We start from the raw sequence: 288,358 nt of genomic DNA, 5'->3' as shown, positions 1-288,358 counted from the left end.
TCGCTGGACGCGCTGCCGTGCCTGAGCCAACTTTAGCTGCCCTTACAAAAATTATCCATGTTTTTTTTTTTTTGTGGTAAAAGTGTGTAACCATGTATTTTTGGTGAATTGATTACTATTATCAAAGTCATGGTTTTACTATGTTTTTAGAAAAACCATGGTTGTTAAAACCATGGTTATTTTGTGGTAAACATGGTTTTATTACAGTAACCATGTTTTTTTTGTTTTAACTGTAGTCAAACCATGGTTAATTTTCCTAAGGGTGAGACTTAAGAATTCATTAAGCACGAGTCAGAGTAGTTGTTAATGCTGTGCATTGTGGGGTTGAATATGTGCACTCAATAATGCCCACTAGGTTTTTGAACACCACTATTAAGTGAATAGAGAGCTGAGGCCGGGTGCATGACTTTTGAAAAACACTTTGAAAAAGGGAGTCAGGCCGAGTATCAAAACACACTTGTAGCCAATAAGCAGTAATTTTATTTATTTTTATTTTTATGTTTATTGAGTGCAGTGTCTGAAGAAAAGGACTTCTAAAAGACACATCACTTGAAAAACAGTTTTCCCAAAAATATTCTTTTATGATAGTAGTTTATCTGCCATGAGAATCCTTGGTCAAGGCTTGTGAATAATCCTTTTGGATTTCAGATTAACATTTCATCAAAGTAATCTTGCACCAGACATTTGCAGACATTAAAAAAGAATCCAAGTCTCATTGAGAAGCTAGAATCTACATATGCCTCTGTGGTTAGCTGGAGTAATATTGATTTGGTATCATTATGGTACATGCAACAAAGAGAAAAACAATAGCATCTGTTTGTCATTACACAGGCAGCGTAATAAACTCCATGACAAGAGCAGAACTCTAAACATGCAAACACTTGGGCCGTCCAACTCACTTAAGATGCATGATATTTAACATTGTAGAACTTATACTGCCAATTTGAAACTAACTTTCTGAAGAAAATCAAAATTTTATAAGTTGTGAAAAATGGAAAGGATTGGAAATTATGTCTGGGTTTGATTACACCAAAACAGTAATGTATCTGGAGGTTATGTTCATCATTTATTTATTTTAAATGTACTTCTGAACGTGGGTTCATGAGGAGCCTAAACATTAAGGTCTGTCAATCATCATTTTTAGCATATATAAGGCAGCCTCCAGGCTTCTGAGTCCAGCTGCAATTCTTCCGGCATCCCTCCTCCTCCCCATCTCCTCATTCACTGCTTTCTTTCTTCCTCTGGGCAGTTCTGTTGCAGAGGTATTGAACTTGGGGCTCAAGCCCCACCTTCAGGTTCACTCTCTCTTTGAGCTTTTTCATTGCATAAACTGTAAAGACATATTTTTTTGAATTTGTAAATAAAGATAGCATTATCTAAGTTTTACTTACAAATGAAGAGTTTGGTTCCAAAATGCAACAAAAACCATTTAAAAAAAATCCAAAATCTACCGTGTTATTCTGTCATCTTTTCTCCCTTTTTCTAAACCCTGCCAAACGCCATGTCCTCATTCTCTGCCATAAATGCAATAAATCCGTTAAACCATTCACAGCGCACCATTCCACACACTGTAAACAATAATGGTGGCGCTTTGAATACACACAGAATCGTACTTTTCCTCATCTACTTTGTACTTTGTGATCAACAAACAAACAAAAACAAAATAATACTTTGATGGCATTGCTAAACCTGAGGTGGTTTTCTGTGGCTGGGAAGAAACGTAAGCCATCAAAATTGAATAATTTACGTGAGAGGCACTCAGGCGAAGGAAAAATGTCGGCTGTTGCTTGTTCTCACACGATAGCATCAAGCTTCTGTCATGCTAACACACTGACCCCAGGGGATCTTATGAAACTTTCCATTATTTTACTCGAAATCAATAAAAATCCAACAGGACCAAAAATTTTACAGATGATCGAAAGCAATGACGTCCCAAGGATAAAAGCAGCAATGTTGATGTTTTGTTTTATTTAAAATCACCATTATGGTGACCAGTCTTTGTTTTAGTTGGACTCTTTCCCTGGTTGCATTAACTTTGTGTGTAAAAAACATTTGTTATGGTAATGTGAAGTTAGTAGTGCAGTTATGTGATGGTTGAAACATAATAGTAAAGATCATCATCTAATTAATTGATTTACTAACTCACTCATCAAAACTTTATTTTTTGTCAAAATGAAATCCAGCTCTCTCACAGCAGTTTGTCATTTAGTATTTTATGAAAACTATGGACAAAAATGAACCGGTGTGCATTTGGAACGCACAAATATCAAGAATCAGAGTATTAATCTCAACAATGGTTACAATATAATAAAAGGCTTCATGCTGCAATGCAGGCTGGGTTTGAAATCTCATCCAGGACTCCCAGCATGCACTCGGGCATGGATAAATAATGACCTTAAAAAAAGTTATTTTCACCATTGTTGAGATTCATACTCTGATTCTTGTTGTTGGTTTGTGCATCCCAAATACATTACATAAATCCCATGTGAACATTACTTAGAAAATTCTAGTTAAAGCCTTTGCTTGGCAATTCTTTTAAATTTACTAGCAATTGCTTCCTAGCTTTTTTCAAGTAAATCCTACTGGTAGTGAAGATTGTCTCAGACCAATCAGTGATCTACACTGTTTTTGCGTCACGTTTTAGTATCAGTTCAACTTGCTTGGAACCCCAACTGAGTGGGTACTTAAAACAGTAATCGGGTACTACGTACTGCACCCAGTGCCAGTGGAACAGCCCCAAAAGTAAGCTGACCCGACCCATGCAATGGAAAAGCACCATCTGAAGGTTCAGAGTTCAGGTTCAGAGCTCCCTTCAAGAACAGCAAGCCAAGTTCGTTAACCATGATTCATTAAGACTGCATGTGCAGATGAACTAGTGAAATGACAAGCATTATAATAGCGGATAACTTTTTCACCTTGAGACGTATTTTATATTTATGGCCTGACATAATATCTGAGCTAAACCAATACCTAAAGGAATAGTTTACCCCAAAATTAAAACTTTATTTACTCACCCTCATGTTATTTTAAAACCCAGTGTCTTTCATTGTTCTTCAGAACCCAAAGGCAGGTTTTTCAAGTGTAATTGGGGTTTTCTGGTTACTATTTTTCTTAAAAATCTGCATTTGGATTCTGAAAAACATTGGGTGTTCAAGCAACACGAGGGCGAGTAAATGATGACAAAAGTTTTATTTTTGGGTGAACCAGTACGTATGTTAGATCACCCAGGTAATACAGAAATAAACACTAAATTAATTTAAGTGCAACACATATGACAGACATAATCGTACATCTACAGTTCACCAGTTAGAATTGTGTTTCAGAAAGCCAGTATAATAAACATTTTTAATTCACTACACTTCATGACAGACATAAAATTCTTGGAAAAGTGAAGTTTTCAAAAACGTTTCAAACGCCCTTCTAATCTGCCATTGATCAGACGATAATCAGACATAAATCCCACCACAAACTCATGCCAAAGAAACTAAAGGTTTCATTTCACTTAGGGCTATTAGCAAAACAATAAATAAAAGTAAGAATTTTAAAAAGGAAAGCAGATGGAAGAGTAAGAATTTTCAAGACACCATTCACATGCAAGGAGTTCATCACAGTTTTTAAAAACTCTCGGGGGAAGTTCAGTAAACAGATACTGAAACCTGAATTTATCTCAGCGACCACATAAATGCTCTTGCATCTTCAGGTATTACAGACCTATAAACAAGCAATTAGCTTTTTCTCACTCTAAATCAAATAAAGCCAACACTCTTTAGCCAAGTTTCCTCAGCAGACCACAGTACAGCCCTTGAAATCCTAGAGCGAGAGCTACAGGATGCTGGGAACGGTCAGGTCATGGGAACGTTCTGTATTCCACCTATCACACCCACATCCACTCGCGCCTGAACTGGACCGTGCCAAAAGAGGTATTCATGTAACCATGTGTCTTTCAATAATCATTCTTTCCACTGTGGGAGTAATTGACTTTCTCTACTTTCAGGTCGACTGGACGCACTTTCGCCTATAATTCCGAATGAGTGATAGACGGCTGCAATGCAGATGCTATGGAAGTGTTTACAGACGCGTACCACTGTCATTACCCAGACATTTACAGTAAATACCAGACGGCAGATGAATAATGTGAATGAATAATGAGTGCTTGATGAATTAAAGTAAAACATCTGTGCGTGTAATGAATGTTCTTCTCCTCCCTGTAACCCTGTTTATTATGGAAGGTCGGGGGATAAATTTGTTGTTTTCGACTGTTGAGCGTGGCCGTATTTAAATAATTTCCTATGGGAATAGCTTGTTATTTTACAAGGCAGTGTGCGACTGTGCGTATTAAAAGAGGATCTCGGTCACCAAATAAAATGTTCAAAACATTGATTACACAAAGATTTTTACACAATGACAACTTTTCATCAGATTGCCATGTAATTATGTCATAGATATTTTATGCAGAACAGGATTTTGTTTGCGGCAGTGAAAGAACATTAAGGTTCCACTGAGAAATTCAATTTAAGTTCACTTAAAATTCTGTTATTATCCCGGTCATGTTGTCCAACTTTGTATCATTTTCTTCCTTCTACAAAAGGATGATGTTAAGCTAAAAGTATCATAAATGTAACAATCCCCATAAAGGGCCGTTCACACTATGCATGATATTGCTAAATATAGTTAAAAAAAATTGTTCTCAATTAAAGAAATATTTTTCTTTCATAAAAAATTCACATACCATGTCATCCAAGATGTTTATGGTTTACTTTTTTTTTTTAAAAAACATTCCAGGATTTTTTTTACTTTAATGGACTTTGTGGACCTCAATGCTCTGCCAATTCAATGCAGTTTAAAATTTTAGTTTAAATGCAGGTTCAAAGGTCTCTAAATGTTTCGAACCGAGGCATAAGGGTCTTATCTAGTGGAATAATTAAAAGTGCATTGTGAAAAAAAACTATTCTTCTACATATCCGTGCAGGGCTGGACTGGGACAAAAATTCGGCCCTGGCATTTTGGCCCAAACCGGCCCACACTACATACACTGCAAAAATTATTTTCAAGAAAAAATGTTCTTAGTATAGAGCCAAGAAAATAAGTCTAGTTTTTAGACCAAAAATATCAAATTTAACGGATTTTGTGCATAAAACAACCAAAAAAATGTTTCAATGGGGTAAGCAAAAAATTCTGGAAAATTTTTCTTAAACACTAAATGCAAGAAATTTTCAAGAAAAATTTGCTTACCCCATTGGGAGATTTTTTGCTTGTTTTATGCACAAAATCACTTAAATTTTAATGTTTTGGTCTAAAACAAGACTTGTTTCATCAAGAAAAAGCATCTTATTTTAAGAATTTTTGATATTTTTTACTGAAAACAAGACTATAATAATACTAAGAATTTTTTTCTTGAAAATCCTTTTTTGCAGTGTATAATTACAAATACCACCCATCTTTGCACGCCTTTAAATATGTATAGCAATAGCAACTTTGATTTTGGATTGATTTTGCTTGAAGAGAAATGATACGTTTTTAAACAGACAATCAATGAAAAATCTACGAATCAGATACACTCTCGTAGTCACAGAGCAAAGAGTGCAATTATTTTATTGCAGCTTTATCACCATAATTTTGTGTTTTTTTGACTCAGTTTTAACAAGGGGTATCCATCTAAACTTGTGTTTTGAAAGCAGTTCTGCTTACCGCAGGCACTACACTCACTTCTCCCTTGTCTCTCTCCCTCTCATCACTGACACTTTGCGTGCTGGTGCTGCCAGTGCCACCACCGCATCATCATCATCATCAGCAGCAACGTGAGTTGAAAGTCCTGCTTTCGCAGAAAACATTTGTGTTATTTAAACACTTTTTGCAGCGTCTGCCTGAAGAGCCTGCTCTTTTTCTGCGCCTCCCTTGCGTTTTTTCTCCATCTCTCTCTCTATTTTGACACGTGAACTGACTGACGATGCACGCTCGCTTGCATAGAGACCAAAGCGGTGATTGGGCCAGCTTAATGTCATTCAAAATAAAATAACCAATGGGCTGCTGCTTAAATGTCAGTGGGCCGGTCTGTCTAGAAAAAAAAGACGCTAACTGGGCTGCTCAGACAAAAAAAATATGAGATGTATCGGCCCAAAAAGTACGTCGGCCCACCGGGAAACTGCCGGTGTGCCAGATGGCCAGTCCGCCCCTGTATCCGTGCATAAAATTAGAGGAATATAATAAAATTTTTACATTTTTTTTTTCAATTTTAAGCAAATATTATTCTTTTAAATATTGAGTAGATTGTGGTCCCTTACTGTCTAGCGATGTGTGTTAATATTTTAAACTAAAACAAACGTTTATTTTAAAAAGTCTTTATAAAAGTTTTGTCATTTTTATGAAGTTTATCAATTTGGCTCGCGCAATTTTCGGTTGGAGAGCTTCAGTAAAGGTCAGGTGATTTCCTGTAAGGGAACATAGGGACCATCGATGTTCACTGGTTGTTGTGTTGCATAGTGAACGTTTTTAGGGAAGGAATGTTCCAGTGTACTGGAAGGATTTTGGGATTGAGACATCCCTTGAAATGTCTGACTCCCTGATCAGTGCCCTGACTACTGAACAAGGGAGCTGACTGAAACACAGCCCACAACTTCTCATCTTACACTAGCCATGTGAAGCGCCAGTGTGACTTTACATATTACGTAATCACGTTGAAAGATCACGCGTTAAATATGAGAAACGGCACATTTGCGGACCATTTTAAACAATAAACTGACACAAAGAAATCCATTTGTATTATACTATGGGCCTGTTGAATACTGTATTCTGATTGGCTGAGAAATGTTCCATGGCATGGGTGTTGATTATTTTTCTGTAAACCGCATACCTAACCTGTCAAATGTCTTAAAAATAGACACCAGAGCAATGTCTGTGGTAACCGTGGTATAAGCGGACTAATTGACTCCGGTCCTTTGATTTTTTTTTTAAAATAATGCACACCCTGCACGCGTCGTTCCGCATTACCACCTTGGGTGTGCATTATTGAAATAACGCGAACATTTTCCTATTTATGTGTTGTGATTTGTATATTCACACCGTGTACAAATAACAAGGTCATATGAGACACAGCTATCTTTTAACAGTATACATACTGGGAACTATATTCACAGAAGACAAAGCACTGCTACTTGGGCGGGGTGATTTGGACAACTCCGACCGATCCGCTGCTCCTCACCAGTGGGGTTATCGGGTGGTGTGAGCAAATCACTCCACCCAGATAGCAGTTATTTTGTCACTTATTAGGAGCAGTATGCTAGCTGGAGCCATTCACTTCCAGTCTTTATGCTAAGCTAAGCTAGCGGGGGCTGCGTCAGACAGAGTTACAGCACGCACGGAGATGAGAAAGGTATGTATGGACTTATCTAACTCTGGGGGATACGGAGGGGATACGGTGAATAAGCTAAATTCCCTTAAAGTGTTCCTTTAAAGAGTTAGAGAAGAGAATAGTGAAATCACACACCACAATTACAACGAAAAAGATACAAGGAATGATAATGACAATTTTTTTTAAAAATTCAAGGCACTTAGGTATTACGTCAGGTATCCAGCGCTGTTGAAGTTGCAGTGAAATTAGTCTTGGCCTTAGATGTCACACGTCACTGATGCATATGGCATGCTTTTCTGGAAACACTTCTGCAGCTTGAAAGTCATCCTCTGATTGGGGAGATGTGCAGGGAGATGTACAGTATGTGTTGTGTTCTTTAACTATTTGCCTGGAAACAACACAAAGCTGGAACGTATGCAAGGTTCATGCCATAGACTTTAAAAGACGTCCAAGAGTTTCACTTGATGCAATTAGTGAAATCTAAAATATCTATTTTTAAAGTTTATTTCTGTCAATTTTGCCTCTATCTTAACATTCAGGAGAGACAGGGGTATAGGATCAGCAGATGACCATGAGCCGAAAATCGAACTGGGGTCACTTAGGACGGTTTCACATTTGGTGCGATTGCCTGGTCCGAACCCGAGTTCGATTGCTTCCCCCTCCCCATGCCCCCCATGGACTGTGTTCACATATTATTTTTGCATCCAAACCGCGGTACGCTTGCATCATCAAGCTGCAGCTGGCGCGTTCTCATGTTGCTTGGCAACCGCTGTAAACGAGAAGACGACAAGCATGATTGACGAACTCCAAGTAGAGAGATGATTTCTGAATGCCTCCACAAAAATTGATGTCGGCGAACAGACCATTGTCATCGAAACGACTTTAGTATGTTTGGGCCAGATAGACGCAAATGCGTTTCTGTATTATTTCTTTGAAAACAAAACCAAAGGTTTAAAAAATAAGAACAAAAGTCAAGCAAGCATTCTATGCATTTTGTTGTCAAGGTAAGTGCACGCACACAAACACACACGTCTGTTTTGGTGGACATTCCATATAATACGTAATTAACAGCGGTTCACTTCCGCGATTTGGTGCGATTGCGCTCACATTAGCAGCGAACCGATCTGGAGTTCACATGAACCGGACCCCAGACCACCCTTTTTAAGCGGACTCGAGTACGTTTCGCGGGTGCGCACCCGAGTTCGGAAGACAGCGTTCACATCATCCAAATGTACCGAACTCTGATGTCAATCGAACCCGGGTGCGCACCAAAAGTGCTAATGTGAAAACGCCCTTAAAGTGTGAAAGCACCACATGTCGAAGCTCCGCCCACTACACCATCTGCTCCAACTAAAAGAGATATTTTAACTTGTTTGCCATTGTTGTTATAACCTACAGAAACATTTTGGTATTGAATGATTTACTGGTTGCACACTGGTCTGTTATTGTTGAGACATTTCCTCGCCACTAAACATAAAGCAGCACAAAGCAAAGCATGATTGGTTTCCTTATGTGTCAGTCAAATGACCTCTTGGGCGGTCCTTGGCCCTTCAGAGTGGCCATTGTTCCCAGACCTTCAGTATGAATTATTCTACTTCTTGATACGATGATAAGATTACACAAACTAGACTAAAACGCAGCGTGCTTAGGACAACTGCTGGTTATAGTCACGGTAAATGCAACAAATACGGCATAATTGCATGTTTTTATCAAAGGTCCCGTTTTAAGGTATGATTGTGTTTATGGTGCGCAATTCAATATGTGGTCATGTTTCACTTGTAAAAAACCACATTATTTTTCACAAAATGTACTTATCTGTATAGCGCTGTTTTCACTGTCCTAAAAACAGGCTGATGTCTTCCTTGTTCTATGAAGTTCCTCCTTCAGAAATACGTAACAAGTTCTGATTGTGTAGTTTAGTGTGTTGTGATTCGACAGCAGCTTAGCTTAACCAGAGCCGTTTCAGCCAAAGCTGGCGACTGATGTATTTGTGTGGGCGGAGTTTAATCAAAAACTCTTATATTGACCTCATTCAATTGGGAAGTAGTTTATATTTAATAATTGTGTAATATAGCATAAAAGTGTTATGTCTAAAGTTGTTATATCAGTGCTTCTGATTAATTAATTTTGTGGGGACAAAATGTATCCCCCCATGATTAATGGTCTTCAAATGCCCATATAAGCGGCCTTAAATAAGTAAAATAACAGTCAAATCAGGACTGGAGTATTGCTGTTAGCAGTTTGCTCTTCCAAATGTCACCAAGCTCTAATAACTCTTTCAGACTGAAAACAGCCAAATAACAAATTAAATGGATGCTAAGCAGCATATCATCGTATTTTACAGGACCCTCACTAAACAAATCCAAGAAATATTACCATTGAGAATGAGACAGCAGAAACTACCGTCGTTAATCAAGGGGAACTCCCAGGATGACACAGGAAGGCAAAAAAACAAGAGGTAAATCATCAAACAGACACATTTTCTTACTCTGACGTCTTGTCTTATTAGGAATATATAGCCTATTTATTGTTATATTGAGAATATGTTGTGCATTTATTTTTTTCTATTAAATATTATGGTTATAAACAGTTTTATAAAGTTTCTGTAACAGAGGCCAGCAGCTAGTCAGTGAGAGTTGTGCAGTAAAAGTAAACCTCCCTCCCCAACCTCAACAAGTCCTCTAGCGACAGACATTAGAGCTCATGGCCTTAAGCCTCCTTGTTAGAGCATCCGATTCTCATGCCAGACCAGAGCGGTTTGAATCTCGCACAGGGCGGGTGCGAGTAAGACTTAGATTACATTTCTATACATATTTTATTTCAACAGTTACAAAATATAGCCAGAATAATCAATGTATTACAGTATAAGCCCGTTGTTAAAATATTTACCCCCCCCATTCTTTCACAGATCGCACCCTGGTAAGCCTTATTGATGTTATTCTTATTGTTAAAATGTGAATGCCCTTCTGAAGCAGTCTGAAAGCTGGGTGTGAAGTTCAGTGTTATTTAAACTACATTTGAGAGCTTTAATGTATTTAGTACACACGCAGCTCAGCTATTCTGACTAACATCTCTTTAGTGTTTTATTGTAGAAAGAAGTAGATGATGACAGTTTTTGGATGAACTCTTGTTTGAAGATTGCAGAGCACAACCACTAAACATTGTTTTACAGGAACAACTTAAGAGCGGTAACAACAATTGGCTTCAGTGAACATTAGGTCATTTGCATCACTTTGTAATTGAAAAAGATGTGATTTGTTTGAAAACATATGACAAGACCACAGGACTATGATGAAGACTTCAGTAGGAATGCAAGAACAAAGCAGTGAAATTACAGGAAGTATGCGCACGAAGAATAAACAGGAGTATATTCATTTAAACAGGAGTTGGGTTATTTCACACCGGTGGTCCTGTTTGGCTGTCCCTTATGATTCAGCAAATCACAGTGTGCAGGGTACAAAGCTAAACACTGGTCAGGTTTTGCCGGCTACTCTACCACAATGCTGCAGGGGTCCATGACAGATTATCATATCAGTTGGTTGGTGGTTTCTCTGAGGGTTTAGGTAAGGTTAACTTAACTCTTTAATTGATTTGACTGTCTCCTCATCTCCAGACATTACTAATTTCATGGCACCAGGCATCAGACAGCATGTGGGAGGTTCAGTTAATCTTTAAACCACCCAGCTAGAAAGTCAAGCTTGAAGCTTACTGAATTCTCATGCATGTCGGCATGATTTACAGTATGCTGGTTAGTGCTGGTTAACAAGGATGGTTTTGACTTGCATATGGTTAACCAACATAATAACCAACATTATGTAACAGCGCTACACAGCAAAATCACCAGTGTTAAATTTTCAGGGATGGTGTTAAATACACAGTGTTGATGCTGTTTTAACACTATCTGGTAATAAAATAACACTGCCATTGCTAGGCCAGTGTTATATTCACGACAGTGTCAGTGTAAAACAAGGGTGTTATCAGATTTCACTCTGAGCGGTGTAAATCAAGCCACGCCTCCACTAAACATTTCCTGTCAGGGATTTTACCGCCATTCTCTTTCACAGGAGGACTGAAGAGATCAGGTAAATCAGTCTCATAATATTCACATGGTTTGGCTAAATTAAACTGTTATTTCTCTGTCTGACTCTACGCAGCCATATGCCAAAAAACCTAAATAAGATATTTTTCCCATTTTATTTCCCCTTTGTTCGTTATTTGGTTCAGTTTAATCAGAGCTACTTTGTGTTACGTTGTTCCCTTGTTAGTTTAGTATAAAGTTAAACTGCTAGCTAAAAGTTTAAAACCAAGAAGGTTTAATATTAACAGGAGATATGAACGAAAGAATTGAACCATGATAAAACGCGACATGCACTACAAATTGAAGGTATGAAATTAAGTTAAATGAAAGCTCGTTTATTCACCATATGATGCTCGTTATGAGGTAATCATATAGGCTAGATACCGTGAGTTAACGAGGTCGTTTACATGCACGTGAGTGCACGGATATCGGTTAATTATTCAAATTACTGAAAAACACGGAGAAAACCGCAACCGCATCGTCATGTGTTTTTCTAAGATGTATGCAAACAGGGGAAATATCGCCAAACCAACAATTAATTTGACCAAAACCTCACAATATATCATCATTTGTATGCACAGATTGCTGGATGTGCATTGTGTGTTGTAAGCTTTTTGTGGTGCTAGATGTCAGACAGATGCAAATGGCAAATACATACAAAAGTGTAAAACGTGTAAGGCTAACGTGAACGTTTGTTTTTTTTCTGTCATTATAGATGCTAGTTTGGTGAAAGTTCACACTGAGTGCTTCAAATCATTCAGACGAGATGCTGTTTTTAGGGCAGTTTATTAAAGAAGACCTGACATGGATGACTTCCAATGAGAAACGACTACTAATACTTATATAAATTCATTACAGAAGGTAAGTTTATATATTTATACATATAAATCATTTTATTTGACATAACTGAACAGTTAACCAATCTTTTTAGTATATGTAGTTTCGTACATATTATTATTATTATTATTATTATTATTATTATTATTATTATTATTAATCTGGAAAGAAACTCACATGACCTGCTGCCAACTTTAATAAAAATATATTATCTTCTCATACATCGTTTTGCTATTGATGTCATATTAAATAGCAATCAAATTGATTACTATTTTGAAAATGTATAAATGAAGATTCATATTGTCTTGAGTGCTGTTTTTAATATAAAAAGAATGTTGAGTTTTCAGAATCTTCATTGTCATTTTTTTGTGATAGGACCCTACCAGACTATATTTGAATACGGCATACCCATGAATTCTGGAACTGTTATTCCTTAACCCAGTTTGGAGGATAAGAGCTTACCAACTAGTTATGTGAGTACACATAGTACATTTGTACTGTACACTGTCTCTAACATGATTTATTATACTGAGATGATTTTGATTCAAATAACGGTTAAAACTGCACCCTTTTTGGTATTTTCTTGACTCTTTTTGTCTTTGAAAATCTGCAGAAATATGCTGAGGTGATGTATTGCAAAATAGCCAACATACAACAATATGGATGACCCTCTGTCTGGTCAACAGGAGTTTAAATATGGTAAGTGTACATGGGTTTACTTTTACGGTTTTAAAGTTTAACTGGATACTCATGGTGTTTCAATTCTGTTTTGCTAGGACGGGACAGTGATGTGGCAGCTCTTCCCTGGCTCATTCACCTCTTGCCTTCATTTGTGAAAGGAAGAAAGACTGGAGAGGGTCAATGTGCAACTGAAGCTACTGATTGTGCTGTGTAAGTTTTTTAGTATTTTGTTCTAGTTATTTATTCAGCAGTTAGTTAGTTTGCTTGCATTGTTCACCCCATGTAAATGCATACAAGTTCATAAATACACATCAAATACATTCATCAAATACACTCTTTTAAAACACTTAGGTGATGAGCATCAATCCATGCTTTGAGGTGGATGAATCAGCACAGCCCTGCCTGCACTGCGTTGGGAACAGAAGTTGCATCCAGAATTTTTGCATCATTCTGGACCAAAAAGCCATTCCCTCCATGATGAAGACCACTGATGCAGCCTTCCACTACATCATGAGTAAAACAACTACAGAACTAAATACCAGGTTGGAACGTATTTAAGAAAAATGAAACATCTTTTGAATTGAAATGTCTGTTTTGTTATGGAAAAATCTTTAGTATTGTGAAGGATAGCATTTCTGCCTGCCAGTAAGGTAATTACAGTGTATTTTAATGTTCAAGTTTTGAGTAGGGTGGCTAATTTTTTTTAAACTCTCATTTGATATATTAAAGACCTTATAATAAGTGGTTTTCATGTCCCTGCGCTGTGGTATAAGATAACTTTCATTATTCCATACTGTATTCTGTATTCTAATTGTAGCTGATGTATTTAAATAAGCAGTATTAAATGCAAAGTGTTGTGTGTATCAATGTAAATATTAAATGTGATGTACTTTAATAAAAAGAGGTTTTGCAATATTTCTTGTCATTTGTCTTTTATAGAAACAACCCATTAGCAACAAAAGTGGCTATTAATCAGTATTTTAACACTTAACATTGTTGAATGCACATTACACTGGTGTTGACCTTAAATTAGGAGTGTTAATTTTTAACACTGTATTTCTGTGCCAACACCAGTGTAGTGTGGAAACAACAATGAATAGTGTTGAACAAAGTGTAAAATTTAACAATATTGAGTGTTAAAGTAACATATAATGAGTGTTGATTAATTAACACTACACTTTTGACTAAATTAACACAGTGTAGTGTGGACACATATACACACTTTTCCAGTGTTAAATTTGACACCCTGGGTGTTATTTTAACACCAGTGATTTTGCTGTGTATAAGTCAATACCTCCTGTTATTTTTTGGCTTTATTTTTAACCAAGAAGTCCCATTCGGATCGATGGCCAAAAGACACAGATTACATGTGTCATTTCTTTAAGACTGCCTTAAATTCGTAAGATATGTGTTTTTAAATGTAAATCTTTTCGAATTATTTTATGACCAGGGTGCAAAATAGGATAAGGTGTTTTTTCCCAGATCTATAAAAACCTATGGTACTTTTTAAAGCAACCAGAGTAACCATGGAGGAGGGCAACTGGTAATTACCAGAGCTAACACAAAGTCATTTAAAGAGGTAGGGTGGAAGTTAATTAATTAAAAATGAAAAATGTAATCCCAAATTTTAAATAAAAGCCATGCTTTATGTTGAGCTTCCTAACTAAATTAGCAATATGTAGTTTAAATAAAAATTCATCATCTATCCTTATAACCAAGTACTTGTGCACCCATTCAATTGATTTAACTTTGGACATTAAAATGCTAGCCTCATCAAGCATCTATGTGTGCGCTTTTGAAACTTTGTTTATGAACTTTGTTGTACCTGCAGTCAAAATCATTGTATTGAAATTAAAAACGCAACAGGATTTAAAAGCAATCTGAAGCTGTTGCAAGGCCTGTCCTATTTAGGGAGCATATAACAGTTACCTGCATTCAGGTGTAATTTTTTCAACATAATTTATAAAAATGAAACAGGTCCCAAAATAGAACCCTGTGGAACACCTGTAGTTATCTTTTAAAAAAATAGATTTAAATAAATGAACACTGGCATACTGGAACTTATTTTTAAACTAGTTAACAGCCCTAGTACTGAAACATTCCTAAACATGTCCAGCAACAATCTGAAATTCACAGAATTAAATGCTGTAAATAGATTCACAAATAAGGCAGCACAATGCTTTTTTTGTCAGAGGCAGCAATAAAATAATTTTTCACAAGCATAGAAGCATTAATGGTACTGTGACCAGTTACAATTATTGTCACAGTATCAATTATCATTTATCTTGTAAAAAAACATAAAATTATACCATAAAATTTTACTATAAAATGTTAATCTTACCATTATTTCAATTATACCATATATTCTTCATATTTCATAATTTTATATTATTTTTTATTTTCCTTCTGAAATTCATCTGAATAATACTGCAGACAAAATATTGCAGATTGGTTACATGTGCACACAACACTCCTTGATGGAACTTGGGATTTGGGACCACAGAACTTGGGATCACTGAAATTGGGATCAACCAAACTTGGGACCAGTAAAATTCTTTAACTACCCAGCTGTCAAGATGTTGTGAAGAAAACAAACAAGTAAAAATCACAAGCCGTCCAGTTGCTAAGCTTGTTTGGCATTTCCATTTCTTCCTGAGCCTGTTGAGCACAAATGTTTGACTTTCATTGGTCTAGTCAGCATGAGGTATGCTGAGTCAGGCAACATCATACACTGAGATTTCTTTTAAAAATGGCTGAATTTATCACAAATATTTAATATCCTCTGACAACAATAGCTGGAGTCTATGCATATTTGTAAAAATAAAATATATTAATGTTTTATCAACTATAGTGGTACAGTCCAGCTGTCATGTCTTTAATGCAATTCTTGTTATTACACATGTAATGCTGAAAGGTGTGTTTAAATTCATGGAAGCAATACAGTTACCATATTAAAAAGTGTGATCGCATAATTGTTTAGAAGTTACAGACATGTGACTTTCTAAAAGATCATTCGATTAATTTCAGAAGTCACATAATTATATAATAAATTAGTACGACTGTAAAATCAGACAATATGATATTTTTCATCAGCCCAGGCCAGAACATGAGGCGATAGCAAAGGTTAAGAGTTGATTAAGTGACGGTACCGATTAAATGAATGAGCTGGAGTGAGCCTGCTGTGGGGTATATCTACTATATTTGGATCGATTGAAATTCATGTGCAAAGTTCATAAATGTGTAAATGTTTATTATTGTTGGTTTCACACATTTTTGCAAAACTCCAAAGATGCCTTTTTTGAAAAGCCTACATGTGTATCTTGAAGTTCTCTTAATGTTATTCAGTTTGACATGTACTACATTTTGTAAATAGATATTTTTTATTGGATAGGACAGCGGAGAGCCGTGGAAAATGATGAAAGGAACATTAGACGAGAAAGGACTACGAAACGTGCCTCAAACTCAGTTCGCCCAAAATTCTATTGCATAATATGTTAATGCGCAGATTAAATATCGAAATCAATTTTAATTAATAAAAAACATGCTCGCCATAGAAGTGATGTGATCTTGTCATAGTCTGTATGATTTGCAAAGTATTTTTGGACTTAATATAACCTTAAAAAAACTTAAAAATCATATTACCGAGATGAGTATCTAGAAACCAATGGCATGCGTCAAATGTAACCTGATATGCATAATCAAGTCTTTGCTCGCAGACTTCAAATTCTTTGTTGTATTGCTGCGTGCCAAAAGAAACCCAAAAAACAATTTATTTGATCACCGCTGACAGGTGATTGTCACTTTCTATTTAACAAACAAACAAAACTTTGAAACATCTATGCTGTAGTGGAAACTGTATCTGTTTTCAAGCCAACAATGTCACCACCCAGTTAATGTCAATCTTGTTAGATCAGCGCTGAATGATCCCTGCGTAAAAATGTGATGCTTGACTTAACAGTTTGAGCCCCGCCATGTGTTCTGTCTGTGTGCGTTCTGTATGACTGAAAATAATAGCTTGATTTGTTTGGATTGCCTGATTTTGGACACCTCTCCAAATTCCACACACAACTGCTGGAATAAGCAGCGGTTTGGTGTTTTCTAAGAGAAAAAGTACCTTTTCATTAATTATTTTAAACGTTTCTTTGCCAAAACCTAAAACTTCACTAAATGACATAAACATCAGGCCATTATTTAGCTGTATTTTTGGATTATATGAAATTAATGGTGGCCATTCTGTGGGAAAATATTGTTTTCTTTGTACAGTAGAGCTGGGCCATTTTGGTTTTTAGAGACTTTCCTTGGTGGAATACCACAATTGCTTCAAATTTGGTTTTACGCAATAGCTAGAAACATTGAACTGAGTGTTGTGAAAGAAGCCTGGCTGTTTGTGGGTCAAAGGTTGTCGCTTGGCTCCTGAACTTATTTCACTATGAATAAACTGGAATACAGTTATGATTTTAGATGCATCATTGAGGATTTTACTGAGACAGAAGACCACAGTACGGTCAGGGCTTTGTCCTGTATAACTTCTAAATTAAGTGACTGAGTTTATTGGGTGGAATGTTTTCACAAACCAAAGAGACCTCATCTGGTTCAGTCTAGTATGTGTATTATTTTAAACTCTGCTCGTAGCAACCTACATAAAGAAGGCAATAAAGATATATTATAAACAACACACATCTGATTATTTATAGCAGACAACTTTTGGAAATAGAAAATTTCATTGGATGTTGTTGCTAGTGATGCAGTTTTTTTAAACGCACGGGTCTTGCTTTTATAGAATTATTTGGCCCTTCCTGCACCGCGACCATGAGGCATTGTAATGTAAATGAAAACAAGCCCCTTGTCTTCCATCTTTAATTTGAACTAAGCACCCTCTTCTATATGCTACACTTTTACTACGCTCGCTAATACGGTTTAATCTTAGCCGCTGTACTTTGCTGCAGGGACGTGCAGAGACAATTGGAGGGGCAGGTGCTCAAAAAATAAAAAGGGCACTTTGCTCGCTGACACGCAAGCACACAACTAAAACAAATAATAAAGTAATACAGAATAGAAAGATGATTTTAAGTCTAACGTTTTCCTTTATTTTCCTTGCAAATAGAGTGAGAGAGAAAAATCTATATAGACTGAGTTTTATATCTATATATTTATGCATTTGGCAGCCACTTTTATCCAAAACGACTTACAGTGCATTTCATTTTGTGTTTGTGTGTGTCAACAGTATATGCAGTTTTGAAATTATATGATATTATTGCATTGTGACATTAAGATATTATTACGTTTACAGTCTTGTGTTTTTTTTGTCATATTTAAAATATAATTCTATTCTATTCTAATCCTGTTCGAAATTTGTATACAAAGAGAGTAGCCTATAGTTTTCAATCGTGTTTGTGTTGTGTTTTTGCACACTTTGATGCCTTGATGACAGGGCAATAAAATAATGACATTCATCTCTCCTTTCATTCATTTTATGAAGCCTCTAGTACTTTCTTTATTTTCAGGTAAACTAAAACTGGTTGCAAAGCTGGAGAGTTTTTGACTGAGTTAATAATTTAGCACGAGTATGGCTATATTACCCAACATCAGCTCACATTGTCTTTTATCAAAGGCGAGTCCAGGAATCGTAAATTCAATGTGATACAAAAAATAAGAGTTTTTTTACCGTATTCATCGGATCTTGCTCTTCCAACAAACTCCGCGTGACAGGTGGATGACATTAGAACAGCGCGAGAGCGATTTGAAATCAAACTCCTCCGTATGATTTCCCGAATATTTCTCGCGGTACTTTGATGTCATGTGCGTTTCGGTTCTTGCATTGCTGCGTGAAGTTGAGCACACCTAAAAACTCGAGACAGCTACCTGTATGAACTCCCGGCAGAGAACGTCCCTGCCTTTGCCTCATCCATTGTTTTTATATGGAAGAATGTTTTATTTTCAGCGTGAGAAATGCAAGGTGTGGCGTCACTGGCGTGTAAACTGGCTGAAGTGCGTGTGTCTCCCGCCGAATGCATGAGACTTGAGAGCCCTGTTTGCATCTAACGTTGTAGAGATGTTAATACACACAGACAGCAATAAACAAAAGCTGTGCATGCTCTCCTCACGTTGTTCTTGTAAAATATTAATAATATAACAAGCATATCGCTTCGGTTCAATGCCGGCTCGAGGGGGATCCTCCCTGTCCTGCGCACCGTGTCGTGCACGTGTGGGCGCTGCCAGCGCTGTGAGCTAGCTAGTGATGATCGTCCCTGATTGTCCAATGAAAGGTCAATACGTCATCATGTGACTAATTTTATTTGCGTCTAAATTATTTTTTATTAATTTTACTAATAGTTAGATTGGGCAGGCCTTCACAAAAGGGCATTTAATTACAAAAAAATGCCTTGACAAAAAGGGCACTTTGGTCATCCAGGGGTAAAGGGGCAGGTGCTTGGGCACCCGCCGCCCCCCCCCCCTCTGCACGTGCCTGCTTTGCTGCTTATGTTATCCACTGATTTTTCTGTGTTTTCTCCTGCATTTATTAAGGTAAAGCTGCTCTGAAACAAAGGTTTAGGGACATCACGCAAGTAGGCCTATGTATTGTAACCTTATCAAATGACCTAATAAAATATGAAAATATATATTCCCAAATGTTTTTCATTTATTTATTTTGTTTTTAATGACCTGCCCCAACCCGCCAATAAAGTGACAATTTTTTACCCACCCCGACAAGCGGGGCCTGAAGTTAAGGGGCTGGACACACCAAAGCTTTTAAATGCGGCTGAAACGGCTGGACAACGCCGAATGCCAGCTGTTTTTCACCTGAGTGCCAGCTATCTTCAGCGAATCGCTTTGGTAGCTCTGATACGTCAGCTGTAAGACGGTTGGTTGCTGTGATACTTGTCCCGCCCCACCTCCACTGTGATTGGACGGCCGCGTGAGAACTGACATTGACGAGCGGAGCTTTTCAAGCAAAGTTAAACATTTTTCAACTCTAGGTGCTCAGCGCTGAGCATGGATAAACCGATGGGCGCCGGTTGTTGGCGCGGAAGAAAACCGCTAGCTGCTGGCTTATTTGAAAAACGTCGAGCTTCCATTTGACACAATTGAAAACATGCCCCAGCTGCGGGCGTAAAAGTTTTGGTGTACACAACCCCTAACTTCTGGCCTGTGCTTGTTTATAGGTCTGGGTTGCGACGAAAATTGCTTCTAAAACAAATTATTTGTGGAAAAAAAAATTAAGTTTCCAAAAGACCAGGTGAAACAGTGAGCAGGGATCACTGCTGTGCAGATTTGGTAGCAGCACAAGAAAATAAGGATCTGTAGCTAACATTGTAAATTTAAGGGGGGGGGGGGGGGGAGTTCAATGGTATTTCATGCATTTTCATGCATTTAACACAGTTTGAGAGTTGTTTCCTCATGCTTAACATAGGCAAAGTGTCAAAAAATCAGTTAGACATGTTACAGAGTATTTCTATGCCAAATGCACTTTGCCAGGGTTCGTACAAGTTTTGGAAAGTTTTTTTTTTTTGATTACAGGAACTGCTAACGTTTCAGGGGTAAGCTATATGTATCATTTCTTTTTATGGGCACTTTCCCGGAAAACCACGCCCACACGTCAATCAGCGGGAAAGCGATAACCTAGTCACAGGAAACAATGGATACTGTATAGGTTGTTTTACCGGGGTAGCAGCGTCGTTCTATGCTGGATTTAATTGAAAATTCCCAAGCGGGTCATGAGTTGCATGCGGTAAGTAATACTCCTGTGTTATGTTGGAAATAGATGTGTAAGTGCATATTATATAAACAACACAAACATGTAGTGAATCATAAGTTATCTATTCAGTGTTGTATAAAGTGTTGACTCGGACTCGCTCCTCCCGCAGCTAGTAACTCCTTCCATTTTTTTTACGTTATTGGAAAGACTTGGTAAAGCTAATCTGTCTTTTATAAATCTGATAAAAACTTAAGACTTTTTGGAGATAAAATGTAATACTACTCTATAGGTACTCCAGATTAACATCAGATATGCAGAAACACCATGTGTTATAGACGCTTTCATTTTTACACAGTAATGTTAGCTCAGTGTATTAGTTGATATAATTTAGCTATGATTTTATTATTGGTTATTTCTTTTGCTTGTTATAATAAATAATCTACCCTAGAGGGACCCAGTTATTTTTCATTCTATGAGGAAGTCTACTGGAAGTTGCGTTTGGGCCACAAAGCCGTTTGTTTATGTTGTTGCCACTGAAGCCGCCTAAATCCTTCCCTAAATTGTATAGATTTGACCCAAAAATTGGATATTGGGCCTTTCTGTGTGGAGACTGCATGTTCTCCGTGTCAGTGTGGGTTTACTCCGGTTATTCTGTTTTTTTCTCCCACAGGCCAAAAACATGCAAGTTAGGTGAACTGGAGATACCAAATTGCCCAGATGCTAGAATGGCATGATGAAGAAACACACAAAGAAAGAAACCCAGCATAGGTTACATTACAACCCAACAACGGATTGGGTTTGTCTCTTTTTGACCCAATGCTGGGTTGAAAATAAACCACCAATTTTTAGAATGTAGTTCAGCATATGTGGTTCTGAGGATATATTGGGTGTTTGCTAAAGTTCACCATTAGGGTTGTCCCAGACCCACCCTCAGGTCTCTATGATATTTTTCTCCCTAGATGCAATTTGTAAAGCTGCAAGATTGGATGCATCATTTATGTCTGTAGTACAAGAGATACACAACGTGCTATGCACTGAAGTTTTTTTTTTGTAGTAGGATAAATTCAATTAATAGCAGCTGCACTTTGGTTGAAGATTGACTGCTTGGATAAATGAATAAACTTTTTAATAAATGTTTTCCTTATCTTCTACCATGCCCTGGGTGCAAGATACACAAACTCTACAAAATACTCTACCAAATCACAAATGGCTACTTCTCATAAATCCAACAGATTTTGTTGATGTTTCATCTGCTTTGGCCTTTAATTAGGCAGCAAGCAGTTTGTTCTGCCCCCAACAGTGTGTCCACAGAACAGCATGTTAGTGGTTTTCAGCTTGGGGTTCTTGTCGACTGGTGGGAGGAGAGAATGTCGCCTCAAATCTACTGGCTGAGGAGGTCACGAAAGTTCAGATGAGACGAAGGCCTGGGGCAGAGGAAGTTCATCAGGGCATGTGGCTTGTGATCTTGTGCTACCCGTGAGAATCCAGAGCGAGAGAGAAAAAGTTAAAGAAGGGCAATTTTCCAGAGAAGGCCGTCACCGATCTGTGCTTATTAGGAGTTTGTAGGCAGGCAAATCCGTTGCCTTGCGCTATATTTTTGGGTTTTGTGCCAGTGCCAGACCAGAGAAAGCAAATATTTAGCTAGTCTTGCAACTGTGCAGGTTTCATGTAAAGTGACTTAAGGTTGGAATGGAACCAAGCCTTAGTGGGGAAACGGTCAAGATAAAAAATGCCCCAGGAAACAATATCGGCCATAATTAGAGTGTTAAATCACATAGACGGCGAGGACTTTGAGTGGCGTCAGCGCACTGGTCTACTACTCTCTTAAGGTCCACTCGGGACATAGAGACATCATGCTGGTGTAATGAGAACTCCTCGCTGCACAGTGTTTCCTCAAACCATGTAGACCAACGTGGTGACAGATTTCCAGTCAGTCCGCTTACATTTGGCTTCACACCCTTAAAACGGCTTTAACATGTGGGATAAGATCTGTCACACCATCGTTGTTGATATTGCTTCCCAACTGTGTCTTTGGCAGTTTTATTGCTCAGATGTTGCTTTTCTTAAGCTCAAAAGACTTGGACATGGAGTTCTCAATTATATTTTGTTTAAGTGTCATACTTTTCCCATAAAATTGCTTCACATCAGGAAACTTTGGAATTTAAACAATTACACAAGACAATTGCTGACATACAGTAGGATCATAGAGCAACACAATTAATGTGAATAGAAAAACTAAGATCATTTGGTCATGAAAGAATGAAATGACAAATGTTTCAATACATTTTGAATTCTCTAAAGTTTATTTTCATAGTTGGGCAAATCTGAGTTAAGTTTAATATCTCTTTTGAAACAACACCTTTATCTCAGCAGATAAATCTGAAATACAGGTGACAAGAAAAAATACAAGTGACGAGAAAAAGTCTCAGTTAATGTTCATTCTCAAATCCAAATTTAACTTGAAGAGCTCAAATGCAAAAGCAGCTAAACGCCACCTCCGTCAAAAATGAGATAATGATATTGACTGAACAGTTCGTCCATCAAATACTTTTGCTTCAAATCCACTTCAGCCCGGTCTCAGGCCATTCAGTAATACCAGTTTGTTCGAAGAATCAGGGCGATTTTCAGCAAAGTCCTCAAAGTGCACAGATGAGCAACGTGAAACGACTGTGGAGCACATTTAAACTTGCATCCCTTGTGAGCAGTGGCGGCCGGTGACTTCTTTTTCTAATGCGCACGATGCGAAGCTCTTCATAACATGAATTTAGCCTGTCATGTCAAAATATGTGTTCATTGCGTCATGTGAACCATGTGCATCATCCGTCTTGTCAAAATATGTTCCATCTACAGACACACCGAAAGGTTTCATGATAAAATAGATGCTCATGTTTGCCAGAAATTCACTTAATGTCATGTGTTAAGTTAGTGTCTTGTAAGTATTTTGTGAATGTGAGCATCTTTATCATAAACCCTGTCAACACGTGTGCAGCAGGCACATATTTTGACATGACACATGATGCACATGGTTCACATGACGCAACGAACACATATTTTGAATTTTTGTGCCCCTCAGAAGAGAAGTCACCGGTCTTGAACTTCTGGATACAACCCAAATGAGAAAGCCACATGCATCACTTCGCCCTTTTTATGTGTGTTTTAGTTTCTTTATTTTATTATGCACGTGCATGCACGTGCACACACACACACACACACACACACACGCACGCACGCACGCACGCACGCACGCACGCACGCACGCACGCACGCACGCACGCACGCACGCACGCACGCATGCACGCACATTCTGGTTTCCATGTTTTTTGGGGACATTCCATAGACGTAATGCATTTTATTCTGTACAAACTGTATATTCTATTCCCCTTACCTGCCCCATTCCCTAACCCCAACCATCACAGGAAACTGTCTGATACCTTAGATTTTCAAGAAACATCATTCTGTTTGATTTATTAGCTTGTTTCCTCATGCGGACCTCAAAATGTCCCCACAAGGTCACAAAAACACTGGTATTCCTATCTTTGTGGGGACAATTGGTCCCCCCAACGTGATAATTAACCGGCCGCACGCACGCACGCACGCACACACACACACAAATATGCTATTATACTCCATTTAACTCAATGTACAAGCCAGAAATTAAGCTCTGTTTTTTGCACAGGCCTACTAAAAGGTTAATGGTGCCACATGGTGATCAACAGTAAAAATTACACATTTTACCTCTTATCAAAAGGAAAAATCACCAACAATCAAGAATGCATAATAATAAGTTGTCATGGTCTTGCAGTCAAAAAATTTTGTTATAATGGAAGTCAATGGGGCAAAAAAGGCACAAACAGCTAATTAGGGAGAAAAAAATAAATCTGAGGCTGCATAATGAATGAATCAAAAAGAATAAAAGCCAATGTTTTTATAAATATTTAACATGCCCAAGAATCTGAAAAAGTTTTAAAAAATCCAGTCCACAATCACTTTTTATATTGAAAATCGTTAATTTTGTGTTTTTTCCCCCCAAATCAGTGACTTCAATTAACAACTTGGCAATTAAAGAGTTAAAATCTAGCAATTATCTTGTAAACAGTTGGTTGTTTTGATCAAACCAAATGTGTGTCAATATAAGATTTGTCACCAAAAAGCATTCCATTTGCTGAAACATAGAGAAAGTTGTGTCCAAATTAAAACAAAAAAAAAACCAAAATGGCCTCAACAACCCTTAAGGGTTAAGAAAACCTATTTCAATCATGTAGAAGCAGTATCTGTAATTGAATGACGTAAATCCACAATACTTTTTTCATTAAATGAAATAACTAAATTGACATTTGTCAAAATATTTCAATGACTGACTAATAACCTTTTCAATGCCATTAGGGAGAAATTTCTAAACCTAAACATAAGAGCCTGATATAAATGCTCATTTACAAGTAAACATGTCAGATCTAAACTCTTCACTTGCATCCTTTAACAGACAATTACACAAGACATCACTTTATACGTTCAGCAGAACAGCTGGCTTTTGTATTTTTTGCCAAATACATAGTGCTTTCTAGTAGAGTTATTTCCCAATACACGGATCAAATGAATCACTCTTTGGCATCAATTCCAGCACTTAATCATAGTATAGTTGCACTAAACTGTAGTATTTATAAAAATGTTTGTCCTGTATCTAGTTTATTTATTTGTTTGTGTCTGAGGTGATTGAATGAGGATTGTTGGCTCTGTCAGCCAAAGGCGAGGCGTGCCTCAATAGAACCGATTTTCCCCAGGAAGCGCAGTGACTCAGTTGTGGTTGACTAAGGAGATCTTTACATGTTACAGCCTTGCGAGTGGCATGTTTTCCTAGTTCACTTTAAGGTCCTTCTCTGTCCTGAAGTATCCTTTCCTTTCAACAGACAAGGTGGATAATGTTTCAATAAAGCAAACGTTATTCCCTGCACGCCAAGTCTTACCGAAAAACGAACACGTCCCTGATGATAAAGTGTATCTTGTGCAGATGTAATAGTGTAGTCTTTCCCGTGTTTTTCTTCTGCATTGAATGACTCAGACAGGACCTTGGAATAATAAAAGAGCTAAAGGGTAACTCATGCGATTCTTGAAGTAAAACCTTTTTCCCTCACAATCTTTGGAAAACGGTCAAACGGCAAAACAAAAAGGGTAATTTCATAGAGAATCAATATATTTGTCTTTTTCGACACCAATGGATAATAGAGCCCAGATCTGCTGGGTGTATGCTGTGGTTTATTGCTGTCTGTAGATTTTATTATTTTCCCCAGAATTCTTCTGTGATATGGGTAATGCCGTGACCTAATTCAGACGGGGAACCACCCACAGGAAATCCCCCTGGCTGCTGCTGAGGTAATCGGGGTCTTGCGGGCCTACCAACACTTCTGATTTGTGGGTCACCGGGGTTGCTCTATATGGTGTTACAGTATGGTGCAAACCCTTTTAGTTTCAATGACCCAAAACAACATCTCTCGGAAGCAGTTCTCCGTATCGGGTGTCAGAAACAACACGGTTTCCTTTGAGTTTGGGTTACCTTGGGAACCGCTCTTTCCACAACTATCTCTACAGGAAAACACACGCACAAAGAAAAACTCATCAAAAGACAGGGAAGTTGTCACAGGAAATGATATGTTTAATGCAGTGAACACATTTACATAAGAATCTTTTCCTGCGCAGAAGCATAAGTGATCTTGATTCAACAACAACACAAGCTTTTACCCAAAAAACGAGGGATCTGCATTGGAATCTGTATTATTTTGCCAAAAACTTTTGTAGATCAAGAAAACTCTCATCCACATTTACAGAAACCATTACTTTAACAGAAACTTTTTAACAATAAACCTATACAGTCTGGAAGCAAATGTATGGTGGTTTGGTTTTCACTGTCCCTCCCATATGGTGGATAGACACAGAACTTTGCCAGTCATTTACCTCATTATAAATTAGCCTTTGAATTTCGTGAATGCACATCATTTACCCTGCAAACTGTACACATGGGATCCATAAACGTTCCCACAGCAGACTCGGGTTTTGATTTATTCGTTTGATTTCTCTCTCTGTGGCTAAGTGTCAATCCATTTTGTGTCAGAATAAAAATAACTGAGCAAACTAAACAAGATAAATAGTTTTTCTGTCATTTCAAAAGATGCTACAATCTTCAAACCCGCTATTGTTTTAAGTAAGGATTCTTTCACCCAAAAATGAAACTGTCCTACTTTAAATTACAAAAAAAAAATGTATACAATGCACGGCTCGACATTAACGCTTGTCCGCATGTCGGGGACAACTGTATGTTTTAGAAGGGCAAGTGAGAAATTTTACTTGAATGCCGGACAAGTAACTTTAAAATATCTATTGAAAAAATACATTAAATTAAATACATTAAAATTAAATAAATAAAATTAAAATACATTAATTCAAAAAGTAATAAAATAAAATGATTTAAAAATGATTGAGAAAATCCAATATTTACTGTGACATTCATTTCTACCGGAGTACACCTCAATAATGCTAAATTCAAACCCATGGTTATAACGACAGGCACACATAGCGTATACACACACATACCAAAGTGCTGAACCAAAAACTTGCATATAAACATATGTACTCTACATCTAGATTAAATGTTGTTTTGTTTAACTACAAGTGGCGGCCGATAACTTCTCTTCCGAGGGGCACGAATTCAAAATATGTTTTCGGAGTGTCAGGTGTTTGGTGCGTCATGTCAACCTATATGCATAATGCGTCATGTCAAAATACGAGCCTGCTGCACACACGCCGAAAAGGTTTATGATAAAAGAGACGCTTACAAAATACTCACAAAACATTAACTACTAAACCCTGATTACACATGAGATTAAGCGAGTATCTGGCATACGTGAGCGTCTCTTTTGTCATAAAACCCTTTGAAGGGTTTGCAGCAGACATGTATTTAGACATGACGCGCCGAACACATATTTTGAAGTGACGAGCCATAAGCATGACGGGGTTAAATACATGTATTGACGAGTTTCACATCAGGTGCCCTCAAAAAAGAAGTCACCGGCTGCCACTGCTAACTACAATAAACAATTATATTTACTCCACAAATGAAACTGCATTTATTATCTCCGAGCAACTAAATTTTTTATTCGGACAAATTTGAATGGCAATTTTACTTGTCCAAAGGACAACCGCCTAATGACGCTTAATGTCAATCCCTGCAATGTCCCTAACGCCCAGAACAATACATAAGCACACAATTGGTAAATTATATAGGGGAGAGCAGGGGAGAAAGTAATTTTTTTTTGGATGTTTTTAAAGGTTATGTTTTTCCTGATCCCATTTTTTAAACTTTAGTTAGTGTGTAATGTTGCTGTTAATGTAGACAGTCCTTCCAGAAAAATGCTTTTTTGTTTTTTTGTGATTGTTGCAGCAAAAATCCTTGATCTTGCGGCACGTTTTCCCCGCCATCTGGGACGAAAGTAACACATAGGTGTGTCAAAGTAACACAACAGAACAATATAGATTTTTACGTTACACTTGATTTTAGTAAATGTAAATGACTATGACCTTGTTATGTAACTGCAAACATATTTTGTATTTTATCTTATATAAATATATATGTATCTTATATACATTTTCATTTTAAATTTCAGTTTTATCAAATGTTTCAACATTGACAACCTGACAGTACAAACTTGAATTGTTGAAAAAAAAAACTTTTGAACAGTTTGAACACTATAAAATTTAATTAAATCAAATGAGAATAATATAAATTTTCAACATAATTCAACAGTATTATGTGTAACAAGTGTTAAGGGGGTCGCACACAGGATGCACAGCTCAGCGCCGCGCCGTTCTAAAAAATCAAACACATTGTTTTCTATGAGTATACGCACACCACCGCCAACAGGTGGCGCCTGTCCGCAGCGCCCAGCCACGACCCAAAAAGTTGCTCAAATCCCTGTCGCCCCACAGAGCGCCACTCAAATAGTTTAACATTAAATAACATCATATTCGTCCCAAATCATTAACGATTAACATTGGCTGCTAACGTATATTTAGCATTTTAGAGTAGACGCTATCTGACGAAGCCTGCGCTACTTAATGTGCACTTCCTGGTTTACGATACCTCCGAGTTGTCCTAGACGCGACGCGGCGCGAAGCTGAGCTGCGTGGTTGGTGTGCGACCCCCTTTACTTTCGTCCCACCAGGAAATCCTAACATTTAAACCCGATTAACTTTTATTCTGAAAAACTTTGCGAAGTCAAACTTTAGGATGTGTTCGAGCTCTAAATAACCTGTAGATTGATCAGTACTGTAACACATGAAAGAGAAACACAACGCGTTATATGAAAAATGTACTTATCATGGTCGAAAACAGCTTTCTGGACCTATATGCGCAAAACAGTGAGAAAATAACGCAATATTTTTTAGCTCTGTCAAGGGTTGTGTGCTAAACATGCTGTCATAGTTTAAAATGCAAATGTAGTCAGGAATCTGAGAAAATCACTTTGTTTCTTTCGTCCCGCTTTACTTTCACCCCGGTTCTCCTCATTAAATATTTTTTTCTTATGTACATACACTGTAGGTAATGACACAAAATATAAAGTGGGACTAGTGAAACTTCATTATTTCATTCCTCATCTTCATGTCTTTGAAATACAAACATTGAGTTTTTATAAAATCCTGGCTGCTCTTTCTATCAACTTCCAATTAAAGTGAATGGGAAATGAAACTATCGGGAAACATGAGGCATTAAAAGGGATCCCAATGTGTGAGGACCATTAGAGAAAATCGTCTGGAACAACATAAAGTTGAGTGAATGAGGACAGATTTGTTCTTTTTGGATGAACTGTAAAGCTCAAGCTCATCACGCCAGAAGATCACAATAACAATGTGTTCGTTTACACATTAAGTAGTTCATATGCTTGCTGGTAATTGCCATTACACTGTCTGACGATGTCTTCCAGCATATCACGCTCATAGTATGGAAAATGATGCTGAAGTTTCATCACGGCCCACATTTGATCACAATCTACGAAAAGAAAAACACACAAAGTTATAAATATACACAATTTAGCACGTAATGCAGCACAAAATTTGTATTTTCATGAACAAGTGAAAGGCTGTCAAAATAAACAAGAGCGATGTGGTCATTTGTTCCTAGAGATGTAGCTGTATGTGGTCATTTGTTCCTCGAGACTTCATATCCTCTCGGAGTCTCCGTCAAAGACAAACGTATGTGTACACAAACGCAGTCATTCAATACTTTGCAGCTATGCATGAGTGCAGCGGGACATTGACCTTTCGATTGGTTCATTTGGTTCATGCAGCAGGACAGACAAGGGTGGGAAAACTCGCCTCCACCGCAGTGCTGTTGCCAGCCTATTCCGCAAACAGCACCATCTCAATCCCACACTAAACCACATACTAATGGACAAAACTAGGGCTATGTCAGACAGATATCCCATACACACAGATACCAGGAATGCTGGACAGATGGGAAGGCCGTTCTTGGATTCAAAATCCTTAATGAGGAAATTAAAGAAAATCCAAATACCAATGATGGACAGAATGCTTGTCATTTAAGGCATTAGCAGATGCTTTTACCCAAAGCTTAAAGGGACAATCTACTTTTTTGAAAGTAGGCAAATTTTCCAGCTCCCCTAGAGTTAAACATTTGAGTTTTATGGTTTTGGAATCCATTCAGGCGATCTCAAGGTCTGGTGGTACCAATTTTAGCATAGCTTAGCATAATCCATTGATCTGATTAGACCAATGTTTCTCAAACTTTTTCAGCCTAAGGATCACTTTATGCTTCAATTTTTTTCTGAGGACCACCTAACAGAGTCCCACTCTAACACACCCCAAAAAAACAACAAAATAGTAAGGATAAGCTACATTTCAGTTTAATATGCAACTGTTTCAAGTCAAAAACTAATTTTTTAAACACAAATGCAATGCAATGTTCAGAAATTATTATATGAATTTTATTTCAGGAATTTTATTTCATTTGAACAAGTAAATGTGAAATGAGTTGCAGCTTAATATGAACAACAAACTGCACATGTGAAAAAAAATGCAATTAAACATACTATAACAGCCTAGGTCCCACTTAATGTCATTCCAAAGAGCCCTTAGTTTAAAACTGAGGTGGTGGGTATATGAAGTTTATGATTGTAACTATGGTAAAAATAAAATGCTGAAAAAAAACATTTCCCCTTAATGTCCAAAATCACTGAAATTACAGGGATTTTACACATGAAACGAAAATTAGTACATTACAAAACTAATAGATCTGTGGATTTTAGCTGCTTTCAGTTTATGCTTGATCCTTCTTTTGACTCCTCTTTGGTTTAGCCACCGATCCATTTTTACGTTATTAAAACAGAATGGCAAGAACTGATATCACAGTTTTGCAAGTGCGTTAAAAATCTACTTAAATAAGTGACGAATGTATAAACACTTTGAGAATTACTGGATTATACCATTAGCATCACGCTCAAAAATAACCAAAGAGTTTTGATATTTTTCCTATTTAAAACTTGACTCTTCTGTAGTTACATTCTGACGTAATAATCAAGGACTTTGCTACCGTACCATGGCTGCAACAGTCGCAATGATAATTACGTAGTGCCCGAAAATAGCCCCTCTTGTTACGTAACTTTCAATTGCTGGGGACTATTTTCAGGCCCTGCGTAATATCATTGCACCTGCTGCAGCCATTTTTAGCTCGATGCTAATGGTCTAATCAGATTCAATGGATTATGCTAAGCTATGCTAAAAGTGGTACTGTACAGCCAGACCCGGAGATCAGCTGAATGAATTCCAAAACGGTACAATTCTATAGGTTGAAAGGTTGTTAAAGGTAAAAACTTTAGGCTAGACTTTGCTTTATAGTATGATAATCCAGAGAATGAGTCCCATCAGTGGTGGCTGGTGACTGCTCATCCGAGGGGTGCAAATTCAAAATAAGTGTTTGGAGTGTCATGTGTGTTGCTTGCGTTTTCAAAATATGTTGCGTTATGTGAACCATGTGCATCACGTGTTTTGTCAAAATTAAGTGCCTGCTGCACACGCGTCAAAACCGTTTATGATAAAAAAAGACACTTACGTTCACAAAATAGAAGACACTCCCTTAACAGTACAGTAAACTCTGATACGCATGAGATTAAGTGAGTATCTGGCAAACGCGAGTGTCTCTTTTATCATAAACGCATTAGACGTGTCTGCAGCAGGTACTTATTTTGACAAGACACGTGATGCACACAGGATCTCTCGACGCACAGGACACATATTTTGAAAAAAGGAACCACACACATGACGAGCTACATACATGTTGTGACGAACTTCGGATCAAGCCCCCTCGAAAAAAGAAGTCACCGGCCGCCACTGAGTCCCATGAGTAAATCCAATTCTCAGGTTTTGAGACAAACATGTCTTGTGTTTCTGGTAATCACAGACAGATATGTGTGCCTAAAATCAGAGGCTTGCTTGATCTCACACTTAAGCTGGGAATTAAACATTCAGCCAGATGTGGTGACGACGCTAAACACGCAAATGTAATGTGACATTCGGCATGAGAAAACATATGCAGACAGTTTTGATGTGAATGACACATTAGTCCCACACCATCACCCAGCAGTCTGCACGCTCTACAGTTGGAAAAGCTAATCGTTACAGCCACACCTCTTGGCCAAAAAGCACTACATATATAAAGCTAGATTTGAGCTGAATCGAACCATAAGTCATTTCTATGTTCCATTAAGAAGTTTAAAACAACATGTGGGAATCAAACAGGTTTTTTGTCTGTTTGTCAGAAAGGAATGAAGAACAATCTCCTCGGCCACAGCAATCATTTTTACACGTTTTTATGCTTTTCCTGTTATGGCGATGGTGCAACTGACTCCCTCAGCAACACTTGTTATTGGCTGTTTGCTTGTCACTCGCGGCACGCTCCTTTATCAGGGCATATAATAGTCTGTTTAAGATCTAGGAACGGTGATGTAATGTAGCCTAATGCAGTTTTAGCAATGAACTTCGTTTCCCCCCCATCGTTATCGATAAAGGTGTATCGACGGTACATATAAATATTGATTTATCGCCCAGCCCTAACTGCCTATTTGAAATTGAATAGTAGCCTAATACCAAACTGTATTGTGCTTATGTTTTAGGAAATATAGATAATATTTATAAATAATTAGCATACTGTGCATAGTATGCATACAGTAATGCATACTGCAGGAATATTCTATGACCATCCCTGTGAAATCCAGACTAAAGTCTCAATCTAATTATGAGATTAAGTCAAGCCAAGTACTGCAGTCACATTTTTTTTTTTTTGTATTGTTTTTTTACAATGTTTCATTGCTTCAGTGTAGCTTTAAAGGGATAGTTCGGCCAAAAACGATATTAAACCCATGATTTACTCACCCCCAAGCTGTCCGAGTTGCATATGTCCATCGTTTTTCAGACAAACACATTTTCGGATATTTTAGAAAATATTTTATATCTTTCAGTTGATTAAATGTAATGTTACGGGGTCCAGCAATAGTCCACGACCTTCAAGTCCAAAAAAAGTGCGTCCATCCTTCACAAATTAAATCCAAACGGCTCCAGGATGATAAACAAAGGTCTTCTGTGGGTAATCCCTGCGGTGTTGTTGTAGAAATATCCATATTTAAAATGTTATTAACGTTATAAACTACCTTCCGGTAGCGCCGCCATCTTAGACTCAGGAGAGAGTATTAGCGTAGTGTACGCACTTTTCTTAGTGACGTATGACAAATTCGGAGGGCGGGGGCACAGAGCAGCAGCAGAGAAACTCTGTACGCTGCGTAAGCTCTCATCCTGAATGCGCATCACTCTAAGATGGCGGCGCTACCGGAAGGTAGTTTATAACGTTAATAACATTTTAAATATGGATATTTCTACAACAACACCGCGCGGATTACCCACAGAAGACCTTTGTTTATCATCCTGGAGCCGTTTGGATTTAATTTGTGAAGGATGGACGCACTTTTTTTGGACTTGAAGGTCGTGGACTATTGCTGGACCCCGTAACATTACATTTAATCAACTGAAAGATATAAAATATTTACTAAAATATCCGAAAATGTGTTTGTCTGAAAAACGATGGACATATGCAACTCGGACAGCTTGGGGGTGAGTAAATCATGGGTTTAATATCGTTTTTGGCCGAACTATCCCTTTATGCTTCAGATAAAAAAAAACCATTAAAAACAATAACCCCGATGCTGCAAATCATTTTGATAGGCACAGTTTAATATTACACAAAACTAAATTAATTAAAAAAGATATCCAGCATAAGATTTACAAATGATTAAACCAAATATTGTGGTGACACTTGAACGTTTTGTCATCTCTTAAAACCGAAATAAAAAATGTTTTCTTAGGACTGTATTTATTTCAAATGAGCAAATAAAATATTTCAAATCACTATATAATTTTCCTTACCTTCCTTATGAGGTAAAATTGTCATGTAATAAGCGTGATAATGTACAGGCCGCAGGTTGTTATCACAAATTAAGCCCCTTTAAGATGATACAAGATACCTGATCACACTGTTGGGGCTTATTTCTGCGATAAAAACCTGCTGCCTATACATTATCATTTACATATAGTATAACTGCTAATTTTATTTGCTCTAGTCAATTTATATGATAAATAACAGGCGCCATTAAACTCATGGTTCCCACACCTTATAGTAGTTAACTTCAAATTCAAGGACATTACAAGGACTTTCCAGGTCCATTACCCTCAAATTCAAGGACTAAATGTGGGGACACATTTCAAGTGAGAGCAAGTTTACATTGTGTTACTTTTTAAGATACATTGTTTACAGTTCCTTTTTGAGGGAACTCGCACTGCGTCACTGCGGTGACACTTTGGGGTCCCCTCCATGGGTAAGTGTGTCTGAATATGAATCAAGTTTAACCAATGGTGAGGCTTAACTAAAAAGACAGGGTGACGCGGGAGCCAGGAAGTATATCGCTATCTGAAATATTGCCAAAGACGGCGTTACAGGGACGCAGGAAGTATGGCAAGGGAGACGCAGCGTCTCGTTCCCTTCTCAGGGAACAACAGTTACATACGTAACCCGAGACATTTGTCAAACACAATTATGCAAAAAAGCATTTTGGTATGAATCAACATTCGCATACAGAAGATATAAGCATTTAAAGCGAACAGCTAGCACGTGTGCTTAAAAAGTCTAGAATTTTTATGATATTATCCTACACTACACAGGAAATAATATGGATTTTTTTTCCTGAAAACTTCTTGCATGAAACAGATTCAAGCACTTTCAATGACCTGTATCTTTGCATGTATATTTTCAAAAACTTCCCACGCCCTTGAATTTTTAAATTGGCTTAAAACTACCAGTCTAATTTTGTGGCAGATGTAAGTGAACTTAGAGATCCTTAGTAATGAGTAAATTATTTATACCACGGGGCTGTTAAATGCTTTATTCTGATTGGTTGAGAAGGTGGGTTTTCAAAGGCAGGGTCAAATTTACTGTAGTAGTATGAAATATGCCATTCCAGACAGGCACTGTGTAATATATTTTCTCAGTGCATACATTTTAAATAGGCTATAATATTTTAAACATTTGGTTTTAAAAGTACAGTCTTGGTAATGTGTATATCATGTTCCCACATAAAGGCAGTGTACTGTATGTCTAAAGACAACATTGCATGAATACAAGTAATGGCAATGCAGCAAGACAAGATGTCAAAAAGCTAACTGATGTTTATGCAGACATGAGATTAATGAGTCTGTTGTCAGAGCGGCATGTCAATAATTATAACTTCTTCAGGGACAGACGAGTTTACATTGCAGCAGGCACTTTGGACCTCAGAAACCAAATGAAAAACACGTCAAGCATGTAGCTCGCTGCCAGTGAATCTGCCTCATACTGGCAACGAACTGACATTAGTCTTCTAAGTCATGGCGTGCCAGAAGAGGTTTATTTACACAGGCCTATATGCTGTTTGACAATGGAAAGAAACATTGGATGAAAGATCTGTGCAATATCTCTCACACAGACCAGAGGACTTTATGACATAACAGGTAAACATAATGGAGACGTTTCCAGAGGTGTTGTGAAATAAAACAGACTTAAACACGCCGAGTGCCGGAAGATGCATATAAATCTTGTTTAAAACTTACCTTCCTGCTCGCCACTGTCTGTATGGGCTTGTGATGGCTTGAGTCCTGCGGATGAGGGTGGAGCCTCTTCATCATCATCATCTAGATAGACGTTACTGCTCACAGGGGGGTTTGCCACGGGTTCAGACACTCTACCTAAACTAACTGCCTCCAATCTTTTTAGGAAGTCAGAGTTCACCCTAAAGAGAGCAATACATCATCAGAATAAGAAAATTGAAAAATGAGGCACTCCTGATAAATATATAAAAGCCTTTAATCAAAAATGGCTACATGCCAACACGTTTCAGGCCCTTTTTTGAAGAGCACCCTGGATTGTTTATACATTATTTATATATATTTTTGACCCAGAGAAGCATTCCTTTTTCTTTTTTCTACCTCATCAGAATATTTCACAAATCATTCAGACTGAGCAATGAAAGACTCCCTCTTCCACATACGGTGAGGTCCAAAAGTCTGAGACAAATCTGGGATTTAAAATCTAATTTTCACATGGAAATAAACCGGAAGTTTAATAATTTAATACAATTTAAACAGTGTTATGATGTATTATGTAAATAAGACAAAACATATTAACAAATCCCAAAATTCAAGGATGAGTAAATGATGACAGATTTTTCATTTTAAGCTGAAGTATCCCTTCAGTAAAACTCTTGTATGGCAGCACATCAATAACTTATATGTTTTATATGGACCAGACTGTCCTCCAAAAATAATGACCTAACAGTTAGTTTGTGCAAACACCATACAGTATTTTGATTTAAAGGTACGTGTATGTGCTTTCTAGCGGTCAGCAGCTTATACAACCTGTGGTTACGTTTATTGCGGCAATTTAATGGCAATAAAAGCATGCGCAGAACGCACAAAATCAGCCCCACACTCTCGCGCTTCATCCTCTCTCAACTGCTACTTTGGCTCGCATTTACACGTTTCTTGGTCGTGGTGTGGGACTTATTATTTTACACAATATGACTTGATTATTGCCTCCATAGTTTTTTGCCCTAAACTTCAGATTAGATGCATTTTAATTTCTGCATTTGTAAATGTAGTAGTAGTTTCATAAACAGTTATGGTTTTAAAGATCTTACCCTAAACCCAACCACTTCTCAACCATATAAAACATAAAAGTATTAAAAACATTTTGCGTTGCAAACCGAAACCATACGATCACTTTATGTGAGGTCACTTTATATAAGAAATCCATGCAATGCACACAGCAACATAAACCGTCACATTAGAGCATGACGCAATTGGTCGCAACACCAATAGTGCTTCATATTCTTAGCTACAGTAACTTAATGATGCAATTGGTCACAAGACACACGAGAGCCAATGCTATTTCGCAATCAAAGATGATATCATCGCTTCTTTTGGTGGCAGGTTGTGAACAGTGGCGCCCAGTGAATTCTTTTCCGAGGAGGCAAAAAACAAAATATGCGTTTGGGGTGTCATGTGTGAGGGTCGTCATGTCAAAATATGTGTTTGGAACGTCATGGGAACCTATGTGCATTGTGTGTCATGTCAAAATACGTACTTGCTGCATATGCGTCAAAAGGGTTAAAGCTACGGTTGGCAAGATATTTTTGATCATATTCACTAAAACCGACACTATTCTCCCATAGAACAACATAAATTAGACTGTTTAAGAAAAAAATCTGCGCTTCTACCTCCACCTAGAGCCTGTTATTTGGTTTGCAAAAATCCACCGCTCCCTGTCAATCTGGTCCAATTAGCGCAGGCCGGTTCATCGGGTCCAATCAGCACAGGGCTGTGTAAAATCTGCCTGTCAATTACAATTCCTGCACGTGCCACAAATCCCCCCCTCTCCCCTCACGCGCGTTACAATATGAACATAGCGTGATGGCGAAGAGAACATTCACAGAGCTAGGAAAACAACCAATGAAAAGAAGGAAACAAAAAGAAAGCGACCTTGCCCGTTATAAAACTAGGATCATGGGACCGGCTTTTGAAAGGTGGAGGAATCTACAAGATTTTAAGGGTTCAAGCTGGATGCAGAGCTTGCCACATTTCTTCTCGACAGGTAATTGTGCTTTATCAACCATTGATTGTATTTCGGAGTGTTATGTAAGTAATCTAAGTATGCTTGCTAAGTATGGGTTCACAAAAATACTGGTGCACACTAGGGTTGGGCGAAGTCCCCTAAATTAGCAGTTGACGATGGTTACGTTAAACCATCGCGATGGACGATGATATCATTATTATCTGTTATTATATAATTATTATTCATTATTTTACTTTATTACTTCCACTTGAGAAGAGTTGTGCACTTTTTATTTTAATATATATTTTTACATAAATACTATTTTGTACTTAAAAGCTAATTTTGTTATTTTACTAACCCAACTAATGACTCTTCTCTTTCCTATAGGTTGCACAAGGGTAAAAAGTAGCTTTATTCCACTTAAGAAGAGTTGTGCACTTTTAAGCAAACAAACTCTTTACATAAATATTTTTTCTATTTAAAAGCTATAATTTCATTATTTTACTAACCCATTGACTCCTCCGCGCTTTCCAATAGGTTGCACGTATATATCTGTGCATATGTGCCACCAGAGTGGGTCTTCAGCACTGCAGGGAGGAGCCCGCACTTCAATTCGCAGCTTATTAAAACTAGACAAAGTGAACAAGTTGGCATTTCTGTCCAGAAACATCGAAATTTAAACATGGTCTGTGTATGTAAATCCTGAGTTTCGGTCGGAGTGTTGTTCTCGTTTTCTTGTTCTTGACGTTTGGTGAATTCTCGGTTTATATCTTAATCTGCCGCTTCAGTGCAGTATAGCCTTATAGCTATTTACAATGAGCACAATCTCCCGAGACAGTACAATAGGCTACTAATAAATTATTAATATGGGCTGTTTTCTTGTACAAAATTAAATTATTTAAGTTAAATGTACAACATGAAAAAAGACAAGATTCTAGCAATGTCAAGATCAAATGCCTGACAGGATATTTTCACAGACTAACACACGTCACGTCTCAGGCATAGACTACAGTATTTAAAATAGCATATATGCATTAGTTATATTTTCAATTTAAGTTATAGAGCAATCCCGGAAAAATTTTAGGCTAATACTCTATAGAAGAGATTTAGTGTATATCAACTCGCAACGGAGTGGGGTGGGAGCGTGGCATCACGATGGTGTCTCTCCATCGTGATGTCAGTGATATCGTGATATCATGATATCGTCCATCGCCACAACCCTAGTGCACACGTACTGACAAGGACGAGCTCGAAGGGAGGTTGCTTGGTGGTAGTGTGGGAGGGGCACGAAAATTGTAAACATTCAAAATCATACCAATCCTCCAGAGTTGCCTACCGCAGCTTTAATGATAAAACACTAAATTCAGATTTCACATGAGATTACGTGAGTATCTAGCAAACGCGAGCGTCTCATAAAGCTTTACGAAGCTTCTGTAGCAGACATGTATTTTGACATTTTGCGCAATGCACATAGGTTCACATGACGCATGGAACACATATTTTGACATGATGAACCACACACAGTGATGTTTTGACGAGTTTCGAATTCATGCCTTCTCTGCAAAAAAGAAGTCACGAGCCACCACTGTTTGTGAACGAGTGTACTACGAATCTTATATTTACAGCGGTGTACTTTTGTGTCTTTTCTTCGTAAATCGATCGTTTGAGCTCGGTACACATGGAATATTTTAAGTATGTTTTGAAAAATGTTTTGTATGCTGTGTTTTATATCATATAATAAATAAATGGGTATGTTATTTGCCCTAAATCCCTAAATAGTGTATATAAATACAATTAATCCTGGTGGGTTTAATTTAAAATCATATTCCATTACATGTCATCATAGCAAAATTATACCCCAAAATATAATTTCATACACTAATATATTAAGTTTCACGTGCTGCCGGTAGAGGCGCTAATTTAGTAAACGCATCCGTTGGTCATATTTGGGGGAATGGACAAACGGCCAAAACAATGGTATGGGTTGGAGGATATGTTGCAAGAATTTATGAGTTCATTCTCACTCCCATAAATAAAGACAAAGTGACGGCATATGTTTATAAAAATATTTTGTGTTTAGCTAATTAAAGTCATATACATTACGTTTGCCTTGAGTGTATGTAAATTATGAGATTTTTTATTTTTCATAAACTATTATTTTAAGCACAAGATTGATGTACTGATTACAATGTCATTCTAAAATCATATTGTTTATTTTTTGGACTGTATTTCCCTGGGCAGCTGATTGGCTGTTATGAATGTTAAATATTCTTATTACACGGCTCTCTGGAATGCTTGATTCTGATTGGTCAGTTGAGACATTTGCAGGTTCGTTCTTTTCGAATAATAACCGCTCCAAAATAATAACGCATAGCCGGTACTACTTTTATGAGTAAGATCGCTCCGCGCCAATAAAGATCAATAAAGATTACTGTTTGTTTGGCGCCATCTTGTGACAAACACTCGACAACCACGACAAGACACAGAGAGCTTACTGAGACTGAACTTGACAAAATAGAGCATGACAGCTACGAAGCCAACACAAAAAAATACAGAATGGGCATTAAAACTTCTCAAAGACTGGCTAAAAGAGAAAAAAATGAAGATAGACAAGTATGAAGCAGAGGATCTTAATAAGGTATTACGATCATTTTATGCATCTGTGCAAAGTTTCGCGGAAGGATAAAAAATGTTAATTTAAAACAAATATGCCAATAAAATGTTTCAAATTCATATTCATGTCCAGTTTTTTTTCTTATGTGACAAGTAGCCGTGTAATAAGCGGGATAATGTAGAGTCAGCCGGTAGTTATCGGGAAATAAGCCCCTTCAGTGTGATACAAGACCCTCCGCTTCGCGTCGGGTCCTGATCACACTGTCGGGGCTTATTTCCCAATAACTACCGGCTGCCTCTACATTATCCCTTACATACCTCTGACGGTCACTTTCAATCTGCCTCCTCCTTTCATCTTCATCTCGTTTTTGTTTTTCCTCCAAAAGTTCTGTCTGGAAATAATATGTTATTTCAATTATCATTTACTGTAGAACAAAAATGTCTCCTCTACTTAAGTAAATTGATTTGAAGCTTGTTGCTAAAGCAGCTAAACTGCACATTTACATAAATAAACAACATCAACATGATAGATCACACTGACCTCACTGTCCTTGATATTTATCAGTGAGTTTAAGTTCATTCTTGACCGACAGAAAAGCATTCAAAGCCACAAAAATATCTCTATGCGGCCAGCTGGAAAACACCTACACTATTCCATCCATGACTACCTCCTATAACCTAGGACATGGTAATTAAGAGCATATGCTAGGCTGAGTTAGTTCTTTTTCTTGGCATTGCCTAGATGTTTAGATCTGGTGTTGCTATGAAGAACCAAAAGTGGAGGTGATGTGCGTAAGTTCAAGCCATCTGCTTCACTTCTTTTTTGCGTACCTTTCTCCGCTGCTCTGCTTTCTTCTGGAGCAGGGCTGCGTTGTCTTCCTGTCTTTTGGATTCCCTGTACTCGTGACATTTTGCCTGTGAGGAAACACATGGTATTGGTACCCAACCATTTAGCTCTCTAATATCCCTTTTCCACCCGGACTGGCTCTGTGTCGGCACTGAAGCTGGAGCGAATGCTCGACCAGACCTCAGTACCGGCTCGCGTTTCCACCAGAAAAATAGCTAGATGCATTACGTCACCAGTAGTAACATTATTATTATACTGCTGGGTGTTACGGTTACATAAATCAATTACATTTGCCTGAAAGCATAAAATGATTACAATGAACATTAATAAAGAAACTGTCTATGTGCTATTATGTTCTGTACATCGCTTTTGTAAAACATCTTTGCAATAGCAACATAATATATCCAAACACATATAAATAAACCATCATAGAAGTTCGTTTGGTAACTTGTTTTTTAACAACTTGTTTTCTCCATGGTAAAACAGCTTTAGATTGTTATGTTGATATTACTGTGCATTTTAAAATGGTATATTTAAACTTAGGTAGTTATGCAACAATGACAGGTGTTTGGGACATAAAATAAGCAATAATGCATCTAAAAACACAGTTTGTGTAATCATTTTTATGAACTCCTGTAGTGAAAGCTCCGCCTACTGACATCACAAGTTTGCTGGTTTGAGACCAGCAAGATTTTAAGACTGATTCTTAACCAGGATCAGGGCACGGAGCCAGGGTTTTTTGTGTGGAAAAGCGCAGCACAATTCAAGATTGAGTTACAACATCGGAGCCAGCCCTAAGTTTAGAAAGTTCAGTTTAAAAAGGTCTGAGAAATTATATTTTTTGAAGGAATAATTTGTACAAAAAGTAATGTAAAAATGTTTTACACACTATAAATAGTCAAGATTTTTTGGAACGTTTGACTGAAAGGTTTTTGAGAAACCAAAAAATTGTTCTTCTATGTCAATGCTGCGAATACATTTTTGTCAGCACCTTTTTTAGATTGTAGGGCAAAAACCTTTGCACCTTCAAGAAATGTGACCTGTGCCTGGCAAAATGAGTCCGAATGAATAAAACTTTGGCAGATTTGGCACACACAATGTCAAAATTAATATCTATAGGAAAATATATGTTTATCATGCGGTTTCCCAGACAGAGCTTATCCTAGTCCCAGACTAAAATGCATGTTTGAGCTGTCTTAAAATTTAAAACCACCTTGCACTGACGTGTCCTGGATTAATCTAAACCCTGTCTGAGAATCCGTACCAATATCTTTTTTATTTCTTTAATTGTTTAAATCCACTAAAAAAAATGTGTTTTCCATATCATTCCCAAAAATTCAAACCCATAATTAGATTTTCAAAGATTTATTATAAAAACGTTTTTTTTTTTTCATAAATGCAAAAAATCCATGACAAGTTTTATTTTCAAAATGTTATAAATCTATTAAATCAATATATAAATGTGCATTCATCTTTGCCATGTTATATTAATTTAGTTGACTAGTGGTGTACACTGATAAAAAAAAAACATTAATATCATTAATCAAAACACGTACTTTGTCATATTCAGAACACGGTCATTGCTGCTGTCATTCTTGGGACGTCGTCGCTGAACTTTATTGACAGCGATCAGGTGTAAAATGTTTTGGTCCTGCTCGATTTTCGTTGACTTCGAGTAAAATAATGGAAAGTTTTTCATAAGATCTGCTGGGGTCAATGTGTTAGCATGACAGAAGCTTGATGCTGTCAGGAGAACAAGCAACAGCCGGCATTTTTCCGTCTCCCGAGTGCCTCTCGCTAAATTATTCGATTTTGATGACTTGCGTTTCTTCCCCACAACAGAAAACCACCACAGGTTTATCAATGCCATCAAAAGTATTATTTTGTTTTTGTTTGTTTGTTTGTTGATCACGAAGTACAAAAAAGATAAAGAAAACTAGCATTCCGTGTGTATTGGTGCCGCCATTATTGTTTACAATGTGTGGAATGGTGCGCTGTGATTGGTTAAGCGGATTTATTGCATTCTGCCCAGAAGGACTGGTGTTAATTGCGTTTTGGGTAAAAAGGGCGAATAGATGACAGAATAACATGGCGGATATCAGATTTTGCGTAAAATGAAGAATTTACTTTTTAATACTGACCTGATACAATACTGATTTTGGCGGTTACAATTTTTTAAAATGGCCTTTTTTAAAAACTGTAATTCTATCCAGACCGCGGCCAAAAGTTCTCACGCGTGTGCGGCACCCGTGACAAAACTACGGAATGCGCGATCGGGTTTTAAACGCTCATTTGCATGACACGTATATCGTTTTATGTTACCATGCACTCAGTTGATTGTACTGATGGGTCTACGCAGCCTGGGTGAAGTCAACACATCTCACTCAGAACCGCAAGGAGACGCTCTGGCACGGATTTAAATTTAAACATTGCAGAGATGAGAGACGAAGAGAGCGGGAGAACTTTTAGCTTAGATTAAAGGAACAGTATGTAGGATTGTGGCCAAAACTGGTATTGCAATCACAAAACTTGTGGCCAAAACTGGTACTGCAATAACACCAATGTGGCCAATGCACAAAATGACAACATAAACATCAGTTGAGGGCTGCAACTCCACTTTTGAATTGACAATATCCTGGCCAGACCACTGTTGTCAGTGATATAAGTATTTGAAATGAAAATGATTTCTTAATGTCTAGTGAAATATCAGGGCCATTTTATGATTAATTGATATCAATTTCTTACATACTGTTCCTTTAACACCAACAACATTATAGATGAGAAAGGTTTCAGACATCAGTCCCCAGTTGGGGAAAACCGGATAAAAGATGAGAAACGTCTAAAGGATACAAGTATGTAGATTGACGTGCTACTCACCTCATTACAGTATGCTATCTGATTATAACTTATAGTATATGTATGTATCTTATGCCTAGATTTAGTGAAGGGGGTTGTATGATTCTTTGGTTCATAACTTCCTATTCTAAAAGTTTCATCAATTGTGCATAATGACATGTGCAGTAACTGCATAGAGTTAAGTCTATTTAGTATTTTTCAGTAATGTCGTTATTTTGGAAAAATGTGAATAATTGTATTGCAGGCTGATTTAAGGTGTGCCCTAAATTTCAGCTGGCACTCCTAAAATTTTCAGTCAGGGGCTACAGTGCTCCTAATAAAAAAAAGTGAATGACTAGATTTCATTATAATGTATCTTTTTTGGGGGGGGGGGGGCACTTGAAATTTGGTCACCCAGGGGCACTTCACTGTGTTAATCCGGGCCTGCCTGTAGCTCAAAATTAGACTGTGCACATTATGACTCATTTTGACAGCACTGGTCACAAAGGTTCTTGTGTTCCACAAATGTTTGGAATAAAGGAGGTAAATAAATGTTTAGTGGGTGAACTATTAAGGAAAGGACATTGTGTCAAAATTCTACACAATTTAAGTAAAAAGTTTCTTGCCAAAAACAAACTTGAATAAAAGAAACTTGATGAACAAACTAAGCAGCATGTTTAATAAAAAAAATCTAATTTTGAAATGTAAAAGTCCTTGAGTACAGCACAACTGCTTTACACTTTACACCCCTGGAGCCCACCACATCACAATGAAATGGGCGTTAGCTGTATTTAAGTGATGTTACTCTGAGATTCTCATGATACTTTACAGAGAGACGCTATGAGGAGGGGTGAGAAGAGATCCTTTGTGTGTTTGGTCAGACGGCCTGGGGACAACAGGCAGGGGCTGCTCTGTTTGGAATGGCTAAAGAGTAAGGGGAATAGGTGGGACGACCTGGGCCTGGCATCTTGGGAAGCCAATACAAAGGATTCTTTGCACAAACAGAGGATATGGAGGAGATTAATCTGTCTTGTGAAAGCATCACTGAAAACATAACAATTCTCGGTGGCCACAAAACCACATCAAGAACCCGTCTTTCCACAAACACTTTGATCGGCGGGCCTATGACATTTAGGTTGGAGCGTTTCATTACTTGGTCTGGAGGCCGTCCAGCCACTAAAGTCAATACACTGAGAGAAATCACAATCCAGGGCCCAAGGCCTCTTTCTCTCCCGGAGGAGTGAGAGAACCAAAGATCTTGACTCTAGAACGCTGTTCCATGGCCTTGCATTATGTGGGTATCAGAGGGATTTTCCCTATTAGTCATAAAGGAGGAAGTCATTTAATTGTGCATTTTTGCAAGCCTTACACAGAGATACATGTGTTTGTGTATGGTATATTTTGGGTAACACTTTATTTTACAGTGTTACAGGTTGCATAATTACATGCAACTATTGGCTATACATACTGGGCATTATATTTAGATTTTTACTTAATAGATAAACCACGGTTTCCATATAATGCTACAAAAAGTGTTCAAAAACCATGGTTCAACCCTTACCGACTGTAAACAGCATCAATGTTTTATATACTGTATGTAAACATTGCTAAGGGGGCGTGCACACCAAGACGTTTATGCCTGCAGCCGGTGTATGTTTTTAATGGTTGTCAATGAAAGCGCAACATGGTTCGCATATCTGCGTAGGATACGCTGTACAGAAAGCCCGCTTAAGTGTTACTTTGTAGCACACAAAGTATATCCCCTCAGTGTCACTTTTTGACATGCATTCCACATCACAATTGCATACTTTTTCTATATTGACGTCTAGGGGTAATTTTAGCATCTTCATATAGTGATGCGAAAAGTGTTTCACAATGCTTTGATTTTTGTCACCTTGGGAGTAAGAATGGGATTAAATGCAATGAATATGTGACCCTGTCTGTGAAACCGAGACTAAAGTCTTAAAATTAAGATTATAAGCATTAAAGTTCCATTTTAATCATTGATTTCACATTGTGTTCAACTTCAATCCATCAGGGTTACATTTTCACAGAATGTTCACAGAACGATCAATTACAAAAATTACTTAAGCTGGATTTTAGCAGGGTCACAATGTAATAAACTATTATAAATGAAAGACCCACTAGGTTTTTCATATGGTTTAAAAACAATGTCCCGAAAATAAACTCCTTTGGGAAAATATTTCTCTCTTTTTAAATAAAAAGTGCATTTCTCACCATGGAATGATTTTTCAATCAGACTTGTTATACCAAACTCTGTCTGTTCTTCACAAGTTTAAAAATGTCAATAAGCTTAAAAGCACAGCCCTAGAAAACACAACTTTTCTGTTGACCACAAAAGCCTTCTGACGCTTACCGCTGTTTAAAATTCAAGTGAAATCACAGCGGTGAGTTTTTCATTAACACCTCTACACGCATCCTGTCAGATTGCTTGTGTCGTAAATTCAGACTCTGGCTGATTTCCAGGTACTTTCGCTCAAACATTACAGATTATTCCTTAAAAGAGTCTCATAAAACCCTCTATGCTCGTCGTTAGGCTTGCTGTGAACTTTGGGAAGTCCCCTGAACTTTGCTTGCCTCACCATTCAGAAGGAACTCTTTGCACCGGATGGCCGTGAAAAGAAACTATCCAGAAAGCTCGATCATGGACTCAGAAAGGCCTCTCTGGTGTGAGGGTAATGAGGAGATAATTGGGGGGAGTGACCCTTGCAAAGGCCACCCTTTTTACTGCAGTAGAATGTGCCATGTTGATGAAAGGTCTAGAGGGAGGCCTATTTACTTTGAAAACATGTATCAAAGACAGATCAATTGGTGTGAATTACTCCAGTCCCTTGGGTTTTAACCTCAGGACCACAACTATGTAGAAAAGGTTTGAACTCAGGCCTATGGAGCACACAGTACATATTTGGCCCCTGTCTTACCCATGATGATGCAGGGATGGAATTGCTTGCTGTCATAGAAACAGTTCTGCTGTCCGTCTCCATTCCTTTAAAATATTCCATGTTTTTCCTGCCAGAGGAAAGGACAATTATGATTGAAGGTCGTATATAGCTACTGTATACAGCCGATAATTTACTTATATTGCATATTTTGACATTTTATGAACTTTAAATGTAGGTATTTGAGGCATGTCATGCCAGGTTTCCATTAATGATCCCAAATATTATAGAATCTAATTTGTTTTGTGCTTAAAGGAAAACATCACAGTTTTTTAATATTTTACTACAGTATGTTCCTACCTCAACTTAGACAAATGAATACATGCCAATCTTTTTTTCAATGCGTGCACTTAATCTTTGTACAGAGCAACGTGACTGTGTTAGCATTTCGCCTATAGCCCCATTAATTCCTTGGGATCCAAACAGGGATTAATTTGGAAGCAACCAAACACTTCAATGTTTTCCCTATTTAAAGACTATTACATGAGTAGTTACACGAGTAAGTATGGTGGCACAAAATAAAACGTCAATGGATCAGATCCATCAATAATACTGGGCCTGAGGTTGAAGTGCTGCAAACTAAGTGCTCTTCCGCCATACAATATTGTTCTCATTTTTATCCGCTTAAAAAATCGCCACCTTTTATTTTGTGCCACCATACTTACTCGTGTAACTACTCATGTAAATGTGTCTTTAAATAAGGAGAACATGGAAGTGTTTAGTGGTTACTAATTCATCCCTGTTTGGATCCTAAGGAATGAATGGGGCTAGGCTAAATGCTAACACAGTCACGACGTGCTGTATAAAGATTAAGTGGACGCATTGAAAAAAGATAGGTATGTATTCATTTGTCTAAGTTAAGGTAAGAACATAGTGAAATATTGAAAAACGGTGGTGTTTTCCTTTAACTAAAAATAAAAAGTTGAGCGATCAAAGATGCTATAACACAAAATTGTTTACAGTGCTCCCCGGCAATTTTTGGATCTTGACAGCCCTTTCTAAAGCTAATCGCAATTGACTTTTATTGTATACAGAAAGTCTTCCATGGTCTTTGGACGAAATGAAATACTACGGGTTTGGAACAACACGAGGGTTAGAAAACAACAACAACATTTTTTTTGTTTTGGATTAAGTGTTCCTTTACGGTAAACATATTTAAACCAACAAATGTTTTTTTTTAAGATTCCAAGAGCATCAGCAACATGGCACTTTACCATTTGGCACGTTTCCCCGACAGCATTCCTTACATTTATTTTAAATCATCTCCTGTAGCCAAGATTTCTCCTGAACAAAGGTAAACATGTGCATTCATGTGTATTGTCTTTGGAAAATGGCCAGCAGAACAGCCTGCTAACCAGCTTCCTTCTCCGAACACTGCGCACTTTAAATGTAGTCAGGTGTAATGGTAAAAGTAGACATACATTTGATGATCGTGTTGGTACAGATCCTGTCTGCGTTGATCTTCTTGTTTTCTAGTTGCCTCTAGTTTAATGGCCTGTAAAGCAATTCATTGAGTTAAGTTAAATGGTTTTTTTTCCATTCCAAAAACTTTTTCATAACCTTATATAACACGTAGATTTGCAACCAAATTGGTCACTTGCCATTTTTACATTTATAGATGTGGCAGATGTTTGTATCCAAAGCAATTTACAGTATGGTGCATTCAAGGTATGTTTTTTATCAGTATATTCCATTGTTCCCTGGAAATTACATCCACAACCATTGCGATTTGTTTTTACAGCTCTGTACTTGTACTCAGCCCAATAAATTTGACCTAATTAAATTGTTTTAGCTTTTTTGTTCCAAAATATTCTACAATTCCTACTGTAAACCATCATTACACTATAAGAACGGCCAAGCATTGACCAGGGCATGTTTTAGCAAATGACCTGTGCTGTCTGTGGCTGCTGGAATAATTGGACTCATCAATCATGCAAAACCTCAGCACAGCGAAATTAAAGCTCAAAGTCTGATATCTCAGTTAATTGCATAGCAGTCGATGGTTTGTATGTGCCAGTTGCCTGCAGTGACATCTGGAGTTTTAAAGTCTGAATTACAAAGGGTTCATAAAACAGCACATGCTCAAAACACAACCCAGATGCCCATCATTTCATACAAAGTCACATCAAACCTTTTGTACCTTTTCTCGTTGTTCGGCCTTCATCCTTTTGATCTCCTCTTCCTCTGCCTCTCTTTTTTTTCTATCCGTTTCCTCTTTCTGAAGCTGTTGAGTTATTTATATGTAAATATGTGACACACTATGATAAATTAATAAGATATTGCAAATAAGTATTTTCTTATGACTCTGATACCTTTTTTCTGGTTTTGGCATTGCGTGCTTCCTGTTGCTGTTTCTGTCTAACTTCTACTAAAGAAACAGCACCACCTGTGAGAGTGAACACAATTAATAATTAAGAAATGTATGTGTACATTTTTCTGATCATAACTTGCATTTATTTCACAATGTTGTGCAACTCTAAAGTACCAAGCCTCTCTGGATTCAGCTGAAACGGGCCAGGACGGTTCTCTTCCTTCCATCGCCTTAAACCTTCCTCTTCTTTCTGAATCACTATACACACGAAAAAAGTATAAATATTTTTTATTTCTATATACACTGTGTCACTGTGGTTTGACGTAGTGATTTAATTAAAAAGTTTTGAGCAATGACCAATTCCCCTAAATGATTAACATACATAAAGGTGCAGTGGTCCTTGTTGTGTATTTGTTTAAACAAACAAAGAATTGTTTGAATTATAGTTTGAATTGTGTTAAAGTGCACCTATTTCATTGCTAAAAACAACGTTATTTTGTGTATTTGGTATAATACAATGTGTTTGCATGGTTTATGGTTCAAAAACACATTATTTTCCACAAACTGTACATTTTTGTTGCTCCAGATCTCCCTGTCTTCCTCAAAACGCTCTAATTTGTTACAAAGCTCATCGATCTGAAAACATACAGCTAATCTGTATATTGTGATTGGCCTGAATACCTCTGACGTCAGCCGGAAATGTGACGCTCCTTACCATGTTTAAAAAGATTCGCTCACAATGCAAAACCGACAGTAGTTAATATCATCTTTACTACCCGATCGATACGAGCCGAATCTGATCCAGAAAATGCAGATGACTGAGCTGATCGATCAACGTTGCCAGCGCGGCAGGAGGTAACAGATTGGTATGGTAAGGTTTACTAAAACATTAAAACCATGGCTGCATTTGTGATCGTAGAAATGGCAAACAATAGGGGTTGTAACGATTAACCGTGCAAATGCGTGTTTTCTCAATGAATGAAATTTGAATGAAATCACGGCGCATCCGAATGCCAGGGGGCGCTCTTGTGCAGAAACTCCCTTTGTGCCACAGAAGAAGTAGCATTACAAACGCTATTCCAGGAAATGTCTACAGGAATATTTATATCGCTGTTCTTCAGATTGTTTTAGCTATTTTCATGATGATAAAGAATATTTTGAATGATTTTTATTTAACGAGTGTTGTTTTTTAAATGCACGTTATAAACGACTCCGAATCATAATGATTTTAGATTGATAAGGACTTCCTACTGACCAAATGCCAAATCAAGCTGTGCATGAAACAAAGAATCGCAGCCTTGCGATTCAGAATCGATTTTTAATAGGACACGCGATTTCATCGTTACATCCCTAACAAACAAGAAGCGCTACTCTACACTGCTTAAAATTTGTGTTTGAGTCATGGTTAAGTCAGTCGTAAATTCTTTAAATATGAAAACATAGACTACTTGCTAGCTGTGAGTCAGAAGTGGGCAGGATTATGATAATGACCGCCGTGTCCAGGTCAACAGGCCAAGAAAATAAACCTACAATACGTGTGTTTGTTGTAGCGCAAGAAAATAGATTTACGTTGGAAGCGATAACTCGCGTCATCGTTTACTTTGGGGTTTGTACCTTTAGCATATTGTTAACATGTACTAACACACACCACAGGAAATGTAAAATCATAAACCGGATCATTGGTGCCCTTTAACACTTTTCAGGTAAATAAGCATAATACATAGCTAGTCCTAGCAGTGTCTGCATCAAGCTAAAAAGAAAAGTTTAGGCCAAAAAATGACACACTTTACCTTAATCACTTACCTGTCACTCCACCCTTTTGAGTGGGGGGTAAAAAGTGGATGTGTAGTTTCAAATGAATATAACTTTAGCATTTTTTGATCTAAAAGCCTAATCTTGGTCTTATTTTAAAGACGACAATGTAATGTTTTTCACTAATGTGTCTGGAGGTGAAAATATTTAACAGAAAAATTGTTATAGCAGTTTAAATTTATTTTAATAATTAAAAATAATGCAATAACATATTAATTTGATAAATAAAATTATAAAAATGAAAATGTTTCACAAAAGTAATAATGTAAACATGAGGCAATATGTCTTAAGCAGTTGTGATCCAAATTTTAAGTTAAAATCACAAAAAAATGAGGTTTGTTTAACCCTCTTAGTGGTTTTACCAACAACGGCCACTAGGTGTCAACGGTTTGCTGCATTCTCTTGTCACAAATTAATAAAATACTGTCACTGCATTATTATAACTGCTAAAACGTTTTGAAATATGAAAACTACATTCTTAGAGCTTTCCAATGATATATAGTTTGTCAACATTTTTGAAGATTTATAATATGATATTAGAATTATGAATATATAAAATTAATATGCATTCCTATGGGGGGTGGGGTCATGTAACTAAAAACTGTCACTACATTATTTCTATTATCAAATGACCTTGAAATATGAAAACTACATTCTGAGAGCTTTCCAGTGATATATAGTTTATCAAGATTTTTTAGGTTTAGAGTAGGGGTTTAGTGTTAGAAATATGTAAAAACAAATTGGGCCTACATGTTGGCCTGTGACCTTTTAGAAATGGACACTTACTACATCATTTCTTTCCCAAAATTTTGATGAAATATGAAAACTACACTCTAAGAGCTTTCCAAAGATATATAGTTTGACAAGATTTTTTAGGTTTAAAACAGTCAGGGTATTAGTGCTATACATATGTAAAAACAAATTGGGCCCACCTCTGGCCCGGGACGTTTTAGAAACTGACTCTGACTATGTCATAATTTTCCAAAAATTGTGATGAAATATGAAAACTACACTCTTAGAGTTTTCCAAAGATATATTAGTTTGTCAAGATTTTTAGGTTTAGGATAGGGTATTAGTGTTATAAATATCTAAAAACAATGTGGGCCCGCTTGAGGGCCCGTGACCTTTTAGAAAATGACTCACACTATGTCAATATTTTCCCAAAATGATGATGACAAATGAAAACTACACTCTTAGAGCTTTCCATTGATATACAGTTTGTCATGATTGGATAAAAATGCATATGCAAAACACTGAAGTAATTGTAGGCATCCCACCAGTGCGACAGTGACATTTAGCATGACATAAATGTTTTGAAGCACACTCTCTTCATAAATTAATCAATTACTCTCCCTATATAATTTATTTCATAAAACACTGCTGAAATATGTATTCTAGAGGCTTAGACCTTTCCAAAAATATATAGTTTGTCATGATTCAATAAACATTTACATCCAAAATATTGAAGTAAACCTAGGTGTTCCTCTACAGGAACAGTGACAGTTAAGTGTTAAACACAACATTATGAATAGCTATTTACAAATCAAACACACACAACAAGAAAAAATAGCAAGAACAGAACAAAACAAAACAAAAAAATCTGTCTACCATGGTAGTTGTAAATAAACATGCTTAAACAGCATCTGATGGTAACAATTATGGAAGAGAAACATCTGGATCACATGGAGATGAAAAACACAACAAAAGTCATGTCACGACTTACTCCTCTGCAGTTCGCTGTGTTTTGATTTATTTGGTGGTATCAGTGTGTATCCATTAGCACTGTGAAGGCAAAGGAGTCCATTAGGAACAATTACTCTTATCAGTTTTCTTCACATGCCAACATCAAGGTGGGTCGTAAGTCATCTTTTGTATGTAAAGCCAACATAGATTTTTACAAACAACTCTTGGAAACTCCCCCCCGTATGTCCTGCATAGCTGATGACACAACCGGCCCACCCCTTTACAGTACACAGCTGTCAAAAGTCATTTATAATGCACACTCCTAAAAACATGTTTGTATTTGATCCTCTGAATTTGCATATTACGTTGCCTGTCAATATCTGAAACTATGAATCTTGTGGTATAATAAAAAAGTCAATAATAGTCACTTTTAATTAGTTAAGGATAGGCAACAGGTAGGTTCAGTTCTTTATTGTGAAAAATATACTGATGGTAACTAAATGAACAAACAATAAAAATGTATGCAAATAATTATTCATTCCTTCATAATGATAGGCATAGTTCCTTACAAATTTAACTATGAGATACGAGATAACTCTGTTTGAACTATTTAAAACGAAACTAAAGTTACTTGTACGAAAAAATAACTTTTTGTTGTGTTCTCAGGGAAGCACAAAAAATAAAATTAAATATATTATATATCACATACTCTACATATAGAGAATATTAGCTGTTAAACTCTAAGGGCCCTATCATACACCCAGTGCAATGCAGGGCAATGCGCGACGCAAGTGTCTTTTGCTAGTTCCAACTCGGTGCAATGATCATTTTCAAGTTTAGCGCCACGTTGTTCAAATAGCAAATGCATTTGTGCCCAATTCTGTTCCATGGGCGTTCTGGTCTGAAAACGAGGTGTGTTCAGGTGCAATGTTGGCGCGTTGCTATTTTGAGGCAACTAAAATAGACTATGCCATTGACCAACAAAAACCTGCTCTAAAGTCTAAAGTCAATGGCGCAATAAATTTGCCTTGGACATTAATTAGGACCAATTATGAGATGTTAGAAGGTGTAAAGAGCAGTAAATGAAAACAACACCATTAATCTTAAACTGGTGGTCTTTTTCCTCTGCTAAGGTTTTCAGTTTACAATTTCCGCTTTCTAAACAGGGATTCGGCATGGCGCCTTGCACAACAGGCTTTTAAAGGGGATGAGAGCTGAGACTCTCATTGGTTTATTGCACGTTATGCCCAAAACACACCCATTATTACAAGAATAGGAACAACTCTTTTAGGCCGTGCGCATGGCGCATAAACCATTTTACCCGTCGTTAAATCAGCAAAAGTGGAATCGGATACACTCATTTAGACCGTGCGCTTTAGAGAATGTGCTTAGATCGTAAAAACAGAGCCCTAAATACCTAAAAAATCTTCAAAATAAATGAGTACTATACACCGTCAGAAAAAAAGGTATAAAGTTGTTCCTTTTTCTGTTGCTGGGGTGGTACCCTAAAAGGTACCTTTTTGTACCTTTATGGGTATACAACACATTGAAATGTTGTACCTTATGGGGTACAATATAATACCCTATGGACCAATTGTGTACCTTAAGGAACAATTTTGTAACAGTTAAATTTTAGGGGTCCAAAACAGTAAACTGTACCTTTAAAGGTACCCAATAGATCCTTTAGGAACAGTAATGTACCTCAAAAGGTACAACATTGTAATATGTTTATATACCTGTAAGGGTACAAAACGGTACCTTGGGGTACCACCCCAGCATAAAAAAAGGTACAGTTTTGTACCTTTTTTTCTGACAGTGTAGGGAGAGAGGTCAAATTTACATACCTAATTTAAATATTAGTTTAAGTTTAATTTACATAAATATATATGTTGTTTATGTGGATATTTGATTGTAATGTAGTAATTCATATTGTAATTTTGTTATTTCTCGTTGTTTAATGTTTTACAATGCATTTTTATATGCTTATGAATACATCATTGCATCCATATGATTTACATGGTGTTGACTACTTTTATGTTCTGTATATAATGGCTTAATATTTTGCGTGTGAGTCCAAAATAAATTTCACGTCGACGATAAAAATAATAATTGATCTATTTTCATTTAATGGTATATTTTGTATGGTGACTATGGTCTGAATTCCTAAGGTTTCGATACTGGGTTGGTGCGAAACGAAAGTGAAACTAGTCAGTGGCTTTTAAAGGCAGATATATGGAATAAACAAATGATTCTTTGAACAAACCTTTAAGTTATTGCTTATTAGTACAAACACAAACATTTCCAAAACAATTAAGAATAAAGTCACGTTTTTAAAACTCAATTTTGTTTTTATTTTTAAAAAAATGTATATGGGTACGTTTAAACGGCGCGAAATGTCCACGTTTTTGTGAAATACAATTACATAAATACATTTAATGAATTAATAAATACTGTAAATAAAATCGCACTAATTTACTTACTATGTTGGCTGGTCTCGAACCTGTACATTTGATGTAGTAGGTGAGTTCTGCTGCTCATATTCATACTGATTCACTTCAATGTCATTATTATTTCTCATCTGGTTTTCTTGGTTTGCATTTGGATACATTTTTCGAGATGGATTCATGTCTGTTTGAGCTGCGTGTCTGCCCTGTTGTCCTTCCTGCTGTCGTTCCTACTTACATTTGTGTTGTTGTGGTGGCACTGTTGGTACGCCGGTCTGTGGAGTTTCCCAAATAATCTATAATCACGTGCGACAGATTATTTAGTACGCATTAAACATTTAGACGCTCAATATTAACATAAATAATGCCTTTAGTGGACGTTAGTGCGGTTTATACATGACAGGTACATTAAGCTGTGAGGTTTTTTATTTTAACTGTGAGGTACATCATGTATTAGATTTTGCGCTTCTTTATTTTGAAATCGCACGACCCCGTATAACATTTGTCCCTCTTGTCTTACCGTAGCGCTCTCTCCTGCATAGCATGGCGAGCACCGGTAGAGCAATGATGGACGGGGATTACATGAGACATGCTGAATACTCACCCAAATCTAACATTACGAGTGAGACAGATATCGATAAACGATTTGTGAGTCAATTTTGTTATGGAAACGTGATTTAAACCAACTGATTAATAATATTACGTGCTGTTCTTGTGCCACGAATGTTGTATACAAGTGTTTCTCAGAGGACTGACCTTGCTGTTCAGAAACAGTTTTGATAACGTTCGTTTAATAATGTTTGAAAGTGGCATTACACGGCTGCTGGCCTTTTCATTTATTTGTATTTATTTTGAAGCTTTTCAACAGTTGAGACCTTTATCCTTGTACGTTTATGTAATTTATAAGATTATTTGGCATATCCTTACAGACAAGTTCATTAAGACACACTCTGTTGGCCAAAGATTTTACAAAATTAAAATGAGCTGTTAAGCTTAAAGTTTTAAGGTTGTACGCCTTGTCAGGCAGATGAAAGCCCTTGTTTGTGTAAACATTTTAATAGATTTTATTCACATACATTCTTCTCATACTCTGAACATCAGTGTAAGTCTATAGAGTAAATGTGTCTGATCAATCAAATAATCCACACATTTTAATACAGAGCAAAATGTAGTTGCTGGGAAAGATATATTGGAATATAATATTGAACATATTTTTTTTTAATTAACCAGGTGCAGGTTTTGTGTTTATTGTTAATAATATAAGATTGTTCTGTAATGACGTAATGTTTTTGTCATGTGTGTGTTTTAGGGTGGCACACTGATTGCAGTCGGGCTGGGAGTTGCTGCTGCAGGGTTTGCAGGTAAGCACATCTGCTTTGACTGCAGTGTACGCATTCATGCGTAGATCCCTGTGTCAGTAAACCATATGACATGTAGCCCATTATGTAATAATAGGTGGTGTGGTCTTGTGGTTAAAGCTCTGAGCTGGAATCCAAAGGTTTTTATTTAAATCCATAAGTGATCGTGCCTTTCATAATCGACGTACCACTGATTGTTTAAAAAGAAGTGTGTACCTAGACCAAGCATGTTTATGTTCTTCTGTAAGGAATGTTACTTGCCTAAAAAAACCTTAATATGCCAGGTTGGATGTTTCTTAGCAAAAACCAATATGTTTTACATACAGTATCAGTATAATATTCTAAATTCCTAATTTTATTTGTGTCCCATTTTTCTAAACTTTTTTTCCCTTTTATAACCCTTTTCACACACAGATTCAAAAAAAAAAAAAAAATGTGTCTGGGATTTGGCCCGATTGTTTGGTTCATTCACACCGCCAGTGATTTTCTGGAATCTGTGCATGCTTTCACACACATCCTGTAAAAATCCTGTAAAGACATGTAATGTAGGTGTAATTGTGTTTTTGGTGGAACCATTTATTTTAAATCCCCTCTCAAAGACCTGAACAATAACAACTTTGCGACAAGGCATCACTTGCAAACTTTCAGGAGTGACAACCACATTTAAATGCGGGAGTAAAATACTCTAAATGATTGTTCCATGTGTGTACAAAGATTGACACAGAGGTAACCATAGCAACGTGTTACCGTCTGGTGTGATTATCATTTACAGCTTTGACCAAAATAATATTACATCGTTGTGTTTTGCTGTAAATCTTGGCATTGTGTGTTGTACGCATTTGTGAGGCTCCTTCTCTCAGCGCTGTCTTGCCGTGTTGCCAGGACCTCATCTTTTTTTTCTTGCATACCGTTTATGGCTTTTGGCTCATGAAGTGATCAAATTTTTTGATATTTGATATTATTAAAGTGTGAAGCTGCCGGTCCCAATATTTTTATCTTTAAGGTAAAGGCATGTGGATTTATTTCGGTTTATTATTGCATTTTTCTTGTTCGCTGTATTTTTCGTGCATGATCTGGCAACACTAGTCAGTAAATGCTCAGTCTTTTTCTGCACCGCACATACAGAAGACTTTTTCCCTATCTAGTCATTTATTTATTTCAGAAGAGAGACCTAGTGAACTAGTTGTTCAGTTCGGTTTCGGTAAATGCGGTTGTCAATCTCGTGTACGAGGCCTACGTCACACCCCTTGCAGCATTATTCCTACTTTTTGTTTACACAGGATGTGTCCTGGGAATGTTAAAGGCAATATTTCTAGATCCCTTTTCAGGGAGCGTTACTGGGATCAATTCCAGGACATGTTTGGGTTCACACAAAAACGCCCCTCTCTAGCAATTTCATAGTATTTTTTTGGAGTCTAACTAGTAATATTTCTAATGTGACTCTTAAGGATCGAAAGTAGTCAAGATGTAGGTGAGGTTGATAAGAGAGATGTTTAAGCATCTTATTGTGAGTGTTTGTTCAGGCCCCCAGATGGTCCCGGTTAATGAGGTCAACGCCGCCTCTAGCCTTAGTACAATCAAAGAGACATTTATAAGGCTACACGCGGCTAAATAATTCAAACCGACTTGTCATCAGGCTGTTTTCATTTGATTTTATTCTGGCAGGTGTTTCTGCCCTCCTCCCCACTGTTACATTGAAGTTAATCATTGTTAGTCTCCAAGTCTTCCACCCATATCTGTGTGAGGTCAGGATGGAGAAGTGCTTGTAGTCGCTTTGAGGAAGGAAACTAATTCCTGTTTCAGTACATCGAAGCGGCAGCTGTCCTGCCAAAAGCCGAAGCAGTGTGTGGTCTCCTCTGTTAAAAGGCAGGGCATTGGTTTACAGCAGAAGGAGATGATGTTTTTCTTTATTTTTGCTAAAAAAAGTGTCTCAAAATGTTACTTTTTGATTTTTGTAAATTCTCCACCTACGATGCATTTATGTAATATGTTATTGTTCACTTAGCCTTTCATGGGTTTTTAGTGTATACTGGATGTTCAGAGGAATTACAAGTGAATTGAGTGCTGACTGGCAGTGTATTACTTTAGTTAAACCACAACCGTTGGCAGTTCACCAACACTCTGACCAAATAAATACAGAGGCTAGTTGAAAGGCTTTTTCACCTTTACCATGTATTAAAAAGTCTAGATGTGGTTTTGTCCTCGGTTTCACCTTAAACCAACTTTGTTAACCCTGGAAATTAAGTCTGTGATTTGTCAGCTGTCCGATGGCACACTTTTTAATCCATCAGCTTCTTTTCCCTTCTGTTCTTTTTTAGGTCGGTATGCTTTCCATTTATGGAGACCCCTGGGTCAGGTTATTACAGAAGCGGCTAAGAAAGTGCCCTCTGCGGTGAGTGTCGCAAAAATATCAAAACGGCACAAGCAAACAGAAAACACATAATTTTTGCAACATATGTAAACGATTTTGTTGTGCAGTCGCACACTGACTGTAAAGTGACCCTGAAATGTTTCCACATAATGTAATAAGTCCATTTATCATAAGCAAATCTAGTTTGAGAAATCGTTGATTTATGGCAGTGAAGTTTGACTTTTTCCATGTTCTCTTCCATAACTTGATCCTTTTGGTTGCATGCGCTGTTGGCATACTAAAGCCTCTGTTTTGGGGTGATGGGCTGATTCATCACTGTCTTACAGACCCTGACCATAGTTCATGAGCGAGCGCTTTGGAAGAACCTATAGAAAACATGTTTACAAAAGCTGTAAGGCTATGTGTGCTAAGAGAAGTGTTTTCATGGCTTTGATTCGTCCTGCAACCTGGGTACCTGTGTAAAAATGTTCTGAGGAAGATGCTGACAGAATTTTCATTTTTTCTTTACCTAAACCAGGTTTATGACTGAGTATTGAAAGGAAAATGTTATGTGAATCATTTTGCCAACGAATGAGTAAGTGCCATGTTGTGGGCTGGAAATGAACAGAACTTTGACCTTCAACGTGATGTAGCACCGCCTCTCTGGTCCTCTGTTTGTACATGTTTGTGTTTTGAGATGTATTTGTGGATGTTGTTCTGGATGTTCTGCCAGATCTTAATCCTGTGTACGATTTCTAAGCAAGCCACAGGCCGATGTTATCCTTTAATGGCAGATTTAATCATTAAAGTAGTTCACTAAAAAATGAAAATGCTGTCAGTATCTCCCTCATGACATTCCAAAAGCATTTTTTCCAAATAACTCAAAATCACTCTTGCTAAATGATGCGTTTAAGGTCATATATTATCATACTGTTTAGGGTTGTGCCAATAGACGATAGTTTGTTTGTTTGCCGGCTCATTAATGTTTAAAAGGTGCAGTGTGTAAATTTGAGCGGCATCTAGTGGTGAATTGCAACCAATGTCTCACTTCACTGCTCACCCCCTCGCTTTTGAAACGCATAGAGAAGCTACAGTAGCGGCAACCGGAAAAACATGTCATAGTCGGAGACAACTTAATAAAAAAAGGTTTTGTCCGTTGAGGGCTTCTGTAGAAACATGGCAACACAAAATGGCGACTTCCACGTAAGGGGACCCTCGGTGTATGTAGATAAAAATGTCTCATTCTAAGGTAATAAAAACGGTTCATTATGTAAGGTCTTTATAAACCCCTGATAATATAGTTTTGTATATAATTTTAGAGATCCTTCTAAAAATTACACACTGCACCTTTAAATCATTATTTTTATTATCATCACAGTTTCACATTAACATTCCCGTATAACCTGCACTTGTGACATCATGCTTTTCCTCATGAGAGAGAGCTTCTGTGCTTTTCCTTTGCATGAGAGAGTGAGTTTGTAATGCCTGCAATTCTTGACTTTCTCTTATCTGAGCTTGTACTGTGCTCACACAAGGACTTAACCTCATACCTTAGCTTGTAATGCTCACAGCTCAACTTTTCCTCACACTAGAGAGGTTGTTATGAGGGTAGTGGTTTAAAACCAGTAGTGAGTTGTTTCCATTCCCTGGCACGCAAGTACCTTACAGCCTGCCTGGGCATCAGTGAAGCACTCGGACTAATGGCTTCATGTTAAAGATGTTTGTGGTTGTCACAGTGTTGCCAGATGCCCTTAAAATGAAGCAGGTTCAGTTTTTTGTCCACCAAACCAGTGGCTTAAATCTCATGGGTTAAATGTTAAATAATCAATAAATAAATAATACAATTATTTTCCTGCCAGGTTGAAAGTTGAATTGTATCGGCGATCTCACAGGCTGACGATAGTACTATGGAGAATATCGGCCAACACAAATACTGTTATGAATTGACAAGTTTAAGGTATTTTTTTAAAGGTGACATAGAATGATTGAACGGGGTATTTATCCTTGTTCTGTGATGTGACATGTAGACAAAAAAGTTTTAGTTTGGGTCTGTAATGCCTTAGAAGCTTCCTAAAAACCTCTCTCAGATAGCTCTATTAGGGTGGGGGATTTTAAACAAGCGGTTTTGCACCTATTTGGCTCCCCCTACTGGCTTAACTTGCAATCTCATTACTGATTGGCTGACTTTGCTGCCACTCAAAAAATGTAGCCAATTATTTTAAAGCGGAGGGGCAGTGAGATGCCTGTGATGTCATAAGCATCAGTTCCCTTTCAGTCGGTCACTACGACGTCACGTCGTGACCGACGAATTGGGAACTCGCTTAGAGAGACCAATCTGCTTCGAATACTACTAAAACGCCAATGAACTTGGCATTGAGATATTTGCATAATGCTGGCGCCGCCCCGCCAGGTGCGTATATAAGCAGCAGGTGCAAATGAGGAAATTAGCTTTTTATCGCTTCGAAAGCCGGCAGTATCTGCTACTGAGAAGCTACTCTACTCTGGTGGGATTCGATTGCTGAAGTTGGTTGGACTAGCAGTACCACAGCGGACGCTTCGCTTAATTCCACGACTCTACATCTTTATTTTGTTTTGAGTTTTGTGTGTGCGTTGCCTTCCTGTGCGCTCATCAACTAAGCATCTGAGTGAATTTCCCTAAAAGAGTGATACGAGAGAGCTTTGTGCCTTGTTAAAGGCAGCCACTCTCTCGTATATCCGGACATCAGCGTCCTTTTCAGGATGGCTTTTCGTCCGTGCGATCTTGGGTGCGGCAAGTACATGGGTCCGAAGGACGGTCACGAGCGTTGTCTTTCGTGTTTGGGCATCGAGCACGCAGAGGCAGCGTTCGCTGGGGGTAAGTGTTCTCACTGCGAGAACATGTCCCTTGTGGATTTGCGCAGACGGTTGTCTTTCCTCCGGGAAAAACGCAACCCTCGTCATGCGAGTGCTGAACGCCGCCACGGTGCGGCTGTGAAGCTCTCAAAAGACGACCTGCGCATCACTGTGCTGAGCCGAGCGGGGGATTCGTCCTCAGGCTCTCAGCCTCCTCATCCACAGCCGGTTGATGTGCCGATGGAGACTTCAGCATCGTGTTCTACGATGTCTCTAGAATCCATCGTGCCGCCCTCCGGGTCCACCGACGCCGCAGCATCCGAGGGTGGGCCTCCTCCCCCTGACGTGGACCCCGACGCCCTTCCTCCCTCTGGGCCCAGCAGTTCTCCGCCGCCCAGAAGCAGACAGAGGCGATCGCACAGATCATGCCCCGGCGCAAGCGACCTGCATCTCGCCCTCCAGCGCCGGCGGGCCCGTCTGCTCCTCGCCGAGGGCGCCCTGCGGCGGCTGCCTCCGCCCCCCCCACTAGAACATCTTCCAGGCCACGGAGGGGGAACAGCCGTCGACAGCCCGCCCCGCCCGCCCCACCCGCTTCCCGTGGTAAACGGAGGACGAAGCGGCCCTGAGACGGGCGACCTGGATTGGGATGGGATCACTCTACGGGAGACGGTGATGGCATCGCTCCCTCCACCGGTAGAGGGCCGGGTGGAGAATCTTTGGTTTCCTTTTGTTTCTGTTCCGCCGGCTTTTCAGCCGGTACCCACAAAACCACAAGAAGAGTGCATTCCTATTCCTTCTCCAGGTCTTCAGAGGATCGAGAGAGATGTGAGCGGGCATTCACATGCTCTTCCTCCCTCTCCTCTATCGCCAGCGGGTGTTCTGAGGAGTTCCAGCTCTCCGCTGAGGAGACGGGACCACCAGCACCCTCTTCGGAGTCTGTGCTCTCCGCTGAGGAGACCAGACGACCGTCACCCTCAGCGGGCTCAGGTCAGTGTCACACACACACATACTGTAGATGCTTATGCTGTCTCAGCAGACGTACCGGCAGTACCACCTGTCCCGCTCAGCCGCCCCACCGCGGGTACCCCGACAGTGCCGTTAATTCCCCTCGTACGGTCCCTGGGGGCGTGGCTTCAGCTTCCCAGCCCGTCTCGTTGGGTTTTACGCACTGTTCGCCTCGGTTACGAAATTCAATTCATCCGGCACACACCCAAATTCTCGGGCATTCGTTTCACCACGGTGAAAGCGTCCGATGCACACGTACTGCGTGCAGAGGTCGAAGTCCTGTTGGCGAAGGACGCGATCGAGCCGGTCCCTCCAACCGAGATGAGATCGGGCTTCTACAGCCCGTATTTTATAGTACCCAAAAAAGGCGGTGGGTTGCGACCGATCTTGGATTTGCGCGTTCTGAACAAATCTCTGCAGAAGAGGTCCTTCAGGATGATAACACCGAAGCAAATATTCAATTCAATTCGCCCCCAAGATTGGTTTGCGGCAATAGACCTGAAAGACGCGTACTTTCATGTGTCCATAATCCCTCGTCACAGACCGTTTCTCCGGTTTGCGTTCGAGGGACGGGCATACCAGTACAAAGTTTTACCGTTCGGGCTATCCCTCTCTCCCCGTGTGTTCACGAAAGTAGTGGAGGCGGCGTTAAAACCCCTCAGAGAGAGCGGCGTTCGCATATTGGCTTACCTCGACGATTGGCTTATAATAGCGCATTCTCGACGGACGCTGTGCGAGCACAGAGATTTAACGCTTCGGCATCTCGCCCGTTTGGGTCTTCGGGTCAACTGGGAAAAGAGCAAACTCTGCCCCACGCAGAGGATCTCTTTTCTCGGGATGGAACTGGACTCGATCGATTTATCGGCGCGTTTGACAGAAGAGCGCGTCCAGTCAATTCTGACTTGCCTCGGTTCATTCCGAGGGAAGAATGCGGTCCCGCTGAAACAATTTCAGAAGCTCCTGGGGCATATGGCTGCAGCAGCGGCCGTGACACCGCTCGGACTGCTCCATATGAGACCGCTTCAGCGTTGGCTTCACGATCGAGTCCCGAGGAGAGCGTGGCGCGCCGGCATCCATCGTGTAACCATTACACCTGCGTGTCGCCTAACATTCCCCCCGTGGTCGGACCCCGCGTTTCTCAGGTCCGGTGTGTCCATGAGACAGATCGCTCAGCATGCTGTTGTACACACAGATGCGTCCGACACGGGCTGGGGTGCCACGTACGACGAGCTTACAGCTTCAGGGGTGTGGACAGCACCCCAGTTGCACTGGCATATCAATTGCCGAGAGTTGTGGGCAGTATATCTGGGACTCGTACGCTTCGCTACGGAGCTGCGAGGGAAGGATGTACTAGTACGCACCGACAACACTGCGACCGTTGCGTATATCAACCGTCAAGGCGGTTTGCGCTCCCGTCACCTGTCGCATCTCGCTCGTCATCTCCTCCTTTGGAGTCAGAAGCATCTGAGGTCCCTTCGTGCCATTCACATTCCGGGCTCGCTCAATACAGCGGCGGACGCGCTTTCTCGAGCGGCGCGCCCCGGCGAATGGCGACTCCACCCCCAGACGGTCCAGCTAATTTGGAAAAAGTTCGGTCGTGCGCAGATAGATCTGTTTGCGTCGCCGGACGATACCCACTGTCGCCTATTTTATTCACTAACCGAGGGCAGCCTCGGCGTGGACGCATTGGCACACAGCTGGCCTCGGGGGATGCGCAAATACGCATTCCCCCCAGTGAGCTTAATCGCACAGACACTGTGCAAGGTCAGGCAGGACGAGGAGAACCTTTTACTGATCGCCCCATATTGGACGAGCAAGAATTGGTTTCCAGAGTTGATGCTCCTCGCGACAGCCCCTCCCTGGCGGATTCCCCTGAGGAAGGACCTTCTTTCTCAAGGAGGGGGCACATTATGGCACCCGCGCCCCGACCTGTGGGATCTCCATGTGTGGTCGTTGAGCGCGCGCAAGGTTTAAGTGATTTACCGCAAGCGGTATCTAACACAATCAACGCGGCACGAGCTCCGTCTACGAGACGGGCTTACGCGTTTAAATGGAACCTTTTCGTCACCTGGTGCTCTTCGCAACGCGAGGACCCCAGAGAATGCCCTATTAACACCGTGCTTTTATATCTTCAACATAGGTTAGACGGTAGGCTGTCCCTCCACCATTAAAGTTGATATCGCTGCTATTTCTGCTCATCACTCACTTATTAACGGCAGAACAGTTGGCCAGCATGATTTGGTTGTTAGATTTCTAAGAGGCGCTCGTAGGCTAAACCCCTCGCGCCCTCCTTCTATTCCTCCCTGGGACCTGTCCATGGTGCTGAAAGCCCTGCAGGCCCCCCCGTTCGAGCCTTTGCAGTCTGTGAGTCTGAAGCTTTTATCAATGAAAGCTCTGACCCTGCTAGCATTGGCCTCAGTGAAGAGAGTAGGGGATTTACATGCATTCTCTGTTGACGACTCGTGCCTTCAGTTTGGTCCTGCTGCCTCAAGCGTAACATTGAGGCCCAGACCAGGTTACGTGCCCAAAGTTCCCACTACTCCTTTCAGAGATCAAGTGGTGAGCTTGCAAGCGCTGCCTCCGGAGGACGCAGACCCAACCATGGCTTTGTTGTGCCCCGTACGCGCACTGCGACTCAACGTGGATCGCACGCAAAGCCTCAGGACCTCAGACCAGCTCTTTGTTTGTTATGGTGGCCAGCAGAAAGGGAAAGCTGTCACTAAGCAGAGGATGTCTCATTGGATAGTTGATACTATCGCCCTGGCTTATAATCTTCAGGGTATTCCTTGCCCCTTTAATTTGAGAGCGCACTCCACACGGAGTGTTGCCTCATCTTGGGCTCTAGCTCGTGGTTCCTCGCTAACAGACATCTGTAGAGCTGCTGGTTGGGCGACACCTAATACGTTCATTAGATTTTACAGTGTTCGTATTGAGCCTGTATCCTCTCGTGTTCTTTCCTCACCAGGGGGAGCACGGAGAACAGTCTCACAGGTCGGCTTGCAGCCTCCATCTGATGCTTCATAACTGTATCAGTATGGAAGGCCTTCAGAACAAAAATGCGTAATGGTTTGAATTGTTCTTCCTCCGCTGCCTTGGCAGCCTTTGTTGCGGAGCATTGGCTGTCAGCCTTCACTAGCTGCATCCTCGCGAACCTACGTGTTGGCTCGGGCTCCACATTGTGTCCCACCGGGTTCCTTTGTGAGTATTTTTCCGTGGGGTTAATCCTACTAGCCCACGTTTCCCTTAGCAGAGCACTGCTTTGCTTACACAGCCACGGCTGTCATTTTTACCTCAACTACGGTTGACTTTCGCCCACCATTAACCCTTAAGACGGGTGGTGGCTTCCGCAGCGTTCCTATCCCGCTCAGGTAGGGCGCTTCCCAGTCGCTGGCACTTCCGTGGGGTTAAAGGAACATCTAGTGCCCGGCCTTCTGCCTTAAAACCTAATTCTCCTTATCCTTAAGTGGAACCGGAGGGCTTTACGCAGACACTGGAAGAGGTCAGCCCCTAGTGGCGTTTTGGTAGGGATTCCCAATTCGTCGGTCACGACGTGACGTCGTAGTGACCGACTGAAAGGGAACGTCTCGGTTACGGATGTAACCCTCGTTCCCTGAAGGAGGGAACGGAGACGTCACGTCCCGTCGCCACAGGTGCTGCCACCTGCTGTTACGGCCGGTCACACTTTCCGGCTTTCTCAGCGAAAAAGAAGCTAATTTCCTCATTTGCACCTGCTGCTTATATACGCACCTGGCGGGGCGGCGCCAGCATTATGCAAATATCTCAATGCCAAGTTCATTGGCGTTTTAGTAGTATTCGAAGCAGATTGGTCTCTCTAAGCGAGTTCCCAATTCGTCGGTCACGACGTGACGTCTCCGTTCCCTCCTTCAGGGAACGAGGGTTACATCCGTAACCGAGACGTTTTTCAGATTGGGCCGTTTTCTGGCTGACATTTCTAAAAGAGGATTTTCTATGAGACTGAGATGTTTAGCATGTCCAGCACTTTTTGTATGTTCGTGAATGTGGGTAGACTACCATTATTCAACAAAGACAAGGTAAAAATGGTTTTTCATATCGATAAGGTCAGTATTTTTAATGAAAGTGATTGGGCATCTCACAAGGCTTGCCTCAAGATATTTATCAGCCCTAACTGGTGCACAAACAGCTGTCACAGTGATCTGTTGTTGTATTGCAAAAGGCGGAAGTCATGTAGATGAGTAAGGAAGGGATAATATATAGGCAGCAGGTTGTTATAGCAGAAATAAGCCCCGACATTGAGTGTGTTTAGTATAAGCGGTTAACTAGCAAAATCTGCTTATTAAAGAAAACATTTTAATGTGTTTACATGCAAATCAATAAACTGGCTATGCAGACAACTGCGTTTACATGGGACTTGGAGATTTCAGATTTTTCGCTGGCAGTGACCGCCTTATACGTAATAGTTGTTCAAAAGCCAACGGCATATCTATCTTATGCTATAATGTATATTTCTTCTCATGTCTGCAGAACCTGTAAATAAAGTATAACAAAAGCTTTTATTTTCGCAGTTTCTCTGCCAACTGCTGTAGTCGGGCAGAGACTTTTATGCGTTACTTTGTGCTTACTTTCGCGTGTGACGTTTATCTTTCACATGCAGAGACATGCACACATGAAGAAAACCATGAGAAAGCCGGCTAAGATGTTTAAATGCCAAGGAATCGGGGTAATGAGCAAAAAACTACCTGTGTAGATCGTTTTTTGCTTACGGCGTTTATGGGCTTTCCCCAAAAAAAGAAAACCGTTTTACGTGTTTGCATGACCCCACACATGATCAGTTTATTAAGCATAATTGGTGTAAGACTGTGCATGTAAACGCATTCAGTGTGATCTTGTATCAAACTGAAGGGGCTTATTTCACGATAACAATCTGCTGCCATATACATTATCATGCTTATTACACTGCTATTTGCCTCAAAATGAAGGTAAGGAGCATTAAATATCGATATGAAATTTTTAACAAACTTATATAATGCCATATATGTTATTAAAGGACTATTTAATAAAAGAATACATATTTACTTTTGTGTAATATTAAACCGTACCTTTCAAAATGATTTGCAGCATCCAGGTTACTGTCTGTTATTAGTTGAGCGGAAGTTATCTGAAAAAAAACCTTGAAATGTCGCGACTGGCCAATCAGAATCTAGCATTTTAAAGAGCTGTGTAATAAGAATGATAAGATTTATGTTTATAATTTTATTTGAAAGCTTTTTCACATTTTCATATTTTTGCAAGATTAAAGGAACAGTATGTAAGAAATTTATATCATTTAATCATAAAATGGCCCTGATATGTCACTAGACATTAAGAAATCATTTTCATTTCAAATACTTATATCACTGACAACAGTGGTCCGGCCAGGATATTGTCATTTAAAAAGTGGAGTTGCAGCCCTCAACTGATGTTTATGTTGTCATTTTGTGTATTGGCCACCAGTTGTGTGATTGCAGTACCAGTTTTAGCCACAAGTTTTGGGATTGCAGTACCAGTTTTGGCCACAATCCTACATACTGTTCCTTTAAACATAGTAGAACAAACGGTACAGAAATAAGTTAACTGTGTAGAAATGAATAAAACAGGAAAATGATAAAGTACATGCGATGCATGGAATTTTGTGATTTAGCTTGACAGATGCTTGGAAATGGGCCGGAAAGAAATCATATTAAAACAATTAAATAATCTGAACTACTCCTTTGAATCCTAAATATGTGGTTTTAATAATGTATTTTATAGAGAGAACTGGTTGAACTTAATATGGAAAGTCCCAAAATGAAAGATCAGTGAAGCATATGCAAGTGTAAACATGATTCTCCTCGTGAGGGCTATATTATAGCTAAACGTCTTAACAGCAAAATCTGATTTCGAGAATCCAAGCTAAACTTCCTGAAAAAAACCCCACCTGAAGTTCATACGCAGTCTAAGAACTTAACACTTCTCGGCCTTGGACCCGTTGACTTTGTTTAGGGAAAAAGATTGATCTGACTGTTGTCCAAATTCCCAAACTAATTTTTCTTATGGAAAGTTGGTCAGGGTGCTTTTAGCCGCGCCAAAGCAACTTGGTTTCCATCAGTCTTTGGGGTTAATGTGATGTTCTTCACGTAATGTGATGAAATGGATCCTTTAATCAGTATGTTTTTTTTATCTAGACATTCTCTGCATACTACAAAGGTGGATTTGAGCAGAAGATGTCCAGGCGGGAAGCCAGTCTTATACTTGGGATCAGGTAATTTTGGACCATAAATCAGAACTAACTCTCATACTGAATTCTCTCATTATGAGTTGTCATGGAGGAAAACAAAGGTTTTTTACAGTATATACACACAAACTACATCACTAAACTTCCCAGAAAAGCTTGCGGTTTAGTCCGGGGTCTGAACTAATTCGTCATCTCTTCTCGTCATCACTTTGATCCTGTACCATCTAATGACAGAAAGTCTCAGCCACATCTCTGACCTTGTAATCTTTTGGGAGGACCACCCTCCACCTAGGAGGGCATTTTGCTCTAAAATTTTCCTTACTTGAAGTTCACAGGGTCCTGCACCAGGTGTGACTCACTGCTGTACATGTACGTGTCACATCCTGTGTGGCGAAGCTTGCGTCATACTCCCATGCCTCATTTGTTTGTGTTGTCAATCAAACGGGACTAATGTTTTTATTAGACTGAACTGAACTGTAACCAATGTTCCTTGGAGATGTAACCAGTGTCAACTCGGTCAACCACATGTATGCTTATAAAACGGTGATTTAAACTGATTCAGGATAATCATTTTTATTATTTTTTTTATTTTTCTTAAGTTTGACGTAGGTTTCTATCTTTCACAGCTGAAATAACTAGTCTAAGCATGTTATTTGTTACTTGATTATGTCCAAGTTAAATTGTAATTTTTTTGTAAGCAATAGTTCTTCCAAAAATCTGTATGTTGTTATAATTTCTATTGAGCCCAGTATGGTTTCTTCTATTTTTAACAGTGTTTATTCATGCAGCAACATTTCATAGTCAACATCTAAACAGTTTCTATAAACATCATACACCTTATCCATGATTTCTAAAGTTTTTTGTCCTGTTGAAATTTGCAAAATGATGTATTTTTTGTGTTTTGATGGCTAAATGACCAGCATCCAAACAAAACAATAGGATTAAAGCGCACGCTCTGGACGTCCATTCCTCACAGCCTCGATTTGGAATCAACATTGCGACATGCTGAATAACCGTACCGCAGCCGGAGCAAGTCACGAGCAAGCAACACACACAAAACATTATCCCACTATCTCTGGATAACTTATGATTCATTACATGTTTGTGTGGTTTACATATATGCACTTACATGCTGGTTGCCAAAAAAAACAGACATTTAATGCAGTTTTGCTTACCGCCTGTGACTCATAATTCGGTTGGGACTGTCCCATTTCAACAAAATCCAGCGTTAAACAAACACACACTTTATCAACTCTGCTGCTTCCATGGATAAACAAACTATATACATTGTTCCCTCATAATGCTGGGTTCTTTGTGAAGCTAAAAAAGCACACTTCTTTGGTGACGTTGATTTTGTGTCAGCTCTTGGCTGTGGTGTTCATGCGCTATTCCGTTTAGTGTCCATATTAGGACTTCCACTGTACTTTCTGCACTGAAAATGCCCATTTGTTAGGAATAAATCTTTTGATTGAAAAAAAAAAAACGTCCGTCACACGTCCAAGTGCTTAAACAGTGAGAACTCATAAAATAGCTTTAAGATAAGATTGGCTCGGTGCTTTAGAGCAGTGGTTCCCAAACTTTTTCAGCGTGCGGCCCCCCTTGTAAACGGTGCATTCCTTCGCGGCCCCCCCAAAGAAAATTTGTGACAAAAACTGTTCTAAAACTCTAAAATTATACAAAAAAGTAGTGCTTTTTTAGGTTTATTTACACAGAATTAATGATAAATTAATGTATTTCATAAAATGACATAAAACTGGGGTCCCCCAGTTTGAAAACCACTGCTTTAGAGGACCATTCTTTTTAGCATTCTGAACATGCACAAACATTTTTAAGTTGCCAGCCAGTGGCAGCATTTTTCATGATTTTTACAAAAGTTTAATGCCTTCCAGAAAATGTTATTCTTTAAATATATAAACATTATAAAATATATCAAATGAAAAAACAAACCCTCTGCTTAAAAAACATTTCATCCTACCTTCATTTGTTCTCTTTTTATAAACTCTTAAATATTGGTAGGTTTCTTCTAGGGATGCTCATATCAGTTAATTTTCCCGACCGACAACCGTAGCTTCTAAACCGAACATTAACCGTTAACTGATAAGATTTTAATATGAAATTGTCATTGAGTAAAAATACAGTTGACGGTTGTCTGTGAACTAGTAAAAACAAAACATTTAATTTGAACGTGCAAACAGCAGCCACAGATCAACAACAGAACCAGGATTCATACATTATCAGATATTCACGCAACATTACCTTATTAAAAAGCACGCGATCGGTCCAGTAGATTAATATCCAAAGGACAGATTGTCTCCGTTTCATCTACCACAGTGGTCATTTCTAAAGCAGGACGCTTTTCAGAAAGTTTTGGTTTTGCGTCGTCTTTGGTTTTACGTCGTGCAAACCGCAGCCACAGATCAAAAACAGAACCAGGATTCATACATTATCAGATATTCACGCAACATACCTTGTTAAAAAGCACGCGATCGGTCCAGTGGATTAATATCCAAATGGCAGATTGTCTCCGTTTCATCTACCACAGTGGTCATTTCTAAAGCAGGACGCTTTTCAGAAAGTTTTGGTTTTGCGTCGTCTTTCTCCGTTTGTCCAAAAAAAGCTAGATGTTTATGAATAGGGTCAGAGGCCATCAGCGAACGTCTGTCCGGATGTGCGCAGACGGACCGCGTCATCTTGCGCGGACACGCGCGCGTCTCCGTTCAGCTTCCAAACACGCATACAAATGATTTCTCATACAAATGATTACTTTATCAGACCGTCAGGGCAGCAATCATTTGTGTCATTTACAGGACATTCACAAATTAAAGATAGAAAAGTGGAGAAATGTCTGTCGGCTCATGAGGACACACACCATGTATTAACAAATATTTTTTATTTTAACTGATAATGTTAATCGGTCATAATTTCTTACTTTCGGTTAACGGTTAAACGGTCAATGTGAACATCCCTAGTTTCTTCAAATATACCAAAATTTGAGCAAAAATATGAGATAATTGCGTTTTTGTGAAGGACTTTTGATAGCAATCAGATTCAGAGCGTTGATAAAAACGTACACGGAGTTTGAAGTGCTTACCCTAAGAGAATACTTCCAAATTTTATAAGTTGGGTAAGAGCGCCTACCGGTAGATAATAGCAAAAATACGGATTGTCGTTAAAACTCCTCATTGGCAGGGAAGCGTTTTCTCTTAATTGACGGGTTAACTCGTCATTGGTGGAAAAGAGTTAAACAGTATTGAAAAAGTTCCAATGCTTTTTTGGTATATGGTCCAGACATACACATTTGTTTAAATCAAGTTTTTGTTTTGAAATAAAAAATTGAATTTTTTTGCTCCAAACTAATTCCAAACATTCAGACATTTGCCTTTAAATTAAGATGTTTTATAACTTAAAAGTTTAACTTATAAACTTCTAAGTTTTGAACATAAGTGTATATTATTGATTTAAAAGAATATATGAGCAGATACACTGTAAACTCAAATAGTAAAATGTACTCATTTAAAATAAGTGAACTGTTCTTAAACGAGTGAAAAAAAAAATATTCAACTTAAAGTTTGTATAACCATTTTCCAAAATGTTACTTATACCAGTGGCATGTTTACCATTTTGGGGTCCTAAACAAAGTCCAAGGACGATGCCCCAACATTGCCTAAGGTTTTCCTTTGAAATGCACAACAGTAATATTGAGTATATAGAATTAAGTTAGACATATATAAACCGGATATTGTTTTTTTACATAACACACAATTGTTACAGTTTGGTATAATAACCCCCAATTTGGAAATCAATCGATGCCTTAACTCTTTCACCGCCAGCGTTTTTTTTTTAGTTGCCAGCCAGCGCCAGCGTTTTTCATGATTTTCACCAAAGTTTAATGCCTTCCAGAAAATGTTCTTCTTTAAATATATAAACGTACAATATACCAAATGAAAGAACGGACCCTCTGCTTTCAAACAAAAAAAAACTTTCATCCTACCTTCAGTGGTTCTTTTGTAATGAGCTTTTGAGTATGGGTAGGTTTCTGCAAAAACACCACATTTTGAGCAAAAAGCAGAGATAATTCAATTTTTGTGACGGACTTTTCATAGAGATCCCATTCAGAGCGATCTTTAAAACAGACATGGACATGCAGCCGCTTGCCATAGGGCAATACTTCCGGGTTTAAAAAGTTGCGGATGGATAAAAAGTCCACCTGGTGGATAATAGTGGTATTGCGGAAAGACGGAAAATCTCGTCATTGGCGGGGAAGCGTTTTCTCTTAATTGACGAGATATCTCGTCAATGGCGGTGAAAGAGTTAAGCAAGAGTCTTCTTTTTGTCTGTTGTTTGTTTGATTTTTTTTTCCTATTTAAATGGGCCGTAGGTTGCGCTGTCAAATGAAGTCAGTCTTGCGGAGCCCCGCTCAAAGCATGCAATGGGTAAACGTGCCACTGCTTATAACTTCCAAACGAAGTCATTTCAATACCGAAGCCTCATTTTAGCAAATAATTGCAAGCCTTTGGTGGTTGTGATGAGGTTTATGGCATTAAATCTGCCAGTTCGATAAGAAAGAGTCTGGCACTAACAACTTACTTCAGTTTAACGTTAAGTCAACACGAGTGGTTGAGGAGGATTTCCAGTTCCCATCAACCTGCATGACGAGAGCATTTTTTTGTAATTAAGTGATATTTTATGTGGTTTTCAGATTTAGAAGAGCTTTATCATATAAACAATGACTGTGTGAAGTCAGTGCCAACACTGATTGCAGTGTCTTCACACTTACATACACATGAGTTACATTACTCCCTTTCACACATACAGTCTTTACTGGTAATTTACTGGTAAATTGCAGTTAACCGGTCATGTGTGAACAGAACCTTTCCGGTAAATCAGTGCTGCCAATTTACCAGTAAGACAGATTGTAAGATTACCAGTAATTTACCGGTAAGCGCTATGTGTGATAGCCTGGCTCCGCCCTCCTACGTGCTTCCGCTTATTTTTCATTTCGCTTCAGCAGTACGTCTGGGATTGCTCTATAGAGTTTCGTTTTCTCCTGCAAAAATCTGCAGGACCAATCAGCGAACAGATGGGGGTGGCTAAGAAAGATGACGTTGAGGTCGTGCGTCACTTTGAGTTGTAGTTCAGTAATGGCAGCGGAGAAAGACGTGAGGAAAGCTATTCGGTCCGTTGTTGCAAAACTGCTGAATATACAGAAGTTAAAGCCGGAGCAAGAATCAGGTTTGCTAACTTTTGTTTGTCTGATTATTCTGACTTGTTGTTTCCGTCCGGTTTCGGTGCATGATATACGTCACGACCACATGTTAGCGATTGGCTTTGGCAGATCCTGAGTGACTCTGGGCAGGGACGTGCACAGGGGGGTTGCTTAGGTTGCCCGGGCAACTGCCCATATGCCCTTCTCGACTCAAGTTGCCCTTCCGAGGTGGAAAAAAATAAATTTTACTTTTACTTCGTTTACACTATTCAGCGTTCCTTCGTTACTGTATTTTAATTAATTTACGAAATTTGTATTTTATTTTTAAATTGCTATCTTGTGTTTCTGGCGCATTCGCGAATTAATGACTCGTTTGAGACGATTCTTTACAAAGTGTTGCAAATAAATGAGTCTTTTGAGTCGATTCTTTACAAAGCGAATGGGCCAAGCTTTTTAAATTGGTTCGCGAATCAGTTTGAATAATTTGTTCAGATCGCTGCAAAAACGGAATCGTCCGAAGCTGTTTTACTCGTAACCTATGTAGAAACACGCAGAATATAACCAGTGTTGGGTGACGTGGAAATGAATTTACTAATCTTTTAACTAAAAAGCAAAACTTCACACATGTACCCGCCATTACATACACGCGACCTGTTCGTCCATCGTCAGACACAGTTAAACGCGTGCAACCTTCAGAAGCATTGTAGCACAGATTGAAGAAAATCCATCGATGATTGACATCTGATTCGCTGTATACTGTATGATGTAAGTGATTCTCACAAAACACACGTGACGTGACATGACAACGTAAGAAAACATGAGTTTTGTCTAAATGATTTTTATGTAAGTGTAAACTGTCAATGTCCTCAGACCATCTTAGGAGATTTCTAACTTTATACATATGCAAAACTGTTGTCAGTTTACTTGTCTGATATTTCAGCTATAAGCTACATCAACATTGAGACTAAAGTTAATTTGTTAATTTGAAATGCTTGTCTATTCTGTGTTTGTATTCTTTTTTCTGTACTGTTTGTGTATGTTGCAGTTTTACACATACTGTAGAAATGCCCTTCATAAGCATTCTTCTGTTTGTTGTGGAGTCAAGAAATGTCTAAACATTAAAAGATGAACATGAGACAAAAGTACAGAATCTGTCACATTATTTTTGTTTAATGGTCACTGAGCTGTGTCCTGATTGTTTACACATGAAAAGCATAAAATGTGTAGGATCAGTTTGATTCACTTATGTGCATATGTGTACAACACACATAAGTCAGCATTTAATGCTGTTGTTCTTTGTTGTTAAAGCATACGTATGTGTGGAAACATAAACAAAGGTTAATAAAATGTGACATTCTAAACTTCTGACATACTGATATTTATCTTACCAATTTCTGGTCTCCACAGCAAACAGAAAAATCTTGTCTTTATAGTTCTGATACTTATGGAGGGCACTGTATTGTGTGTGTGTGTGTGTGTGTGTGTGTGTGTGTGTGTGTGTGTGTGTGTGTGTGTGTGTGTGTGTGTGTGTGTGTGTGTGTGTGTGCGTGCGTGCGTGTGTGTGTGTGTGTGTGTTTGCGCGTGTATATCTAGATTTCTTTTTTTCATGAGTAACTAGTAACTCGCTACTTGTGTATTATTTTCATTGCATACTTTTTACTTCTACTTGAGTAATTATTTATTTAGTTATTTGTACTTTTACTTGAGTAAAGTTTTTGGCTACTCTTTCCACCTCTGTTAAAATCTTCATGAATCTAGGCTGAGTTTGCCACGTTTAAGCCTAAATAATCAGACAGATAGCAGCTAGCTATCATAGCTTGCAGACAAGCAGCCTATACAATTTTTTTGGTAGGCATTAGGCAAACATGTTTGCTGATTTTAATAAAGACCATGTTATTCTCAGTCCTTCATATAGGCCGTGAGTTTAAAAAAAAATATTGGGGGGGTGCCCTTTATTTAGGTCAGAGCAACTGCCCCTAAAAATTCCTGTGCACGTCCCTGACTCTGGGCATATCCAATAGTTTTAAACTTCAACAATGGACCCCCCTTAACGGAAGTAACGCTTTGCTATGGAGCGTGGCCAGACTCTCTGTACAAATGAAATGAATGTACGAGAGTCTGGTTATACCAGGCTATATGTGTGAATGAAAAATGTAGGATTACCGGCATTTAGAACGGACGAGATCAGACCGCGCTGACAGATCGGACCAATCCGAACGTTTTTATACAGGTGACGCATTTACCCCCGCACTGTTTATGGACGTTTCCACACACATGCTGCTTAAAAGTTGAGCACACCTGAAGTTAACATCCACATTTCTTCAAAGTTGTTTAAAACAGCTTACCATCTATTTGCCAAATTGCCGGCGTCCTTAGCACACCCTCTGTGAAGCCTAATGTTCCGTTTGATGCCGGCTAACGCAATGTTGTTTGGTCACAAGCAACTTTGGGAACGTTTGCCACAGATGTGAAAACAACAAAATACGGACCTACGATATTAAGTCATAAGCCGCCATTGTTAACAAATACGACACGGAGCTCGCCGGTCGCGTGCCACAGGTAACTTCCGCTTTCTCTCCGAGTTTACCGGTATTTTGATACTGATGTGTGAATGATGTCTTACTGGTAAAAAGACGGAACGTCACTGCATGTGTGAACAGCACATTTTTGTATTTACTGGTAAATTCATTCTGGTAAATTCATGGTAATTTACCAGAATTACTGTGTGAAAGAGGCTGTTGTCTGTTACAAAAAAGTATAATGTACTAACATATAAAATACAATGAAATATAAACGTTAAAAGTTTGTGTTAATTTTAATTTAATAAATAATAAATATTATTTGCCTTAAAAAATGAACTGGTCTACTTAAATCTTTTTAGGTAATCGATTTCCTAAAAGTTTTGAGTTCTCTAAACTTCGGTCGGGTTTTACAGTGCAGTAATTTGGACCACACATCTAGAGAAACAGACAAAGGCGGTCAGATTCATCATCAGATTCTGGAATAATCCACTGTTCACAGTGTTTTAATGAACCCTCTCTTACGCCCACTCCTACAGATGCTTTCAGACATGAGAGGATTTTAGTGCTGTTAGGTTGTGTATAAACTTCACTGTTTATCTTCTAATCATCACTTCTGTCTGTTCAGATGTGACTCATACTGCTTAACCCCCTTCTTAAATGAACACTAGACTGAAAAAAGATTTGTCTCTAAGAAAATAGCAACACGATTGCCTATATAGCCCAAAACCACCTGTCTTCAAACTGTAACTCAACACTTGATATGGATTAAAATGTATATTAAACTAAAAGCAGAATTGTGCCATTTTAAAGGGGCATTGTGTAACTTTTAGAAGGACAGAAATGCAATCTAATATACATTACTATATAAGTGGTGTATAAAGATCTTACAAAATGAACTGTATTTTTTATTATATTTAAACGGGCAGTTTTTATCTACATACAGTACACCACGGGTCCCCTTACATGGAAGTGCCACCACATTTCTGCAGTAGCCGTAAATGTACAAACTGTTTTATAGAGCGCATTTTGTCAATACGTTGTCGATTAAATGTTTGTTCTGTGACGCTATTGTAGCTTCTCTATGCATTTCGAAAGAAAGGAGTGAGCTGTGGACTGAGCCGTTGGTTGCAATTCACAGTCTCACCTCTAGAGGCCGCTAAAAATCTAAACAGTGGACCTTTAAAAGAAACATTACTGTACGCTGACAGAAGAAAGAGTTAAATTATAGATTAATTTTATACAGGTAATAGCTTTGACTCTGCTTCTTGTGAAAACTGTCAAGCATTCTATAAACAAACGAATTGAACAATATCAGAATGTGGTTATTTTGTTGTTTTATTTCATCTCTATTTATTTCCCAGTTTCACAGACAACCCTTAAGTTTAGTCCTACACTAAAACACGTTTGAGCAGCAGAAAATTTCACGTCTTTTTCCAAGGCATGTTAATAATAGATTCTTTAAACACCTAAATTGGACTAAGGCCTGGTTTTGGCTTTAGCTAAGCCTTGTCTGTGAAACCAGGACATTGAGTAACAGGAATAAAGATCCAAGGACTTGATGCATTATTGTTGATGTGTAATCTTTTGTCCCTGTATCAGTGACACATAATGCAACCACATCAGTCTGGTGTTTATCATTGTTGTGCTATTTTAGACTTTGGCCACTAGATGGCGATGTAGACCTTTTCTCAAAGTTCTGTTTTGTTTTACAGTCCGACTAGCACAAAGGCAAAGGTACGGGAAGCCCACAGGAAGATCATGGTCCTAAATCATCCAGATAAAGGTCAGTAGTTCAGTTTGTCATGCTGAGACGGCTGTGTTTTAATCAGAAACTCTCAGATTCATCTCTGCACATCCAGCCCATAGCTCAAAATGTGTCATGAAATTGAGAGGTGGTGTTAATTACAGTATTGATTTGAACAACATTGTCATAACAAATTGTTTACAGATGGCTTATCTCGCTGCAGGGCTGGCCTATAGTAAAACATCCTACATTAGAAATGGATAAAACTCTGGGCAGTAAAACTGAATGTATTTATATCAATTTTTTTAACCCTTTTGACAGTCATCAAAACGTATAGGCGTGCTTTCCCAGACAGGGCTTATTCTAGTCCCAGACTAAAATGCATGTTTGATGTTTGAGCTGCTTTCATTCAAAAACACCTACTGACATATCTTAACATATATCAGTGCCATTGTTTTGTCTCAAGATGCACACCAGTAATGTTTTTTTTTGTAAGGCTTGTTTGTAAAAACTACTTGCATAACTAAGACCTAGTCCTGAATTACCAAATCCAATCTTATATCATCTTAATCACGGTCATGTTACCTAAAACAGCACTTTTTTGAAACATGTCAGCAACACAAGTAAATGATAGCTGGGATTGAAACTTTTTTTACACGGCTGGGTTAGTTACAGTAACTAAGCCCTAAGTATACTATGGCAATGAAATGAAAACATAAATACCTTTTAATAAAAAATGTTATACTGTGTTAGTGGAAAAATCAACAATTATAATACAGGTATTGTAGATAGAGGATTTATCCATCCTTGTATTATGCATTCATGCATATGGACAGCACAATTAAGACAAATAATAACAATAATAATATAGACAGATTTACAAATAATATCCACCTCTAATATGTAAATAGAATACTATTTAATTATTTGTGTTTAAAAACACATTTTCAAGCAAGTTTTACAACAAACCTCTCTGTCTGTCACAGTTAACCTCACATACAGTATGGTGTAAGTCAGGGGTCAACTACTTTTCTTCGGGGGCCAGATTTTAAAATTGTAACTATGACGCGGGCCAAACTTTTACCCCTATTTTTACTTTTTATATATTTTTTAATTTTACCATATATTTGTGTGTGTTGTTGTCGTTTTTGTTACTTTTGTTGTAGTATATTTGAAAAAACATATTAAAAACATGCATTTTCAAAAAAAAAAGAAATTTAAAAGATTTTTAATTACTGAAAACTCATATTTTCTTTATTATTATTTAAAAACAATTGCAGTTTAACATGTTAGAGCCAAATGTTAATAGTAAAAGTGTAAAAGATCAACACTCCTAAACATATTTTGTTTATAACTGTTTAACTTTCATTAATTGTTACAAGTCAAGTATTCACAACATATAGCCACCCTAATGACTAAAATTGCACTACATGTTTTCTTTTTTAATATTTTATAGATATATAGGCTAAACAGCCTTTCCATACATTACATACAGATATAACTGTCGGGAGTTCGCCCCCTAGTGGCATTCGTAATGAAAATGTAGTTTAATCGTAAATCTGTCATGGGAGAGAACCTTTAATCTACGAATATATGTATAGTTAATAATTTACTTACCAGTATTTAAAGTATTCAAGTGTTACTGATAAAGTAAAACAAAAAATAATTAATAAGTTTAACTTTGCACACAGTTTTGATTGGAACACACTGAAATACATCACTTCCGGTCGACGTGTCACATGCAGTGTAGTCGCATACGTTTATTTTATTTAATGCATCCAAAGCTCGAATTGGATCAGATAATTACGCACCTGCAGATGATTGGCACCCCACACAGCCCCTTTCTGTGTTGTCTTGTACAGTGGAAAGGTAAAAGTAACCACGCTGAATTTAAATCAGACTATGGTCGTTTCTCAATGGAGGTTGCATTTCCAGGCTGCAAACGTCATTAAGTCTTATTTCAGAATTTTAACAATTATAAAGTTGACTATTTTTCTTAGTTAATCGTTAATTGTTGTAATATGCTTATGATTTGTGACTGTAATGCTCAGTCAACTTAAACTTGATGACGTATGCAGTCTGCATATGTGACCTTCGGAGGCTGCAGCCTTCCGATTGAGAAACGGCCAAAGGTGACCGACGGGCCGCACTTGGCCCGCGGGCCGCCAGTTGACTAGCCCTGGTGTAAGTTGTAACATTTTCACTATTGTCACTTTCAGTATAATTGTATCAGAACGGTAGGTTTCACAATCATTTGTAGCAGAGATGTGTGTGTTGCTTGTGTACATTTAAGAATAACTCAAACTCAATCTAACTCAAATAATTTTGAACGATTAAGCCAAAATGTCTTGGTTCTCATATGGCAAAGAGATATAATTTAAAAAATATGTGCTGAAATGTTTACAAAAATAATTTTTTCCCGTTATTTGTTATTTTGACATATATTTTAAAAATAAATATATTTTAAAGCATTTTTTTTCATTTCGCATTGGGAAAAACATGTAAGTTACAAACCTGTAAACAACAGGTTTGAAAGGGTTAAAATTAAATATATTTTCAACCGCAAAAAATAGTTATAATTTTTTACTTTATACATACCTATACATTTTAAACAAAGATTTATATTTTTTTGCCATATGGGTTGTTAAATTAGAAATAATTTGTTGCCCCTGAAAATACATTTTGAAATGTATGTTATAAAGGTTAAAAAGAAATATATTTTCAAATTCAAAAATATATTTAATTAAGCTTTACTTTCTGCAAAATGTATTTAGCATATATTTAAAACAAAGAGAAATTTATTTTTTTTGCCGTATGGGTTGTGCTCCGCTACTGTCTGCAAAATAGTTTTTGCCCTGGTGTCTTTAAGTGCAACGTCTCAACCAATAAACTCTTTGAGCGCGTCTTTATTTTTCTTGGTCATCGCGTTCGCTGTGTATTTCTCTTCAAGGTTAATGGCCTCACCTTGCCTTTCTCTGGTTTTTCCCTTCTTCATGTGTATTTGTCACAGTGCTCAGGGTTGCTGTGCGTGTGTGTATGTGTGTGTCAGCTCTTGTTTGCTCCTGTACAGCACTATTACTCACTGTGAAATAAGCGATGGGCTTTGTGATTCTATCTGTAGAGAAGCGATAAGACTGCAGAGAGGACATCCAGCAGAGAACGTGTGCCATATTTGTCCCATCCTCCAGCTCTGCTGAGAAATCCTTTTATTACAGTGCTGTTAATAATGGTGTGCAAGGTACCTGGGCCATTTGTTGTACCAGTGGAGCGGTGTGATGTATTAAAAGCTCCATGAAATGACAAGCACAGTTGTCTTTACTGTGTTTGTTTTTCTTATTGAGAAGGAAAGTTGGGCTGATTCATATTAAATAAGGAGGATGCATACCGGTAGCCTGGGTGCCAGCCGATCTTAGCCCCGCCCACAACATTTTGAGGAACGATGACAACGTCAGGCTAGCATACCGGGCAAAAAGCGCATGTCAGACAATTTGCAGGTATCGCACACCAAATGTGCACATTCATTAGCTTAATGTAGTCTACGCATTGCCCGAAAATAGTCCCCTCCTATTAAAAGATACTAAGGGGCCATTTTGGGCATGCTGCGTAATATCATTGTGCCTCCTGCAGCCATGGTACAGCAGCAAAGTCCTTGATTATTACACCAGAATGAGAATATAGTTCCTAGCCATATCTGCCTAGAAAATCACAACTTTAAATTTTCCGTTGGTCTCAGTACATGATGTAACTACAGAAGAGTCAAGATTTAAATAGGAAAAATATTGAAACTCTTTGGTCATTTTTGAGCGCGATGCTAATGGTCTAATCAGATTCAATGGATTATGCTAAACTATGCTAAAAGTGGTACCGCCAGAACCGGAGATCGGCTGAATGCATTCCAAAACTGTAAAAATCAAATGTTTAAACCAAGGGGAGCTGAAAAAAGTGAAGTGTCCCTTTTAAGAAAAATAAATAAAATAAAAATTTGGAATCTTAATGAACTGGGCGGTTAGTGAGCTACCAAGAATTATATTCCTCCTGATTTAATTGTACTTGTTAAACAATGCATACTAGTAAATTAAGGTCACAGTTGTTCTGATTACATTTAATGTCAAGGAGCATACATGTCACATTACAATAAAAATATGGCGGATGCAGTATGTACTGTTTTTAACACTAAAGCAGTAGGTACTTCATCTAATTCAGTATGTATTGTCAAAGTACGCAGCGCAAGCTTTCATTTTTGTGGCTAGTCTGTCTTCAGGGAGAGTAATGACCAAATAACAAGTGCATTAAAAGCATTGTAATAATATTCAGAATGCTGCTTAGTTTTAGTCTTCATCAGTAAAGTTTCAGCTCATAGTTTGGTCAAATATGGACAAACTTAACTGTAGGGTTATAAATAACTTAATGCTGGGTTGTTGTTACCCAACAATGGGTTAAAACAACCCAACATTTTTTAAAGTGTAATTAAATCTCTTTGACATAAAGACAGATTAGCAGACTCCACACAAGCCTTGCTCCAAGCTACCTACCTGTTCACTCTCGTGTGTGTGTGCCAATTTATTACTGTTACCTTTCTTTGTGCGTGTTTGTGTGTGTGTGTGTGTGTGTGTGTGTGTGTGTGTGTGTGTGTGTGTGTGTGAGAGAGAGAGAGAGAAGGAAAGAGAGTACAAAGTGAATCCTGAAGAGGGGATGATTTTTTTGTCTATCAACTGTCATGACTGCTGGGTGATCGATGGCTGTGTGATCTGTGTGTGTGTGTTGTTTACCTGTGGTGCCGGTTCCTCGTGTGTTCACTAACTCCGCCCCCTTGTTTCAGTTGATTGTTCACCGGTGGTGTCTCGTTTACCTTTCCCTTTATATTGCACGTAGTCCTGTCCTTTGTTGCGCGCTCATTGTTTTATCACAGTCCTGCTGCCCTGCCTTGTCTTGTCAGTCGCTCTCTGTCTTTCCCTTTGTTACCCCAGGTTTGGGTTTCGGCATTCGGGGACACGTCTTCACCCGGACCGCTCGCTTGTTGGAGCATTGGATTATACTGACTTTGTTTGTCTCTCGACACAGCTGGTTCGCTTCGTTTCTAGGCGGTATACCAGCTGTCTCCCTCTCTCCGGTTTGCATCATCACCCGTGAGTGGAGTTCACCCATTTTACCTTGTGGATTATATTGACTCTAATTACTGTTGTTTCTCGGAACCACTGGTTCGCTTCGTTTTTAGGCGGTGACCAGTGGTTTCCGGGTGGTCCTTCATCATCTGGATTACACAGTGGATTATCCGTCTGAGAACTTGGACTTCCATCTCCGCCTGTCATCCACCTTCAGGGCGGCGTGTTTCATCCCTCTGTTGCGTGTGGTGGCAGTGCTGGCGTTCTCGACGGAGCGCGTGGGTGGCTCTCTCTTCCTTTGGATCTGTACTGAATTATTGTGTAGCGCCGACTCACTCTCCCCTACTGTGGGAGTGATTCATTCCCACAGTAGTGATTCCATCGGAGTGAGTCAACGGGTGTACGCCGTGTGTGGATCTACCAGTGACTTGCTCTCCTGTTTTCTATATTTTTCTAAATAAACTATTTAACTTGCACTTGACTCTGAGTCCGTTTCCTGACAGATGAGCGCGCCAAATATGGAGTCAGCAAGTTTAGAGAGTCGGGAGGTACAGACCGCCCTTCACCAGCAGGGGGCGGCCATCGACCAACATTCGTCGTTATTGTCTGCTGCTGCCAGAGATTTCAGCATCCTGTCTGAGCAACTGAAAGAGCTCAGCAATCGCTTGGACCAAGTGACTCCTCACCATGAAGCCCCAACCTCATCCGGAGGAGCCGCTTCATTTGAACGGGAGCCACACACGGCTACACCCCCCACCTACAATGGCGATCCCAACACCTGCAGATCCTTTTTACAGCAGTGCTCTCTCGTCTTCGCACTCCAGCCCCGTCGATTTTCTTCATCCACTTCCAAGGTGGCCTATGTCCTGACATTACTCACTGGAAGGGCGAGAGACTGGGGTATGGCCGCCTGGGGGGCTAAAGCTCCTTTTACTTTTTCATTTGAGGCTCTCGAGGAGGAGATGTTAAAACTATTTGACCGCTCACTCAAGGGAGACATGGCAGCGGCTGAGTTGGTGAGATTACGGCAACGTAATGACTCTGTGACTGATTTCGCCATACGATTCAAAACGCTCGCTATTTGCTGCAACTGGAATGACGCGGCATTAAGAGCACAGTTCCTCGAGGGTCTCACGCCAGGTATTCAAGACGAGATTGCACTGAGGGAGCCACCCACGTCCCTGGAAGCTGTCATCGATCTGGCTCTGAGGGTCGAGTCTCGCCATCGGCAGAGAGATCTGCGTCGCTCATTTCGCCACCTGATGTCAGAACCAGGGGAGATCGCTTCAGAGACGCCCTCCGAGGAGCCTATGCAGCTGGGCAAGTTCCGAATTTCTGCTGGAGAGAGAAGTCGTCGGCTATCTAATGGCCTCTGTCTGTATTGTGGCAAGCCGGGGCATCTGGCGGCCACCTGTCCGGTAAAAGCTCACGCCCGCCGATGAACCTGGGAGTCTCGGTGGGCGCATCGTCATTTAAATCTCCCGTAAGCAGCACCACACTACCTGTCATGATTAACTCTTTTTCGTCACAGGCGTTGCTGGATTCCGGTGCGGAGGCGTGTCTTTTGGATGCTGGGTTGGCCAAGTCCTGGGGTATTCCATTCATCCCTCTCTCCTCCCCTTTGTCTGCCTGGACATTGAAGGGCCAGCATATGGCTGTGATCACGCACCGCACACCCCCTGTGAGTTTGTTTGTTTCTGGCAATCATCGTGAGGAGATTGAATTCTACATCTTAGAAGATTCACAATCGCCAGTCATTTTAGGTCATGACTGGCTATCCAAACATAATCCTCACGTTGATTGGCAGAACAATGTTGTGTTATCATGGAAGTCTTCGTGTTATGTTTCTTGTCTTGGTCCTGCTCCCTCTCTTGTCTCTTGTTCTGTCTCGCAGGTCCCGGCTATCGATCTCTCAGGGGTCCCGGCGGAGTACTCGGATCTGTATCAGGTTTTCAGTAAGTCCCGGGCCACTTCTCTGCCTCCTCATCGGTCGTATGATTGCGAGATTAAACTACTTCCCAACACTTCTCCGCCTAAGGGTCGCATATTTTCCCTAGCTAAACCAGAAAGAGAGGCTATGGATAAGTACATTAATGACGCTCTTAAAGCCGGTCTCATTCGCCGCTCCTCGTCTCCAGCCGGTGCTGGATTTTTCTTTGTAAAAAAGAAAGACGGGTCTCTTCGTCCGTGCATTGATTATCGAGGGCTGAATGACATTACTGTTAAGAATAAGTACCCCTTGCCTTTAATGTCATCAGCATTCGAGTTATTACAGGGAGCGCGCGTATTTACCAAATTAGATCTGCGCAACGCTTATCATTTGGTACGTATTAGAGAGGGCGATGAGTGGAAGACAGCCTTTAATACACCTTCTGGACACTGGGAATATTCCGTTCTGCCGTTCGGTCTTTGTAACGCTCCAGCTGTCTTCCAGACCATGGTCAATGAAGTGCTGGGTGACATGATTAACAGATTTGTCTTTGTGTATCTCGATGACATTCTCATCTTTTCTCCCTCCATGCAGATACACACTCAGCACGTTCGCATGGTTTTACAACGGCTATTAGAGAATCAGCTATTTGTTAAGGCGGAGAAGTGCGAGTTCCACAAAAAGTCGGTTTCGTTTCTGGGTTTTGTCATTGCCGAGGGAGAGATTCGTCCCGATCCCGCTAAGGTTAAGACGGTTGCCGATTGGCCAGTACCCGACACTCGGAAGGAGCTTCAGCGATTTCTGGGGTTCGCCAATTTTTATCGGCGTTTCATCAGAAATTTTGGTCAGATCGCTAAGCCTCTCACCGCTCTCACTTCACCTAATGTATGTTTCCGTTGGAGTAGAGAGGCTCAGGAGGCCTTTGATGTGTTAAAATCCCGGTTCATCTCTGCACCTGTCCTCTCTATTCCCGATCCGGCTAAACAATTTATAGTGGAAGTGGATGCATCTGATGTCGGGGTAGGCGCCGTCTTATCACAGCGATCGTCTATTGATGGGAAAGTACATCCGTGTGCTTTTTTCTCTCACCGGTTAAACCCAGCAGAACGTAATTACGACATAGGGAATCGGGAGCTGTTGGCGGTTAGACTCGCTTTGGGTGAGTGGCGTCACTGGTTGGAGGGAACCTCGGAGCCCTTTCTGGTCTGGACGGATCATAAAAATCTTGAATATATCCGTTCGGCCAGAAGACTAACATCTAGGCAGGCTCGTTGGGCACTCTTCTTTGATCGTTTCAACTTCACCCTCTCGTACCGGCCTGGCTCGAAAAATACCAAGCCTGATGCTCTCTCCCGTCTGTTCGAAAAGTCCGATTCGGAGAGGACGGAGACCATTCTCCCGGAGGGGAGGGTGGTCGGCGCCCTCGTATGGGGAGTCGAACAGCGGGTGAGAGAGGCCGGCCGGGAGGGGGAAGTTCCGGAGGGGTGTCCAGCGGGTCGCCTATGGGTTCCTGAGCGGTTACGTTCCGATGTCATCCGGTGGGGTCACGAGTCCAAATTTGTCGGCCATCCAGGTATTCGGAGAACGCTGGCTGCCGTCCGTCAGCGTTTTTGGTGGCCTTCTATGTCCACTGACGTCAGACAGTTTGTATTAGCCTGTTCGGTTTGTGCTCGTAATAAAGTATCTAATTTACCACCCGCTGGTCTGCTTAAATCTTTGCCCGTGCCCTCCCGCCCCTGGTCTCATATAGCTCTTGATTTTGTCACCGGCTTACCGGCATCTAATGGTAACACTGTTGTTCTAACTGTGGTGGATCGTTTTTCGAAGGCGGTTCATTTCATTCCCCTGCCCAAGCTACCTTCTGCAAAAGAGATGGCTCAGGTTTTGATTAATCACGTTTTTCGGTTACATGGTATTCCGACTGACGTAGTGTCAGATAGGGGTCCTCAGTTCATCTCTCGTTTTTGGCAGGAGTTTTGTAGACAAATTGGCGCCACGGCCAGCTTGTCGTCTGGTTATCACCCGCAGACCAATGGGCAATGCGAACGGGCTAATCAGGATCTCGGTAGAACGCTCCGCTGTCTGTTGTCACAATATCCGAATTCCTGGTGCGATCAGCTCCCGTGGGTTGAATATTCTCATAATTCTCTTCCCGTTACGTCTACCAATTTGTCCCCGTTTGAACTTTCCATCGGTTATCAACCTCCCCTGTTTCCATCACAGGAGCCCGAGGCAGCGGTTCCGTCTGCGTTAGCTTTCGTACGCAGGTGCAGACGCACCTGGAGGAGAGCTAAGACACTGTTATTATCTAATTCCAGACGAACCAAAGCTGCAGCTGATCGTCATCGGCGACCTCCACCCCGTTACGTTTGTGGTCAAAAGGTATGGCTTTCTACCAAGGATCTGTCTCTCCGTGAGCCTTCTCGTAAGCTGGCTCCGAGATTCATTGGGCCATACAGTATTTCTAAGGTCATTAATCCGGTGACGATTAAGCTTAAGTTACCCCTTTCTCTTGGTCGGGTTCACCCTGTTTTTCATGTATCCAAGGTTAAACCTGTGATGTTTGCTCGCTATAACCCCCCTGTCTCTGCCCCTAATCCCCCCGCCCCTCGTCTAGTGGATGGTGCCCCTGTCTACACTGTTAAGAGGTTACTAGACTCCCGCCGCAGGGGCAGAGGATTTCAGTATTTAGTGGATTGGGAAGGATACGGTCCTGATGAGAGGAGCTGGGTTCCGGGTCGGGATTTGCTGGATCCTGGGCTGATCGAGGACCTCCGTCGGCGACAGGGTGAGTTCCCCGGTCCGTCTGGTGCCGGTCGTGGAGGGGGGGCTACTGTCATGACTGCTGGGTGATCGATGGCTGTGTGATCTGTGTGTGTGTGTTGTTTACCTGTGGTGCCGGTTCCTCGTGTGTTCACTAACTCCGCCCCCTTGTTTCAGTTGATTGTTCACCGGTGGTGTCTCGTTTACCTTTCCCTTTATATTGCACGTAGTCCTGTCCTTTGTTGCGCGCTCATTGTTTTATCACAGTCCTGCTGCCCTGCCTTGTCTTGTCAGTCGCTCTCTGTCTTCTCCTTTGTTACCCCAGGTTTGGGTTTCGGCATTCGGGGACACGTCTTCACCCGGACCGCTCGCTTGTTGGAGCATTGGATTATACTGACTTTGTTTGTCTCTCGACACAGCTGGTTCGCTTCGTTTCTAGGCGGTATACCAGCTGTCTCCCTCTCTCCGGTTTGCATCATCACCCGTGAGTGGAGTTCACCCATTTTACCTTGTGGATTATATTGACTCTAATTACTGTTGTTTCTCGGAACCACTGGTTCGCTTCGTTTTTAGGCGGTGACCAGTGGTTTCCGGGTGGTCCTTCATCATCTGGATTACACAGTGGATTATCCGTCTGAGAACTTGGACTTCCATCTCCGCCTGTCATCCACCTTCAGGGCGGCGTGTTTCATCCCTCTGTTGCGTGTGGTGGCAGTGCTGGCGTTCTCGACGGAGCGCGTGGGTGGCTCTCTCTTCCTTTGGATCTGTACTGAATTATTGTGTAGCGCCGACTCACTCTCCCCTACTGTGGGAGTGATTCATTCCCACAGTAGTGATTCCATCGGAGTGAGTCAACGGGTGTACGCCGTGTGTGGATCTACCAGTGACTTGCTCTCCTGTTTTCTATATTTTTCTAAATAAACTATTTAACTTGCACTTGACTCTGAGTCCGTTTCCTGACATCATCCTTTGAGTCCTTTAAGCCAGGTCAAGGTCAATTTTGTTACAGTACTATTGTGTCAATCTTACAGAAATAATCTCTATTTTGCACAAGGTAGCCTGTTTGTGAGTGTTTTATTGTACAAGAATGATTCTCAGTTGTGATTTTATTCTGAATCATTACTGTTCATTTATTACAATAAATACAAATTATACTATAATTAATTTTTTGGAGTTTTTACAAAGATGTTAGATGGTCTAGTAGCAACAGTATTTAAACATTATCACTCTCATCAAGGAGTGATGAACAACCTCAATTTCTTTATTATTTACATTTAAAAGCTACATACAGTACATTGTGTTGTCTCTTCTTTAAGACATTCAACCCATCACACACGTGTCTTGATGCTACTACAGCAGTTCATAATGGATGTCACCACTGGAGTCAGTTAATCTGTATGCACTGTATGGACAAAGCGGCTTTGTTGATTTATAATGGGACTCATCTCAGATTGCAGATACAGGACTTGGTTGACTGAAGGTGAAAACATCCCTAGTGCAGAGTATGTCGAAGACCAATGAACCAAGCAGACATTTGCTACAAACATTACAGTTTATCTAAATAAAAATGGTATAATGTGAGAATACAGATGTTAAACCTTACAGAATACAAACCTGAATTACATTCAGGACATTTTCTCTTATAACACGTGTAAATGATCACTGACAAAGCCCTTGGGTAAAAATAGTATTATAAAACGGGCAGTTCTGGTTCTTCATTCTGATTGGTTGAAACGCGTTGTAAGCCGTGATAAAATACACCGGTAACCTCACGGTTCAGACCACATTACATAAGTATCACTGCGCCACTCTTGCTGCGTACTGATTTATGAAAATAAACACCACAGTCTTAAATCATATTTTTAATTTGTGTACAATTGCACAATTTATGCCGATATCCAGATAACTGTCAATAAATATTGTTGAGTCATCTCGTCGATAAAGAGAAAACGTTGTCTGAAGAGTTTATAAGTCAAGTTCATACGTCCGCTATTATCCACTGGGTGGCGATCTTACCCAACTTAAACACTGACGCATTCACTCAACACTAAAAACACAGCGTGTAAGTTTTGATGGCTCTGAATCTGGGGCCGTATTCACAAAGCATTTTATCTTATCACTAAGAGTACTCCTAAATCGCACTAAAAGATTTTAGCTAGGAGTTTTCTCTTAAAAGTTATTCACAACGCCTTTCAGACCTACTTTTAGTAAGGAAAAATGATAACTCCTAAACTATGAGTGAGTCTTCGTTGCTACGGATGACGTCAGTTCTCATGCACGAGCTGCCTCGCAATGACCACGGTGATTGGTTGTTAGATGACAGCTGTCATGCGTAACATAACACAGACGCACCAAATGTAATGGAATTACAACATTGAAATATGTCTGTGTCCTACACAAAATAATAATAGTAATGCCATCAAAATGCATATATTAAAGAAAAGTCGTGAATGAAATTAAATTAAATCAAATCAAGGTAGCCTAATACCCAAATGAAAACCGCCAATTGCCTAATAATTAAAAACGACATTACATTAACACTTGCTTGATTAATTGACATCCTATTAGCCTAAATAGACTACTTAAAGCAAGTAAATGTTGCCCATATTGAAGAATCCTAATGTAATAAATAAATGACGGTGGATTATGAACTCGCCAAAACGGAAAAGAAAGCCCAACTGGATGCAGGATCAGTTACTGCTGCTGTTCCAGTTGGTGCTGGAAAAAAGAAACGTAATAAAAGGGAAATTCGGCAATGATATATCAAGCAAAACTAAGCGTGAGACATGCAAGACAATGATGCGCGGGTCAATGTACAAAACAACCGGCACCCGACCAACGTTTTCAACTAACCCGTCCGCAAGTCGGACCGCAAAAAATCCGCGGGTGACCTCAGTCATCCGCTCATTTCGGATCAACCCGCGCATTACTGATGGGAGAGGATTTGTTGCAGATCAATGCAGCATTCCCGCTTGTGTCGCGGACCCCGGACGACTGCGAGAGGCGGTGGTATGCATTACTATCGCTGTACAGGGTCGAGATTGCAGCCTTTAAACAGACTAGCATGGCAACAGGTATGCCTATAATATTAAATATTTAATTTCATTATTGTTTCATGTAATTCTGCTTGCCATGAATGTAATGAATTATGAAACAAATGTTATAAACAATATGCTTACATTAAAGTGTGCTTTTAAGTATGTGCAATGCTTTTGAGTTGGTGAAACTGTCCATGTTAAGGAGGATCAGCACCTAAGACATTTTAAGATCCTTTGTGAATAGGTCTTAGTGAGTTAGGAGTCCTCTCGACTTCTTTTAAGCTGTCCCAGACTTAGGTGCTACTTTTAGGGCTAAAATGCTTTGTGAATTACTCTTAGTGAAAAAAATTAGGAGTCCTAAATTTAGGAGTGACACGCCCAGTATTTTTAGGAGTTGCTCCTAAATTCGCCAGTTAGGAGCTACTTTTAGCCTTAAAATTCTTTGTGAATACGGCCCCTGATCTCTTACATACACTCTAAAAAACAAACGGTGCTATATAGCACCAAAACAGTTGCTTTGGATCGTAACGATAGAAGAACCATTTTTAGTGCCATATAGCACCGGTGAAGAACCAGTGAAGCACCAGTGAAGCACCTGTGTAGAACCATATAGTGCTATGTAGAACCATATGTGGTGCTATATGGCCCCTATATGGTTCTACACTGGTGCTTCACTGGTGCTTCACTGGTGCTTCACTGGTGCTTCACTGGTTCTTCACCGGTGCTATATGGCACTAAAATGGTTCTTCTATCGTTACGATCCAAAGCAATTGTTTTGGTGCTATATAGCACCGTTTGTTTTTTTAGAGTGTAAGTTCTTCACAAAAATGGAATTATCTCTGCTTTTAGCTGAAAATTTGAGAGGTGATAAGAGAACAAATGAAGGTAGGATGATACGTTTTTTTTGTTTGTTTTTGTTTGAAAGCGGATGGTCTGTTCTTTCATTTGATATTTTATGTTTATATAAAGAAGATAATTTTTCTGCAAGGCATTAAACTAAAACTTGGTGGCAACTTTAAAAAAAAAAACGCTGACGGGGAAAGCATGCTTCCAAGCATATTTGATCATCACTGAAACATCAATGTTAATGTATAAATTAGATGAATGGTGATTTATAAAATAAACACCACAGTCTTAAATCATATTTTCATTGTGTCTTTGCTGCGTCTGTGTTGGTTGGGAACTGCGCTCTGTTTCAGTCACACTTGATTCTGAGGAACTACTTTGTTTGGCGGAAGAGTAATATTTGTACTAATGTAATTACACCTTATTTGTGTTTTATTTTATAAAATCCCTCTAACGTTATGCATATGAAGTAACCGTTTTATAAACGCAATAAACCCCCTCGAAGCAGTGGGGTTACAGTGCATTTTATAACAGCTAAGGGGGTTTTAGGCACGACGCGAACAACGCCCCTTAGCTGTTATAAAATGCACTGGTAACCCACTGCTTCTCGGGGTTTATTGCTTTACTAACACATCGAAAATAGCATTTGGGTTAAAAAATAAAAAAGTGTGCTTACAGTGTCATGTGTTTTAGTGTTGAGCCAATGAGTAGCCAAATCTATTGATTTTGTAAAACCTTTATTAGTCCATTACCTGATTCTTTATAAAAATGCCACCTAAAATTTAAATAGATACTTTAACAATATGAATTGACATTGCATTGCATTGCATTATCAAAATATAATGTGCATGCATTGTCAATCTCCGGTTATGTTGGGTAAAAGCTGGGAAAGCTTCATTATATTCTGGACATTTAGGACACGTCATGCGCTAGAGGAAAGATGGAAATAGTAAACGGTGCAGTAGGCACCCGGTGTGCCCATCACATGCTGCCAGCAATAGAACATTTATGTTTCCATCATTATGCCCGGACGGGGGCATGATGTCTGTGATTGGAAGGAAAAAGATTTCCAAGATGTGTTCAAAATTGTCAGTTCATGTCCTCATGAGCACTAGCATGTGAAGAGACCGCCATTGCATGCATTGGAAATACATTTTGGAGGTTACATGTGTCTGCAGAATCAAAAGAGAGAAATTACTGATGACATACTCATATAAACTGCTGCTTTTCCTGCAGGTGGATCTCCATACATAGCGGCAAAGATCAACGAAGCAAAAGATCTGCTTGACTCTGGCCCTCGGCGTTGACCCATCATTTACTTCATCAGAGTTACATCTACTTCAGTGCTGCCAGTACACTCATAAGCCTCCACAAGTCATCATTCTTCTGTGTTTTTCTGTTATGTCAGTGAACTCTCAACATATTGAATTCATTTCTATCTTTAAATGAATTTTAACACCACTTGAAAGCCACTGGGCAAAAGTAGATCCTTCTACAGAGATCCTTTGATTTTTTTTTGTTATTTATTTATTTGAGGCCACTTGAAATTCCAATGTACAGACACAAAATGCTTCCTATTATCCACAAGGACCACACAGTGTAAATGTTAGTTTTGGTTGCTGAATAAACTATTTTACAAATCCAAATGACACATTGTGAGTATTTTTGTGTCTGTCGGCACGCTACCATTCCCCCTTCTGGGCTTATGCTGATGCATGCAGTACAGATGCTTGTCTGGTCTGCATATTAGAGTTATCCATGCAGTAGTGGAGCAGTTGGGAATGAACAGAGGGACGTTCTGTACGCCTCGTCTCGGGCTGCTGATGTATAGCCGTTTGCTATTTGTCAGGCCTTTGGAGATTGATGTGAAGGTCAGGATACAACAACACGATGCACAAACCAATAACGCATTCATGCAACAGAAGTCACATGCATTAAACTGAAAAAGAAATCACATCTAGGATGCATTTATATCTTTGAGAGGCAAATGGTACATGCACAATGGAATTCGGTGTACTGGCTTCTATGTATAGCATTAATAGCATATGAAATATACTATAGCTGTAGCCAGATGACATGCTACACACTATGCACTATGAATAAATTAATTTTACAGGAGTATTATCATCACAAATGGAATGCTTCATGATTTTTTACTAACTGAAAGTTTAAACGGTTTTCTCAAATGACGTCAAAGGCATGACATACAAGTCAATAAAAATCTGTTTGTTCATCGTTCTTTTGATGTCAGTGTTTTATACATAAGCTATAAGTAAGCAAAACTGCCACCAGAGTGCATGAAGTGTCCAGTGCACCACACTTAATTGTTTTGGGTGATTGATTGCATCATCTGGGTACTTAAATTGCCTTTAAGTGCATTTTCAAATATAAGCATTCTTAATTATACTACAAAATAGCAACAAGCGTGCGATTTGGGATGCACCTTATGTTATTGACCGTACTACATGTTAGTGACATCCAGCTGAAATAAAGCATTTTTATATCCCATTTTGTCTTAAACATTGTCAGTCTACACGAATAAAGGTAAAATATGTTAAAAAAATGTTTGATTACAGTAATCTTAGCACTGAAATAAGTTTTTTTGCATTGCATTGCACAGTATTAAATGCTTCTATATCAAATGAATTTCTATTTTAAGTGCAGTAATGAATCATGTTTCTCATTACTTCAAAATCCAATCTGTTCTGCCACAGTTTTGTGACAAACCAAAAAACACCAACGTTGTGTTTGCGCCACTTCTTTTGCATCTGCCAGTTAAAGAGAAAAAGATATTCAGATATAAATTATATTAGACTTATATATTTAGGGCTCTATTTTAACGATCTGAAACGCAAGTGCGAAGCGCAACGCGCAAGTGAGTTTATGGGCGGATCTTGGGCGCTGTTGCTATTTTCCCGGCGTGAGAAATAACTCTTGCGCCGGGCGCAAATCAATAAGGGGTTGGTCTGAAGTAGGTTCATTGTTCATAGGTGTGGTTTGGGCGTAACGTCAAATAAACCAATCAGAACGCTAGCCAACATTCCCTTTAAACGCAAGGGCGCAAGTTCCATGGCGGGTTGCTATTATTATGACGGATTTACCAGGCGCACGCCAGGAGCGGTTCACAGCCGAGGAGACCGACGTCCTTGTACGGGGGAATCCCACGCTTGCCAGCATAAATCGGGCACGCCGTGTAACGGGAGGTGGATCTGCCTCAGGACTTGACGCCAGCAGAGGACATCGCTGCGTCCACCCTCACCGCTGAAAGGGTTTGGGGGCTTTGAAATCGGACCCAGTTTGCCCAAAAAACGCAAGCAAGGTCCAACCCCAAAGTACTCTTACAAATCAAGTTCATATACATTAAGGTTTCTTATGAAAACATTTTAACTATTATTTACATAAAATAAACGTAATACAGCCACACAACAAAGTTATGAAAATATTTTAATCGTTATTTGCATGAGAATAAATAAAAACTATCACCACAATGCTCACCACTATGATTCCCCTTATCTCGTGTATTAATATTTTTAAGTGTAACAATTTATGATTTGCAAAAATAACTGTTGCATCTGTGTAGATTAGATAAGCAAAGTGTATGCGCGTTGTGCACCCTATACATTATGGTCAAGCATGCGCCCTTAAAGGCGCTCTAAGCGAATAATGTGCGACGTCACTTCCTGTTGATGTTTGAACTGTTTTCAAACAGACAGAGCGTAGCTAACTCCTCCCCCTCCCCCTCCCTTCCGTGCTTTCATGAACGCGCCCAACCCCCACCCCCAAATCCTTCTTGTCGTTTATTGGCTGGAATACTTTGTTTAGTTTTGTGATGCTAGGTTTGGCCATTTGTTGATATTGCCGTTTGTGAAGCCTGGGCTGTCTACAGAGATCGCGTTTTTTTACAGTTTGATCAGCGGACAGGCAGCAAGCAGATAGTGAGGAGATGTTTCCGGTATGTAACAAAAAATGTTTTATGGTCTAAAACGCTTCAATTCGCTTAGAGCACCTTTAAAATAGCATAATGAACCACGCGCAACGCGCCACTGACTTTAGACTAGTTTTTTTTGGTTAGTAGCGCAATTGGTTTTTGAAACTGCAAAATAGCATAAGAGATGGTTTGCGCCGCAACACGCCTCCTTTTTGCGCTGAACCGCCCAGGGAGCGCAAGTTCATTCCCTAGTTTGCTGACGTGCATCTGTGGAGGGAAAAACCCCGCTGTGCGCCGGCGCAAAATACGAATGATACATGCGTCACTGACAAAGTCAATTGCGCTGGGTGCAAGATAGGGCCCTTACTGTTTTATCAAACCATGTCATTTAATTATATTAATAATGATTCATAATATTATTATAAAATGCTGAAATAAGTCATTTAAAAAAAATTCTCAGCTGTCAGTTTGAGATAAATATATATTGTGTAGTTCACAAACTAAAACAATACTGAAATCATAATTGTATCAAATCACATTATTGTTTTGAACCCCAAATCCTTTTCTTAAAACATTCTTCATTAACAATTATATTCAGTTATTTATAAAGTAATGTCATTGTAAAAAAAATCTAAGTTTGGTAGCTTGGCTCTATTTACTTTTACTGATAAGTAGCTTGTAGCTTATACAGTTTCAAGCTTCCCCAACCACTGCAAAAAAAAAAATTATGTCAGGGAAGGACTTGGATCGGCCCGATTTGTTTACCAAATGTTTTATTTGAGCTTGCAGCATGACTTTTAGTCTGGATTTATGAAGCTTTTATCTTTGTAGGTGAAAGCTTGTATAGCACAGCGAAGTGGCAAGCTTTTAAATATTTTCTTTAATGTCCTCTTACATTTAATGCCCTGTAATGAGGGAGACCCGCTAAGTGAATCATCTGTGTGAGTGTATGGGTACTATGGCCAACCCTTATCATTTTGTCCAGGGAACATTGGATTAAAGCAGCTGCCTTTATATATGTATACATAATCGATAAATTCTTAAGCTGTGATTCAGACAGAAGTTACACCAACTGCACTGTTTGTTGGTTTGTGCTGTTTTGACCCCCTTATGACAGCAGATATTTTTGGCCTTTGTGCTCGCTGTGAAACCGGCATGAAGTTCCTGAGCAAATCTGTTCACTGCAGGTCAGGGCTGATTTCCATTAAAGAATGTGTGCACTGTATAAAGGCTCAACTTAACAAAAATGTTTTGTTAATTCAACTTAAAAATATTAGTTAACATTTATGTAACTAATATTTTAAGTTGAATTAAAAAATTTTTTGAAGGCAACCGGATGGCTTACTTTGTTAAAGCAGACATATCATGCTTTTAAATCTGTCCTTTTTACATATAAATCATCTATTTGTGGTCTATATAAAGCGAAACTGCAATGCTTGGGTCTGAATTCCTCATTATTATAGCCCCACAGGCCCCCTTTCTACCCCTTTTCTGATGTGCATCTGAGAGCAACTCGTTTTGGTGCTGTCTTTTTAAATGCACGTCATACCCTGCCCCCTCTCCAGGTTGCAGAGGTGACACTCGGTTAAACTCCACCCCGTTCTGCCATTTTTGTAGTTTTATAGCAGAGATACGATTATCTAGCGGCACAGAAACTTTTTATTCACTCGTTATTCACAAAATGTCAACAACGGAAGACTTGTCCATCCAGCCTTATATGTTCGCGCCAGAGTCGGAAATGGAGTGAGATGAAAATGAAGACGACGAACCTGCAGAACAACGTCTTCATATGGAGGTATCGCAATGGTGTGTTAATGCCGGCTGTCTTATTTCAGAATATTAACAATTATAAAGTTGACTATTATTCTTAGTTAATTGGAAGTTGTTGTAATATGCTATAACTTAATCCCGGGTTGATGACCACATGCGACATCCACAGGCTACAGCCTTCGGATTGAGAAACAGCACTGCTAAACCATGACCACCGTGTACTTTACTGTTTTTAAAGTTATTTACAGCTTACCGAAGTGCTCTGCTCGGCGTCTCCAAAGATAGAAGTAATTGACCCCTCAATCAGACGAAGTCTATCGGCAAATCCTACTTTATACTGGTGGAGGTTGGTGAAATAGTTATCCTTGAAGTGCTTCGCGCACTAAAAAATGACATTTCCGTGAAAAATAAAACTCAACCAGGCACAGGTTCAACAACCGAACATTTTGATTTACTCTCTCGTAACTTCTGCATCCTTGAGCTTGGACAATATCACAGCGAGAAATTGAAAATGTGGGATTGCTTGTAGTGTTGGGCTGGGAGTCGATGTCCTTATTTGACAGTTCCGCTGCAAATACTGTGACGTAATTGTTCAAAAAACGTAATAGATAATAGAAAAATCAGAACCGGTTGGAAAATATGACCAAAACAGAATATAAAGATATCAACAAAGCACCTGAAGAGACTAATTTCAACTTTTATGTACTTCTAAACATTACAAATATACAACAAAATGCATTTAAGAGCTAAGAAAGTGGATTTAGCATGATATGTCTCCTTTAACCAACAAATCTTTTTACGTTATACTGTTTTTTTTGTCTTGTTTTTTTTTCATTTTCGTTTTTTACAGATCTTTAATATAACCATATGTAATGCACTGGTTTGAGGAACTGTGAAAACCCCTAAAAAGTTGAATGTATGCTTAATACTTCATAAAAGTCAAAATAACATCTTGCACATTTGAACTACACAAAACCTCTTGGTGTACTTGTGCCAACCTTTAGACAGTAAAAGATTTTTAATTATCAACATTTTTTGCTGTATTATTATGATTAAGTCTTCACTGTAAAAAATAAAAAATGTTTTCAGTTACAGTAATGACGTCTGGATTCCTGAATTTTCAATGTTTGGAAAGTATTGATGTTTTTCCCTACATTGTGCAATATAGGGTTTTTTGCTAATGTATGTTGCATAATCATCTCAAGCACATTTTCAAGCATGTACAGCTTGACCCAGGACCTTATTATCTGTGCAGGATGTAAATTTATGTATTGGTTTCTGCATGTTTTTCTTCCGCTTTTAAAACTATTCTCGCCTTGAGTTTGGGTTAGAGTTGGGGTTTGGGTTAGGATGTCTAAAAATGTAACAGAAAGTGATCTAACCCCAACTCCAAACGACAATGGTAAGAAAATAGAAAAAAACTATGAGAAAACAGTACATAACATGAGACGAAAAATAAAGTCGTGCAATGGACACGAAAAACTATTTACAGAAATGTGTACACAAAAAAAGACATTTGTGCTCAAGGCACGGAAAAAGCAGAATTTTGTGCCATGGACATGAATAAATTAATCACATTTTTTGTGACTATAACACATCTTTCCATGAGATCAGTCTGGCTCGCATGAACAAGAACACTGTCTCGAATGCTTAGCAATGACCCATCTGTTTTATGTATTAAATCTACTCTACACAAGGTTATAACACTATAGCCTGTTAGCTTATCACTAATTTCTCATGTTGTAAGCATGCTTACTTTTCTTTAAAACACCAAAATAGTGCAACAGTACAATAATTTCTATGACAACAACTAAGTACACACATCTCCAGTTTCTATATAGATCATAAAAGTATGTCCCACGTATTTTCTCTATGTTACAAATATTATTTAGTTATAAATTAATCCTGCTTATGTTCATTCCTGTCAATGTCATTAACCCTCTGGGGTCTAAAGGGTTTTTAGGGCCCTGGAGAAGTTTTGACCTGGACCGAAATTTGTGTTTTTTTAGTTCCTTAAAAACATAACAATGGCAAAATGTCATAACATTGTTCAGCACAAACTGGGTTACAGTATTATATTAGCAAAATGTATGTACATGTTTGTATTTTTGAAACAGAAATGCTTATGTGTGGTTTTTAAAAAGCAACATTTTTAAGTCGCTGATAATCGCCTGAATAATCAGTGATTGACAGCTGAGGAAACAAAAGACTTGCATAATGAGCCTTGTAGGAATGTAAAAGGAATATTATATATATATGTATTATGTATATGTAATATTTTCAATTAATTTCAGTTAACCTTTAAAAACTTACCGCAGAAAAGTTTTTAACGTATTCATGCCTTGCGGTTTTTTGTAATCTGTATGAATTGGAGATATGTAGTTAGTTATAGGACTATATTATTGTTTTAAAGAAAAGTAATCATGCTTACAACATTAGAAATGAACGAATAAAGTCTAATAACAAAACAGATTATATGTACACATTGCGCTGTTCTTATCTCAAAAGTAGGTCATATGTCCCTTTTTATTTTAACAATCCATGATTTCTAAGGTTCTTTGTCCAGTGGACATTTGTAAAATGATATATTTTCCAGCGTCCCGGTACAAAACAATAGGTTTAAAGCACACGCTCTGGACGTCTATCCCTCACAGGCTCGTTTTGGAAGCAACATGGCCAGTTTTTTAAGGGGGCACAGTGTGCACAGTTCACAGAAATTTGTCAAAGATAGACATTAAACGAAATATATTATAGAGCTTTCAGTCTTTTCCATGGCACTTACATTTTTAACAATCTGAGCGCCCCTGCTTTCATGCAAAAACCTCCAAAATAAAAGTGTTGACTAACTTTCATATAAAATACTATTCAATCAGAATAATTAAATATTGGCATCATATTTACATCTGAAACGGCATGTTTTTTTTATTTACGTTTTGTTTAATGACTTGTTTAATTGTGTCATTAATGCATTTTGCACAACAACTGCATATGAAATGAATGTAATTTTATATCCATAAAGTATATAAACAACGAAAATGACATAAGCTATAGCCAGGTGATTGATTTTAATGTTAAATAATGATTTAAAAAAAATAAGTTTAGATAAAATTATTAGAGGAACAGATTTTTGCATTAAATTTGACCTCATATGTGAGCATGTGTGATTCCGCGCCCCCGTGAACTCTGGGGAACTTTGGCGTTGTACGAAGAAGATGAATCTAGAAATTTCTACTAATATAACATTGAGACGGTCACATTTTAAACCATACATTTTCTACACAGAGGAGGTTAACTGCCGATTACCATACTGGGGTTTGAAAATGTTGTGAGCGTCCCTTGCACGTTTTAATTCCTCAGATAGCCAAATGCAGCAGCAACAGCAAAGAGCTTGTGAGCGCGCTCAGACGCTAATGACGTCTGCGACAGCGCTGACTGCAGCCCCTGCCGCCAAAATAAAGTAATGTAACACGATCAAAACACTATCAAAACGGCAAAAATCTCTTAAAAGTGACAAGGATGCAGCACAGAAATTATAATATTGTGCATATTAAACAGATTAAAAGACAAGTAACAGATTAATGGACGCTTCTTTGATTTTGAGGTTGCATGAAAAATCCATTTGAATCAAAAATCTGAGGGTTAAATGGGCATGATGCCTCTGAACATGGTGGTGGACTGAATAAGGCGCATGCAAGATGTGTTCATCGATCCAGACAGATCTGCTGGAGCCAGCAAACTTTTGTTACCTGCACATTCAGTTTGTTCTGCCGGATGCATTGCTGTTTTCCAAAAATTCAAATGATCTGTGAAAAGTAGACCGGAAGACATCTGAGGAGAGCCAGACCCAGAGTGTGTTTGTGCGGTTTAACCCAACTCTACAGTTACACAAAATATAAAAAACAGCAGTACACAGTTATATACAGTAAAGTAATTTGCAATACAGCATTTTCAGCCCAGTAACATGCCGAGATGCTGCAATATTCTCAACTGGGGTCCTTTAATAAGATCACCTTCCAAATGATGAAAGATGCCATGCACCAACGTCGCCACAAATGTCGTAATGTTTTATTTGATCGTTTTAGCGCGTGAAAATGATTTTCATACAAAATGAAATGTAGCTGGCACTCGAATCATCTCACAGCTGCTGAGGAGAAATTTGCGTGACATTTGGAAGGATGTAAATGATTTTAATGTTGAATTTCTAATCATTATAAACAAAGCGCATAAAGGCCGAAGCTAATTACAGCTGTCGAGCAGCTTCATTAGCAGAAATCCACACATCTACTTGCTGTATTCCCACTCCTACTCAGTTTATTTATAGACTGCGTCAATAAAGCTCATTTACAAACCAAGCAATTTCTTGTAGGCTTCATCAGAGAGCTCCAGCAGTGCGTTTTCTTCAGCTAAAAAACATTCTCATGGTAAATCACTCATGTTAATGCCAAAATTTGCAGATGGTTGGAATGCTTTTCTTTCTTTATGTGACTTTCTAGAAAATTTATATTTGCGGAAGCTTTACAGATTTTGGGCTCCAGCAGTGCAGTAGTTCACAGTAAGATGACCAATCAGGGTGGGGATCTGCTTATGAACCCGTCACCTGGATTTCATTAATATAGAGACAACAGACACGTTGATGGCACCCACAGGACAAATACGACATCTCCGTCTCAGTGATGTAAGCGCGACAGATGGGAACAATAGAAAAAGCTCTGGCTAACGGTTTGGGGAAGAATCCAAAATAGGAGAGAAGGACGGGCGTTTAATCCGAGCATGGAAACGGCCCACTGTGTGCGTCGGTGTCTCGCTGGTCATCCATCATATTAAGAACAGACCGCATGAATGAAAAAAAATGGCTTGGGAATAAAACCTGGGAAGGGTTTGCTTCAATGTGAAATGAGATAGGTTCATTTTCATTAGCTATGAGCGAGCGCTGGAAACTAAGCGACCAGTTGAAAAGTGTAGGAAAGTGTGGTCTCATTCATAAGTATTGTTTTGGCCGACCTCATTTCTGTGGGCTGCATTATTGCAGAGGCATATTTTTCTTATTCCCTCAGTCAATAAAAATATCTCGGCCAGGCAATATATCTGTCCCACACAGCTGTCAACATAAAAAACAACAAAATATCCTCGTGTTATTTTTGCGCATGCACACAAATAAATAATCCTTGGACAGTTTTGTAACCAGCACATATTCAGAGAAAGAGAGAAAATGCTCATAAATTCACTTTTCGGGATGTGCTGTTGTAAAACAGCTAACATTTTCAGTCAAATGCAGTTGGTGGAAAAAAATACAGTCTGTAGTTAATAAAAAAAAATCATCATCATGTCATTGCAAACCTGTGTGACATCAATTTTTATCATTACTGATCTTTTTTCTTTCACTACAGCTCTGTCACATGACACAAAAAGCAATGGCATTTGGTCTTAATGATGTCAACCCTGTCACAATGTCTTTTATATACAAAGATGTATTAATCTGATGTGAATTCAGCTTCTGAGTTTAGTAGGAAAAACAAATACTATGGAAGTCAGTGGAAGTCATAAACTTACAATGATTTATTGTAATATCTTCTATTGTTTTTAGCAGAATAAAGAAACTCATACAGGTTTAGGGTGAGTAAATGATCACAGTTGAATTTTTTGGGTGAACTATCCCTTGAAGTGCACAAATATGGACCTTTACAATTTTTATGTATCATGTTTGCAAAAATCCTGTGTGCCAAATGACACAGTTTCTGCCTGCATGCTCTTATGATTCAACGCACCATTAATAATAAATGATTACACAAAACTATTGTTATTTTCCAGATTTGTTAACAAAAATTTTAAGGTTTCAAGTAGGGATATTGTACAAGTAAATCCACAATGCAAAAAGGGGTGTCTTGCATTACCCTTAAAGATCAAGTGTGTTTTTACCTCAATTTCGAAACACATTGTGAAGCTACGGTAACCGCCACGGGACAATCACGTCATCGTCTGAGACAAACGGCCCTTCCCAAATGGCACACGAAACCCACCAGCTGTTTGCTTCCATTAGAAACAATTGAAAATATATGCCGTCTGCTGGCCTTAATGCGTTGGTGTACACACTCTTAACCAGGATACAAACAGTCTATTGTGAAAACACGCATGTTTCTCTCTTCTATAATGTTCTGTTTTTTATGATTTGTGAGGTTTGGCTGGAGGGCCATCATGCATGTCAACCCTGTTACCGTTTTTTAAGTATACATGTAAACACTTACTTATTTAATTATATATAATTGTTATCTACAAGTAATATCCCTTCAAATTGTACAACATGTGCAACATTTATAAAACAAAAAATGTTATGTACGCACAAAGTCCAAAAATGGCATACTGCAAAAATATATAGAGACTTATAAAACAAAGCAATGTTCCCTTTATAAATCACAGATCACCTACAAGTGTGCGTACATGAATCATCCTCAGATCCCACCCTGCATGCCCAATCTCCTATCAGGTTTTTTTTATAGATCACAACGTTTGCAGCCCTGTTTTGTGTGTACGCACGCTTTATAAATGAGACTCCTGGTCTGTTAGCTAGCAAATAGCAAAAAAATCCATATATAGAATCAAGACAATGCAAACTAGTGTAACTTTTGCAGCTGGCCACCTTTGTTCTCATTTTCTTCTGAGACTTGAATATATCACTGCTGATCAGTATACTATGCAATACCCAGTGTGTGCATATTGCTTGAAAATAGTGGCTTTGGAGCTTAACTCTGCCTCATAGTTCTTTCTTGAAAATGTCTGTTTCATCTTACACAGAAGATCTAAATATACTCCAGGAGGTCTTACTGTCTCATCTCATTTATTTGTTTTCTGTACAGTTCCGGTTTCAGTTCAAAACAAGAAATCCACAGAATATCAAGCATTGGGCTCTCAGACTGGAATTAAATGGCTCAAGATTCAAAACTGAATATTGACCTCCGTGGCACACTGTGAGCTTATTAACATTTTATTGCAGTTCTAAGAAAGTCTGTTTCATCTTTCTTTCTGAAAAAAAGGCAGGAAATGCAAAAATCCTGTGTGCCAAATGACACAGTTTCTGCCTGCGTGCTCTTATGATTCAACGCTCCATTAATAATAAATGATTACACAAAACTATTGTTATTTTCCAGATTTGTTAACAAAAATTTAAAGGTTTCAAGTAGGGATATTGTACAAGTAAATCCACAATGCAAAAAGGGGTGTCTTGCATTACCCTTAAAGACCCAGGGCCCTATCTTGCACCCAGCGCAATTGACTTTGTCAGTTACGCATGTATCATTCGTATTTTGCACCAGCGCACAGCGGGTTTTTCCCTCCACAGACGCACGTCTGCAAACTAGGGAATGAACTTGCGCTCCCTGGGCGGTTCAGCGCAAAAAGGAGGCGTGTTGCGGCGCAAACCATCCCTGATGCTATTTTGCAGTTTCAAAAAACAATTGCGCCACTGACCAAAAAAAACAAAAAAAAAAGTCTAAAGTCAGTGGCGCGTTGCGGGTTGTTCATTATGCTATTTTAAGGGCGCATGCTTGACCATAATGTATAGCGTGCACAACAGTTATTTTTGCAAATCATAAATTGTTAAAATAAAAAATATTAACACATGAGATAAGGGGAATCATAGTGGTGAGCATTGTGGTGATAGTTTTTATTCATTGTGTGGCTGCGTTAAAAAAATTCTCATGCAAATAACGATTAAAATATTTTCATAAGAAACCTTAATGTATATGAACTTGATTTGTAAGTGTACTTTGGGGTTGGACCTTGCTTGCGTTTCTTGGGTCCGATTTCAAAGCCCCCAAACCCTTTCAGCGGTGAGGGTGGACGCAGCAATGTCCTCTGCTGGCGTCAGGTCCTGAGGCAGATCCACCTCCCGTTACACGGCGTGCCCGATTTATGCTGGCAAGCTTGGGATTCCCCCGTCTCCTGACATCATTGTAGCGCTTGGCGCAACGTCCTGGGGATGCCAGCTGATGAGACTGTGGCTATTTCCTCTCACGCCTGATTAACCTCCGCTGATTTGGGCGGGTTTCTCCTATCCCCATACAAAACAACTTCTCTGTCTTTGACTGCTCTTACAAGAACGTGGGTCTCCTCGGCTGTGAACCGCTCCTGGCGTGCGCCTGGTAAATCCGTCATAATAATAGCAACCCGCCATGGAACTTGCGCACTTGCGTTTAAAGGGAATGTTGGATAGCGTTCTGATTGGTTTATTTGACGTTATGCCCAAACCACACCTATGAATAATGAACCTACTTCAGACCAACCCCTTATTGATTTGCACCTGGCGCAAGAGTTATTTCTCCCGTCGGGAGAATAGCAACAGCGCCCAAGATCCGCCCACAAAGTCACTTGCGCATTGCGCTTCGCACTTGCGTTTCAGATCGTTAAAATAGGGCCCATAGTGTGTTTTTACCTCAATTTCGAAACACATAGTGAAGCTACGGTAACCGCCACGGGACAATAACGTCATCATCTAGGACAACGGCCCTTCCCAAATGGCACACTCCTGACTTGTGGACTTCCTCAGAGTCCACACTTTGATGACATCATGTAGTGCAGACCTTAGGGACCCTTGACTCGAGTCTGTCCCAAAAAATGACTCTGGTGCATCTTGTGGACTCGAGTGTCAGAGAAATTGCCCATCAGTGTGAACTCCTCCCATTCGTCGTCTGATTAATCTGATTGCTCTTTAGCAAGGAATTCTCGGTTGGTAAAGTGGGTAAAGCATGCAGCAGTGAGGGCTTCGCCGAAGAACACATCACAGGTGTAAAGGGGGTGCTAATGAGCACACTTCGGAGCGTAAAAATGACAGATGACAACTTACAGACTTGTAGCATAAACAAGCATGCGCAATTTAAGGCCACGAGAATGAAAGTCCACATGAAGTGCGCCATTTGGGACAAAACGCGCTCTTTAGAACAGTTTGTCCATTTAGGGCTACTGTACAAACATGGCGGTAACTTCCATGTAAGGCGACCCACAGTGTATGTAAATAAAAACTTAAAGATAAAAACCTCAAGGTAATATAAACAATACTACATGGACTACTTTTTTATATTTGATTATTGCTGTCATGTGGTGCCCGTGAGTTCCAGTATTCATTCTTTGCAATTGCATGAAAACAGCTAGTACATTTATTAAAATGTGCATTTTTATTCCTTGGAAAGTCATACAGTTTTAGAATAATATGAGGATGAGTAAATGATGGGTATTTGCTCATCAATTACTTTCATGTTGTCTCAAACCAGTCTTTTATCCATTTTTATCGTGGGTGAACAATTCTTTCAACAGGCTGATGTGAATGGTAAACGCATTGCATTCACACAGAGCAGGATTTCCCTCTCATTTATTATTAACAGGCTGTTGTATTCTGGGTAATTAGGGAAATTCTGCTCCACATTCATGGAGACGGTTCAGCTGTTTATCACGGACATAAATCAAAACACATGTCAGACACAACACACACAGGCAGCTCTGACACATTGAGAGATGCTGTTGGGAACAGGGTCAGAACATATTCAACACTGGCTAACATTCAGTTTAACTGAAGTGGCTAGGACAGGCAATCTCATTTTAAATCTAAATATAATGAAGAAAATAATTATCAGATTTTGGAAAAAAGTATTTTTATTGATTTTTAGAAAATCATAATTTACATAAGCAGATTGATAATAACAGTGCATGAAGACACAAACATATACAACGCGGACGCCTGGAACAGCAAAATGTCCTATGAGCACCAGCTGTTGTCTATCCAGCACTTTGGCCATGTATTAAATCACGAACAGTCTGGCTTTGATGGCCACCGAGTGCCGCTATCACACATCTGTGTGCCATATTCAACATTCAATATTTTTAACCGTAGCGCCGTATTCCTGGATATCGCTGCAGTCTTTTGGGACGCCGCTGCTGACGGATAAGTTATGCAATCGGCACAGAAGTCTGGAAAGAGCTTTTTCAAGTAAATACATCTGATGCTGCTCTCCATGTAGAGTCTCACTCCCTTCCGTGCCTTCTGTGGCTGTAAACGAGAGGGCCTGATCATCTGATCCGAGAACAGTTACAGGGTGCAGACTCCGTTCTTTGCATCTGCGAGGCTCTGACCCATATCACTGACTCTGGATCTGTGAGAGGTCTAGCAGCCTCAGTTTCGCTGGATCTGGCTCTGTGAGTCACGCAGACTTGAGAGCCTCAAAGCCACAGAATTTCCAGCGTTTTTCCAACGTCGCTCCAACGCCACTGAACTCCTGCTTGAACATGTTGGGCAGACGAACCATAAGCCTCTCAAGTTCACTGGCCGAGATCTGAAGAACAACACACGGGCCGGGCTTAGTGACATCATTGCTGCGTCACTTTAAAAATGTTGTCAACAATGTAATTTGCTTTGTGCATACAATTACTGTTTGATTTGCAATATTTTTCATTTTTTAAGTAATTTCAACAAACCATCATCAGCTCATTTGCATTTTAAAGGACACAGCACATTTTTGCTCACACCTACAAAGTGGCAATTTTAACATGCTATAATAAATTATCTGTGGGGTATTTTGAGCTAAAACTTCACAAACGTACTCTGGGGACACCGATGATTTATTTTACATCTTAAAAAAAAATTCATAATATGACCCCTTTAAGAGTCAGAAATCTCCTATTGTAGATTTATTGTAAATATTGTTTTTATCCCATTATGTATTTCATGAATACAATTACCTTTGTATCAAGTCTCTGGATGTAAGACCACAGATATTCGATGTTGGCTCCAAACGGGTGAACGTGAAGGAAGGTTGATATGATTCCTGTGAAGACAAAAGCATAAGCTTTAGACTGAATGCTCACATTTGCCTCAGACTAGTAGTCTAGGCGAGAGACGCCGCATGCACAGCCATAAATATATCGCTTGGAGCAAAAGCACCATCCCTCCCCCATTTAAGCTGATTACTTGGAAAGGGGCTGTGAAAGTAAAGCACTGATGCAGAAGCAGAAAATATAGTGCCTTGCCTGAAGGCCCCGAGCACATATTTATTTCCTTGATTTATATGTCGCAACACCGCCAATTACAAAAGAACCTAATTCAATTCCCTCTGCAAGACCTACTTTTCAGAGACACATTTCTGAGCGTGAGGAAAGGGGCGTTTTCAAGATGTCCACAATTATTTCGAATTTCTATGTTAAACCTGCACTGGCCTTTCAGAAATAAATAGCTTAGTAGTCATACAGCAAGAAAAAAAAAATAAATAAATATATATATATATATATATATATATATATATATATATATATATATATATATATATATATATATATATATATATATATCAAGTTTTGTTTACACCAAGGACGATAATAATATTTTGAAATTCTAAGTGAATAGCACAACATAACTATAACTAGGGATAGGCTATTTTTAGTAATATTACATTTGAATATTTGAGCTCATAAAAAATGTAAAATATGTGTTTGGGGTGTCATTTCATTCATTCAAACCTTTATTTAACCAGGATAAAAACTCCTTGAGATTAAAAATCTCTTTTACAAGAGTGTCCTGGCAAGTGGCAGCAACGTGGTTACAAATAAATACAAAAACATTTACAGGTAAATACATAAACACACTTTCACTCATCATACACAAACAGCAATGTCATCAAAAAAATTCCTGGGACCTAATTCAATTTAAAACAATGACAGACAGACTGTCTCTCTGCAAGATCCTTTAATAAACCCTTAAAAGAATTTAGTGAAACCAACTCTTTCAAATGTAACTGATTCTGAAGCTGATTCCAAGCAGATACAGCTGCATAACTAAACGCCTTTTTGCCAAAATCAGTGCAGGCTTTAGGGACTATCAATAAAAACAGATCATGTGAACGCAGATGGTATGACCCAGCAGATCTCGGGACAATATAAGTGTTCAGATAAGCAGGAAGTAATCCTAAAACTGCTTTATAAATAAAAAGATGCCAATGCATCCAACGCCGAATGGACAGGGAGAACCACTCGACCCGAGAATATAACAAACAGTGATGAGTATGAGATTTTAGATTGGTGATAAATCTTAAGGCTCCATGAAATGCCGTGTCCAAAGCATGCAGACACTGGGAGGATGAATGCATATATAAAATATCACCATAATCCAAGACAGATAGGAATGTTGCATTTACAAGTTGTTTTCTTGCATCAAAAGATAAACAAGACTTAATTCTAAAAAAGAAACCTAATTTCAATCTCAGTTTTTTAACCAAATCTTGGATATGCAATTTAAAAGACAATGATTGATCAATAGTTATACCCAAGTATCTGTAATGTGACACTTCTTCAATTTCTGTTCCAGAAAATGTATAAATGGCTGGAACATTGTTTTTAATTAATTGTCCACGAGTGAAAGTCATAACTTTAGTTTTTTTAACATTTAATACCAGTTTTAAAATAGCCAGATTTTGTTGCAAAATGTTAAAAGCAGTTTGTAAATTTGTGATAGCTTGAACTACTGTAGATCCAGAACAATAGAGAACAGTGTCATCAGCATAATAATGATAGTTTATGTTATTTATATTATGGCAGAGATTGTTTGTATAAATAATAAAAAGAAGAGGCCCAAGGATTGAGCCTTGAGGCACCCCTTTTAAAATATTTAGAGAGGCAGATGTAAGGCCGTCTACTTGCACACATTGTGTTCTCCCTAATAGATAACTGTTTAACCATCCCACTGCTTGTTCAGATAGTCCAATAGAGGCGAGTCTATGAAGGAGTATTTAATGGTCCACTGTGTCAAAAGCTTTTGACAAATCAACAAACAGTGCTGCACAGCACTGTTTATTGTCCAAGAACGTAACTAGGTCATTAACAACTTTTGAAACAGCTGTTATTGTACTATGTTTTTTCCTGAAACCAGATTGAAATTCATTCAGAATATTATTATTAATTAAATAATCTTTCAACTGCATGCTAACAAATGATTCCATTAGTTTGGCTAATACTGACAATTTAGAAATAGGCCTATAATTATTTATGTTAGCCGGATCACCACCTTTATGAAGGGGGAAGACATTGGCAGATTTCCAGATAGCTGGAACTTGATATGTAGCTAAAGAAAGATTAATTAGATATGCAACTGGATTTGCTATCAAGTCTGCAGCTATTTTTAGAAAATATGGTTCCAGTTTGTCTGGACCTGATGATTTCTTTTGATCTAGATCCTTCAGGGCCTTCCTTACTTCTGCTACGGTTACTGCCTTAAAATAAAATTGTTGAGCTACCGGTAACTGATGAACAGGACATGCAGTGGAAGAACTAGAAATTGGGTTATGTTGTGTTTCATAGAGAGAGCTAGCAGCAATAAAATGATTATTAAAACTATTTAAAATTTCATTTTTGTCCATAATTTTTTTGTCCTCAACAACAATATAATACTTCTATACCTGTTTTTGATTCCTTCATTAATTTGATTGTTTTCCAGAACTTTAAAGGATTATTTAAGTTTTTCGATGTTTCTGAAAGGAAGTAAGTGGATTTGGCGTTACGAATTTTTACAGTACATAAATTACGTAAACGCCGAAATTTCATCCAATCAGACTCAAGCTTTGACTTTCTGGCTTGAGCCCAAGCTTGGTTTCGCTGTAGAAGAAGATCAGACAGTTCATTATTAAACCAAGTATTATTTCGCCCTTTCACTCTATGTCTCTTAAGTGGGGCGTGCTTATTTACCAGGCTTGTAAAACCGTCATAAAAAAATGTCCAAGCATTTTCAACATCATCAATAAGACCTATTCTTTCCCAATCAAAATCATACAAATCATGTAAAAAGCCCTGCATTGAGAAATGCTTCATTGCTCTCTTAAAAACTATGCGCGGCCTTGTTTTTGGAATTTTTGTGTCCCTTACAGATGCTATAAGACAATGATCACTTATATCATTTGCAAAAACAGAGGCTCCGGAGTATTTGTGAGGGGCATTTGTAAGAATTAGATCAATTAGAGATGATTTTTCTGGATGTTTTATATTTGGTCTGGTGGGGCTATTCACAATCTGAAAAATATTAACAGAATCACAAAATGATTTAAAATGATCAGACACTTGCAAAAGCCAGTTCCAATTAAGATCTCCTAAAAAGACAATTTCATTATAATTTAAACTTGTTATAAGCTCTCTCAAAGAAGAAAGAGTACTACTGTCAGCTGAGGGGGGTCTATAACAACCAACAACTGTGATGTGAAGACTTTTAGAAACTTCTAAGTCAAGGGCCAACAATTCACATTGTCTACTTATTGACTTTGAGACAATTACATTCACAACAAATGACTTTTTCACATATATTACAACACCTCCGCCCTTTTTAGGTCGGTCTGTTCTAAATAAATTGTACCCATCTATAGTCACATCTTTATCAGAAATAGATTTGTTGAGCCAAGTTTCACTTAAAACAAAAACATCAACATTGGTTGAAAGTGCCCAAATACGAACCATGTCTATTTTGCCAACCAGACTACGAACATTCAAATGACAGAAACCCAGGCCCTTTCTATCCTTAAAACTTTCAGGCGTGTCATATGACATATTTTGCTCCGGGCCTGGATTTGGATGGACATTTCCTGACATTAATAGCAACAAAATAAGCAAAAGTCTCTGTTTAGGCAGATTACGATGATGGTGGTTTTGAAATACTGCCAAGTTTAAAAGAGCTGCTCCATTACACCCCAAATAATTTTGCAGAGTCATAATAGAACTTAAAAGTTGCACTTCTAGTGTGTCAGAGGTGTAGAGCAAAGGCTGGGGTTGAATGACCGCAGCCAACTGATGGTTTGTTTCACTCCTTCCATCGAATAAACAATCCGAGAATGAGTGCAACGCATCCCCTTGGCAACGAAGGGAGAATCCAATGGAGGCACACATCGCTATTAAATACAGCACAGAAAGAAACATCCGCTGCTTTAAATCCATTTTTGATTCACGGAGATTAATCAATATCATAAATAAATAAGTATATAAAATAAAAATCAAGTCAAGTCTCTTTTTCGAGTAGAGTGATTTCACCACAGCCCCGCCCCCTTCAAAGCGCCAATGCCGTGAAGCAGGAAGCAAAACCAAACAAAATATCCTCCACGGATAAACAATGCTGAAAAAATGCGACAACAATGTTTATCCCAATATAATACTGTCCATGGATCCACCACGACCGGAACAGATCACCACTTCTTCACCGCGACACCACCCGCTATCACAGCAGTACAAAGATGGAAATTTATGTCGAAGTTGCTTTTCCCTGCGTCAATCCAGAAAAAAGTTCACATAACGCTGATTGAGTGAGTAGAAAATAACTCCCGGGATGCACACAGCCACACAATGTTTAGACTTAACTGCACACTTGCGTTAAGCCGAACGTGCCTGCAACGTTAGCTGATCGCCGGAAAGCATACAAAATAGTTTAACAGCCAGTTAAACAGTCCAATGAACCCCAGAATCGTCATTCAAAGGGGTTCAATATGAATTAAAAAGGAGAGTTTAATTTGTAAAAGTGATGCCAAATATCCGCAAACTCACTCATTCATTCAAACAATCTCTCGGAGCGACGAAACAAGCGTGCTGCCACTTGCAACCATGAGATACCTGTCATGTGTGGCTCTTCATGTCAAAATATGAGAAAGCGAGTATCTAGCAAACACAAGTCTCTCTTTTATCATAAACGTTTGCGCACACGTAAAAACAAACTTTACTCCAGACTTAAGCCATAATGTTTCAGGGTTCAACGATAAGAATTTTTTGGGCCAGTGGTTTAGATTTTTACTGACCCTGCCAAAAAGCACTAAAATTAACCAGACCTGATTATGCTCTTTATTGTTTTTGACCCATGTAGCCTTAATAAATAAGATTATAACACTAAAAACTAGCCTACCTCATAAATTTCAAATATTGTTAAAGACAAGTAAATGGTCAGTAATAAAATAGGAATAAATAAATACAGAATAAAAACAGAACATACCAATGAAATTATTTTCAGATTGATCTAACACTGAATTCTGCATAGTCTTTAACATACACTCACCTAAAGGATTATTAGGAGCACCTGTTAAATTTTTCATTAACACAATTATCTAATCAAGCAATCACATGGCAGTTGCTTCAATGCATTTAGGGATGTGGTCCTGGTCAATCCCCTGAACTCCAAACTGAATTTCAGAATGGGAAAGCAATTTTGAGCGTGGCATGGTTGTTGGTGCCAGACAGGCCGGTCTGAGTATTTCACAGTCTGCTCAGTTACTGGGATTTTCATGCACAACCATTTCTAGGGTTTACAAAGAATGGTGTGAGAAGGTTTGACTGGAATAACCACTCGTTACAACCGAGGTATGCAGCAAAGCATTTGTGAAGCCACAACCTTGAGGCGAATGGGTTACAACAGCAGAAAACCCCACCAGGTACAACTCATCTCCACTACAAATAGGAAAAAGAGGCTACAATTTGCACGAGCTCACCAAAATTGGACAGTTGAAGACTGGAAAAATGAGTCCAAATTTGGCGTAAACAGAATGCCTTGTTACCACTGTGCAGGCTGGTGGTGGTGTAATGATGTGGGCGATGTTTTCTTGGCACACTTTAGGCCCCTTAGTTCCAATTGAGCATCATTTAAATGCCACAGCCTACCTGAGCATTGTTTCTGGCCATGTCCATCCCTTTATGACCACCATGTACCCATCCTCTGATGGCTACTTCTAGCAAGATAATGCACCATGTCACAAAGCTTGAATATTCAAATTGGTTTCTTGAACTTGACAATGAGTTCACTGTCCTAAAATGGCTCCCACAATCACCAGATCTCAACCCAATAGAGCATCTTTGGGATGTGGTGGAACGGGAGCGTCGTGCCCTGGATGTGCATCCCACAAATCTCCATCAACTTCAAGATGCTATCCTATCAATATGGGCCAACATTTCTAAAGAATGCTTTCAGCACCGTGTTGAATCAATGCCACGTAGAGTTAAGGCAGTTCTGAAGGTGATAGGGGGTCAAACACATTATTAGTATTATTGTTCCTAATAATCCTTTAGGTGAGTGTATACTAATAAAATCTAAACTTAAGACATTCTTCTTTAACAAAGCATTCACATAGAATGTCCAGTAAATGTACTTTTCCCGCAGTAGTTATTTTGTCTAGAACAAAGCACTCACATACCTCATATGGGTAATTTACTCTTGCCGCAACAGTTAGCCTGTCTTGAACCGAGCTGAATTAAACCACTATAATGTATGACACTTGCATTACATGCGAATGGCCCCTACGCTAATAGAATTCTCTTTTTGTCTCCCTGTCTCGTCCTCGACCCCGAGGACAATGAGACAAACAGACCCAGTTCCTGTTGCTGTGAAGGTCATCGCACCACTGATCTACTGGCTGTCCTTCAACGTGATGCCCTACCGATGCGCGACCAACGACCACCGGCTGAACCAGTTTAATTCGCTTACCCGCTTCCTATCCCTACCGTGTCTATATATATGTAAATATTATTTTCTCCATAGGGTTTTTTGTCCTTCTAGGATTTTTTCCCATTGGGTTTTCTCCTAGGGGTTTTTTTTTAGTCCCAGGGAGAGTCAGCCAACTTTGGCTTAACTTAGCCCTTTACTGTATACGTTACATTATTAATACGCTCGCTTACACGGTTTATCCTTAGCTGCTATATTCTACTTCATATACTATGTATTGATTTTTAATGTTCTCCTCTACATCTACTCATGTAAAGCTGCTTTGCAACAATTAACAATTGTGAAAAGCGCTATTTAAATAAAATTGAATTGAATTGAATTGAACTAATAAAAGATTAATCCTTAACAAAGAAGTGAATAAGTCAAGAAGAACAGTGGGTGATTTTTTTCTTTGTCAATTATTGTTTGATTAATCAAACAATACACCAATGCAAGTGTTTTTTGTTTTGTTTTGTTTGTTTGTTTTAGGTGCTGCCTCTTTAAGAATACAAGCATGTATTCACCAATATACTGAATACATGTTTTTTTATTTCTAAACTGTTAGCATTTACTTTATTTATAACTGACTGTTTTATGAGCATAATCATTAAGATAATTTTGTGTAAATAAGTCTGCTCAAGTGCAAGAAAACATGAACTCAGTTTTTTTTGCGTGCAATCTGAACCTTTTGCGCGTATGTCTTGAGATGCGTCTTTCCAGGCACAAGCGTCGGGTGTGCGTACATGCAAATCTTCTCAAACAGCACATTAGTAGTGCATTGACATTTATTTTGCTTCTTCTTTGATTAAATATTTAATGGCCATTGCCTTAAAAAAAAATATGCAAATGATAAACTTTCATGAGGGTGCAGCAATGGCCTGCTCGGGAGAGAGACAGTTCTGTCAACAAGCCCGAGCATCGTTCACGCTGACCCCTGGGCCATCAGACTGTCCTTATTGTCGAGCCCTGTGTTTGTTTTACTGTTTAATGTTTAACAAACAATCTGCAGCTATCTGGCCCATTCTAACCACAGAACACCGCATGTAATAAATGTCGTTCTCTGTGTCTGTCTTGTTTAGCTTTGCATTGTATCAATTAAAAAAAAACTACAATAAAAGGAAGCTAACAAATTTCTCATGATATACAATCAAATTCAGTGTAATCGTCTGTTAGTGTGAATACTAATCTCGTATGGTTATAATAATCTTTATATTTATAGTTCTTAGTGTACAATAAATGGGTCTCCCTCTTCAGAGCAAACAGTGTATGTCAGCGCTGCCAGGAGACTTAAACAATTTGTGTTCTACAGTCCATCCCTTCAATTTGTTCTGCTCAAATGAGTTTGGCTTTTCTGCTGTTCTGGCTGAGGGCCTCTGAGTCGACGTGACATTTCCTGGTCCACCAATGCGGTATATGTGTGTGTCTTGCAGCCATTAGATTACACTCAAGGCTGTGTGGTCTTCTCTGGGCAAGGGCCAATGCAGCGCCTGGCAAAGACCGTCTCCCTTGAGTCCCTTCTAAGGGATCATCATCCAAAAACATGACAGAGAGGCAAAGGTGTTGACTTGCTCTGCACTGAGGAGCTGTAACAGCATCCACCATCAACCCTCTCTGCCTTTTCTGCCTATTGTTATTATATCGAATCGAAACAGCCCTTCGTTTGACTCGTTGGCTGTTAGCAGTGCTTCATTTGTAAACAAAATCTAACCTTTTATATGAACAAATGTGTTTACGTCAATGGTCTGACTCACTTTTTATATTAAAGCCACAATATGTACATTTTCACCACTAGAGTTAAATTTACACAATAACAAAGACGAAGCTGAATGACGCTATGAAGGAGAATGGAATGATGGCCGATGTTTTTTCACCATCACTAATCACGTTTAATAAGGATGAGGTAATAAATTCATGTTTTTTACCTGTACGTTTGATCACATTATTTTTTGCTATCATAATTAATTAGCTGAAAGGCACAACATGCAGCTGCATGTTAGATGCTGTATAACCACCACTTTCGCATGTGTCCATCCGAGTCCCACACACCCGCAACGACAGAGCGACGGCAAGTACAACAAACTCAAAGGTAGCAGTCGCAAACACAAAGTACAATAAGCACTTCTTTTCCATCGTTGAGGTGAAAGGCAAGAATGTTTATGTAATGTGCAACTTATGCGGAGTAAGAAAGAGCATCTTCACGTCTGTAATTCTGATCTAATAAAGCACCTCACATCATCACATGCTGCCACAAAATTTGTGCTTTCTCTTTAGTGTCTAACTCATTTATTTAACAAATTTTATATTGGGGGCATCCAAGTTATTTGAAATATTTAAACTTTTTTAAAGTAACGCAATAGTTACTTTGCCTGGTAATTAGTTACTTTTATAATTATGTAACGCAGTTACTAACTCAGTAACTATTTTTGAGAAGTAACTAGTAACTATAACTATTTACTTTTTAAAGTAACGTTGTCAACACTGGTTATTATACCCTATGGTGGCATAACAACAACCAACATTGGGTCATTTTTAACCCAGCATGTGTTCTGTCCAATATTTACCCATTATGCGTCAAAATAACCCAGCCAATTTTAGAGTGTACCCTATTCTAAACCGAAACAATCTTGACAAACTGTATATCATCAGAAAGCTCATATTTCAAAACCTTTTAGCAGTAATATTAATGCAGTGACAGTAATTTATTAATTTGTGAGAAGAGTATGCAGCAAATGCTGACACCTACTGGCTGTTGTTGGTAAAGCCACTAAAAGTGAATTGGATCACAACTAGTTTAGTCTTAAATTTTGTAGCATTTCTGGCACGAAGCATTTGCCTTTTTATAAATGTATGTACACTGTAAGCCCGGATAAGTTGAGTTTACTTAAAAAAATGAAAGTAACTCGTTACCTCAAAAACTTTAAGTGAAGTTTAATTAAACATATAAGTTGTTCTAACAACAATTTTAAGTTGTATAGACTTAATGTTTTAATTTCTTCCAATATTCCTGCACTCTTAACCCGTATTAGTTGACAATACTAGAAATTTGTGAGGAAACCGGTTGCATATAACTTCCGTTTTTATTACTTTATATTACTTTTGATGTTATAAATGGTATCATAACACAAAATTAATGACTGACTTTAAGTCCATCATTGAATAAACGTGATTCTCCACAGAAACACACACAAAACTGTGTTTTTGACATACATTGTCAGTACTATGGAGTTAAAATGTTCTGAACAGGGTTCATGTACAGAAACACTGATCACCAGAACGGTGACTTCACAAAATTATAATTTACAACAAAACAACATCAATAATATAAGAGCTTGAACCTATATGACATTTTATTAACAAATATTTGAGTAGTAAAAGTTCTTATCAGTTTTTATTCTGTGAAAAAGCGGAAAATAATCAAAATATTTAGGCGCAAAGGATTATGGGTATTCCTCACAACATAAACTAATAATTTTACGTTCATTTTACTTGAATGTTTTAGTTTAATGGATTTTGTAAGTTCAAAACAGAAAATATTAAGTGATGTTTACTTGATTGTTTAAGTAAAGACAATATCTGGGTTAACAGTGTAACAAATATATACTTTATTGCATTATTTTTTATTTATTACCCTTTACTTTTTTAAGTATCTTCTTTAAAACAAGACAAAGATTAGTCTTCATCTTTTCACCCTCCACCCCACTCAAAAAGGGCTGTGCCAGTTATATCACACGGTGCAAGTTATTTTTGGATAGTTTATTACAAAAAAATTGTGACTAACATTCTCCCTCGTTTTCAAAGCAGACACTCTAAAAACAAATGGTGCTAAATAGCACTAAAAGTGGTTCTTTTGGTCGTAATCATAGAGGAACCATTTTTAAGTGCCATATAGCACGAGTGAAGCACCTGTGTAGAACCACATAGTGCTATGTAGAACCATATGTGGTGCTTTAGTGGTGCTATGTGGCCTACGTATGGTTCTTCATAGGTGCTTCACTGGTGTTATATAGCACTAAAAATGGTTCCTTTATGATTACAAGCAAAGAACCACTTTTTGTGCTATTTAGCACTGTTTGTTTTAAGAGTGTGTGACTATTTTGGTGGCTTTCCTGCCCTATATGACTGTAGTCTATAACACAATAAAAAATGCTAATACCCTTCACTGAATGGATAAATGTTTACTGTCTAAATTAAAATGTACAAGTCATCTAATTTGTAAGGTGTGCCAGTTTATTTAGTTCAGAGCCAAGAGGGTCAATTTTGTTCACACTATGAAGCGGAAGGGGGCATAGGAATTTATTAATGTGTAAAAATATCAATTCAAAACTAAAATTACATGAGGGCATTAATAAAAGTCCTAATTTATTTAGGCTATTATTGCTGTCATCTTTAATAGCCTGATGAAATGAATGCCCAGCGGTTGACAAAATGAAGGGAAAGAATGATAAATGTGCTTTGTAGCCATTAGAGGGGAGAACGCTTATGATGCTTATGTAGACACAAATTTTAATAAAAGATAATAAGATTGGTAATGAAAACTCTTAGTTGAGTGAGCAATTCAATGACTCGCACATATCACAAAAAGATATCAACCACTGTCAAAAGAATTGCAAAGAGTAGCAGAAAGAATATGAACAAATCTTTTTAAACATAGGTGGATTCAAAAGATTCGAGTCACATGGATGAATCAAAATGCTTACTATTATTAACTACACCTGCTTGCCCTCCTGTTCAACCCCCCTCAACACAGGCTTCAAGATGTTTCATAGATCAAGCAGTGTTAGAATAATTTACCCAGCAGAAGAGCTTCTTTCTCTGATCTCAAGGGACCCCAAATGGCCGCCTCATTATTCTTCTCTCGATGGTGATAGAGTGCCGCAGTCCCGTTTACTCCCTGTATACATGCATACCAAGAGAAAACACAACATTAGGAAGCAATGTAACCTCCACAATGATAAAGAGGTTTGACATCATTCATGCAAACTTATCTTTAAGTGCAGTAGGTAATGCTTTAGTAAAATTCACCACAGCTCTGTTGCGTTCAAAGAAATCAATACGTATTGACATTTAGCAGCCTCACTTCTAAGATGCAGCTCAAGATGGCAGACCAAATGTCACACAGAGGTTAAATCAAAGCATGTTTCAAAGCAAATGTCCTTAGATACCCTCGGGAACAAAACTTAAAGCATGTGTCTAATGGCATATACTGTAGAGCTTGAGCAAATTTCCAGTTTGGTGACTGAATAAAAAATCTGCACGTATAAATTAGATCCTCTGATTGTATTGCTCTTTTTGTGAATTTCTTGATATCAGGACACTTCTATGCTTTTGTCAATGCACCGGGAACCTGCTGACCAGGGCAAGAAATACACCAGGGCTTAATAATTAGGGGAAAAGTCACAAAACCAATGCGCCTATTTGCATGAACTATTTTAGCATAAAATGTGTGACATTTTTACAGGTACCAGTTTTGTATATGGGGAATTAACAACATCATATATGACATTTGCAGTCAAAACCTACTGATTTCCATATAAAAACCATCCATTCTCTGAAAATATAATCTTGATATCTTTAATATTGACTGTAAAAGATTGAAATCAATGTCAGATCAATGTGAAACTTTGTTTTTACTTTAGATTTCATTTATGAGACTTTAGCCTGGATTTCACTAACAGGGTCACATTTATTTCAAATTTATTATATATATATATATATATATATATATATATATATATATATATATATATATATATATATATATATATATATATATATATTGAATAAACTGTTTGCATTTTTTTAAACCCCTGTTAACAGAGTCCAGATTTTAGAAAAATATCTTTTAGGATGAGTGATAAAGGCTGTTTCTGTCAGGATCCTGTCTTGTCATAGTTTCTAGCTCCTTGTGACAGGGTTCTGGCAGTACCATGTTTTATGTTAAGGCACTTGGCTTTGTTTATCTGGCCATGTGCCTTGCCTGTCTTGTCTAACCCCGCCCCCTTGTCTCCTTGTTAATCACCTAATGATTGTTTGATTCATGTCACCTGTTCCCTCTTGATTTGCTCCCCCATTTAAGGCCCTTGTGTTTGCTGTCCTGTGCTCGTTCGTTTTGTACTTATCCTGTGTGTTGATTCTTATTAAATCTAGTCTAGTATTCTGTCAAGTAAGTGTAGTTCCTTGTGAAGTTTATTGTTTAGTCTAGTTTGTTTGGTGTTTTGTTTCCCTAGTGTGTTTTGTAGTGGTGGGCAGAGCGAGGCTTCGTGAAACACTGAAACAGTTGAATCAATTGTGCCGTATGTTTCGAGGCTTCGAAACATCAATCCGAAACCGCCTCCACAGTGACACCTAGCGGTCGTTTGCATGTCTTTACATGAAGCAGCCTTGACAAGATTTTAGACGAGCGCTGACAAATTGTATCCCACATGTTGTTTGATTGACACCAGTGATAGAATGGGAGAGTGGATAGTGCTCTCGACTTTCATTCGTAGATCTTAGGATCGAACCTGGGAAATGTATGTGCTACGTCATCATAATAAAATAGTTTTGTTGATGTTTTAACATCTGTTTGACAACTACATGAGCTTTTAGGCTCACAATTGTCGATAACTATAGGCTATTCGGGTCTATTTAATGAAAAAAAATAGAATAGAGATATACCAAATAAATAATAAGAGATTCATAAAATATATCAAGCCATAATATGCCACATTGTTTACATATAAAGATCTTTATTCAAATATATAAATTGTTCTGTGTTGATAAACTCAACCAGCTACTTTTTTACATATAATTTCTCCAGCCTTTGAAAACATTCTCACACAAGGGACACTTGCTGGCATGCATTTTTTGTAAGTAGCCTAAGTGTTACATACCTATGAGGAAAATTTACTTCTTTTCAGTAATTTATAGTATTTGATCTTGCCAAAAACGCATCTATGAGGTATTGTCAGTTTTGTTTCCTACCCTGTCAGTTTAAGATTCGACGCAGATTCGACAGGTTCGCCACCTTTCGAAATACTTGTGAAATGCACCGCTTGGTGTTTCGAATCACTTCATCACGTGACATGGGTGTTTCGAATCACATTTCGGAGCAGTGTTTCGAAACATTTACGCTTCGGGATCTCGACACAGTGTCGAAACGTCAGTTTCGCGGGAGCCATCCCTAGTGTTTTGCCCCCTCGTGGGTTTTGTTTTCTCATTTCTGTTATAATAAAGGTTTCTGTTATACTGTCTGCGCCTGGGTTCGTCTCCTGTTCCTGACAGAACGAACGAGCCACTAAGAACCCAGCAGACAGTATGGACCCAGCTGAGCGAGCCCGCCACGCTCCCCGCTTATTCGGTCTCCGCCAGAGGGAGGCCGATGTCTTGAGTTTTGCGGAGGATTTCAGGCGGGCAGCGAAAGACACTCTCTTCACCCAGGATGAGCTAAAGGTCATCCTCAATCGATGTCTCGACGAGCCTCTTAAGCCGAGTGAGATGAGGATGCTGAAACCCCTGGAACTGGAGGACATGATCCGCTTCGTCGGAAACCGGCCGAAGTCCAGGGTCTCGGCCAAGGCTGCACCGCCTCCACCCCTGCCTCCTATTCCGGAGGGTCTTGCGGTAGGGGTTCTGATGTTTGAGGACCCGGTGGTCGCCACTCCGGCGATGGAGAGCCCCGCGCAGTCCGCCGACATCCGAGGGAAGCGCGAGCGGAGAACATCCTGGGAGTCGGCATCCTGGGAGTCGGCATCCGAGGGGTCCTCTACTGAGCTTGCCACTCCCACCACAGCGCTCACCCCACCTGGCCCGCTCACCGCACCATGCCCGCGCAAGAAGAAGAGGAGGAAAGGGGTTGTGGCATCCCAGCCTCAGTCTCCACCAGCGCTCACACCACACCCCCAGCCCGCTGCGGCGCCCCCTGTCTCGGCTGTCCAGCCCGCTGCGGCGCCCCCTGTCTCGGCTGTCCAGCCCGCTGCGGCGCCCCCTGTCTCGGCTGTCCAGCCCGCTGCGGCGCCCCCTGTCTCGGCTGTCCAGCCCGCTGCGGCGCCCCCTGTCTCGGCTGTCCAGCCCGCTGCGGCGCCCCCTGTCTCGGCTGTCCAGCCCGCTGCGGCGCCCCCTGTCTCGGCTGTCCAGCCCGCTGCGGCGCCCCCTGTCTCGCCTCCATTGTCTATTGCTGCATCTCCTGCACCCTCATCACCCTGCCACTCAACCTGGTCCTCCCTGAACTCTCTTCCCTACCCATTCAGCCCTGGACTTCCCCTGCCTGTTTCTTCTCCGACTCCTTCTCTGCCCTGGAACCCCGCCTTGTTTCCTTCCATTCCCCCCATCATTTCAGGTCCTGCCCTACCACAACCTGCTATCCCTGTCATGCCCTGGCCCCAGATGGTGGCCCCCCCTGAGACTATCCCATCTCGTTTACCCTCCACCAAGCCTGCCCGGACTCCTCGCCCCAAGCCCTCAACACCCCCTGGACCTAAGACTGTCCCGCCCATTCCCACCCTGTCTGGACCTCCCCCCATGAACTCTGTTCCCCCTCCCCCCTCCCCTGTTTGTTGTTTTTATTATGTAACCCCAACCCATTTGTTCTGTTGTATTGTTTACCATTGTTGTTAGTTGTCATGTTTTGTTGGTTTTTGTCTCTGTCTCAATCTTGTCTTATGTCTAGGGTGTTCCCTTGAGGGACGCCAGGTGGCGTCCCTTGGGGGAGGGGTACTGTCAGGATCCTGTCTTGTCATAGTTTCTAGCTCCTTGTGACAGGGTTCTGACAGTACCATGTTTTATGTTAAGGCACTTGGCTTTGTTTATCTGGCCATGTGCCTTGCCTGTCTTGTCTAACCCCGCCCCCTTGTCTCCTTGTTAATCACCTAATGATTGTTTGATTCATGTCACCTGTTCCCTCTTGATTTGCTCCCCCATTTAAGGCCCTTGTGTTTGCTGTCCTGTGCTCGTTCGTTTTGTACTTATCCTGTGTGTTGATTCTTATTAAATCTAGTCTAGTATTCTGTCAAGTAAGTGTAGTTCCTTGTGAAGTTTATTGTTTAGTCTAGTTTGTTTGGTGTTTTGTTTCCCTAGTGTGTTTTGCCCCCTCGTGGGTTTTGTTTTCTCATTTCTGTTATAATAAAGGTTTCTGTTATACTGTCTGCGCCTGGGTTCGTCTCCTGTTCCTGACAGTTTCTCAATGTGTTCTTCTGCGATCTTGCTGCCTTGTGTTCTCTCTCTACGTCATCATTAATCGTCGAAGTTTAACTCCAATTCTCAAGAACGCAAGTACAGAGGACGCATGAAAATACCCGGATGTGTTCTTGATATTGAGGATGCATTGAGTGCAGAAATCGATTTACGCCCCAGAATTCATTGTGGCAAAAAAAAAATTATGTTGTCTTGACGACAATAACACAAATATGCTTGTACATATGTATAAAGTAAACGTTTGTTTGTAAACATTTTAAGTATTAAATACATATTGGCATAGAACATTTAATCTTAATTAGTTAGTTTAAATTTTTTTATTTTAGATTATGATATTATTTCTTGACAAGGTATCTACAAAATGTACAGTATATAATAATGCAGATAATGGTTTGTTTGTCCCTTTATGAATGTTGTGATGGGGAATATGGGGAGGTCAGGTGACCAACAGAAAGATTGCACATATCTTAATTCCCACAAGTGCGTTCTGTGTTTTCGCGACCTTCTGAGTTTGTTCTTGCAAGACCACCTGGCAAGACCGATCTCCACGAGAATGCAAGTCCATTCTTTGTGTCTTGGAATTGAGAAACAGCCAAATGATCTTAAAATATAGCCGTTTTAAAGTTAAAATTCTCACTTTTAGGATCCCTTTAATCTTTTCAAAAAACCTGGAGATTTATTTATTTTTAATAAAATGGTTTATAACTATTATTATATTTTTTTCTTCTTGGTTTTACATTACATTTATCCTTTTTGGGTGGTAGGGTTTTGGTAGGGTCTGAATTAAGACTGTAATCTGTAATCTCTTGTTTTTCATTGAAAATATCATTATGTTTTGATCTGTTAAATACCAATAACAAGATTAAAAACTTTTTTAAGGTGACACATCTATGCATGCATTATGTATGTGACAAAAATGACATACTGTAATTTGTAGAATTTCTAAGATAAAGAAAAAGCTTAAAAAAAAACTTAAGAGAAACATCACATAAGTATTTAATTGGCCAAACATTTAAACCTGAGCTATATGTATGGAGAAAACCTTTAGTAAAATCTTAATTTTTTATGATTAGGTTGACATGTGCATAGTATTGCCAGTGTTCGAATTGAAGGGGGTCTGGGGGGGTCCCGGACCTCCTATAAGCCTTAAGGGACCCCCCATAAAGCACAAAAATATAAATTAGGGGGGTCCCCTGGTTTTTATTAAAATTAAAATACTACATAAATTTAAAATCCTCATTTTGCGTGTCACAAAGCGATACTGTCCATTATTTGTCCCAATTTCGCAATAAAATAATTCAAATGACTTCTGTCCGAAATAAAGAAACTCGCAAGTGCGCCTCATGCTGTTTTCTGGAGGAATTGACAGACGAGTTAATGTCTCTATCTGCGTGTGGAGTATTTTTTACCTCAGTTGCGGTAAGAATCTTTAGTAATCTTTAGGTTTAAGGGTTTTTTAAAAAATCTTCTCAAACAATTATTTCATAACAGTGGCAAAGCTATCCACTCAGACTGACGGCTGGTCAACCCAGTCACACAAAATATTTTATTAGGAAAGCAGAAGAAATCACGCTTAAATGATAATAAATTATAGTCTCTTTAATACTTAGCCTATCGCTCAACTACGCATCTTTCAGAAATAAATAATAATTATTTGTAGAAAGTATCTTTTGCATGTGTTTTTTTAAACCTTGGAAAAATGCAACATGCATGGCCGAAGTGGGACTCATTTTCAGCCCTGGAGTTTCATGTCTTAGACCGGCCCACTTTAGTTCACCACTGACTATATTAAAATAATATAATTACATCCTCAGTGCACTATTCTTTGCAGCCTTGCAATTCATATATTTTCCAAAAATATCGTTTCCAATTCAATGCAAATAGTCTAAAAAAAGTTATGATTTTGCCATAATCATGCAGCCCTACCATAAGGTATTTTAATATTATTCAATTAAACTTATTCAAAAACTGCTGAAAAGGATCAAATGTTTTCCCCTATATTTTTCCCCTAGCGTTTGCATGAAATAGATGAAGAATAACTATTAATAGATTAATCATTGTTACATATATAACTTACCGGTAGATATAAAAAATACGACATTTACCTTCTATCAAGTTATCAACTGCTGAAAAGGAACAAATGTTTTCCCCTATATTTTTTCCCCTAGCGTTTGCATGAAATAGATGAAGAATAACTATTAATAGATTAATCATTGTTACATATATAACTTACCGGTAGATTTTTACCTTTTTTTTACATTTACCTTTTATCAAGGTATGAAGTTGCGCTCAAGTTTATTTTAAATCTAAACGTGCAGCAAGTGCTCAAATAGACGCGTCTAAAACAAAACTCGTGTTCACAGGCAACCGCTTTGAAAAGCAGAAGGCGGCGGCGCGTCATGCGTTGTCCATGCGTTTTAAATGAATATGGACCCTAATTATGATTATGAACGCAAGAATTACTTCGTGGTCGGAAGTTGGGGCACAATCAACTTGGTCATAAAGCGGTGGGGACGTATACCACCCGCAAATTACGCGAATGGGTCTGCTGTGAGTGCTGGGGACAGCAACCTTCAACCTGGTGGCATGATATCTATCTTTAAAATTATGCATCTTTAAAAAGATTAATTATATTTAATTTATACAGTGAAGAAGACAGTGTTATTATTCATTTGATTCTATTTATGTACCTAAATACTACTGTTAGATCTTGCTTTATTTGTAACTTTGTTCTTTTCTTTTTTTATATGCTCATAATTTCCAGTTTTGCTGATCCGAAAATTATTCAATCTATGACTCAAAAAACGCAATGCAATCATCCATTTAACCACTACTATATAGTAAAATTATGTAATTTAAGAATGAGTCCACCCTATTTCACCCCTATTCTGTTTAAAAGTTCTGCCCTTGCCAGTGTTTCACACTAATTTGAGGGGTAAACTTTTTTTAGAGTTTGAGTTAAGGGTAATTTGGGGTTTCTTTGATTAAAACCAGGATCAGATGATTGTTGATCAAGGACGATCACATCTTACGTTGTGAAATCACAGCGACCCTATAATGAGGGGGTGGAGCTTGGCCGGGGGGTGGGGCTTAGCTAGGGGACCCCCCATAAGCTTTGACATAATTCGAACACTGGTATTGCCTATTGCATTTTATTCACAATATTTTTTCCTTTTTTAATATAAAGTAGATTTATCAAGTCAGTTCTAATTTTCAGATGCAGTTAAAGGGACAGTCACCCAGAAATGAAAATCCTGTAATTATTTTTTGACCCTCATGTGGTTTAACACCTGTATGAGTTTCTAAACCAAAAGCAGAAATTTTGATAAATGATTGACTTTCCATTGACTCCAATAGTAGAAAAAAACAAACTATGTAAGTCAATGGGTACCGTCAACTGTGTGCTAGCCATAATTTATCAAAATAACTTCTTTAAAACAACACAATTCTGAAATAATTTTTGTTTTTGGGTGAACCCTTTAATGTTGCGCTATAACTGCCCATTTAAAACAGGCGGTAAAGAGTACTGTTTATTCATTAAATGATGTAGAAGAACATTGTCCGATTTAACAGCTATGTTCTCAGATATTGCAGCTAAAAGCGTTTAAATCAAAATTGAAAAATGCAAATACTCTCTCTTTTCTGCCACTGCCGCTGACCCCAGGCAGAAAATAATGTGAGTTCATGCTCTCACATGCACAGATCACAAGGCTTAAATTAACCCCTGCCAGAGGACTCATGGTGTGAAATGAAGGAAAATGCAGGATGATGTAAGGTGAGCTTTTGAAGTGTGCAGCTATTTTAGACAAATCCTCCTGGTGACTTGATGTATACCGGATGTAACGCTTAATCGGCGTGACTTACCTTTTCATGGCCTTCAGAGCTGTGGTTTGTCAAATCTACGGATTCCACGGCGGTCAAAAGCTGCAAAGAAAGAAGAAAAAATACTCACTGCCAAGCCAAATCCTATTGTGCAACACCTGCTGCGAGGCAACAATGCAGATGTTCTTACCTCTAGAAAAAAACACTGGCTGTCCTTACAATAAGTTTAAATGGCACTTGGTGTGCCAAGTAAATACTACATGTTTTATGGGTTTTGGACAGGTTTGATGCAATTGCATGAGAGTTTGCATACATCCAGGATCAGTAGGTCATTATTATGAAATATGAAAATGTATTTTGGTAACATGCCCTGTGTGTTTGTACAAATGCACAATTTCTCCATCTGCTAGCTGTTTGGTTCAGAGAATAATACGGCGTGGACTCCGCAGGACCTTCAACACTATTGATGTTCCTATTATCGCAGTCAAATAACATTTATGCAAACCAATGTCTGCTGTTGGAAAAATGGAGTAAACAAGGCCGGTCATTACTCCCTGTGCCCGGCCAAACCACTATACTGGCACAGATGATAAGGTATCATGTGGTGCTGTTCAGCAACAGAGGAGAACCAATACTGTAATCTGCTGTAAATGAAAAACGCTCTGTGGGGTAGCTACTGTAGGATAAACATCACATTTATTTGGACTTGAATGAAAACCAGGCTACAGTATAATGAGGCAACTGGTTTTGGGGGCCGCTGTATCTGCACATACAGGTATACTGTAATTATATTCATTTAGTGTGGAAATACAAAACACCCCGATCTCCAGCATGGCCTTATAGTTTCTTCCTGCAGCTACAATATAGAAAAATCATCTTAAGAGGGAAAAACTGTGCTGTCTCTTCACAGGCTACACGTTGAGTTGTGTTTCTCTGCGCATGCTCAGGAGAGTGAGGACAGTAAATGACCTCAGGCTGCAGAGCTTCATGCTGTCACACATGAGAAGGCAGACGCTGCCAAAGGATAGTAGCCTGTGTGTGAAGTAAACATTACTCTTAATAGCTTACATAAGGCATTCTGACCCTAGTAACCCCAAAAGTAGCACCAACCTTATATGTAGCAGCATTATACTGTACTGTAGCACACCAGCTGTTAAGTACAGGGTTTCCACACCTAGTTAACTTCAAATTCAAGGATCTTTCAAGGACTTTCCAGGTGCAATACCCTCAAATTCAAGGACTAAATGTGGGGACACATTTCAAGTGAGAGCAAGGTTACATCGTGTTACCTTTTAAGATACATTGTTACAGTTCCCTTTTAAGGGGGACTCGCGCTGCGTCACTGCGGTGACACTTTGGGGACGCCTCCAGGGGTAAGTGCGTCTGAATGTGTATATCAAATTCAACCAATGGTGAGGCCTAACGACAAAGACAGGGTGACGCCGGAGCCAGGAAGTATATCGCTATCTGAAATATTGCCAAAGACGTAATTAAAGGGACGCAGGAAGTATGGCAAAGGAGACGCAGCGTCTCGTTCCCTTCTCAGGGAATAACAGTTACATACGTAACCCGAGACGTTTTCATTTGTCAAAATGAATCAACATTGGTATGAATCAACATTCGCATACAGAAGATATAAGCATTTAAAGCGAACAGTTTAGCACGTGTGCTTAAAAAGTCTAGAACACTAAACAGGGCATAATATGGATTTTTTTTCCAGAAAACGTCTTGCATAAAATAGCATAACCTAGAGATGTCCACTCTTCTTTTTTTTATATGAAACATTGTGAAGTCAGATTAAGGTCATTTGTGTGGATCATTTCGGTCAAACTGTTTCAAAAGACTAACATTCATTTATTTGAAGAGTCACTGCACTGCATTTTATTTAGTTGTTTAGTGAACTACATCAAATATTATAGAAAAAAAATTTCATCATGTTTTCGAGTAATTTGTATAATGATTTATAGTGTTTTGTTCTATAAAAAGGTTTATTAAAGTGCACCTATTTTAATGCTAAAAAACAACTTTATTTTGTTTATTTGGTATACAATGTGTTTGTCTGGTTTATGCTTAAAAAACACATTATTTTCACATGTACATTTTTATAGCTCTAGATTTCCTAGAATTGCACAGATTTGAAAAGCGCTGTGTTCCTGATTGGCCAGCTAATCTGTACGTTGTGATTGGCCTGAATACCTCTGATGTCAGCAGGAAATGTGACGCTCCTTACCATGTTTGAAAGATTCGGTTGCTAACAGGAGTTAATTTACAGGCTGTGAGTCCGGAGCGGGAGGAATTATGATAATGTCGTTCTTGTCTACATCACCAATTCCAGGAAGTAAACTGTTGCCTACAATCTATGTGTTTGTTGTAGTCCAAGAAAAGAGATTTACATAGGAGATGATAACTCGCGTCATCATTTACTTTGGGGTTTGTACCTTTTGCATATCGTTAACATGTACTAATACACACTTACACACCAAAGGAAATGTAAAAACATGAAGCATAAAATACTAATAGAGTTTGGTCTTTTCCTTTTTGTTTTTATTTTATTACATGACGAACAATATAACATATTATACTGAGTTTTACCTGTTATAAAAAACATAAATTTATAATGTGTATTAGTGAAACTAAAGGGGTTTGATTAAACATGAAACGCCTGTGATTGTTGTCATCAGTGAGGCGACCAATCATGAAGAGCTGTGTCATCACCAGAACTCAGTGCAGCCGCTCTTGCAGTACTTTGATACCATACAGTCGTCAAATTCCCTTAGGGCCAGCTCAAGTCAGACAAAATTTCTAATTGGCATGCACTTCCTTAAGTCAGCCGCCGATCGGTCTGTGCAGCAACGCATGAAGTCAAACGCACCTAATGCCACGCTCAGTATGGACATGCTCTGGTGACAGATTTCCTCCCTTCCAGTTACAAATACCAATAATACATTTATACAGACTGATGATTATCTGAAATTACCTCAAAAAAGGTGTTTTTGCGCAATTTTGAGATTATGAAAAAAGTTTTGGTACAATTGGTGTCAGGTTTAATTATTGTCAGAAATATTATTGTGATTTTAGCCAGAGATTTAAGAGAGATGTGGTGTTTTCCCCAATTCAAATAGATAAGAATTTAGTCCTGTATGACTTAATTGCCTGCCAATTTGATATAAATAATAATTATATAATATTAGCATAGTTATATTGTAGTAGTTAATAGACATTTAGTTTGTAATGTACTGTATGTGTCTAACTTGCTTGTCAATTTTACTTTTATTTGTATTTATTTTCAGTTTCCTCAAATAGCACAGTATGCAGAAAAATAATGAAACATTTTTCCAACCTTTTCCCTAAGGCTGAGGACTTCTCCCTCCAGGTAGCGCTGCTCATCTCTGGCCTGCTCCAGCGCCAGCTCCTTCCCTTTCAGCTCTTCCTGGAGCCGAAGCAGTTGCTGTGGAGACAAACAGCATCATCAGCCTCGACAAGCAGATGGCGTGTGGTGCCTCCATAAACACATTATTAAACAGCACAGAGCAAGAACACTTGCTGAAAGGTAATAAAGACATGGAGGAGACAGAGACATCTGGATTATATGAGACCTTTTTTTACTGTTGTTTATTTGTTCAAAGTTCATATTGGTTCATTGTTGTTGCAGGTATTGAAAAGAGAGTAAAGATTACATTAGTTTACATTATAGCACAAACATACAACCTGTTTACCATGGTCCCACCGGAACTGTACCCTTGCAAAAAGTACACCTTTGCATCTGGGAGTTAATATTAGTATATATTAGTGCCTAAAAGGTACACATTGGTCCCAAATGTATACAAAGCTGTACCTAAATGGGACATATTAGGACCTTTATAAAGGGTAATGCCCCAGCTTGGGGCCATTTTTTTCTGACAGTATGTAACACCATTGCAACATAAAAACCTTTATAAATATTTATTTTGTATTAAGATGAAACATTTATTGTACTTTATTAAGTTTATATGCACAGACATGTATGTCTAAGTGAACAAGATAAGTTCTCAAAATTTAAAAAGTTTCAAACCAACTTGTAATATTTTAATTAGGTGTACTAAATAATGAGACTGCTGCACTCTATATAAAGCTGCATATCACTTTCAACAAAAAGGACAATCATTCTTACATTAGTATTGATCCTGTACATAAAAGCCTTTGCAGCAACTGCAGAATGTAAAATGAGGAGAGAGAGAGAGAGAGAGAGAGAGAGAGAGAGAGAGAGACTTTGCCAAGGGCTGCACTATTACATCATTCGTCAAGAAGAACATTGTGTCCAATCATCATTTGCTGATTTAACAGTTTATTAATGGAAGTGCGAGTGAATGTGTTAAAGTTGCAGATGGAGTGATGACGTGGGAGCTTGACACTAACACGCAAGTGATCTTTCCCATATGTTTAAGTGTATTGCTGGACCCTTTCTAAAGGTGAGTCAGGGTACTTGTCGTTTATCTCAGCCCTATTACACAGCTGTCTTCAGTCAACGGTTACAAAATGTTTCATCTCAAATTTTGAGTTGACTGTAGGTTGGACAGTGGTTTATCCTGGCTTATAACATATAGCGGTTCACTTAGAGCACATTTATACTTGGTAATTAAGTGATAGTTTCACCAAAAATGAAAATTCTGTCATCATTTATTCACTTTCATGTTCAAAATGTCTTTGTTCTAATAAACACAATGGAAGATATTTTGAGGAATGTTTGTAACCAAACCGATCAATGCTGAGTGACTGCATGATTTTCAAACTAGTCGTGTCACACATGTTTTCACACTGTGTGACTATCTGGGCTAGCGTTCAGTCGCTGCTGTTTCAGACTGCATGATGGATTGGCGACAGGGGTTTTCATACTGCATGACTTTACTGTAAGAAGAATCGCCGATAACTTTGTCCCGGTCCGCAAACTACGTCTCCAAATTCACGCTAGAAGTGACGCGAAGGAAACAACGCGAAGTCACGCGTGCAAGACCGGAGTTCTCACGGGAGACTGGGATTATTATTAAAAATGGGAGCTCGCAAGAAGCTTACCATACAAATTGCATGTCTGCTCATTTGCAGCAAAAAGAAGAAGAAATAAAGATTATGAAGGAGGAAATGTTTTGAGAGACTCCTCCCCGAACTTCCAGCTGCACTGTATGTTGCTCTCTCATTGGATGTAGGTCATCGCCGATGTTATTGTCAGTCAAAATACATTTCACACGGCATGAATTTGAATCGATCCTCTCAGAACGCGTCTTTTATAATTCACACTGTGTAATTGTCACTCACGTGCACGAGCATCGATTTGCCTGTGATTTCGGGCATTTGTCGGCGATTTCTTAAAACCTGTCGGCGAGTCAAAATCAGGGCTAAAATCGTGCAGTCTGAAATCGGCATTAGTGAATGGGGCTCATAAACGGTTTGGTTACAAACATTCCTCAAAATTTCTTCCTTTGTGTTCATCAGAACAACATCCGAGTAAGTAAATGATGACAAAATTGTTATTTTTGGGTGAACTATCCCTTTAAGATGCGTTTTGGTCGATCGGATCGCAAGTGGCCAAGAGAGATACATTCACTGGTGTTTTAATCCGTCTCTTTTATCCACTTTCGACCGCTTCTGTCCTGATTACTTTGAATGGATGGTCTATGGAGGAGTCACAAAAGTAATCTGGTTGAATACACTTTCAAATACCTCTGAATGTAGTTGAAAGTGGAAAAGCTCAAAGCGTTTTACACCACATTTACACCTGTATTTAGCTGTATCCGATAGACCAAAACCAGGTGTAAAAAGACTCTTACAGCTATACTTTGTTACCATGGTGTTCTTTCAAGCTTATCTCTTATATGCCCCACCGCTTTCTTACCTTTCTACGGCCTAGGGCTGTATTGTATGTATTAAACTTCTCATGAACTTTGCCTTATACAGTAAGTATAAAAAAGTTCTTAATACAAACTAGAACCTGCTCAAGAGTAGGACACATTTAAAAATAAGTTAAAGCAGCTTACAGCAAAGTCCAAGACCTAATAAGTGGTAGCTGAAGTGGCACTTTAAGATTGTTAAAGTGCCCATATTATGAAAAACTCACTTTTTCTGGGTATTGGGGTGTTATTTTGTGTCTCTGGTGCTTCCACACGCATACAAACTTGGAAAACAATCCATCCATGCTGTTTTGAGTGAGATACAGGTTTCTGAATGTCCTCTGCCTTTAGTCTCAGATTGCACGGTTTCAAAATCAGCTCCGTTCTGTAGTAACTAGCCTTTTCGTCACATTCCGTTTGAATTTTCCCGCCCACCACCTCACTCGCAGGTCTCCACCCACCAGGTAGCTAGAGAGCACAGAGCAGTCACTTTGCTGATATCCTCTACACTGTTATCATGGGTCACGGAAATAACAGCGCTATTTGGATATTATGGATTATAATCCCGCCTACTTTTAAAAACAAAGTTTTAACGTGTGTTTATTTGTTTACAGGAACCTAAAGTATAATCTCATATACAGTGTGTTACAACGCAAATAGTCCTCAGATTGTAGGCGATATTATACAATTACAAGACGTTCATGCGAAGTCTGATTTAAACAACAGACTATGTATCTATATTTCACGGATTATACGCATTTGTGGACAAAAATGGTCATTGGATGTATTTTATTGGACTTTCATGGATTATTCACACATCTGAAACAGACTGGATTCGATTCGCGATCGTTATATCAACATAAAGGTAAGAAGTTACGTCTATATTTTGCATGTTGTCATCTGGACTTCTGTCACAAAGTACAACATTTATGATGCTAGAGCATCTGTATCTCAAAACAGAGACCATATACGGATGCTAAACCCGTAAATTATACCTTTTAAACGATTGTATAGTAATGTTAATATTATTCATGTTTGTAGACAGTCGGCTTTATATTGTTAGCAGAAAAACACTGACATCGTCCCGGCCCGCCCATGAATTGGTGCACGTCGAGTGGGTGAACTTGTGTGTGTGTGTTGTTTTAGCAGTCATTTGCCATTGAGAACTACGAGGTTGCTAACCGCTATGCTAGTTAGTTTGCATCGTGGTTTCTCCTGCAAAGCCAGTGACCAGCTACTGTACTTTTCGAAAGTTAAAAGAAATATTTAACTGCTTTGTTTTACAATTCTACATGAACTTACTAAGTAATAGTGTTTTGCCAAACTAACCAGGACTGGGCCTTACTGACCCGGCTTTTCCGACAAGGCTAACGTACCCCCAAGTCTCTTATCACTTTCCCAAGATACGGTCCGGACCTCCTGCTAGCTTCTAGCAATTAGCATGCTGTCCACAAGCAGTATACATCCCCCGCTGGGTCTTAATTTCTGTAATTTGCGAAAATAACGTGTTTTATAGCGGGAATATGTTAGCATTGTCCAGGGAAAACGAGTGTATTGTTGAGACTGCTACATCACAATTTACTCTGGAATCATTATGTGTCATGAGTTTCTTCTCCTGGAATGTACTTATTAGTGATACTTTTGTGCTTGATTTGTCTGTTGGCAATACATAAACCGTTAATAATAATATAATATTAGGGTGACCATACCTGCCATTCTTCCCAGACGGGTCCTGGCCAGGATTTCGGGTTCTTCTTCCGAAAGTCGTATTTGTCGACCGCATACGTCATAGAGGATTATTATTATTATTACAGAAAAGCAACCCTTACATTTTAAGGTAAGAATGAAACTACGATTGCATGTCTTATGTTTTAACTGAATGGCGTATGCAGTCAACAAATACGACTTCCGGAAGACGCACCGAAATCCTGGCCAGGATGCGTCCAGGAAGAATGGCACGTATGGTCACCCTAATAATATATATAAAATAATAATACAGTCTGCACTGCTCGCAATAACATTGTGCATGCGCACATGACGTTAGTAGTGGGGCGTGATCAAAGGAGCAGCAGCACATAAATATGTAATGAACACCTCAAAACGGGACAATCTGAAAAGCACTGAAAGAGAGGCTACTAGAGATGGGTAACAATCTTTTCCTACAAGCTATTTCGAGCAAACAACTTTTGAAACATGTTTTATGGAACTCATACACCTATATAACTTGTGGAAAAGCATAAGATGGGCACTTTAACAAAGGATTATAATTTGCTAATAATTGTAAACCATACAAAATGCCAAACCAGCTTTATTGACATGCAATTTTGATTATCTTTTAAAGAAGTCCATACCCAAAGGGAAACACATACTTTACCTCTAAGAAAACACCAAACGACTCAGAATAAAAAACACAGATTTAACATTACGATGGGCTCCATTGTTGAGATAGCGCCTTACTTATTGTTTTCTTCAAAACAATTGCATCCTAATGACAAAAGCATGCCAGGGCTCAGATCACTCCAAGTACAGTGTGAGTGCGTGCTTCCGGGGGAGTGGGGGTGTGCAATCACGCTTGGGCATGGTTTGGTTGGGTTAGCCCTAATATGAGTGCGCCCTTAGCTTCACTGGGCAACCAGTCTTGAGCTACAGGATGATATGGCTGTATAGCTTGAATGCACTGTAATGTAGGTTGCTTTTATGCCAAATCCATCAATGAAGTTGAAATTTTGATCCAGTGTGTCACAATAACTGATTAAAGGCGGAGTCCACGATGTTTGAAAAACGGTTTGGAAAAGGAGACGGGCCGACTACCAAAACACACTTATAGCCAATCAAATCAAATCAAATGCCGGGTTGCGTATGTGTGGGGCGGGTCTATCAACAGAAGGTCCAGATTCTATTGGGGTAGGGGCGTGTTTGTTTAGGTGATTTCAAATATCAACATTGGCTTTCAAACATCATGGACTCCGCCTTTAAGTCTGACTTTGATGATTATAATTGTGTATCAGAGATAATACGCTTATAAACACACATTTATTTCAATTTTGTGTTTTACCTGCTGCATGTTCTGCATGGTCTGCTGCAGGAAATGCAGCTGTTGTTCTTGGGTGTGGTCCTCCTCTGTCCGGTAGCTCTTTCCCTGCTCCTTCTTCAGCAGCTCCACCTCATTCCTGTATGCATCCAGCTGCCAGCGCAGACTGTCATTTTCCTCCCTCAGAGCACAAGACTGCACAGACAGCACTACATTCATGCAGGAGGAACAGAGACAGGACAGTGAAGACAAACTGCTTCCAAAAGTATTTCAAAGTCTGTGTAAAGTCATTTGAGAAAATTGCAAGTTTTTGAATATTTTAATCCAAAAAGCTTACATCCCAGACAGCAGACCACTCTGGGCTGGATCTGCATCGGAGCTACTGTCTACTGACTTGATCCAGTGTTGATCCAGCCTGAAGTCATTTGCTGTCTGGGATATTGTGCCTTTAAGTGGTCTTTAATGACCTATTGTTTATAATACACATAAGCTTTTCCTTAATCTAACAAGCAACATGGATGACATACTGTAGGAAATATGCTGTCTGGGTAAATTAGCATATCGTTCTAGCAGGCATTACTGTAAGCAAGTGTTTGGATTCATAACTGAAATTGATGGTGAAGTTTTCTTCGCAACTTGGTTACTGTTCTGCGTCTCTGCTGTTTCAACACAGAACCTCAACTATTAGATATTCTTGCCTGCCATTGAAAATACTTGTTTTATTGAGCCAAAGCTTGTGTGCTGTGACAGGTCATGAAATATGGCTGAGCCTAGGCTCCCTTGACATTTTCTGCTGATGCTCTCCGCAATATCATTCATAATCACATTTGCTGTGGGATACACACCGGAGTAAGAGTATAATCATTCATGTTGAAATGCTGTCTAACTCAAGGTTATCTGAAGAATGGAATATCTCAGTTTAAAGTAAACCTAACAAAAAACTCAAATAGGCAAGCTGAGGTCATACTCGATACCAAATGATTATTTAACTAAATGATTCCTTAAATAAAAGTAATAATTGGTAATCATCACCGCATTGATAAATTAAATCCACATTACCAATCATGGATAGACTTTTACTGGTTGATTTGTAGTCTGGCTAATGAAACCAAATTTACTGTAGATATAAAGTAAATGAAAGAACACATGTTAACATAGTCAGACTGGCCTTTTAAAATCACTTAAAGTGATAGTTTGGCCAAAAATTTAAATTACCCCATGATTTACTCAAGCCATCCGTGACAAATATTTCCATCATCTTTCAGACAAACGCATTTTTAGATATTTTAGAAAATGTCCTAGCTCTTCCAATCTTTATAACAGTTAGAATAGGGACCACTTCATTCAAGTTCTGAATGTGCATCAATCCTTCGCGAAAGTAATGCAAATGGCTCCAGGGGGATAACCAAAGACCAAAGAGAAGATTATGAGTGACATTCATGAGCGACTACGAATGAGAATGAAGCAGGGGAGTTCACATCATCCGTCTCTCATCAGTAACTGGAGTGGACGTTACTCATTTGTTTATGACAACCAGATATAGAAACGCCTCTTTTGAAAGAGACGAGCGACACACAGTGACGCTTATAATGTGAATGCGAACTTTAATGTGAAACGGCAGCGCCGCGCCATTCTAAAAAATCTAACACATCGTTTTCTATGAGTATACGCACACTGGCGCCGCCAGGTGGCGCCTGTCCGCGCTGCCCAGCTGTGACTCAGGAAGTTGCCCAAATCCCTGTCGCGCCACACAGCGCCACTCACATAGTTTAACATTAAATAACATCCTATTTGTCCCAAATCATTAACGATTAACATTGGCTGCTAACGTATATTTTGCATTTTGAAGTAGACGTTATCTATCTTCCGCTTTACAATACCTCCGAGTTGTCCTAGACGCGACGGCGGCACGGCGCGACGCTGAGCTGCGCGGCTTGTGTGCGATCCCTAGGGTCTATTAACATCCAAAACGCATGGAAAACGCAGGACGCGCCACCTTCTTCTGCTTTTCAAAGCGCTCGCCTGTGAACACAAGTTTTGTTTCAGATGCATCTATATTTAAGTGCACTTGCCGCACGTCTAGATTTAAAATAAACTTGAGCGCGACTTGATACGAACAGCCTCTAAAGGAAAATCTTAATTTTTACAATTCTAAGTCATAGGTTTTACAATAAATTGTCATTATTGTCTATTGCAAGAGTAACAAAAATCTATTTGGTGCAAAACTCATCAGTTTATTGGAAAAAATTACATTTCGGATGAATATGATTTTTTCTCAAGTAAAACAAAATTTTGAAAAATCCAATATATTTGTTCCTTTTGACACAATGAACATGAAGAATACCTTACGTTATTTGGCAATATACTGAACATGATCTAAGTAGGGTACTAAAAAAATAAGATACGGATTTTTATGTTTCCCCTGCATACTTGATAAGTCTTGCTTGTGTATTGTATATCAGGGGTTTCCAAACATCCAACATGTAATCTCAAGACCCACAATTTTTAAAAATAGAAATTTACTGTAGGGAAAACACGTTTGTTCCCTTTCAGTAGTTTTTGAATAAGTTTAACTGAATAATATTCAAATACCTTATGGTAGGGGTGCACGATTATGGCAAAAATCAAAGTATTTGCACTTAATTGACAGAATCTTCACTACCAGCGTCATCGCTATAATGTAAAAGATTAGTTTTACCTCAGTGCTAGCTTGCGGTGTCTCGAGTAAACCTGTTGTCATCTGTGCTCTATTAGTTCCCAAACTCCCTTTTAGCAATGAAAAACATCCACAGGTTGAGAATCAGGAACACCATACCAATTTTCTTCCAGACTTGCAGTTTGTGGCAGCATATTCGTGATGCTCACGTCCACATATATGCTTAAATGCAACTTAAATGATGCTCAGCGGAGCACATCGACTGACGCCACGGGTGTTTGAACAGAAACTGTCATGTGATACAGAGGTAGTGATAAAAGCGATGTGCAAAGATCTATTTGTGGTGGTCAATTTTAATTTTGTGGCAGACAAAAAAATGTATGTATGGGAATGTACAATGATTGCTCTTACTTGTATGATGTCACAGCAGTAGGCAGAGCAAATATAACGACACACCTATAATCCCTTCCACTCCAAAGTGTTACTAAACTCAATGAAAAAGCTAACTAAGCCAAAGTGAGGTGAGCTGAACCAACCTGACCCAAACCAAACCGTGGGGTACTATGCAATTGAAAAGCACCAATATAAAGCTTTGAAGAGCTATAGGACATATTCTAAAATAAGTGAAAATGTGTTTGTCTGAAAGATGATGGACATATGTATATCGGGGGGCATTAGGGTGAGTAAATCATGGGGTAATTGTCATTTTTGGATGAACTCTCGCTTTAAATATACACTAAAAGTGCTTGGTTATTTTTCATTTACCATTGGGTCAACAAGGGACAAACCTAGCCATTGGGTTAAATTAATTCAAAACATGTTTATATTTTCACCCAACAATGGGCTAAAACAACCCAGCATTTTGGGTTAAAACAACCCAGCATAGGGTAAATTACAACCCAATGGGTTCTGTCTCTTTTTGACCTAATGTTGGGTTGACAATTATCCAGCATTTTTAAAAGTGTATGCATTGAATGTGTGCTATAGATGGATTTCAGTCATGTGACCTTTTACGTCAAGCCGCCATCTTGAGGACCTACCGAGTACCAGTAGGCTACTGACAAGCATTGGCTAGCTTGCTACGATTTACGGATTTCTTATCTTTTACTGTCTATGATTCTTACGGATAAAGTAAAGGGCTACGAAAGACAACATGTCGCACCTCGACTGTCATGGAAAAAAACGCTACTTTAAAAAAATATATCTTGGTTAGGGTGTGATGCCTACTCGATCCCTGATGTGTTCTTCCAGCCGCTGTTCGCTGCTACTGAACTACCACTATTTTACAACATAAGGCGGCGCGACACAACATGAAACTTTGCTCGAAGTATCACCTGGATCTTTACACATGAACACGAGCATTGAGAACATTGTTTGTGTACACAGAGTTTACTAAAAAGAAAGGTTTTGAACAACTGACTTTGGCTGTTATGGTGTCTGCTCGTCGTCTTTGGCAGACATAAAGAATCGATTTCCGAATGCGAAAGAATGAATCTCTCATGAGGCTCCTTTTTCAACTAGAAGGTCAATGTTGTTTGTCACTTGCGACAAAACAACAAATTATCTGTGCATTTATATGGAACTATGCTTTAGGAGCTATCAATCTTTACTCTCCTCCCTCCTTACGCCGCATTTGGAGATCGATACATCTTGACTGGGAAGAAGGCGGCGAGCGGACGCCAAATCAACCAAAGTCAGTTGTTCAAAACCTTCTTTTTAGTAATCTCTGTGTACATAAACAATGTTCTTAATGCTCGAATTCACGTGTAGAGACACAGGCGATACTTCGATCAAAGTATCATGTTGTGTCGAGCCTTTCTTAGTGTTCTAAAAATAGTGATTTTGATGCTCAAAACATATTGAAGGCATATCTTCTAGTTCTTTTGCGACCACTTCAGGTACTCAAAATGGTGGAAGACAAGTGAGTGACGTCAGCTGAAATGCATCTATATGTTTCATCAGTACGGTATGTGTTTATTCCTGGGAAACAAGTCTGTGACCTATAGCGTTGCCCTACAATATCTGTTGATCTACGTCAGTATCACTTGTAAAATCATAAAATAAATATAATCAAACTTGCCTTTAGTCATGTTTTATATATATTTTATATTAAAATATGAATATTTGTAAGTTGAATTATGCAGATACTACAGTATAAGTATCTGTGTTTCCATGATTGCATTAAACATTTCACTTAACCACCTAAAATTGAACAATTAATAAAGATTAATCGTTTCTTAGTCCTGGTCCATCCCTGCCTCTAATGTTTTAATGAATTATGATTATATTATAATAAGGGTCTGAGCTGAACGCAGGCCTACCTGTGTCCTCCATCCTGATCTTCTTGCAGGGGTTTTCCTCCAAGTCATCATCTGACATCTCCATTTCTTCTTCTCTTCGTATTCCCATGATCTCCTCACTGTGAGCATTTCTCAGCTCCTGACGGAGCACAAGACACAAATCAAACACAAACACACACGCCATTACTGGCTTCTGTCCGAGACCTTGAATGATTAAAGACACAATGAACATTTCTTCTTTCGTGAGTCACAAAGGTAAAATCCCGTCTACTGAATAAATATGACAGTAACATATGACAACAACCCATAATATATTCAAACTACATAGTACAGCTGTAGAATACGAAATTCAAATACAAATGAAATATTTGTCTACAGTTCTATTCTTATTATTTTCCAGAACCTAACCTTGAAACCTCTGACAGGATGAAAAAACACGCAATGAATTGGCAAGCGCAAGGCCTGGGTGATTGATTCCTTAAGTTAAAAACACAACCCCGAGGGAAAAGCGAGGCTGTCGTCTCAGTGCTGCGCAATAGCAAAAGTTCATTTATCTAGAGCTGAAAATGGAGCGTAAAAATTACATTACACAAACTTCCAAGCCCACTGATCCTCTGATAGCCATTATAGGGATCAGCACAAAGGACGTTTAATGCCACCACTGTGAAATCTTGCAGATCTGACTCTATAAATGTGCCACAGTCAAGGGAAGCGGCCACTTTGAGCTTGACTTATCTGTAAATGGAAACATTTTGCTCTAGCGCTGTGTTGATGTATCTTTTTCTCCTGCTTATTTAAAGCTCCACTATCAGTCGAATGTAAGTTTTAAATCATATCTGAAGACACATTCGCCTTCTTATTTTACAATAAGTGCTCCCACACATTTTGACCAATGACTTTCAACTACTTTTCAGTTACTTGTGATGTAAAAGTACTCACAATTTTTAGCCAATTAAATATTGGAAACTAGGGCATGAGGAAGTCATCACGTTCTGAATACATGTAAGGTAGGGGATATACATGTTGGATAGTTCACCCAAAAATTAAAACGCTGTCATCATATTCACTCTCAAGTTGTTGTAAACCTGTATATATTTCTTGTAAACAAAAAGGAAGCTGTTCTGACAGTGTTGTACATGAACGAGTTCATTGAACGAAAGTTCATGAACTCGTTTATATTTTGGGCGAACGTGAACTGACATACTGTATTACTGCCTGATGAACGCAAGGTGAACTCGTTCATTCTGGTGCTTGTGAACGGCACGCTCTCTCAGTTTAACGTCGTTCAATAGGGTGCCAGATTTCTATAGTGTCTTAGTTGGGTAAACAGGCCGTAATGTGTAGCGGAAAAAACCACCCAATCTGGCAACACCCGCGTTTCATGGCTGCATGCGTCATCAAAACAAAGAGCAGCATGGAGGTGATGACTGGACGCTGCTGAAATCCCTGCCGCGCCACTCACATAGTTTGACATTAAATAACATCATATTTGTCCTAAATAGTTAACGATTAACATAGGCTGCTAACGCATATTCTGGATCTTGGAATAGACTTTGCCTAAGCTCACACTATTTAACATGCAATTCTGCGAAATCTGACGCATTTAGATTTAGTGTTTACACAAACTATATGGGCTGTAATGGCAATAATTTTTTTTTTTTTATAATATGGGGAAAAGAACTATAAATTAGTTGATTTTTGGAACTGTGAACTAGTTTAAAAATTTGAAATATGAACTATGAACTGAACTTGTTCATTTAGAAAGTGAACTTTCCCAACACTGGTTTTGGAGCACCATTGACTTTCATAGTATAGGAAAAAAACTGCTATGGAAGTCAACGGTGCTTCTGGTTGATTACAAATAGTATCCTTTGTGTCCAGCAAAACAAAGACATTGATACAGGCTCAGAACAACTTGAACGTGAGTAAATGATGACATAATTAAATTTTTTAGGTGCACTTAACTCCAGGTGTACAAAGGCTTCTTTTACTGGCATGGTTTAATCCTCTCTTATATAAGTTATAATTTCAGTTAATCCTATCGTCATGACTAAAATTCCAGACAGTATCATTATACATATGTTTGTATTCGGTGTTTGGTGAACAAGTGAGCCTAAAAGCATGTCGGACTGCATGGAAGTCAATTATACTGTAAATTAGATTTAACAGAAAGATTAAAAAGCTTCCCAGGCATTTTTCGGGGCAGGCTATTTAATAGAAGGTTCATGTGTTTTGGCAGCTTAACTCTCTATTTTGCATGTTATTATAAAAGGTTTATCATAAAAAAACAACTTTTTGTGCGCTAAAACTCTGGGATTATTCACTATGATTTTTTTTTGTTAGAGTTATGTGTCTATATAGAAATGAATTTGAAAAATACTGGATTTAAAGTCCGTGTAAAATATGTTCTCGGTTTGTGACACCACACAGAAATGTGATATTAACCACCCAGCCAAATTTAAAATGATTAAAAAAGCCAAATAAATAAAATAAGTTATGAAAATCTTGAAAAAACAGACTCTCAAATTAGGATTCTCTCAAATTCTGGGGGCGTGTCCACTGTCGGGGCTGAAACCACGCCCACTCATGGGAAAGCTGCCGTCTCTCTCAATTTTCAAATACTGTTACAACCTGAATAAATGCTTGTGCTTGTGTTAATCCTGTTTAATGGTTTAGATACACAATTCAATCCAACATTGTAACGTGTTTTAGCAATACATTTATACAATTTCTAATGTGTTTAGAAACAATTCTCTGAATTTACTTTACAAGGACTTTAAAGGGGACATATCAACAAAATCTGACTTTTTTATGTTTAAGTGCTATAATTGTGTCCCCAGTGTTTCTATCAACCTAGAAAATGTGAAAAAGATCAACCCAGTAGCTAAGTATTGGTAAACCATTCTCTTCAAGCATGTGTAAAAATAGTTCATTGAAATGTTATTATAATAATACCGCCCCTTTATCTGCACTATCCAACAACGGCACTGCCATTTAATGTAGAGATCAGCTCATTTGCATTTAAAGGACACACCCAAAAATGGCAAATTTTTGATGGGTGTGCCTTATACATCTTGAAAAGTGAAGCTGTTGGCTCTTTCATCACCCCCTAGTGGCTGGCTGCAGTACAAGTTATAAACCCGCCCTCTCCATGCAAACGAATCGGACTTGGCTCTAAATAAAAAAATATTATTTACACGTCCAATAAAATTTTCAGAAAAATGGTTTTGGTCCTTTAAAGGAACACGCCCACATTTTGGGAATTTAGCTTATTCACGTAGATAAGCTAAATTATGCTATCTAGCGGGAGCTGCGTCCCCCAGAGTAAGATAAGTCCATACATACCTTTCTCATCTCCGTGCAAGCTGTAAATCTGTCTGACGCAGCCCCCGCTATCTTAGCTTAGCACAAAGACTGGAAGTGAATGGCTCCAGCTGGCATACTGCTCCCAATAAGTGATAAAATAACATTTATAACTATTTATGTGTTGAGATTTGTATAGTCACACTGTGTACAAATAACAAGGTGATATGAGACACAGCCATCTTTTAACAGTATACATACTGGGAACTATATTCTCAGAAAGCGAAGCACTGCTACTGGGCGGAGTGATTTGCACAACTCTGACCGATCTCACTGCTCCTCACCTGGGGCTTATCGGGTGCTGCGAGCAAATCATTCCGCCCAAGTAACAGTTATTTTGTCACTTATTAGGAGCAGTATGCTGGCTGGAGCCATTCACTTCCAGTCTTTATGCTAAGCTAAGCTAGCGGGGACTGCGTCAGACAGAGTTACAGGACGCACAAAGATGAGAGAGGTATGTATGGATTTATCTAACTCTGGGGGATACGGTGAATAAGCTCACTTCCCAAAATGTGGGCGTGTTGCTTTTTGGTAGTTGTTATCACGCTGATATATGTTCAATTTTTGTGATATGTTTAATTTTAGCTTAATAGAATTTGATGCTATTAAACGGGGCGTGTCGTTATGATTGGCATGGTTGAATTGGCCGTGCAGAGTGTTTGGCGAATGCCCTGGCTCCAAACTGATATTTTTACGTAAAATAGCAGCGCCTATGTTTGGACATTTTTGGCTTCAAGTCATTACAATGGAAGGAAGCGACGTTGCGTCGTCCATCTTTTTTACAGTCTATGATTTTTGCTCACACCTACAAATGGCAATTTTAACATGCTATAATAAATTATCTATATGGTATTTTGAGCTAAAACTTCACATACGTACTCTGGGGACACCATTTTTTTTCTTAAAGTCTGGTGAAATGTCCCCTTTAACTCGGAGTATAAAAACCAAAGGAAAACAAAATCATCTGGCTAAATCTACAGGTAGCTTACACTGTAAAAAATGCAACATAAAGTTAAAACAACTTGTTTTTGCAAGTCAATTCAACTTACTATTTTAAGTTTTTACTTAAATTTGACATAACATATAAAAACAAGTTAAAATTATTTAACTTAATTTGTTAAGTTAAAGTAGCACAAAATATATTTTGATCTCACAAAAATGCTGCATTTTTTGACAATGTGTATATATAAAGTGTTACAAAAAATGTTTGTATTCATTAAACTACTCTTCACAGAGGTGGCATCCCAGCTGGTTCACTTCTTACAGCAAATGTTTCATCACATAATGTCTTACCTCATGGCGACTGTGAACTGAAATGGACTCCTTTAATAGACTTGACTTACAGCAATTAATCAATATAGTCTGCATATAGAGATAATACATTTTGGTCATCACATCACCACAAATCACATAGTGATTTAAAGTCTTTGAGAAGGCGAGAAAGAACTGCAGTTGAAATCTATCACCAGTGGGTGATTTTTGAATTTCAAGGTTCATTGAGAATTCTGTTGCACTAACATAAATTTTGCATAAGAGCAATGTTAGACATATAGTAATATGGAAATGATATATCCTGAGAGTACATTCCAATGAATTCTGGCATTCAAATGGTAATATCCAAATTATATCCATATTATTATTTCGGATCCACCTTGGGATTCTTCCTTATAGAGACCTGATTCATATTGGATGAGTAATTAACAATTAATTCAGGCTAATCACTGATGAGAATCATTATAATCCTGCCAGCATCTGTTGCCATGGTAGCAGTGGCTCTTGTAGGTGGTAATTTTGCTGTCTGAAAGAGCAGAAGTTAGGTGCATTTTGTTGGTAAGGTTCCACATGTCTGTTCAACGAAAAGCCACAAGACACACGGCCATATAAACAGCTGCTGTGTCAGTGTACCGTGCAGAGAAGGGGTCTTAAACTTAAATCAGCGGGCCACTAGCCATGTAATGGGAGTGTTACACCAAACATCAATTTTAATCGTATTGACACAAACCAAGTTGACATAAAACTACCTAAACTTTTTTGACAAATTTTTCTCGTCAACCTGGCTACAATTGGGTATTACTGTTTGTGTTTTAGGGCAGTAATAAAATACTAAACCAAAATATCTGTTGGCTTACTGTTTAATCAAAATTCCAAAACCAAACAGGAAGAAATTGATCTGCCAGCCAAATTGAAGGATTTAAAGCCAAATATGGCCCGTGGGCTTATAGTTTGAGACCCCCGGTTTAGTCAGCATGTCAAAAGGGGAGGAGAAATACCAACCTCGCATTGCTTTCGCCAAATGTCTATGTTCTTGCGCTGTGCTTTTGTGAAATGGTCCCATGCCTTTTGTCTGGTGGAAGCGGTGAACACAGCCGTAATCTGCTCAACTTTGGTGGGTAAGGAAGTCAGACAAGACAAGCCATTTATGTAGAGCTTTGCATCTGCGCCAACTAAAGTCAGACACATCAGGACCCTCACAACACTTCACTGCAAGGACCCTGATAGTGTCTGTTGTACTTACATCTTACTAGCTGCTGATTCAATTCCATAGGGCTGAGAAAGGCAACAGTCTACAAATATGAATTTGATCATTAATAATAAACAATAAAGTATTGTTAGATTCTCTCAAATGCATAAGTTTAGTTTTGCTTTATATCATTTGGTCTTCTGCATTATCCATACTAATCACATATTTATGTCCTGCCAAATGGCCATGAAGTCATCCTTTGTTGTACGATAAAGAAACTTTGCAGTGCCTAAAATTATTAGACCACCAATGTAAGGGTTCATGCCACAGCTGCCCTAAACAAACAGTACACTGAAAAAAAAACGTTGTTGCACTTACATTTTTAAGTTTAATAAACTTATATTACAATTAATTTAAACTTTATTGACTGGTAAGTATTTTTAAATTATAAAAATAAAATTAAAATAACTTAAGCTAATTCAACCTTATTTTTATTTTAAAGCACCTCCTCATAAGTCAAGAAAGTTTAATGAACTGTAAATTCAAGTTGATTAAACTTAAAAATGTAAGTGCAACAAAGGATTATCTACAGTGTATTGGAGATTACCAAAATCAAATCATTTTTTATGTTTCTGTAATGTTCAACACAATATCACAGAAATTCGTGTTATAGTCACAAAATATTTGATTAAAGTTTTTGTGTTATTGACACGATTTTCCGCTGTTTTTCACACCTTCCCCAAACCCCAACTCCAGGCGAGAATAGTTTTAAAAGCGGAAGAAAAACATGTAAAAAACAAATACATAAAATTACATCCTAAACCAAACCCCAAATATAACCCTAACCCCATGTGACAATGATTTAAAAATAATAAAAAAACAATGACAAAAAATATTAGTGCTGGGCAAAGATTAATCGCGATTAATCGCATACAAAATAAAAGTGATTTTTGGCATAATATATGAGGGTGTGCTGTGTCTTATTATTATGTTTATTTAACCACACACACATTCATACAGTATGAAGAGCTCTTTTCCAAATGCGATAAACGCCATAAAAAAAAAAAATGAGTTTGTCATGTCATTTGGCTGTGTACTGAACCTATTCACTGCTCCATTAATGTTTTATGTCAAATTATTACATTTCCTTGTTAAAATGTAAGTACAAGATGCCGTTCTTTTCCAAAACGCGATAAGCGCCGAGCCTATTTTTAGCCTAAACGCGATTTATCCTCTCGACCAATCAGAACTCGATGAGCGTTCGACGCAATCCAATGGCAGCGCTCTGAACAGATGTTTGTTTATGTTCATTCATTACTCAAAATGAGGATTAATGTCATTTTAATACATCACCCGGAGAAGGTACCCATTTGCAAGGCGATCTTCATCAAAGTGTTTGGTATGTACAACTTTCGTTTCAGAACTGGCTCGTTTAATACCGTTTTGTACGTTCGCGATAAAGTTTTTTTCCTGTGAAGAAGCCTGCTAACGTAACATGAAAAGTACTGAATAGCTCGATAGCCTGCTGATAGACAGACTTGCGTTTGATACATTGACCAATGTCGTGCAAAAGTACAAAATGTGTGTAGTGAACAATGCAGGGACATCTGTAAAGTTGTGCTTTTTGGATTGGACATTATGAGCGCGTTGTTACATGGTATGTCATTGAGAGCAGATCAATGGGAGCTCGCTGTGTGTAGACGAGAGAGAGAGAGAGAGAGAAAGAGAGAGAGAGAGAGAGAGAGAGAGAGAGAGAGAGAGAGAGAGAGAGAGAGAGAGAGAGAGAGAGAGAGAGAGAGAGAGAGAGAGAGAGAGAGACAGAGAGAGAGGTGAAATATTAAGCAAAAGGGGTTCCTAACGCCCTGCTAAGGAGAAAACTGAAATGGTGGAGGAAGTAATAGCAAGTTAGTTATGTGTAATTCTGTTTATTTCAAACTGGCTCCAATGTATATCACAATATGAATAATTTACTTATTCATTTATAGTATGAAGAGTCCCTGAGTATATGTTGCATATTCTCTTATTTTTTTTTTTTTTTTGTTTTTAAGAAAAAACATACATTTATGGAAAAAATATATGGATTTATAGCGTTTTGAAAAAAAAATAAAATTAACTTTGAATTTATAATCAACAGTATTGTTGTTTGATTTAATAATCATTATTCAACATGTTCAGATTGAGCAAAAAAACCATTTTAACAGTATAAATCGAATATTCACAAAATGTGTGGGTCTATTGAAATGGATTTATAGCGTTTTGGAAAAGAGCTCTTCATATATTCATTTCAGAATTGTTTTATTCATATATCATTTTTTTAAATTTATATTTAATATAGAATATATAAAAATATACATATAAATAAATATATATAAACATGTAAATGTTTCTTAAATACATACATGAATGTGTGTGTATTTATTTATACATAATAATTACACACAGCACACACTCATATATTATGCCAAAAATAACTTATATTTTGTATGCGATTAATCGCGATTAATCTTTGCCCAGCACAAAAAAATATATAAAATGACACGAATAAGTCGTGCCATAGACATAAATACTATTTATAGAAATTTGTGCTGAGTTACACAAAAAAGACATTTGTGCTCCAGTGGCACGAAAAACAGTGGAAAATCATGTCAATAACATGAATAAATTAATAAAATATTTTGTGACTAATACGACTTGCCGTAAAATAGGGTAGCAGTGGTTCCATTCGTTTGTGTAAGCTCTTTAGTCACAGCAGTATTTTTAATGCTAAAATATAATTATTGTTATCCATGAATTTTGAAATGTTTTATTTTCCAAGACAGAACAAATAGTAAAGCACTTATCATTATTGGTTACACTTTATTTTGATAGTCCACTTTAGACATTCTACTAACTATAAACAACTTTGCAACTACATGTCAACTAACTTTCAATAATTTGCAACTATACGTCAACTAACTGTCATTAGTGTATTAGTAGACTATAAGGGTTGGGGTTAGGGAAGAGGTTTGGGTTAGTGGAATAAGTTGACATGCACCTGCAAAGATACTTATAGTCAGTTGAAAGTCTGTTGAGATATCATCACAATAAAGTGTTAGTAGATATAAAGCAGACAGTCTACTAATTCTCTAAAGATTGGTAGTTGATAAGTAGTTGCAAAGTTACTTATAATTAGTAAAATGTCTAAAGTGGACTATCAAAATAAAGTGTTACCAAGATGACTTTAGGACCTCTTGACAAGACATAAACATACTGATATAATAATATATATAATGTTTCAATGTTAGACTTCAGTATACACATATTCAATGAAATTATTTACATTTATGCAGTAGGCAGGGTATACTTTACATTTTATCAGTATGAATGTTCACTAGGATTCAAACTCATGACCTTTTGCATTGTTTGCAATGCTCTACCATTGAGCTACAGGCAGAAAAACAAAAATAAATGTAAATATATCTGGCAATATTTCAAGATATAGGAGATGAACTAAAACTATTCTGCATGCTATTTAAAACTGCATAAATGTGTTAGAGTTGTTATTTTATTACTGAGTTCAAAAAACCCTGCTGAGGTATTTTTTTGAAATTGTGACCCTTTGTAAACTGTTGCCTTCTATTTATTAATTTGACTAAAGATGCCTACTTTTTAGTAAGCAAATATACTATTGTCATTTAACAACTGCAATAATTCTTAAATTACATTTCCTCTTAGTATTTCATGCACATATGCCTAGAAAAGCAATTATTAAATTTTAACTTTTGTCATTCTGCCAAATACTGAAATTCCAGAACTCCTACAGTAGATCATGGGACATTGTTTCCTTGACCTTTCTGGCCACCTATAGTTGAGGGAATCTGATGTTGGCCTACCTTTAAGTTAAGTTGAACACCTCCACATCTGCTATATGGTCAGAGTGCCTTCACTGAGACTTTACTTACCTATGGCCCTTTTACGGGCTTTGGCTACAGTCACACTGACTTACTGTAGGCAGCTACTGAATGCTGAGCATACATCATATCTCCTACTATACATTTATATATTGTCTGAGGGACTTCTGCGTATGAGTCTTTATGTAGAGGGCAAATGCAATTTCGGTGACAAACACATGCAAAGGAAACACCGTAGCTCTGTTCCTTATCCTAGTGAGCTGCCTTGCTACATAGACAATTGCCTTTTGAAACAGACTTATAGGTGACTGGAATGCAAAGGGAGTAAAATTTGTACAAATGGTGAGACATTATTTACATTTAAAAATAAATGACAGAAATATTGATACAAAATTTTTTTGTGCATTTTTGGCACTAAATAAAGAATTGAGCAAATTTGTTTGGCCATCGTCAGCTTTGTTGTTTAAGCATAGTTTTAATGACCATCTACACTGCAAAAAATGACTTTCTTAAATAATTATATTTGGTCATTATACCATTGCATAAACAACTGAAATGGTGGCATGGTGGCCTAAGACTTTTGCATAGGACTGTAATAAAAATTTCTCATGTTTTGTCTGCCATATTGGATACAATTTACAGTGTCATGGTGCATTATGGTATTGCCTTTTCCTTAAATAATTCACATGATACTACTTTACAATTGATTCAAAGTTGCAAGAATATATGAAAAGCTCACTTTTAACTGTTGCATAAACAGGCAGCTCACTAGGTTTTTGTATGGTACAGAGCGTGTTCTACTTTTGTCCTTCTTGGTAGTGTCCTATATCAACTGGCCCTTATGGACATTAAGAATCACTCCTAGTGTCAGAACATTACTATCAAGATCAGCACGAAACGTCCAACAATCATATCAGAGACTGAGCCCACTTAAGGACGGCTAAATCATCTCGCTCTGTACAAAGGATGTGCCGTCGTCATGGCAACACTAGATGAAAATCTCATAGTAACCAGTTGGGATACAAACAGTGAAGGCAGGATGTATCTTACATTGTGTGAGGATGGCAAGCAGGGAATTCTTAAAATGTTCCTTTGCCAGCTCCATTTCCTCTTCATGTTGGGCTTTCTCGCTCATTAGGCGTCGCACGTGGCTGTTGGCAGACTGTATCATCGAGTAGAAATGATTGGATGTGCGCCGGTTCACCTCGCCTCTGTCTATCCACGTGAAGAGCACCGCCGTTGCCTCGCTGAACTTGTTGTCATCTGGAGGAATGAATGAAGCAAACGGTCATCTTTAGTTATTGAACAGGGACTCCTCTACCTGCTTGATCTCAAGAGAATTCGTACGTATTTTACGAGTTTGCAAATTGGTAGGAAGTGAATTGTACAAAACCGCATGAATATTAAAATAAAATGATATTGAAACCCAACAACACAGCAAATCATACAAAATGTACGAATGTGGTTGTACAAATTATGCACCTCGTAAAATAGCCATGAGATATTGTTGGCTATCTTGACAAACTACTCTGGCTCTTTCTAATATTTCAAAGTTTGTCTTTTCACACTTTATCTACTTATTAAATATAGATTAAACAACTAATTTTAAATGTAAGTAGTTATCATTTATCCCCAGTATTGATTAGGGCTGGGCAAAAAAAGTATTTTTCGATTAAATGTTTTTGTAAACGTGCACTGAAAAAATGATTCATTGAATTTACTAAATTTTTAAAGGTAAGTGGTTTCAATCTACCCAAGTGTATCTAAAATAAAAAAAAAGCGTATACAGGTTGGTGGCTCTTAATTTCTTTTTATTAATTATGTTGGCTTGAGAAAGCCAACATACTGTTGTTGCACTTAAACTTATTATTATTATTAGTGGTGCTTGCATTTATGCAAAGCATCACTATTACTATCTTGCATACTTATTATTATTATTATTATTCTTCTTTTTCTGGACACTTTTTTGGCGCGTAACTCGTCCCGCACGCTTTGTCGTAGACCCATAAATTAGGGCTCAAATCGACCGGCTTATTGAGGAGAGGACTGCTATGACTTTTATAAGCGATCGGGTGCAGGATTTCCGAAAGGGGGGCGAAAAACCACCCAAAAAATCCCATTGACTTAACATTGCGCCCAACTTTGACGAGTCATAGCTCCGCTCGAGGATTTTGTAGAAACATGTGGGTTATAACATTTGAAGAGGGTGGTAGGCTCTTTAAGAACATGGATCACAATGGGGTGTAAGTTGTACCCCTGGGGTGTAAGAGGTGCCCAAAAGTGCCCCAATGAAAAGTCAATGGGGCAAAATCCCATAGACTTACCATTGCAAAAATTTTGACGGGTCATAGGTCCGAGCCAGGATTTCATAGAAACATGTGGGTTACTAAATTTGAAGAGGGTGCTAGACTCTGTCAGGACGTCCCCCACAATGGGGTGTAAGGTTACCATAGCAACCATTTTGGGCACCCTAGCAACCTATACCATAGACTGCCATTATAAAATGCCTGGATGGATATCTTTGCACCACAGTGTCATAGAGACATGGGGGTGGGCTCATTTTACTCAGGCATCCAATCAGTCTCTCAGGATCCTTACAGACTTACTAAGCCACGCCCCTAGCAACCACTTTTGAGCACCCTAGCAACATAAAATACAAACAGTTATATCTCGGCATCAGAACATCGTAGAGACACGGGGGTTGGACCGTTTTACTTGTGACTAGGGGTGTAACAATTGGGCACATCATTGGCCACTCCCAAGCCACGCCCCTAGCAACCAAATTTGAGCACCCTAGCAACCGAATAAACAAAGCCTTATATCTCCGCATCAGAACATCGTAGAGACACGGGGTTTGGACCGTTTTACTTGTGACTCGGAGTGTAATCACTGGGCACATCATTGGCCACTCCCAAGCCACGCCCCTAGCAACCAAATACAGTACCCTAGCAACAGAGTAAACAAAGCCTTATATCTCCGCATCAGAACATCGTAGAGACACGGGGGTTGGACCGTTTTACTTGTGACTCGGAGTGTAATCACTGGGCACATAATTGGCCACTCCCAAGCCACGCCCCTAGCAACCAAATACAGTACCCTAGCAACAGAGTAAACAAAGCCTTATATCTCCACATCAGAACATCGTAGAGACACGGGGGTTGGACCGTTTTACTTGTGACTCGGAGTGTAATCACTGGGCACATCATTGGCCACTCCCAAGCCACGCCCCTAGCAACCAAATACAGTACCCTAGCAACAGAGTAAACAAAGCCTTATATCTCCGCATCAGAACATCGTAGAGACACGGGGGTTGGACCGTTTGACTCGTGACTCGGAGGGTAATCACAAGTGGATGCCATTTTTTCCCCTAGCAACCAAATACAGTACCCTAGCAACAGAGTAAACAAAGCCTTATATCTCAGCATCAGAACATTGTAGAGACACGGGGTTTGGACCGTTTGACTCGTGACTCGGAGGGTAATCACTAGTGGATGCCATTTTTTTCCCTAGCAACCAAATACAGTACCCTAGCAACAGAGTAAACAAAGCCTTATATCTCCGCATCAGAACATCGTAGAGACACGGGGGTTGGACCGTTTGACTCGTATCTCGGAGTGTAATCACTAGTGGATGCCAATTTTTTCCCTAGCAACCAAATACAGTACCCTAGCAACAGAGTAAACAAAGCCTTATATCTCCGCATCAGAACATCGTAGAGACACGGGGGTTGGACCGTTTGACTCGTGACTCGGAGGGTAATCACTAGTGGATGCAAATTTTCGCCCTAGCAACCAAATACAGTACCCTAGCAACCGAATAAACAAAGCCTTATATCTCCGCATCAGAATATCGTAGAGACATGTGGGTTGAATTGTTTTACTTTTGGCTTGGAGTATAATCATATATTGTCCCCCGAAATTTGCCACGGCAAGCACCACTTCACATTTTCTTCAGGAAATGTACCTATCTAGTTATTATTATATTTTATTCTTACATCCGGACACTTTTTTCGGCGATTAACTCGTCCCGCACGCTTTGTTGTAGACCCATGAAAGAGGGCTCAAATCGACCGGATTATTGAGGAGAGGTGTGCTATGACTTTTATAAGGGATCGGGTGCAGGATTTCCGAAAGGGGGGCGTAAAACCACCCCAAAAATCCCATTGACTTAACATTGGGCCCAACTTTGATGGGTCATAGCTCCGCTCGTGGATTTTGTAGAAACATGTGGGTTACAACATTTGAAGAGGGTGATAGGCTCTGTAAGAACATGGATCACAATGGGGTGTAAGTTGTACCCCTGGGGTGTAAGAGGTGCCCAAAAGTGCCCCAATGAAAAGTCAATGGGGCAAAATCCCATAGACTTACCATTGCAAATATTTTGACGGGTCATAGGTCCGAGCCAGGATTTCATAGAAACATGTGGGTTACTAAATTTGAAAAGGGTGCTAGACTCTGTCAGGACGTACCCCACAATGGGGTGTAAGGTTACCATAGCAACCATTTTGGGCACCCTAGCAACCTATACCATTGACTGCCATTATAAAATGCCTAGATGGATATCTTCGCACCACAGTGTCATAGAGACATGGGGGTGGGCTCATTTTACTCAGGCATCCAATCAGTCTCTCAGGATCCTTACAGACTTACTAAGCCACGCCCCTAGCAACCACTTTTGAGCACCCTAGCAACATAAAATACAAACAGTTATATCTCGGCATCAGAACATCTTAGAGACACGGGGGTTGGACCGTTTTACTTGTGACTAGGGGTGTAACAATTGGGCACATCATTGGCCACTCCCAAGCCACGCCCCTAGCAACCAAATTTGAGCACCCTAGCAACCGAATAAACAAAGCCTTATATCTCCGCATCAGAACATCGTAGAGACACGGGGTTTGGACCTTTTTACTTGTGACTCGGAGTGTAATCACTGGGCACATCATTGGCCACTCCCAAGCCACGCCCCTAGCAACCAAATACAGTACCCTAGCAACAGAGTAAACAAAGCCTTATATCTCCACATCAGAACATCGTAGAGACACAGGGGTTGGACCGTTTTACTTGTGACTCGGAGTGTAATCACTGGGCACATCATTGGCCACTCCCAAGCCACGCCCCTAGCAACCAAATACAGTACCCTAGCAACAGAGTAAACAAAGCCTTATATCTCCGCATCAGAACATCGTAGAGACACGGGGGTTGGACCGTTTTACTTGTGACTCGGAGTGTAATCACTGGGCTCATCATTGGCCACTCCCAAGCCACGCCCCTAGCAACCAAATACAGTACCCTAGCAACAGAGTAAACAAAGCCTTATATCTCCGCATCAGAACATCGTAGAGACATGGGGGTTGGACCGTTTGACTCATAACTCGGAGGGTAATCACTAGTGGATGCCATTTTTTTCCCTAGCAACCAAATACAGTACCCTAGCAACAGAGTAAACAAAGCCTTATATCTCCACATCAGAACATCGTAGAGACATGGGGTTTGGACCGTTTGACTCGTGACTCGGAGGGTAATCACTAGTGGATCCCATTTTTTTCCCTAGCAACCAAATACAGTACCCTAGCAACAGAGTAAACAAAGCCTTATATCTCCGCATCAGAACATCGTAGAGACACGGGGGTTGGACCGTTTGACTCATGAATCGGAGGGTAATCACTAGTGGATGCCATTTTTTTCCCTAGCAACCAAATACAGTACCCTAGTAACAGAGTAAACAAAGCCTTATATCTCCGCATCAGAACATCGTAGAGACACGGGGGTTGGATCGTTTGACTTTTGACTTGGAGTATAATCATAAATTGTCCCACGAAACTTGCCACAGCAAGCACCACTCACATTTTCTTCAGGAAATGTACCTATCTAGTTATTATGTTGGCTTTGAAAAAGCCAATATATTGTTATTATGTTGGCTTGACAAAGCCAACATACTGATATTGTATTTAAACTTATTATTATTATTCTTCTTCTTCTTCTTCTTCTTCTTCTGAGACTAAAATTTCTGCGGCTAACTCGTCCGACAGCTTTCAAGCTACATCCACGAAATTTTCCACGGACATTCTGACTGGTCTAAAGAAGTGTGCTATATCTTTTTGACGGGATCCGACTTACAGAATTCCTAAAACGGGACATTAAACTTCGGAAAAGTCCCATTTACTTAACATTGCGACAAACTTTGACGGGTCATAGCTGCAAGCGAGAAATTTGTAGAAACTTGTGGGTTACCACTTTTCAAGAGGCTGGCAGGCACTGTGAGAACATACCTCACATTGGGGTGTAAGCTGTACCCCTTGGGTGTAAGAGGACCCCAAAATTCCCCATTGACTTATAACGGGGCAGGAAACATGCCCATATAAGGGAATAAAAGCGTCCCAGATGGAATATCTTCGCTTTACAGTGTCACAGAGACATGGGGGTGGGCTCATTTTACTCAGGCATCCAATCAGTCTCGGAGGATTCTTATTGAGGTATTAAGCCACGCCCCTAGCAACCAAATATGAGCACCCTAGCAACATAATAAACAAAGCCTTATATCTCTGGATCCGAAAATCATAGAGACATGGGGGTTGGGTCTTTTGGTCATGTTAGCCTTATGCTAGCTCCATGCTAAGTCATACTAGCTTCATGCTAGTTTAGTGCTAGCTTTATGCTAATTTCATAATAAATCATGCTAGCTTCATGCTAATTCATGTTAGCTTCATGCTAGCTTCATGCTAATTCATGTTAGCATCGTGCTAGCTTCATGCTAATTCATGTCAGCATCGTGCTAGCTTCATGCTAATTCATGTTAGCATCGTGCTAGCTTCATGCTAATTCATGTTAGCATCGTGCTAGCTTCATGCTAATTCATGTTAGCATCGTGCTAGCTTCATGCTAATTCATGTTAGCATCGTGCTAGCTTCATGCTATTTCATGTTAGCATCGTGCTAGCTTCATGCTAATTCATGTTAGCATCGTGCTAGCTTCATGCTAATTCATGTTAGCGTCGTGCTAGCTTCATGCTAATTCATGTTGGCGTCGTGCTAGCTTCATGGTAATTCATGTTAGCGTCGTGCTAGCTTCATGCTAATTCATGTTAGCGTCGTGCTAGCTTCATGCTAATTCATGTTAGCATCGTGCTAGCTTCATGCTAATTCATGTTAGCATCGTGCTAGCTTCATGCTATTTCATGTTAGCATCGTGCTAGCTTCATGCTAATTCATGTTAGCATCGTGCTAGCTTCATGGTAATTCATGTTAGCGTCGTGCTAGCTTCATGGTAATTCATGTTAGCGTCGTGCTAGCTTCATGCTAATTCATGTTAGCGTCGTGCTAGCTTCATGCTAATTCATGTTAGCGTCGTGCTAGCTTCATGCTAATTCATGTTAGCGTTGTGCTAGCTTCATGCTAATTCATGTTAGCGTCGTGCTAGCTTCATGCTAATTCATGTTAGCGTCGTGCTAGCTTCATGCTAATTCATGTTAGCGTCGTGCTAGCTTCATGCTAATTCATGTTAGCTTCATGCTAATCATGCTAGCATCGTGCTAGCTTCATGCTAATCATGCTAACATCATGCTAGCTTCATGCTAATCATGCTAGCATCATGCTAGCTTCATGCTAATTCATGTTAGCATCATGCTAGCTTCATGCTAATTCATGTTAGCATCATGCTAGCTTCATGCTAATTCATGTTAGCATCATGCTAGCTTCATGCTAATTCATGTTTACATCATGCTAGCTTCATGCTAATTCATATTAGCATCATGCTAGCTTCATGCTAATTCATGTTAGCATCATGCTAGCTTCATGCTTATTCATGTTAACATCATGCTAGCTTCATGCTAATTCATGTTAGCATCGTGCTAGCTTCATGCTAATTCATGTTAACATCATGCTAGCTTCATGCTATTTCATGTTAGCATCGTGCTAGCTTCATGCTAATTCATGTTAGCATCGTGCTAGCTTCATGCTAATTCATGTTAGCGTCGTGCTAGCTTCATGCTAATTCATGTTGGCGTCGTGCTAGCTTCATGCTAATTCATGTTAGCGTCGTGCTAGCTTCATGCTAATTCATGTTAGCGTCGTGCTAGCTTCATGCTAATTCATGTTAGCGTCGTGCTAGCTTCATGCTAATTCATGTTAGCGTTGTGCTAGCTTCATGCTAATTCATGTTAGCGTCGTGCTAGCGTCATACTAATTCATGTTAGCGTCGTGCTAGCTTCATGCTAATTCATGTTAGCGTCGTGCTAGCTTCATGCTAATTCATGTTAGCTTCATGCTAATCATGCTAGCATCGTGCTAGCTTCATGCTAATCATGCTAGCATCATGCTAGCTTCATGCTAATCATGCTAGCATCATGCTAGCTTCATGCTAATTCATGTTAGCATCATGCTAGCTTCATGCTAATTCATGTTAGCATCATGCTAGCTTCATGCTAATTCATGTTTACATCATGCTAGCTTCATGCTAATTCATATTAGCATCATGCTAGCTTCATGCTAATTCATGTTAGCATCATGCTAGCTTCATGCTTATTCATGTTAACATCATGCTAGCTTCATGCTAATTCATGTTAGCATCATGCTAGCTTCATGCTAATTCATGTTAACATCATGCTAGCTTCATGCTAATTCATGTTACCATCATGCTAGCTTCATGTTAATTCATGTTAGCATCATGCTAATTCATGTTAGCGTCGTGCTAGCTTCATGCTAATTCATGTTAGCGTCGTGCTAGCTTCATGCTAATTCATGTTAGCGTCGTGCTAGCTTCATGCTAATTCATGTTAGCGTTGTGCTAGCTTCATGCTAATTCATGTTAGCGTCGTGCTAGCGTCATACTAATTCATGTTAGCGTCGTGCTAGCTTCATGCTAATTCATGTTAGCGTCGTGCTAGCTTCATGCTAATTCATGTTAGCTTCATGCTAATCATGCTAGCATCGTGCTAGCTTCATGCTAATCATGCTAGCATCATGCTAGCTTCATGCTAATCATGCTAGCATCATGCTAGCTTCATGCTAATTCATGTTAGCATCATGCTAGCTTCATGCTAATTCATGTTAGCATCATGCTAGCTTCATGCTAATTCATGTTTACATCATGCTAGCTTCATGCTAATTCATATTAGCATCATGCTAGCTTCATGCTAATTCATGTTAGCATCATGCTAGCTTCATGCTTATTCATGTTAACATCATGCTAGCTTCATGCTAATTCATGTTAGCATCATGCTAGCTTCATGCTAATTCATGTTAACATCATGCTAGCTTCATGCTAATTCATGTTACCATCATGCTAGCTTCATGTTAATTCATGTTAGCATCATGCTAATTCATGTTAGCATCATGCTAGCTTCATGCTAATTCATGTTAGCATCATGTTAGCTTCATGCTAATTCATGTTTACATCATGCTAGCTTCATGCTAATTTATGTTAGCATCATGCTAGCTTCATGCTAATTCATGTTAGCATCATGCTAGCTTCATGCTAATTCATGTTAGCATCATGCTAGCTTCATGCTAATTCATTTTAGCATCATGCTAGCTTCATGCTAATTCATGTTAGCATCATGCTAGCTTCATGCTAATTCATACTAGCATCATGCTAACGTCATGCTAATTCATGTTAGCATCATGTTAGCTTCATGTTAACTTCATGCTAATCATGCTAGCATCATGCTAGCTTCATGCTAATCATGCTAACATCATGCTAGCTTCATGCTAATCCTGCTAACATCATGCTAGCTTCATGTTACTCATGCTAGAATCATGCTAGCTTCATGCTAATCATGCTAGCATCATTCTAGCTTCATGCTAATCATGTTAGCATCATGCTAAATCAGCCTAGCTTCATACTTAAACATACTAACAGCCAGATAGCCTACTAAACTAAACTTCTATCAAACCGTTTTAAACGTTCAGGCTACGCTTTGTCAAGCCAACATAAAGTTTGTCAACAAACTTTTCTATCTAGTTGCTATTAAACTTATATCTTATTATTCTACCCCAAAATTTCTGACACTAACTCGTCCTAGGGCTTTCAAGCTACATGCACCAAATTTTCCACAGACCTTCAGACTGGTCTGACTTAGTGTGCTATATCTTTTCTAACTGATGGGACCTTCCGAATTCCTAAACGGGGGTCTCGAACACCCCAAAATTTCCATTGACTTAACATTGAGACAAACTTTGACGGGTCATAGCTGTGAGTGAGAAACTTGTAGAAACTTGTGGCTTACCACATTTAAGGTGGCTGACAGGCTCTGTAAGAACATACATCACAATGGGGTGTAAGCTATACCCCTGGGGTGTAAGAGGCCCCCAAAATTTCCCATTGACTTATAATGGGGCAGGAAACATGCCCATATAAGGGAATAAAAGCGTCCCAGATGGAATATCTTTACTTTAGAGTGTCGTAGAGACATGGGGGTGGGCTCATTTTACTCAGTCATCCAATCAGTCTCTTAGGATCGCCCCAAAGCTATTTAGCCACGCCCCTAGCAACAATTTTGGGTACCCTAGCAACATCTCCCATAGACTACCATTATAAAAAGCCCAGATGGATATCTTTACACCAGAGTGTCATAGAGACATAGGGGTGGGCTCATTTTACTCAGGCATCCAATCAGTCTCTTAGGATTCCTACTGAGGTATTAAACCACGCCCCTAGCAACCAATTTGAGCACCCTAGCAACATAATAAACAAAGCCTTATATCTCTGGATCTGAACATCTTAGAGACATGGGGGTTGGGTCTTTGGGTCATGTTAGCTTCATGCTAGCTCCATGCTAAGTCATACTAGCTTCATGCTAGTTTCATGCTAGCTTTATGCTAATTTCATAATAAATCTTGCTAACTTCATGCTAAATCATGCTAACTTCATGTTAAATCTTGTTAGCTGCACGCTAAATAGTGCTAGCTTAATGCTAATCATGCTAGCATCATGCTAATCATGCTAGCTTCATGCTAATCATGCTATTCTCATGCTAACTTCATGTTAATCATGCAAGCCTCGTGCTAGCTTCATGCTAGCTTCATGCTAATCTTGCTAGTTTCATGCTAGCTTCATGCTAATCATGCTAGCATCATGCTAGCTTCATGCTAATCATGCTAGAATCATGCTAGTTTTATGCTTATCATGCTAGCATCATGCTAGCTTCATGCTAATCATGCTAGCATCATGCTAGCTTCATGCTAGCTTCATGCTAGCTACATGCTAATCATGCTAACATCATGCTAGCTTCATGCTAATCATGCTAGCTTCATGCTAATCATGCTAGCATCATGCTAGCTTCATGCTAGCTTCATGCTATTCATGCTAGCTTCATGCTAATCATGCTAACATCATGCTAGCTTCATGCTAGCTTCATGCTAATCATGCTAGCTTCATGCTAATCATGCTAGCATCATGCTAGCTTCATGCTAATCATGCTAGCATCATGCTTGCTTCATGCTAGCTACATGCTAATCATGCTAGCATCATGCTAGCTTCATGCTAATCATGCTAGCATCATGCTAGCTTCATGCTAATCATGCTAGCATCATGCTAGCTTCATGCTAATCATGCTAGCATCATGCTAGCTTCATGCTAGCTACATACTAATCATGCTAGCATCATGCTAGCTACATGCTAATCATGCTAGCTTCATGCTAATCATGCTAGCATCATGCTAGCTTCATGCTAATCATGCTAACATCATGCTAGCTTCATGCTAGCTACATACTAATCATGCTAACATCATGCTAGCTACATGCTAATCATGCTAGCATCATGCTAGCTTCATGCTAATCATGCTAGCATCATGTTAGCTTCATGCTAGCTTCATGCTAATCATGCTAGCTTCATGCTAGCATCATGGTAGCTTCATGCTAATCATGCTAGCATCATGCTAGCTTCATGCTAATCATGCTAGCATCATGCTAACTTCATGCTAATCATGCTAGCATCATGCTAGCTTCATGCTAATCATGCTAGCATCATGCTAGCTTCATGCTAGCTTCATGCTAATCATGTTAGCTTCATACTTAAACATACTAACTGCCAGATAGCCTACTAAACTAAACTTCTGTCAATCCGTTTTAAACGTTCAGGCTACGCTTTTTCAAGCCAACATAAAGTTTGTCTTCAAACTTTAATATCTAGTTATTATTATTCTTTTTCTTCTGAGACTAAAATTTCTAACTCTAACTCGTCCTAGAGCTTTCAAGCTACAGCCATCAAACTTTGGACATACCTTCGGTCTGATCTGACTCGAGTTGCTATATCTTTTCTAACTGATGGGACCTTCCGAATTCCTAAACGGGGCGCTGAAACACCCCAAAATTTCCATTGACTTAACATTGAGACAAACTTTGACAGGTCATAGCTGCGAGTGAGAAACTTGTAGAAACTTGTGGCTTACCACATTTAAGGAGGCTGACAGGCTGTGTAAGAACATACCTCACAATGGGGTGTAAGCTGTACCCCTGGGGTGTAAGGGGCCCCCAAAATTTCCCATTGACTTATAATGGGGCAGGAAACATGCCCATAAAAGGGAATAAAAGCGTCCCAGATGGAATATCTTCACTTTAGAGTGTCTTAGAGACATGGGGGTGGGCTCATTTTACTCAAGCATCCAATCAGTCTCTTAGGATCACCCCAGAGCTATTAAGCCACGCCCCTAGCAACAATTTTGGGTACCCTAGCAACATCTCCCATAGACTACCATTATAAAAAGCCCAGATGGATATCTTTGCACCAGAGTGTCATAGAGACATAGGGGTGGGCTCATTTTACTCAGGCATCCAATCAGTCTCTTAGGATTCTTATTGAGGTATTAAGCCACGCCCCTAGCAACAAAATATGAAGACCCTAGCAACATAATAAACAAAGCCTTATATCTCCGCATCAGAACATTGTAGAGACACAGGGGTTGGACCGTTTTACTTGTGGCTTGAAGTGTGATCATTATGGGATGCCAATTTTCTCCCTAGCAACCAAACTTAATACCCTAGCAACGGAATAAACAAAGCCTTATATCTCCGCATCAGAACATTGTAGAGACACGGGGGTTGGACCGTTTTACTTGTGGCTTGAAGGGTGATCATTATGGGATGCCAATTTTCTCCCTAGCAACCAAACTTAGTACCCTAGCAACGCAATAAATGTTAGCTTCATGCTAGCTTCCTGCTAATCATCCTAGCTTCATGCTAATCATGCTAGCATCATGCTAGCTTCATGCTAATCATGCTAGCTTCATGCTAGCTTCATGCTAATCATGCTAGCATCATGCTAACTTCATGCTAATCATGCTAACATCATGCAAGCTTCATGCTAATCATGCTAACATCATGCTAGCTTCATGCTAGCTTCATGCTAATCATGCTAACTTCATGCTAGCTTCCTGCTAATCATGCTAGCTTCATGCTAATCATGTTAGCTTCATGCTAGCTTCATGCTAATCATGCTAACTTCATGCTAGCTTCATGCTAATCATGCTAGCATCATGCTAGCTTCATGCTAATCATGCTAACTTCATGCTAGCTTCATGCTAATCATGCTAGTATCATGCTAGCTTCATGCTAATCATACTAGCTTCATGCTAATCATGCTAACATCATGCTAGCTTCATGCTAATCATGCTAGCTTCATGCTAATCATGCTAGCTTCATGCTAATCATGTTAGCATCATGCTAATCATGCTAGCATCATGCTAATCATGCTAGCATCATGCTAGCTTCATGCTAATCATGCTAGCATCATGCTAGCTTTATGCTAATCATGCTATCATCATGCTAGCCTCATGTTAAATTATGCTAGCTTCATGCTAGCTTCATGCTAAATCATGCTAACATCATGCTAGCTTCATGCTAATCATGCTAGCTTCATGCTAGCTTCATGCTAATCATGCTAGCATCATGCTAACTTCATGCTAATCATGCTAACATCATGCTAGCTTCATGCTAATCATGCTAACATCATGCTAGCTTCATGCTAGCTTCATGCTAATAATGCTAGCTTCATGCTAGCTTCCTGCTAATCATGCTAGCTTCATGCTAGCTTCATGCTAACATCATGCTAGCTTCATGCTAATCATGCTAGCTTCATGCTAGCTTCATGCTAATCATGCTAGCATCATGCTAACTTCATGCTAATCATGCTAACATCATGCTAGCTTCATGCTAACATCATGCTAGCTTCCTGCTAATCATGCTAGCTTCATGCTAGCTTCATGCTAATCATGCTAGCACCATGCTAGCTTCATGCTAATCATGCTAGCTTCATGCTAATCATGCTAGCTTCATGCTAATCATGCTAGCTTCAAGCTAATCATGCTAGCTTCATGCTAATCATGCTAGCTTCATGCTAACTTCATGCTAATCATGCTAACATCATGCTAGCTTCATGCTAATCATGCTAACATCATGCTAGCTTCATGCTAATTATGCTAGCATCATGCTAGCTTCATGCTTATCATACTAGCTTCATGCTAATCATGCTAACATCATGTTAGCTTCATGCTAACATCATGCTAGCTTTATGCTAATCATGCTAGCTTCATGCTAGCTTCATGCTAATCATGCTAGCATCATGCTAACATCATGCTAGCTTCATCCTAATCATGCTAGCTTCATGTTAGCTTCATGCTAATCATGCTAACATCATGCTAATCATGCTAACATCATGCTAGCTTCAGGCTAATCATGCTAGCATCATGTTAGCTTCATGCTAGCTTCATGCTAATCATGCTAGCATCATGCTAGCTTCATGCTAATCATGCTAACTTCATGCTAGCTTCATGCTAGCTTCATGCTAATCATGCTAGCATCATGTTAGCTTCATGCTAATCATACTAGCTTCATGCTAATCATGCTAACATCATGCTAGCTTCATGCTAATCATGCTAGCTTCATGCTAATCATGCTAGCTTCATGCTAATCATGTTAGCATCATGCTAATCATGCTAGCATCATGCTAGCTTCATGCTAATCATGCTAGCATCATGCTAATCATGCTAGCATCATGCTAGCTTCATGCTAATCATGCTAGCATCATGCTAGCTTTATGCTAATCATGATATCATCATGCTAGCCTCATGTTAAATTATGCTAGCTTCATGCTAGCTTCATGCTAAATCATGCTAGCTTCATGTTAAATCATGTTCGCTTCATGTTAAATCATGCTAGCTTTAATTTAAATCATGATAGCTTCATGCTAAGTTGTCAAACTCTACTCTCAGACTAGGCTTTCTCAAGCCAACATAAAGTTTGTTCCGACGAACTTTTCTATCTAGTTACCCACTTGTAAACTTAAGTTCACTGTTTTTTTTATATAAATAAAAGTATTTCTATTGAATCTATATTCATTGAGTTGAATCGAGTATAAAAATCGGTCCGAGAATCGAATCGATCCGACAGCTTATGAATCGAAATCGAAACAATCCGGAACATCTGAATCGATACCCAGCCCTAGTATTGATAGAGGTAGTTTTTTTAGATAATCGTGGAATTGCAATAGGAACAACAGAACTTGGAAATAACAAATGACATCAGATTCAACACCATGATGCTCACGTGCCACATGCATGCTGGGTGCAAGAACGATAAAGCAATAAACCCCAAGAAGCAGTGGGTTATCAGTGCATTTTATAACAGCTAAGGGGCGTTGTTCGCGTCGTGCCTAAAACCCCCTTAGCTGTTATAAAATGCACTGTAACCCCACTGCTTCGAGGGGGTTTATTGCGTTTATAAAACGGTTACTTCATATGCATAACGTTAGAGGGATTTTATAAAATAAAACACAAATAAGTTGTAATTACATTAATACAAATATTACTCTTCCGCCAAACAAAGTAGTTCCTCAGAATCAACAGAGAGCAGTTCCCAACCAACACAGATGCAGCAAAGACACAGTGAAAATATGATTTAAGACTGTGGTGTTTATTTTATAAATCACCATTCATCTAATTTATACATTAACATTGATATTGTGCAACTGTTGAAGTGATGATCAAATATGCTTGAAAGCATGCTGAACTCTTTCCCCGTCAGCGTTTCTTTTTTTTTAAGTTGCCACCCATTTTTAGTTTAATGCCTTGCAGAAAAATGATCTTCTTTAAATAAACATAAAATATCAAATGAAAGAACAGACCATCCGCTTTCAAACAAAAACAAACAAAAAAAAACTGTTTCATCCTACCTTCATTTGTTCTCTTATCACCTCTCAAATTTTAAGCTAAAAGCGTAGATAATTCCATTTTTGTGAAGAACTTTTGTAAGAGATCAGAATCAGAGCCATCAAAACTTACACGCTGTGTTTTCAGTGTTGAGTGAATGCGTCAGTGTTTAAGTTGGGTAAGATCGCCACCCAGTGGATAACAGCGGACGTATGAACTTGACTTATAAACTCCTCAGACAACGTTTTATCTTTATCGACGAGATGACTCAACAATATTTATTGACATTTATCTCGCCATTATTTGTGCAATTGTAGACAAATTAAAAATATGATTAAAGACTGTGGTGTTTATTTTAATAAACCAGTACGCAGCAACAGTGGCGCAGTGACACTTATGTAATGTGGTCTGAACCGTGAGGTTACCGGTGTATTTTATCACGACTTACAACGCGTTTCAACCAATCAGAATGAAGAACCAGAACTGCCCGTTTTATAATAACCGCTAGGTGACGTTTTCGACTTCAAGACCTAATTTTATGTCTCTTTTCCTACATTGTCCTCTTTCTATTGAACAAGAACATCATCTCATCAGACTGTTCAGTTACGGCTCGTGAATCAGTAACTAACCCTGCATTTTTCCTGTCTAAACATGAAGTGTAATTCCAAGCTGAGAAGCAGAGACACTTGGCGTTTGGTGTGGCCTCGCCCAGGCTCCAGTAATCTGCTCCCTGTGGACCCGTGTAAAATACATTACTGAAATTGGAAGAATAATTGAATTTTGCCACAGTCACCGCAGAGGCTGGCTGGCAGTACATTTGATCCCTCTCTTAATGAGATCCTGTACACAGCAACAACATCATTCTCTGCATTTGTGCTCACCAGTGCACTTTAACCACGATTCTTCATATCATCAGAAAATATTCAGTTATGCATGTGGCAGACACTTTTATCCAAAGTGACTTACAAGCTATACAGTATAGCTGTGTTCTTTGGGTTTGAACCCATGACCTTTTGCACTGCGAACAAAATGCTCTTGCACTAAGCTATACAGGAACACAACCCATTTCAAGCCAATGATGAAAATGGCATTACTTTATACCAAACCTCTATTCAAATTCCTAAAAATGTGTGCTAAATTTATAACTCAAATCATCTTTTTCCATGAAATAACCGTTACACCCATCTGCAGTTGGTGAAAACCCCTGTGGGCCTGTGCGTTTGACATCAATTGCAGGTATGGTATTAAGATGACACTCAAACTTCCCAGCTAATTAAGGGAAATTGATTTCTCCCGGGCTTGAGGCAAAAATGCCATCTGACAAGAATAAAAATACTTTCCACAGTCAAATAAGCCTTTACCGCCAATCTCACTTCTAATGAGAACCTCCACCAGACATCAGGCACAACTCAAATCTCTCCCTCCGAATTCCCAGCATTCAGTTCTGTGACCTCTCCTTAACTCAGACATTCTGTAAGTCGTTACAGTATGTTACCGCCAATTCAGTCGGCATTGGTTAGGGATATTAGCTTTATTTAAAACAGCAGTCGTTTTCATTTTCCATGCGAGCTTAATGTGGCAATAAGCATGTTTTTTGCCAGCAAGCATTAACCATAGACTTTGAATGAAAACCATATTCAAGTGTTTCCAAGTGAAGTAAATAGATGGGTAGATATTTGGTTTTAAACTCTAACTAATGCCACATTCAGGATGAGAAACACACAGTACCCTGATATACAAAAACTGCAGACTGTGGAGACCCACTGTACATACACATACACAAAAGTGCTGGGTTATTTTCAACCCAGCATTGGGTCAAAAAAGGACAAACCCAACTTGTTGGGTTGTAATTTAACCTATGTTGGGTTGTTTTAAAGAGCACCTATTCACGTTTTTACATTTCCTTTGGTGTGTAAGTGTATTACTACATGTTAATGATACGCAAAAGGTACAAACGTAACGAAACAAAAGTAAACGTTGACCCGAGTTATCGTCTCCAACGTAAATCTTTATTCTTGGAATACAACAAACACACGGATTGTAGGCAACAGTTTACTTCCTGGGTTTGGTGATGTAGACAAGACTGACATTATAACAATTCCTCCCACTTCGGACTCACAGCTTGAAAGTTAACTCCTGTTAGCATTGCATTGTGAGCAAATCTTTCAAACATGGTAAGGAGCATCACATTTCCGGCTGACGTCAGAGGTATTCAGGCAAATCACAACATACAGATTAGCTGGCCAATCAGGGACACAGAGTTTTTCAAATTGGTGCATTTCAGGAAGAAATCTGGAGCTATAAAAATGTACGGTATGTGGAAAATAATGTGTTTTATTAACCGTAAACCACGCAAACACATTGTGTTATACCAAATACAAAAAATATCTTTTTAGCAATGAAATAGGTGCACTTTAACCCAAAATACTGGGTTGTTTCAACCCATTAACATTTTTTAAAAAATTTTGGGGCTAGTTTAACCCAATGGCTGTATTTGTCCCTTTTTGACCCAGTGCTGGGTTAAAAATAACCTTGTAATAACCTTTTTAGAGTGTAGGCACTTCTAGTTAAGTAGTAGTCAAGAAGGTGTTTTATATCTGGAAAAAATCACAAAAAAAACAAAGAATTTACAAATCATATTTATCTCAAAAGCAGTTGCTTGGCTTGACACAACGTAAACACCCTGCGGGCAGCCATGTGTTCTTTTCCGATAGCCAACTTATTAGATAGTCCACTTTAGACATTCTACTATCAGAATAAACTGAGGGCGACTGGATTCAAAGATGAGCTCAACTGAGTCAGGTGTCGTAAAATCGAGACCCATCAGAGATTATTTTGCTGATGCCCTTTGGGTTCAATAAATAGGAGAAGAGATACGGATCTCGGAATGCCGTACGCAGGGAGAATTGTAAGTGCTTGACAGTGTGCTGTGATTGTCGATGAGGTGGAGGCTGCAGTCAAGTCCCATCATCTAAATGAAAGCAGTCTCTCCAGTGAGACGAGAGCCGAGAGGTGCATGGAAATGATGGCAACCAAACACACCCAAACCATTACTACTTTCCAAGTGCCGCTAGCTGTAATCAAACCACAGCATGAGAAAACTGCAGCTGTCAGCTGGAAAATGTTTTTGAAATTAAAACAAGAAAGGTGACGTGGCTAATAAGTATGAATGTCAAACAGTGTGATGGATTGGCCTGACTGTGACAAAAAAACACCATGTGGTGCCTCGAATTATGATATATGTTGAAAATGGGACATGCTGTGCAAATTTCTCTTGCCTCAGAAATAAAGGCTGTTTAAACTTCATACCTAATGATTCCTGTCTGTCTGGTAAACTGAGATTCTTTCCTCTCTTTAATAAATGTGACCATCGACATAAATAGCACAGGTATATTTGTAGCAAAAGAAAACAATACGTTGTATGCAGTGGTGCCCTCAAGGGGGTCAGGGGGGCCACGGCCACCCCTAAAAAGACACTGGCCAGTTTTTTTTAATATTAACTTTAGTTTATGAATTACCATGCACATTGAAGAAAGACTATATTAAAAAAGACTATTTTAAAAATAAATGTAATAAACTTTCATGATATGTACTGTAGTAAATAAGTATAACACACAGAATTATTTTTGGTGACATGGTCCATGATTTGCAATGGCCTCATCTGGCCACCCCTATTAGGGATAAAACCAGTAGCGGATTTAGCAAATTGGGGGCCCAAGGCGAAGGTATGTATGGGGCCCCCTATCCGATCTAAAAAAGAGAACATTTTTTTTTTACTCCAAAATATAGATGGAAAGCAGAGAACACACAAAGTGTAGCACTACACAAACAAATAGAGAATAAGTCAATGGGGCAAAAACAGCCACAAACAGTAAATGAGGAAAAAATATTTAATCTGATGCTGCAAAAAAACTAGCAATGCATCAAAGCCAAAGTTGTTATTAATCTTTCACATGCCCAAGACTGTGATATAAAGTTTTAAAAAATCCAGTCCACAATCACTTTTTATATTAAAAATAAGTTATTGTACAGTATGTGTGTTTCCCCAAATCAGTTTAGAGTTTTTGAAAAAATCATTAGCATTTAAAGAGTAAAAATCCTGGATTTTGTATTAAACATTTAGCAGTTTTATCAGGACTGAGGTTGATTAACAAATGTATGCAAAAAAAAATGAAACCAAATATTTGTCTGATTTTTACAGCAGTTTAATTTAGTGGAGGTTTACTTCACGAACATAACGAAAAGGTTGTGAATTTGCCCACAGTGTATTGTTGAGTTGAAAAAAAAACCAAAATATATTTGTCACCAAAAATCATTCCATTTGCTGAAACACAGAGAAAGTTGTGGCCAAATTAAGACTAAACAGCACCCCATAGTGGACGAAAACATCCCCAACAAAACATTAGGGTTAAATTTTTATTATAATTTTTTTAGTAACGTCATTTACTTCACCACAAAATAATTTTTATCAGTGTAGGGCTAAGGCTATTACTAGAACTAGGCGGTTGACTCACCAAAGCCCAATTTTCGTAGCGTGCACCATTACAGACTAGTCCATTTCATTGTGAAAGATGGGGGTGTACAGTATGTGTTTAGTGACAGATAAACATGATCTGGACATTTTAACGACTATTTCAAAGTTTCAACGTATTTCGCAAGAATATTATTACAATTTGCAATGATTTTGAAGTGTTCGTGATGATAAGGGTTTTATTAATTAATTTATTTGTTAGGTTGGTTGGGGGCCCCCTAATATGACCGCTGGTAGGGGGCCCCAAGCAGCTGCCTACCTATGCTCTATGTTAAGACCGCCTCTGGTTGAATGGGTCAAAATTATTGATTTTTTTAATGCCAAAAATCAAGTTCATAGTGCATGAAGATATTTTGTAAATTACCTGTCATAAATATATATAAAATGTATCATAATAACTTCAATTAGACAACTTTACAGGAAATTTTTTCAATATTTCAATTTTTGTATCCTCAGATTTCCAAAAAGTTGTATCTCAGCCAAATATTGTCATATCCTAATACCCATACATCAATAGAAAGCTTATTTATTCATCTTACTAATTTTAAATTGACCCTTATAAATGGTTTTGTGGTCCAGGGTCACACTTATGTTTAATAATCAGCATTGCAAATAAATAAAATGCTAATTGAAAGCAAACCTTCTCCTAAGAGAAAGAGTTTCGATTTATCACATTGTGCTCAAATTGTGTCTCACACTGACAACAAGGTATGTATTTTTATTTTTATTTTTTTGACATTTCATTATGAATAAATTCTTCCAAGACCAAATTATCTAAGCCAGTGGTTCTTACCGTTATTCCTCGAGGCTCTGCACATTTTGTATGTCTCCCTTATTTAACACACCTGATTCAAATCATCAGCTCATTAGAAGAGATCTCAATGAACTGAACTGAGTCTGTCAGATAAAAGAGACATACAAAATGTGCAGAGCAGTGGGCCTCGAGGAATAACGTTAAGAACCACTGATCTAAGCTATAGTGTCCAAAAATAATGTCCAACTTTAAACAATTGACACCTTCACTCTTTATTCAAATGTTTTATTAAAGGTGCACCCTGCATTGCCCTTTGCCAAATTATTTTGTCCAATAAAGTTGAGTGTTTTCTCCATTTTGTACCAAACACCTGGTTTAATTTAACTCGAGGGGACATTCAAAGCAAATATTGCACAGATTTTCCTCTCTGGACATCACTTTTGGCCACTACTGCGGGCCCTCACTAAATGTGTAACTCTTTGCTCTACAGTACGTCAACAATTGCCTAATTTCTAAGACAAAGAAGATGTTTAAATGAATTAAGTATTATGAGCTACATTATGGAAAAGCAGTTCTAAGCAAAGAAAAATCTTCCTTTGGAAAACCATTCAATTTCTAGCCTAGGAACCAATACATTTTAAGCACATTTAAGCATTCCAAAAGCAAATGAAATCTATTTAGTCAACCTTTGAATCCCTTTTAAGGCGTCTGGCACTGAACGTTCACATCATTGACACTCGCTGGTCTCATTGAAGCTGATGAATGGAACTAACCGATCATACAAGCACAGCAGAACCACAGAAAAAACAGCAGCTGGGGCAAATGCAGACTGGGATGATATGAGGGGGCACATATGACCCTTAAAACTATGTAGCCGCTCATTAATATCCGTCACGTCATCAGAGGGAAGTCAAGAATGGCTGTGAAACGTCTGAGGAGAAGCAGACCTGGCACTGTAGGTCATTTTACCACATTGTGATGAGAAGAAAAGCCTTGAAGCTTTCCAAAGAATCCAAATTTCTCTCGCCGCTATATAACCGATGACAAATCTGTTTTTTAAAGGCTAGATGAGATCATTGCACTAGAGTCTGTGGGAAAGCTTACCTTTCAATTTCTCAGCCAAAAGAGCTGCCTCGTGCTCCGAATAGTGCATTATGGGAGGAGGTGAAGGAGGTCTCAGCCTCTCCTCGTGGATTTTCCGCCGATGCCGTTCTTCACGTGCCAGTAATCTTTGCTTGCACTCCCACTCGTACAAATCATCTCTCGCCTGAGCGAAATCTACATGTATGCGGCCTGAATCCTTTTTATCGGTGCTGGAGCCAATGCGCATCCGGTAGCCTAAAACAACAAACATCACTCACTAAACAGAGCTAGCGTTTACTCAAACTATAGGTTCTTCACATGATGCCATAAAAGAAGCACTGTTGGTAAAAAGTTAACAACTGCATACTCTAGAATAATATTAAAATTCACATGATATAACAGTCGGGGTTACTGACATTTGATTTTTTAATGGTGTGTGCACAACAAGCCGTTATTTATTTATTATAAATCTTATTAATTTTAGCATTAAAATTTTATATCAAATTTGAAACTGTTAACATTAATGAATGCATCTCAAACTAACATTAATTACTGTAATGACATAAACAAGAATTAATAAATACTTTTTTTGGTTCATAATGCAATTAATTATGTGAACAAATAAAACCTTTTTGTAAAGTTTTACAGAAATGTATATTTCATATTATTCAGTACACATAAACAAATAATTCAGGGTTTGTTACAATGTACAATTGTACAATTCGACGTACAAATCTTATTAAAAGCAGAAAAGTGATTTATTTAAAGGATAAGTCCATTTTCTTAAAAAAAATCCAGATAATTTTCTTACCACCATGTCATCCAAAATGTTGATGTCTTTCTTTGTTCAGTCGAGAAGAAATTATGTTTTTTGAGGAAAACATTCCAGAATTTTTCTCATTTTAATGGCCTTTTTAATGCAGTTCAAAATTGCAGTTTCAAAGGACTCTAAACGATCCCAAACCATGTATAAGGGTCTTATCTAGCGAAACAATTGTCATTTTTGGCAAGAAAAATACAAAATATGCACTTTTAAACCATAACTTCTTGTCTTCCTCCGGTCCTGTGATGTGCCAGGGCGACCTCACGTAATACATCATCACGTCAAGAGGTCACGGATGATGTATGCGAAACTACGTCCCAGTGTTTATAATTGTGGAGAAAGAGGACCGTTCTGACATTGTTGTATGTGGATTGATACTAATTAATGTCTTTGTGTCAGTTTATTGTTTAAAATGGTCCGCAAATGTGCATTTCATATATGTAACACGTGACCTTTCGTCGTCATTATGTGAGGTCACGCTGGCAAGTCACACAGCCGGAGGAAGACGAGAAGTTGTGGTTTAAAAGTGTATATTTTAAATTTTTTTTGCCAAAAATGACCAGCTAGATAAGACCCTAATGCCTCGTTTGGGATCGTTTAGAGTCCTTTGAAACTGCAATTTTAAACTGCATTAAAACTGTTAAGTGTTGAGGTCCATTAAAGTCCATTAAAATGAGAAAAATCCGGGAATGTTTTCCTCAAAAGACATAATTTCTTCTCGACTGAAAAAGAAAGACATCAAAATTTTGGATAACATGGTGGTGAGTAAATTATCTGGATTTTTTTTAAGAAAATTGACTAATCCTTTAAGATCGGTGAGAGATTTTCTTTCAATGCTGTTTGATCAACACGAGTGACAGACAGGAGCAAAATTAGGTAACTGCCCCTTTAAGACCAAAGTCCGGATCTAATATACTGTTACACATGCGTTTTCTCTATAAGCTGTTTACTTTCTCGTAAGCCCTAAATTGTCGTGTTTATGAGGATACTGGCAAAAATTATGTTAAGGATTTTGACGCATATGTGTATTTAAGGCTAATACAGCGCTAAAGAAATACTCACTCAATGAGAAGCGGATGCGTGGCTTGCACGCTCCTCTCACACAGAAACAGCGCATGCATATAGGCTTAAAATCACTTAATTTAAAACTGCTGTGCTTAAATACGTGTACATATGTAAAGCTTTCGTGACCACGCGCACAGCAACGTGACATGGACACGTAACCTAGAATGCGAAAATACTACTAGTTAAGTGTGTGCGCTCAATCTGCACAGACTGCTGAGCAAATAAGGTGATTAACGTTACAAATTGTAAAACATAACTTTATCTGGACATAATTTTCATAATTTCATTTACTGCCATGTCGCAGACCCCCCTCATTTTCAGAAACTCATCAGATCTAGACAAATCACAAGAATTATATCAAAAGGAATAACATTATCATTGATGGAATTCCTGAATCGCAACGCGAGAGTGAGGAAGAAACGGAGAACTAAGTCTGCCGCATAATAACTGAAAAGTTAGAAATGAATGAAGAAAGGATAGAGGTGGAACGTGTTCATCGGATGGGTGATCCTACAACAGCAGGAAAACGACATAGATCGATAATAGTTAAGTTCTTAAGATGGAAAGACAAGGCAGCTGTGATGACCAGGGTAAACAAGCTAAGAGGTACAAACATTTATTTTAATGAGGACTATCCTGAAGCCGTAAGGATTAAGCGAAGGGATATATTCACACAGGTGCCACGGAAACTCCAGCAAGCAATCTAGAGAGAGGAGCGCGATGCGAATATTTGCTTCAATTTTGATGTGCACACACCACAACCCTCAGTGCTAGATGTGTGCTGCACTTGCTCATAGCATTTCATTTCACTGTTCTGTTCTGCCACTCACATTGAAAATGAATTGTGATGATGATGTTATCCACCATGCATTATTGACACCCCTTCACACAATAAAAACACTGACTTTCTCTCTGGCTTATGGCTAAGTCAAGTGTACTAAAACTAATTTACTGTACAGCTACCAAAACAACTTATTGTAAATACAAATTAAACCAGAATTGTATGAAAATTGTACACCTATTTTCCCTTTTATAAGATGACAGTGGTATTTTGCCTTATCTTGTTGTCTTACAGAGAACCTTGAGGTAATCCAAAAGTGATAAATTGTGTTACTTTCTTTTTGTGTTATGTTGATTTTAGTTTATCACATTTTTTAAGCAATTCATACTACAACTTCTTTCTGCTCGCATCCCCACCAGTCTTTTAAACTACACTAGTCAACAAGTGAATTAAAAAAGTGCATCAAAGTTGTCCTAAGACAAGAACGGGTATTAGGTATTGGTTTTATGAACTTTTATGAAAGGTTTTGATCCACTTCAAATGTTGACTAGAACACTCTAGAAATGTCTGGGTTATTTTTGACCCATAATGGGTAAATATTGAACAGAACACACCGCTGGGTTAAAATTGACCCAATGCTGGGTTGTTTTAACCCAGCAACTGGGTTACCCCATGGTTGTATAACAATAACTCAAAATTGGGCATTTTTAACCCAGCATGTGCTTTGTCCTATTATGGGTCAAAAATAACCCAGCCATTTTTGAGTATACTGTATAGTTTAACCAGCAATTTGCAACCAGTCAAAATCTTTGTTAATCCACCAACTATCCCCAAATATATTCAAATAAATACTAATCCAAGCTGTTTGTTCTTATCTTAAATTACAATGGATTTCTATCAAGTAAAGAGGTGAAAGTAAGAACCATTGTTAGGCAATACAGTATATATATATAAACAAAGACACACCAGAGAGATAGAGGGCCTTATCCACCATGAACTCCTCACAATAGCGAATGTGGCAGAAGTTTTTCTTGCTCTTGCGGATGGCAATAATCTCACCGCACTGGTCAAACACTTCTTTAATGATCTCCTCAGTCGCATTTTCTGGAAGCCCACCAACAAAGACGGTCTTGCAGCCTGGAGGTCTTTCTCTGGTGGAGGGGGGAGGAAGATCTGCAAGATTTACATAGAGTCCGAGACTTGTTATTGTACTTGGATTGTATGACTCAACATCAAGTAAATGCATTTTTATTTAATCTGTTTTTTACAAGGCTTTTTTACTAATAGCATAAATGTATGGGTGTCGGAAAATGTGAGACCACATTGGAAATCTGGGAAGATGGGGTAATAATGAAATAATATATTGGGGTATAATTTTACAAAGATGACATGATTTTTTAATTAAACCACAATGATTAATTGTATTTATATTCCACATTACACTATTTGGGCATTTTGGGCAAATAGTATACCCATTAATTTATTAAATAATATAAAAAAGCATACAAAACAGTTTTTTTAACATACAAATATTCCAAGTGTACCGAGGTCAAACAATCAATTTATATAAGGACCAGAAGCAAAGGTGATCACTATTTGCTGTTAATTTTCAGATCTGGTGTATAGTCATTCACAAACTGCCACCAAAAGAAGCGATACACCATCTTTCATAGCATTGGTGTGGCTCATGACCGACTGCATCATTACATCAGCTTGGAATGTGAAACGCTTTTGGCTCTCGTGATCGACTGTGTCATGGTCTAATGTTCTGGTTTATGTTTGAACGAGATCTGACTGTGTGTGTTGGGTTCATGGAGTTCTTATATAAAGTCATCTTATGAATTCATTTTGCAAGGTTTGCAACACAAGTTGTTTGTAATTATTTTTTTTTACTGTTGTTTTTTATTTCAATTTATGTAACAAATACCTGTCTTTTACACATGTGTTGTGTTTTATATGGTTAAGAGGTGGTTGGGTTTAGGGTAGGGGTGGGGTTAGATGCTCCAAAATACCTTTAAAACCATCAATGTTTATTAAACAATTTCTCCTTTCACAAATGCAAATAATTTAATGTGTCCTGATCTGGATTTAAGGCAAACTACCTTGAAACGTAACAACAGGTCGTAATAAGCTGCTGGCAGCTAGAGGGCGCTTATCCTTAAAACGTAACTGTATGTCTTAATATGCTGCATACACAAAGGACCAATGCGGTTGTTTTTTTTGGAAGGCAGACTGAATTTTTTTTATTTTTGTGCTTTATTTCTAAGTAAGCAATTTTGTAAAAAAAAAAAGGTAACAAAATTAAAAGTTAAAATTAAAACGGCATTGCACTGTATATATTTATCATTTACATTACAAGAAGTAAATGAGAGTTAGCATGCATTTCTAACAACTGTGCTGGGATTCTTACTGGGATTCTGTGGGAACAGCGTGCAGTTCTTGCAGTGGATGATTTCCTTCATGACAGGAAGTTCTGTTGGCACAGGATGAGGAGGTACCAGACTGATCCCAGCCATCATGGGGTTGATTGGGGTGATGATCCCTAAATTGGGATCAAAACCTTGTATACAGATGGAGTCTGAAGAGATATGGAAGAGGAGAAGTGGAAGGTTATAAATGCAGATATTGATTTACTACTGGAACCATCTGAGCAGAACCACAAAAACAAACAGGTGATAGACATGATCACTGAACTTTGATCATACTAGAGGAAGTTAATCATAATCTAGGATTGGGTTTATGAAGATAAACTGTTTTCAACATAAACAACAAGAGGTATTTTAACACTGCAGATGCATGCAGTTTAAATATAGAGGCGTATTTGATGACGGTGCTATACAGTATGATAAAGATTGAGCATGTCCACAGTACTTAGGGTTGTTAATCTTCCCTTCTTAAGTTAAGAATTCAAATAGTCTAATGCTCTAGAGCCTGGGTGGTGACAGCTTGTGCTGTCAACATCATGAAGCTTTTCGTGTTTAAAATAGAAACAGCCCTGCGTTTAATAAACCAAATGGCTATCTGCAGCTACTTTCTCAATGTATAAGTCCTAGAAAAAGTGCAGTGTTCCTGCTACTACATTTCTTTCAGTGTAAAAAAATGTATGTTTGCAAAAATAATAAAAAATGTCAGCACAATTTAAATGACTTCTGACCAAAGCTGTACTGCAGTGTTTGATTTTCAAAATGAACACATCTGTTCAAAAGTTATTTACTCCAGTCTGATATTTTTCCAGAAAACATAAAGAAAAATGGAAGATGAGGAAGTTTTTGGAATGAATTGTTGTTTTTAGTTCTGTAATGAACAGATTGAATCACTCAGTCACTGTCACGGCAGATCTAACAGCTCACTTTGTTATCAACAAAAGAAATCAGCCTGTTCTTCATAAAAAGCTATAGTATTGATAATAGTGTCAGTAATAGTAAGCCTTCTTGGGTGACTTATAGGGGTGTAACAAGATCTTGTGCGATGAGATTTTGCAAAATTAAATATGTATCGCAAAATTAATTATTTTCCAAGATTTCTCGTGGAGGTGAAATGCTGGCAGAAGGCTGTATACATAAAGATTGCCTTATTATTAAAGGAATAGTCAATTTTCTTGAAAGAAAAATCCAGATAATTTACTCACCACCATGTCATCCAAAATGTTGATGTCTTTCTTTGTTCAGTCGAGAAGAAATTATGTTTTTTGAGGAAAACATTGCAGGATTTTCTCATTTTAATGGACTTTAATGGACACCAACACTTAACACTTAACTCAACACTTAACAGTTTTTTTCAACAGAGTTTCAAAGGACTATAAACGATCGCAAACAAGGCATAAGGGTCTTATCTAGCGAAACGATTTTAATTTTTGACAAGAAAAATAACAAATATACACTTTTAAAGCACAATTTCTCGTCTAGATCCGGTCCAGCGCGACCTAACGTAAATGCGTAGTGGCGTAGGGAGGTCACGTGTTACATATATAAAATGCACATTTGCGGACGCTTGTAAACAATAAACTGACACAAAGACATTAATTAGTATCAGTTGACATACAACAACGTAGGAACGGTCCTCTTTCAACACACTTGTAAACACTGGGGCGGAGTTTCGCGTTCGTCCTCTGTAACCTCTTGACGTCATGACGTATTGCGTGAGGTCAGCTGATCTTTCAGGACTGGATCTAGACGAGAAATTGTGGTTTAAAAGTTTATATTTGTTATTTTTCTTGTCAAAAATTTAAATCGTTTCGCTAGATAAGACCCTTATGCCTCGTTTGGGATTGTTTATAGTCCTTTGAAACTCTGTTGAAAAAAAACTGTTACATGTTGAGTTAAGTGGTAAGTGTAGGGGTCCATTAAAGTCCATTAAAATGAGAAAAATCCTGCAATGTTTTCCTCAAAAAACATAATTTCTTCTCGACTGAACAAAGAAAGACATCAACATTTTGGATGACATGGTGGTGAGTAAATTAACCGGATTTTTCTTTTAAGAAAATGGACTAATCCTTTAACTATTTTAGGGGTGGTTTCCCGGACAGGGATTAGACTAGTCCTAGACTTAAACACTTTTAAGAGCTCTCCAAACTGAAAATAACTTGCACTGACATATCTTAAAATACATCAGTGCCCTTTGTTTTACCTCAAAATGCACACAGGTAATGTTTTTAGTAAGGCATGTTTGTTAAAACTAGTTATATTTCCTAATTAAACTAAGGCCTAGTCCTGGATTAAGCTAATCCTGGTCCGGGAAACCGCCCCATAATGTTTACTATTATATTTACTTAATAGTAAATTGTTGTAATTTGCTTATGACTTGCAAATGTAATCCTCAGTTAACTGAAATAAACCAGGCTTGATGACGAATTCAGCCTGTACATGCAAGGATACAGCTTTCTGTTTGAGAAACGGCCATTGTACTTATATCAGCATAAAGTTAAGTTTCTGGCTAAACCTTTTACAGTGCAATGTGCATGCATTATATTCTGTCTTTTACTGCGTGTGCTTTTTTGTTTGGGTTTCCAATAATGTTCGTCTGAGATGCGTTTTTTTGTTTGATCAGTGTCAGATGTGAAGTGTCTCAGCAGATTAAACCCTCACTCTGACTTTACATGACTTAATGTCTGCATGTTTTTGCTCAAGAATAACAGTGGCTGTATCATTTCTATTGTAAAGAATTGCATAAATATTAAATATTTAAATGGATTTAAACGTTGTTTGGCTAAAAGTAACCATCTAAAGTGAAAGTAACAGAAGCGGGTTCGTTAGTGGCGCACCCCCCGCAGGCATTTGTTGTTATAATACATAATGCTGCTTTATATTACAAAGGCTGCTTTTGTTTTATTACTGTAAAGTATTTACTTGTTTTGATATATGAACCAATTATTATTGCATCATCATTATTATGTAATTTTAAAGGTTATTGCTCACTTGGGTGTATTTTTATCACCAAAAATATCACATTACTTCATTATCATTTAGTAAAATAATTGTTAGGGACAGTCCTAGATTAGTTAAAACATTTCAAAATAATGTGATTTCAGTTTCCCATTCATTTATTTTATCATTGAGGATTTCTTAAAAAAATTAAAAATCTTGTCACGTTCTCGTGAACCGAATCTCGTGTCTCGTCTCGTGGATTAAGTGTCTTGTCACAGTCCTAGTGCCTTATGCATAATGAATGGATTAATTTTATTGTGTGTTTTGTGCTTGACAGTTGTGGTCATCATGAGATGATGTTATACAGTATGGAAGAGGGCTCCATAAAGAATCAATAATTACTCAAATGCATAGCTTGTAATGCATTGCAAGTCGCCAAATGCATAAATGTAAATCATTTGGAAGTTGTACATTTGTAAAGGTACAAATAGAGTCAATGTAACTTCCTAGTTAGCATGTAGTGCGGCTTACAACTTTACCAAATCCCGTATCCTAACAGCAATTTAGGGCGCACTCACATTATCCAAACCAGGGGCGTTGCTAGACATAAAGCTCTACTGGGGCACAGGCCCCCCATTTTTTTTTTTTACTTTTTCTTGAAAGCCTGCGGTGTGCAAGATACAATTTCCTTTGCTTAACACACTATTCCAACATTGCAACAAGTACTGGGAAAGACAAACACTTATTTAAAAATATTTAAGTATCATCTTCATATATACATATATACAACATAAATAACATGTCTTAAGGCATAAAATGTTTGGAAATAATTGCTGGAGAGAAAAAAATGTTATGCACATTTGCATTTTACATAACAATGATTAATAACTTCTTTTTTTATTTTTAAGAATATTTTCATTTTATGACTACTAAAAAATCTATCTTAGTTACTGCTAACTGATTATGTAATGACCTAGAGCTAGTGAACTAAATATTAATTTCATATCTGAAAATACAGAACAGTATAACACAGTTTTTGTATGTGAACAATTCAATTTTATAGACTATTGACAGAGGTTTTCCTGAAATTTTCCCTCTAATGTTTAAGCCCTGACAGGGTAGGATGTTATGTGTCTTTACTCCCTTAAATTCATCATCTCTCATTTTTCCTTCCCTTTTCCTGCTTTGCACAAAACATTTCTGATGTCCATCACATGCGTCAATGAGATTTTCATTATTATTTAGAAACTTACTTTAGTCTCGCCATGTTTTCATAAACCAACTCAATCGCGTGTACTTTGTATGCGGCTGCGCACGGCAAAACAGTCGCGTGCACGCCTCAATTCATGTCCGCGTCCGCGCACCCATTCATTCATGTCCGTGCGCGGACGCGGACATGAATTGAGGCGTGCACGCGTCAGTGCGACTGTTGCGTCGCTTTTTCAAACGTGAATTGGGTAACTACATTGCATATAGATCCGTTTTGCCGCGATTGTCTTTGTAAAGGAATAAACTAGTTAACTGCTAAAATGTAAACTTGAGATTTACACAGGGGCACAAAAGATTTACACTGGGGCACGTGCCCCAGTAAAAGGGGTCTAGCGACGCCCCTGATCCAAACCAAACCAAACCAAGCCCCAGCGCGATTGTCACCCCTCCCTACTCCCCCAGATGCACACACTCACACGATCCGAGCCCGGGCGCGCTTTCGTCATTAAGATGCGATTGTTTTGAAAAAAACAGGAAGTAAAGCTCTCTCTTAACACTGGAACCCACCGTAATGATAAGTCTGTGTTTTTCATTCGGAGTCGTTTGGTGCGCGATTACAGACAGCCCTCTCACATGTCATCATGTCTTCACCTTTTGAATCGCGCTCAGGCGCGATTGCGCTCACACCACAGCCTTCCGTGCCTGAGCCCAGTGAACCACGCTCCGGCCCATCTCTGCAACCTGGCCGTGGCGCGAATAACCAATCCGCGCCCGGGGGCGGAACAGAGCGATCACACTAGTCAAACAAACCAGGCTTTGGGGGTCAAACGCGCCCGAGCGCAGTTTGGTTTGGACAGTGTGAGTGCGCCCTTAGCTAATTTGGAAGCAAGCTATTTTCTATTCTGTTGTGAAAGACTTTATAGGCATGTAACGTCCACTGTTGTGACTGGGACATACATGTGTGAATTGGTGGGTGGAGCTAAACAGATAATGATGTAGAAGTAAGCGTTTACCTGCAGATGCAAGCTTTTGTCGCACTATGATGTCATAGTGAGACAAAATCTGACATGAACCATTTTGGCAGCATGGTTTCAATAAAAGCTGTTTCTGGGTGAACAAGGAAGTTTTGAGTTCTGAAATCTATAGGGGATTATAAATTAGTACAATGACCTACATGTCAAATTTGATTTCTCTATTAATTACCCCTTATACAAAATTCTTTTTAGGCCAAGATGCCACCAATCACCTAAAGTTTGCATTTGGTTAGACATCTTTGATAAAAGTCGGCTGTAGCTGGTAATATATTCACTTTAATAAGGGTGTTTCTGCTTATTTTTGCAGTGTGACAATACAATAGTGAACACTACATATAATAGAAAAGACATCTCTTGCTAGGTAATGAGAAAAAAATGAGGTCACATACATTTCTACGGCTGCCTTCATTTGAAACCAGAGCACTGGGGAATTCATGCATTACTCATCAAAAAGTAAACATGTAAATGAGATACATGCCATTATTAAACATTTCCTAATTTTGTTTTTTCCTCTCACAGGAATTCAAAGACTCAATCATCTGTCACACAGCCCTTGTTACTTTTCCAGAAACTGTTTTGTCACTATTATCTTCACTGTAAAAATATTCCATAGAAATTGCAGCTGGGTTGCCGGTAACTTACTGTAGATTTAAATTTATGGTTTTTACTGGCAACATTTTGTTCAAAGTTAAATGAACATTAAACGTTTACAAGTCTTTGTCTTTACAGAGTAAAAGTAAAAAACAGCATCAAGCAAAACATTCTGGGAAACAAAATCTGAAGCAAAAAACAGAAAAAGGTTGATGATGATTTCTGGTTTTCCCAGAATGCTTTGCATGAGGCTGTTATAGTAAAGTTTTATTCTGTAAAGATAAAGACTTGGTAATATTTAAAATTTATTTAACTTTAAACAAACTCTTGCCAGTAAATAACATACATTTAAATCTACGGTAAATTACCGGCAACCCAGCTGCAATAACACTGTAATTTCTACAGAATTTTTTTACAGTGTTTTTCACATAAAAACTGGGTTCATCACGAATCAGCTTCAAAATGTAGTTTCTGTAGGGTGTGCTCATCTTTACAGAGGTGAGAGGGCATTAATCAGAGCCCATCACAAACCCTATTACCAAATGCAAAGCAGCAAGGCCTTCACCCTCAGGGCCTGCAGTCCGAATATATCATTTGTAAGGAAATTTGTTTTTTGGGTTTGACAGATTTTGATCAACACTACGGTAATATGTGATGCATAATTATTTAGAATGATGGTGAATAACAGCAGCACAGCTCTGAGTCACGCTATAAACATACATTTAAATTTAAGTGCTTCTAGATTAAGTCTGAATTCTTTTGATTTATAATGATATTTAAAGGGTCCATATTCTGCCTATTTTTACAAGATGAGTCTCAGCTGTGCCTAGAATGTGTCTTTAAAGCTTCAGCTCAAAATACCTCACAGATCATCTGTTATTCAAAATGCTTCTGGGCAGGAGCAAAAAAATGCAAATAAAAATGAGCTACATGCTTTCTGTAAAAAAAACAGTCTGGGACAATAGTATCTTCAGCCGCATTAGCATTACAACATGCTAACAAACACATGATGGGCGTTTCACAAGGTACACGGCAACCGCAAGTGTTTAGCTCTTTTTCAATAATAGATGTGCGGAAAGCGGAAAAACGGGGGCGGTTACAGAGGTGAAGCGGAGTTGGTCCACAAGCCTTGCTCATGCACCCAAAATCCTGGGGTCACGCTGTTAAAAATTTGGCGAGGTGCACGTCAGGCTACGCACAGGCTACGGATAATGTACGGCGTAGACCGAAATTTGACTTTACAGTACATAAACAATAAATGCACAAATACATAGATAGGTTGTCAGGTTATCAGGGTATACGGTCAATTCTATGAGATGTCTATAGAGTAAAGTTCTGCTCATGTCAGCTGTATTACACATATTTGTCTTTCTTGGTGCTGATGCTTCTGTAAACAGCACTCAGTAAGATGCTTCATTTTTTGAAAAGAGCAGTAGTACTGTAAATAGGTCATTGTAAATGTACTTGACTTTTTCTGGTGGAGCGTGATTTGGTGTTTATTCTCTTTCCTCTTTTTCGTTATTCTCTAAAAGCAGCTTTGGTGAATCTTGTGTAAATCTCTGCATTCATATATTCAGAGCTTACACCGATTCTTAGCCTAAATCTCCCAGCATGCTCAGTCTAAAACTCACACAATACAACCCTAACAAAGGCAACACGTAACTGTGAGAAAATCGCCTATATTTAGAGTCGGATTCATTGTTGTGCCTCACCAATCCAGCGGGATAAAAGGCGCCTGAAAAATGTTCTCGCGGAGCGTGTCTTCTAATGAGCTGGTGCAAACAAACATTTCGAATCAATAGAAAATGTGCTGAAATAGTGGGAATGAAACGAGAAATCATGCAAGTGAGCATCTGCTCTCTGAGCAGCAAATTTATGAGCAGATATTAGACAAAATAGAGATTGTGTGCATGCGTGTGTGTTTCTGTGTCATAAGCAATATGTGTGATGTCGAATTGTGCCTGGAAACATGCTGGGGGAAATTTAAATACAACCTCATTTCAACATAATCTGTAATATTTGACAAAAAACTGAGACATTTTACACGCATTCCTTGGAAGCTGAAGGTCTTTTAACAGCGATATGCTTTCCAGAGTGTTCTTTCTTGGGGCTTGTATTTTGTGCTAGTTAGACAAAACTGTATTTCAGGTATCAACAACCCCATCACCACATACACATTCAGTGAGACAAACAGTTTTGTTTGAGAGCCATACAACATGCTCCTTTATAGCTCAGTGGTAGGGACATTGTGTTTACAGTGCAAAAGGTCATGGGTTTGAACCTAAGAAACACAATTTTGGATAAAAACTTATGCCTTGTAATGCACTGTAAGTACCTTTGAATTAAAGTGTCTGCCAAATACATAGATGTTTTTTTGTGGGCGGAGCCAAACTGGTTGCAGAAAGTGACAGCACCGCAGTAGCTGTGAGAAGTGTTTAAACATTAAACCGTGATTGTTATGGATCCGGTGTTCTGTTGAAGTCTGATTCCCCTATGTTTTCCTTTAGTGCAATGTTTCTTATAGCGTTGTACGTTTATTTTTTAGATGAATAAAAAGTTTAAATGGCTTGGCTACTGATATGCATATGTAATGTATATGTATTGTTCTTTTTTGCTAAATAAATTATTTTTACAGTCTGAATTGCTACTACTATATATATATAATAACGTTTATTAAATATTTCATCATTTTCCTGTTTTCTATTATTTCTTCCTTATTTTTATAGCTTACGTGTTTGTTCTAAAACTATTATAAAAGTATTATGTTTACACACAAATTAAAAAGGCCTGTTTATATATTAATAACACTTTACATCATGTGTGTGTGTGTTATATTTATATATTTATTAAGTATGTTAACATAATAATTTTAGAACAAACAGGAAGAAGACATAGGATAAGATATAAGGAAATAAAAAGAAATAATAGAAAAGAATTGTGATATAAACACTATAAGAAACACAGAGGGATCAGACTTCGACAGAACTCCGGACATCTTCTCTACATAATTTCTATTCTAATTATTAAAAGATTTCCAGATGATTTCATCGCTCCAGTCTGTCCCACTGTAAAAAAAATTCGTAGAAATTACAATGTTATTGCAGCTGGGTTGCCGGTAACTTACCGTTAAATAAAATGTATGTTATTTACTGGCATATACAATAACTATACAATAACAGCCTCGTGCAAAGCATTCTGGGAACCAGAAATCATCATCAACCTTTTTCAGTTTTTTGCTTCAGATTTTGTTTCCCAGAATGTTTGCTGTTTTTTATTTTTACTCTGTAAAGACAAATACTTGTAAATGTTTAATGTTCATTTAACTTTGAACAAAATGTTGCCAGTAAATATAAATCTATGGTAAATTACCGGCAACCCAGCTGCAATTTCTACGGAATTTTTTTACAGTGTATCTAAATGTGAAAGTCAAGTGTGCAGTCAGTCAATTCACAAAAGCAACCTCAGCGTTATATTGGCTGCATCCACGGAGCGGACGCTGCAGATGCACAAAGATAAAACCTATAAAGGTCTTTTTTATGAGGTTTTAATGCTGGTAAGCAACCAGTTATATTATGGTGTTGTGGTGATCAGTTATATTAAAGTAATTTTAATCTCTTTAAAACTGCATCTAGAGGCAGACGACGCTACAATTATTCTGTCATCGCAGTTTTACTTTTTCACACATTCACTATATGATTTAACGAAATATGAAGTATTAAATTTTGAAATGAAATGTACGAAAAACAAGCCTATATTGATATACCAATTAGCCTACTCTCTTAACTCTTGACAATCTATTTGGCCTTTATTATACATGTACTGTATGACATGAAAAACAACAAGGCATATAGTTTCATGAATTTAACGTGAAAAGCACGGTTGTTGCGGTTGCTTTTTTTCCATGTGGTTGGGCTTGTCAGTAGCGCGGTAATGCGGTTACCGCGACAGCCCTACACAGAAGTCTTACCGCATGCAACAATTGACCTTGTTAGGCTTTTCAACAAAATCCAGAGTAAAAAAACACACACATAAAACTTTGCGGCTACCCCGGATAAACAAACTATATCCATTGTTTTCAAAATGTTTGCTTTCTTCTCCTTACATCTAAAAACACACTTCTTCTTTCGTGCCATTGTTGAGTTTAATATAAAACAAAGCTGTCGCCTGAAGTGATGCCTGTAACGTCCTCGGTTCTCGCTCTCTCGCTGATTTACGTGTGGGCGTGGTTTTCCAGGGGAAGTGCCCATAAAAATAAATTATACGTATTACCCCTGAAACGTTAGCTGGACCCGTAATCAAAAAAAAAAAACTTTCAGAAACTTGTATAAGACATGCCGAAGTGCATTCGGCACAGAAATACTCTGTAACACATCCAACTGCTTTTTTGACACTTTGCATTTGTTTAGCATGAGAAAAACAACTTTTAAAATACAAGCATGAAATACCGTTGTACCCCCCATTTAAGTAATTACTAAGTTTGGATTAGTTAATTGCAAAATTGGGACAATTAATGAACAGTATCGATGTGTTGCAGTGGGGGTCCTCAATGCTTAAAGGACGTCCGGGACCACCCCAGCCCCCCCTCAAGTCGAACCCTGAAACAATACTTCTGTGTTCTATACTGGCATAAAAATGGTCAAAAACTGGTCCCTAGCTGTCTGGTCCTCTAGGTGCAAGAAAAAAAGTAGGCTACACATTTGTACAGTAAATACAACAGTAAAGAGTTCATACTAGTACCTCTGGGTATATATTGGTAAGAAATGTATGCATATCTGTACCTAAATGGTACATATTAGGTGCCCCAAAGACCGCTTGTGACCATTTATTGACCATTTCTTCTGACAGTGTACAGGCATATTAGCCGAAGGCATAAAAATACATGTACTCCACGTGTGTGTGAAGGGAATACAGAGAAATACTGATGCTACAATATAAAGAAGTCTAACACTAAAGTGTTTCTTTCAGATGTGGCGTATTACCAGAGGCTTTAGACAGAAAGCTGAGGATAATAGTTTAATATTCATTCTTAGATGATTTCTGAAATCAACCAAGAACAAAAAAACCCTATATGCAATTTAAATTTATGCCATCCCAGCGACTCATAAATAATCATGATGTGAAGTATCGGCTCATGCATTTTAATCTTTAATTTGCCTCAATCCATGGCTTTACCCAGCGTGATATTCATTACAATGGTTTCCAAACCCAGAGAGACTTAATTTGTATGAAAAACTAACAGGGGTTCTAGCAATGCAGGAAAGGTGAACTGCCGGTGTACACAGCTTGCTAAGGATAAAATCATAACCAATTATGATTATAAGAGACAGTCCCTTGCACACAGATGCTTGTAGAAATGTACATGGCATTTCTGTTTAATTTCATCTGTTGTTATGAGCTGGAGATGATCAGTGGCCAATCGGAGACAGCAAAGAAGAAGCCTTCCAGCTCTCGAAATATCTACAAAGCTTCAGTCAGAAGTGATGATTAAGACCAAGCGCACAGCATTAGGCAAAAAGCAAAAGGGTGCCATCATCAAGACAAGGTTTGAGCTTTTAAAAGCCACAACTATCCAGCATCTTAGAAGAATAAATGTAAAATCCTATGTTGACTTTTGCTTCTAAAGGTCACATATTTGGCAGGAGAGGCTGCTGGGTGTGCAGCTTGTCAGGGATATAGGAACCCTGCTTTAATATCTGTTTATATTTTCCCTGCCATAAAAGTAGAGAACACCGAGAACTATGGTAGAACACAAGGATTAACATAATGGAGAAAAGTGAAAGCATTACCTGATACCAGCTGCTGCCCAGTTAGGCTCATCGGCACAATGCCGAGGTTATTCATGGCGGTGGCCCAGGCACCGGGATCGGCCACTGGCACATTAATGTGGCTCTGTTCGGTTCCCAAACTGCCAATGCCGTCTGCTGCTGCGGAGAGAGCATTAATAACACACTCCATCAGACCATGTGTTCACCTAAGCAAAAATTAAGTATTGTAGAGGACTAATGATAGACCCCTGGCACATTTTAACGAAAAACAAAACTTCTTATCTCTATAAGGACGTCTAAGGTAGCAATCTAAATGAAAAGAAAGCTTAGATATGAACAAATTTGAATGTTTGGTGTCTATCACATATAAATATCAAGTGGGGGTAATAGTATAGTAGTATCATAGGATAATACATATAGTGGATGATACAATAGTTCATTTTAATTAGATAAATGAAAAGTTTTATTTATAATTTTTGGTATTTAATAAAATATATGCATATTTAAAATGGTTAGTTGGTTATTTACGATAAAACACAGCTATGACCGTTGCACTCAAGGATTCTGTGTATCACTGCGCAACATCTTTGGCAACAATATGTGTAACATTCTCTTGCTGTTCACAGTTGGTCAAGGACTATTTTTTACAAGCTGAAGGAAGATTTTTCTTTCTGAAAGTTGCGATGATACCAGCCTGATATCACGAGAATCCGTGTGCATTTTATAAGTTGGCTAATTCGTAAGTGAATAAAAACATATGATTATTGTTAAAATAAAACATTAACGAAACCCACCCAACAAAAACGTCACGGGGCAAAAGCAAATCATAAAAAAATTTATTAAAGTGGTCATACGAATTCGCACAAATTAGCTACCTCGCAAAATGCGTACGCATTGGCATGAGATTGGTTAGCGTTGGTTGATATATATTTCTTTGCTTTAATATTTGTATTGTGTTGTAACTATTTTATAAAAGCAATAACTTGTACAAATACTTGATGATGTCATGGCTTGAAGGGGTTGCATTGACGTTCTTAACAACTCCCTTCAGCAATGAATTATTTACGATTTGGCACAACCTCTTGAACCTTACTGCTTATTTATTACACAGCTCGTTGGAATGCTTGATTCTGATTGGCCAGTCTGATTTGCAGGTCTGTTATTCCCAGATAACAACCACTTGAAACTAATAACACATGGTAACCCAGATGCTGCAAATGATTTTGACAGTTTAATATTACATTATTGTTCATGACATTTGGACATCTTATTTTAAAACTGAAAGTAAATGTGTTTTTTTGCAGAAGGTCGGCATTCGTTAAAAAACAATATTTGAAGAGTTTGGTTCCAAAATCAGTATTGTATCAAGTCAGTATTAAAAATTAAATTCTTAATTTTACACAAAATCCGATATCCGCCATGTTATTCTGTCATCTTTCTTCCTTTTTGGGCAAAACGCGATAAACGCCAGTCCTCCTTCTCTGCAGAATGCAATAAATCCGCTTAACCAAACACAGCGCACCATTCCACATATTGTAAAACAAAATAGTAATTTTAATGGCAATAATAAACCCGTGGTGGTTTTCTGTGGTGTTGAAAAAACGTAAGCCATCAAAATCTAATAATTTACACGAGAGGCACTCGGGCGGCTGTTGCTTGTTCTCCCGACAGCATCAAGCTTCTGTCATGCTAACACATTGACCCCAGAGATCTTATGAAAAACTTTTCATTATTTTACTCGAAGTCAACAAAAATCGAGCAGGACCAAAAAATTTTACAGCTGATCGCTGTCAATAAAGTTCAGCTAGGACTTTCCAAGAATGACAGCAGCAATGACAGTGTTTTTTATATGACTAAGTAAGTGTTTTGATTAATGACATTAATGTTTATTTTTTTAATCAGTGTATACCACTAGTCAACTAAATGAATATAACATGGCAAAGATAAATGCACATTTATACATTGATTCAATAGATTTATAGCATTTTAAAAAAACTCTATTTTTTCTCTAAAAAAATATTCAGTTTTATAATAAATCTTTGAAAATCAAATTATGGATTTGAATTTTTAATGTTATTATAAGATAAAGATGCTATGTAAAAGTTTGTAACAGACAATTGTGGTTTTCATCTTGTCACTTTCTTGGTATATAAAACATCTTTACCCAAATTAGTCAAAATGGATTTATTGCGTTTTTGAACCAAACTCTTCACTGAATGTTCTTCACCTTTCTTATGAGGTAAATAGCCATGTAATACACAAGATAATTTACAGGCAGCTGGTTGTTTTCGCAAAATATCTGCTTCGCGTCGGATCGTAATCACACTGTCGGGGCTTATTTCTGCGATATCAAATCGCCACCTATTCATTAGCCCTTACTTATAATCTTACCTTATAAATATACTAGATTATCATTAGAGTTTGATGCTAGTATGTTGCTAACATAATGCAATAAATAAAATGCAAAGTAGCACACACAAATAATATATAACACAATAGTCCATTTTAATTATTTATTATATTGAATAAAATATTTGCATAGTTTTTTATCTTATATTTATAAAAGTTTTTCTTACTTCAACCATTATCTTAAAATATAATTTTTCACTGGACTTTATGGAATTGACTTTGCTGTAAAAGTTGCAATACGGCAAAGAATTTGACTGAAATGAGGTTTTAAAATGAAGTTGTCTATGGCCGTGCATCTATGATGTCTAACAACAGATCTATTTAGCTTGCGTACATCAATGCACTGTTCAGCACCAAATTATTTTTTTAGACCGAGCAGCAAAAGGTGGAGTTCTTGTTCTTCATGGAAATGTGTATATTGGACATAATTATACTTTTAAGATTAGTTACCACTAGCCATGGCTGATCGTCTGTGTTAGTCTTCCAGGTGCCACTGCTGTCACTAGAGCCCTCGCTCTTCCAAGACAGCTGGCCAGGGAGAACGGAGCTTTCAGGAGCTCATCACAGCATTCAGCAAAACCTGCGGCACACAAACGACACAAGCACACAGTGTTCAGAGAGAGAGAAATATTCACGGCCTCGCTTTTATTAGGACCATTTAATGCAGCACAGAGAGCCAGTTTTATTCCCAATGGTCCAGCCAAACGCACGGCTACAAATGCCTCTTCAAATAGATGGAGGTTATAAATAGTAATGATAATGACTAGAGGAGAAATATCACAGTAACGCTCATTATCAGCTCCTAATGTGTGAGATATTACTGTTATACCAGGTCCAATCCTTTCTGCAGCTGCACTAACAAGACTGGAGGAAATGCCTTTAAGTACATGTAGCTTCTTAAAGCTTCTTTTAGTGCATCTGCTCTAAATGAAGAACAGCTGGGCCATCCAGTGTCTATTAGACGGACACATGTCATGACCTATCAGATGGCCATTGGAACAATAGGTATGCTTTTAAAATGCCTTTTTTAAATGCCAAACTACACACAGAAAGGCTTAAACCGGAGACCTGAGCCAATGTACCGCCTCTGTTACATTCATAATTAATGTTTGAAAAGCCACCAAGTGTAATAATTTTTTATAGATATAAAATAGTATAGTGATTTTTAACAATATATAGAGATATCTGACCCCATCCCTCTTTTGTTTAGTCACAGGTCACTTGCCTTCTTCAGCATACTGCATCCATTATATCACCCTAAAAAAATGAAAGTCTGGAAGATGGGGCCATTAAGCTGTTTAATATGGATTGGGATAATGGATCCCATACACAGGGGGAATACAGTACTTCCTCCCCTGTGTGGCATTTGAGGGGCTATGAGAATGAAGCTGTCATCAGTATGCAAAGCATGCATCCTCACTGCCACTCTAAACCGCACCGCATTATTCAAATCTGACACATGGAAATCAACTTAGAAACGCAACACAGTTTCATTTAATTGAAAAACAATCATATCATAACTTTGATTAGACACTGAGTTTGCATTTATATCTGGTGAGGAAGTCATTCTTTTTTTCTTTTTTAGGACAATGGCTGGAAAACAGGAACAAATATGGAGCACAACAAAAGTGGGAGGTAATCCATGATTGCAACAGCATTCATATACATTTGGAAGATGCTTCACAGGGCCTATTTAACGCAAAATCGAATGTGTGAACACAACCACCCTACAATTAAAAATCACCCACTCCTCCGTTTTTAATCCCCATTAAACCAAAGCAGTCTCATTAGACATGCTGTTTTGAATCTTTTGTTGTGTGCAATGTGATGTCACACTAACAAAGCCCTGCCTACTGACTTGTTTACTTCACCCAAAATCTTTTCTTAATGTGTTTGTTAGCATGTTGTAGCACTTATGCGATGTAAAGATGTTATTTCCCCAGACTGCATTCATAGGAATCAGATCTAATTGTTACCGAAAGCAGTAGCTCATGCTCTGTATGTTGGGCAGGGGACACGCGTCTCCTTGCTTGGCATGAGCTGGAGTGTGCAGTACAGAGCAGCAACAGCCGGAGAGTGAGACAGCGTGAAAACTAACAGGACCATGACGAGGAATCGCTTCACAAAGTTTTATTTCTTTGTTTAATATAATTGAGTTTGGCATTGGACATTTTTTTGGTTCTAGAAAGTTGTTTACCCACTGTCGTCACTTCATAAAGTAATGAGCGTATCATCTTTGTTTGTTTGGCTCTCTTCTGGCTAAGTTGTGAGTGACGTGCTTACGTTTGGGAGGAGTAAAGCGCTGACATTTGTGGTTTCATCAACCAGATGTATTTACACTTGTCTAGTTTCATCTGAAATGCATCCCAGACCAGGTGTAAAAAGCCCCTTAAAAGTCTGTGGTAACTGTGGTATAATTGACTCCTTTAAATCAACACCCATCGCTTTATGTGGCATTAACACCTTGGGTGTGCATTATTTTCTAATAATTTAACAGCCGGTCGTCAATTATTCCATAATATATAGAAAAAGTGTGAATCATTCAATATGGGTAAAAACCAATGAAATGTTTGACAATTTTTGTTTGCTGACCATAGTATTTGGCGAATCTGAGCACAGTTTAAAACATTGAGATGTATTTTTAAAACTATAGGAGACATGTAAGACTAGAGAATTTTTCTAAATCAAAAAATCTGAGAAAACTTAAACACTAAACTTAATCTAGGAGTATATCTCTGCTAATAAAGTCCAGTTCACAACAAGAGGAAGAGCACAGTCAATGAAATCACACCAGAACTGCCCTCTCTCCCTCTTTCTATCAGTCTGTGCTCCTCTCAGACTGGTCACTTCGAGCAAACCCCATGGAGCATCCTACTCGCTTTCAGATACCATGAAATATTTACACTTCAACCCATGTTGCTTTCATAATTTATGAGCTCACTTGACATTTCTAAATCATTGAGGTGGCATCCTGCTCCAAAACAAGTGATCGGTCCAAAATAAGTCAAACATTGCAGAAATGTGTCAAGAAAAATGAATTAGTTTTAAAAGCATTAATAAGATAGTTTACCTAAAAATAAAAAAAGTATTTACCCTCCCTCGTAGACTGATGCAGTAAATGCATTACGTTTATATCAGCGTACATGTTTTAAAGGTGTATGTTGTACAAATGTGAGCACTTATGTTTTTCTGTCATGTGGCTAAAATCTCATGTCATAAAAGAGCAAGTGCTATTTTAATGTCTGTGATTTGGAAAATGCTAACTTTACCCTGATAGCACTGAAGTAGCAATGCTGAGATCGCAGGCACACGCTGGCCGAACTTCTGGGTTTCAACCTGCGTGTTACTTTAAAATGCGTGTCATGCAATATTCACTTCTCGCCGCATGGTTGTAGTATTTTTTTTACTAAATACTACAATAAATACGTGAAGAAGAACCACCGGAAGTGTTTGATATTTTGAGCTTTCAGTCCTGAGGTGTTTTTATTTTACAGCAACTGTTTGAAAAATTGTGTCACTTTCAACCGCTCGCTGTGCTCCCGCTACACACGGGGCACTAATAAAAGGTAGGGGTGACAAAATATATATCTTTTTTCTTGAAAAAAAATTTCATCGAAACCTAGGAAGGAGAATGTAAAATAAATCATGGAAATTTGATAGTAAAGTTTGTGGTGGTAGATTAATAATGAAGGTCCTGTCAGAACATCAGAACTACAGACATAGTTCTAAAAACCATGGGACTGAGTCTTAATATGACAAACTAATTCCAACCAAATGACCCATTCCAACTAAACACTAAGGGCCCTATCTTGCACCCAGCGCAATTGACTTTGTCAGTGACGCATGTATCATTCGTATTTTGCGCCGGCGCACAGCGGGGTTTTTTCCCTCCACAGATGCACGTCAGCAAACTAGGGAATGAACTTGCGCTCCCTGGGCGGTTCAGCATAAAAACGAGGTGTGTTGCGGCGCAAACCATCTCTTATGCTATTTTGCAGTTTCAAAAAACAATTGCGCTACTAACCAAAAAAAACTAGTCTAAAGTCAGTGGCGCGTTGCGCGTGGTTCATTATGCTATTTTAAGGGCGCATGCTTGACCATAATGTATAGCGTGCACAACGCGCATACACTTTGCTTATCTAATCTACACAGATGCAACAGTTATTTTTGCAAATCATAAATTGTTACACTTAAAAATATTAATACACAAGATAAGGGGAATCATAGTGGTGAGCATTGTGGTGATAGTTTTTATTTATTCTCATGCAAATAACGATTAAAATATTTTCATAACTTTGTTGTGTGGCTGTATTACGTTTATTTTATGTAAATAATAGTTAAAATGTTTTCATAAGAAACCTTAATGTATATGAACTTGATTTGTAAGAGTACTTTGGGGTTGGACCTTGCTTGCGTTTCTTGGGTTCGATTTCAAAGCCCCCAAACCCTTTCAGCGGTGTGGGTGGACGCAGCGATGTCCTCTGCTGGCGTCAAGTCCTGAGGCAGATCCACCTCCCGTTACACAGCGTGCCCGATTTATGCTGGCAAGCGTGGGATTCCCCCGTACAAGGACGTCGGTCTCCTCGGCTGTGAACCGCTCCTGGCGTGCGCCTGGTAAATCCGTCATAATAATAGAAACCCGTCATGGAACTTGCGCCCTTGCGTTTAAAGGGAATGTTGGATAGCGTTCTGATTGGTTTATTTGACGTTACGCCCAAACCACACCTATGAATAATGAACCTACTTCAGACCAACCCCTTATTGATTTGCGCCCGGCGCAAGAGTTATTTCTCACGCCGGGAAAATAGCAACAGCGCCCAAGATCCGCCCACAAACACACTTGCGCGTTGCGCTTCGCACTTGCGTTTCAGATCGTTAAAATAGAGCCCTAAATGTTCAGGATTTCATTTGAAAGAACTAACAAAAGTCTACCGTCTGTTAAAATTTCATGCAAATATCTGAGTAAATGAGAAACTTACAAGCACAAACATGTGAATAAGCAGCATTTTTGGTCGAACACCTTCCATTGACATCCATATATAACTTTTCCTCTGATTTCTAATATTAAAAATATCATAACTTTCTCAACCCTTAACGGATTTTTCCAATCCAGGTATCTTTGTAAATGGGAATGAAACATTTTGAGCTTTTGGGTTTTTGAAAATGTTGTCATCGTACTCAATTGAAGGTATGCCTATACAATCCCACCCTCCCTGGAAATTGCTGTCCAAAGCCACGCCTCCTCCAAAACACATATACACACTCTTAATGATGGGTTATTTTTAACCTATTCTGGGTAAATATTATACAGAACACAGTGCTTGGTTAAAAATGACCCAATGCTGGGTTGTTTTAACGCAACAGCGGGGTTATTATTACCCATGGTTACATTACAACAACTCAACATTGGATCATTTTTAACTCAGCATGTGTTCTGTCCAATATTTACTCAGCATGGGTTAAAAATAACCCAGATATTTTAGAGTGCATAAACATTTAATTAGGCAAAACCCACAGACAGATGGAAAGGGTTGTAAATAGTATAAAAAATATAAATGACAAAGTATAAAGATAAGGTTTCCACCCGGCAGCGTCTAGATGTACCCACATGCATTCTGTGCAGAAGCCAGATAAAAAAATGCTTTGCACAGCATGATATACATTGGCAAATATTCTCACCAACACCAAAGATTAATTTATGACTACTGTACAGTAAATCAATACTCCACAATAACCCATCCATTATGCATTTAATGTTTCGGGACAAACAAATAATATGCTCAACCTCCAGTCTGCATTAAACATCAGGTTTATGGCACAATGTAATGTGCATGCTAAATGACACTTACAGACTGTATTCAGGCATTTGCTACAATGGAGTGATTTACAGCGGTATGTGTCTTATACATGTGCAAAATGAAGCAAGACAGCAGACAATTTGTGCCAGATCTGTACCAGAGGTGCTGACTTTGGCGTGGATTCGGTACAGATCCGGCCCAGAGTTGTCCACAGCTGTCTATACAGTCAGGATGGAGTTGGAAATTGAGTACTAAGAACGACAGAAATTTAAAGTTGCAATTTTCTAGGCCGATATGCCTAGGAACTATACTCTCATTCCAGCATAATAATCAAATACTTTGTTGCCATTCCATGGGTGCAGCAGGCGCAATGGTAATACGCAGCGGCCCTCGGTAACTTTCATTAGTACACAATGTAACTACAGAAGAGTCAAGTTATAAATAGGAAAAATATCAAAACTCTTTGGTTATGCTAATGGTCTAATCAGATTCAATGGTTTATGCTAAGCTATGCTAAAAGTGGTACCGCCAGACCCGCAGATCAGCTGAATGGATTCCAAAACGGTAAAAATCAATTGTTTAACCCTAGGGGAGCTGAAAAATTGGCATATTTTAAAAAAGTGGAGATGTCCCTTTAAGCTTTTGGTCTCTTCTCGTTTCTGTGGACATTTCCTTCTTGTTTTACTGTTTGCCATACATGTCACTGAGCTATACCAGTAGAGCAGAGCTATGAAAAAACTAGCAGACTAGCACCAACACTCCAATTTAATGGAAATGAGGTCACAACCGCAATATCACTCATAGGCTGACGTAAACTCTTCCTAATAATGGCAACGCACCACTTAACCACGGTTTCTTCACACACAGTGGAAATGAGAGGCGGGCTTTATAGAAGTCTGTTGCAAAGACACCATCGCCACAATGAGGGCCATAAAATGCTCAATCAAGATCTAGTTAGCCAGCAGATGCTTTTAAAAAGTTTGTATTTAAAAACTAAAGCAACTGCGCTCAGACCTTTACCACAGTTTTACTACCAGGAATTAACATCCATAATGCAACATAATCTGGCCTCAAGCAAAGCAAAAGTAGCTCGGAATCAGCGCTCGTATCTGCAGCTTCTTGTGAATACGGCTACTTAACTGAACAATATGCCGAATGCGTCACAGCAGCCGAACAAAGGAAAGCAATTCTCCATCTGCTCGTCCTAAACAGAGTCAGAGGAACTATAAAGAATACTCAGCATATGACTAGACCTCACTCAACCAGCGACAGAGGAGAACACAGAGTGCTTGCGCGCTTTAAGCACACTGGCAACACACAAAGACTCTCCATTACATTCAATAGGGAACATGTGTACTGACACTAAGCGACAACAGTAGCGTCTGAGAAAAGGCACAATCATTTGCACAGGAGAGCTGGGATGACAAACAAGCAGTTCTTTTGATTTCGGTTTCTAAAGCCTTTCTCTAGTCTGTCCCACACTGTTTCTCTAAAACATGCGCACCTTTACATTATCCTAATCCCATTAGTGAGATGAAAACCCGGAGAATCCCTCGGTATGTATTACAGAATGTAATTCTTGCTGGAGTAGCTGGAGCATTGGTTAAGATCCAGTGAAGCTCAGCCCTGATCTGTTCCCTGTAATCTTTTTAGTGCTGCTAAGTGGCAATTGAGATGGGAATGGATAGTCAGCATGATACCAATACTGTACATCTATAAGATCCCTAGAAATAATTATCCCTCAAAGCTAAAATTAAAGTTGAAGTCTAACCCTAACTCTCTCAATTCTTCATGAGTTCAGTCAATAAAGGGCTTTGCAATGATAATAATGTTGTTTAAAGCATACATGTAAATATGGATGCAGAATGATTCGGATTGTGAAAAAATTCCCTACAAATCTTCTCACTGCAATTTGCAACAAATGTAAAATAAATGGCCAACAAATATAAAGCAACATAGAAGCTCAAAACCAAAAAGCTCAGCGTAGCTAAAAAAGCAAGAAAAATGAGAAGGTGTCGACAGAGAGGCAGTGCTTTAATCTGATTATATTTCCTGTGTTAAAAATGAAAAAGAGCGGTGTGACTGGCATCCAAAGCCATGCCACTTTCAGAGAAGATGCCGAGAGCTTTGGTTGATCCAGTTTCATCTCAATGCCCCACAATTTCCACCTAATAGATACTCAAGCCTTGGGTCGGGAGGTCTTTCTGTGTGGAATTTGCATGTTCTCCGTGTCAGCGTGGATCAACTCTGGGTAATTCAGGTTCTCTCCACAGTCCAAAGACATGCAAATTGGTTGAACTGGAGATGCCAATTGATTCTCCCTATGATAGATAAAATAGATAGTAGTCATAGATGTTTGCGTCTTAAATAAATAATTAATTGATAGACATTCGCTATGAACTTCTTTCAGTGTCCTTTAGCGGCTCTGCTGATTTTGCAAAGTGGTTGATGTCCTCAAGGCAACATTATGTTGACTCTGGGACAACATTTCAATCAACCAATCAGATTTCAGAAATAAGTTTACTGTTTGTTTGAAGTCTAAGCTTACAACCAGGATTAGCTTCTTCTAGACCAGTGTTTCCCAATCCTGGTCCTTGAGTACCCCCTTCCAGAAAGTTTTAGATGTCTCCTCATTTAAAACACCTGATTCAGTCTCCTTCCAGAATGGATAACATGTCTGCCCTACAAGCTGTTGAGTAAACTCAGGTATGTTAGATAAGGAGACATCTATAACCTTCTGGAAGGGGGTACTCGAGGACCAGGATTGGGAAACACTGTTCTAGGCCATTTTTTTCACTTATCATTTCCCTCTGATTTTAGGGTCCAGTTATGGTTATTTGAGGTTTGTGGTTGGTTTAGGTTTTATTTACAAAAATGTTTTCCTTGGGTCAACACCGTATGACATCAACCAACTAGGGAAAATCCTTGAGCTCCCCTTTCTACGTTGCACTTAGGTAACAACATGTCTAGACATTTAGCTTTGAGCAGTTTTGGTATCATTTTAGGTGAATGCTAAATGAATCATCTCTGCTCTCTGCCTTTTATTACAAACAAGAAGCTTACAGTATGTGATTTGTCATGTGAATGAAATCATTAGGTCATTACAAGAATGCAAAGCTGATTAGTGTGTCTAGTCCGCACAGTGTTCTGGCGGTTCTGAGAGTCTGTAGACAGCCGGCCTGCTACTGTCAGAACAGAACCTCTCTCTCAACTGTTAATGAAGACAAATGTGAGCGATTGTGTTTGCGGACACCTAAGACAAAGAAGCAAGCAATGTATGTCAACTCCTTGTGTTTCTTGGCTCTCTTCCTACAGTCTTTTACCCATGATCCTTTTCTTTCTGCAGTCTTACTGTTTTGTGCAGTCATTCTGTCAGCTGCACACTTTTTCTCTCGCCCACTGCTTGTTGTTAAGCCAAGTGCCCCTCGCGAAAATTAACCATGGTTTACAGATCAAACCAAAAAAGCATGCTTGCTGTAGCAAAATGGTTACTACAAAATAATCATACAAAATAAACCACCAGTTTTGCTAATAGTAATCGATACAGCTAAAAATGTCTCGGGTTACGTATATAACCCTTGTTCCTTGAAAAGGGAAATGAGACGCTGTGTTTCCCTGCCATACTTCCTGCGTACCTGTACACCCGCTTCGGCATATGCCAGATAAATTGTGTGTTCCATTCTGTCTTATTTAATGCTGCGTTCCAGGCAGGTTTTTAAACCCGTGAGTTACGACTTCAAAACCACGACTCACGACCCTATGCGTTCCAGGCAGCCTGTAACTCGTGTTTTTACAACCTTCTACCGGTGAAAGTGCATTGGAACGGCAGTCCAACCCGTGACTTCCCACCCGTGAACTCGTAGTAGATCGATGTACTCCCAGTTCAGAGTCATGAGTCGTGGTTTTGAAGTCATGAGTTACGGGTTACAGGTTGCCTGGAACGCAGCATAAGGTTCTCTGGCTTCCGCCTTCACGCTGTAGGCGTTTCCATAGCATCAGCTCTCTGACGCAGCATGAAGTTCCCTCAAAAGGGAAACATGATTAGTACACTCTTACCACAAAAAACATGGTTCATTTTTGTAAGGGGCACACTACAATACCGAATCTCATCACCCCCTTTTTCTTTTAATTCTGCAACAAAAGCTCTGAATCATAAACAAACAAGCATCTGGTCACTGACAACATTCTAAAATGAACAAACTGTGACTGACTATTGCCAAACTGAGGATGTGAAGGCAAACTGGAGCACAAAAAACCCTAAACGTCTGCTTATTTTTGCCCAGTCACTGTCAATTCTTGTCCTGGAGAGCCAGTGTCCTACAGAGTTTTTACTTTGGTTAGTTTTTTCAGGCATGTTGGTTTAGGGTTGAAGCTAAACTCTTCAGGACAGCCGCCCTCCAGTCCTGTAGTTGACTAGCCCTGGTTTAAGACCTCTGACAGAAGAGCTTCAGACGTCAGCCAAAAGCAACTGGTAGGTGACATCCTCGACCAAAGCTGAATTGTTTTGCATCATTTAGTGCAGGGGTCACCAAACTTGGTTCTGGAGGGACAGTACCCTGCAGAGTTTAGCTCCAACTTACCTCAGCATACATGACTGTAAGTTTCTAGTATGCTTAGTAAGACCTTAATTAGCTTCTTCAGATGTATTTGATTAGGGCTGAAGCTTATCTCTGCAGGACACCAACTCTCCAGGACCAAGTTTGGACACCCTGATCTACCTACAATATTCATACATCCCACCAAAGGTCACTAACCTGATGATCTGCTTCACTGCAAAACATTCTCTTCTTTACCCTTCCCCCTTTCCTAGCCCTCCTCTCATCTGTCCGTTCTCTCCATCTGTTGCCCTTGTCTGTTGACACTATCTGCAAGACTGAGCCTTGGGTGAAGGTAAACTATCACATATCAAATCTTCCCAGGCTGAGCACTTGTGCACTTACACGTGGATGAGGAAAGCAAACCTCTAGATGGCTTCTGGGATTTGATCGTTGTACACAAGCTTAAAGACTTTAATTGTCTGAAACCATAGTAATATATGTGCATATAAATTTAATGCACAATAAATCCATATTTACAGGTCAACAAACGCCTTGAAACACTACATATTAGATATTTTTTACATATTACAGGTTGCATAAGAAAGAATAAATAGTTGACTTGACATTACTAATTACTATGCATTCTGCTATAATGTCTTCACATGAATTTTGACACCACAATAAATATTTTTATTTCAACCACAGTATTACTTAAAGGTGCCAAAGAATGCATTAATACAATATGTTAAAGTGCTCTCTACATAGAAGGCATGTGGCTTTATTAAGTGCAAAAATTATCCAGAAATGGTTTTACATGTCCATTTACAACCCTAGGATTTGTCCCTAGAATGAAATAATGTATTATAACCTTATTTGATAGGGTCATGAATGATAATGTTGAGCTCTGCACTGATTGGCTGTTTCTCAGAGCAGCTCATTTGGGTAGCTCTCTCTGTGTGTAAACAGACCTTGGGCCCTATTTTACTGATCTAAGCGCATGGTCTAAAAGGGCGTGTCCGAATCCTATTTTGTTAATTTAACGATGGGAAAAATGGTTTGTGCGCCTAGCTCACAGTCTAAACGGGTTGTTCCTATTTTCGTAATGAGTGTGTTCTGGGCGTAACATGCAATAAACCAATAAGAGAGTCTCTTCTCTCATCCTTTTTAAGTTGCACTCGCACCATGCCAATTCCCTATTTACTAGTGATGGAAATTTTCGTTCATTTAGGTGACTCGTTCATTTTCAGTTCGTTCACCAAAATGATTCGTTCAGATTCGTTCACTGATTCGTTCAGTGACCATTTCTTAATTTTACATAAATACGCCAATAGGTGGCGAAGATGTGTGTCATTATGTGTTATAAGACAATGAAAGACTTTTTGCAAAAACTCATTAGTTTTTAATAAAGCTCAAATTATGAAATACTAAGCATAATTTTATCAAGCTGCAGAATATAAGACACACGTACATTTATAGTACATCTAATCTGGATTTGTTTGTAAATAAAGACTCCAGTGCTGTGAGTGATTGGCATGCCTCCTCTGGTTCAGTCAGTCATCAGATCCTCGTTCACGAATCATATAGTTTCGGTCATGTCGTTCAAGACTTCGTTCAGACGCAGATGACTGACTAACGTTAAAGTTCAGTGAAAGGGTGGATTCGTTCAGCAGCTCAAACTTATATAGACGATTGGCTCATGGTAACAGAACAACAGCTGCCACACATTTAATTTATTTTTACGACAGTAACCAAAGTGACCAAGATAGTGTGTAGTAAAACTATATTAAACAGAAATACCACATTTTTCTACAGTAATTACCTTGATAATCCTTTGTTTTAAGGTAAATAGTCCTCCTAAACATGGTTACTATAGCTTTACTAAAATAAAACCACATGATTCTTTCACAAGATTGTTTACATTGCACTCGCTTTCTGTACGATCCCTCTCGTTCATTAGGTTGTAACTTGTACCAGTCATTCAGCTTGTTTAAGAACGCGATCTCTCATTCTTTCAGACTCAAAACAGCGGCTCGGTCAGTGAAGGGCGAATTCATTCAGTACGTTAAGCCAATCATATGCTCGGCCACAGCTCATATTCGATTGCCATTGGCTCGTACTTTTGTCAGTCTTTGAAGACAGAAAGAAAGCCGCGCTTCATTTGTCCGTGCTCCTCAAGAAGGGAGGGAAATTTCAGTGAACGAGAAATATGAGTCAATGGAATGGCGTGAACGAGAACGATTCGTTCACCTAAAAGATTCGTTCAAAAAGAACGATTCGTTCACGAACGTAACATCACTACTATTTACCCTACTTCATTATGAAATGAAAAAATGCCTCTGGGTCTCCCTTGCCTTTCATTCATTACTGCTATTATTTACATTTTATTTCTTGGAACAAACCAGACTGATAAAGACTCACATCTAACTAACTAAACTCCAGGCAAACTAATCACCTCCTCTTACCCTTCATTGTGTTCCTTCATCACAACAGTTTGAGCGCATGTCCTCAATTTTACCCATCACTGACCAGCATCTATTTGTGGTGTTGTAATCACAAAGGGAGGGTAAAGAGGAAATAAGGTTTTGTGTATGGTTGAAATGGTGTCTGTCTGCTCCTGTCTTGAGGGTTTAGTTTATGTATGACAAACTGCATACAATTCACTACTTGTACTATGCCCCAAAGTATATCTATTTTTGCTATGGGAAAGTATACTCTTTAATGCAATAGAGGGTGCAAGTTCTGGGACATACTAACATGTAAAGGAAGTGAACGCTGTTAAAAAAACACTGTGTATACCCCTTTCTCTCACAATGAGTTGTGGGCAAAATCAGCTTTCAGAGTGTGCATTGATCTGCACTTCACATTTTCACCAGAAACAGTAGACCATCCGTGTACTTTAAGGTTGTTTTTACACTGGCAGTTTAGTGCAATACCGGGCACTTGTAATGTGAAAGCTGTCATGCGAAGCCTGGGGCACACCAGGGAACCGAACCAGAGGCTATCTGAAGGAGGTGGTCTGAGCTTGGTTGCAATGGAACTGTGGCTCGGTTCGCATGAATGTAAAATCACCTTGGACTCGTGTGCGCATTCGTCCAGAAAGAAAAGTAACAGGCACATACGTTTTAGCCAATGACATTGATCATTTGTTTCCACAGCGTTAGATTACCATGACAACTGATGAATTGTACATTCCAAAACAAATATTTACTTTCTCTTGTATGTGCCCGTTGGTGATGCTGTGCGGTTACATAAGCGAACCAAGGTTTGATTGAATCGAGTGTGAAATCAGATCAGTGCTGCGGGAACATTCGCATTTGGACTCGGATCGCAGCATTTAGAATGAGCCGTTTTATCTACATACACCACGGGTCATGTTTCAGTAGCTCTAAACGGACAAACTGTTCTACAGTTCCTCACGTTGTTTCAGACAAAAACATGTTTGTCAAATGGCAGCTACCATATGCATTTTTAATTTAGGGGTGAGCTGTTACTAAAGGTCTTCTCCGATCCATAGAAATGTACCCGACCCGAAATGACCCAAATAATTTTTTACCCAAACCCAACGAGCATAAATAATTTTTTAAAAGAAAGACCCGAACCGAGACAAACCCGAAAATTAGACCCAAGTCCGACTCAAACTAGTGGCAATTTTTTGGGCCCAACTGGACCCTGTAAATGGCACCGGTGTGTCGGACAGTCAGACGCACGCATAAGTCAGACAGAATGAAAGCTCGTTGGCCATGCATACAATTTGGCCCCTTGCTCTATTTATTTTCATTTGTTATCTGATGACGACACCAAGGTAACCACTAAAATTTGCATTCAAAATTGATTGACAGGTCTGTCTCTACCTAATTTAATCTACTGCCTGGCGTTGTCACAAGTGCTCTTGGCAAATGGTGGGGGGGGGGGGTTGTTGGAAAAGGACTGTCAGAAATCGGACGGGAAAAGAACCCAAGCGCAGACGTAGATAAGAACACAGGACTTTTATTAACAAAACAGGGTAAAAGACAGGAAAACAAAACCCATGAGGGGGTAAACAAAACAGAGTAAACACTAAATAAACTAAACTACACAAAACTACACAATGACCAAACATAAACTGGACTAGATCTTTTCAATAACAAAATACTCACAGACAGAACAAACCTGTACTTACTTATTCATTTAGCTGACGCTTTTATCCAAAGCGACTTACAGTTGCTATATATGTCAGAGGTCGTACGCCTCTGGAGCAACTAGGGGTTAAGTGTCTTGCTCAGGGACACAATGGTGTGTCACAGTGGATTCGAACCCAGGTCTCTCACACCAAAGGCGAGTGTCTTATCCACTGCGCCATCACCACCCCATGATGTACAAGACACCAAACACAAGGACTTTAAAGGAACACACCCACATTTTGGGAATTGAGCTTATTAACCGTATTCCCCAGAGTTAGATAAGTCCCTACATACCTCTCTCATCTTTGTGCGTCCTGTAACTCTGTCTGACGCAGCCCCCTTTAGCTTAGCTTAGCATAAAGACTGGAAGTGAATGGCTCCAGCTAGCATACTGCTCCTAATAAGTTTAAATTACCCAAGACCCGGTGCCGCTACTATTGTACCCGATCCGTGTCCGGGGCACATGTAAAACTTATAGGGCTCTATCTTACACACGGCGCAATGCAGCGCAATGCGCGACGCAAGTGTCTTTCGCTAGTTTCCACCCTAATTTTCACGTTTAGCGCCGCGTCGTTTAATTAGCAAATGCATTTGCGCCACCTTTTGCGCCCATGGGCGTTCTGGTCTGAAAACGAGGTGTGTTCAGGCGCATTATTGGCGCGTTGCTATTTTGAGGCAACTAAAATAGACTACGCCATTGACCAACAAAAACCTGCTCTAAAGTCTAAAGTCAATGGCGCAATGTGTTTTATGTTATTTAAAGAGCGCATTAGTAAAATGCGCCTATACACGGGAGGACAACGCGGGTTTGCTTATCACAAGGTACATGAATGCGCAGCAGCACAAAAATGCTTTTAAATATGAAAGATTAAAGGATTGAATGTAAAAGATTATTATTGAGTCTCTTGGACATAAATGAGGACTAATTATGAGACGTTAGAAGGCGTAAAGAGCTGCTTCACCTGCAGCCTGGTAAGTAAATAAATGCTTTGCTTTGAACAAATGCGTCTGTTTTTAAATGTTTTTTTAATGCTACCTCACGGATTTATTGTATATGATGACTCTGTACCTGTGGATATGGTGAGATGAGAAACATTTTTAAGTAATGCTTAAAAAAACTCTTTGCTTAAAAAAACCGCTGTCCAAAGTGCTGAAACGTGAGGAAAGCCGTTTGTAAATTCTTTATCTCCTGTTTGTTTCAAATAAAGTATTTTTAGAGTACAAACCTTATCTTACATACTTGTAAATTATTTTTTGATGATATTGGAAAGCCATACATTTAAAGCAATTACAAGCCTGCTTTTTACTTCCATGACTAAAAGAAAACGGGTTTTAAAGGTTTTAATAAAAAAAAAACAATTTCAATACAAGTGAAAAACAACATAATTATTTAACATTAATCTTAAACTGGGGATCTTCTTCCTCCGCTTAGTTTTTCAGTTTACAAAGTCCGTCATCTAAATAGGGATTAGACATAACGCCAGCGCAACTGGCTTTTAAAGGGGATGAGAGCTGTGACTCTCATTGGTTTACTGCACGTTACGCCCAAAATACTCCTATTACAATAGAACCTACCCTTTTCGACCATGCGCTCGGCGCAAAAAACATTTTTCCCGTCGTTAAATTAGCAAAAGTGGATTCGGACACGCCCATTTACACGTTGCGCTGTGCGCTTTAGACAATGCGCTTAGATCGTTAAAATAGGGCCCATAGACCTGATCCCGCTCAGGTCTTGGGCTGGACCTCAGGTTTTCAGATCTAAGTGGACCCATGAAGACCTCTAGCTGTTACCTTTAAATAAATAATTATTTGTATATATTTTATAATTTTTAAAGGGGTCATATCATGAAAATGTTAGCATTGCCACTTTGTAGGTTTGAGCAAAAAATGTGTCGTTTTGGGTGTGTTTTTTAAAATGCAAATGAGCGGATGAAGTGCAAACACTGATCACAATGATGGTGGTTTGTTGTAATTCAAACTCAATTGTGCTGTCAAGTCCTTCTTTTCTCTCTCTTTCTCTCTGCACTAAATGGCAGTGCAGTGGTTGGATAGTGCAGATTAAGGGGGCGGTATTATTCTAATAAGATATCCTTATGACATCATAATGAAAGCCAAATTTCAATGACCTATTTTTGCTCACACCTACAAAGTACCAATGCTAACATTTTCATGCAATTGCCCCTTTAAAATAATAATATAGGTAAAATGTATTTAATTTATTTTTTTATTCTCTGTATGGCCCTGCGAAAGTGTAAATGAATTACAGTGGTGCATTAAACTGCCAACAGAAAAACCTGATGGATCTATTTAGCATTAAGGGAGACCAATCATTTTGTCATTCTCACGTTACGCATTGTCGCCCTCGCTCTGTCAGTCTCTCCAGAGCTCATTTAGAAATTCTTTGGTCTTTCACACTCAAAAATTGATTTCTGGGATATTTTAAATAATTTGCGGGTGTCAGGGTGCCGCTATTAATTAGGCCTCTCCTGACACTGTTCCAAAAGGTACAATATAGGCAGTATAGTTATGTAGGAAATCAACTTACAGTATTAACACTGTCTGCCTTTGGAACAAAGATAACTTTGGCTAAATTCGAAAGGCACCATCAAATGTATCCTTTGCGAAGAAGCGAATCTTAGAATAAAGAGCGAATGTTGACACAATTTTATCTGTGCATGCTATATTTTATGCTTATTAAACTTCTGCGTCATTGACTTAGCAACACGCCAACGCACACCTTATTGCAATCACCTGTAAGTCACATCTTCTTCATGTTTTATGTCATGAATGCTATTTGCATGATTTGCTCATAAGATTTCATTAGAGTGAAGTTTATTTATGCAGTAGGTAGTGAGGCAGGTCAATAAATTTAGCAAGAGAGCCTCTATACATAAGTGTACGTGTAATGTCAATGCTAGCAGCGTTTGCTTGAGGTGATAGTTCTGAGTCACAGTGAAAGTGACCAGATGGCGAGAATGAACTGAAGCATTCCTCCAGCCATCACTGCTCTGAATATTAAACAGCCTGCCTCACCGCGTTCCCACATCACACACACCCAAACACGCAGGCGGGAGCCAATTAGCATCGTGCTGCATTTCACACATTGCCTGTAAACCTGAGCCATGAATATTTAGAGACAGTGGTCCACAGGGACAGGGTGATGGAGCCCAGGATGTTGCCTGACAAGAGCTTTTGTTGTCATTGTGCTCGTCTAACCACCTGCAATGCATACGTGTATGCGTTCAGAAGTAGAAGTGTTTTTAAAGGTGTTGTGTGTCTTTTTTTGCGTTAAATCCCAGTTTAGTATTAACTATACATAAACCATTGATAACAATTGAGTGATACTGTGTATGCATTTCAACAGCTTGTGCTTACAGTATGTATATGTTTTGATTGTTATGTTTTGAAGGGATAGTTCACTTTAAAAAGGAAAATTCTGTTATTATTTACACACCCTCATGTTGTTTTAAAACTTTTTTAATTTTCATTATTCTATTGAACACAAAAGAAGCTGGTAAGACACAGGTAATGGCACCTATTAACTTTCATAGTATATGTTTTTCCTACTATGGAAGTCAGTAGGTACCTTTAACTGTGTGGTTACCGTCATTTATCATATTATACCAGCCGACACAAGTTTAAGGCTCAACCAATGGAATACGTTTGGAGTCTGACTGTCCAGCTGATAGTATGAATGTTTTGGAACCAGTTACATTATTTTTGAATTTTCGTTTGGTGCCACTAGTGGTGCAAAACTCAAGCACTGCGCTTTAGGGGTGGATCACCAGAACGCAATTATTGCAGTGGGAGGTGCTTTTTTAATGGTTTACTATGTGCAGTGAGCGTTATTTGCTAGTGATGCAAAGTCTGATTCATTTCCGCGAACCGGCTCTTTTCGGACAGTTCGGCTCATTGAACTGGTTCAAACAGCCGATTCAACGGTTCCTGACGTCATCAAGAAATGACATTGATACTATCAATAAAACATTCAAATAAAGTCGTTTGTGTCAACACATTAAAACATTCAAATAAAAAGTTGTTTTTGTGAAGGCATAACTGATTTATTGCCTTTCATTCACAAGTTAGTAATGTTTGTGGTCACAGTTTCAATCACGGATTGTAAATGCCAGATACCAGTTTTGACTACACTGTTAACGATTTCCCTGTATTTTTACAGTACGGTACTGGCAGCACGGTTGCCAGTAAGTTACTGTATTTTGGGTTTACAGTACTGTACTGTAATACCATTTTACAGTACACAAACTAGTACTGTATAGTTACAAAGCAGTACTGTACTGTAATTTTACAATATTTTATTACAGTAGTCTATTTTTACAGTAATTTACTGTAATGTCTATATTGACCCATAAATACTATTTATTACTTATTACAGTTAATACAATAATATTATATAAAATAGATAGAGATTTAGGTTTAAATCTATAGTTATTAATATGGTAAAAATGCTATCCTTGACATGACATAATGAATTAAAAGGCAATCCAAGCAATGTTTGTATCAAAATTTTATTTAAAAAAACATTTAATTGAAACAAAACATTTAAAACAAGATTTTAAACAATAATAAACATATAATCAAGTAACATAAAATAAAATCAACAAGTATAAACAAGTTTGGAGACCCCTGCTGTAACATATTTAACTCTGGCAAATAGAACACTGTTCCATAGTTTGAAGTTTTCAGTTTAAAGTCCATCATCGACTAAAAGGTAACATTTCACTGTGGTAAAAAGAACACTGGCCCATAGTTTTAAATATTCTACTTAAATTTCATTTAACACTAAAAATAAATGCATTAAACTGGCAGACAGACCACAGTGGCCTTTACTTTGAAGTCGTCCATTCGAACTCAATCAGGGACTGCATGAAGCTGTTCACATGGGGGTTAATGGCCACAGCTTTTCTCTGCACCAAGTTCCTTGTCTTTTTGCTTGCTCCTTGTCTGGATGTGCATTTTTTCCCATCTTTGGAATTAATTCTATCCAGAAACCTGTTAGAAATATCATAAACATTAAGTCAACAAATATAAGATAGAAAAAGATTCTTAAAAAATTTAACTCAGCCTTGAAATTACCCCTATTCTGAAACCTTTTGCTCTTATTCTACTGTTCCACACCTAATTACATTAAAATACAGAAGATTCACTTACCTCGGAACAAACTCTTTCCTCAATGGACAGCATCCACATGGATCATGTCATGATTGAATGTCCTGAACAGAAAGTAAAATTGTTACTGATTTGGACACAACTTTTTATTCTGAAAACAAAATCTTTTGTCAATAAAGTCCAGGGACACCTCTGCTAAATAAATACAATTATTAAATTACATTTCTTATAACCAAAGTCTGAATATTTCTGTTTGTATATTTCTACATGGCAAACTAAGACAATTGTGTACATGTTGTGTATGGTCGTGTTACAGTGTTGTGTGTGGGAATTGTGAATGAGTGTATACATGGGTATTTAAAGAAACTGTAGTGGTAAAGTGCAAACTTACCGAACATAATGTGCTTGGTGTGTGTCTGGTGTCACCCATTGTGCCTCCACATCTGCCTTAACTCCTGAAAAGTGCAATGACACTCATGTAAACTACAAATAAAAAGTGATCAGCACATTCCTGTGTACTTTTACATGTGACGTGAAAGCATTTAATATTGCAGTCGAAAAAATACATGACTTGTAACTGTACATCATGTACTTGCCTGGTGCCTTTAAAGATGATCCATCTTACCCAATCCAGCTTACAAGCAATGGTAAGACTGTAAAAAAGACAAATGTTACAAAATCTGTTAGCCATAGAAATAAGTAGACATTGTGAAGGAAATGGTAAAAGAAAATTTAGTAACACTTTACTATAAGAGTTTATTCCTTAACATTTGGTAATGCCTTAGCTAATATGAACTAACAATGAACAATATATTTTACAACATTAATAATATTTGATAATGTTCATTGTGCAGAGACAAAGTGATTGATTTAAAAATGTATTAAGTGTTTAAATCTAATATCATGCTATGCTAACAAATAAAACATTACTGTAAGTGTTAAGTCAGTTGTAAAACAAATATATATATATATATATATATATATATATATATATATATATATATATATATATATATATATATATATATATATATATATATTAGTTGTTATATTATATATTATATATAAATATCTAAATAAGTCTTTTTTAAATTATTATTCTATAACATCTTGTCTACAGAAAATCTCTGAAAATGTCTCGTTTAGTGCAGAAAATAGCGATTTATAGTGACAAGGTAAAAAGACTGTCCCTTTAATGTTTTACCCGGACGGCTGCGGTGTAACACTATTTCACGCAAAGTTTTTTAACAAGTTAGTAGCTAGCTGCTCACTTTAAAGATAAACATGATCGCCTAAATCTGAGCAATCCTGGTGATGCCAGTTTCCTACACGATGTTATAATGGACTATTTTTACATCAAGAGATGAAGGATGAGATGACAGAGACGAGAAGACAAAGGTACGTAAATGCGGAGCCCATTCTCTTTTCGTGCATTGATTTGATGTGTTTTGGAAACTTATATACAGCGTGTAATGCATCTGAAGTGGTGGAAACAATATGCCATAAAAATGTATTGGACAACTTACTGGGCGTGTAAAACGCTTAAGAGAAGATATTCTCTGCTTTTTCTGATATACCGTAATATAATAACAACAACAATAAGCGCGGCAATCCCTTTCGTTCATCTGACATTAAGATGAGCCCAGGTCTGAATTATATTTGGTCGAAGTTAAAGCTGCGATGAGTTCGATGCATGTATCCAGTTAAATATGAGGTTTCTTGTTTTCACTTCTGTGGAGTAGTTCGGTACTATGCTGTGTACGGGGTGTCAAGTCCTATCTGTTTACAACCACGAGTCAGCCTTGCCAAACAGTCGAACTTAATACTTTTCTCTGACGCTAACTGAACGGATGAAACGCCGAGATAAACGACCATTATGCTGGGACCGCAAGATCGCACTGGCGGGTGGTCTTTGTCCATTTCGTTAAAAATAGTTTCATTGTCACCACACTTTCAACACAATATAAACTCACCAAACCGTCATAATTTAGTTAAAACAACCCTATATTCATTTAAAAAGGTGTAAAGCGAGTTAAAGCAGCGGTAGACATCTGTGTGTAACGTTTACGTTAGCTTACTTTCTGAGGGAGATTGAAACTTTGTTGGCGACCGTTTTTCTCTCTCATTGCACGTTTAAAACAATATTGTGACAAACTATTGACAACATTCTTAAACTAAAAATGAAGTTTTCATGAAACAGAAATATTTCAAACTTACCGAACTGACAGAAATCAATCGTCCTCCTTCAGCTGCAGCCAAGAGTTGTGCTCTCCCTCTGTCTGTGTGATTTGACGTTGGCGCACTTTCACTGATTATTGCAAGTACACCTGGCACATTACAGCAATGGCTACAGCAAGGTTACATCAAGACCAAAATATACTGTAAAATTTTCCCGCTCAAACAAATTTACCCAGAATGCATTATGAACTGCAGTACTGTACTGTAATGTACACATACAGTATAGTACTGTGGATTTTTACAGTACAGTGCTGCTAAATCTACAGCGACATCTAACAGTGTAGCCTACAACTTGAATAAGATTCCTAAAAGACACTGATGCACAATTGCGGATGTGTAAGTATAAAGAATAAATAAACTTGTCTTTTAAACTCATTTGTCTTCCTTAAACAACTACAATATGATTTGCATGCACAATAAATCCTACTAAAACTAAAGCTTTTAATAAAACAAGCATATCAAGAAACTAATAAAACAAGAAACTTCGCATACAGTATCAGACTCGTTCAAATCCTCTGTGATTCACACGTAGTGTCAGCAAGTCATCCGTCAGAATCATCGGTAATCCTCACCTCGGCAATCATCGACAAACTTCGTTCGGTTCTTTTTTTGTTCGACTTGCTATTTCGGCTCTGCGTCCTGCGTCATGAACCCAGAACATATGCCCAAAACTAAAGTTCGATTCAGTTCGATTTGTGAACCATCTCGACCAGTTACTTCCTGAGAACTGGCTCAAAAGAACGATTTGTTCAAGAACCTAACAACACTATTACTTGCGCTGTTTATTTGTGCCGAAAGGCTTGCGTTTTTGCTGCCTGTCATGCCACGCGTTTTTGCAGGAGCACTCTGAGCGTCTAAACTCTGAACGGAAAAGCGCCCTGACGTCATTAAGGGGCAGTATTATCCCCTTCTGACATCACCTGGGGAGCCCAATTTCACTTACATGTTTTTTCACATGCTTGCAGAGAATGGTTTACCAAAACTAAGGTACTGGGTTGATCTTATTCACAATTTCTAGGTTAATAAAAGCATTGGGGACCCAATTATAGCACTTAAACATGAAAAAAGTCAGATTTTCATGGAATGTCCCCTTTAAAGTTGCTAATATGACAGCAAACCAAAGTTTCAAGAGGGTTCACGCTTTAATATTTGATTGACAGGACAGCTGCCTCAGTGGTTGCCTAGCAGTGCTCTTTTCTGAAGTCAATAAAATAAAGGCAAGTGCGTCTATAACCGTTAAAAGCGGGTCCTGTGTGATCTGCTGCTTAGTCATCATAAGGCTTAGTTGTCTGTAATACATCTCATAACTTCTTGTGGCTTTCTTTTTACACTACGTTAACACATATTAAATGTCACCAGTGTCCCAAAACAAGGAAACATTCCCATGATCACAACCTTATCCAGTAATCTACAATCAGGTCATACACTCACAAATGATCATGATATAATCCTTGTAAAGAGAAGTAAGTGAAGTTTGGATTCATATCATGTCTGAGTGGAATCTTCTTCAGGCACGCTAATGATTCTCACAGCTGTGCTGACTTAACACTCGGAGAGGCCAATGTGATGATAAAGTGTATCTCTCCTCGCCATGCTGATAGAGAATATACACTCACGTCAGACACGACACAAACCACATACTGGCTTATTTCCAGACTGCCCAGTTCCTGCCAGACACAAACTCAATTCCCTGATGCTTTGAGCACTGCAGTGGCTCAACACGCAGATGTTGGGTTGTTTCAAAGCAAATATTGTCAAACCCAATAGTTGGGTTAAAATTAACAGAAGTTCTAGGCTAATTTCAAACCAGCGGTTGGGTTGGTCCATATTTGACCCCACCATGGATTGAAACAACCCAGCATTTGTTCATTACTGTGACAGTAATAAAAACCAGGGGCCTCATTTATAAAGCCTGCGTATGCACAGATTTGATCGTAAAGTGTGCGTAGGCGAAAATCCACGGCAAATTCCATATTTATAAAAACCGTCTTTGACGTGGAAAAGTGCTTAGCGCCACGTCAGGGTCTGAGGAGACGTACGCACTTTTGCTTGTCTGATTGCTGCAGGGTTTTGGAAATATACGCCATTCTTGCTGTTTGAAATTGGGTTTAAACATTGACAAGCGCTTTTTATATGTCTGACATTAATTACGCATCATTTAAAGGCGAATATCTGAAACTGCTCGGCTGCGCGCACAAGTTCAAGTTCATTTCTGATTTATAGATTTGAAAGGGGTACGCGCGTTTTGTGCGCGTACGTTCGGTTTATGAATCACACGTACGCATTTTTGTTAAATGATCGTAAGATGAAATTTAGGATGGTTTTTACGCAGCATTTTATAAATGAGGCCCCAGGTGGGCGGTGTAGTAAACTTCAAGTGTTTGTGGTCAAAAGTTTAATCAGAAGTGGTATTATTTAGATATAGAGCAGCTAGAGACACTCTAATAAATGCTGGGTCATTTTCAACACACGGCTGCCCTGCTGAAAAAAACAGCATGGACCAGTATGGGGTCTATGCTGGTTTGATGCGGGTTTAGCTGATGGTCCCCAGCATTCCAGCACCAAAACACAACATATGCTGGTCTTGCTGGTATGACCAGCATGGGATGCTGGTGCTAATGCTGGTTTGGTGTTGGTTTAGCTGGTGCTAATGCTGGTTTGGTGCTGGTTTTGCTCGTGCTAATGCTGGTTGAGCTGGTGTTCACTAGCAAACCAGCACTAAAACACAACATATGCTGGTCTTGCTGGTATGCTGTTTTTTTTCAGCAGGGTGGGACAAACAGGAACAAATTAACCCGGAATTTTTTTTATATTTGACCCAACAATGAGTTAAAACTCCCCAGCATTTGGGGTTGAAACAACCAAGCATGGTTACATTACAAACGGGCTAGGTTCGTCCCTTTTTGACCCAACGCTGGGTTGAAAGTAACCCAGAGTGTGTATGTTTAGAAGATTTTACTATCACCAGCTTCTATACACTCCTCCATATATCCATTCTTATCCTCTGCAGGGTCGCAAGAGGGATGGAGCCTATCACAGCATTTTGGGCACAGGTGCGCCCTGGACCCCTTATACCCTGCTGTTTACATTTTTGTTGAGTGTGCCTTCATTTTTACAGCATTTCTAGTTGTCTCTGTACCCAAGTACTGTTCACTGCGACAAGAATTTTGCTGCAACAAATCACAATGGGGTGTAAATGGAGCTAAAGTTTCTAGTGGATGAAAGTTTCTTCATCCACAACCATCACTTCTAAATCCACTTAGTCATCAGGGCTTTATTGCGGGCCATTACGTTAGGATGCAAGCAGAGCCAAGGCTGACTAAAATTGATTCCTGCTTCTGTCAGTCAGGCCATCCATTCCTGATCATTACAAGCAGAAGACGAGAGTTCACTTTCGCAAGGCAGTGAAACACAGAGCGAACAAGCTTTTATCTCACTCTCAAGTTCAAGACCTCCTGCGGAAACCTTTCTATATCACAGTAAAGGTTTTGCAACCTTAACCCTTAATCCATACGGCTATTTACTGTTGACAGAAGCGCACACCGCCTGTTCCTGGAACAGGGCCAGTGGCTTCACACACTGCTGTGGATAAGCACCAATGAAAAACAAAAGAAGGGGAGGAATCTAATAAGGGAGAGAAACAGTATCTGGTCCGAAAGTGAAAAGGTAATTTAAATCTTAAAATAAATCCTCTCTGTTATCTTAAGGAACTAACAAAACGGGCTCTTACCGCACGTGACCAACATGCCGATAAAGCAGTAAACCTCAGGTCTTACCCTGTGTGGAAAATGTTCATGTCAAGCAGATGTGGTGAAATACTATTCAAGCATTTCTTGCTGTATATCAGGTCTTCTGCAAGGACATTACGCTCCAGGCCATCAAAAAGATAGATTATCTGACAAACACCCAGCAGAAAACTTGGCTGCCACCACAGTGGATAGTATCCAGATTGTAATATACCATAACGGCTTCAAGTTGAAAGTGAAAAGAGTCTGTATCTGTTTTGGAGCTCTGTTGGTTACACCAGCATATCTGCTCTAAGCAGCATGATTGACAGAGGCACTGAGCTATGGCGACAGCGTATGTTCCCTTCCCTTCCAATTAATTTCAGACTTAAGCATTAATTGCAACGCCTTAGAGGTGTGCACACTAGAGTAAACACATGTTTACCATCAAATCTATGAATAATATCCAGAATCAGGCACACCCTTGGCTAATGACGACTCTACTGCAAGGCGGACCTGATTTGGGATCTGAAGCAATCCAGGCGTGTCTCCCCTTCTCATTTTCCCTGTGCTCTGAAGAGTGCTCGGTTTCAGTTTCAGTGGATTGATGAGAGACCCAGATGTTCTGGCTTAGCATAAACCAGGCTAGCTGCACGTCCAGTTTCCTCAACAAGTCAGAGGAGCAAAGGCACCAAATTAAATGCAGGTTATCCATTATTATTCTCCAAGAAACATAAGAACGCTTGGCAAATGGTGTGGGCAAATGAGCTCAAGATTTTCCACTGTCTGGCTACCACTGTTTACCGAGACGTTTAAAAGAGGACAGAGAGTCTTCATCTTGAAGCGAAGACACCATATTAAGATTTCAAAAAAGCTTTCATAAGAATAAGAATTACGAATGAGAAAAATACAGCAGTAATAATCTCGGCTGTGTCTTCTTTATGGTTTAAGTAAAAATGTGCACAGAATATACCGTTCTGCATGCAAAAGTAAGAAACATAATCAGCATTCGTGTTTAACCCTTGTATTGTGTTCGATTTTTGTGACGATTTTGATGGAGTTCAATGCAATTCCTTAAATATCACATCATGAAAAACCATTTTAGTATCAGTCATTGTCACACATTACAAACACTTAAAATTAAAAAGTATGGTTTTAACCACAATTTTTAACATGTTTGTTTCAACAAAAACTGTTGCAACATTTAACATTTAAAATTTTAATTCAACATGTTTTTTTTTTAACATACCTATGTTTAAAACATCCTAAATCAGGGGTGTCCACTCCTGCTCCTGGAGGTCCGGTGTCTCTGCATAGTTTTATTCCAACCCTAATCAAACACACCTGATCCAGCTAATCAAGGTCTTACAAAGCAGACTAGATACTTTGAGGCAGGTGTGTTGAGGGAAGTTTTAGCTAAACTCTGCAGGACACAGGCCCTCCAGGACCGACTTTGGACACCCCTGTCCTAAATGAACAATTTAATATTGATGTGGAATGAAATTAAGCTTTTCTTTTTCTAAATAGGCTCATCTTTTGTTCTTGAAGATCATTGTACAACTTCAAAAAAACTCTGTTAACAAGCTTGTGCTTTCTGACTTCTTACATTTTACACAAATGATGCTTATTTTGGTGTCATGTTTTGTGGGGCACAGCTGGCATCACCTGTATTCACCTCTGGATTTTCTGTGGGTCTGAATTAATCTGCTTTACATAGTATTTCATATACACTGAAAATAGAAATGATAGTTCACATTTACTTTTCTGTGTCTGAGGAAGTCTTTATCAGTACTGAAAATAGTAAGGAAAAGCTCACTTTATACTATAAATACAATAAATGTATTTAATTTGGGTCTATACAGTTGCCTTTCAACAAACAAATATGGGTCAAATTGACCCGCGAACATCAAAATCGTAACAAAAATCATTATTTGTGCTAAAAAAACACATCAGTGTATCCTAACTTTGCATGCATGTTCATGGCCCTAATTGAGAAAAAGTGACAAAATGTCTGGAAGAAAACGGTAACTTTAGTTGTATTTCATTTACATTGTAAATAGAAATGATAGCTCACTTTTACCATCTGTGTCTGTAAAAGTTTAAGAGTGAGAAGAAGCATTTTTACCCCGATTTCAGAATAGTAAAACACCAATATACCAACAAACACTGAAAATATATGTTTAATTTAAGACTATACAGTTGCTTTGGAAAAATAATGCGGGTCAAATTGACCCACGAACCTCAAAATCGTTAAAAAATTATTTTGGTACCCTTCAAAACATATCAGCATGTCCAAACTTTGCATGCATGTTCATGGCCATAAAATGAGAAAAAGTCACAAAATTTCAAAAATAAAATCACAGGTAAACTGGTTTATCCGACAGCTTAAAAATCAAAACAGACTCAGTTTTAGTATAATGTATGTACTTTATCTTCCTTCTTGGAATATTTTGTCTGATTGCAGTCTTTTCATTCTTTATTGTTCATAGCACCTATTATTTGATTCAAGCTTTTACATCTCCTTTGGTGTGTAAGTGTGTGTTAGTACGTGTTAACGATATGCAAATGTACAAATCCCAAAGTTATACTTAACCAACACCAGCATGGGGTATATGGAAAATAATGTATTTTTTTAACCACAAACCATACGAACACATTGTATTACAGCAGAAACACAAAAAAGTAGTTTTTAGCAACATAATAGGTGCTCAACACACATTATTAGACATTTAGTGCTGATTCAATAATGTGACATCCGCAATCTGTAGTCACATATAATAATTCAAACCAGAGTCAATCTATGGCTTATGCTGAAAGGCAACACTATTCATAAAAGCCAAACACATTCAGTCTATTATGAGGTAACCCACCAATCTGTTTATTTAGTTCTGATGTAGAAATGCTTGATAGGCCAGCAAGAAAACATACTTCTTAACAGTTGAAATGCAGCAGGCTTATCTCCCTTCAGAGAGAACTGATCTGTGCAGGGTTTAATGGAACTGCTGGTGCATGGCCATTGTGCATAGAGCGCAAAACACATCTGACAATGTTGGCAATTAAAAGTAGAGAAAGCCAACAATGGAAACGTCTTTTTGTTCTCTGCAGAGATTCAGTTTTATATAAACCTTAGATACTCGGTGAACAAAATCCACATGTCTCAGGGACGTCCAATGTAAGCACAGCTTTACATCACCTTTTGACTTACAGATCAAAAATGTCATTGGTTCTGCATTATCCGTTATTTTTGATCTACTTGACATGATTTACCGATTATCAATCTTTGAACAACTATTCTATTACGCAAGCATTAATTGTTTCAGTGTGTGATAAATAACTGATTTCACAACATAATAAGAAACATGCAATGCTGGTAATGGTTCCACATTTATTTTTCTCTTTCACTGAGGTGTGTTGTCATTGTTTTTCAAAAAAACAAATAGGCAAATTACAACCTAAACAGAAGAAAGTTTTACCACCAGACAAGACAAGCATGCATAAATGTTTGGGTCCTTAGGGCTATTAACAAACACAAACAAAACAGCCAAATAAGCTTTCAGCTCTACATATTTTAGCCCGTGATGTGATTTTAAGCCTTAAGGTAAAGAACAAGTCGCTTTTTCTTCCACTCCAGCTGCAACGCTTGAGATAAAAAAGCAGAATTGAAATTCCGAATGTGAAAATCTTTTAATCTTTCCAAGCTCCAAAGATGGCTGATGGCGAATGTGAAAATTTAAAGAACAACTATATAGCTGAAGGGTACGAGTCAGTATTCAGAGAAAATACAGATTGAATGTAGGTGGCAGGCCAACAGATTTAAAGTGGCAAAAGAGAAAAACACAAAATGTAAAATGTATGGTACAGAAATTGAGCTTCAAAATACATTCTGGTTGGCTCAGTCGATTTAGTAATACCATGTGGGAGGTAAAGGGCAAACTCAAGGTATCCCGATAATACACCTGCACTAAATAACCTTTGGTGTACATGGGGATGCTTTTCTGTGTGCTTGCCCTTGTGTTTCTGTACCTCGGGTTACCCATCAAACCCTAATCTGAGCACATATAATGATTCTTATTACTTACTGAGCTTACTGAAATGGTTATTTTTATGTGTGGGAATGAACGTATGCACTGAACTTAAACTGTAGGGGAGAGCAGGTTACAACCTAACGCTTTTTGGTTTTGGCTCAATCATTCAAAAAATATTTGAGTTTGATTCATTATATTTTTACACAAGCAACACACACATCTCTGCAACAAATGAACATTTGAAGTTTGTTTCTAGTACTTACCATTCTTGGACAATTACACCAAACGTGACAGAAGTGCAAACGTTACAACTTACCCCATAGGTGGGGTTAATTGTAACAGGCAGGGGGTTAGTTGTAACACTTGCTAAAAATTAAGTTTGCAGTCAAATATTTCAATACTATTTTGTCTATACAGTTGAAGTGGATATTGTTTATATATCTGTCTATAATAGACAGGTACCCACACTGTATTCATTCATCCAGCCCTTTTCTAACAATAGTTCAATTATAAATGGATACAAATGTCTAAATATGTGAGAAAAACAACATGATCTCACAAAGTTCCGTGGGATAGTCACGGAATTATTTGCTCATTTTTCCGTGGCATTCTCACGGATCTCCGCATATTTCCGTGGCCCTGCCACGGACTTTCTTTTCCGTGGCATTCTCACGGATTGGTTACTCAACTGCTTTTTCCTATTTTCAAAGGGTTAGATTTGGTGTTTGCGTTAGTATGTCACTTTAAGTATTGGTTTATACAATTTTTTCTGATGTATTCTTTTATATTTTCTAAACTTTAATCAATTGTCACCTGGCGTTGGGGTTAGAGTTGGGTTTGGGTAGGGATGTCATTTTATGTAAATCTAACCCTAAACCGAAGCGACAATGGTAAGAAAATAGGACAAAACAGTTGAGTAACCAATCCGTGAGAATGCCACGGAAAAGAAAGTCCGTGGCAGGGCCACGGAAATATGCGGAGATCCGTGAGAATGCCACGGAAAAATGAGCAAAAAATTCCGTGACTATGCCACGGAAATTCGTGAGATCAGGTTGGAGAAAAAGCAGCACAATTATGACAAATTTTTTTTTTTATATGTGACCCAGTCTGTAATAACCATACTAAAGTCTTATAATCAAATTCTGAGATAATGACTACAGTTTCAAAAATCTAATTCTGAGATAATGAGCATCAAAGTCTGATTTTAGCCATTTATTTAATTATGATATAAATTTTTGATGTAACCTTATTCTATCAATATTAAGATATAAACAAAAATAAATTTTGACACACAATTTTTTGCCAGCAATCATTCGTGTTGAGCCTATTCAAAACAACGACAATATTATGCTAACTATAGCGATTTTCATATCATAAATGCTGAGGGGTTAGTTGTAACACAGCGTTACAACTAACCCTGCTGGGTCAAAATATTTTCAAGCCCACCACAAAAGTTGCTAAGAGCTGCAGACATATTATTTATTTATTTATTTATTATCTTACAGAACTTGAAAACATTTGTACTGGTGAGTCCTGTGCACACACTTATCAACAACACGCCTGGTGGTCCCTACCTCTACTGTTGACCCTTACTAAGAAACATTGTGTTCTTTTGGACAATTTCTATTTCTCATGTGCTTTAACAACAGTTTATTGAACATACAGTATCTGGAACAAATCACATGTCACAGTAGCCTGGGAGTAGTTTGTGGATGTGTCTATGAAAAACAACCAGGCAAACCAACATGATCAATATATCCACATCAGCAGAAGGTCATGTAAAGCCCCAACGGAGCCTTTACGGTCCTAGTTTCACAGTACAGTAGTTCCTTATCATTCACCATATCTGTCAAGTAAAGTATGAGAAAGATTGAAGCGAGGTGTCGTTATTTCATGTGTTGAAGGCATTTATATTGCTTTTCTTTAAGAAGAAAAGTGTGAAATGGCATGCAATTTCCATCAGAGTCTGTCATAATTATCCATGTCATGGGCTTCATGAGATGGATGTTTTGTCATTTGTGTGCCGAGAGTTTTAATTAAAAGGGAAAGATGATTCATTGCCACCACGACGCTTGTCTCAGAGCATAGTTCAGCTCAGACGTGCATTTCGATTTTAGAGATAAAAAATATTTCAACACTAGCACTACACTGTAAAACCTAAAAGTTAACTCAACTCAAACCATTTAAGTAAACCGGTTGCATTAGTTTTACATATACATTTGAGTACTGTGAACTTAAACTAATTGAGTCATATGCAGTTATGCACTTATATTTAAGTTCACACTACTTAAATATAAGTGCATAATTGCACATGACTCAAGTTCACAGTACTTAAATTTATGTGTTTTAAAACTTAAATTGTCTAATGCAACCGTTTTACTTAAATGGTTTGAGTTAAGTTAACTGTTAGGTTTTACAGTGTATCAAATGGAACTACCAAACCCCCATGTCTGGCCCAAAAATTAAGCCAGCGTTAACAATGTACTCTTTTAACCGGTATGCCACCACCAAGAACACACTATGTAATGTTTCAAAGGGATGCACTATGAACCCTAGTAATGGCACGGCTACAGCCTTCAAACTTTGGCAACACCCTGATCATCATAATGGGCAAATACTACTCACCACATTTCTTTAGAAAATATAAACATCTAGTAGTTTTATTTGGAATCAATGACTTTGACATTAAACAGACTTAGTCTCATGTCTTCACATCAGTCTCACATAAACACAAATTTAGCTGGAGTCAGAGATGTCTCCCACTTAAGACCCATATGCAAAACTCATCAGAATGTCACTCCTCAATTATTTCTGACTTCATAAATGATTCAGCTTCCATTTAAGGGTTCAGGGTCTGGACCATTCGTGTCTAATTTGAAACGACATTGTTTTGACAAGGCTCTGTCTGGACTTGAGATCAGAATCAGATCATGGAAACAGAAACAGTGAGGTAAGCAAGCAAGTAAATCAGCATCATCTCCAACACATGCTGGATTATAGAGGAAAAGACAGCAGAAAATATTCACACGCACATCAGTTAATATCAAAAACACCTTAAAAACGAACACAGAAGTTTCAGATTTTCCCTTGTCTTGAAGCTGAATTTGACGCTACTGGCTGAAGTTGAGCTAAACGTGCTGGCAGCTGACACCTGGAGTAGACGTGAGATCATGGACATTTCAATTTTCAACAGGAAAATCAAAATTTTTCCCTGAGGGTTGAGAGTTTAGACTCCTTTGGGAAATCATTTACAATGAACTCTTTCAACTACTCCCACAAAAATAAATAATTGGGATGGGAGTATGCAGATGTGAAGCAGAAACGTACAAAGTTACATGGACTTGTGAGTGCAAGTGTATGTTAATAATTATACAATTTTTCAATCTTAAAAAGAGTTTTCCATTGAAATTGATATGCATTGACAACTAAAAGTAAGCCGTCTATAGGATTATTTCAATGCTGAAGGTCTGGTGTTTTTCGCTGCTTTTTTCCCCAATGCCCACCCACAAGGCCGTTTAACCGACCAATCACAGTTTGTTTCGTCTAGCGTCACGTTTCGGAGTGTGGAAATCTCCCAACAACAACAAACCGGTTGGCAACAAGTCAGTCAATCATGACTCCAATGAGACGCTCCCGGTAAACATCGGTTTGAAGCATACCTCTCAACTTTTTAACACCTACAAGCAATACGGGAGAACCAAAGGCCAGCTGCGATCTTTTTGACTCCACTAACTGCCTCAAGCTAAACTCTTGGACGTCTTTTAGAGAGTCTATACCAGGAACTTTTATATTTTTGAGAATGCAAAGTTTAGCTGATCTTTAGCCACGTAAACACAACTGATTTTCTTCCTCGTACAAACGTCAGAGCTTTGTTTCCGGGGGGGGGGCCGAGAATAATCGCGACACTCGAGTCTCCCAGAATTCCGTTTTATTTCAACAAATCAGAAGATGACTTCGACATTCCCACAGGGTTTCCAGTTAAGTGTACAATACACATCAGACGTCTAGCCAACATTCTGTGGCCGTGACGTCTGAGACTATAGGATTATAGACCCCCAAATCTTTTAATAACATTGCTGACTAATTGATGACAGCTCAAAAACACAAAGAGGTGGTTTCCCGGACAGGACTTATCCTATTCCCAGACTATATCATATCTGAGCTGCCTCAAAAACATCTTAGCATATCAATGTAAAAAGTGAAAAGTTGGATTAACTTAAAAAAAATGACTTCAATTGGTAACACCTAAAAAATTACCTTTTCTCAACTTAAATTTTCACTTAACATATTTTTGACTCAAAAAATATAAATAGAAAAACATTTGTTTCCAATTGAAGTAATTTGAGTTGATCCAACTTTTTACAGTATATCAGTACCACTGTTTTGTCTCAATATGCAGTAATGTTTTTTGTAAGGTTTAAAATCAAGGCCTAGTCCTGGATTAATCTAGACCCTGTCCTGGAAACCACCCTAAAGAGTTAAAAGTTCCTTACTAGATCATTTTATGATTTAATAGAACAGTTTTAATATCTAATAATAAATCATTTACTCGCCATCCCAGATGTTCATGATTTCATTTCATCAGCTGAATAATGGCTTTTTTGATGGATGAACTTTTTAAACCATGATGGGTTTCATTATATGACAGCATCATTTTATAAAAAAACTTTGTGCTCAGCTGAAGAAGAAGTCATCAACATATGACATAGTATATACAAAATGGTAAAAGCTCTCCAAAACAGGGTAGGGGGCTATAATCAATCCCAGTGCACAAAATCGCACACTGTGACAGCACGCACTGATTTAAATGTAGTATCTACTCATCGACCATTAAAACAGAACATTGAATATAGTATGAATATGAGTAGTGTGAATAACATTTGATTTGAATGTTGATGCGTCACGTGACAGAAGTCGTCATACTGTAACAACAAGTGAGACGTTAACTTGAATGATGTTAAACAAGCACAAATTAACCACAATGAACAGATGTTGTCCTTATGTATTTACATTTGAAGCTGTGTTACTGCTTTCTGAGATTTTTTAATTTGATGACGCATCTTTTTCTTGGGTGACTCCTCTACCGGGGGCTCACGGCATAGTAAAGTGTCTATAGAATGCACACTTCAAAATCTTGCCAGAAGTAGTAGGCCATCCAAGTACTTTCTGTCTACGGTTTTTCGAATACTATGAATTCAGACATACTACTCGCCTCGCCTACTGTTTTTCGCCTACTACCATATTTTTTTGGATGGAGCAAATATGATTTGTTGTGGCCCATTCAACACTGCAAGCAAAATAAACAATTCCTGTTAACTGTCTAAGATAGACAACATTAACTTCTTAAGATTATGTGACACATCACAATCAACAACAAACTCTCTCTCTCTGTCATCTGCACAGAAACGCACACATTTTCACAAACACAGCAAGTCATGGAACAGAGTTTGGATCCAGACATACTATTGTACTTATACAGACTCACAAAACAGCCTCGGGCTTTGTGTCGTTTAATGAAATCCTGTTGAAAAACAGCTCTCTATGTGCCGTTTCTATTTCATTTTCTTATCCTGTTTTGGATGTGGCCACTGTTGTGTAAGGTCTTAAGGAACATACAGTAATGGCACTCTGGTGCCGTCGGGACAGTTGAATCATAAAAATTAAGGAAATTTATGCCCAGGTTTTAACGCCAGCTGAGATAGATGATGCAGCAGCCTGGAAAAGATGTATTGGCCTGTGGCATGAGCAACTCCAGTCACCTCAGATCCTCGCCATCTTATGTGAGACCCAATCAGAATGGAGATGCCCTCGACCGCGGCAGGAAATGAAGTCATCAGCACTTTGCTGCGGCATAATAGCATCTGTTCCAGTCCTTTCTCAATGTCTACTGCCACATGCTTTTAGCCCTCTTGGTTTTTCTACTTTTGGTGTCCCGATCTCTCCTCCTATATATCAACAAGATGAAGTGGACTTATAGTGACCATCTCAGCCTTTAATAGCCTCCGTAAATCACAGCGGGTTTAGCACAGCACAACGGCAGCAGTGACCCATTCATCACCCCAACACTACAAGAGTCCTTTGACATATCAAGATGTTAATTCCTACACTATTACTATTTCAGCTTTCTTATCTTGTGTCAATAAGTAAAGGTGTGTGGTTATGAGTATACCTTGTGTAAAGGTTAGGTTTAGAGGGAGGGAATCAATTTTGGAAAATATGGAAGCAATGAAAGTTTATGATGTCCTCGATAATATAGTACGTTTGTGTGTTACCTTATTGAGTAAATGATCAGCAAAAGAAACTGTGGAAACACTGGTGATTTAAGATGAGCTGTTTTATTCTCTATTAATTTTTAGTGTAGGAAAAACCTCAACTTAAAGCCATAGAAAATCATGGAAAGTGTGTCTGTGTGTTTTCCCTCCAGGAATGTATTTAAGTGTGTGGTGGGAGTAAAAACGCAGAGTAAAGTGACAGTCGGCTAATCCAGCGCTAATCCACTTTTATTGCTTCCGCTCTCCGGTGGCCTTCAGCAGATGGGGGTGTCACGCACCTCATGCACCTCTTTCACTCTCGAGTGTTTTTGACAACATTTTCACGATCGGCTGCCTCAGCTGGACTGTAATCTCAGCATCAGACGACACACCCACATACCGTCCAGGCTGTTTCCTGACCGCCTGATGCACATTGCAAATCTGGCAAGCACTACACAAACATTGGCCGTTCAGATTGCCTGTCTTCTTGCACTCTTGGGTGCATCTGTTAGGGTCAAAACTGTAGGAAGTGCAGAGTTGATGGGTCATTTTAAAAGAGAACCTATCATTGGCTTTGCCACCAAAGTTGAACTGTTGCTTTTGCCGTAAAAAAAAAATGGCAGCTGTGGTTCTTAGAAAACTTACGTTAAAGGAAACAATCCAATATACAATATGGTATAGTTAATATGGTAAGGATATTTCACATTTCTTAACCTAATATTTCACAGCAAAGTTTTGTATATTTTTCAGTTACATGCATAGCTGATATCTATAGCTGTTAATATTAATCTGCTTTGCACCTTATAAATATGGTTTGAAATCATAACACAGGCTGTAAATACGGTAAAACAGCCATATGATATTTCAAAGTGTTTAACTCTTTCCCTCCCATTGACGAGTTATTTTGTCAATTAAGAGAAAACACTTTCCTGCCAATGACAATTTTTACAGCAATCCATATTTCCGCTATTATCCACTAGGGGGCACTTGTACCCAACTTATAAAACACTGAAGCATCCACTGATCCAAAAACTCTATGTATGTTTTGATCATCGCTCTGAATCTGATCTCTAACAAAAGTCCTTATCAAAAATGCAATTATCTCAGCTTTTTGCTCAAAATGTGGTATTCTTGAAGAAACCTACCCATAATTGAGAGGCAATAAAAAGAGAACAAATAAATATAGGATGAAAAGGTTTTTTTAAGCAGAGGGTCTGTTCTTTCATTTAATATATTGTATGCTTATATATTTAAAGAAGAAAATTTTCTGAAAGACATTAAACTTTTGTGAAAATCATCAAAAACAATGAGGCAAGGTTGCGAAAAAAGTTACAATCGACTCTATCAGCTTACCATCAGAATAGATTTTCAGTGTGGCCGGAAATATTATAACCCCAATATGGTTCCTCACTTGAACCGTTTGTTGATTTGCGGATGTAAGTGCTAAAATAAACACGCACGTATGCGCCAATCCCGTAGGTGCCACGTGACGTGCCACTTTCCTACATTGTTTCAAAATAACCGTTTCGTTGCTAAGTATCCTCAGCATTGCTTGACGTGGTGACGAGAACCCACCGGCGGAAAAAGAAATTAGCGCCTATGAACATGCACATGAAAAAACATATATCTGATCCTCGTTTATATTTTTATATTTAAAAATATATGTATGCATTAGGGATGTTATAATCAATCTTCGATAAATTGTCGATAAGAATTAAATCGATAAAACTTAATGATTGTCGAATAAGCAAGATCATGCACGTGTGTGCTGCGTCTGCACAAAACACATACAGCCGGAGAAAAAAATGAAGCGAGCGCACAGAAGTTAAACTAGCCATGATCACAACGATGCTCGGTGCCAAGCACACACCTGGGCTTTTTAAAGTCATGCGAGAGGAGGCATTGCTGCCAACGCAATGAAATGGCATCCGCAGTGGATCTGAGAGGGTCTGATACAGAAAATGCAAATAGGGTTAGCCTACTAAAAGCAAAGACCCTCTCTATTGAAGCCTGCAAGCTTAGCATAGCTGCTAATGCAGCTATACACAGTGAAGGAGACCAGAGGCCGTTTTTAATGAACAGACTAAAATGTAATCTTAAATTCTGGCAAGAAACTCTAAAATGTAAACTGTAACTGAATGTCGTAACACTCTGACCGCCCGCAACATATCACTGATGATCATTATTGACTGGCTGAGGCGCTGCACGCTAGCCAAGTTAACTGTTTTGTGTTTTCTAATGCAAGTTTGCCATCTCCATAATATAAGCATTTTGCTGAAATTACGCCGCAGGTCTAAGCTGAGTTGACAATGGGAAACGTGGCCTTTGTGTGCTTCTTGGATATAATTACAGCAAACGGTGTATCAACGACAAAACTTTTATTTTGTCATGTACGCATGGACTTTCATGCGACTGTTGCAGAGTGCCTATATGAGGTCATTTTTAGTCATTATATTTTATTATGAAATAAGTTTAAATTGATGATTTTATCAAAACACTAACTACACTGACTCATTTTACAATCCCACTAGCATGTTACAGTATTTAGACAAAATAAAATCTTTTAATTTGCGTTAGGAAGCTGACGTTTTTACGCACATTTGTCATTGGCTATATGCCACTGCAGTAAAGGCTTGTTAACGATTATTTGATTAATTGATCGTTGATTTAAACGATCATCCAATATGGGAAATTGCATAAATTGACATCTCAGCATTATATATAAGCCTATATGCATCAATGTGCGCGTGTACATCGCACCACCGTGGTGAATTGGTGCATTACCCATCGCGGTGGTAAAATAATGCCATCTTCACAGAGTATAAGCTCAAATTAAACAACATAAAAATGTAACATCAAACACCCTAATGTGTTTTTCCCTGCCGAAAAGAACATCTAAACCACCGTGAATATTTGGGCTGGCTCAAGCTGGTTTATGTCCAGGGGCAGTGTTGGAAAACAGAAATGAACTGAAGGGAGAGTTCGCTCTAGCCAAGCTGATGACCATAACATAAAAGCTTTTAAATACATTTGATCGATATTTCTCCAGCTGCCTTGGGTATCATTGATCTTTATAAGGGAAGAGTTCCTGGCTCTCAGCAAAGCTTAATGCTTCAGAGACTGGTGGCTATAGCTCAGTCACGTCTGGTTTCTGGTCTGTGCTCTCACAGATGTGTTCTGATATCTGGGTCAGATTTTATTCAGTGCACACCCATCCTACAGAACCAACTGAAGATGTTAACGTATACCAGGCACGCAAACACTGCAGAGTTTGTGTGCAGTCAAGTAATAAACTGTAGCAGGGTGGGAGTCTGGCTTGTTATGATAGACGTCATTGCATGACATGTGATTTACAACAGTGGACCAGATGTGTCTGTGACGAAACAGTCATTAACCATTCAAAATAGACTTACACTTTCTCTACCTGGTATTGCTTAATGGGTTAATGTTAATATTGTGTATGCATAAATCTAAGTTGTAATTGACAGGAGATGATGCATCTATGTCATTTGAGTTTGAGTATGTTAGTTAATGAAGTTTTTTAAGCTCCACCAGACAAAAATACTGTATGCTAACTCTGTATAAAACTGTAATTGTTTATCAAACATACGTTTTGCATTTAAAGCCATATTGTGTAACTTTTAGGAGGATCTCTTGACAGAAATGCAATATAATATACATAACTATATTATCAGTGGTGTATAAAGACCTAACATAATAAACTGTATTGTTTTTATTATCTAAGAATGAGACGTTTTTATCTCCATACACCGTGGGTCCCCTTACATGGAAGTCACTGCCATGTTTCTACAGTAGCCCTAAACGGACAAACTGTTCTGCAGGTCGCGTTTCGTCCCTACTTTGGCCCTGTCCCAAATGGCACACTCTGGACTTGTCGACTTCCTCAGAGAGATTACAGTGGTTTAATCCCTATTTGGATCATAAGGAATGAATGGGGCTACGCTAAATGCTAACAAATTCACGTCGCGCTGTACAAAGATTAAGTGCACGCATTGAATAAAGATAGATATGTATTAATTCGCCTAAGTTGAGGTAAGAACATAGTAAAAAATTGAAAAACGGTGATGTGTTTTCCTTTAACAGCAAACCAAAGTTTCAAGAGTGCACACGCTTCAATATTTGATTTGCAGGACAGCTGCCTCTGTGGTTGCCTAGCAAAATAAAAAAACGCCCCGTTAACCGCTAAAAACATGTTTCTGTGTGATCGGCCCCTTAAGCTGTCATCTGTCGCTTCAAGCGTTAACAGTCTCAGCTGACCTTGTTCAGTTTATGCAGGCAAGATCCATCAGGAATGGAGACTAGCACGTCTTGGCTATTACTGGCTTATAGGTAAAAACGAAAAACAATGTGAGTGGCATAATGTAGGACAGAAATGATCTCAATGTCATGGAAACAGATCTCCAAGTGTGTGGATTTGGTTGCCAAAATGCACATATGGCAGTGAGCGGTCATGGTCAGATAACCCACAGTTAGATGAGTGAAAGCTGCATCGCATGTCTGTACATATGGTGGTGAACAGTGGGTACTCTCTGAATCTGGGTGGAAATGGCTCATTACCTAAGGCACTTTTGGGATGACTTGATGGCTTTTATGTATATGGCCATGAAAATCCATGAGCACAAATGAATGTGATTGAGAAGGCATGCAAATAAACACTCCTTATTTGTAAGCATCACTGAAATTATATGAATTAAAAGATTAACTGTCATAAAGCATATGATAATAAAAGTATAGTGAAAACCTGGGTATTTTTCAAACGGCAGGCCAGACAAGCTGATTCGCTGAGTTCAGTATGAGCCTTGTGACATGGCAGAGGAGTCTTGTGATGGCAAGCTCAGGGCAGAGGAAATGTTCACAGATAAACAGCCGTCAGCCTGAGGTGCTGTGTCCTCCATTCATCATGATGTCCATGGACTGAGACACCTTCTCTAATGAGCACCTCCTGTGGCAGCACTGCTGGATGGAGAGTCTAAGAAATGTAATGTAGGAATGAAGCTTTTGTTGTGATCAATTACCTTCAGCCAGCACAAATATGCAGCTCAGTTTTCTTATTCCAGTTAACAATATACATCAACAAGACTCCTACTTGGCCCACCACTAAACCAAATACACACAAAATGCATAGCATCTACTCAGTTCAGTGTTACACATGTTTCGTCGTTTCACATTTACACATTTTGATTCTGTGGTGCTAGCACAGTGTTTGTTTAAGTTTCCCCACCAGCCTGAAGCAGCAACTTTGTCTCAACCAGTGGTGTAAATATGAGATATTACTTGTTTTGTCCACCAGTGGCAGCTAGACACCAGTTCGAAAATATTACCCAGCAGCCGAAAATAGTCCCAAGCTTAGTATCTTTCAATAGCAGGGGACTATTTTCGGGCACTGTGTATTATCAATACGGCAGCAAAGTCCTTGATTATTACGCCAGAATGAGAGTATACTTTTAATTTTCCATCAATCTTAGTACACGATGTAACTACAGAAGAGTCAAGTTTTAAATAGGAAAAAATATTGAAACGCTTTGGTTATTTTTGAGTGCGATGCTAATGGTCTAATCAGATTCAATTGATTATGCTAAGCTATGCTAAAAGTGGTACCGCCAGACCCGGAGATCAGCTGAATGGATTCCAAAATGGTACAAATCAAATGTTTAATGTCCAGGTGAGCTGGAAAATATGAGTAGGTTCTTCAAAAATTCACATTTTTTAGCAAAAAGCTGAAATAATTGTATTTTTGTAAAGGAATTTGTGACCAGTCACGGAAAGTAGGGACACAAGTCGGACAATGACACTAGAATCTCCGTAAAAACAAGCCGATTTCAACCGCAAAATGTACGCTTTTACATATACATAAACTGCTATCTCAAACATGGAGAGGCTTCTTCGTGATCTCAACTAACAGATTCTGCAAAAAAACGAAAATCACAAATTTTGAAAAAAAAAACTTTGATTCTCATTTTCTCGAAACTTGTGCTGCCGATTTGTGTCCCTGGTTTCCGTGACGGGTCACATTTTATTAGAGATCAAACTGAATGCTGATCAAAACATACACAGAGTTTAAAATGTTTAAAGTTAGTTTTTAATTAATTGTGTAGATGTAATTGTGTAAATTGATGTACAGATTACCGTGAAGAAAAGCGTCATTGGCAGGAAAATGTTTTCTCTTAATTGACAAGATAACTCGTCAATGGCAGGGAAAGAGTAAAATACAGTTTTACATTCTACTGCACCTTTAATATGAGGACAATACAATAAACCAATTAAAGTGGTGTCCCGGGTGTGGCCTAGGAAACAAAAAAAAAAGGCAAAACTTAACTGTTCCATTGTCCGCTGTCACTGTATTTGTGTATCGTAACTTCACCCAGACATTTCACCTCTCTTTCATTTTCCGTAAGTCTCCCGCATATTGAAAGTGGCTTAGTGTAGCTCACAAATTATGTAAAATATCCCGGAAATAAATGATTTAAAAACATAGAGTTAAAGATGATGTATTGTATACATATAGACTTACATATAGTGAATGACAAGATGTGTGACTAATTTGTCTCTCTTTCTAATACCTACAGTAGACCAATTTGTACCATGCACTCTCAGAATAAAGGTATATGAAGGTACCTTCTCAAATGTACACTTTGTTACCTAAAGGTTCATACTAGTACCTCAAAGGTACATGTGTACATAAATGGTAAATATTAGGATCGTTTTTAAAAAATAGCATTCCAGTGACAAAAAGACTTTGTAAAAAAATTGAAGCATTTGTGTCAAATTAACATATATTTTTGTGTTACTTTAACTTGAAAATGATTTAAACAATTTCAACATGTTTTAATAAGTAATGTCAACTTATCGCAGGTCAAAACTTAAAATAGTATGTTGAATTGACTTGCAAAACCAAGTTGTTTTAACTTTATGCTGTATTTTTTTTACAGTGAACTTTTGTACCATTATTTCTGAGAGTGTGGGCAGGCTTACAATCTATCTCTTTCTCTTCAGTTTAGTATATCACTTAGTTTACACGGTGAACAGGAAAATACTACATAACTGCATTGAACCCCTGCTTAACAGGTTTTTAGGTGTCATTCATTCATTAGATGTCATTTATTTTAATAGCATAGCAGACTAGCTGTTAAAAGAGATATCCAACTGAGGTCATAAATTAACATAACATAATACAATAATGTATCAATTATAATAATGTATGAATTATTACAGTTATTTTTTTCAGAGGGAGAGGGTCAGTGAGCTACCTTCCTGAAATTAATTTTTGCAGGATCTGATTTACCTAGCAATGCTGCTTCAAATATTTGTCCTATATTCATGTCGTATATCACATTAGCTGTATTTAAAGTTTTTTTTTTTTTTGTGCGGTTCAACCCTACACCACATGGTTTCCTTCTCAAACATTGCAAATAGCATTAACCTAATTTGAGACATAAAACAGATGTTTTCTTTCCAAGGCAAACAACGAATTCTTGGCTGAAATATTTGGAATATGTCACCTTTAATTCTGCCTGAAGTAAAAGAAAATTGTCTTGTGAATGGAAACTGATTAATTTTAAACTAAAGGCGATCAATGCCTGTACTTAAGTAATAAATACCAAATCAACTACAAATCCCCATTTTCTTTGTCTTTGACAAAATGCTGGTGAATTTACTATTTCAAGATGGACAACACACTGTAAAAAATAAATTGTTGGCTCAATGAATAATTTTTTAGTAACTAGTTCCACAGAAATTTTACGTTCATTCAATTTCTGACTCCAAAGTGTTACCTGGATTGATGTTTTTTAGTTGGCCCAAACTTGACTCAAATATAAAAAAGTATGTTTGCTCAACTAGCTTTATAGTTCATTCAACTAAAATGTTTTAATCAGTTGAATCTTTAAAGACTTACAGTAAAGACTCTGTCAATTAAAATTTAAGTATTTACTCAATGTTTTATGTGTTACTTCAATTAATATTTATTATTTGGAAATTTTTAATAAACTTTTTAAATTATTTATCAAATAATTTATGCTGGTGTTGTTAACAAATAATTAACTTCAGTCACATATAACAAAAGCTTTTTATTCACTTATCATACAGACTGAACATACAGAATTAAGTCTTCTCTTAATAGAAGACATAAAACAGTCCAAAAAGCACTCCAAAATCAGTCAGAACATCTCCAGGGCCATTTAACTTCTTTCGCCATGCATCCCTCTGGTCTGCCTCTCTCCACATCATCACCGCTCTGGTTTGATAAACAGAGGAATATAAATACACACACATACATAGATGTTTAATATAATAATGCTTGACGGTGAAAGACTTTATACCCTAAAATTGCCAAATTTCCCTCAGACACCACACGTAATTGAATTAAACACTATTGGGCGGTTTTCTCGGACAGGGCTTATCACTGACTAAAATACTGACATCTCTTAACATATGAGTGCTATTGTTTTGTCTCAAAATGCACGCCAGTATTGTATTTTATAAGGTTTGTTTGTAAAAATGTCCCAATTATAATTAAGACGGAGTAATAAACCCTGTCCGGTAATCTTAACTAAAATAGCTCCACTTTAACTCTGACACATAACATAACACACCTTTATATAACTTATATCTTTACAAAAACGTCGAGTATTTGTGTCTTTGCCAATTAATATAGTCTAAAATTAACATTTATTTACAAACACTTACCTGACGTGAACTTGAGGAAACGGCTGATGACTTGTGTCCTTGTGTAAAACAGTGAGTGATTCCTGCTGTTAGGTGCGGATTAATCTCAGATGAAACGACCTGTGATACAGATCCTTTCGAGTTAAGACATTTTAAATTAAAAACTCACGCACATACTGTACATACACACACGCGCGCGAGCGGGTAGTGCGCACGCGCGCGCGCACACGGGTATATTTAGAAGTTTTATTTAAGATTGTTATGATATTGGGACTATTTCTCCATCCGCTCCTTCAGCTCTGATCAAATTCGCATGCAGTCCGGTTACAAAGTAAAAGATATGAAACATCACTCAACAGCGATATCAATAAGTGCAATCCTAAAATATGATTTAAAACATAACCCTTTCATTGTTAAGTATGAGAAATTAAAATGAATTAAATCACGTTTAAACGCCACAGAGATATCAGAGCCAGCAGTCGATTTCTGATGCGCTTGCCGAGGCGAGGCTGCGCTGGGCGGGGTGTGAGCGCTTAAGAGCCGGTGATTTTCTGGAGCTCATATAAAGCTCATATGGAGCTCCGTCCGAAAGTGTCCGAGCACACTTTTAAATAGACGCTATCTTTATTAACCGACCGCATATTTAAACTTTAAGCACATACATTTACGCCTGAAAAAAAATTACATTTTGTGACCAAATAACAGTATTATGAGCATTTTGCTGTCAGGAAACATAGCTGTCATAACTCCACATATTTACCTGAAATGTCTTAATTAGTTCAGTCAACATTAGCCATTCTGAATGTTGACTGGATTTGAAAATAACCATTCATTTAATGTTTTAAACACAGATTTATCTAGACTTAAAATAATATGACTTCTCAACTAGCTCAAACAAAAAAAATTGGTTTAACTTATATATTTTTGCCCGTTCAACATTTCATTAATTGGATTTTTTACAGTGCATGTTAATATTATAAGTATTTTGGCAGCTGCTATTAATCAAACTGATTAACTGTATGGTCAATGTATAGATTTTACCAGCATGTATATTTCCTCTGATTTGAACGTATGACCTGTGCATTGCTATTGTAGTGTCATTCTCAACCAATAAAACCACAAAAACATCAATATACATTTTCTGATTATGTTTATGAAAATTGATTACTTTATTTTCTTTTTAAAAAATCCCAATAATTTACTCCCCCCATTTCATCCAAAATTTTGATGTCTTTTTTTCCACGATTTTTCTCAATTTGACTTTATCGGACACGAACAGTTCACAGTTTCAATGCAGTTTAAAAGGACTCTAAACGATCCCAAACAAGGCATAAGGGTCTTATCTAGCAAAAAAGGTCATTTTTGGAAAGAAAAATAAAAATATTTACTTTTAAACCACAACTTCTCATCTTGCACCAGCCGTGTTATACGCCAGTGCACCTCACGTAATGCATCATCACATCAAAAGGTCACGCATGATGTATGCGAAACTATCGCCCCAGTGTTTACAAGTGTGAAGGAAGAACCGTTCCGACATTGTTGTATGTGAAATGATACTAATTAATGTCTTTGTGTCAGTTAATTGTTTAAAATGGTCCGCAAATGTGCGTTTTACATATGTGACACGTGATATGATATTTCGATGTGATTACGTCACACGGCTTGTGCAAGACGAGAAGTGCTTTAAAGAAATTTTTTTTTTGCGAAAATGATGATTGTTCCTGGAAATCCTGGAATGTTTTCCTCAAAAAAACATTTGTTTAAATTTGTTTTTATATATATATATATATACAATTATATATATTTTATTTTTGACCGTCATAAAAAATAAATCGGACAAGGTTATGAGAGGTGTTTTTAGAGCCACCATCCAAGCCAAAATCAAGAATAGCATCTGACAAGTTGATCAACACTGTCATGCAGCACAAAGTATGAAAACCAGAGCGAGGAATATAAAGACAGAAAGAAAGTGCTGTGATTACCAGGTATGGCAGCCCACACTTGAACTGTGACCTCTGCATTCAACTTATCCCAGTGTAGTAAACACACACACGGCAGCAGCCTAGAGCCCTGCAAGCCCGTCGGGGCCCGACAGGCTAAGCCCATTTGAGCCAGGCTCGGGCCGTTTTTTTTTTTTTACTGATCGGGCTCGGGTCAGGCTCTGGCTTATTTTAGCATCTCTTACTAAATCAGTGTGCAAGGTTTGTGAGTGTGACGAATCTGTAGAATAATGAATACGGAAAAACTTTCCCCTTCCTTATGGTTTTATTTAGGGGTTCGTAACAAAACGCATATGAAAATTACGCACACAACAGTGTGCAAAGTTCTTAAGTCATTACTTGAGTAATCTCAGAGACAGAGAATCTGCTAAATACAGGGACATTTGTTACTTTTCCAAAGGCATATAAACATCCAAACGTATAGCACAGAGAAATTTACTGCATTATCCAACCGCTCCAACTTTACTTTCCAACACTAACTTTAAAGCAAGAAACAATTGGAGACGTTTGTTTGTCAAACTCCATGCAGCATAACCAAAGCAAGCATCAATAAAATCAACAAATAATGCACTGTTTACTGTAAACTCTGGATAGGTCATCATTTACAGTAAATGCAATTGCAAGAGCCTGTTCATTGTATTCTGTGTCACTAAACCAGGAATTATTTCGGGAAACGGGCCCCAGCACAGCATGTGTGAAGCTACCCCCAATTTTGCTCCGGAGATGCTATTGATTTTTATGTCTCCGGAGTCCTAAATCTAGTATAAGCAGAATACATCAAAAGCTTCACAGAAAATTTACATCTTTTGGCACAAAAGCTGCCTCTAAGATCCGCTTGGATGCTTCTTTGTGATCTTCTCAAGCACGGAAGTTCCTTTTTGAACTGCCACTGTTGTGCATGTGCATGGTGTACAGACGGACCTCATTAAAGATTTCAGAAACGCTTCTGACCAGACAAAGTATTTTCATACCATGACTGATACAGAAGTCATCTCAAACGCAAGGTAGACTTGCAGTATTTGGTTTTCAGAGAACTGAATTAAGACATTTCGTAATGAACCCATTAACCGGACAGATTAGACAAAAATATATTAAACATATCAAACAAAGAAATTCCACAGACAACCCCCATCACCATCCCGAGCACGAAGCCACATTATAGAGGTGGACGCCCTACGGGAATAAAACGAGACGGCATCCAATAAAGCGGATTATAGATTCTACCCTGTGCGCCCAAGTGTTTCCAATGAAATAGCCGCCTCCTGCAAAAGTCATTAAAATTTAAACCATCCTTTCTGAGGGATATCACATCCAGTATGCATTACCCTTGGAATAAGTGGAAAACAATCTCTGACTTGACACTGTGCATTATGCTGAGACTGGAGTGGGAATTGTGCTTAATGGTTAAGGATTGTGTATGCTGGGTCAGTGGAGTAGGAGTGTGAAATTGTGTTTGTAAGAGAGAGAGAGAGAGAGATTTCTGGGTACACATTTCACATGTTGTTTATAAGCTGCTCCGTGAGGGCGCAGGATAAGGTTGCACATATTTTTGTAGGTTCTATTTGTGGCTGATGGTTGATAAAACATTAATGGGGAAACACCAGTGGACAGAAAGGGGAAATCTGTTTATGTCTTTGGGTTTTTATACAGTCTGATGCATGTTTAAAAGGCAGGTAAAATCTGTAAAAGTTTATAAGGCTGTGCCCTGTCAACAGAAAATGTGGTTCGATATCATCAAAGAATAATGGGCCACAATGCCAATAAAAACATGTTTCTTTGCCACAGTAAGTTTATTTGCCAAAACTTATTGAACATCTGTCAGTAAATCAGCTTGGAGTATATCTGGTTGGCAAAACAGTGACTTTATATGCTTGGTGCTTGTCCATTATATCCCTCAAAGCACAAAGACCCGAATTTATATCTGGAATTAAATTGAGTGGTTTTAGTTTCCAATCATGTAGATGTTTTAAGCCTGTTAGTGGGTTCATTTATGTCTTTTAAGCTAAACAATATGTTTGTGAGAAAACTTTTTGTATTTTAAGCGTAATTAGCACATTGATCCATCACATTTGAATATAAATACATCTAGATCTATAATGGCATCACAGCGACTTCATATCAGTAAGTAAAGCAATCACTGGTTCCTGTGAGATGTGTTTACATTGAAATGCGACATAATGATCGCTAAATACGTTTAAAATATGAATCCACTATTCAATGCCAATACAAAGCATGGAAAGAATTTTATTTTTTAATATAAATCAATGTAATTAGCTTAAATACACACTATGACATTAACGTGAGTAAATTATGGGGTCATTTTTATTTAAAAAAAATTATTTTAACTTTTCTTTTAATTTGCTGCTAAATAGTTCCTTAATCGTAAAAAACTATAATGTGATGCATTGTTTGCCATTATATTATGGTCAACATAAGTGAAGTTTAGCATTTGTGCTTGGGGCGAACCTACCACCAAAATTCGCCTTTCAAAGCCTACAGCGAATGGCGGTTTGGACTACAGCCCTCTACTTCCTGCTTTAATGACATCACTAGAACAGTTTTTGACTAAACTCCGCCCACAGAAATACGTCAGTCGCCAGCTAAGTTAACGACAAGCTAAGCTGCTATCGAATCACAACACACTAAACAAACTACACAATCAGAACTCATTATGTATTTCTGGGAGGGACTTCATAGAACAAGGAAGACATCAGCGCGTTTTGAGGACAATGAAAACAGCGCTATACAGATAAGAAAATTGTGTGAAAAATACTGCGGTTTTTTAAACGTGAAACATGAACACATGTTATATTGTGCAATGTAAACACAATCAAAGCTTCAAAAACACTGAAAAACAGGACCTTTAAATATGGTTTAAATGAATTAGAACTGTTTGATCCTTAAGTTACTCAGTCTACCCATTTAAATATTAAGATTAGACAATTAAAATTTGAATAATTATATTTCTATTTCATTAATAGCTCAGACAAAATCATAATTGGCTGTGGTCTGGGGGGGCAGTGTCCCCTGATCCCCCCCCCAACTCTACCTATGATGGTCAAAACTGTGTAATGTGTAAAAAGTGAAAATATACATTTATTTACACTAAATTTGTGCTACAGCCGCTTTCTTAGATGCCATTTTGTTTTTTTCAAACTCAACCAGGTTCGACCAATCACATTCCCCATGCACGCACATGCATAGAATTGTGGGACAAGATCTCAGAAGTCAGGAAGTAAACGCAGATGGCAGCAATGTACACCAGTCTTTAGTCATAGTAAGAAAAGTACACCCTATACTCTCCTTACATCACTATGAATGACTATCCATTGGTAAATGATGTAGCAGTAATCACTAAGACTGAATTAATAAGCTTAATCAATTATATTAAGCATTGATAAATTATTGAACATCCTAACACTGACAGAGAACATTTTCAGAAATAGCTCCCATCTGTATGATCATCATGTGAAAATCCATTGAAAAATTGAAGAGCACTTCAAGTATGAGTCTGTATTCTGCACAGTCACTGAAATTGCAAAGGCACTGAGGTCTACACCTTAAGCGTTTTGAGATCCGCTCAAAGCCTCTGAAAGCCTTCAGAAAGATCTTCACTGCATTAAAAAACAAATTCTGCAGTCCTCGGGTGCTGCTGTTGTTTCATGCTTGAGGAAAAACTGAGTGTGTTGTCCACATAAATAGTTCGAGGTAGATTGGACAGCGAAGGAGATTTTCTCATGTTTCATTTATGAAGCTCCAGCATATATTTTCTCTATTGCCGGTCCTTCCGGTGACCTTGTCATCCGAAATAACAAATAAAAAAATAAAAAGGACTGACCAGTCAGACCAATTAAGATTCAGGCCTTCTGAGAAGGTTTGTGCTTGTTGCTAAGCAACCTGTTAAAATCCTATTTGAAAAGGTGTCAGATTCTCGGCAGGTACACGTGTACATCAGCGTCTGCGTGCTGATCCATTTCATTCATTGATGTTCTTTGACAGAGCTCTCTTTAAACAGATCTGACCAAATCAAAGATTTTTTAAACCGTTCTTCATCAAAATAAATGAATCACAACTAATGAATAATACAGAGGGTTTATAACTGATGATGATTGTGTGGACCTTTAATTATTCATGATGACCTGCAGAAGGAATATAAAAATGAAGACCAAACAACAGTGACCATTTATGACCATTTATGTCTGTGATAATCCAGCAAAAGTCATTTTTATGATAAAATCATAGGCCTATGTATAAGGTCTTATAACCTAATATTGAGATTAGGAGCATCAAACTTTAATTTTACTCACTGATTTCAATGATCTTACTCTGTCAGTATTAAAAATATCAAGGTTATATTTTTATAAAATGTTTTTTACATTATGTAGGATGATTTTATGAAGAAAACAGTAAATCAGAAAAAAATGACAACAGCTGGGTTGTCATAGGCAGGGTCACATATTTTGCTATGGCTATTAATGAACAGAACCGTTGTATATTATTCGTATGTTAAATCAAATCAAAAACATGATGCCCAAAATAATGTGTATGCCTGTACAAACCAAGACAAAGAAGAATTTAATGGTGTTGTTACAGGCACAACCCAACATTAAGTGTAGTTGCTTATGGTTGCCAAGCAACGTCACAGCGTACGGCTTTATATAAATTATAACCGATGAGGAGTCGCAGGTGTTTGTCTGTTTGTTTCAGATATTTTAATTGTGACTTGCACAATTGTACCTATACATTTTAAATGTTTTTCTGGATGAACCCAACCTGTTGGGTTGTAATTTAACTCTTTCTCGGCCATTGACAAGTTAACTTGTCAATTAAGACAAAACGCTTCTCTGCCAATGACGAGTATTTCCGCAATACTGCTATTATCCACAAATATCGCCCAAGGGCAAACAGCTGTATGTCCGTGTACATTTTGAAGATCGCATTTTGGATCTAATCTCTATCAAAAGTCAAAAGTGTTTTTTAAGATTAAAAGAGAAATAAAGAAAGGTAGGATTAAAAGTTTTTTGTTCTTTCATTTGATATATTTTATGTTTATATATTTTGAGAAGAACATTTTCTGGAAGGCATTAAACTTTTGTGAAAATCATGAAAAATGCTGCCGCTGGCTGGCAACTTAAAAAAAAAACGCTGGCGGGGAAAGAGTTAAAGAGCTCTTTATTGTCCGATTCATGATTTTACATTTCCTTTGGTGTGTAAGTGTGTATTAGCACATGTTAACGATATCCAAAAGGTACAAACCCCAAAGTAAACGTTGGCGCGAGTTATTTTTCCAACGTAAATCTCTTTTCTTGGACTAAGAAATAGGGATTTACTTCCTGGATTTGGTGATGTAGACAAGACCAACATTATCATAACTCCTCCCCCTTCAGACTCCGCCTGTAAGTTAACTCCTGTCAGCATTGCATTGTGGGTGAATCTTTCAAACATGGTAAGGAGCGTCACATTTCCAGCTGACATCAAAGGTATTCCAGCCAATCACAACGTACAGATTAGCTGGCCAATCAGGAACACAGAGCTTTTCAAATCAATGAGTTTTGTACAAAATTAATGCGTTTGGGGAAAGTATGATATCTGGAGCTACAAAAATGTACGGTATGTGGAAAATAATATTTTTTAACTATAAACCACGCAAACACAGCAATGAAATACCGTAGGTGCTTTTTATGCTGGGTTGTTTCAAGCAAAAATGCTAGGTTATTTTAATCTATTGTTAAGTAAAACATAAACATGTGCTTCACAAAGTGGCTATGACAGATGTCAGTATTTTTGTCTGGAAAGGCATCATGGGAAATTTGCATATCACGTGTCTCTATAGTTACTTTAAATGTTATGCTAAATTTACTTAATTTTGATGCAATTGTTATAGTAGTTGGCATTTCTTGTTTTTTTTTTTTTTTCATTTTATTTGTGCATACATTTAAGTTCACCTGGTAACTTAAATTTTTGTGTTACACATACTAAATATGTTAAGTAGAGGTTGAAAAGTTATGAATACTAAGTTTTTCGTGTTTAATCTAATTACATTAATAAGTTATGGTTGTTCAGCCAACAAATAATTTTTTAGAGTGTAGGTTATTTAACCCAGCAGCTGAGTTTGTCACTTTGAGACCTAATGCTAGGTTGAAAATGTCCCAGCAGTTTTTAGAGCGTATATTTTGATTTGTGGCTACCCCCAGAAAAGCTATTTATCAAACGAAATGACATGCTGTTCTGTTGTGAAGTGTTTAGTTAGTTGGATTATATTGACAAATACGCTGTAAAAAAAAATCCTTGTTGCACTTTAATTTTTAAGTTTAATTTACCATTGATTTCAACGTTCTTGACTTGAGAGGAGGTGGTATGAATTTTAAAAATAAAATTTAATTAACTTAAGTTATTTCAACTTTATTTTCATAATTCATACTCCTAACTAGTCAAGAAAGTTGAAATAATTGTAATTTCAAATTTAGTAAACGTAAAAATCTAAGTTTTTTTAAATTTAAAAAAAAGTTTATTATAAGGAACAGCACCTTTGTCAATAATTGTTGTTTTTATTGGTGCTATATAAATAAAGCTAAATTGAGTTGAGAATTCATCACATTTTTAAACTGGATTTCAGTGTAAATTACATTTACTATATTGTGATGTATTACCGTGGTACAGGCTAAAATTATACATTGGGTTAAAGATTTTGTTATACCACCCAAGCTTAACAGAAACATTTACCATGAAGGATTTATTGTACATCTCTGACCTCTGTGTCAACGTCATAAAAGGAAAAGCAATGACATGGGCTGATTAAAGTGATGCGGTGTGCAGCCTCACGTCTGAGCAACAATTCGGTGTGTGTGCCGAACCCCACCGCCAGTTTTCAGAATGCAGCAATTGTCCCTCACACTAATAGAGAGAGAAAAACTAAAGCTTCAATCTACAGATGACTCACTTTGTTCTCTCTTTTTGGTTATTTCTGTGGCCCCTTCAGCTTAAATCTATTTCCAAAGCAATCTAGGTGAGAGAAATAGCACAGAGATGAGATTTTTGACCGTGAGGTGTAGCTCTCTCAAACACAATCAGCCCTGACTTTGTTTCATTTGAAAGTTCAATGTAAAAGGTCATCTCTGTTTACTGAGGACAGAGATTCTCTCGTGATCACACGGCGAGTCAAGCCAGTAAATTATTTCAGTTTACTGGCCATTAATGCCTAAAGAAATCCAATCATCCAATGTAGAGCTTGGTGCTTTTGAATTGTGGGCTATTCAAAGATCTGTCCACATCATCTCCTATCCTTTACATAGCAGAAGATGGTGTGGGGTAACCAAGAGAAAGCTGTGTGTTCTAGGAAATCGTAGTTGACCTGAAAGATTAAACTGACCAATAAGAAACATAAAGAATACTGTCCAATCAACGCGTGCTTGCACAATGAATAGCTCTGTGTGATGTGTTGTGATTGCAGCGATGCATGAAATCTCTGTAGCTAAAAGCTTTTGTGGTCCCATATGAGTAGGTTTGGGCTTGAGGTGTAAACGTGGTCCTGTGCTTTCTCTAGCCATTATCCACACAATATCACAATTGTCTCCCCTCCCCCAACATTACAAGCCTTTGTCCTTGAACAGGACCGAGCGGTGCAGATGAAAGCCATCTTTGAAGAGATGGTCGGATCAGTGCAGTCATGTGGTGTCACGTGGGTACAACATACAGAGGAAGAGTATATGATAAATCAAAGGGCACGTTTACGTGAAAACAATTGTACTAAAATCTGAAAAGTTTTCCTTTGCTTTTAAAAAAAAAATTACGCACACACCACAATGTTGTCAAAACGATCCTCATTTATAGGAATTGGAAGGCTACTTTTTGATATAGTCTACTCAAAACTTTTTTTTTGTTTTACTTGTTTATTTATTTTATTTTACTTGTTGATATGTTTTAGTGTTGTTTAAAATGTTAACATACGTAAACCAAGCCAAGCTAATATAAAAAATATTTAATTAATAAATATTACAATTGAGACTATTAAAGGATTAGTCAATTTTCTTTTCAAAAATCCAGATAATTTACTCACCACCATGTCATCCAAAATGTTGATGTCTTTCTTTGTTCAGTCGAGAAGAAATTACAGGATTTTTCTCATTTTAATGGACTTTAATGGACCCCAATACTTAACAGTTTTAATGCAGTTTAAAATTGCAGTTTCAAAGGACTCTAAACGATCCCAAACGAGGCATAAGGGTCTTATCTAGCCAAACGATTGTCATTTTTGGCAAGAAAAATAAAAAATATGCACTTCCTCCGGTTGTGTTACACACCAGCGCGATCTCACATAATACGTCATCACGTCAAGAGGTCACGGATGATGTATGCGAAACTACTCCCCAGTGTTAACAAGTGTGGAGAAAGAGGACCGTTTCGACGTTGTTGTATGTGGAATGATACTAATTAATGTCTTTGTGTCAGTTTGTTGTTTAAAATGGTCCGCAAATGTGCGTTTCATATATGTAACACGTGACCTTTCCATGTCATTACGCAATTACGTGAGGTCGCGCTGGCGCGTCACAGGACTGGAGGGAGACAAGAAGTTATGGTTTAAAAGTGCATATTTAAAAATTTTCTTGCCAAAAATGACAATCGTTTCGATAGATAAGACCCTTATGCCTCGTTTGGGATCGTTTAGAGTACTTTGAAACTGCAATTTTAAACTGCATTAAAACTGTTAAGTGTTGGGGTCCATTAAAGTCCATTAAAATGAGAAAAATCCTGGAATGTTTTCCTCAAAAAACATAATTTCTTCTCGACTGAACAAAGAAAGACATCAACATTTTGGATGACATGGTGGTGAATAAAATTTCTGGATCTTTTTTTTTTTTAAGAAAATTGACTAATCCTTAAATAGAATGTGCTTCCGTGGGCATCACGTTGGAGACCCCTGCTCTAGACTATAAACAGCAGCAAAATTTTGTCTATTTTGTTGAAGAATAGAACAAACAAAACTCAGTATCTTCAATAGGACAAACACAGTCCTGTAGGTGGCCATTGTTGTTACTCGCACGTGACTGTAGACCAGGGCTAGTCAACTTTAATCATCTTTATCTGGCCCACCGGTTATCTTTGTCTGATTTTAAATCATTGTGGTTACTTTAAAGCTGCCTTTTCACTGTATATGACAAATGACGGCCAATAAACCAGAAGGAGAGTCAGAAAGGGGCTATTGGGGTGCCAGCCATCTGTGGGTCCTTTTGAATCCAATTTAAGCTTCGGATGCATTGGGCAATTACACCGCATGTGACACGCTGACCTGAAGTGATGTATTTCAGTGTGTTCCAATCAAAACATTGTGTGCAAGGTGAAAATTATGAATCATCTTTTGTTTAACTTTATCAGCAACACTTGAATCCTTTAAAAATAATTGATTACTGATAAGTAAATTATTAAGTATAAATATATTTGTTGATTGAAGGCTCTTGCGCTGGATTGAGCTTCTCCCCTATGTTGGCCTGGATTTACGATTAAACTGAAATTTCATTGCGACTGCCACTAGGAGGCGAACTCTGACAGTCGTATAATAATAATATATTGACCGTTTTATCGGATACATGTGCGTTGTCGCAATTATGCATCTGGGATGTGTTTCCCGAACAATGACGTAACTCGCTGCTGAACCAACATGGTACGATGCATAGTTGGAGAAACTAACTACCTTGTCAAGACTTTGTTTCCCGAAAGCATAGTAACTTTGTCGCACATTCGTCGTTTTTGCATCAGAAGACTGATTTTGTTATCGTGATTTAGTTATCTGTTGTTTATTTTCAAGATATTTCATTCATGCGCAAGTTCCCTCTTACGTCACTCCTCCCAGGGATTCCCCAGGGTCTTAAAGCTCGTATTACTGTGCACATGCGTGATTTTCAAAAGCAGCATTTTAATTCTGTTTACAAACTAAAAAGACGTAAAATAAAATTTGTATATATTTAGAATGATGGATATAGACTGTACTACATGTTTTTGCTTATTTTGTTCAAAAGCATGATCAACTTAAGTCTACATATTATAATGCTTCTAACGACAGGTGAAGAGCTGTCATTCAAACCACACAAGTTTGCGATGCAGCTTGCGAATGTTCATTTGAACTATGATTTCGGGAAACACCAAATCCTTGACCTTCGTCAGTTACGACGCAATTTACGACAGTAGTTGGCTAACGATGCTTTCGGGAAGCGCACCCCTGGTCGGAACTTCACTTGACTTGTTGCAAAACTGAACTCTTGAACAAATACCTCGTTGAAAATAAAAAAAAAAATTGGTTTCCTAGGTAATCTATGTGTTGTTTATTTTCCTTGTTATATAAATAAACTACTTTAAAAGGACTTTGTTTGTTTGTTTATGTTGTTACTGCTGAAACTGTCTATATAGGTAAAAGTAAAAAATGTATAAAAGGTAAAAATAGGGGTAAAGGTATGACCCACATCATATTTACATATTTAAAATCTGGCCCATGAAGACATGCACATGACATCAGCATTTTCACAGATTTATGTTTTTGACTTTTTATGTGTAAACAATAACGGTATAATTTTCTCAAAACTTGCACTTTGAAAAACGTCTGTAAAAATTTGTGTTTTTAGGACCTCAAAAACAGTCAGCTGAAATGTATAAAAAGTTTCCAGTTTTTGGTTAAAACGTTGTGTAAGTGGCCATTTTAAAAGAATGTGTAAATCTGTTTAAACCGTTTTCCAAGTCAAATTTAAAAGGTATTCTGTCCTACTTTAACTTCACCCCAAAATAAACTCTCTTTGTATGAGATAAGGCACAGGCATTTTTCTTTTTGTAATATTTACTTTTAGAGTTGAATGGAAAAAATAACAGCATATGTTTGCAATGAGACAAGAATAAATTATTCCCTTAGATAATAAAACACTGAAATAACTGGATAGAAATCCTGGCATATTTAATCACATATTTAAATGAGACCATTGGCTTTGCACAGACTATCTCCAGGTGCGCTGGACTGAAACACTGCCCATGACCTTCGTTTCACCATTTGAGAGGATCTTTCACAGCTGAGGCCAATAGAGGCTCCCTGTAAAATATAACCTCGATTTCAGAGCCAAGAGATACACATACGATGTACATTTACAGGCCCTATATACTACGAACACAAAGAAAAACAATAATTTTAAATAAATATTTAAAATTGTATTGAAAAGCATTCTGTTGTGTTTACATTCTGCTGAAGCCTTCAAGTTGGCATTAGACAATAACTATACAGCTCCTGTTATTTAAAAACTTTATATTCTCCTAAAAGAAAAATAAATCTCCAAAAGTGTTTGTCTGGATACATTTTAATTTGTGTAAAAATCTGATTGCACTCATAAAATATTATTAATTGTAAATTATTGTAAAACTGATACATCCAAATCTTGTTAATGATTGGTTCGAAGCTGTAAACAACATACACCTGTGACTTCATTTCATCAGTATTATTTCAACGTTCACATTGTGTCTGTTGCTTGGCAACCACTTTGTTGAATTGTTTCTGATGAACTTCATTGTTTGACGAAAGAATATAATTTTGCAGCATCATTACATATTTCTTGCTATGATATTGTTTATTTTATAAAAGCTTGCCATGTTTAAAGAATGATCAGTTTAACAAATCAATAAACCACGGCTTTACAGGGTTTATTGATTTCATTGTTAGGAACCGCTCCATGTCATACCTATCAACATCCTTTTAACTGTTCCACCTTTTTTAATCATGTAAACAATGTCCTTAGCTGTAAACCATTGCTTCTTAGGGCTTTGAAAAAATTCAGTTTCACTGAAAAAAAAAATTTATTCATTCAGGGGCTGTCCACACGGAGACGCTTATCAATGTATACGTATATTGGCGTTTCATCCACACGGATCTGGCGTTTTGGGAGACTGGAACCGCTATTTTTTGAAACCAGGTCCTAAAGTGGATAAATCTGAATTCGACACCCTTGCGGTTTCGTGTGTACAGCCAATCCGTATATTTTGTGAAGCGAAAACGTCATCACATTACGTGTCGGCAGCGTCACACGTAACAGCAACAACATTAACGGCGGACTACATGATTGTGTTCGTGCTACAGAAGCTACTAAGCCTACTAGCTTTATTACAGCAAAATCTATTGCTTCTATGCAATTGTGGTGAGCAAGCGATAATGGGCAACACCATACGCCACATGCTCTTAGATCCACCACGGAAGACAACCCGGAGAAAGACAAAAAGAGGCTTTTGCTCTTGAAGTTGTTGCGTGTGCCATCACTTCTTCTTCTTGGTTCGTATACAGCGCGCAAGGTTATCCGCATGCTCAAAGTCTTCTTCTCCGTGTATAGTGTATATCTGTTGCAGAATTACAGCGCCCCATAGTGGTCTGGAATATATACTACACCGCTTTTAATCGGTTTCAGCGGTTTCGTGTGTACGCAGATATTTCTTGAGACGACGTGTTTACGGATTATTTTTTTAGAACGAGGAAAAAAATGATAGGGAATGCAACGGCTTTGTGTGGACAAAGCCTAAATTGAATCATTTTTTTAAGGTAAGTGGTTGCAATTTATTTATTTAAGCTACATTTAAACAAAAAAAATTTGAAAGTCAAAACAAAACAAAAAACTTTTGTTTAAATGTAGCTTAAATAAATTGATTGCAACCACTTACCTTAAAAAAATGAGTAAATTGAATGAATATTTTTTTTCAGTGTTGGTCCAGCTAATGTGTATGCATGTCCAAGAGTCAAAAAATACAAATGATGCCTCTCTCAGAAATAATTTTTTAAACTGAGATTACACCCACAATAAGTCAGATAAAATGTAAAACTGATCTTTATCTCTGTTTTGCTCTTATGTACACAGAGAGATGATGTTTTTATTTAGTGAAAACTGAGCATTTCAGAAAAGCTCTGCCGGGTTGATTAACCCTTATGTGTTGTTGGGGCCATTTTTGGCCATTTTTGCAATTTTTTTGTCTTAATTTGGCCACAACTTTCTCTGTGTTTCAGCAAATGGAATGATTTTTGGTGACAAATCTTATATTTACACATATTTTAAGAAAATGCTTTGAAATTTTTCAAAAACTTAACAATATACCGTGGGCAAATTTACTACCCTTACGTGTTGTTAGCGGCCAAAAAAGGCCACTAAATTAAACTGCTGTAAAAATTTATCGGATGAAATTTTTTTCACATTTTTTTTGCATAAATCTGTTAATCAACCTCAGCACTGATCAAAACTACCAAATGTTTGCAAAAATTCCATGATTTTAACTCTTTCATTGCCAAGTTTATAAGTAGTGTCACTGATTTGGGGAAAAAAAACACACAAAATGACAGATTTTCAATATAAAACGTGACTGTGGACTGGATTTTCTTTTACCTTTTTTACAGTCTTGGGCATGCCAAAGATTGGTAAAAACATTGGCTTTGAAGAATTTTTAGTTTTTGTGCAGCATCAGATTAAATTTTTTTCTCCCTCATTTATTGTTTGTGGCCATTTTTTCCCCATTGACTTCCATTATAACAACATTTTTTGATTGCTGAGCCATGACACCTTATTACCATGCATTCTTGATTCTTTGTGCCTTTTCCTTTTGCAAAGAGGTAAAATTTGTCATTTTTACTGTTGATCAGCATGTGGAACCATTAACCCTTTAGTAGCCTGTGCAAAAAAAACAGAGCATAAATTCTGGTCTGTACATTGAGTTATATGGACTATAAAACCATTGTGTGTGTACGAGTGTGTGTGTACGAGTGTGTGTGTGCGAGTGTGTGTGTGTACGAGTGTGTGTGTGTGTGTGTGTAGGGTTAGTGTTAGTATTGAGGAGAGAGCACCTCCCTCGCGCACCAGTTAGTGCTGCACTGGTGAGAGGGATTTAGTCTCCTGTAGCTGTCCCTCTAGACACAAATCCACAGACACCAGCAGGCACCAGCAGCTCAGGAGTGAAGCGGGGAACATGCAAGTGGTGTACAGAACCAAAAAAAGAACAGTCAGCATTTGTATCCGTTGTGGTAGACACACTTGCAGAGAGCACCAAGTAATATGCTGCAAGTCCTGCTAAAAAGACTGAACACACACACGTACACATATACACACCAAAAAATTAGTTTGATTGTTTAGTTCTCCATCCATCCTCTACTCTTGCTTCATTGTTCAGTTTATTTGAAGTTGTTTTTGCATTTTGGTTCATAATAAACGTTGTTAATAAATCTGATGAAGAGAAGATTTTTTACAGATTTTTCCACACAGACGCACACACATGCAAGCACGCACATTCTGGTTTCCATGTTTTTTGGGGACATTCCATAGACGTAATGCATTTTATTCTGTACAAACTGTATATTCTATTCCCCTTACCTGCCCCATTCCCTAACCCCAACCATCACAGGAAACTGTCTGATACCTTAGATTTTCAAGAAACATCATTCTGTTTGATTTATTAGCTTGTTTCCTCATGGGGACATCAAAATGTCCCCACAAGGTCACAAAAACACTGGTATTCCTATCTTTGTGGGGACAATTGGTCCCCCCAACGTGATAATTACCCGGCCGCACGCACGCACACACACACACACACACACACACACACACTCTCTCTCTCTCTCTCTCTCTCTAATATGCTGTTATAGTCCATATAACTCAATGTACAATCCAGAATTCAAGCTCTTTTTTTTGCACAGGCTACTAAAGGGTTAATTGTGCCACATGGTGATCAACAGTAAAAATGACAAATTTTACCTCTTTGCAAAAACTAAAACCACAAAGAATCAAAAATGCATGGTAATAAGGTGTCATGGCTCTGCAATCAAAAAATGTTGTTATAATGGAAGTCAATGGGGAAAAAATGGCCACAAACAATAAATGAGGGAGAAAAAAATTTAATCTGATGCTGCACAAAAACTAAAAATGCATCAAAGCCAATGTTTTTACCAATTTTTGGCATGCCCAAGACTGTGAAAAGGGTGAAAAAAAATTCAGTCCACAATCACTTTTTATATTGAAAATCAGTGATTTTGTGTTTTTTTTTTCTCAAATCAGTGGCATCACTTATGAGCTTGGCAATTAAAGAGTTAAAATCATGAAATTTTTGGAAACATTTGGTAGTTTTGATCAGTTCTGAGGTTGATTAACAGATTTATGCAAAAAAATTTGAAAAAAATATTAATCTGATACATTTTTACAGCCGTTTAATTTAGTGGCCTTTTTTGGCCGCTAACAACACGAAAGGGTAGTGAATTGGAACAAGGCACAAGGGTTAAAAAAAATTATAATAATTATTATTATTGTTATATAGCATTGATAATATGTAATATACACCTAAAACACACTGCATGTTGTAAGTACACCTGGTGGAAATGACACATAAGCTTTACAGTAATTTTGGTGCATGTATATAAGCGTTTACTGTACAACACAAACATGGAAAATGTTTAAAAACATCAGTGGGAATGAAAACAAAAAATATGGTTTTTAAATTAATAAAAACAGTGAATGCTGCAGAAACAAAGGACTAACATTGACATACAACCACCATATTGAACTTTAATTCTCCATTTAATTTATCTGTTCATGATTCTTCTCTACTTCTCTCGCTCCCCATACATCAATACAAGATGCCACTTTTCACTTTATTTTGTATCTTCCAGATTAGCTCCTGCCAGGTTAATTCTGTTGTATATGGGCTGGATTAAACTCAAAACCTGATGTAAAACAAGGCAAGAGTGCAATCTGATGCTGTCTGTTTGAGAAAGGCGCTATCTTACTCAATCTACTGTATGCATGTCCAGTGATGCAGTGCAAGGTCAGGACAGTGGCTGCCATAACAAAAGCAGTGAGGACTTTGTATTACAATGAAGCTGGGGAAATAGAAATGCAACAGCAAGAGAATAACAATCGTATCACAAAGCTTTCAGAAAATTCATTTTCTAACCATTGTAGATCTATGCTAAGCATGATTTTATATAAAAAAATGTTTTTATTAAATTAATTAAGTGACCAAATGAGAGTGATGATGCAGAACCATTAATACAGTACGAATTGATCATAATAGACACAAAATCTCACAATTTTAGGAGAAACATGTGAGAAAAACCTGATACCGCGAAATGATACACAACTGGGAATTTATAAAAGAGCAGAAAAATTGTAAGCTTGTATGCATGTAAAGATTTTAAAATAGTTCTTAGAATGTATTATGACTATATACATTATTTAAAAGCATTTATATACTAAAAGTAAATACTGGCTACATTAGTGAACTTTCTATCTACTACACTGTCAGAAAGAAATGGTCCAAAATGGTCCCTTGCTGTCACTAAGGCGGTTTCCTTTCAAAAAGTACACAAAGAGGTCATATTATTACCTTAGAGGTACATATTGGTACCAAAGAATGCATAGTAGCACCTCAAAGGTACACATTAGTGCCAAATGTATACATACATAAATACTAGTCCATATATGAGCCTGGACCACAAAACCAGTCAAGATAATTTTTTTATTGAAATGTATATGTCATCTGAAAACTAAATAAATGAGCTTTCCATTGATGTGTAGTTTGTTATGATCACCATAAAGTTGTCCAAATGAAGACCTTTGCAACACATATTACTAATATATATATATATTTATTTTTATTTTATTTAACCTTTATTTAACCAGGAGAATCCCATTGAGATTAAGAACCTCTTTTGCAAGGGTGACCTGGCCAAGACAGGCAGCAGCATATAAAAAAAATGCAAACACATAAGTATAAACAAATACGCACACACACAAAAACAAACAAACAAACAAAAACAACGCCTCATAAAATCAATTTAGATGCTTACATTCTAAAAACATTTACATATTAAGGCGTCTGCCTCTAAGTCTTTCATTTTTACTTTAAAAGCATTTAGCGAGATTAAATCAGTCAGTTTCAAGTCCTTTTGCAACGTATTCCATGATGAAGGTGCAGAATACTGAAATGCCTTCTTTCCCATTTCCGTACGAGTCTTTGGCACAGAAAGTATAAAAGGTCCTGAGAACGCAAAAAGTGTTGCCCATTTCCTTTTTGTATGACATAATCACATAAGTAATTTGGGAGCAAACCAAGAATTGCTTTATATATAAAATGTACCAATGACATAGCCTTCGGGTGGCTAGAGGAGGCCATCCAACCCGAGTGTATAGCTTGCAATGGTGAGTCCGTGCTTTACAATTTGTAATGAACCTCAACGAAGCATGGTAAGCTGTATCAATCATATGCATATTCTGTGCAGACGTATGCATATATAAAAGATCACCATAGTCTAAAACAGATAAAAAAGTGGTGGCCACAAGCCAAAAAAGTCAGGGAATCATCAATCAAAAGACCCAGGTATTTATAGGAGTTAACAACCTCTATTTCACTTTCCCCCATCGTGACAATTGGAGGCAGGCTTTGAGGCCTAATTCTGGATTTAGAAAACAACATAAGTTTGGTCTTTTCTCCATTTAAAACTAATTTTAGCTGCATAAGGGTATTTTGAACTTCAATGAACACAATTTGCAAATATTCAATTGCTTGTACAAGAGTTGGGGCACTACAATATATGACAGTATCATCAGCATAAAAAATGGAGATTATCATTTAACACCTTTTGACCCATATTGTTTATGTAAATAGTAAATAAAAGTGGACCTAATACAGAACCCTGTGGTACACCCTTAGTCACTGTTGCAGTTTTGGAGCATAGACCATCACATCTAATACACTGAGACCTATCACTAAGGTAATTTGAAAACCAAGCAACTGCTTGCTCTGAAAGTCCTGAGTTAATGAGTCTACATTTCAAAACTTCCTGATCAAAAGTATCCAAAGCTTTGGACAGATCAATAAAGAGTAATGCTGAATGCTGCTTCTTGTCAAGCGCAACCAAAACGTCATTTACCACCTTCATTGCGGCTGTGATTGTGCTATGTCTGTTTCTGAAGCCTGATTGATGTGTTGATAAAATGGCATTTGAATATAAAAACTCCTTTAATTGATCACTCACAAGACCTTCAAGAATTTTAACTAGAACTGATAAATTAGATATTGGCCTATAATTATTTAAAATTGCGGGGTCACCTCCTTTCAATAAAGGTAAAACAAAAGCTGATTTCCATATCCTTGGTATTTCCTTATTTTCCACTGTAAGATTAAAAAGATATGTAAGAGGCACAGCTACAAAATCAGCCGCCAGTTTCAAGAAATACGGATCAATAAGGTCAGGTCCTGAGGTTTTTCTACAATCCAAGGATTTTTGGGCTTGATGAACTTCCTGTACCAAAAATGGTATGAAATTAAAAGGCTGATCAATATATCCTGGCTTATCAATAATGGGATTCACAGACGCAGAACAAGTAGTATCAAATAGAGAACCTGAAGATCACGCCCCTTTACTTTATATCTTCTTAATGGGGCATGTTTATTTATATATATGGTATTAAATGTAGAAAATATTTTCATGGAACAAGATCTTTACATATTAATATCCTAATGATTTTTTGCCTAATTTTGATAAAAATGTGTGATAAATTTGACCCAAACATTGGGTCTCATTCACTAAGCAGCATACGTACTACACACAAATTTGTTCGTAAAATGTGCGTATGGACGTTTTAGCTTACAAATCATGAATCAACAAAAACTTTCATACTAAAATTTCTTCTAAATGTTTGCAAAAACATAAGAACAACTTAGACCACATGTACGCAATAATCATGGAAAAAATATATTAAATATATAACACAAATGTATATTATAGGGTTCTTTTTCCTTGTTCGTGATTATTGCGCATGTGTGGTCTAAGTTGTTCTTATGTTTTTGCAAACATTTAGAAGAAATTTCAGTATGAAAGTTTTTGTTGATTCATGATTTGTTAGTTAAAACGTCCGTTTTTGTTTACGAACAAATTTGTGCGTACGCATGCTTAGTGAATGAGATCCAATGTATGGTTGGTTATTGCTGCAAATATACCCGTGTCACTTATGACTGGTTTTGTGGTCCAGGGTCACATCAGGGTTTCCCGCAGCATATTTCAGTTAAGGCGGCCTGCCTAAGCTTGGAAACCCTACCGCCTTAACTAACTTGTCCAAAAAAACACGGCCGAAATGAGAAAGACGTGGTCCGGACCGTCACTGTCTGGAGGATAAAGCCAGTTGATAAAACATCTCGGAGAATAGCGCAGACGCGCTACACACCGCGAGGGTGCACGCGCACCACAAGGCCGAAATGAGAAAGACGTGGTCCGTCATGTCTGGAGAATAGCCAGTTGATAAAACACGTGTCCGTGAGAACTGTAAGTGGACTTGTGGATGTTTTGGGTTTATTTAAGCCTGTTATTTTATTAGTCTATAGTTCTTCTAATTTTAAAGTAAGTTAGCTGGTGATTCTGTTGTTTGAGCAAACTGCTAAGGTTTAATGTGCCTGTTGATTAGATATAATTGTTGAGCACTCTTGCTCACTTTATTTTTGTGCATTATTTACATGCTACAGTAGTTACACTCCTTTAAGATAATGTAATTAATAGTGGGAAATAATCAGTTTTTACAATTTTTGCGCTATCTATCATCGTTCGCCAGATGTTCTACAACATCTGCTTTAGTTTGTGTTTATTAACCCTTTAGTTTCACTTCATAACGCAGCTATTCCCATTAGAGGAATCTGTTAAAAACATTAAAATTCATTAATAATCTAGTATGTGTTCATTTTTTGCCATAGCTTTTTTCAAAATTAAGTTTTATTTGAGTGTTTTAAAAATAAATATTTTATTTATTTATTTTATTAAAATATTTTAATTTTCATCATGACGCCCCTTTGATTGACATGCCCTTGGCACCGCCCACCCACCCAACCCTACCACCTTGACTAACCCATTTTCTGCGGGAAACCCTGCACATATTAGGACCTTTTTAAAGGGTACAGTCCCTATGAAACTTTGGTGACTATTTTTTCGAGATGTTAGACAGAATGTAAAACAATATTGTACTGTAAACAATATATACATAACAACTGTAATTTTATAATCAACATTCTTTCAAGGCACTGAAGACAGTCATGCAGGTCTGAAATGGCATGAGGATGAGTAAATGATGATTTGTTTTTTTTTTTCAAATATAATTTTGTGAACTATTAAACTCCCATTTCCAAATCTTCTGCATCACTGACTGTCGGCACTGTATTTTTGTAGGCAAAGTTTTTTTGTGTGTGAATGATAATCTCTTTTGCCACAGGCTGGTAATAGGAAGACAGAGAGTCTGTTTCTTATCTCAAGCACCTTTGTCAGTGAAAAACTAAGCATCCACACCTCTCAAGGAAAAGTAACATAACTAAAGTCCCGTGCACTCCCTCCAGCAAAAAGAAATGATTCCAGCACAGACACCAAAACCTTGACTTTCCAATAGAAAAGGTGCAAAGAATCGTCCATTTTACCACCCAGTTTAACAGCCAAACCCTGTCGCTCTGCAATCAACAACCATCAGGGAAAGGCATGAATTAAATAACACTGTAAAAGCTGCACATGGACAATTAACTTTAGCAGTTAAAATGTGTAATTACAGCAAAAGCTCGTTGAATAGAAGGCAAGTACAGTCATTCACGGTTAATTATTGTAAACAACTCTTTAAAAAGAAAAACAAGTCTTCATTTCCACCCATTGCACAGCATTTAGTAGTTTGATGGTACAGGAGCATTCACGCTGATCACCAAGTGTAAATGTTCTTAAGGACGCATTAAAAAGCAATACAATCAGGAGGTTTGAGACACGTCTGTTCAAGTCTGTTTTGGGAAGACACCTTCGAGTGACCAAGTATATAGGTAAAAATGTGATTAAAGAATGTTGCTATGTATATTTTTAAAGAGATTGAGATGTAATAGTCATGGCCCTCATTCTTTACTAACAGTCATGTTTATGCAATATTAAAGGATTAGTTCATTTTCTTAAAAAAAAAATCCAGATTATTTGTTCAGTCGAGAAGAAATTATGTTTTTTGAGGAAAACATTCCAGGATTTTTCTCATTTTAATGGACTTTAATGGAACCCAACACTTAAAACTTAACTCAACACTTAACAGTTTTTCAACTGAGTTTCAAAGGACTCTAAACGATCCCAAACGAGGTGTAAGGGTCTTATCTAGTGAAACGATTGACATTTTTGACAAGAAAAATAACAAATATGCACTTTTAAACCACAACTTCTCATCTATCTCTGGTCCTGTGATGCGCCAGCACGACCTCACGCAATACGTCATCACGTCAAGAGGTCACGGATGATGTATGCGAAACTACGCCCCAGTGTTTACAAGTGTGGAGAAAGAGGAGCGTTCCGACGTTGTTGTATGTCGAATGATATTAATTAATGTCTTTGTGTCAGTTTATTGTTTAAAATGGTCCGCAAATGTGTGTTTCATGTAACACGTGACCTTTCCACGGCATTAAGCAATTACGTGAGGTTGCACTGGCGCTTCACAGGACCGGAGATAGACGAGAAGTTGTGGTTTAAAAGTGCATATTTTTTTATTTTTCTTGTCAAAAATGTCAATCTAGAGAAGACCCTCATGCCTCGTTTGGGATCGTTTAGAGTCCTTTGAAACTCCATTGAAAAAAACTATTACGTGTTGAGTTAAATGTTAAGTGTTGGTATCCATTAAAGTCCATTAAAATGAAAAAAAATCCTGGAATGTTTTCCTCAAAAAAAATTTTTTTTAAGAAAATTGACTAATGATTTAATATATAATACACTATTACACTGTAAAAAAAGCAGCATGACGTTCAAACAACTTAATTATGAAAGTAAATTCAACCTACTGTTTTAAGTTTTGACTTATGATAAGTTGACATAACTTAGAAAAACAAGTTGAAATTGTTTAACTTAATGTTTAACATAAAATATATGATTATATGACATAGTTTATGTGCATAATTTTGACCCTGTCTGTGATATTCATGCTAAGGTTTTATAATGAAGCATAAAAATTTTAATCATTAATTTTACTTTAATTTCAATCTTTGGCATGATCATAGTCAGTATTAAAAATAGTAAGGTTATATTATAACAGCATGATCTTTACATTACATATAGGATGATATATATATATATATATATATAAAACAGTTAATCATGGTATATCACAAAGACAGTGACATATATATATATATATATATATATATATATATATATATATATATATATATATATATAAAACAGTTAATCATGGTATATCACAAAGACAGTGTCACACTGTAAATAAATACATATTAATGTTTTTTTTATGTACAGTGCACAGTTGTAATACAGAGTATGCACATTCATAAATAACTCTTTGTGTATTTTGTCTATTTCTTGTGTTTTTATATATGCTGTATGAAATATGAAGTACTCTGAGATCCTGAAACCCCACTGGACTCCTAAAAAAGCTCATTCTGATTCTGTTTATTCAGACATCTTAGAGACAGCAAATTGCATATCCTGCTTGCTTTTTTCCATATAACTAAATTATACTTGATTTGATGCCAACCTTTACTTGGGGGCTCATAGAACCCCCTCCACAAGATAATGCAGCTTATATTGGCAACGAACCCATCCCAGAAAAATGGCCCAACATCAAAGGATGCTTTTATATCTGCTGCTTTCAGATGCGATGAGATGCAATGGCTTCACACAGCAAAACTGTGACCAAAGCTATTCTCACATGGCACACTGGGCCAATTACGGGCCTCCTCTTTCATGGGAACCACAATCCTGTGTTAAAATACAGAATGCTACCATTCTAATAATAGACAGCATACTGATATGGCGGCTAGCCAAGAAAAAGCATGCCATATGTCTTTAAGTGAAAGTATGACATAAAGTGTAAGTGTATACTGTAGCAGCAACATATAGTGAATGCATGCCCACAACTAGTGCAATTTTGCATCTACAGCAGAGCTATTATGAATATATCAACCACATGCAGCACAGGGAACAGTTGATTGTAATTTTCTGCAGTCAATCTTTACAATTGATGTTTTATTTGGGCGTTCATGCAGAGCCACCAGTAACAGTTAATGAGAAAGCAGGCCGTAAAAGAAATTGTGCCATATATCTGCAATGTGCCAAGTCAGCTTAATTGGAAGTTGTTTGAAAGATGGAAAAAACGCTATTGGTTTTTGCAAAAATACTGATCAGAAGTGAGAAAACAGAAACTCGTGGAAAGTATTACCGCATTAAAATGCTGTTTCAATAATTGCAGATAATTTCATTGGAGAGGGAAGAAATCAGTAAGGCATTTTTATGTAGTATGACTGCATTTGTAAACAATATAAGTATGTTTCCAGGGCTCTCCTAGGCTTTGTAATGGCTTTCAAATCTAAACTGTAGTATTGGTATAATGCTATTAAATCATCACAAAGAGACGCTTTGTTTTATTGCTTTCATCTGCCATGAAGTCCAAACAGATGGGAATGTTTATATCTGATAACCGTGAATCAAACTCAGTGACCAGTACTGAAAAACATGCAAATCGTTTTATCATGACATAAATATATTTTTATTCAAATCCATGCTAAATAACAGGCCAAGCGTTGATTTAAGTAAGTGTTTTAAATATCATTATTTCTTAACAGCTCTTTTATATTAGGGTTTTTGCCAACGTTGTCTGATTTATGTAAGTTTGGATTTGCTCAATTTTGCACTGACTTTGCTAAGCCATCTGTGCAGAAGAACATACTAGCAATGTTTTTTTGTTTGGTTGGTTTTTTTTATAATACCTGTCAGCATTATTTGAATCTTAAGTCTTTACTGACCCAAAAAGGTAAATCATGTACATACAGAGGACCGTGTTTTATTAAAACAAGGGTCTTTTTACAGATTTACAGCGCAATTTCTTGTTATCTTACAGTAAAGTCAGCCAACAATGTAAGGTTTGAACAATATTGACTTTTGTTTAAATTCTTAACTAAAAGAAATCCAACAACTTAGTTAGTTACACAATTGGGCCATAGCTCTTTTTATTTTAGTTACATTTCGATACATTTTCATAAAAGAGTAACTGTATAATTTAGTTTTATTCTCTCTTTTTTTTTTTTTTTGCTGCTGTTCCTTTAAGACTTCCAATTTGTCCTCTTTATACAAATGAATACATAAAAGTAATTTGATTCCATATGTTAAATGATCTACATACATCTGCACATACTAAAAACCTGCGGGGTTGCTGTCGAGTTCAATATAGTTTTAAACTCTCACCCAAAACAACCTTTTTGCAAAGCCTGCATTACAATGTGATGAAATCACAAAACAATTTGTGATGTGTACCGACTATTAGATCATACTGAAATGATCAAAGAGCTTGTCAAAGCTTGCTTTAAACTAACTTGTCTTTTTCAATATAAGGACGCTTTGAGTAATTCAAGTTAAGCATGCAACAATAAACAAATTTATCCAAAAGATCAAAGAATGATTCATGATATTATGACATCTTTCTAATTAGTAAACTGTATAGTTTGTCATGTAGTCATTGGAAAAAAACTGAAGATTGTAATGAGGCACACAAAAACACGATTCATAACATCGGGTCATATGTTAAAAGACTGTAAAATTCATTTTGGCATAAGATCAGTGTCACAGCTGACATGAAACAAAACGTGCCGTCGCGACGAATAAAAAAATGAAGTAGATATGATACTGAATGAAGTATGTAATCAAACAGATGGCAACTTTTGTTTCTTCAGAATGTGGACCTATAACAAGCTGAACTCTCTCCATGGTGCTGAAGCGGTTGCCCAGGTGACACGTTATCAAGGGCATCAGCCAAGAAGCTGTTTCTACATACAGCAGCAACCATCTGACACCAAACTGTCCGCAAAACAGACGATAAACGCCAATGAATACTTTAGCTCCCAAAGAAAAGCGTATCTGTGACTCTAAGCCTGAGAAACTTAGTTTGTGAACGTCTATCGCTTTAATAACCCGCTTTGAATCTCGTTGTATGCGCTAAGTGATGTCCTTCCTAAGGTTTGTGTTTGCATTTTAGTATTTTTCCCAGTGTGAACTTTGAATCAGCACAATGCAACGTTTAACTTGTGTTAAACAACTGTTTACCGTTCCATTTAAATATTTTATACAGCCTCAACAAGTATTTCAACAAATACAATAATTCAGTCTTATAAGTGACAGGCACGGACCCTATTTAAGTTTGAAAATAGACATATAGGCTACCTATAAAATTGAGGCTTTGTGTAAAATGTGTTGTGCCGACTGTAAATGATATTGATGCTTCGATAGGGGGAAACATTGTGATGGAGCTCAGTCTGATGAAATGAGGAGAATGGAAACTAGCAGGCACTATAAGCCTGGGACGGACTAATGGACCCAATACAGGAAACAGCAACAGATCAAAAGAAGCGACTTACCGTCTTGCATATAGCTTATTCCGAGCCTTAGTGTGATTCGGTATAATCCGGTAAAAAAACGTGAACGGAGCTGAATGGCGAAATGTTGCACGTCGCTGCTCTTCGGTGCTGGTGCATCTGACGGCACAGCTGCTGTTTCCACGCGCTTATTGCGAGAGACTGAGAGGCGCGCGACACGGATCAGCGTGCACGAGACCAAAGCGAACTGCCTTCAGATGAACGAGGTGCAAAACCGCTAAATATATACATAGCCTATAAACCGAGGTGTAAACTGTAGGTAAAATCCGAGACTGGGGAAGAATTAAAATCATGACTGAAAATGTGTTATAAGTTAAAGCATTCAACTTTAAATGTTCATTGCTAAATTAATTTTAGTGAGGAAAATATTAGTATTGATGCATGAATAACATACCACATGCGTCCAACATAACACTGCAAGTTATTTTATTGGCCAAAAAGCGGATTTTAAAAGAAAATTAATTGTACCTATATAATGTTAATAAAGGACATATAAAACAGGCTACTTCCTCACATTTCAATATCAATATTTTCTATTTAATTGCATTCATATGCATACTGAAACGAGTAACCATATAAAATGTACAATATTTAGTATAATTTACCAAGCGTAATCTATAATTCTCACACTGTCTGTAGGCTATCTGTGAGAAATTAACCCTACGTCAGAACACATTCAGTTATATATAAATATCACTGTGCATTTTTAAGATCACATACAGTGCACCATGGCTAATCAGGGTGCAGGCAAAATGATCTGGTAATTGTACTCCCTCTGTTGGCCACAGACACACCGCGATATTTGCAGAATGCTTTAGTTATCAAATGATCATTGCCATTATGATTCGTCATTAAAGTGTCAGGATGTGAAAAACAAGAGATAACTGTTAAATATGTTTAGTCTGGTGAACAACTAAAATTATATTGTTAACTGCATTTATATTTTATATTTACAATAGACTTAGGAAGATGTTTTTTGGATCTAAAACAGCATAGCCTAAAATAATATGCAGCATTTTTGTCAAATCAACACATATTTTATGTAAAATAACATTTTAAAATAACATTTTAAGTGATGTCAACTTTTTTTAAGCCAAAACTTAAAACAGTAAGTTGAATTGATCAATTTTAATTAATTTTGTGCTGCATTTTGTTACAGTGTATTTATGGTAGGCTAGACCTACAGTTGATCAATGTGACCTTCTTACATTTGTTGAAGTATAAACTGATCAAAAAGTACCCCACAAATAGAGCTGCAAGTCTAATAACAGAAAGTGAAAATACCAATTAAAAAATTTTAACATTACAACATATCAAATATGTAACAGCACAAAAATATATTTGTCCTGATATGTAACAATATTAAAAATATTAAAATCTTTATAACGTGTGACAAACTTGCACAATCTGAACTTAATTTTAATACATATGCTTTCACAATGCATATTAATTTAAAGCTGCTTACAGAAACGGCATGCTTTGGTCAGAAAATAAAGTTATATAGCAATGATGGGTTATAATAAAGGTTGAAATGTGTAAAATTTGTTATTTGAGGTCATCCAGGGGGTATAGGGTGGGTGTCAGTTCAATAGCAGTTTCTTTAAATTCTACTTTTATAATAATCCTGCTTAAATGTACTATATGCCAGCATGCTTTTAGTTTGTTATTTTTACTTTTAGGATAGAACAAAAGTCCTAATTTAACACGGGTTTAAACTAAATTAGATATAACTAACAACCACTAGATTAAAAACAAAACTTTACTTAGCCTTGTAAATCAATAAAGCTTGAGTCCTGTTTATTCAGTACCTAGTTTCATATACACGTCATTCTATCCAAATGACAATAATTAATAATCACATAAAGTAATACAAAACATGAACTGTGTTCATGAGGTTTATTAAGTAACTCTGTAAGCCATTTATGTTTCATGCTTTGCATGATGCTGTTATTTTATAGTTTTATTATGTAGAGACAAAGACTTGTTAATGTTCATTTAACTTCGAACAAACTGTTGCCAGTAAATAACATACATTTAATTCTACAGTAAGTTCTGGCAAACAGCTGCATAACTACAGCAACTACAGCAATTTTTTTACAGCGTACTTTCCTAAACTGTAATTCACTGTCCTTTAACTTCAGTCTACAGACCTTTGTAGCTACTGTATGAGAAAGTAAAGTTCATGAGGAAATGTGTTTATTTCTAATCTGATATTTTGCAAATAATTAAGTGATCCGTGTAGCCACAAACGGGAAATTCTGCAAAGGACGTGCAATGTCACATGATTTACTACTGTATGCTGCATGAGAAATAAATCTGTCTGCAACACCTTGAAGGAAGTGTGCACGCGATACGCAGCTTGTCTGGTGAGGAGTTTCCACTGAGGGCGGTCCCACGCTCTTTTCAGGAAGTAATGCTATAGAGGAAATTTTATTTGCGTTGTATATACAAATAAGGTTCCTCGTCTTGCGAACTTATATTCTGGTATGAATTCATTCTCACAGATCATCTGTCCTAAACAAGGCGACCTACTGTACACTTAACGCGGGTGCGCGTATTAACGCGAGCGCAGAGATGGGCACCGTTACACTTGTGGATCTTACGCATGTAAGCTGTTCAGAATACAGTATTTGTCTGAAGAAGCGCATTAGCAAGTTCTGTGCAAATATTGAGACTCAGCAGCATATCTTCATCATAGTCCAACATGTGGAGAAATCAATGGAGACGGACAGAAACACCATGCTGGAGGAGATGTTTGTGGGTTTACACGAAGCTCCACAGTTTCTGTGCGAAAGCTCTCTTTGTGCCTCGCTGTACTCATTTAAACAGACTATAGACAGAGATGATATTGCTGGTGTTAAGATCGTGACTTCAACCCACGGAAGAGAAATATTTGAGGTCTACCGGGAGCTCCTCTTCACCTCGGCGTATAATTTTGAATACATCATCATGTTTGACGATCTGTCCTGTCCACTGAGTGAACCCACAGTCACCAAAACTGCTGATGTTGAACGTGAGGTTAACGCGTTTTTACAGCACCTACCAGCGGTCAAGGGAGATATTACAATTCTTAGATCATCTTTAATTTCAGGTTGGTGATATTTATTTTGATTCGTTTACTATTAGCATATTCTACAATGTGGAAAATATTAATAATGAATATGTGGACGTGTCCAAACCGTTATTGGTACTCCAAATGATTTCAGAACTATACAGTACACAATATATTCAGTCCAGCCAGGTTATTTGCCATCCTGAAAGTCTATCTGTCTATTCTTCTCTTTCAAAGATTGTTTCGCTCATGGCTTCACAACTCGTACCGGTGGTATTTCTTACATCAGCACGCTGAGCTCACTAAACCTTTTCTGCAATCCTCTGCGCAAAGACTCCAAAGCTGTTGTGTCTGAAAATCGCCGCCGCCTTGGCCAACAGGCTGGATTTCAACCTCATCAGTTTAACCTCATAAAGGTATTGTCAGCACTTGGTTATAAAACACACACATATACCACTACACATACAAATCTGCATTAAAAACTTTTTTATTGTTTATATATATATTTTATTATTATTATTTTAGTGCAATCATGCAAGTGATGTGTGGGTGATGGGCAAACCAGCACCCGACAGTTACGATGGAATGGTGACCAACCAAGCAGGCGTTGTCATAGCAGCACCAGGTGCTGACTGCATCCCACTGCTGTTCACTGACCCTGTAGCAAAGGCAATTGGAGTAGCACATGCAGGTGAGTCGTCACGTCTGACAAATGGGAAATTCACAAAGAAATTTTCAGGTCAGGATTTCATGTTTTACATGTTTGTGTATGTGGGTGATTGTCAACACTGTAACTTCACATGGTACTCTGTAACAGAGTTGAATAGTAACAGAATTGTCATTGACTAATTTGGACATCAGGAAAACGTGATTTTCACCTATACAAGACACTTTTACAGAAGGTATTAAATTGTTATTACCTTTAACATCTCGTGATCCATAAGACAGTAAGTTCGCAATTATTAAAATAATTAAACATATCCATTTGAAAAAGCAGAAAAAATTATGACTTTGGACACCAAATGTACCTGTAGATATGTAATAACCGACATACAGTACATCCAAACATTATTTTATGCATAAAAACATTTATTGGAACTTTTTTTGCTTTAAAGCTGTTTAAAGGTGCAGTGTGCATTTTTTAGAAGGATCTCTTCACATAAATGCAAACTATTAAACAAAACTATATGATCAGGGGTGTATAAAGACCTTTCATAATGAACTGTTAAGTTTTCATTACCTTAGAATGAGATGTTTTTATCTACATACACCGAGGGTCCCCTTACATGGAAGTTGCCATTTTGTGCCGCCATGTTTCTACAGAAGCCCTTAAAGTCGCCATGAAACGGAAGTAGCGATTGCCTTATTTTCCCCGTGGTGACGTATATCCGAATGAAACGGCTTTTGAGATGAAATAAGGCAGGGCTGGATTTGAATTTGTCCATCGAGATCTGATTGGATCGTTTGAAGTTGGGTCGTGTTGCTAATTGCTAATCACTGCGATCTTCTCCCGGACCCCGCCCACCTGCCATACTTTTGACCGGAAGTGAAGAGAGATCGTTTTGAGGAGGGGAGGAGATTTGCATTTTTGATTAAAGATTATGAGCACACACGAATTTTTAAAAAATAATGAAGCTCACAGATAAGTCATTTGTTAATAATACCACACTATTAAAAATACATATATAGTTTTTCATTTCAATTTCATTGCGACTTTAACAGACAAACTTTTTTACTAAGTTGTCTCCAACAATGACATGTTTGTTCGGTGGCGGTTACCGTAGCTTCTCTATGCTTTTCAAAAGCGAGGGGTGAGCAGTGGACTGAGCCGTTGGTTGCAAATGCGCAACCTCACCACTAGATGCCGCGTGTAATTTACACACTGCGCCTTTAATGGTCATGTAAAGATGTAAAATTATGATGTAAATGTAAATGATCAATTCAATATATCATCAGCTCTCTGTAAAATTTGGGATTTTTCTGAAATCATTAGACTACAAATTAGTCTTTATCAGCGTTGTTATATTCAAAGACAAGAGATATAACAAGTAGGTGCAGTGGTATGAATGAAAAAAAGTACAATGCTCAATATGCCTGCTTTAAAAAGGGAAGTGTCTGACAGTAAAAAGAGACAAATGTCATTTGATAAGGAGCCCCTCCAACACAGCTTTGTTCATTTTTAACAAGTGTCGTGAAATATTTTGCCAACTTTTGAAGCACATTTGATGTTAAATTGTTGTGAAGAAATATGTTGTTTATTGTGACCTAAGCACAATTTATCAGATCACTGTCTTTTAGTAGATAGGACTTGTACACTCTCAATAAAAAAGTACAAGTTGTCACGTGGGTGGTACCTTTTTAAAAAGTACACTTTTGTACCTACAAGGTGCGTACTTGTACCTCAAAGGTACACATTGGTACCTTAGATACTAAAAGTACATATTGGTATCTCAAAGGAACATATCTAAACCAAAAAAGGTACCATCCCATCATTTGATGTATGATCAAAATGCTTTGAGACATTATAAATATGGTCACAATATAAACTGACTTTCTTTTTAAGAGATGGTGTAATGACTGTGTTTACATAATCTTTTGATTTTGCAAAAATCCTTAGACATTAAAAATTGTAATAATACAACTCCAGAGAGAAATGTTAGGGACATGTCAGCACTTTTATGTTTCTGCGTGTTAATCTCTTTACACAATACATGGAAATGATGATGATGTACAGCTCATGCATAAAGTATAGTTGTTTATCAAGTATTTCTTGTCTGCCTCAGGCTGGAAGGGTACCCTCATGGGAATTGCCATGGCAACAGTGAATGCAATGGTGTCAGAGTTTGGCAGTCGACCTGCAAACATTGTATGTGTGATGGGGCCTTCTGTGGGACCGTGCTGCTTTACTCTGGAGCAAGATTCAGCCAGAGAGTTTCATGCCATACATCCAGATTGTGTCAGACATATGGAGTCACCTAGACCTTATGTTGATATCAGACTTGCAACCAGGTAAACACAAAAGAGCAACCAATAAAAGTCTGCTTTGACTTTAACAATACACTCGAGACTCATTTTATTGATCCCTCATAAAATACCATTGTCCTCTGAGGAAATAGCGTGACCTTACACCGTACTCACAATAATGAAAAACGCTATGAGGGGTAATACATTACGTAAGGGGTTATGCATTTCATTGACCAGAGGAAATTAAGAAATTAGAACTCCATATGTATACAGACATATTTTCATTGGTTCAGAAAAGCTGGCATTTATTAAAATGCCAATCGTGTTTTCTTTCCTAGAATTCTGCTGGAGAGAGGTGGGATAAAACGCGAAAACATTGAGAACATCAAGATCCAAAATGAAACCGATTCTACAATTTGCACTTCCTGTCGTCCTGAACTTTTCTTCTCCCACGTAAGGGATGGAATCAACTTTGGGACACAGATTGTATATGCATGGATCAAAGAGTCTCATGATACACAAGAATCAAATCAGTAATGCATTGGGTGAAATGTGCAATAATCACAAACAACTGGAAAGCTTGAAAAGTCAAGAGGGTTTATTGTGAGATCCGTTTTGAAAGCTGCTCATTAAAATCTCAATAAAATAATTTTTCATTAATATATGTCAGTATGAAAACAATTCGTGGTTTTATTAATTATAATATGTTTGTATATAAGCCCATATGTTAAAAATTTGTGAAGTACTGTAAGTAGATTATTACCATGAATGTGCGCTAGAGGGAGCTAGAAGATCTATAGAAAAACATCAAATGTTATTAAACTACAAAAGCTTGTTTTTTTTCCAAATGTTTTTAATAAACTTTTGTATGTATGTGTGTCATAATCAAATAAAACCTACATTTTTGTGAATTCCTTTCCTTTGTAAGATTATTCACCTTCGTATTTGCCTCATAATGTGGGTGAGATAGCAGAAGCAGACACCAGAGGGCGCGTCGCGTGTATTACATAAGGCTTCTCGTGCTTGTTTGTTTAGTGAGAGATACCGATTGTGATTGTTGGCTTGTTTTCAGGAGCCCTTCAACAGCATCATAAACAGACTCCATTAACACTCATGCAATGTCACAAAAACATTTCTTATCGCTTGCTGTTGAAAAGGCTGCGGCATTGCCTGTCAAGTCATTTAAAGAGGATAGTAATGTGAAAGTGTAATGTCAGGTTATGACCCATACTGAAGAAAGACAACCTCTGTCAAGCTCTATTGATAATACACAATAAGCAGAAACATGCATGTGTGCCTCTGTATTATTTGCAGATGGTAAAACCATTCATTACCACAATTATGAGATTGTGATATGTAATTTATTTTGGGTTAAAAGTCTGATCTAGTGTAGATGAGGTACTGGCCTAGAAGAGATATGTCACACATGACGAATGTACTTACTAATAATCACATGCAATACAGTGCATATTGGGAACTTACCCTATACATTTCTTAGGTTTATTCACATTTCTTATTTTGGTAGCATAGTTTTATCTCTCTGGCCTTTGATAAGTATCAATTGCTTCTGTGATTTTAATTTTCAGTGTTCCTGTAGCTTAGATGGCAGACCATTGGGTTAGCAGTACAAAGGTTGTGGGTTTGATTCCCAGGGAACATTTAAAATGTACCGCAACATGCTTTGGATAAAAGTGTCCGCCAAATGCATATGGTGAATAGCCCTAATGTGGGATTTTGTGAAATGTGCTTCCTGTTTGATGATTGCTCCACCCTTATATATAACTGGACATTTGAAAGGTCATATGACTTTTTATTTTTGTGATGCCATAGTTTCACTGGCATTTATGCATTTTGGGGTATAGAAACACCAGACCTTTGGTGTCCCATTTTAGGGCAATTCATCCTAAAATGTAATACACAGCTCAATACTTGACTCATTTTGTGATGTATTTGTGTAATGTTTGATAGACGATATAATTTAAGGTTCTCAGTCATGTGATTTCTTACATTGCTCTGCTGGTTTTGTATCTCTTATGTTGTAGATCTTTTTGTCTCAGATAATAAAATGTATGAATATTTTATATCTATTTCTGTACTTATTTATTTTATAATTGGCTATAGAACAGGGTAATGCACAGTCGGCCGGCCATTATTACAACATTAACTAATTTCCGCTGCTTCGCATTAGAAGCCTGATGGCCCTGGTGGGTTTTTTTTTTTCAGTTGTTATGTGTTAGATGATTATGTTTAACTTATCTGTTAGTACATTTCAACATGGTATGATTACCAAAGAACCATATCAGTAAAAAAAAAGATTGGTTAGTTTTACTCAATATTAAACAATATTATTTTAGACATTATTAAGATTTGTTTACTTTGTGCCCTTGATGAAAGTATGACTATGCACCATAAGAAGAGACCATAAATATAGTTAAGCATATGTTAGGTTGGTGTATATTTACTGTATAAGTTTGGAATGCTTGGCTATTTAAATGATGGGTTTCTCACATTTTTCACCATACCTGTGCCTAAAGCTGGGATAAGAGATTAAAAGTGCAGGTCAAAGTATGTGGAACATAATATAAATGATCCCTGATCACTTAGTTGCAAAGCTGTACTTTTTGAAAGGGTACAGTCCCAGTTATACCTTTTTCTGACGGTGTACAAAAGTTGTCACTGGGACCGTACCCTTTAAAAAGGTCCTAATATAAAATAGTACACTCTCAGATACAAAAGCTGTCACTGGTGGTTCTCTTTCAAAAAGTACTAAAAGAGTGCATTTTAGTACCTCAAAGGAACATACTGGTTCCAAATCTATACATATGCTCTTAGAAAGGTTCTTCACATGCCACAGAAGAACCATATTTGGTTCCTTAAACAATAATTTAGTCAAAGGTTCTTAGAAGAACCGTTTCTTTTAAATAATCTAAAGAACATTTTTTCACTAAAAAGAGAAACAGAAAGGTTTTTGGATGTTAAAGGTTCTATGTGGAACCATTTGGACAAATTTGGCTCTTCTATGCCATCATGAAGTGCCTTTATTTTTAAGAGGGTATCTGTGCCTGAATGCACATATTAGTACTTCAGAGGTACATATTAGTATCTCAAAGGTATATATTGGTACCAAATGTATATATATTTGAACCTAATGGTATATGCTACATTGCAAAAAAAATGACTTTCTTACTTAGTATTTTTTTCTTGTTTTCAGTACAAATATCTAAAAATTCTTAAATAAAGATGTATTTTCTTGATGACCAAAATGACCTAAGAAAACATATACAGTTTTTAGACAAAAAATATATATATCTCATTTAAGTGAATCTGTGCATAAAACATGCAAAATATCTGCCAATGGGGTAAGATTTTGTTTTAAATAAAAAAACTTTTTTCCTTAAACATAATTCAATAAAAAGTTTGCTTATTTTAAGAACAAATTTGCTTAAATTTGATTTTTTTTTACAAATTTTCCTAGGCCAGAATTTCTAGATATTTGTACTGAAAACAAGACAAAAATTCTAAGTAAGAAAGTCATTTTTTTTTTTTTTGCAGTGTACATGTTTTAAATGGTACTGCCCCAGTGACAGCTGGGGTACATATTTTGACAATTGTTTCTAAATGTCATGTTTGTGGTTTGTAATTTTAAAATATGTGTTCTGCACGTTGAGTAATCCTATGTGCATCACGTGTCTTCTTAAAATAAGTGCCTGCTGCAGACGCTTCTAAAGGGTTTTTGAAAAAGAAACGCTTGCGTTTGTTCAGATACTCACATAATCTCATGTGTAATCAGAGTTTACTGTTAAGGGAGTATCTTGCGTGTATCTTGCGTCTTTGAACGTTAGAGTCTCTTTTATCATAAACGGTTTTGACGCGTGTGCAGCAGGCACTTATTTTGACAAAACATGTGATTGCACATGGGTCACATGACGCAACAAACACATATTTTGAAAACACAAGCAACACACACCACACTCCGAAAACTTATTTTGAATTAGCGCCCCCTCGAATGAGCAGCCACAAGCTGCCACTTCTATATGGAGATAAACCTCACATTATTAAAATGCATTTAATGTGTCCTTTTATATCTTTTATTCTTTGACAAAAACAAAAACCTATATGTGGATGTGGCAGTGACTAGAACATGATAACTGCAGAGTCACTATTCAGTTTAATGTAAACACTTTCTGTTCCACAAAATAACCAGCACAAGATGTTTGATTTATGACTTCCCGTCATGGCTCGGTTAACTCATGAAACTACTTGACACAGATCCACAGAACTCAGGAAACTCTCTGACTCTCTAAACTCCAATGAACTACTTGTGCAGATTTATAAACAAACATTAACAAGTTAGATTTTCGGGAACTGGATTTGTGGATAACTGCAAAGCCTAATGGTACTGGAGGGCTCATCAGCGAGCCAGACACACAAGTCTTGGTGTAAATCACTTCTGCTAGTCTGACAATGAATTCTGTTATGATTTAGGATTTCAGCAAAACAAGTAAGGGATAATCCACGGCTAGCCATGCATTAAAGGGTTTTAATGCATGACGTAGAGGCGAAGTCAATTGATATTTGACATCTATAAACAATAATTTATACGAAATATAATTATATGGTCTTGACATACATTATCTGTTGCTTTAGTTTAATATAAACTACTCATTTGGTTTATTTGATTGTGACAGTCCCTCTATCACCAATCACAAATCATCACTTTACGCTTCTCTTTCTCAGTGGATAAACTGAATCAAAGCTGCTGTTATCTGCAGTTATACATTTTACAGAGACCAGTAGCCTATTCATTAGATTTTAAGAACTTTTTTTGGCACTTTTATCAGAAGGAAAGCATAATAGAAGTGTATAAAATAATAGTAAAGACTCTAATCTCAGGCATTTAAACTCAGTAAAAGCTTTTATTTCAATTTAATTTCTAAAATATGATTTGTATTGTGAACCATTTTAATGCAGTCTTTTCCAACTATTTAACACAGAAATAGCTAAAATCCACACTATTATCAATTGGCAAATGGTTAGGACTTATATAAAAAATTATTACCACAAACCCCCACCCCCCAAAAAAAATCTCACTCCAAGCTGAACTCAGAAGTTGGCAGCTCTGCAGACTTTTAAAAGCCTTAAGATCAGCACCAGTGTATGGGGATATCCCGTTTACCACATAGTGGTACAATTCATGCGGGCTGAAGTCGGGCAGACTCGGCGTTTAATGAGGTCCGTAAAAATTGAAAATTGAAGGAGGAAGAAGGTAAGTGTCGGTATCCAGTCCCGCTATCTCTAACTACTCTAAATAGCGCTTTTTGTGAGGACCTACCAAATGCCCTACCTCGACCGATAACGGCACAACAACTTCCTTAATATAAGAAGCCATGTATTTTAGTGTAATATATATTTAAACTGTTTAAAACTAATCAAAAATCCCGCTCGTCTATTACTAATCAACCTAGTGCGTCAGTGATTTTTCCATCCAGCATGGCGTCGTCACGTGGTCTAGGTCACGTGTTTGCAAAGGGTCTATAGCTAACTTAATGATTCTTTAATTGATTTATTAAAATAATTTATGAATGACAGGCAACACTGACAGTGACAAGGCAATTTTTATTTGAACTAATCATGTCATTTATTTATGTAAAGTGTGAAATAAAACTGGCGCACTTTAAAGAGAGACGCACTTACGTCTCTCTCTCTCTCTCTCTCTCTCTCTCTCTCTCTCTCTCTCTCTCTCTCTCTCTCTCTCTCTCTCTCTCTCTCTCTCTCTGTCTCTCTCGCTCTCTCTGCAATTGTAACTGTGTTACTATGGTTACCAATGTTTATAGAAGCGGATTCATTTCTAACTGTAATCAAACTGACTGGAACTACCTGTGCATTAAACAGTTTTAATGCACACCTTGCAGCCAATCAGAATCGAGTATTTAAACAGACCATGGTATAACAGAAGTATGATGGACACGTTATTTAACATGTGGCTTTTAAAAGCTTTCAAAATACATGCACCTTTGTTTTTGTTATGGACAAAATATCACGTCCTCATTACCAGCATCCCTTATCTGCACAAAGACCTGGCATGCAACAGTTTGTTTGTTTATTTACAGCAGTGTTTCACTGGAAACAGGCTTCCTGGCTTTTCTAAGTATTGAAGATATTAGGTTGCATTGATTTCAATCTTTGACATGAACTTACTCAATATATATTATTAAAGATATCAAAGTTATATTTTCACAGATTATTTTTAACGTTATGTAAGAAGATTTTATATTTTATAAAATTAACAGTAAGTCACCTGGTTGCCTTAACATTTTGAGTTCATTCAGCTTAAAAATATTAGTTGGCACAACAAAAACTTTTTAGTCACATTTATTGTCCCATATACGGGACACCTAAGTTTACTTCAATATTGTTCAGGTAAATGTTAATCTATCACTACAAACTATATATTGTTGGAAAGGTCTAAGCCTCTAGAATAGACATTTTGACAGTGTTTTATAAAATAAATTATGTAGGGAGAGTAATTGATTCATTTATGAAGGGAGTGCGCCTCAAAACATTTATATCCTGCTAAATGTCACTTTCTCGCCAGCGGGGCGCCTACGTTTACTTCAGTGTTTTCCATGTAAATTCTTCTCCAATCCTGACAAACTATATATCATTTGATATATTTGTCATCAGAATTTTGGGAAAGGAATGACATAGTGAGAGCCATTTTCTAAAATGCCACAGGTCCACAGGTGGGCCCATGTTGTTATTATATATTGGTTACACGAATACCCTATCTAAACCTAAAATATCTTGACAAACTATATATCATTGGAAAGCTCTAAGAGTGTAGTTTTCATATTTTATCACCATTTTGGAGAAATTATGAGAGAGTGAAAGTCAGTTCCTAAAATGTCACCGGGCCACAGGTGAACCCAGTTTGTTTTAACATATGTATAGCACTAATATCCTATTCCAAACCTAAACAATTTTGTCAAACTATATATCATTGGAAAGCTCTAAGAGTGTAGTTATCATATATCTTTACCATTTTGAGAAAAAAATTACGTCGTGATAGTCAGTTTCAAAAAGGTCACAGGCCCACATGTAGGCCCAATATGTTTTTACATTTTTCTAACACTAAACCCCCACCCTAAACCCCAAAATCTTGATAAACTATATATCACTGGAAAGCTCTCAGAATGTAGTTTTCATATGTCAAAGTCATCTGATAATAGAAATAATTTAGTGACAGTTGTTTGTTACATGCCACCCCCCCCCCCATAGGAATGCATATTAATTTTCTATATTCATAACACTATATCCTAGTATAAATCCTCAAATATTTTGACAAACTATATATCATTGGAAAGCTCTTAGAATGTAGTTTTCATATTTCAAAATGTTTTAGCAGTAATAATAATGCAGTGACAGTAATTGATTCATTTATGACAAGAGTATGCAGCAAACCGTTGACACCTACTGGCCGTTGTTGGTAAAACCACTAAAACTGTGACACAAACCTCATTTTTTGTGATTTTAACTTGAAATTTGGATCACAACTCCTTGAGACATATGGCTTCATGTTTACATTATAACTTTTTTGAGAAATTAACCTTTTTATATTTTTTTTAATAAAAGTAATATTTCATTGGATTATTGTTATAATATTTTATAATTATAATTGTATAATTCAGTCAAAAACCTTTAATTGTCTTCTTTAAAACAAGATAAAGATTAGGCTTCTAGACCAAAAAATGCCAGAGTTATATTCATTTGAAGATGCACTTCAATTTTTCACCCCCCCCCCCCACTCTAAAGGATAGGATGACGCTTTAAGGGCGATTTATAGCAGCGATTTATAGCAGCGACGGCGTAGGTTCCGCGTCGGTTTTCATTTATACTTGTGCGTATACACGCGAAACCGCTGGTTGGCAGTAATCACGCGTGTAACCACAGTAGCAGCAGAAGTCGTCACAGAAGAAGAAGCTAAGCAAGTTAACCCACAAACGAAGAAGAAATAGCAACTTGTTGTGTATAATTTGAGAAGACCAGCAATGATGGAAGTAAATAAACAGCGACTTATGTTTCAGTTTGAGTTAAATCACTCCTCAACTTGGCTCATCTTTGTTTTCACCGTCTCAAACGGAAATACCTATGACGCAGTTTTTTTTACCTGACGGGAGGGGTTCTGGTGGACCAATCACAGCGCTTAAGGTCCGCGTAGAGCCGACGCGCTGTTAGAAATTTTGTGAGGTGCGCGTCAGGCTACGCAGAGCTATGCACAGGCTACGGATAGCCTACGCCGTAGCTACGCCGTAGGACCTACGCACGACTATAAATCGCCCTTAAGAGGTTACATGAATTCAAAATTTTAAGGAAATCAGGTGACTTACTTTTTAAAGTTGAACCAACAAATCTGTTTTATTTGTACAAAAAGAGCATATTACTGCCCCAGTGATTGGGACATTTTAAATATCCATTAAACTATTTCCGGGTTAAAACTAAAAATTCGGTCTCAGACTTTTGGTATATTATATCCAGTATCAGCTTTCAGATGAATTCTTTCTTCTATGTGTTTTAAATCTTCTTATACAAGTGTGCCAACAACTTTTCAACCCCATCATTCACTTTCTTTGTATAAACATGATTGTTTACATCAGCTGTCTGCTCAAGCATCATAAATCCTGTCTATGTCAACAGATAAGAAAAAAATAACTTTTCAAGCAGCTCAGATGTCACAGATTTTATTTCAAGTAACAACATCTCTGAATGTTGCAAAGGCAATGACATAGGCTACTGCCTTAAAGAAATTTTAATATCTAAACATTATCCACAGCTTGAGACAGAAGCTTATTTATGTTTCATGAGCCACACACCCCCACCCCTCATCACCCGCTCCTTCCTCATCTTGAAAGTGGGCAGCTTGGTTTGCTTTGTCACGATTACACTGTGGATATGAAAACAGTGCAATTCTCAGGACAGCGCTCAAGTAAATACGGGCGTGGACGTGTCTTGGTGTCATTATCTGTTCATTTGTTTGCTGAATAATGTCTGTACACAGACGTCCTAAATAATGGAATTGATTTTGTTGTGTTTAAGACAGTGATAATAATGATTCACACAGCAGTGGTTCCCAAACTTTTTTAATCTGCAACCCACTTAGACAGGAATTATATATCTCATGGCCCACCAAAATATTTTTTTATAAAATATGCAGAAAAAATATATATACAATACGATGTAATGATACATGCAATAGGATTACTCCATTTTCATAAAAAAAATCTGCGTCCAAAATCTCATACTCTCTTATGTACGTACTTATTTTAAATGAGTAAATACTTAACAAGCTCTATGAATGTGTGTAGTATGGTGACATCCAGACATATTACATTCATCATGTTATCATTGTCATGTGACCTATCAGCGTCAGTTGCATCACGCCATCTTCATTCTCAAATCCTCTCCCATTGTCTCATGGGATAGTAAAATGTCCATTAAATGCACACCTCTTAATCCAGTCAGAGGAAGTAGCCTATGGCATCCTGGTACTTCACTTACTCTTTTGTAGTTACTGTAAATTCAAACATACTTTTTTGTCACATACTGTTTCTTGCCTACTATACAGTAGGAAAGTATGCGGTTTTAGATGCAGCCAATTACATAAAGTAACCTGCAATAAGTGGCGGCTCATGACTGCTCATCCGAGGGGTGCTAATTCAAAATATGTGTTCGGAGTGTCATGTGTGTTGCTTGTGTTTTCAAAATATGTGTTTGTTGCGTCATTTGAACTATGTGCATTACTTGTCTTGTCAAAATAAGTGCCTGCTGCACACGCGTCAAAACCGTTTATGATAAAAGAGACTCTCACGTTCACAAAATACACGCAAGACACTCATTTAACAGTAAACTCTGATTACGGTATGAAATGAATCGAGTATCTGGCAAACGCGAGCGTCTCTTTTATCATAAACCCTTTAGACGCATCTGCAGCAGGCACTTATTTTGACAAGACACGTGATGCACAGGTTCACCCAAAGCACCGAACACATATTGAAATTATGGCCGCCACTGCCTGCAATTACTTGTTTTGAGCAGAGATGGCGCAAGAGAGTTAAAGGTTATGAAGCTACCACTTTAAACACTTTTAGTAAGAATACAAAGTGACAAGAAATCAAGAACGAGAGCTTATGTGACCAGAACATTGCACGCTACACTTGAATCGTCATTGCTGGCATTACAGCCCATGCATGACATGCCTGCTGCATATGTAGGATGGTTTAATGTTTTTCAGTTTGTCTGGTTACTGTATAAGTACGGCAAATGTTTGAAATGCACAGAATAAGGATATTGCCATTGCTGTTTGCCAGCTGAGCACTGGGATCTTAGCCCAAGGGTGATACGGGAGTGAGAGTTTTATGGCGCTTTTCCATTGCATAGTACCCCACGGTTTAGTTTAGTTTGGGTCGGGTCAGCTTACTTTTGGGAGCTTTTCCATTGGGTGCAGTACGTAGTACCCGATACTTTTTTTCGTACCACCTCGGTTGGGGTTCCAAGCGACCCGAGCTGATACCAAACGTGTATATCACTGATTGGTCTGAGAGATTCGTCACGTCATCGCTATAATGTAAATATATTAGCTTTAGCTTACTGCTAGCTTGCGCTGTCTCAAGCAAACATGTTGTTATCTGTGTTCTGCTATAAGTTTCCAAACACCCTTTTAGCGATAAAAAACATCCGCAGGTTGAGAATCCGGGACACCATAACAGTTTTTCCCAGACTTGCAGTTAGTGGCGGCACATTCGCGACGTGCACGTCCGCATTATATATGCTTAAATGCAACTTGAATGAGGCTCAGCGGAACGCCGTCGACTGACGCCACGGGTCGGTGTTTGAACAGAAACTTTCATGTGAGACAGAGGTAGTTATAAACGCGATGTGCAAACATCTATTTGTGGTGGTCAATTTTAATTTTGTGGCAGACTGAGAAATAAATGAATGTATGGAAATGTACAACAACGCTCTCACTTGTATGATGTCACAGCAGTAGGCAGCGTAAATATAACGAAACGCCTATAATCCCTCCCACTCCGAAGTGATACTAAACTCGATGGAAAAGCTAACCACGCCAAAGTGAGGTGAGCTGACCCGACCCAAACTAAACTAAACCGCGGGGTACTATGCAATGGAAAAGCGCCATTAGAGCCGGTCTGCAGTGCAGAACAGTGTTGGCTGAGGTGCAGTATGGATTGTAAACGTTAACGCTGATGCAGCAGCTTTCTCTCACCTACAGATGGAGGAGCTTAAAGAGAGACAGACACATTCCTGGCACCATGCATTTATGCATTGCTGTCAGCACAGGCCCATTACACCCAGGTGAGGTAAAGTAATAAACCCAAGAACCTAAATGTTTCAAGTTATGCATGCATGATAACTTGCATGACTTGATGAACTGTGGCCATAATGCAAAATGGCACAATCATCACTTAAAAGTGGCACTGTGTAACTTTTAGAAAGATCTCTTGACAGAAATGCAATATAATATACATAACTATGATTATTATTATTATTACATAGCGCTCTAAAATGCTTGGTTCTGATTGGCCAGTCGTGACATTCTAAGGTATTTTATTCTAAGATACAGTGGGTACGGAAAGTATTCAGACACCTTTAAATATTTCACTCTTTGTTTCATTGCAGCCATTTGCTAAAATCAAAAAAGTGAATTTTATTTCTCATTACTGTACACTCAGCACACCATCTTGACAGAAAAAATCAGACATGTAGAAATTTTTGCTAATTTATTAAAAAAGAAAATCTGAAATATCACATGGTCATAAGTATTCAGAGCCTTTACTGTGAAACTCATATTTAACTGTAAAGTCAATAGTAGAACTTCAGCTTAAACGCTAACATATAGCATGAACTAGCATATAGCGTAGGGTTGCCACCTTTCTGAAATGAAAATAAGGAACGGGGGGGGTGGGGGGTGGGGTGGTTGCCCGGGTCCGGTGACATGCCCCCACAGAAGATAATTTTTTTTTTAAATAACCCCTGAAATGAAGACTTTTGATGAAAATAGTGGAAAATAATTAATAAATTTAGATAAATATATTTTATACAACTTCTTAGGCCCTAAATATTTAATGAATAGCAAAGTATGCCTAAGTATACAAGACTGAACCACATAGATGTGAAATATAAAGGCTATCATGATCATTTTGCCAACAATGAACCATGGTTTTAAGTTTATAATACGCCTTCTTCAAAGACCCCACCCCTTTTTAAACCTTGAGCTATCTAACTCCATAATTATTTAATAAGAAACCCATCAGAAATGATTGACACATTATGAGACGGGAGGGAGCGGGACACAGGAACAGAGGGAGAGCACTGGAGAGATATATATGTGGATTGTTAGGCTAAATCTGTACTATCTCTTTTAATATAATCACTTTCTTATCAACTATATTTGAGTTTTAAAAATCCACATAATTACATACCATATGAGCCTCTGGAGACGACTGACGGACAATGAACCTTAACATTCCTCCATCCTGTGCCCGCAGCCTCTCGCTCCTCTTGTGATTATCTCCTCATGCGTGCTGCGTAATATCACACACTCCGCCGTGACACACAGAAAAAAACGCGACGGCATATGGTACAATTGGCCTTGTATTCATTGTCCCTCATGCATTCCAGCCACGGGTAGTCATTTTCCAATTCAATTCTATATTTTTGTGCTCGTTTCTTTTTCGCCGGCTGCTCGGATGAAGTCATTTTTACATTTCCCGCTGTTGTCACTTGTCGTCATCGTTGCTATGATACGTGACATCACAATGACTGAAACGACCAATGGGCATTCCCTGATTGGGCTGCAACGCTACGCAGATCATAGACAAACAGAGGGAGAAATTACCGCACCGTCAGGGTTTTCTTATACAAATGACGCGGTCTTCGTTCATGGCTGACATTATAAGCTATGTGTCTGTCATGTATTTGCACTGAATTAATTTTCATAAAATACGGAACAAACTGCGTTCCGTATCAGTTCAATACGGAACAAGAATTTTATGTGTCAAATACGGGACGATTCCGTATTATACGGAACGGTTGGCAACCCTAATATAGCGGTAACTCAGCAATCACAAGTTTGTTTTTAGCATTTTAACAACTTTGTAATTAATTTAATATGTAATTTAATGTTGAGGTGTACATCTCAACTGTGACATCACAATCGGTGTTACGTTGAGATTGGCCTGTTTTCCAGCGGTCTTTTGCATGCACGAGGTTTACATATAAATGAAATGTCATTACCATGTATATATCAGCTCTTATTATTCATCTATGTCTAGAGACATATAGTTTTTTATTCTTTGGCACCTTTAATTCAACGTCTGTGGTATCACTGATTGTTCTGATAGAAGCGTCATCGCTATAATGTAAATATTAGCTTTAGCTTACTGCTAGCCTGCGCTGTCTCGAGCAAACATTTGTGTTCTGCTATAAGTTTCCAAACACCCTTTTAGCGATGAAAAACATCCACAGGTTGAGAATCCGGGACACCATAACAGTTTTTTCCAGACTTGCAGTTTGTGGCGGCACATTCGCGACGTGCACGTCCGAATTATATATGCTTAAATGCAACTTCAATGAGGCTCAGCGGAGCGCCGTCGACTGATGCCACGGGTCGGGTGTTTGAACAGAAACTGTCATGTGAGACAGAGGTAACGTTAGTGATAAGCGTGATGTGCAAACATCTATTTGTGGTGGCCAATTTTAATTTTGTGGAGCTGAGAAATAAATAAATGTATGGGAATGTATAAAGACGCTCTCACTTGTATGATGTCACAGCACTAGGCAGCGTAAATATAACGACACGCCTATAATCCCTCCCACTGCGAAGTGATACTAAACTCGATGGAAAAGCTAACCAAGCCAAAGTGAGGTGAGCTGACCCGACCCAAACTAAACTAAACCGTGGGGTACTATGCAATGGAAAAGCGCCATATGATTAAAAAGAGCACATGCCTTTGATCTTTTGATTTAAACAGAGATTGTTTAGCTTATAATTTTGACCCTTGAGGCCATCCAAATAAAAGCTTCATTTCCATTTTGGAATAACAGCATAAGTGTCTCCTTCATCATGGGCAGCAAAGGTGGCTCAGGGTTCAGTCCAGCCACTCTAAAACACATGGGAGGAAGAAACAATTGTGACCCAGTCTGTAAAATCCGCACAATTTCACACTGATTTGACTTTAATTTCAGTTTTTGGCATGAATTTTCTCATGCCAGTATTAATGATATCAAGGTTATTTGTTCACATGAATTTCTTTACATTATGTAGAAAGATAAAGTAATTCATAAAACATGATTTTAGAAGCAATTTATAAGATTTACTTTTCTGTTTCCACTGCTTGAAGATCAGCCGCAGTGAAGCTTTGATGCCAAGCGACCCGGTGTTTCACATCAGGAGCCTGTCGAGGTTTCTGAGTGATGTGAGTGATAAATACATCTTAAAGCTTTAATGTGATTGAGCTCCCAGGGGGAAAAATGTCCATGATGTCTACAGGGCTACTTTAATGAGCCACAATCATTTTAATGGCATCGCTAATGGACTACAAGCTTCAGTAAAATCAGCAAGGGCCCAATACAAACTGTAAACACTGCATATGTTGTTTTCTCAGAGGTGCTGCATGTGATTTTGTAGTTGAGTAATATAAATGTGCCTGCTGTCTTACAGATGTCACTGAAATAGATGTTCAGATGTGTTACACGACAGCTGACAGCCCAAGGCTTTGTAAACTGCAAGGAAGAATCTCACAGTATAGGATGCTATTGTTTAGACTATGAGCCACTGTCAGTCATTCTGAGCTCTTGGACTTACTGACATTGCTTCAGTTCTGCTTTAAAAAAAGAAAAAAACACATTTAGAATCACTTAACACTTATTCGTTCTTAATTATTTGTCCTTAATACAGAATAATAGTAAACTCATCAAAACTATTATGGCATAACACATATGTAACTGTATTTTATCATCTGAATTGTACTTACCCTTTGCCTAGTATTCACTAAATTTTAATTGTGACATTTATTTTATCAATTCTAAATAATATTTCGAGTTCACATCTATTCTTTGCCTAAAAACTGCAAAACTGTTTCATTTTTTTTCAAGAAGCTTCTTAAATTTTCAATTTAGGAAGAATTTTTAAGAGTATAGAAGGAGTTTATATATAATATGGGCTTTTATTGGCTGATTTTTCTTCAATATTCAGTGTAGTCACCTATTTCAAAAATACATTTTTGGTTTTCTTATAATTATTAACAAAATTAGTCAGTTTGGCACAGGTCTACAAAAGTAATTTCAAGCATTTAACCATGCACCTTCAGATTAAATGATTTTTAAGATCATAGTTAACATTTTAGTCCAGTGACCTTAAACTTTTGAACAGTAGTGTAGTTTTGAATCTAATTGGTAGCTGTATTGCATCTCATATTGTAGGCTATTTGCTGCATAACCATAACTCTCCCCTTCCCTCCTTCTCTTTGTCTGCTCATCTTTTGCTGGCTTTCCAAATGATAATTTAGTTTGTTGCAGCCTTTTCATTTTAATTTTCTTTATTAGATCAGAATTACAGACGTGGAAAGACTCTTTACTCAGCATAAGTTGCACGTAACATTAACATTCTTGCCTTTCTTGCATACTATTCTGGTATAAAAGCAGTGATTATCATACTTTGTGTTTGCGACCGCTACCTTTGAGCTTGTTGTACTTGCCATCGCTCATCGCTCTGTCGATCATGCCCCGGAAGTGACAATCCAAACGCCACAGGCCTCGGCAGGCACTGGCACGCCCGCTTGAAGCCCGATAGTGCAAACACGGCTATTATTGGGTATGTGGTTGTCCCACCCCCTCTAACATACACAGGCCAATCATCATCAGTTGAAGAGAAAAACATTGCCTGTCTGATAGTCTACTAGCTTCAGTGAGATTAACGCGCAACATTTTAATGTCAGTAACAGTAACGACGGAAATGTATTTGATTATTCGTTACTGAAAAAATAACACCGTTAGTAAAGACATTTATTTATAACGCCGTTATTTCCATCACTTCACGTGATGGTCCGTAGATGCAAGGATAATTGTTTCGTCTGCTATTTTCACATCAAAATGAAACAAAACTTCAAGAAAAACTACCGAGGACATGACCTCGGTGTCCTCAATGGTAGCTACGGCCATGATTGTCCTACATGCAACGCGGCATGGTGCTTCTCGTCCGGTGTGCGACCACCTTGTGTTCGTGCTTCCTAAAAATGTTGAGTTAATTTAACCCTAAGATATAAGATGACTCAGCATGTCTGTATGTTAAGTTGAATTAACAACAATTTTTAAGGCAGCAGGAACACTTACTTTTTTGAAGTTGAAAAAAAAATCTTTTTACAGTGTTTTTATAAGGTTATTTTTGTCTACAAAAGTCATTTTAAGCATTAAAACGTTCATATGCAGATTTTGAAAAAATTCAGTCAAGTGTTTTTCAAATTGTTCACATTTTTGACCACATTCTAAAAAAATGTGCTGGCTTAAAAAATGTCAAAATATGTGTTTGTTGCATTATGTCAACCTATGTGCCTCACGTGTCTTGTCAAAATAAAGGGTTTATGATAAAAGGGACGCTCGCGTTTGCCAGATACCTGCATAATATGGCATGTGTAATCAAAGTTTAGTGTTAAGGGAGTGTCTTGCATGTATTTTGTGAACATGAGTGTCTCTTTTATCATAAACGGTTTTGACGCGTGTGCAGCAGGCACTTATTTTGACAAAACACGTGATGCACATGGTTCACATGACGCAAC

At 38.1% G+C, this 288,358-nt stretch overlaps 4 protein-coding genes and 1 long non-coding RNA gene across 8 annotated transcripts; 3 read left to right on the top strand and 2 right to left on the bottom strand.

The window, feature by feature from the left end:
* The first annotated feature begins 12,063 nt into the window (after positions 1 to 12,063).
* On the top strand, positions 12,064 to 13,833 carry LOC135782850 (uncharacterized). The gene is made up of 5 exons (XR_010545516.2): positions 12,064 to 12,287; positions 12,639 to 12,736; positions 12,877 to 12,962; positions 13,040 to 13,154; positions 13,296 to 13,833. It is a non-coding gene; the product is annotated as an uncharacterized lncRNA (long non-coding RNA).
* Positions 13,834 to 26,266: 12,433 nt separating this feature from the next.
* Positions 26,267 to 55,744, bottom strand: epsti1 (epithelial stromal interaction 1). Of its 2 annotated transcripts, XM_065293018.2 has the most exons (11): positions 55,373 to 55,741; positions 52,933 to 52,991; positions 49,572 to 49,655; positions 49,399 to 49,472; positions 49,227 to 49,310; positions 48,508 to 48,581; positions 47,069 to 47,156; positions 41,276 to 41,359; positions 40,763 to 40,836; positions 35,833 to 36,011; positions 26,267 to 29,674 (listed from the first exon to the last, which is right to left on the bottom strand). In XM_065293018.2, the coding sequence occupies exons 1-11, from the start codon at positions 55,516 to 55,518 to the stop codon at positions 29,544 to 29,546; spliced, it is 1,077 nt and encodes a 358-aa protein (XP_065149090.1). In that variant the 5' UTR covers positions 55,519 to 55,741; the 3' UTR covers positions 26,267 to 29,543. The 2 variants fall into 2 exon arrangements, with proteins under 2 accessions (XP_065149090.1, XP_065149091.1); XM_065293019.2 differs by lacking the exon at positions 52,933 to 52,991 and having other exon boundaries at positions 55,373 to 55,744.
* Positions 55,745 to 55,845: 101 nt separating this feature from the next.
* On the top strand, positions 55,846 to 93,910 carry dnajc15 (DnaJ (Hsp40) homolog, subfamily C, member 15). The gene is made up of 6 exons (XM_065293020.1): positions 55,846 to 55,984; positions 56,646 to 56,697; positions 59,013 to 59,086; positions 69,064 to 69,140; positions 78,554 to 78,624; positions 93,501 to 93,910. Exons 1-6 carry the CDS (start codon positions 55,880 to 55,882, stop codon positions 93,569 to 93,571), a joined length of 450 nt encoding a protein of 149 aa, XP_065149092.1. The 5' UTR covers positions 55,846 to 55,879; the 3' UTR covers positions 93,572 to 93,910.
* A 13,294-nt stretch (positions 93,911 to 107,204) lies between these two features.
* enox1 (ecto-NOX disulfide-thiol exchanger 1) lies at positions 107,205 to 265,652 on the bottom strand. Of its 3 annotated transcripts, XM_065293016.2 has the most exons (16): positions 265,475 to 265,652; positions 234,154 to 234,381; positions 193,980 to 194,109; positions 191,142 to 191,279; positions 179,569 to 179,736; positions 178,125 to 178,331; positions 174,511 to 174,744; positions 153,032 to 153,244; positions 147,905 to 148,011; positions 142,289 to 142,406; positions 137,336 to 137,520; positions 131,760 to 131,867; positions 128,462 to 128,521; positions 120,218 to 120,317; positions 108,685 to 108,770; positions 107,205 to 108,278 (listed from the first exon to the last, which is right to left on the bottom strand). In XM_065293016.2, the coding sequence occupies exons 3-16, from the start codon at positions 193,987 to 193,989 to the stop codon at positions 108,147 to 108,149; spliced, it is 1,866 nt and encodes a 621-aa protein (XP_065149088.1). In that variant the 5' UTR covers positions 193,990 to 194,109; positions 234,154 to 234,381; positions 265,475 to 265,652; the 3' UTR covers positions 107,205 to 108,146. The 3 variants fall into 3 exon arrangements, with proteins under 3 accessions (XP_065149088.1, XP_065149087.1, XP_065149089.1); XM_065293015.2 differs by lacking the exon at positions 234,154 to 234,381; XM_065293017.2 differs by lacking the exons at positions 234,154 to 234,381; positions 265,475 to 265,652 and adding an exon at positions 219,167 to 219,307.
* Positions 265,653 to 267,752: 2,100 nt separating this feature from the next.
* On the top strand, positions 267,753 to 272,922 carry lacc1 (laccase (multicopper oxidoreductase) domain containing 1). The gene is made up of 5 exons (XM_065293014.2): positions 267,753 to 268,583; positions 268,782 to 268,960; positions 269,070 to 269,235; positions 271,328 to 271,553; positions 271,847 to 272,922. Exons 1-5 carry the CDS (start codon positions 268,067 to 268,069, stop codon positions 272,043 to 272,045), a joined length of 1,287 nt encoding a protein of 428 aa, XP_065149086.1. The 5' UTR covers positions 267,753 to 268,066; the 3' UTR covers positions 272,046 to 272,922.
* Positions 272,923 to 288,358: the final 15,436 nt, after the last annotated feature.

This window comes from Paramisgurnus dabryanus, chromosome 15 (genome assembly GCF_030506205.2).
Source record: "Paramisgurnus dabryanus chromosome 15, PD_genome_1.1, whole genome shotgun sequence".
In the NCBI taxonomy this organism is placed as follows: Eukaryota; Metazoa; Chordata; class Actinopteri; order Cypriniformes; family Cobitidae; genus Paramisgurnus; species Paramisgurnus dabryanus.
Note: the sequence above shows the minus strand (reverse complement) of the source record. Positions and strands in the feature narration are given on the sequence as shown.

Coding starts and splice junctions, on each gene's coding strand:
- dnajc15 (XM_065293020.1), top strand. CDS start 55,880: ATGGCGAGCACCGGTAGAGCAATGATGGACGGGGATTACATGAGACAT. Junction 59,087..69,063: donor CTAAGAAAGTGCCCTCTGCG/GTGAGTGTCGCA, acceptor TTTTTTATCTAG/ACATTCTCTGCATACTACAA. Junction 69,141..78,553: donor AGTCTTATACTTGGGATCAG/GTAATTTTGGAC, acceptor TTTGTTTTACAG/TCCGACTAGCACAAAGGCAA.
- lacc1 (XM_065293014.2), top strand. CDS start 268,067: ATGGGCACCGTTACACTTGTGGATCTTACGCATGTAAGCTGTTCAGAA. Junction 268,961..269,069: donor ATCAGTTTAACCTCATAAAG/GTATTGTCAGCA, acceptor TTATTATTTTAG/TGCAATCATGCAAGTGATGT. Junction 271,554..271,846: donor GATATCAGACTTGCAACCAG/GTAAACACAAAA, acceptor TTTCTTTCCTAG/AATTCTGCTGGAGAGAGGTG.
- epsti1 (XM_065293018.2), bottom strand. CDS start 55,518: ATGAATCCATCTCGAAAAATGTATCCAAATGCAAACCAAGAAAACCAG. Junction 52,992..55,372: donor GTTCGAGACCAGCCAACATA/GTAAGTAAATTA, acceptor TTGCCTTCACAG/TGCTAATGGATACACACTGA. Junction 47,157..48,507: donor TACCAACACGATCATCAAAT/GTATGTCTACTT, acceptor TTCCTCTGGCAG/GAAAAACATGGAATATTTTA.
- enox1 (XM_065293016.2), bottom strand. Junction 120,318..128,461: donor GCTCTGAAGGCCATGAAAAG/GTAAGTCACGCC, acceptor GCATGTATACAG/GGAGTAAACGGGACTGCGGC. Junction 108,279..108,684: donor TCCAGAGACTTGATACAAAG/GTAATTGTATTC, acceptor GTTGTTCTTCAG/ATCTCGGCCAGTGAACTTGA.